At 46.8% G+C, this 288,358-nt stretch overlaps 1 protein-coding gene and 1 long non-coding RNA gene across 28 annotated transcripts; both read left to right on the top strand.

Moving 5' to 3' along the window:
• The first annotated feature begins 70,382 nt into the window (after nucleotides 1–70,382).
• Nucleotides 70,383–274,274, top strand: LOC310712980. The gene is made up of 3 exons (XR_014529059.1): nucleotides 70,383–70,494; nucleotides 198,351–198,437; nucleotides 274,238–274,274. It is a non-coding gene; the product is annotated as an uncharacterized lncRNA (long non-coding RNA).
• On the top strand, nucleotides 190,099–194,696 carry LOC310699283 (uncharacterized protein). 27 transcript variants are annotated; one of them, XM_083486908.1, is made up of 3 exons: nucleotides 190,101–192,419; nucleotides 192,486–193,866; nucleotides 193,922–194,696. In XM_083486908.1, exons 1-3 carry the CDS (start codon nucleotides 190,529–190,531, stop codon nucleotides 194,511–194,513), a joined length of 3,864 nt encoding a protein of 1,287 aa, XP_083343034.1. In that variant the 5' UTR covers nucleotides 190,101–190,528; the 3' UTR covers nucleotides 194,514–194,696. The 27 variants fall into 27 exon arrangements, with proteins under 27 accessions (XP_083343041.1, XP_083343034.1, XP_083343047.1 ...); XM_083486921.1 differs by having other exon boundaries at nucleotides 190,106–192,374; nucleotides 192,852–192,892; nucleotides 192,947–194,696; XM_083486916.1 differs by having other exon boundaries at nucleotides 190,106–192,388; nucleotides 192,542–192,635; nucleotides 192,690–194,696.
• Nucleotides 274,275–288,358: the final 14,084 nt, after the last annotated feature.

Raw genomic sequence — 288,358 nt, 5'->3', positions numbered from 1 at the left:
AATCCACAACCTGATTGGCCTACAGGAAAATCCCGGAATCAGCCAATCACGTGGGCCCATTGTGTAAATAATGTATATAAAGCAGACATTCTGGGGGAACTTCCATTCCTCCTCACCACTATGAGCTGAATAAAGAGCATGAAATCCACTCTCGGCTCCGAGTATATTTCAGAAAGCGTTACTATCAAGGCTGAGTATAGCCATTGTGGCTAGTAGCCACTGACAACCTTTTCCTCCATGAATTTGCCTAATCCTCTTTTCAGGCCATCTAGCTTGGTGGCCATGACTGCATTCTGTGGGAGTAAGTTCCATGGTTGATGCGCTACATGAAGAAGTATTTTCTATCTGTCCTGAATCTTCCAGCATTCAGCTTCACAGATGTCCAGGCATTCTAGCGCTTTGCTTCCAAAACATATGGGGGAGAGAAGGCTGTTCCACCATGCAGGGACTCAGAACCTATGTGCATGTTGTGGGATATCCAGAAAGAGCAGTCCAATCCGACATTTCCTGTTTTGCTAGAATGGGCACTCAGCCGAATGTGGATCCAACAGAGAGGACTCTGTCCAGAGGAGGGCAACCAAAATGGTCAAAGGCCTGGAAACGATGCCTTATGAGGAACGGCTAAGGGAGCTGGGCATGTTTAGCCTGGAGAAGAGGAGGTTAAGGGGTGATATGACAGCCATGTTCAAATATATAAAAGGATGTCACATAGAGGGGGGAGAAAGGTTGTTTTCTGCTGCTCCAGAGAAGCGGACACGGAGCAATGGATCCAAACTACAAGAAAGAAGATTCCACCTAAACATTAGGAAGAACTTCCTGACAGTAAGAGCTGTTTGCCAGTGGAATTTGCTGCCAAGGAGTGTGGTGGAGTCTCCTACTTTGGAGGTCTTTAAGCAGAGGCTTGACAACCATATGTCAGGAGTGCTCTGATGGTGTTTGCTGCTTGGCAGGGGGTTGGACTCGATGGCCCTTGTGGTCTCTTCCAACTCTCTGATTCTATGACTCACTTCCTGTCAAACCTGTGGGAGCCACCCCCCCTAGGTGTGGCCAGGAAGAGATGGGAGTAATTTATATTAAAAGGCTGGTCACATCACCCTCTCTCTGTCTCTCCCTTACGCTCTGACTCTACCTTGCTCACTTGTCTCCATCATTCATCTTCTACCATTGCATCTCTGCAGAGATGTAGTGAGTTTGCAATCTGCTGTACAGTGGTACCTCAGGTTAAGTACTTAATTCATTCTGGAGGTCCGTTCTTAACCTGAAATTGTTCTTAACTTGAAGCACCACTTTAGCTAATGGGGCCTTCTGCTGCTGCTGCGCCGCCGGAGCACGATGTCTGTTCTCATCCTGAAGCAAAGTTCTTAACCCGAGGAACTATTTCTGGGTTAGCAGAGTCTGTAACCTGAAGCATATGTAACCTGAAGGGTATGTAACCCAAGGTACTACTGTACTCACAAATATGAGTAAGGAATAATAATAATAATAATAATAATAATAATAATAATAATAATAATAATAATAATTTATTACTTACACCCTGCCCATCTGGGTGGGTTTCCCCAGCCACTCTGGGTGGCTCTCAACAGAATATTAAAAGCACGATAAAACATCAAACATTAAAAACTTTCCTTCAGGGCAGTCTGCCTTCAGATGTCTTTTAAAAGTCAAATAGTTTCCTTGACATCTGATTGGGAGGGCGCCACTACCGAGAGAACCTCTGCCTGGTTCTCTGTAACTTCGCTTCCTTCAGTGAGGAAACCACCAGAAGGCCCTCAGAGCTGGACCTCAGTGTCAGGGCTGAACGATGGGGGTGGAGAAGCTCCAGGTATACTGAGCTGAGGCCGTTTAGGAAGGATAATATTTAACTGATGTATCCTCTCCTAATTTCTATCACTGGTCCCTTGAAATATGTCCCTCGAAATGGACGTGGGTGGCGCTGTGGTCTAAACCACTGAGCCTCTTGGGCTTGCTGATTAGAAGGTCAGCGGTTTGAATCTGCACAACAGGGTGAGCTCCCGTTGCTCTGCCCCAGCTCCTGCCAACCTGGCAGTTAAAAAGCACGCCAATGCAAGTAGATAAATAGGTACCACTGTGGTGGGAAGGTAAACGGCGTTTCCATGCACTCTGACACAGTGTCCCGTTACACCAGAAGCAGTTTAGTCCTGCTGGCCACATGACCCAGAAAAGCTGTCAATAGACAAACGCCGGCTCCCTCGGCCTGAAAAGCGAGATAAGCACTGCACCCCCCTGACTGGACTTAACTTTCCAGGGGTCCTTTACCTTTTAACCTTTACCCTCAAAACGAACCAAAGAAAGTTTCCAGTCAAGCGTACCCCCATTACATGCTCCAGCTCAGGGTTCTTTCCACCGACTCGGCTCCCTTTCCCCTTTTGAGGTGCCTTGAATATACACCCGTAATTAGTATGCAGAGACACACAGCCGCTTCCCTCTGAGCTCTCTGTCCGTAGTAAATTTTCTTGAATGTCTTTGAATTGTGTCTGAGATTCTATAATAGGTGCAACCAGCTCCAATGTGAGATTAAATACTCTATTAAGCATTCTGAAGAGTCACTTGGTGGGGAGAGTGTCAAGGAAAAGGAAAAAGCTGCTACTGTCAGTTCGGGAGTCCAGCCAAGTCAGGAGCCATGGTTTGCTTGCTACAGAGGAGATAGAGTTTTGGAGCTATGGGGCAAGCTGGTCCTTATTTTCTCTTACTTTCTCTTGCTCCCTCTTAATAGTTTTGTGGAGAATAATCTGCTGCCTTTGGGGCAGGAAAATGAATGCATTTTTAATCCCCTTGAAAAGTGAAGTTTTAGTTTGCTTCTTAATGCATTGTATTGTATTTGCCTCCGCATTGTTTGCTGGTGAGCCACGTTCAGGGGCTTTTCTTTGCAGGAAGGACCATTTCTCAGGTGAATCAGGAGGAAGGGATGGGTCTGAACGCAGGTCTTCTGTAGTTTTCCAGGCATGTGTAGGAGAACAGCTTGGAAGATCTTTGCAATAATAGGACTCGCCGTCAAATGAGCCGCAGCAAATAGCGATGCTCCTGCTGATGGTCTTCGTGATCCTTCTGGGACGGAAGAATTCAGGTGTTCCTTGAGGGACCCTGAAACTGAGTTGCTCAGGGCTTTGTAAATTAATACAAGGACCTTGAACCTGAATCAGTAGCAGATGAGCAGCCAGTGCAGATATTTTAACAAAGGTGTAACTTGTCTCCATCAGCAGCCTAGCCAACAAACTCTGCACCAACATGCAGAGCACCCATTCCTCCCAGGGGTGGGCAAATCCATCAATTTATTTATCAGTTTATGAATTATTATTATTATTATTTGCCTCTGACAATGTCATTGCTGATCATGGAGCAAGCCAGTTAAGGCATCAGCCTTTGGCTCCCATTTCCAGGCTTTTTGAAATCACAGGATCATAGAATTGTAGAGTTTGAAGGGACACTGACAACCTCCACATACAGGTAAAGGTAAGGTAAAAAGTAAAAGGTAAAGGACCCCTGGACGGTTAAGTCCGGTCAAAGGCAACTATGAGGTTGCGGCACTCATCTCGCTTTCAGGCAGAGGGAGCCGGCATTTGTCCACAAACAGCTTTTCTGGGTCATGTGGCCAGCAGGACTAAACTGCTTCTGGCACAATGAGACACCGTGATGGAAACCAGACAGTCACTGTGAGATCAGGATGCTGGATAATAATAATAATAATAATAATAATAATAATAATAATAATAATAATAATTTATACCCCGCCCATCTGGCTGGGCCTCCCCAGCCACTCTGCATGGCTTCCAACAAAATATTAAAATACAGTAGTCCATCAAACATTAAAAGCTTCCTTAAACAGGGCTGCCTTCAGATATCTTCTAAAAGATGGGCCATTGGTCTAATCCAGCAGGCTCTTCTTATGTTATTCTGACTTCACCTCCCATCAACATGGCCATTCTTTCTGCTCGTAGTCCAAGCCATCTGGGGGACACCAGGTCAAGATAGAAGATGCCCTGCTCCCAGGGATGGGGGTGTGTGGGGTTTGGTCTTCTGGTGTGATGGCCTGGGACTCAGGCTCGGACTCGGAACCAGAGGAGTCTCAGTCTGCACCAGATCCTCTGCCTCAGGTGGCATCTGAACCAAGTCTGGGGCCTGATCCTGAAGAGTCCCAGTCTGCATAGGTTCCCTGCAACAAGCACCAGCTGGGCCGAGTCCGGGGCCTGAGCCTGCCCTGGCTCCAAATGTGGGGATGACCTCGTTGCCCTCAGCTGGGCCATCACTTACAGCTGCTCCACTACCAGTTGGGTCAGGGGAGGCTGAGGCGGACTCTGGGTCTAGTAACCCACCGACGTCTCCTGAGCTGCAGAGACTGAGGTCTGAGAGAAGGAGAGACCTGAGTACTCGCAGGAGGAGTTCTCGCCTTCAGGCAAGACAGGGAGGTGAGTCACTGGGGGATCAGGCCTGGCCGTTATCCCGACAGAGATAAAAGGCTGTTGGACCCCGCCCCAGGTTGCGGGAGCAACATTGCTGCTTGCTAGAACCTCCCTGTGACCCTGTGCCTGACCTAGCCTGGTTTCCTGCCTTGACCCTGTCGGACTGACTCTTCACGCACCCATGGATTCAGGACCGGACCTGGACCGCGTTGCTCGGGTTTACCCCCAGGCCCAGCACACCTGGCTCTCTTCATGCGAAGGAAAATCCAGCTTGCAGCCATTTCCCCAGGCCACATCCTTTATTTGCTTTTGGCATGCCTGGCTCAGCGATGGCACCCAGCAATGCATCATCAGGGCAATGACCTTTTGATGAGCGTTTACACAAATACATCATCAAAGCCCCGCTGATCAGCAGGCTGCTCTCCGAGTGATGCCTTTGTGGCATACATCATCCGAGCGTCACGGAAGGATGATGGATTTGCAGCCTCCATCATCAGAGCGCCATTGCTCACCTGGGGACGGGCAGGAACAAAGCCTGGGCTTTTAAAAATGCTCTTTTGAAAACCTATTAATGTTTTATTTTATTTTTAGGAAGAGAACTGTGAGATGGGCAAGAGGGGATGGGGAAGGCAGGGAGAGAAAGGAACAGGCATAAGAACATAAGAAGGGTTTGATAGATGAGGCCAGTGGTCTATCAACTCCAGGATCCTCTTCCCATAAGAACATAAGAAGAATGGGCTGGATGAGGCCACTGGCCCATCTCCTTCCAACATCCTGTCCCCACAGTGGCCAACCAGGTTTGTTGTTGTTGTTTAGTCGTTTAGTCGTGCCTGACTCTTCGTGACCCCCTGGACCAGAGCACGCCAGGCACTCTTGTCTTCCACTGCCTCCCGCAGTTTGGTCAAACTCATGCTGGTAGCTTCGAGAACACTGTCCCACCATCTCGTCCTCTGTCGTCCCCTTCTCCTTGCGCCCTCCATCTTTCCCAACATCAGGGTCTTTTCCAGGGAGTCTTCTCTTCTCATGAGGTGGCCAAAGTCTTGGAGCCTCAGCTTCAGGATCTGTCCTTCCAGTGAGCACTCAGGGCTGATTTCCTTCAGAGTGGATAGGTTTGATCTTCTTGCAGTCCATGGGACTCTCAAGAGTCTCCTCCAGCACCAGAATTCAAAAGCATCCATTCTTCGGCGATCAGCCTTCTTTATGGTCCAGCTCTCACTTCCATACATCACTACTGGAAAAACCATGGCTTTAACTATATGGAGCTTTGTTGGCAAGGTGATGTCTCCGCTTTTTAGCATGCTGTCTAGGTTTGTCATTGCTTTTCTCCCAAGAAGCAGGCGTCTTTTAATTTCATGGCTGCTGTCCCCATCTGCAGTGATCATGGAGCCCAAGAAAGTAAAATCTCTCACTGCCTTCATTTCTTCCCCTTCTATTTGCCAGGAGGTGATGGGACCAGTGGCCATGTAACCCCCTGCAATGTAGGAATATGCACCTGTCCCTTGATCCTGCAACCTTGGCTTTATCAGCACCACGCTCTAATGGTCCAACCAACTGAGCTATCCAGCTGATGGATACAGAAGGACCAAGGTAACATTTTCCCAGACCCAGTTCTTGGCATCTCCAGTGAAATGATTTCAGAGAGCCAGCTAGATTTCTCTCATGTGCTCTGGGTGGGGCAATTTTCAAAAACAGCCCAGAAACTGATGTCCCTCAGGTGTGTTGGTGGAGAAGAGGGATGTAGAATTTCTATTGGGCTCATCATCAGTGAGGTCAATGTCAAGTACAGTGGTACCTCGGGTTACCTACTTAATTCGTTCCGGAGGTCTGTTCTTAACCTGAAACTGTTCTTAACCTGAAGCACCACTTTAGCTAATGGGGCCTCCTGCCGCCGCCGCCGCGCCACCAGAGCACGACTTCTGTTCTCATCCCGAAGCAAAGTTCTTAACCTGAAGCACTATTTCTGGGTTAGCGGAGTCTGTAACTTGAAGCCTATGTAACCTGAAGCATATGTAACCTGAGGTACCACTGTATTGGGAGGGAACATTTTAGGGAAACACCTGCTGACGCGTGTATTTGCTCTGGAAATGTGCTTAGATGGAAATATGTCCTGTTCAGGGTGGTTTCACTACTGTTTCCAATTGTTGACTTCTGCTAATAAAAGGAGCCTTGGCAGAGCTAGTCGGCAGCTTGCTTGGAGCATACTTGCCAGCGTGCTTCTGCACAGCTCACCTGCCTCCAACCTCCCCACGTCTCTGTTACTCCTAGACTCCATTCCCGGAGGTGCCGTTAACATTTGAGCAGAAGGCAAAAACAAACTCAGCTTCACCTGTGCAGAGCAAGGATGTACCTTGTGAGCTCTTCCATCACTCCAGGGCCTCGTGCGCAGCTTCAAAAGGAGGCTGCCCTACCTCACAGCCCCAAGGGGACGACTGAGCATCATCGACTGCTGCCTTTGCAGAAACTTTGTCAAGAAGAATTTGGATTTGATATCCCGCTTTATCACTACCCGAAGGAGTCTCAAAGCGGCTCACATTCTCCTTTCCCTTCCTCCCCCACAACAAACACTCTGTGAGGTGAGTGGGGCTGAGAGACTTCAGAGAAGTGTGACTGGCCCAAGGTCACCCAGCAGCTGCAGGTGGAGGAGCGGGGAAGCGAACCCGGTTCACCAGATTATGAGTCCACCGCTCTTACCCACCACACCACACTGGCTCTCAAGAAGAAAAAGGCTGGATCTGAGAGAAGGGAGAGGGGTACTGAGTCTCCTCCATGGGGGTGAGGGCTACTGCTGTTCACTGAAAGGATAAACCAGGCATCCCCAACCTTCGGCCCTCCAGATGTTTTGGGACTACAATGCTGGAGTTCATAGTCTACGTGCAGCTTGGCAAGTGAGCAATTGGTGTTTTGACTACAAGCTAGGGAGACAGAGCATGGGAGAAATTTGTCTGGAGATAAGAGGACCTGGTAACAGCTCAGTGATTGACTGAGGTCTCTCATATAGGCAGCATGACCTATGACATTGTTTGGCTAGTTTGGAGTATTCTGGAGTGCCTAGAGAGTGATGAAGTTTGTGTCTGTATATAGTAACTTGTATATAGCTTGTGAGTTTACTGCCGTACAGTCATACCTCGAGTTGAATGCGCTTCGGGTTGAGCGCGTTCAAGTTGCGCTCTGCGGCAACCCGGAAGTAACGGAGCGCGTTACTTCCGGGTTTCGCCGCTCGCACATGCACAGATGCTCAAAATGACGTCACGCGCATGCGCAGAAGCGGCAAATGTGACCCGCGCACACGTAGACGCACCGTCGCGTCTTGCGTTCCGTTTGGGATGCGAACAGGGCTCCAGAACGGATCCCGTTCACATCCCGAGGTACCACTGTATATAATAAACTACAAAATCAAGTTACTAGTTGTCAGCTTTGTTCCTGATCGTCGCCCTGACTGAGCAGTCTTGATTGTTGCCTAGGGAAAGCTGCACTACTCTGCTAAGTTGTGCATCATTGAAGAAGTTCGGAAGTGAAGAGACTGGTCCTAGTAGCATGCAAAAGGAAAGTGCTCACAGGCTTTGGAGTTTTAACATACAGTTCCCATCATTCCTGACAACTGGTCCTGTTAGCTAGGAATCATGGGAGTTGTAAGCCAAAACATCTGGAGGGCCAAAGGTTGGGGATGCCTGGGATAAACTCTGGTGGAGGTGAACTGACTCTGCAATTCCTCTGTTTGCATTCTTTTTTTTTTGCATCGGGCAGAAATGCATATATTGCATGAAGCCAAGGAGTGTGGTGGAGTCTCCTTCTTTGGAGGTCTTTAAGCAGAGGCTTGACAACCATATGTCAGGAGTGCTCTGATGGTGTTTCCTGCTTGGCAGGGGGTTGGACTCGATGGCCCTTGGGGTCTATTCCAACTCTAGGATTCTATGTGGGTTTTTGTTTTTTTAAATTACAGACTGATGCAGAAACGGAGAGAAGCAATTGTAGAGGTCCTTCCACTCCAGGTATTCCTATACTAAGACTTGCTACCACCTGTAGCAACAGTAGCGCTAAGAGCAGTGGCTAATAGTAGCCGTAACATTGCTGTGTTTGGGAGAAGGAAGGTACACGCTCTCAATGTAGCCCCTATACAGCTCAGCCCGCAGCGAAACAGTGTGATGATGATAATTGCACAACTGTGGAATTATGAGCCTAATGATAACAACCTAATGATAATTACCATTTTTGTGTGGTTTTGATTAATCATAGGACTTTCCCTGCGTGCGACGACAGGCTCCAGCACATTGAGCAGTCAAGATCCATAGTGGGCCCAACGGTCAAGAAGGCAGTTTCCTCATGTGCTGGAGAGGGAAGTGAGGGGCAGATGGGGCTTGTCCCCCTGGGAAGGGAGCCCATGTTGTTGATTCAAGCCTTATCAGGAGAAACTGGCCATTCTCCAGGCACCCGGCTTGATCTCCTTGTTGACCTCCCTGCCTGCGTTTCCCGGCAGGATACAGGCTAGGTCACGATCGGCGATCCTCCTCAGCGTGAGAAGGACACACCACTCTTCCCTGCTCCCTGCTCCCCCCAGGGAGGGGAAAGAGATAGACAGAAATGTATTTACATGCCTTTATTTCTGTCTTTGCAGCATTACAGAGAAACGTGTCTGCTCTCTTCAAACTCCAACAGCAGAGAGAGAAACTCCTCCTCCTGTACTTCCTGTACAGGTCAAATTACACTCTGAGCTAAATCAGGTGCTCAGCACTGTGAATAGACTGTCCCTTTGTTCCCACGGTACAGTTCCAACATTCCCATCATGTTTTGCTTTCCAGCCAGCTGCAGCTCGCTGCTGCATTGCTCCTTTTCTGTAACAGCCCATCTAGTCCATGGGCCATTGGCCTGATCCAGCAGGCTCTTCTTATGTTCTACCACTGAGTTTTGGCCCTTCCCCAACAGGTCCCAGAACTGACTCCTCACTGTAACAGCCTTGCTAGCACTCTGAAAAAATGGGCCCTTCTTCAGCAAGGAAGACTCTTCACAATTGTCAGGCATTCCTGAGCTGAGGAACGAAGTTCATTTTCCGAAGCAGAGAGGTTCAACTTGTGCAGAGGAGGGCAAACGTGATGACCAAGGGTCTGGAAACCAAGCCTCATGAGGAGCGGTTGAAGGAGCTGGGTATGTTTAGTCTGGAAAAGAGGAGACTGAGAGGAGATACGAGAGCCATCTTCCAATATCTAAAGAGCTACCACATGGAAGAGGGAGAAAGATTGTTTTCTCCTGCTCTGGAGGGGAGGGTTGAATTAATGGATTGAAGCTGCAAGAAAGGAGATTCCGACTAAAGATACGGAAAAGCTTTCTGCCAGTAAGAGCTGTTTGACAGTGGAATGGTTTCCCTCTGGAGGTTGTACACTCTCCTTCCTTGGAGAGTTCTAATCTGAGGTTGTCTTGGATGCTTGAGCTGAGATTCCGGAATTGCAGGGGGCTGGAGTAGATGAACCTTGGGGTCCCTTCCAATTCTACGATTCTATGCTACTATGGTTTTGCTGAAGGGCATTTCCCACCCCTTGACCTGATTCTGGGGAGGAGCCATTCTCATGTCTATGACATTCCTCAGGGTGCCCACCAAGCCCTGCCACATCCCATTAGAAGAAGAAGAGTTTGGATTTGATATCCCCCTTTATCACTCCCCTTCAGGAGCCTCAAAGCGGCTAACATTCTCCTTTCCCTTCCTCCCCCACAACAAACACTCTGTGAGGTGAGTGGGGCTGAGAGACTTCACAGAAGTGTGACTGGCCCAAGGTCACCCAGCAGCTGCATGTGGAGGAGCGGAGACGCGAACCCGGTTCACCAGATTACGAGTCCACCACTCTTAACCACTACACTACACTGGCTCTCACTGGGCCGGCTTCTCTGCTTCTCCCTCCTCCCTGTCCTCAGATCATCAGACATCTGTGAAAAAGTAAAAATTTGCACTCTGTGCACCTGTGAGCAAGAGGTAATCTTATCTCTTAGGAAAGAGAGCCATGGGCTAAAGTTATTCCATTATAATTGACCGATTTTTAATTTTAACTTTTCAAATATGGTTTTTATCATATGATTTTTATGTGCAATTGTTGTAAACAGAGACAGTGTGGCATAATGGTTAGAGTGTCAGACTAGGGTCTGGAAGACCAGGGTTCAAATCCCCACATGGCCTGTAAGCTCACTGGGTAATCTTGGGTCAAACATTTTTATCAGCCTAACCTAACACAATAGGGTTGTTTTGGGGATAAAACAGGGAGAAAAAGAACTATGTTAATTACACTGAGAACTGGTATCCAATGTAGTATTGTGTTCACCAGACATGAGTTTTCCTTTATTTCTTTATTTCTGTCTACTTTTCATGAGGTCAGGGACAATATGTTCTTAAGCTGAATGCTTTGCTCAGTTCCACACACCACACTTTTCTCACACTGCCGTAGAACTGCAAACCTTGTTGTTGTTGTTTAGTCATTTAGTCGTGGCCGACTCTTCGTGATCCCATGGACCAGAGCACACCAGGCCCTCCGGTCTTTCACTGCCTCCCGCAGTTTGCTCAAACTCATGTTTGTAGCTTCGAGAACACTGTCCCACTATCTCATCCTCTGTCGTCCCCTTCTCCTTGCGCCCTCCATCTTTCCCAACATCAGGGTCTTTTCCAGGGAGTCTTCTCTTCTCATGAGGTGGCCAAAGTCTTGGAGCCTCAGCTTCAGGATCTGTCCTTCCAGTGAGCACTCAGGGCTGATTTCCTTAAGAATGGATAGGTTGGATCTTCTTGCAGTCCATGGGACTCTCTAGAGTCTCCTCCAGCACCATAATTCAAAAGCATCAATTCTTTGGCGATCAGCCTTCTTTATGGTCCAGCTCTCACTTCCATACATCACTATTGGGAAAACCATAGCTTGAACTATAAGGACCTTTGTTGGCAAGGTGATGTCTCTGCTTTTTAAGATGCTGTCTAGGTTTGTCATTGCTTTCCTCCCAAGAAGCAGGTGTCTTTTAATTTCGTGGCTGCTGTCACCATCTGCAGTGAGCAAGCCTTAGCCTTACGAAGCCCCATTTATAGGTCAAAGCTATGCATGACTTTATAGGACATAACCGCCAGTCTCCCTGCACAGGAAAACTTTCTGCCAACTTCCTCCAGCCTCCCGCCGGAAACATTTAACTCTCGAAAGTTGTCGGAGTGATAGAGAGCTGGGAATGCTTTTATGACACCTTCGCTCACATTGTATTAAGCGCTGGCTTTTTAGAAGTTTCTCTGGCGACAGTTATGCAAATCCTGCAAGACAGGAATGGATGTGGAAATGATTTCCTGCGTCGGAAGATAAGCCGGGAAAACGATGCGTTCCTCTGAAATATTGTAGTTCCTCTGTGTCTGAAACTTCAGACCCTGGGAGGGGAAAGTGGAGCCTGAAGTGAAAAGCAGATTAAAGCTATTAATTTTCCCTTCATTATTCTGGAATTTGGATCCTTCCAGGTCATCGCAAGTGCTTAGCTGTTCTGCGCAGGAGTTCTGCGATGGTATCCCAGCTCTCAGAAAGGTCTGAAAAATAAGATGCATGTAAACAGCTAGCCTGGGCAATACGTGGGCCAGCAGAGACTGTCTGTCAGGGACTGGCTGGATTTGGGGGAGAGGATTTGGTTCTGGGGTCCTGGTGGTGGGAAACCAGCTACACCCCAGAGGAGGGGAAGATCTGGGAAGTGCTGCAGGCAGGGATCTTGGAGGAGGATGAAGAGGAGGACTCAGGGAATTTCACCGGTACAGGGCAGAGGTGTAAAGGTAAAGGAGCCCTGGACAGTTAAGTCCCGTCAAAAGCGACTATGGGGTTGTGGCGCTCATCTTGCTTTCAGGCCAGGGGAGCTGGCGTTTATCCACAGACAGTTTTCCGGGTCATGTGGTCATGTGGCCAGCAGGACTAAAATGCTTCTGGTGCAATGGGACACCGTGACGGAAATGCCGTTTACCTTCCCACCGCCGCGTTACCTATTTATCTACTTGCGCTGGCGTGCTTTTGAACTGCTAGGTTGGCAGGAGCTGGGGCAGAGCAATGTGAGCTCAGTCCGTTGCGGGGATTCGAACCGCCGACCTTCTGATCGGCAAGCCCATCTGCGTCCCTACAGGGCAGAAACAAGGATCAGACTTGGCAGCTCCACCACAGAGCCCTCCTGATTGCTTCTCTGCTGACAGCCTGCAAGCCCGCCCCCCCCCGGCCCCACTCCCAGAACAAGGCATCTATTGCCTATTACTGAGCAGAGAGCCAGGCAGAAACAGAGAGGGTCCCTTGGGGTTTGCCGTGGGCAGAGGAAGGGGCCTGACACAGAGGGATAGAGAGTGGAGGGGGAGTGGCAAGCCAGTCCGGGCAACAGCTTCATCTAGAGAGGAGCAACCCTTAGAAGTCTCTGTGTGTTCTCTGATCTACTTCATCAATAAAGAAACTGACTGCAGGTAATAATAATAATAAATTATTTATACCCCGCCCATCTGGCTGGGTTTATCTCTTTGACATCAGGTGGGAGGGTGTTCCACAGGGGGGGCGCCACCACTGAGAAGGCCCTCTGCCTGGTTCCCTGTAACCTCACTTCTCATAGTGAGGGAACCAGCAGAAGGCCCTCAGAGCTGGACTGCAGTGTCCGGGCAGAATGATAGGGATGGAGATGCTCCTTCAGGTCTACTGGGCCGACGCTGTTTAGGGCTTTAAAGGTCAGCACCAACACTTTGAATTGTGCTTGGAAACGTCCTGGAAGCCAATGTGGCCGGTGTGTTACTGTCATTTCCTGATCTGTGAATGACCTGCTCTCCTTGTCGGCTCCTTGACCCTCTCCCGCTGCATGGAGAAATCCTTTCTTACCTGTTGTGGCATCTGGATGTTTCTCAGATCCTGCGATCCCACACTGTGACTCTCCTTGTCTGGAGATGCTGTAGGAGATTGGATCGAGGACCTTCTGGAGAGGGTGCATGAACAAACACATGTGGAATTGACATGAATGAAGATAAACCAATCCCTCCATCCCTATTGGATGTGCTTTCAAGCACAGCAATTTTTCAAACGACTCCTCCCACCCCCATTTTTATAGACAGCTCAGAACCAGTAAATAGTTCTTACTGGTAAATCTCTGGCAAATCTCTGGTTTGGGCTGGGTGTTCATCAGTATGCAGATGATACCCAGCTCTACCTCTCTTTTAAATCAGAACCAGTGAAGGCAGTGAAGGTCCTGTGTGAGTGTCTGGAGGTGGTTGGAGGATGGATGGCGGCTAACAGATTGAGGTTGAATCCTGACAAGACAGAAGTACTGTTTTTGGGGGACAGGGGGCGGGCGGGTGTGGGGGACTCCCTGGTCCTGAATGGGGTCGCTGTGCCCCTGAAGGACCAGGTGCGCAGCCTGGGAGTCATTTTGGACTCACAGCTGTCCATAGAGGCGCAGGTCAATTCTGTGTCCAGGGCAGCTTTCTACCAGCTTCATCTGATACGCAGGCTGAGACCCTACCTGCCTGCGGACTGTCTTGCCAGAGTGGTGCATGCTCTGCTTATCTCCCGCTCCCAGATGGGCGGGGTATAAATAAATTATTATTATTATTATTATCAAGACGTTGTGGGCTCCATCTCCGCTTCAGGGCAAATGCATCACAAGTTGAGTTTATCGTGCCAAGATTTATTGGTTGGTTGCCACTAGATACGCCTCTGGATTCAGCAGCCCCTGTGCAAGGAGAGAATCAAAGGTCAACCCCAGGGTACAGATTACACACCCGCCTGCTCTTTGTTGCTGGTGGCTCCAGGGGGATTTCTTTCAACACGTTGCAGTGTTTAATTAAGAGTCTGATAAAGGAGCCCCTTTCAAACGCATGACTCAGATGTTTGCAGGCAGAACCCCTATTCTCCGAAACAGGGAGGGCTTGCTCCCTCTTCCATAATAGGCTCTCATTCAAATCCATGGATCTGAGCAAACTTTGGGTTTTTTTTGGGAAAGCTGCCTTTTCAAATGCAAGCGCCAGAGCGTTTTGCCTGTTCCCTCTGGGGTCATCATTATGATTTACTTTGCGAAGTGCTTTTCACATGGGTGTTGAAAGGTGATTTATGGAAATATCCTGTAGATCTTGGGGTTCAGCTCCCTGACCCACCTTTAAAAGGGTAAAGGGACCCCTGACCATTAGGTCCAGTCGTGGCCGACTCTGGGGTTGCGGTCCTCATCTCGCTTTATTGGCCGAGGGAGCCGGCGTACAGCTTCTGGGTCATGTGGCCAGCATGACTAAGACGCTTCTGGCGAACCAGAGCAGTAACACTGTTTACCTTCCCACCAGAGTGGTACCTAATTATCTACTTGCACTTTGAAGTGCTTTTGAACTGCTAGGTGGGCAGGAGCAGGGACTGAGCAACGGGAGCTCACCCCGTTGCAGGGATTCAAACTGCCGACCTTCCGATCGGCAAGTCCTGGGCTCGGTGGTTTAGACCACAGCGGCATCCGTGTCCCTTTAGCCCTTACCTAAAACAGGGAATTGACTCCCTCTGAATATGATGGTGGACTCCCCTTCCTTGGAGGTTTTTATCTAGAGTACCCACATTGAATTGTTTTGTCATGCCAAGCCTTATGCAATATATGAAGGGCTGTCCCATGGAAGAGGGAGCAAGCTTGATTTCTCCTGCTCTGGAAGGTAGGGCTCGAACCAGTGGATTCAAGTTACAAGAGAGGAGAGATTGTGAATAAACCTTAGGAAGAACTGTCTGATAGTGGGGCAACTGGTTGGCCACAGAAGGAACAGGATGCAGGTATAATAAACAAAATCTGCCCTTCTTCCCTTATGGGGTATCCAAGAGCCCGTATAGAGTCTTTAAGTGGGTTCCCTATCGGTAGGAGAAAAGAACAGAGGCCAACCAGAGAATATTGAGAAGCAAAGCAGCTAATAAGCCGGATCTTCATTAAAGCTGTTGCAACAGGGCGATCCCCTCACACACAGGAGGGGACCCCAAACAAAGGTGTGCTTGCCCTTATATAGACATTTCAAATTGCCCGCCCTGGAGTTCAAGACCTCCCCCCAGATACATCATACCTACATCACAGAAAAGGCGGTCTACAACAGAAAACTGAGTGCATTGTTTATCTTCTGTCGTTTATCTCCTGTCTGGCAGTTTACTCGATTGCATTACCTGGGGAGCCTGGCCAGTCTTTTGTAATGATAAATACTTAGTTCCTGAGCCAGGTGACAGGCTCACCCTATTCATACACAGACAGACATACTGTACCCTTAAGACAGGATTTGCGAAGGAAAAGAGAATGGGGAGGCTTTTCCATTTTCCTTTGACCTTGCAGAGAAATATTTGAGGTCAATTTGGGAGGGACAAAATGGTTTCAGGACTTTTTCTGTGGGGTTTCAGACATGTGGTTTATATATACAGTTATATCTATCTATCTATCTATCTATCTATCTATCTATCTATCTAATCTATATCTATGACCTTAAAATTCTTATAAGAATAGTAAGAGCTGTTTAACAGTGGCACAGACTCCCAGGAGAGGTGGTGGACTCTCCTTCCTTGGAGGTTCTGAAGCAGAGGTCAGATGACCATCTGTCATGAATGCTTTAGCTGAGATTTCTGCATTGCAGGGGGTCAGACTAGATGACCCTCGGGGTTCCTTCTCAACTCTAAAATTTCAAGATTCTATTTGAATGACTGCCTGGGAGCCGTTTCCCCAAATTCTCTAATCTGAATGTGAAAAAGGCTGAGGAGTGGGGAGGTTTGGCCTAATGCGATAATGATATTTAACATCTCACATAGCTATTTATCAGATTTTCCATGAGTCTGAGAGGCATAATGAGAGTTTTATAGATTGGTGTGGCAAATTAACAACTGCTGGGCCTCTTTGATATTTCTCACCCAGCTGGAGAAAACTTGGGCTTTAAAAAAAGGAAAGAAAAGTGTTGGTTTGTTTTTCGAACTACTTCCTCTCCCCCAATGTCCTGCTGGGTATTGTAGGATGAAGCAGAAATAGATGATTAGCTGAGTCTAAGAGCTCACACATTTTTTCCCATTGGATTTGTTTTGAATACCCATATGTGCAAATTAAAGGAGGAGCGGACTGTTCATTTTCATCGAGTAAATGGCAGGCGACACACGGCAAAAGGCACTGCTGAGTGGAGGGACAGCTTTGGGGGGAAATCATTGCTGGATCCCAGTGTTTGCTAGTCTTGATTTTGTAGTGGTCTTGGCTGAGGGAAGCTCTTGCAGGAAAACAAGTAAATTATTATTATTATTAATAATAATAATAATAATAATAATAATAATAATAATAATAATAATAATAATAATAATAATTTATTTATACCCCGCCCATCTGGCTGGACTTCCCCAGCCACTCTGGGCGGCTTCCAAAAGAATATTAAAATACTATAATACATCAAACATTAAAATCTTCCCGAAACAGGGCTGCCTTCAGATGTCTTCTAAAAGCCTGGTAGTTGTTGTTCTCTTTGACATCTGGTGGGAGGGCGTTCCACAGGGAGGGTGCCACCACCAAGAAGGCCCTCAGCGCTGGACCTCAGCGTCTGGGCAGAACGATGGGGGTGGAGACGCTCCTTCAGGTATACTGGGCCAAGGCCGTTTAGGGCTTTAAAGGTCAGCACCAACACTTTGAATTGTGCTCAGAAACGTAAAAGTAAAGCCATGCTGGATGAAGTCAGTGGCCCATCAAGTCCAGTATCCTGTTCTCACCATTGCCAAGCAGATGTCTGTGGGAAACAAAAGCAACTCTTCCCTTCAGAAATCTCCAGCAACTGGTGTTCAGAAGCAGTGCTGCCGCCAGTTGCGGAGGTAGACCAGGGGTCAGCAACCTTTTTCAGCCATGGGCCGGTCCACCATCCCTCAGACCATGTGGTGGGCCGAACTATCCTGTATTTTTGTGGGGGGAAATGAGCAAATCCCTATGCCTCACAGATAACCCAGAGATGCACTTCAAATAAAGTGGTACCTTGGGGTTACAGATGATTCAGGTTACATACGCTTCAGGTTACAGACTCCGCTAACCCAGAAATAGTACCTCGAGTTAAGAACTTTGCTTCAGGATGAGAACAGAAATCACGCGGTGGCAGCAGGAGGCCCCATTAGCTAAAGTGGTACCTCAGGTTAAGAACAGTTTCAGGTTAAGAACGGACCTCCAGAACAAATTAAGTTCTTAACCCGAGGTACCACTGTAAAAGGGCACATTCTACTCATGGAAACACACACTGATTCATGGACCGTCTGCAGGCCGGATTGAGAAGGCGATTGGGCCACATCTGGCCCACGGGCCTTAGGTTGCCTACCCCTGAGGTAGAGCCTAGCCATCCTGGCTAGTAGCCATCAATAGTCCTCTCCTCCATGAATTTGTCCGGTCCTCTTTTAAACCCAGCTAGGTTGGTGGCCAACCCTGCCTCTTGCGGGAACAAGCGATATCTATATGAGAAAGCGATTCAATGTGGGTCACCTTGTTTCAAGTTAGGGTGGCATCTTCTACACCACCTTCCCCCTGTCCAGTATAATTGGTTTAATTCACACTGAAATGTGTGAATTCACTCTAAATGTGTATCGCTGAAAAGGGCTTAACATGGGGAAATTCCGCTGAGCTTTATCTGAGTTGATAATTGATGATTGCTGTTTTCTGCTAGCCAGCACGTGAGTGTTTAACCTTAGATCACATGAGAGGTATTGAATTACAAATTTGCCATCTTGGAAGGGTGGTGACTAGAGTTTTTTTTGTTTGTTTCCCAGGCTCTGTGAGAGTGATGATGTACATGAAGCCCTCCAGGTAAACAGCCTAAGGCAGGATGCAGATTGTAGGGAGAGACAGACCTCTGCTTCTAGGACTGTTGGAATTAGTTCATGTTTTCTAAGATGCTGAGCCTATGCCTTAGATGGGCATACGTCCTGTGGAACTGTTTGGATGCATCATTTGATGTTTCTGTTTTGAAGAAAGTTCTGCAAGTAAAGTTTTGAGTAATATCTAAGGAGTCTGGGAAACGCTTCGTTTCCAAAATAGCAAGGATAAAACTGATTATGAAAAATATATCTACCAGTTATCAAAACATTCAAACATCCGTAACTAAAATGTATAATAATAATAATAATAATAATAATAATAATAATAATAATTTATTATTTGTACCCCGCCCACTCTGGGCGGCTTCCACAGAGACAAAAAATACACTAAAATGTCACACATTAAAAATTTCCCTGAACAGGGCTGCCTTAAGATGTCTTCTGAATGTCAGGTAGTTGTTTATGGCTTTGACATCTGATGGGAGGGCGTTCCACAGGGCGGGAGCCACCACCGAGAAGGCCCTCTGCCTGGTTCCCTGTAGCTTTGCTTCTTGCAATGAGGGAACCGCTAGAAGGCCCTAAAACAGAGCAACAATTAAAACAGGAGGTTCAGGTCAGGAGATTGGGGTTTGCATCTACAGTGGTACCTCGGGTTATGTATTTAATTTGTTCCGGAGGTCCGTTCTTAACCTGAAACTGTTCTTAACCTGAAGCACCACTTTAGCTAATGGGGCCTCCCGCTGCCACTGCGCCGCCAGAGCACGATTTCTGTTCTCATCCTGATGCAAAGTTCTTAACCCAAGGTACTATTTCTGGGTTAGCGGAGTCTGTAACCTGAAGCGTATGTAACCCAAGGTACCACTGTATTCAAACCATACCAATGATTACATTTAAAACAGCACAGCACCTGTCTTTCTCAAAGCCTGTTAGAACAAGAAAGTCTTTGTCTGCCGGAGGATTGACCGAAAGGAACCAGTCTGGCTTCTCTAAGGAGCGAGTTCCAAAGTCTGGGAGGAGCCACTGAGAAGGCTTCTCCCCTTCTCTGCTTTAGCCTTACAACGACCCTGTGAGGTAGCTGTTTTACTACAAAGGAATTTCAGAAATAGACTGGAAAGAGAAGCTGCTGAATTGCAACTCATTACCAAACTTAAAACCATGGAGAGACCTGGTTTGAACAAAGACATTGGATTCTTATCCCATTATACATGACTAAGCCATTTCTCACCTTCTCACCCCTTGCCTTTTCCTGTAAGACCTATTACAGTCGTTAAGAGTCGTCAACAGGCTCATCTCAGCTATCTGCCAATCTCCCATTCCCACCACCCTTCTGAGTAATACCCCTCCCCACCTTCTCACTATATAGAAGGATTTGGCAACTTCTGTTTCAGTGTATCTGAAGAAGTGTGCATGCACACGAAAGCTCATACCAAGAACTAACTTAGTTGGTCTTTAAGGTGCTACTGGAAGGAATTTTTTTATTTTGACTATGGCAGACCAACACGGCTACCTATCTGTACCTGTGAGGTAGGTTAGGCTGACAGATTGTAACTGGCTCAATATCACTCAACGAGCTTCATAGCTGAGTTGGGATCTGAATTCTTTCCAACAATCTAGCCACCAGGTGGTGAGCAGTGTCAGCTCAAATTACCTGTAATAAAATGTAACAAAAAGACCCATATCTGTTAATAACAAAAAAGAGGCAGATTGAAAGCTGAAAAGTAAACTGAAACTGAGCCTCAAGAGGCCAAATGCCTTTAAAGAAGAGAAATCTTAGCCCAAAGGGTCTCTCTCTCTCTCTGTGAGAAGGCTCTAGCTGATTTTAAGTGGTCTCCAAAGACATTTTCATTTTCATTAGGCTGTTTAAAGGACAAAATGAATTTATTTGCTCTTAAATCTCTTTACTAGCTTCTATTTTTCCATTTTATTTCTGGCTGTTTTGAGACGGCATCGTTGCGTCAGGGTACATTTCCCCCTGAAATGCAGTGGGAGAAATTCCTGCAGTTTGATGCATAAGGCAAGATTCTCTTTGCTGGCGGTTCAAGAGTCCAGATGTGGCTACAAAAAAGGACTCTGTCCCATGTGCTGAGCAAACACAACTCAGTGGTTGGCGGGATGCAGAGAAGGACCTCCAGAGCAGACCTTAATTGGTGAGCAGATTTGTGTGGGAGAAGGAAGCATCCTTGAAGAAAGTATCCTAGACCACAGAACCACAGAACTGTAGTTGCAAGGGACCCAAGGGGTCCTCTAGTCCAACCCCTGCAATGGAGGAATCACATCTAATTTGTCCATTGCATGGACAATTCCCTCGTTTCCTGACACTAGAACTTGTGGACCTCCAATGAAGCTGGAAGATTCAGATAAACATGCAGCACTACTTCTTCTTCTTCTTCTTCCTCCTCCTCCTCCTCTTCCTCCTCCTCCTCCTTTTCTTCTTCTCCTTCACTCTTCCACTTCTCCTTCTCCTTCACTACTACTCTTCTTCTTCTTCTTCTTCTTCTTCTTCTCCTCCTCCTCCTCCTCCTCCTCCTCCTCCTCCTCCTCCTCCGCTCTTCCACTTCTCCTTCTCCTTCGCTCTTCTCCTCCTCCTCCTCCTCCTTCACTCTTCCTCTTCTTCTCCTTCTTCTCCTTCGCTCTTCCTCTTCTTCTCCTTCGCTCTTCTTCTTCTCCTCCTTTCCTTCTCCTTCTCCTTCTCCTTCTCCTTCTCCTTCTCCTTCTCCTCCTCCTCCTCCTCCTCCTCCTCCTCCTTTTTCCTCTTCTTCTCCTTCTTCCTCTTCTTCTTCTCTTTTTTTTTAAATTTTTTATTGGTTTTACAGATTTTTTAAACATAAACAAACACATAAAAACAAACAAACACGTATAATTTCATAACATTTTTTCATAAACTTCTTTTCCGGGACTCCCCCATACCCCCCCTTTCTGCATCCCAATGTCCAAAGTATTTTTTAGCAACTTCTAAGTATACCTTTCCAACCTCTGTCATCTTAGTTATCTCTATAATCTGACCTTATATCACTGTATCCTTTTGTTCCTGAAAACCACAACACTCTAACATTCATTAAGTTTATAATAGTCCTTAAGATAACTTTTAAATTTTCTCCATTCTTCTTCCACCGTCTCTTTTCCTTGGTCACGGATTCTGCCTGTCATCTCAGCCAGTGTCATATAGTCCATCACTTTCATCTGCCATTCTTCCAGAGTGGGTAGATCTTGTGTCTTCCAATACTTTGCGATGAGTATTCTTGCTGCTGTTGTGGCGTACATAAAGAAAGTTCTATCCTTCTTTGACACCAATTGGCCGACAATGCCCAAGAGAAAGGCCTCTGGTTTTTTGAGGAAAGTACTTTTGAGTACCTTTTTCATTTCATTATAGATCATTTCCCAGAAAGCCTTAATCTTTGGGCATGTCCACCAAAGGTGATAGAAGGTACCTTCAGTCTCCTTACATTTCCAACATTTATTATCGGGCAAGTGATAAATTTTTGCCAGCTTGACTGGGGTCATGTACCACCTATAAACCATTTTCATAATGTTTTCCTTTAAGGCATTACATGCCGTAAATTTAATACCGGTGTTCCATAACCATTCCCAGTCAGCTGACATAATGTTATGACCCACATCCTGTGCCCATTTGATCATAGCCGATTTGACTGTTTCGTCCTGTGTATTCCATTTCAGCAACAGATTATACATTCTTGATAAATTCTTAGTATTGGGTTCTAACAATTCAGTCTCTAGTTTTGATTTTTCCACCTGGAAACCAATTTTCCTGTCCTGTTTGAAAAATTCCATTATTTGATGATATTGAAACCAATTTTGTACTTTATGTTTCAATTTCTCATAACTTTGTAATTTCAACTTATCTCCATCCTGTTCCAAAATTTCCCAATACTTCGGCCATCCGACCTCCATATTGAGTTTCTTCACTGCTTTAGCCTCCACTGGTGACACCCATCTAGGGGTTTTGTTTTCCAACAGATCTTTATATCTTATCCAAACATTAAACAGTGCTTTTCTAACAATGTGATTTTTAAAGACACTATTGACTTTGTCATACCATAGGTATGCATGCCAACCGAAAGCATTGTTAAAACCTTCCAGGTCTAAAATGTCTGTATTCTCGAGGAGCATCCATTCTTTCAGCCAGCAAAAAGCTGCTGCCTCATAGTACAATTTTAAGTCCGGCAGGGCAAAACCCCCTCTTTCTTTAGCGTCTGTCAATATTTTAAGTTTAATTCTGGGCTTTTTGCCCTGCCAGACAAATTTCGAAATATCTTTCTGCCACCTCTTGAAACATTCCATCTTGTCGAGAATCTGCAAGGTCTGAAACAAAAATAACATTCTAGGCAATACATTCATTTTAATCACAGCAATTCGGCCTAACATTGACAATTTCAAATTTGACCATATTTCTAGATCTTTTTTAATTTCTGACCAACATTTTTCATAATTGTCCTTATACAAATTCACATTTTTAGATGTCAAGTAAACCCCTAGATATTTCACCTTCTTAACCACCGTCAACCCTGTCTCCTCTTGGAATTTCTCCTTTTCCATATCTGTTAAATTTTTTCCTAAAACTTTGGTTTTTTGTTTATTCAACTTAAATCCAGCTACCTGGCCAAACTGTTGTATTATTTCTAAAACCGTTTTAGTACTAGTGTTTGGCTCTTGCAAAGTCAATACTAGGTCATCTGCAAACGCTCTTAACTTGTAATGTTTAGCTCCGACCTGAACTCCTTTAACCTGCTGGTCATTCCTAATCATATTCAGCAACACCTCCAGAACTGAGATAAAAAGTAATGGGGAAATTGGGCACCCCTGTCGTGTTCCTTTTTCTATCTTAAGTTCCTCAGTTATTACATTATTTACAATCAATTTAGCTTTTTGCTCAGAATATATTGCAGCCATACCATTCTCAAAACCTTGGCCTACCCCCATCCCATGAAGATTCTTTATCATAAAACTCCAAGAAATATTGTCAAAGGCTTTCTCCGCGTCCAATCTTCCTCTTCTTCTTCTCCTTCCTCCCCCTCCCCCTCCTCCTCCTCCTCCTCTTCTCCTCCTCCTCCTCCTCCTCCTCCTCCTCCTCCTCCTCCCTCTTCTTCTTCTCCTTCTTCCTCCTCCTCCTCCTTCTTCCTCTTCTTCTTCTCCTTCTTCCTCTTCTTCTTCTTCTCCTTCTTCCTCCTCCTCCTCTCCTCCTCCTCCTCCTCCTTCTTCCTCTTCTTCTCCTTCTCCTTCTTCCTCTTCTTCTCCTTCTTCCTCTTCTTCTTCTCCCGCCTCCTCCTCCTCCTCCTCCTCCTCCTCCTCCTCCTCCTCTTCTTCTTCTTCTTCTTCTCCTCCTCCTCCTCCTCCCTCTTCTTCTTCTCCTTCTTCCTCTCCTCCTCCTCCTCCTCTCCTCCTCCTCCTCCTCCTCCTCTCCTCCTCCTCCTCCTTCCTCTTCTTCTTCTCCTTCCTCCTCCTCCTCCTCCTCCTCCTCCTCCTCCTTCCTCTTCTTCTTCTCCTTCTTCCTCTCCTCCTCCTCCTCCTCCTCCTCTTCTTCTTCTCCTTCTCCTCCTCCTCCTCCTCCCTCTTCTTCTTCTCCTTCTTCCTCTCCTCCTCCTCCTCCTCCTCCTCTCCTCCTCCTCCTCCTCCTCCTCCTTCCTCTTCTTCTTCTCCTTCCTCCTCCTCCTCCTCCTCCTCCTCCTCCTCCTCCTCCTTCCTCTTCTTCTTCTCCTTCTTCCTCTCCTCCTCCTCCTCCTCCTCCTCCTTCTCCTTCCTCCTCCTCCTCCTCTTCTTCTTCTCCTTCTTCTTCTTCTTCTTCTTCTCCTTCTTCCTCTTCTTCTTCTCCTTCTTCCTCCTCCTCCTCTTCTTCTCCTTCTCCTTCTCCTCCTCCTCCTCCTCCTCCTCCCTCTTCTTCTTCTCCTTCTTCCTCTTCTTTTTCTTCTCCTTCTTCCTCCTCCTCCTCCTCTCCTCCTCCTCCTCCTCCTTCTTCTTCGCTGAGGATCGCAGGGTGGCTTACAGTATAAAAACACAAAAATGCAAATCATGCTAACAAAGAAAAACAGTACCCCCCGCCGCCACAGTTTAAAAGGCCATAGATTGTTTAATCAGCCCAAGGCCTGGGAGAAGAGGAATGTTTTTGCCTGGCGCCTAAAGATATCTTAAGGATTGAGCTGTGATCCCTGCATTGCAGGGGGTTGGACTAGATGACCCTGAAGGTCCCTTCCAACTCTACAATTCTATGATACTATGGAACTTGCTTCCACTCTGTTCTGGCTCCTGGATGCTCTCCACTCAGACACAGAGATGTAATCACCGGAGCAAGAATTCCCATTTTTCAAACTGAACCCAAAGACAGGTGCAGGCCCTATGATGAGATCCGGCTTTTGGCATCTCCGATTGCAAGCGGGAGTCATTTGCTTGACATTCATCTTTCAATAAAGGCAATCAGCTCCCTGCATTTACACTCAGGTAGCCTTTTGACACCTGGTTGGCATCCAAGCCCCCCTCACCGCCCCACCCGCTCCAGCACTGCAATGCCCTCCCCATCTCCCTGCAAATTTCCTTCTTGTCTCCTTTCTCCTCTGCAGGTACAAAATTGCAGCAGAGGGCACAGGAGACAGGGACCTGCGTGGCATAATTCCTAAGTTTGGTTTTGCAGAGATTTCCTCTTGGTGAAGTGTTTGAGGATCACGTTCACCAGTGCATCTCTCTGCCTTGTCTGTGGTTTGGGGTTCATTGAGGACCTAGATTTGCTTGCCATGAATTAACCTCCACCAGTTGTTATTTTCAATTCATAGAATTGTAGGGTTGGAAGGGACCCCAAAAGTCATCTAAACCAACTCTCTTCATAACAGGAATCTTAACTGAAGAATCCCTGGCAGGTGGCCATCCTACCCCTTCTGAAAATCTTCCACTGATGCAGAGTCCACCGACTTCTGAGGTCATCCATTCCACTGTGAAACATCATCAGAAAGTTCTTCCTAATGTTTAGTCGGAACATCCTTCCTCGTCATTTGAATCTACCCCCTGGAGCAAGAGAAAACAAGCTTGCTCCCTCCTCCATGTGACAGTCCTCTAGATGAGTGGTGTCCCAACGTTTTTGAAAGAGGGCCAGATTTGATGAAGTGAAGGGCCGTAACGGCCAACCAAAGTTATTGAGCTTTTTTTAGGGTTGAAGTTGTTGAGATTTTTTTTAGGAAATAAACTTCCATAGAGGCCGGATTAAACTGACCGGCAGGCTGGATTAAGCCCCCAAAATGAATTTTGGACATGCCTGCTTTAGATATTTGAAGATGGCTATCTTATCTCCCCTCTTCATGGATCACTGCCTTGCCATGGCGAAGGGGCTTGAATAACTCAAAGAAGCTATGAACTATGCCGAGCAGGGCACCCAAGATGAACAGGTCATAGTGGAGAGTTTTGACCAAACGTGATTCACCTGGAGGAGGAACCGGCAAGCCACTCCAGTATCCCTGCCAAGAAAACTCCATGGACAAGGACAACAGGCATATAAAAGTTATGACGCTGGAAGATGAGCCCCTCAGGTTGGAAGGCGTCCAACATGCTACTGAGGAAGAGCAGAGGACAAGTACAAGTAGATCCAGAGCTGATGAAGCGGCTGGGCCAAAGCCGAAAGGACGCTCAGTTGCGGATATGCCTGGAAGCGAAAGGAAAGTCCAATACTGTAAAGAAAAATATTGCATAGGAACCTGGACGAGATGGTTGGATAATGTTCTCAAAGCTACCAGCATGAATTTGACCAAACTGCGGGAGGCAGTGGAAGACAGAAGTGCCTGGCGTGCTCTGGTCCAGGGGGTCACGAAGAGTCGGACACGACTAAATGACTAAACAACAACAACAAATCTTATCTCCTCTTAGTCTCCTCTTTTCCAGGTTAAACATACCCAATTCCCTCAACCGTTCCTCATAAGGCTTGGCTTCTAGACCCTTGATTATCTCGGTTGCCCTCCTCTGCCCACGTTTCAGCTTGTCAACATCCATCCTAAATTGTGGTGATGTGAACTGGACACAGTATTCCAGGTGTGGTCTGACCAAGGCAGAAGAGAGTGGGACTATGACTTCCCTTGATCTGGAAACTAGACTTCTGTTGATGCAACCTAGAATAGTGTTAGCTGTTCTTGCTGCCGCACCACCCTGTGGGCTCACGTTAAGCTTGAAAGGCCATGATTCATGCTGACTGCCCTTTCCTTCCTTATGAACGCAAAGTGCCAAGAAGAAGCCCTAGACAGGAGCAAGGAGAAAAAACTGTGACTCTGACATACCACAGTTGTTTGCTTTCCTCTGCTCTGGCCCCTCCCCATGCAATGCTGTTCTTGATTATTCCGACTGTTTTTGCCCAGAAAGCCGGAACGTTCCCTCCAGGGGCAGCATTAAGCCTGAAGCCTCCTTCACAGAAGAGAGCTGGGAGCAAATAAATTGGAAGACCGAGTTATGCAAATAGTATCAAAAGCCCAGTTTGGGATCTGCATGTTATTCAGTTCCAGCCCCCTCCCCGCTCCCCCAGTCTTTCAAGGCATCTCTCAAACATTTATTCCTGTCCTCGGGGCAAACTCAGAAGATAATGGACAGAAATGTCAGAGAGAATGAGGAGGAATGATGAGGTTCCCCGGCAGAGTAAATAGCATTTTTGCAGACAGAGGGAATGCATTTCCAGAGGTTACCAAAGGAGCAGAAGGGAAGAAAGGGGTCAGTTTACTCCCAGGACAGACACTCTGGGTAGGGTAGGCATGGCAGAGACTCTCAAGTAGGCTCCCCCGAAACTCTACCCCAGAGTTGTTGTTGCTGTTTAGTCGTTTAGTCATGTCCGCCTCTTCATGACCCCCTGGACCAGAGCACGCCAGGCACTCCTCACAACTGCCTCCCCCAGTTGGGTCAAACTCATGCTGGTAGCTTCCAGAACACTGTCCCACCATCTCGTCCTCTGTCGTCCCCTTCTCCTTGCGCCCTCAATCCTTCCCAACATCAGCGTCTTTTCCAGGGAGTCTTCTCTTCTCATGAGGGGGCCAAAGTCTTGGAGCCTCAGCTTCAGGATCTGTCCTTCCAGTGAGCACTCAGGGATGATTTCCTTCAGAATGGAGAGGTTGGATCTTCTTGCAGTCCATGGGACTCTCCAGAGTCTCCTCCAGCACCATAATTCAAAAGCATCAATTCTTCGGTGATCAGCCTTCTTGATGGTCCAGCTCTCACTTCCATACAAACTACTGGGAAAACCATAGCTTTAACTATACAGACCTTTGTTGGCAAGGTGATTTCTCTGCTTTTTAAGATGCTGTCTAGGTTTGTTATTGACCCCAGAATAGAGGGATGTAATGATTCATAGTGATATCACAATTATGCAAATCTATGCTGCCTTGCAATCATATTTGGAATAGTCTGCCGTGTACGGTTCTCGTCTCCTCCCCTCAAAAAGGATATTCTAGAGTTGGAGAAGGTTCTGATAGATCAAGGAGATGGACAGACTGCTCTGCAAGGAAAGGTTATAGTGCTTGGGACTTTTTAGATTAGAGGGAAGGCAAGTAAGTGGTGATATGATACAAGTTTATAAAGTTATACCTGGCATGAAGATAGTAGACTGACAAAGGTTTTTCTCACTCTCTCCCAGTGCTCCCCCCCCCTTAAAAAATGTTTAGGGGTACTCTCATTTTGACTCAAGTAAACCACCATTTTGTAGTTCAAATCGGGGGAAATAAATACAGCAAATGGACAAAAGTACAAAGATTCACAAAATGTTTAGGGGTATGCGTACCCCTGCGTACCCCACAGAAAAAAAGCACTGCTCTCTCCTAACACTGGAACTCATGGACATTGAAGGACTCTGCATGTTGGAAGACTCAGGACAGATAAATAACGCATAGTTAGAATTATATAATTGTCATCTTTTTTGGCGATCCATTGTAGCCGAGTAAGATTGTCTTCCATGAGCATGGTCTTAACAGGTGAACGTAGAGTTGGAAGGGACCCATAGCAGTGCAGGAATCACAGCTAAAGAATTCTAAGCTCTGTTGAAAAAAGAAAAATCATCAGTTAAGTGTGCAAGGTACAGCATTCCACTGTTGAACAGTTCCAACGGCCAGAAGGTTTTTCCTAAGGTCGATTCGGAATCTCCTTTCTTGTAATTTGAACCCATTGGTTCAGGTCCTACCGCTTGGAGCAACCAAAAACAAGCTTGCTCCATCTTCCATGAGACGGCCCTTAGATGTTCAAAGTGTGCTGGACCAGACCAATGGCTCGTCTAGTCCAACATCGTGTTCTCTCTGTGGCTGTCCAGATTCATCTGGACAGCCCATAAACAGAAGCTGAGTGCAAGAGGACTCTACCAACCTTGCTCTCTCAATGTTTGGATTATTAATATAAGATTTAGAACGTAGGGTGGTTTGGTAGTGTTTTGTGTGCCGCTTATGTGCTGCTTACTTCATACTGGTCTAGAATCATAGAATCATAGAGTTGGAAGAGACCACAAGGGCCATCGAGTCCAATCCCCTGGTCTACTATGAGAATTGGCAGCATCGGTTCATTTCTTCAGAAGCTGTGATTCCCAGCAACTGGGAAATGCAAACTCCTTCTGTATTCATGTTTTCCAAGGTCAAGGGGCTCCATTCAGAAGCCAAAGAGTAACACTTTGAGAACAGAAATCTATTTGAAGGTCCTTTTTTCATGGCTCGCAGATGCTCTCATCACAATCAAAGTTTCTGCAGCAAAGAGCAACCACTGAGAAGATAAACTGAGTTGAAGAGAAGTTTTGTTTTTAAGGGAGGAAAAAGTCTATTTGCCACCTCCATAATGATGAGGCATTTGCATAAGATCAAACAAGGATCTCTCCTATTAGCTGATAAATAACTCCATTGCTGGAGACCTTGGGGGGATGCGTGTTTGCATTTTATGCTAATGAGCCTCCCATATCTTGGGGCCCTTGCTAAAGGGCGTTGGAGGGTGTGTGTGTCACAACAATGAAATATTTTCATAATTAAATCCTGGGAAGAGTCACAAATTTATCACATTGGATCCTTTTGATTTGTCTCCCAGACTGTCCCATTTGGCGATCCCCGGCGCAACCTAATTTACGAAAACGTTGCCAATTACAATTACTTTCATCCAAAACAAGAGAATCAAATCACTGTGAATAAAATAGCCGGGGGTTGTGCGGAGGTGAAGTTCACGGACGTGACTTGGGTTATTAACGGCAGCTCTGAAGATCAGGTGAGGGGGAATTGCCAAAGAGAAAGCAGCTTTTTGGACAGCAAGGCACACATTTTCCTAATTTGCAGAGGCCTCTCCGTCTCTTAAGGATGTCCACGTCCCCTCTGAGAAAATCTGCTGCACTTACCAGAGCCCTTCACAATTCCTCAGATGTGATCTCCTGGGAGAAAGGCTACAAATCAGTTTCTTCTAAGGAAACATAAGAACATAAGCAAAAGCCTGCTGGGTCAGGCCAAAGTCCTATCTAGTCCAGCATTCTGTTCCCACAGTGGCCAAACAGATGTCCAATGGGAAACCAGCAAGCAGGATTCAAACACAAGAGCAGCCCTCTTCCCTCCTGTGTTTTCCAGCAACTGGTGTTCAGAAGCATTGCTTTCTCACACCTTGGTGGTAGAGCATAGCCATCCTGGCCATCAGTTCTTACGTCCTCCATGAATTGGTCTAATCCTCTTTTAAAACCATCAAAGATGGTGGCCATTACTGCCTCCTGTGGCAGGGAGTTCCATATGGGGCAGGGGGTGGGGAGAGTCCTTTCTACTCTTGAACAGCTCCTTTCGTGTAATTGGAATCCATTGGTTTGAGTCCTGCCTTTCGGAGCAGCAGAAAGCAGCCCTTTAGGTGTCTGAAGATTGCTCTCCTATCTCCTTTCAGTCTCCTCTTTTCCAGGCTAAACATACCCAGCTCCTTCAACCGTTCCTCATATGGCTTAGTTTCCAGACCGTGGATCATCTTGGTTGCCCTCTTCTGCCCACCTTCCAGCTTGTCAATATCCTCCTTAAATTGTGGTTCCCAGAACTGGACACGGGACTCCAGGGGTGGTTTGATCAAGGCAGAATAGAGTGTCCCATTGAACTTCTTGGAGAAAAAGGTGAGATATAAATGCAATCAATCAATCAATCAATCAATCAATCAATATCAGGGAGAGATTTCAGGTGTTGCTGCACAAAGACTGGGTCAGATTTTTTTATGCAAGCTGCATGCAAAGTCTCCTCTTCCTCCTCCTCCTCCTCCTCCTCCTCCACCACCACCACCACCACCACCTCCTCTTCTTCTTCTTTGGACTCACATCTACCTGGACATTTAAGACACCCACCTGCCACCTGGAGGGTTGCAGGCAAAACTGGAGACCTGGAAGGCTAGCCAGCCTAAGACCCATTGACATTCAGCTAGTTGTGGACCTAATTTAGTCGTGGCTGCTATATTTAGTGGGTTTACTGTGAGTAGGGTTGGTATTGGCTACACTCTATTCTGCTGCCCAATGAACGTACCCTGTACTCCAGAATGAATCTGCCAAACTGGGTCTATTTCTTTTTTCTCTCTCTCTCCCTCCCAATAGCATGTTAAGCCAACTTTCCCCAATGGCCTATTATGTCTCTCTCTCTCTCTCTCTCTCTCTCTCTCTCTCTCTGCTTAATACAGTATAAAATTGCTCTTCTCTGCTTTTAAAGACCTTGAGCTGCAGGAAGAAAAGGGGGGAAATTAAATGCCTTTAGTGAGCAGATGTAATCCTATTTGAGAAGAAGCCTTTTGTATAATTGGCCTTGCAAACTTTCACTTAGCGGAAAGGCTGCTCTGTCAATGATTCCGCCTCCTCCCCTTTCCAGTGGGATCGGGGTCGGACTCTGTCAAAGGCAGCCGCTTCCTCTCGGTGTTCTGCAAGCAGGAGATGTTTGCCACCACACAGAGGTTGGATGGCAATTTGCCATGGATGCTTTAGCTGAGATTCCTGCACCGATGACCCTCAGGGTCCCTCCCAAATCCACAGTTCTATGATTCTACTGTTCACTGCCCTTACGTTGCACAGCTGAGATCATGTGTGTCAGCATCAGCATCAAAGAAGCAAATACATCAGCATTTCCTCTCCAATTGGGTGTCCTGGGAGGAATCAATCTCCATCCCAGCCAGGCAGGTGGAGCCAAGGTAATGTTTAGATGCAAGGTTATTGAAAATGGCCTTTAACCAGCCCCCCCCATCTCATTGGCTGTTTATCTATCACATAAGGGAGAGAGGGAGTGTCAGGAGTGCGTGCAGGAGCGGGCCCTGGACTGGGGCCTTCCTAAGTTTGTTCTGGACTCACAGGTGAGGCCGCTTCGTAACTCACTGCACATGGTGGCTAGAGCTGGAAGGGATATAAGGTCAGCATTTCCTTTCAGCTCTTTGCCACAGTAACACGTTTCCTGCCTCGCTGTGTTTGGCTTCTTGCTTCTCGACCCTCGGACCCTTGACTTTGTGACGCCTTGCTTCTCGACCCTCGGACCCTTGACTTTGTGACTCCTTGCTTCTCGACCCTCTAACCCTTGACTTCGTGACTCCTTGCTTCTCGACCCTCTAACCCTTGACTTTGTGACGCCTTGCTTCTCGACCCTCGGACCCTTGACTTTGTGACGCCTTGCTTCTCGACCCTCGGACCCTTGACTTTGTGACGCCTTGCTTCTCGACCCTCGGACCCTTGACTCTGTGACTCCTTGCTTCTCGACCCTCTAACCCTTGACTTTGTGACGCCTTGCTTCTCGACCCTCGGACCCATGACTCTGTGACTCCTTGCTTCTCGACCCTCGGACCCTTGACTTTGTGACTCCCTGCTTCCTGACCCTCAGACCCCTGGCTTCTGGACTCTCGTTCCTGCTCCCATCCCACCATCTTGCCCCTGGTCCAAATGTCCTCAGCCGGGACTTTGATCGCCCGTAGACCGGACTGTGACAGGGAGGTATGTTCAGCCTGGACAAGAGAAGTCAGGATAAGATAGGATAGCCAGCTTCAGATATCTGAAGGGCTGTCACATGGAAGATGCATGGAGGTTGGATGGCGGCTAACAGATTGAGGTTGAATCCTGACAAGACAGAAGTACTGTTTTTGGGGGACAGGAGGCGGGCAGGTGTGGAGGATTCCCTGGTCCTGAATGGGTTAACTGTGCCCCTGAAGGACCAGGTGCGCAGCCTGGGAGTCATTTTGGACTCACAGCTGTCCATGGAGGCACAGGTCAAATCTGTATCCAGGGCAGCTGTTTACCAGCTCCATCTGGTACGCAGGCTGAGACCCTCCCTGCCTGTGGACTGCCTCGCCAGAGTGGTGCATGCTCTGGTTATCTCCCGCTTGGATTACTGCAATGCGCTCTACGTGGGGCTACCTTTGAAGGTGACCCGGAAATTACAACTAATCCAGAATGCGGCAGCTAGACTGGTGACTGGGAGTGGCCGCCGAGACCATATAACACCGGTCTTGAAAGACCTACATTGGCTCCCAGTACGTTTCCGAGCACAATTCAAAGTGTTGGTGCTGACCTTTAAAGCCCTAAACGGCCTCGGTCCAGTACATCTGAAGGAGCGTCTCCACCCCCATCGTTCTACCCGGACACTGAGGTCCAGTGCCAAGGACCTTCTGGCAGTTCTGCGAGAAGCCAAGTTACAGGGAACCAGGCAGAGGGCCTTCTTGGTAGTGGCGCCTTCCCTGTGGAACACCCTCCCACCAGATGTCAAAGAGAACAACAACTACCAGGCTTTTAGAAGACATCTGAAGGCAGCCCTGTTTCGGGAAGCTTTTAATGTTTGGTGTATTATAGTATTTTAATATTCTTTTGGAAGCCGCCCAGAGTGGCTGGGGAAGCCCAGCCAGATGGGCGGGGTATAAATAATAAATTATTATTATTATTATTATTATTATTAGATGGAGCAAACTTGCTTTCTGCCTTCCAGAGGGTAGGACCCGAACCGATGGATTCAACATGCAAGAAAGGAGATTCTGACTAAACATCAGGAAGAACTTTCTGATGGTAAGAGATGTTCAACAGTGGAGCAGACTCCCTCAGAAGGTTGTGGACTCTCCTTCTTTTTAAACAGAGGGACACAGAATGCGGCAGCTAGACAGGTAACTGGGAGAGGCCGCCGAGACCATATTACACCAGTCCTGAAATAAATACATTGGCTTCCAGGACATTTCTGGGCACAATTCAAAGTGTTGGCGCTGACCTTGAAAGCCCTAAATGGCCCTGGCCCAATAGACCTGAAGGAGCATCTCCACTCCCATCGTTCAGCCCAGACACTGAGGTCCAGCTCCGAGGGCCTTCTGGCGGTTCCCTCACTGCAAGAAGTGAGGTTACAGGGAACCAGGCAGAGGGCCTTCTCGGTAGTGGTGCCCGCCCTCCCATCAGATGTCAAGGAAATAAACAGCTATCTGACTTTTAGAAGACATCTGAAGGCAGCCCTATTTAGGGACGTTTTTAATATTTGTTGTTTTATTGTGCTTTTAATATTCTGTTGGGAGCTGCCCAGAGTGGCTGGGGAAACCCAGCCAAATGGGCAGGGTAAACGTAAAGGGACCCCTGACCATTAGGTCCAGTCGTGACCGACTCTGGGGTTGCAGCACTCACCTCGCTTTATTGGCCGAGGGAGCTGGCGTACAGCTTCCGGGTCATGTGGCCAGCATGACTAAGCCGCTTCTGGCGAACCAGAGCAGCACACGGAAACGCCGTTTACCTTCCCGCCGGAGCGGTACCTATTTATCTACTTGCACTTTGAGGTGCTATCGAACTGCTAGGTTGGCAGGAGCTGGGATTTCAACCTCCGACCTTCTGATTGGCAAGTCCTAGGCTCTGTGGTTTAACCCACAGCGCCACCCATGTCCCTTAAATGGGCAGGGTAGAAATAATTTATCAATCATTTATTTATTTATTTGCTGCCTCGGTCCATCTAGCTCAGTCCTGGCTACACTGGCAGCAACTCTCTAGGCAGGAGTCTCTTGAGGTGCTGGAGATTGAATCTGGGAGCTTGTTCCAGCCATCAGGGGTGATTTCGCTGTGATTCCTGCATTGCAGGGGGTTGGACTAGATGACCCCCGGACCCCTTTCAACTCTATACATCTGTGATTCTATAACCCCAAGTGGAAAATGGAAACAGAATATACGTACTTTTATGAGAGAGCGTGAGAGAAGACACGGATTCTGTGCAACTATGATCTCCATGCAGCTTAGGCAGCTTACAACATTCCATCTGTCACACTTCAGTGTGACCAAGATGCCAAACAGTTAATAGACCCACAAGAGCTGCTCATGGGGAGCATTGATGCAGCAGGATGGGGACGGGGATCCACTAAATCTGCCATTGAGGAGCCCAACCCTCACTGACAGCATTCAACCACCCTGGAGAAGAAGAAGAAGACTGGAATAAGTCTCAGGGTGGTGGCAAGGTATTCATCACAAGAATGACGCCACTGAGTTTCAGCAATCTAACATGCATGGTCTTCCCCCATTCATCCTGCGCAATTAAAAACCCAGCGAGCAATTTACATTTATTGTGCAGGGATCATTAGAGTAATCAAAGCCTGTTCACAGATGTAAATAATGCTGTTTTAATGGGATTTGGCTGTCAAGCGAACACCTTTTTTCACGTCCCTGTCAGGAGAGAAATAGAAACTTTTGCGGAAGTTTCATGTGGAATCTGACTGGTGCAGCTGGAACAGCTGCACGGCCAAGATCCAGAGCAACTTTTGCCAACCTCTGGACCCCATCAGCCCCAGCTGTAGTTCAGAACATCTGGAGGGCGGCAGGTTGACAAAAGCTGACTTTGATAGAATCATAGAGTTGGAAGGGATCCACAAGGGGCATCTAGTCTAACCCCTGCAACGCAGGAATCAAAGCTGAAGAATTCCAGACAGATGGACACCCAACCTCTATTGGAAAACCTCCAAGGAAGGAGAGCCCACCACCTTTCATCTCAGTGTCAAACAACTCTTAGTGTCAGAAAGGTCTTCCTAATGTTGGGTCAGAACTTCCTTTCTCGCAATTTGAACCCATTGCTCACTCCTTCTTTCTTCTTCTCCTTTGGCGATCCCTCACAGCCGAGTAAGATTGTCTTGCATGAACACGCTCCTCCTCCTCCTCCTCCTCCTTTCCTCTGGCAATCACTAGTAGTTGAGTAAGCTTGTCTTCCATAAACACGGTTTCCTCCTCCTCCTCCTGTCTTGCCAGAGTGGTGCATGCTCTGGTTGTTACGATATGGATGCAATGCGGCAGCGAGCTGCAGCCAGCTGGAAAGCAAAACATGATGGGAATGTTGGGACTGTACCGTGGGAATAATAATAATAATAATAATTTGAGACTTCCGGTGGAGCGCGGAACCCGCTGCAGGCGAGGGTTTTTTCCGGTGGGAGAGCCCTAGCTTTTTGAGCCGAAAAAAGAGGTTTTTAGGGCGCAAAAACCTCTGGTTTTACCTCTGGAGGGTGTCTAGAGGTCCTGGTTCCCGGCGGTGCCTAGGAGCTGCCAGTTTCGGCCGTCAGGTAGCCTCCGTAAAAAGAGGAGAAGAGGTGAAGAGTGTGGCGTTAAAAGAGGTGAAGAGTACGGCGGAACGAACAGTAGGCGATCGGGCGACCATTGCAACGGCTAATAAGCGAAGCCCCGAGCCTGGGGGGGATAGCGCTCCGCTCTCGAAACAAAGAAATTCGGACACAAACATCTAAAACTGCTGAGCAGCAAGAACAAGGAAGTCTCCGAATTAACAAGAGAGGAGTCCGAGCTCAGCGGACGTCTGCTTTCGCCAAAAGACACAGGCTGTATGCAGAGCCTAAAAACGAAAGTAAGTCGCTGCTAGCGGCTACTCTTTTCGTTTCCCCTGTAACAATTTATCTTTGTGGACTAAGACAAGGAGAAGTAGCTCTCTCCAAAGAAGAAAGGGGAACAGAAACTTTCGTGAATGGAACGGATTCCCAGTGTGGGCGAAGCATTGGAAAGATAAAGAGAGCTGTATAAATACATCCCTGTGAGCTCTGTGAGTGACTAACTACAGCCAATAATTGGGAAACTGTGAGTGAAATTCAAGCTAAAGAAACCTCTGACGCCATATTAGGTTCAAGAGGTTCCTAGATGTTATACTAAATAACTTCCTAAGACATTTGCTTGGCTTTTTTTTTTTTTTCTTTTGGTTTTGATAAAGAAGGCTGGGTTTTGGGAATTAGCCAATTAGCATTTATCTACTTTCCTTGTTTGGGACATTAAATTGGTGAAAATTGGACTTTAAAAAAAAAAAAAAATTTTGCCGGAGCAAAGGAACCATTTTAAGATCTTCCTCTCTCCAGAACTTTCCTTAAGACTAGGTAGAGTCAGACTCCCTCTAGGGGTCTGAACCAAGTATTACTATTGAAAGCAGAAAACCTGTGTGGTAGCAATCCAAGACTGCGGAATAGAAGAGGCTTATCTTTAAAGTTCCCTCAACACCTAACGGGAAACCTCCTGGGATTATATACTATAGGAACCTATTCCCAAGGGGTAAATTTATTTCTAAGGGACAAATAAAAGATACTCTGGAATTGGGTCGTGAAATTTGAACTTGAATTTGAAATTGGAATATATTAGAACATATTTTGAAATTTAAACTTATTTGAAAGTACAGTCAGACGTTATATCTACTATCTACTATCTTTGTTCCTTGAAATTTGGATCTTGCCCCCATTATTTGTGCCTTCTGGAATATCTGGAATATCTCAGGACTACCAAACTGAAGGGAAACTGTTAGTTTCCTCTTTGGAGCGTTTTTGGACCCTCAAAATATAAATCTCTGATTGGATTAGCCCGAACGGGGGCAAGAAGAACACGAAGAAACAACTAAAGCTTTCAAAATTCTAGTGGAAGACGGGACAATATTTTACATAAGATTTTGAGGAGGAACTGTTTAAGTTATTTGTAAATCATAATTCAATACTCTGTTTGGTATTGCTAATCTGCAACAGACATTCCAAATAGCATTTAAGGATAACACCAATTGTAACTGCAATTATTTAGGAACTGTTTAGAGATTGTATAACCTAATTTAGTATTTGATAATTGATATCTGATAGTTGGGGGAATGTCGCATACACAAAAAAAGGGGGCGGAGGGGGGGACCCCAACAGATAGAAGAGCTTCAAAACAGGAAGCAGAGTTTAAAACAGAAATATTGAGGATGTTTGCTGAAATCAAACAGAGTGAAAAGAACTTGGAGATAAAATTAGAACAGGTTGATAACAAAATTGGGAAAATGGACAAAAAGATTGAGGAGACAGTTAGTGAACTAAAGGGACAAATTAAAGAGGTCTCAAAGAGAGTGGATGAGGGTCTCAAAAAAACAAAACAAGAAATGAAAGAGATGAAACGGGAGGAAGAGAAGATAAAAAATGAGATTGCAGATCTAAACAGAATACAGGAAGAAATAAAAGATTCTATCGCAATGAATGAATTAAAACAGAGAGAAGTGAATCTGAGATTGAGGCAAATACCCGAAGTGCAAAATGAAAACATAAAAGAAAGATTGACAAGAGAGATTGCGCAGTGGATGGGGTTATCGGAGGAGGAAGTTGGGAGAACAATACAAAATGCTTTTAGAATGAAAATTAGATCAAGTAAAGCAAAAAAATTCCCAGGTGACTGTCTAATAACATTTAAAGATAGAGAGATGAGAAATCAGATTTTACAAAGAAATAGAGAGAAAAGACTTTATATTGATGGGAATTATATAATCATATTCAAAGATATCCCAATAAGACTGTTGAAACGAAGAGAATCTTATAAACCATTGGTGCAACTGCTCAAGAAAAATAAGATTGACTTTAGATGGGAATTTCCGGAAGGGGTTTCGTTTTTCTACAAAGGGGTAAAAAGAAGACTGATTAGCCCGGAGGAAATAGGGAAATTTACAAGGAGATATAAAGAGCTTCAAGTAGAAGAGGAAGAAGTCAAAGGGGCAGAAGGAGGATTAAACTTAAGGGAGGAATTCGAATCAAGAGAAGAAGAAGAACAGGTTGAGAGGGAATCAGAAGAAGAGGAAGAGGACGAGGTAGGAGAGGAGGTAGAAAGATTATAAGGTAAACTTAAATTTAAGCAGGTATAAGAAGAATGGCGTTAAAACTATGGAACTGGAATGTGAATGGAATGAATGATAAGAGAAAACGGAATAGGATTGAACATATGCTAAAAAAGAAAAATTTAGATATCATATGCTTACAAGAAACTCACGTGAATAAAAAACACAGGAAGATTCTAATAAACAAAAGGTTGGGAAATGAATTTGTATCCTCGGATAAAGAGAAAAAAAGAGGTGTTGTACTATACATTAAAAATAAAATTGAATCTCATCAATTATTTAAGGATGAAGAAGGCAGAATTATAATGGTTCAAATTAAGTGGCAAGGTGAAAAGCTGATAATTGTTGGGATCTACTCACCAAATGGGAGTAAGAAGGAGTTCTTTAGATTACTGGAGGAGAAATTACTTGAGTACATGGACCAAAAAATTATAATAATGGGAGATATGAACGGGGTGGTTTCATTAGAAATGGACAGACTGAGAAAAACGGAAAACAAGGAAGGAAAACTACCTAAAACGTTCTTTGCAATGACGAAGAATTGTAATTTAGTAGATATTTGGAGGCTCAGACATCCCCTGGAGAAGCAATTCACATACCACTCAGAATCAAATCAAACAATGTCAAGAATAGACCAAATCTGGGTATCAAATGAGTTAACTCCGAGAATTCAAAAAATAGAAATACAGGCTAAGGTGATTTCAGACCACAACCCAATAGAACTGGAGTTAAAAGGCTTTGAAGAGCGAACGTTTAGGTGGAGGTTGAATGATAACATATGGGATGATCAAAAATTCGTAGAAAAAGCACAAAAAAATCTATCAAATTACTTCAGAGACAATATGGACAAAGGGACAAAAATGAGTGTGGTGTGGGATGCGAGTAAGGCGGTGATGAGGGGCCTCTGTATTCAGCAGAATGCATGGAAAAGAAACAATAAGGAAAAAAAGACAAAGGAGATCCTAGAACAGATTATGTGTAGGGAACAAAAATTGATTAAAAAACCTAATAACGAGAAGATAATACAGGAAATAAAGATTCTTCAAACTCAGTTTGCGATGCTAATAAATAAAGAGGTTGAGTGGAATATTAAAAGGTTAAGGCAAAAAAATTTTGAGTTTGCAAATAAATCTGGAAAATGGCTTGCTTGGCAAGTTAAGAGGAGAAAAGAACAAAACACAATTAATAAAATTGAAGTGAATGGAGAAGAAATAACAGATCCGAAAGAAATTAGGAAGGGATTTGTCGATTTCTATAAACAATTATATAGGAATAAAGAAAGGAATAATAAGAAGAAAATAGAAAGATATCTGAAAGAGAAGATGGTGAGGAAGATCCCATTAGACCAAAAAGAACAGTTGAACACACCAATTTGCAAAGAAGAAGTAGAAGAAGTCATAAAAGAACTAAAAAGAGGGAAAGCACCGGGCCCGGATGGGTTCACCTCAAGTTATTACAAAGAACTGAGAGACACGCTGATGACCCCGCTGATCAAAGTAATGAATAACATCTTAAAAGAAAAGGACATCCCAGGAACATGGAAAGAGGCATTTATTACAATAATACCAAAACAGGATTCGGACTTGACCCAAATTAAGAACTATAGACCCATATCGCTATTAAACACAGACTACAAAATTTTCACAGGAATTCTAGCAAAGAGATTAAAAAAAATATTAGTAAAAATCATACATAGAGATCAAGAAGGCTTCCTACCGGGCAGGCAACTAAGGAATAATATAAGAAATATAGTTAATGTTATAGAATACCTGTCCGATAGGTGTGACAAACCAGCAAGTTTAATATTCGTTGATGCGGAGAAAGCCTTCGATAATGTGATCTGGGAATTTATGTTGAGAAATTTGGAGGCTATGGAGGTGGGTCAAGAATTTTATAATGGCATTGAGGCAATATATACGGAACAGAAGGCAAGGTTGATTATAAATAACATCATCACGGAAGATATAAAAATATTTAAAGGAACAAGGCAGGGGTGCCCGCTTTCGCCATTACTATTCATAGTGGTCTTGGAAGTTTTATTAAATGCAATAAGACAAAATAAGCAAATTAAAGGGGTGACATTAGGTGTTAATGAATATAAGGTAAAGGCCTTTGCGGATGATGTGGTTATAACTGTGGAAGAACCGATAGAAAGTACAAAAGAAATATTGGAAGAGATGGAACAATTTGGGAAACTATCAGGATTTAGATTGAATAAGAGGAAGACTAAAATGATAGTGAAAAAATTGGACCAAGACAAAATTGAAGTTTTAAAACAACAAACGGAAATCGAGGTAGTCAAGAAGATTAAATACTTGGGAATTTGGCTTTCGGATAAGAATATAGATTTATACCAATACAATTACATCCCTATGTGGAAAGATATAAAGAAGGATTTGGAGGTCTGGAATAGACTGAAACTATCACTATGGGGAAGAATATCAATGGTAAAAATGATGGTGCTCCCTAAGTTGTTATTTTTATTCCAAGCTTTACCTATACTAAAAGGCACAAAAATCTTTGGGGAATGGCAAAAGATAATATCAAGATATGTCTGGGAAGGAAAGAAACCCAGAATTAGATTCAAGTTATTGACAGAAGCAAAGGAGAGAGGAGGCTTTGGCCTCCCAGACATGAGATTGTACTATGAGGCAGCGTGCCTGTGTTGGGTGAAAGACTGGGTGAAATTGGAAGATAAAGAATTATTGGATTTGGAAGGGTTTAATAATAAATTTGGGTGGCACGCATACTTATGGTGTGATAAAAAGAGGTTACACAAGGGATTTGGAAATCATATTTTTAAGGGAGCATTAATAGAGGTTTGGGACAGATATAAGAACATATTAGAACCTAAAATCCCACATTGGATATCGCCGTTAGAAATAATGTCTGTTAAGAAAATTAATATGAGAGGAAAGTGGGGAACATATGGAGAAATGGTCACCAACGAAGGAGGGAAGTGGAAAATGAAATCATATGACCAAGTTAAAGCATTAACATATGACTGGTTACACTACTTCCAAGTAAACGAAATGTTTAAAAAAGAGTTGAAGGAAAGGGGATATGTAGAAAAGGAATCAAATTTTCAGAAAGAGATAATAAATAGTGAATCTAAAAACCTATCAAAAATGTATAAAATAATGTTAGAGTGGTATACGAAGGATGAGGAGGTGAAGTCAGTGATGGTGCAATGGGCAAAGGATTTGGGATACAATATTCAATTGGAGGATTGGGAAAGGTTGTGGAAAGAGAATATAAAATTTACAGCTTGTATGACATTGAAGGAAAACATGATGAAAATGTTTTACAGATGGTACCTGTCACCTGTGAGACTGGCAAAGATGTACAAAATAGATAACAAATGCTGGAAATGTAAACTTAAAGAAGGTACATTCTTCCACCAGTGGTGGGAGTGTAAGAAAGTTAAAAGCTTCTGGGAAGAGATTTATAACGAGATGAAAAAGATATTGAGGTATACTTTTGTGAAAAGGCCAGAGGCTTTTTTATTAGGTATTATAAGAAAGGACATCAGAAGGGAAGACCGTAAACTTTTCCAGTATGCCGTAACAGCTGCCAGAATAGTACTGGCTCAGAGGTGGAAGCAGGAGGATATTCCAAGGGTAGAAGAATGGAGAGCAAAGTTAATAGAATATGCGGAATTGGACAAATTAACAGGGAAGATCAGATATACAAAAGATCAAAAATTTATAAAAGACTGGGAGAAATTTGTGTGTTATCTGGAAAATAATTATGGTGTAAATACAACGCTGGTGGGGTTTAAAGAGGCTTTGTAAAGAACTAATGAATATTGTTTAATAGAAATATAGGAGGAAAGGAGGTGTAAATGGCAATATGGAAGAATGGAATGTGTACTAAAATAATAGCTATGAAAGAATGTCAGCGACGTTGAAGGAAGTCGAAAATGCATATGATTTGTTGTAAAATGGTTAATGTATAATGAGTTGGATTTAATAAAAGCATATAATAATAATAAAATAATAATAATAATAATAATAATAATAATAATAATAATAATAATAATAATAATAATTTATTATTTATATCCCGCCCATCTGGCTGGGTTTCCCCAGCCACTCTGGGCGGCTTCCAAAAGAATATTAAAATACTATGATACATCAAATATTAAAAGCTTCCCTAAACAGGGCTGCCTTCAGATGTCTTCTAAAAGTCTGGTAGTTGTTGTTCTCTTTGACATCTGCTGGGAGGGCGTTCCACAGGGAGGGCGCCACTACCGAGAAGGCCCTCTGCCTGGTTCCCTGTAACTTGGCTTCTCGCAGTGAGGGAACCGCCAGAAGGCCCTCGGTGCTGGACCTCAGTGTCCGGGTAGAACGATGGAGGTGGAGACGCTCCTTCAGGTATACTGGACCGAGGCCATTTAGGGCTTTAAAGGTCAGCACCAACACTTTGAATTGTGCTTGGAAACGTACTGGGAGCCAATGTAGGTCTTTCAAGACCGGTGTTATATGGTCTCGGCGGCCGTTCCCAGTCACCAGTCTGGCTGCTGCATTCTGGATTAGTTGTAGTTTCTGGGTCACCTTCAAAGGTAGCCCCACGTAGAGCGCATTGCAGTAGTCCAAGCGGGAGATAACCAGAGCATGCACCACTCTGGCGAGGCAGTCCGCAGGCAGATAGGGTCTCAACCTACGTACCAGATGGAGCTGGTACACAGCTGCCCTGGACACGGATTTAACCTGTGCCTCTATGGACAGCTGTGAGTCCAGAGGGATAGTCTATTCACTGTGCGGAGCACAGGAATTAGCTCAGAGTGTAATTTGACCTGTACAGGAAGTACAGGAGGTGGAGTTTCTCTCTCTGCTGTTGGAGTTTGAAGAGAGCAGACGTGTTTCTCTGTAATGCTGCAAAGACAGAAATAAAGGCATGTAAATACATTTCTGTCTATCTCTTTCCCCTGCCTGGGGGAGGGGGGAAGGAAAGAGTGGTGTGTTCTTCGCACGCTTGAGGAGGATCGCCGATCGTGACCTAGCCTGGATCCTGCTCGGGAATGCAGACAGGGAGGTCAACAGGAGATCAAGCCGGGTGCCTGGAGAGTGGCCAGTTTCTCCTGAGAGGCAAGATTTCCTGACACTGGTTATCTCCCACTTGGACTACTGCAATGTGCTCTAATTGGGGCTAGCTTTGAAGATGACCCGGAAATTGCAATTAATCCAGAATGCGGCAACTAGACTGGTGACTGGGAGCGGCCGCCGAGACCACATAACACTGGTCCTGAAAGATCTTCATTGGCTCCCAGTATGTTTCCGAGCACAATTCAAAGTGTTGGTGCTGACCTTTAAAGCCCTAAATGGCCTCTGCCCAGTATACCTGAAGGAACGTCTCCACCCCCATCATCCAGCCCGGACACTGAGGTCCAGCTCTGAGGGCCTTCTGGCAGTTCCCTCGCTGTGAGAAGTGAGGTTACAGGGAACCAGGCAGTTTTAAATGTCTGACACTGTATTGCTTATAATATTCAGTAGAAGCTGCCCAGAGTGGCTGGGGAAACCCAGCCGGATGGGCGGGGTATAAATAATAAAGTCTTCTTCTTCTTCTTCTTCTTCTTCTTCTTCTTCTTCTTCTTCTTCTTCCTCTTCCTCTTCCTCTTCCTCTTCCTCTTCCTCTTCCTCTTCCTCTTCCTCTTCCTCTTCCTCCTCTTCCTTGGCAATTCCTTGGCGATCATTCATAGCCAAGTAAGATTGTCTCCCATAAACACGGTTTTAACAATGAGCCCGTTGGGATGGGTTTTTGGAAGACACCTGTGCGTGAATTTGTTTTATGTGTGTAGATCAGTGCATGCTGACCAACGCACACTCTTCACAGTATGGCTCTGTTCCGATGGCATGGGTAGATTCTTTTCTGCTGCAGCCTTCATTCGCCTTCACAGCCATTGTAACACACTGCTTGTTATCATCTGCCTGTTCTGCCATTGAGGACTTCTTGGATCATTCTTTGTCTAGCTCCTTCCCTTTGACCTTGGGTGACCCTGCTGGGAGTACAAGACTGCTGATGGCTTCACTCACAAGGGTCATAGGAACGTGCAAGCCCACTCAGCAGGACAAGGTGATGATCCAGCGAGTGAAAAAAATAACAGTGAGTCTGTAAGTGACTGTGGAGGGCAATTTTGGATCCACTCATTCTTCTGCAGTGGGGACAGAGGTTTCTGGGTGGGAGTTGATCACGGTGAGGGTTTGCCATCATCCATGTGACAGCACTTTGGATATTTGAAGGTGGCTCTCGTATCATCTCTCAGTCTTCTCTTTTCCAGGCAAAATTTGCCCAATCCTCTCAATCTGCAGAGGTTGAATGGACACTGGCTGTGATTCCTTCATTGCAGTGGGGCTGGACTAGATTATTCTCGGGATCCCATCCAACTCTACAACTCCTCTACTGCCCCACCCCCTTTTGAATTAGGCTGAATCATCTTAGCTTCTGCTGACACAAATTAAACAGGGACCCTGCCGTCTATTGATTCTGCCAGCACTCGGACAATTTGCTCCCCACCCGCCCCTGCTCTTTCCCGAAGTCATCTTTAAAGACTTTACTTTTTATTAAACTAATGCTGCCAGTTAACTAAAGTCTTTGTTTTTATAGACTCGGGAGAACAAGATCCAACATAAATTAATCATGACTTAATTGAGTGAACTAATTCTGGTTCTCTCCAGTCCGCTGCACCGCAATCTCCCTGTCTTCCCAGTGCTGTAACTGAGGGCTAAACGGCGCACGACTCTCACAGCCTCCACTCTTATCTCTGGAACACAAAGGAATTCAAGTTTTAATTTCCCCCAGAATTAAATCTGGGGGGACAGGACAACAACACGCCCACATTTTCTTGGTTAGGAAGGCAAAACCCTTTGGAAAGTCTTGGAAATCAAGATTGTAAATGCCATCCACCCTGGTTTGGTCTCTTGGGTTTCTCCAGGACGGATGACAAATCTTTCAAGATCAGTTTCTCATTTTACTGACGCCCGGTCTGTTTAGACCAGGGTTTCCTGAACTTGGTTCTCCGGCTGTTTTTGGACTACAACTCCCATCACCCCTAGCTACCAAGGCCAGTGGTCAGGGATGATGGGAATTGTAGTCCCAAAACAGCTGAAGGCCCAAGGTTGAGAAACTCTGGTGTAGACAGTGCTGAGCTGGAGGGACCAATGGCCAGACACATTTCTACGATCTCCATTTGTTTGTCTCTTTTTCCCCTACAAAAAAGTGCATGTTTCCCCTAATAAACACGTTTTTGCAAGAGTTTTCCCCAGTGCAATGCATTTTTGTGTGTTACTTTCACTAATATTTGTATTTATTTTGCATTTCTATGCACACTTCCCCTAACATTTTTTTAAATTTTTTTTATACAAACATCAACTGCAAAAGGCACATACAACAAAAACCATAATAACAATAATAACACAATTTGACAATTCAGATTTGAATACACTGATATACCTATGACTATCCATTCTGAAGGAAATCAACCCTGAGTGCTCCCTGGAAGGACAGATCCTGAAGCTGAGACTCCAATACTCTGGCCACCTCATGAGAAGAGAAGACTCCCTGGAAAAGACCCTGATGTTGGGAAAGAGGTAGGGCACAAGGAGAAGGGGACAACAGAGGACGAGATGGTTGGACAGTGTTCTCGAAGCTACCAGCATCAGTTTGACCAAACTGCGGGAGGCAGTGGAAGACTGGAGGGCCTGGCGTGCTCTGGTCCAGGGGGTCACAAAGAGTCGGACACCACTAAATGACTAAACAACAACCTACGGCTACACCTTTTTTAGCATTATTTTCCCATCTCTCTCTCCTCCCCCTACTTCCCACCACTATCCTGTCAGGAAAAAGCAGCAATGCAAAAGCCAGCAGCAGGTGGCTGGAATGCAAAACAGGATGTCGATGTCTGCAACTGTACTAGTGGAGAAAGGGGGCATCCTCTGCTACCAGATGTCAGTATTCCAGCCGCGGTCAGAGGTACACCGGCCTCACTCCAGGCATTCGGCTGGGATCCTTGTTGACCTTGCCTGCTGGGAGACGCAGACGGAAGGTCAACAAGGATCCCAGCTAAATGCCTGGAGTGAGGCCGGTGTACCTCTGACCGCGGCTGGAATCCTGACATATCCACCTTATCGCTTCATTCCAGATTTCTTTATATTTATCCATTCTTAATTTGCGTCAACATGCAATTCGTTTGTATGTGGCTAATCTGTCCATATTATCAATCCATGTGCTCAATGGAATCTTTTTGCGACTCTTCCAATTAATCAAAACCAGTTATTTTGTTTCTAATATAGCACGGTACATCCATATTTTTTTTTGACCCCTTGAAATCTCCCATGTTTCCGGAATATAATTTAGAATATAAATATTCTAAATATAATAAATATTCTAAATATAATATAAATATAAATAGAATTAAATAGAATTAAATATAATTTAGAATTAAATTCAGTTCCCCTAAATAACAATTTCTTTTTATTACACTTTCCCCTAATATGCACCTCTTTGCTGGGAAAATAGCATTGCAAAATTCGTAGAAGTGTGGATTTTACAGGATTTCGTGCAGTGCTTTGGAAGGTGCACGTTGGGCAGTTTCGCTACCTGAAAATCCCCCCCCAATGTTTATTCCCCAGTCCCTATACAGTGGTGCCTCGCAAGACGAAAAGAATCCGTTCTGTGATTCTCTTCGTCTAGCGGTTTTTTCGTCTTGCAAAGCAAGCCCGTTGAAGGATTAGCGGATTAGCGCTATTAGCGGCTTTTAGCGGCTTTTAGCGCCTTATCTGCTGATCGGATCAGCTGATAAGCGGCTTAGCGGCTTAGAAAAAGGGGGGGAAAGAAAAAAAACCAGCAGGAACTCGCAAGACATTGTCGTCTTGCGAAGCAAGCCCATAGGAGATTCGTTTTGCGAAGCACCTCCAAAACGGAAAACTCTTTCGTCTAGCGAGTTTTCCGTCTTGCGAGGCATTCGTCTTGCGGAGCACCACTGTATATTGATGCAGACTGTCAACTTTTCAATTTAGCAGAAATCCTCTGAACTCCACCAAATACCAGTACTTCCAGTGCTGCGTCAAATGTCCACCCATTTCCACCTTCAGGCTGAAAGCAGTGTTTTCTCGGGGTCCAAAACATTCCACCAAAAACCCAACCAGTGAAGATGGTAGTCAGGTAACACAATTGTAGAGCTAGAAGAGACCTAAATGGTCACAGAATCAGAGTTGGAAGGGTCATCTAGTCTAACCCACTTCTCCTGGTATGTCCTGCAGAGGACCCTAAGGTCCATGAATAATAATAGCTTAAGGGTCCCGGGCCCTAAGGAAGCCAGACTATCCTCCACCAGGGCCAGGGCCTTTTTAGTGGTGGCTCCGACCTGGTGGAATGCTCTGTCCGACGAGGCTAGGGCCCTGCAGAACTTGATCTCCTTCCGCAGGGCCTGTAAGACAGAGCTATTCCGCCTGGCCTTTAATTTGAATTCAGCCTGATCCTCTGTTCCCTTTTCCCTTTCCTCTTCTATGAAGAAACCCTTTCTGGGACCCCACATTTAAATTCTTCCCTGGTCTCCTTGCTGGCCCTGGTAGGACCAACTTGGCCAGTTAGCCCTGGTGGTCACTTGATGTCTACTGACTGGGTCCCCCCCCCCAATGACCCCTGAATTTTTGAATTTTATTGATATTGATGCTGCATTTTATGTTGTATTTTGTGCTTTTTTTAATTCGCATTTTAATCAGTGTTTGATATTTGCTGTTAGCCGCCCGGAGCTCAGTTTTTAAACCGGGAAGGGCAGGATATAAATATAATCTATTATTATTATTATTAATGCAGGAATTTCGGGTAAAGCATGGATGTCCGACCTCTGCTTAGAAACCTCCAAGGCAGGAGAGCCCACTATCTTCCCAGGGAGTCTGTTCTACTCTCAAAGAGCTCTTACTGTCAGAAAGTTCTTCCTAATCCCATTGCTCCACCGGAGGAGCAATAGAGGACTTCTGAAACAATAATGGGATATTACCGTATTTTCCCGTTTATAACACACTCCCCTGTATAAGACACCCCCTATTTTTGGAGACTAAAATTTAAGAAAATGGGGGGAGATGACTATATTACCAGAGTTTTTAAGCTTTTTGGGGGGAGGATGGCCCAGGGTTGTTGAGTTTGCAACTGCCTGTTTGCAATTGGAAGCCAGAAACCAAACACCCAATTGCCACAGCGGCAGCCAATCCCAGGCAGCCCTGGACGCAGCAACCAATCGCCCGCCCTATTAACGCAGGAGCAGCCAATGCCAGGCAGCCCTGGACGCAGCAACCAATCGCCCGCCCTATTAACGCAGGAGCAGCCAATCCCAGGCAGCCCTGGACGCAGCAACCAATCGCCTGCCCTGTTAACGCAGGAGCAGCCAACCATCACCCACCAAATCTCCGCTTACAAGGTGCAGCTCGTGAATGCAACCACTCACCAGGTCCCCCAATTCAATACCCGTCTATAAGATGAGCCCCGTTTCTTAACATTATTTTTTAGTAAAAAAACAACCCTTGTCTTATACACGGAAAAGTACGGTAGCTCTGCCCAATAATAATAAGACATGATGGGGAGAAGCAACGGCTGGGGCAAGACAGACAGAACTTTTTACAAGGACAAGGGAGGGAAACCAGGGACAGAATAATTGTCACACACAGGAGGAATAAGTTACAGATAGGTAGCCTTGTTGGTCTGCCATAGTCAAAATAAAAAAATTCCTTCCAGTAGCACCTTAAAGACCAACTAAGTTAGTTCTTGGTATGAGCTTTCGTGTGCAAGCACACTTCTTCAGATACACCTGAGGAGGAATAAGTGTATAGTTTGAATGCTTCACCTATAGCTTTATAAATCATTTGATGTGTCAAATGACACAAAGTCATTAATATTGCAGTTGTTGTCTAAGCGATTGTTATTTTGAATGGAACGTAATTGAGATGAATAAGATTTTGGGATGCAGTAATAAAGAAAATCATCAAGCCATCAATTCCAGCACGCGGGAGGCCGCCTAAATTATATAATTTGGCATCTGAATGATTGGGATTAGTAACTGTGTTATAATTTGGCATTGTTATAATGAGGCTACCGTTGGATTATTGTAACTGAAAAATAATAAAAAATATTGTCAAAAAATTAGAGAAAGTTCTTCCTAATGTTTAGTCTGAAACTTCTTATTTGTCATTTGCCTAGTTCCTTCAACCGTTCCTCATCAGGCTCGGTTTCCAAACCCTTGATCATCTTCGTCACCCTCCTTTGCACACGTACCACTTGTCAACATCCTTCTTAAATTGTGCTGCCCAGAACCGAATGCGACAGTATCATAACAATGTTGCATAAGCTAGTTGGATTTGGCTGTATGTTGGCACGAGTGAGGGCAAAGCTCGCTCCTTCAGAGCAAGGGCAGGTTTCTCTGTTTGCTTTGAGTGTTTATCCTCTGCTCTGCAGTCCCCAAGGATTCCTAGAGTGCCTCACAAGAGAAGTTAATATCCCTCAGGATAAGAGACTTAAGATAAAGAAAAGACATCAAAAAAAGCAAATTGAAAACACAGCAAGCTTGAAGTGCGAGAAGGAAGAGGTCAATACATCTAAAAGGCCTGAGATGATAAAAGGGCTTTCATCTGCTACGTGTTTTTCCAGACTCAGTGCCAAGTCAAGCTCTCTTGGGGGGAGAACGACAGAGATGGACTGGGGACATGACTGGAAAGGAAACGGAAAAGCAAAAGGAATTTGTTAAGTTGTGGGTGAACATATCAGACGACACAGCGATTCTTCAAACAGCTCTTGTTTATTCACAGGCCCAGAACAAAACTGAGCTGAAGGGTTCAGCCAACATATAGAGCTCCACTACAACGCAACAGTAACAACTTTCTGTAAGTATCCAATCACTGAACGTCACTTTCAATTCCTTATTTGCATATGTGGACCTGAGTGAAAACTACAGTATCCCCCTGCTGGCCCAGGGTGAGAACTTCAGTACATAACAGAATTAGACCAGGCATAGCCCAAATGGTGCTCCCAGATGTTCCATCACTCAAGACTGCATGACTGCAATGCACTCTGTACTTAATGCAGAAACTGCAGTTAGAGCCTGTACTGAAGCACAATTGCTGCCTTTTCTGCAAGTAATGAGTGCGCTCAGAAATCTGCGCTGGTTTCAGATTTGCTACTGGACCAGTGGTGTTAAATAAATGCTATGGAATAAATACAGTGGTGCCCCGCAAGACGAATGCCTCGCAAGACGGAAAACTCGCTAGACGAAAGAGTTTTCCGTTTTGGAGGTGCTTCGCAAAACGAATCTCCTATGGGCTTGCTTCGCAAGACGAAAATGTCTTGCGAGTTCCTGCGGGTTTTTTCCCCTCCCCCCTTTTTCTAAGCCGCTAAGCCACTTATCAGCTGATCCGATAAGCAGATAAGCTGCTAAAAGCCGCTAAAAGCCGCTAATAGCGCTAATAGCGCTAATAGCGCTAATCCGCTAATCCGTCAATGGGCTTGCTTCGCAAGACGAAAAAACCGCTAGACGAAGAGAATCACAGAACGGATTCTTTTCGTCTTGCGAGGCACCACTGTAGTTTAAAGAAAGTCCTGAACTGGGAGCTGGAGTCCTGCAGTGTCTTGTAGGCACCAAGTTGACTACTTCTGAACTGGATGATGAAATTACATTTCCAGATTTCTTCTTTCCCCTCTGAGAGGTAAACAATGCCTTCGGTGGCGTACCATGTTCACTCGGGTATCTCCAAGCAGATGTGAATAACCGGGAGCCTGCTTGCAGGCGGATTCCTGTAATGAAAACCTAGAATTGAATTTTAACTTAATAAAGTAGATTGTTTTTAAATTGAAATGTATTTCTTCCCCTTCCCCTCTCCCTCAAGTGGGACTGTTCCAAATAGTTAATTATGTTTCATCTAAAGGGAGAAGACCTACCAATTAATTTATTTTCTGACTGTCAAATGAAAACAGGGACTACTTCTCACCAGCTTCTGAGAACAACGTTTCAGAACATGGCCTTAACGCAGGGGAGAAAAACTTATTGAAATAAATGCACATATGCTACATCTTCTCTCGCGGGGGAATGTGCTCTTGTGCGCAAAGAGAGTGGGAATGCTGAAACAACCCCTCTGCTAGGCAGCTACTAAAGATGTCCTCTTTTTCGCCTAGCTACTTTACCCAGGATTCAAAAGCCAGTGTTTCCCAAACTTGGGTCACCAGCTGTTTTTGGACTACAACTCCCAACCTCCCTACTAGGACCAGTAGTCAGGGATGATGGGAATTGTAGTCCAAAAACAGCTGGAGACCCAAGCATAGCTGTCAACCTTCCCTTTTTTGTGGGAAATTCCCTTATTCCAGCGCCGTTTCCCGCTGCTTCTTGCTGCTATCCCGGATTGTTAGATATCCCGTAGACTGTCCCCGGGACAGGTGAGGCTGCTGATCCCTTATTTTCAAATCTGAAAGTTGACAGCTATGGACCCAAGAGTAGGAAACACTGGAAGGCACATTTGGCAAACCCTCACCATGATCAATTCCAACCCAGAAACCTCTGTCCCCACTGTGGAAGGATGTGTGGATCCAGAATTGGCCTCCACAGTCACTTATGGACTCACTGTTAAGACTGTTTTCATAGAAGACCATCTTACTCTGCTACGAGTGATCGCCAAATAAAGAAGAGAGCATAGCCCTCTCTTCCCCGCCCAGGACTGAATAAAGCAAGATGTGTGGCTCCTCCATACAACTTGCCTTTATGAGGAAATCAAAGTAGGGTGAGCCTCCTGGATCAGGCCAGTGGCCAATCTAGTCCAGCCTCCTGTTCTCACAGTGGCCAACCAGGGGCCTGTGGGAAACCTACAAGCATGGATTCAATCATCACCATCATCAAATAATTTTATTTATATCCCGCCCTCCCCAGCCGAAGCCAGGCTCAGAGCAGCTAACAACAATAAAAGTAACACAGTTTACGTAAAATCACAACCAATTAATTCAAATGCATTCTAAAATCAATTCATTCTAAAATCAATTCAAAATCAAATTAATGGCAACCATTGGCAGTACCTCCGGTTGTGGACGGGATCCGTTCTGGAGCTCCAGTCAGATCCCGAGGTTTCCGCAACCGGAAGGACCACTTCTGTGCATGCGCGCATGGCGGTAGACTGCTTCTACACATGCGCAGAAGTGGTTGACCTCTTCTGCGCATGCACTTCCCAGAAGGAGGACAAGAAGCCTGATCCTGCAGTTTTGCCTGTGGGTGCCGTGGGCACGCATTGGCTAGTGCCTGTGACGTTGCTGCAGCCAAGGATCACACTTCCCAACCTCTGTTTTTAAAGGTTCACACAAATAGCACATCCTGAGACCATAGCTGTCAACGTTTCCCTTTTTTAAAGGGAATTTCCCTTATTCCGAATAGGATTCCTCGCAAGAAAAGGGAAAAGTTGACAGCTATGCCTGAGACCAGGAAAAGCAGTTCTTCCGCCTTCCCCATTTACTTTGTGCCTCCCAGTGCCTTCCCACAGCAGGCACAACGCGGGAAGCCCCTGACCAGAATCCTGGTCAAATCTGATCAGCTGTTTTCCATCCCCTTAGAAACACGGCGTCCGTTGCATCACTGCAGGCATGGTAAGATTAATTTTTCTTTTTGGAAGCAGGACCCAGAGGCGCTGGGATGCTTCTGTGCACATCCATTCCCTTCTCTGGTGCCCAAGCAGTCTGCAGATTGAGCCTCAGTTGAAGGGAGGAAAAAATAAGCTTCACAATCTCAACGCCCAGTGGCGATTCCCTTTCAAAATAAAACAAAATAAACACATTCATCCACAATGGCTGTTTGCCTTGTTTATGTGTCATGGAAGCTGTTCAGGGAATGGGCACCTGGAGGACCAGTGTTCAGTTTGGAAGGAAGATAAACGGTTGTAAAAAGAGACTCGCGGCCCTTCTTCCCTTCCCTTTCTCTCTCTGCCACAAGAGTTGCCTGACAGGGGTGTATCCCACCGCCTTGTCTTCATCTGTGTGAATAATCAATCTGAATGTCTCTGACAGGAACTAAAATAACAGAGCAAGCCAAATAGCTGTGGTAAGAAAGCAGCCGGCGACGGAGAATTCTTTTGAAAACTTCTCGTTTCCCTGCTTTGAAAGAAAAGCGCCTCGCGACTCGAACAAATTCCGTTGTGCCTTCCTTCAAAACATTTTGCTTTAAAAGGCTCCTTATGTTGACTGACAGGCCAGTAAAGGCTCCCACCAGGCCCCAAACGGTCCGTGAAAATGGAACCCGGATTAGCCAATGCCAGGGAGGCACATCAAGGACTCTTGGCCATGAGAACTCAGAGGAGACTTCTAGGTTAGAGACAGTGGCGTAGCGTGGGGGGTGCAGGGGGGGCCGGTCGCACCGGGCGCAACATCTGGGGGTTAGGGTTGGGGGCGCAAATCCACGGGTTAGGGGGTGCAAATCCACGGGCTAGGGGGCACAAATTACTTGCCTTGCCCCGGGTGCTGACAACCCACGCTACGCCACTGGTTAGAGACAGGAGGCAGGAAGCTGCCTTGGACTGTCTTTGTGGAACATCAATCAGCTCTTGGGTTTTGGAAAATAAACTGGTTTATAGCAGAGTTAAAAGTGTGTGTGTGTGTGTGTGTGTGTGTGTGTGTGTGTGTGTGTGTGTTGGGGGAGCTTGGAAGCTGGAGCTGCCCTGTCCCACCTGCAATCGTTCTGCCTCATTCATGCACTATGAACGTTGCTTAAAAGAGTGGAACAAAACACACAGAGGTCCCATTGGTTAAAGGGCAAAAAAGGTTTCTTTACTTACATACCCTTCAACATTTCTTCGATGACGAGAGCGACGTCTTATTTTGTAATAATAATGATTTTATTATTTATACCCCGCTCCTCTGGCTGGGTTGCCCCAGACACTCTGGGCGGCTCCCAACATACATAAAAAATGCAACAAAACATTAAACATTAAAAAACAAGTGTTTTCTAAAGGTTGTATAGTTACTTACCTCCTTGGCTCTTGGGTTGCATAACTCCATGCCCCCCAACATTTCTCCAAAGAAAATAGAAACATCCTAAGGAAAAGCGGGACATTCCGGGATCAAATCAGAAAGTGGGATGGCTTCTGCAAATCTGGGACTGTTCCTGGAAAATAGGGGCACTTGAAAGGCTGCACTTGCAGTTTTTTCCTGTTTGTTATTGGAATCTAATCCTTCATGGTGGGAGCTAGTTTCTCATGGCTGCTTCATGCAGGACCAGGGGAGAGAGATGGAGGCAGACATTGATGCCGAAATCCAGAAATTCAGTGAGTGCAGTTTTCTCCTGATTGAAGTGAAGAGTGTTTGAGGAACGGGATATTCACAGGGAAACCAAACTGCTTGTTTATAAATAAAAAAATTCCTTCCAGTAGCACCTTAAAGACCAACTAAGTTAGTTCTTGGTATGAGCTTTTGTGTGCATGCACACTTCTTCAGATACACTGAAACAGAAGTTGCCAGATCCTTCTATATAGAGAGAAGGTGGGGAGGGGTATTACTCAGAAGGGTGGTGGGAATGGGAGATTGGCAGATAGCTGAGATGAGCCTGTTGACGACTCTTAACGACTGTAACAGGTCTTACAGGAAAAGGTAAGGGGTGAGAAGACCTATTGCAGTCGTTAAGAGTCGTCAACAGGCTCATCTCAGCTATCTGCCAATCACCCATTCCCACCACCCTTCTGAGTAATACCCCTCCCCACCTTCTCACTATATAGAAGGATCTGGCAACTTCTGTTTCAGTGTATCTGAAGAAGTGTGCATGCACACGAAAGCTCATACCAAGAACTAACTTAGTTGGTCTTTAAGGTGCTACTGGAAGGATTTTTTTTATTTTGACTATGGCAGACCAACACGGCTACCTATCTGTAACTCCTTGTTTATAAAGATATTGTACTACTAACCTTACTGTAAGCTTGTGAAACATGGACCACTTATAAAATCCATCTCCAACTCCTTGAAAGATTCCATCAACGGTGTCTCCAAAAAAATGTTCACATCACTTGGGAAGACAGGCGAACTAATGCCAGTGTACTGGAAGAAGCAAAGATCACCCGTGTCAAAGCAATGATTCTTCAACATCAACTTCATTGGACTGGTCGTGTTGTGCGGATGCCTGATGATCGTCTTCCAAAGCAACTACTCTCTTCCAAACTTAAAAGTTGAAAGCGTAATGCTGTTGGTCAACAAAAGAGGTTCAAAGACTCTCTTAAGGCAAATCTTTAAAAATGTAGTATAAACACCAACATTTGGGAAACACTGGCCTGTGACAGCTCCAATTGGAGAACAGCCTCTACCAAAGGTGTCATGGGCTTTGAAGACACTCGAACTCAGGACAAAAGACAGAAACTTGCTAAGAGGAAGGCATGCTTACTGTGATTAACTCCTGCCCAGAAACCTATGTCCCCCTGTGGAAAGATGTGTGGATCCAGAATTGGCCTCCACAGTCACTTACGAGCTCATTGCTAAAACCGTGTTTATGGAAGACAATCTTACTCAGCTACGGGGGATTTGAAAGCTCTATGGGATGAGATTAAATTTCATTTATGTATTACACTCCAGGTGCCCATGTGGCTTTGAATAATTTTACACACGGGGAAAGGGGAGGCTGAGAGTGCCCAAGGTCTCTGAGTGAGTTTGTGGGAGAGAGATCTGCTTAGAAGACTGGCAGAATCTGGGACCAGGGGAAAGAGACAGCGGAAGAAGATTGGAAGAAATTTAAAATCTATCTTAAGAAATACTGCAAAATTAATGATTGCTAAAATGTTGTGGTTACAGAGAATAGGGGATTATAGAAGTAAAATATCATGTAAAAGAAAAGAATGAGGGAAAAGTAGATAAAATTAAGGGGGAAGAATTTGCTGAAACAATTTGTGAATTGGGATGCAGAAAGGGGAGGTATGGGGAAGTCGGTGAAGTAAGCTTTAAGAAAAAAGGTTTTGAAATTATGCATGTTTGTTTTTGTGTGTGTATTTGTGTATTGTGTATTGTGTGTGTGTTTGTTAAAATTTGTGAAAACCAATAAATATTTTATATAAAAAAAGTGATCTGCTTAGAAGAAGTGGAAAGTACGTACTTGGGTTGCCTTCTGAGTGTGAGCACTGTGACACCAGTCAGCGCATGTCTGAGCGCAGGCTACCAAGCCAGGAACAGAGGGAGGCAAAAAGTCAGTTCCTTGCCTTGCTCCTCTCTCACGCTGGGACTCCACTCGCTGAGCTCTGAAGAATGAAGTATCATAATCAGTTCCACAAAGCCGAAGGTAAACAGACGAGGAAAACAGGGATTATCCTGGGTTTATAGAACATCATCAAGTTCAAATTTGCCCAGATGATGAGTAATATAATTGGGGATTTAGTCAAATCTATCGCTAATGGCTTCTTTTATAGATAACCTTTCTCTTTAGAAATGAGATTAAGGGGAGAGGGAGGATTTGGCTCTGTTAATTAAAGTCAAAAAAGTGATTTGAGGGGCAATTGGATTGCCAAATATTACAGCGCTTAATGGGTGCATTGATCGGCCCGTAGGGTCTTGCAGTTTCTGCAAGCTTGGAAGTTCAAGAGGACGGGCGCTGGGTCCTGTGAAACCACATGGAGGGGGCTGTGATTTACATGGCAGTTGGAAATTAAGAATAGAATCATAGAACCGTAGAGCTGGAAGGGTCCTGAGGGTCATCTAGCCCAACCCCCTGCAGTTCAGGAATCAGAGCTAAAGAATCCCTGGCAGATGGCCACCCAACCTCCAAGGAAAGAAGAAGAAGAAGAAGAAGAGTTTGGATTTGATATCCCGCCTTTCACTCCCTTTAAGGAGTCTCAAAGTGGCTAACATTCTCCTTTCCCTTCCTCCCCCACAACAAACACTCTGTGAGGTGAGTGGGGCTGAGAGACTTCAGAGAAGTGTGACTGGCCCAAGGTCACCCAGCAGCTGCATGTGGAGGAGAGGGGAAGTGAACCTGGTTCACCAGATTACGAGTCCACCGCTCTTAACCACTACACCACACTGGCTCCACCACCTTCCAAAGTTGTTCGAACAGAGTCAAACAGCTCTTACTGTCAGAAAGTTCTTCCTAATGTTTAGTTGCAATCCCCTTTCTTGTAACTTGAATCCATTGGTTCGGTTCCTCTCCTATGGAGCAGCAGAAAAAAAGCTTGTTCCCTCCCACACCAGGCACTCCTGTCTTCCACTGCCTCCCGCAGTTTGGTCATGAAGAGCCATGCTGGAGAACAAAAAGTTGCCCACAGGAAGCCCACCAGCAACATTTTAGAAATCAGCCCTGAGTGCTCACTGGAAGGACAGATCCTGAAGCTGAGGCTCCAAGACTTTGGCCACCTCATGAGAAGAGAAGACTCCCTGGAAAAGACCCTGATGTTGGGAAAGATGGAGGGCACAAGGAGAAGGGGATGACGATACGATACGATATCTTTATTGTCATTGTCCCTTGCGGAACAATGAAATTGACAGAGGACAAGATGGTTGGACAGTGTTCTCGAAGCTACCAGCATGAGTTTGACCAAACTGCAGAAGGCAGTGGAAGACAGGAGTGCCTGGCGTGCTCTGGTCCAGGGGGTCACGAAGAGTCGAACACAACTAAACGACTAAACAACAACAACAACAAAAGGAAGTCACAGAGTCTTAGAATTTTAGAGTTGGAAGGGATCACAAAGGTCATTTAGTCCAACCTTCTGCAATGCGGGAATCTTTTCTCCAATGTGGGCCCAGCCAGTGCCAGATTTATGCAGAAGCTAAACAAGCTATAGCTTAGGGCCCCACTCTCTTGGGGGCCCCCAAAAAATTAAAGGAAAAAACCCCTGGATGCACAGATTCTGCGCACAGCTCTGTAGGCGCAGACCACCCCCCGATTCAATCTAGTTTGTTAAGAAAATTCCCAAACCCAGATCCACAGGTGACTTTGGGTCATTTCTCTAAGGTAGTCTATTTTAAAGTTTCATGTGTTTATATGCCTTTTGCACTTTTAAACTTAAAATCCACTGATGCATATTGTTTTAAATGTTTGCTTTGCTTTTAGGATTGTGGTTCCATTTGTGTTTCTCAAGCTGGTCTCTGACAGTAATAAATTTCATGTTCCACCTGGATGTATGTTTCCAAAATGTAAGATAAAAAACAAATGAAATAAAGCCTACATCCAGCAACAGTGTTTTGTGTTGTGTGGGCTCCTCTGGTGTAAGTCATGGGCCCCGCCTGCTTGCCTGATCCCTAAAATATCACTGGTTTGCTCATTTCTATATATAGGGTGCCTACATTCTGCATGGACTGGTTGCAGGCCAACATGTGCAAATGGCTTGAGATACCTATGAGGTCCATAAATTACGATATATCATATACAGCGACAATTTGTTGTTGACAAAGGACAGCTGGAGATATAAAGGGCCCCATTACCTTCAGTAGCTGAGGACCTCATCAAACCTTAATCCAGCCCTGGGCTCAACCTGGAGATTAAGAATCTCATGTTCCACCGACTGAAGTATATCCAGTCCTTTGTGCAGTCTACAGTTAAACTGTGGAACTCATTGCCACAGGAGGCAGTGCTGGTCACCAACTTGGATGGCTGTAAAAGAGGATTAGACAAACTCGTGGAGGAGGAGAGAGCTATTGGTGGCTGCTAAATCTCATGCTATGTACTGCCTCTACAGTCAGAGGCAGCTGTGCTTCTGAATCCTAGTTGCTGGAAGCCACAGGAGGGGAGAGTTGCTCTCGCGCTTGGATCCTGTTCTGTGGCTTCCCACAGGCAACTGTTGGGCCGCTCTGAGAACAGGATATTGATCTAGATGGGCCATTGGCCTGATCCAGCAGCTACTCATTTGTTTGTTTATATTTGCAAGCCAGATACCAGGGCAAAAAAGGCCTGAAATGTAAGACCGTAATAAAATAAAATGCCATAATTTCAGGCAGTAATTAAAGAGATCTCAAAGTCCAGCCAATCCATAAAATTAATGAAACCACTTTCAAAAACAGTTTTAAACCTGCAGTAAAATAGGCACTCATAATCCCAAACCAGCCTGTGTTCTTAATTAAAAGGCATCTGAACTAAAAGCACTTTGAAGCCAATGGGTCTTCAAAACCCATTTTAAAGCCAGAACCAGTGAGGGCAACCACATTTCCCATGTCTGTGGGTCTGTATGTGGGGACTTACTGCAGAGAAGGCTCTATTTCTAATTCTGTCCATCTAACTGATTTTATAGATGAGCCAGTAAGCAGAGCGTTAGATGCAAACCAGATTTTTTTAAAAAACCACTGAGCTATGACCTGCCCATAGGAATATTTGCATGGAATATGCAGAGTTGTCTAGTATTATTAATCACATTTGTCTCCCATTCTTCCAGTGTAGGAATGCACTGCACACAGGCACTGAAAAGATGTGATATTAGCATGATAGCAGATCCATTGGTCCTTAGCCACCCTGATCTCTAGCCTGAAGCAGGGGCGGGCGGGATATAGGAGCCTTTGACAATAATCTGCCCCATTTGGTCTTCACAACAACCCTGTGAGGTAGGGCCAGGCTGAAAATGTGACTGGTGGAAAGAAGTAATACCCCTTCTGAGTAATACCCCTCCCCACCTTCTCACTATATAGAAGGATCTGGCAACTTCTGTTTCAGTGTATCTGAAGAAGTGTGCATGCACACGAAAGCTCATACCAAGAACTAACTTAGTTGGTCTTTAAGGTGCTACTGGAAGGAATTTTTTTATTTTGGTGACCCAAGGAATTTTTTTATTTTGGTCACCCAAGGAACTTCAAGGCTGGGGGCTGATCCTTTCCCACAACATTTCTTCCCCTTTTATAGCTCTCCCTATTTCAGGGTTGGTAATCAGGGACCATGGGATCCACAAAACCCGAAACGCCGGTCTGCTCCAATCCTGCCCCTGAGCAAATAGAGATCCACCTGCCAGCCGATCCCCGGTGACCTCTGGGCAATGCACTCGCTTTGTGCATGAGTGACAAAGGACATGGAACTGGGTACCCAGCAGAAAAAGGTATATGATCTGCAGAGCCAAAGAGACCCAGCCTAGAGAAAGAAAATTGCTCTCTCCCATTTCAATGTGTCATTCAGCTTCAAAGCATTGCAACTGAGAGCCCTAATTTCAAGAGCAGCCCACAGAAGCTTTTCAAAGGGAGAAAATATTTCCTTTGCGCTGATGCTCCAGTGCTTTTTGTTGTTTGGGGGGGGGGGTTGTGTTCCCGCAGAGCTTTCTCTGTGCTCCGAGGAACGGGCCCCGTATGGCAGTCTTGTTACACAAAAGCACCCGGAGACATTGTGGCTGCCAGGGATGAGGAGGCTGAGATATACGGCTTTAATTGTGGCTTTTGTTTTCGCTCCCCACAATGGAATTAAAAGGCTGGGCTGCTTCGGTTTTACTGCAAGTCGTTTGGAAGCAAAACAGGAGCCTGGTTTTTCCTCTCCTCTCTGTTTGAAGGCCATTATATGTTGGAGGTTGGCCAACGATTTCCGACTCAGAGTTGCCGGAGAGATGGATTGGGCTACAGAAAAGGTGGCGCAGCGACGTCGAAATATTTGTTTCTGAAATATTTCCCCTTTCGCAAAAGGCCTTTTGTTTTCCCATGAATGGGGAAGGGGAGTTGGGGCAGCTATAATTCTGCAGATTGCGTTGCCATTGAAGACAGCCGTTTGGGTGATGTATGAATGGCTCTAATTCCGCTTTCTGCTCCTGCCCAACCCTCCGTCCAAGTAACTATTTGTGTGTGTACGGAGGGGGGCACACAGGAGGCACAGATTAACTCATCTCTGGGCACATCATGGAGCTGTATGTCAGGAGACAAATGCACTCTCTCTCTCCGATTCCTCTCGGCAAGGTTGCTTTGTAAAAACAGGCCCGTGAGCAGGAATCTGCAGTCCTTACAAGGACTGATTTTATTTGGAAGCTATCCTATCCCCGACGTTCATGATGAGCAGCGATAAACTGTTCAGGTAGCTAATAATAGAAACATCCGCCGATTGTACGGTTGATAGCTGCAATCCGTCAGGCAGTGGAGAGAGCGCGGCGGTGGAGGAAATGTCTTGCATGCAGATGGTGCCAGGTTTTCATCCCCGGCATTGCCAGTTCGGAGAGGAGGCTGTGGGGGAAATTCCCCTGGAAGGTTCAAATACCGAGACTCACACCAAATTACCAAAGGGTCAAACTTTATTTTAAAAAAATAAAAAAAATGCCCAGGAGCACCTTAGAGACCGACTAAGTTTGTTCTGGGTGTAAGCTTTCATGTGCATGCACACTGAAACAGAAGTCACCAGACCCTTATATATAGTGGGAGGGTGGTGTGGGGTTTTTCCTCAGGAGGGGAGTAGGAGATGGGTGATTGACTCAATGGGTATGGTCAACCTGTTGACTACTGTTAATGGCTGCAATTAGTCCTGCAATTAGACAGCTGCTTTTTACAAAAGAATTTCAGAAATGGGCTTGGAAGAGAAGTTGCTGAATTACAACTCATTACTAAACTGAAATGGGACACAGGTGGCGCTGTGGGTTAAACCACAGAGCCTAGGACTTGCCGATCAGAAGGTCGGTGGTTCGAATCCCCGTGACGGGGTGAGCTCCCGTTGCTCAGTCCCTGCTCCTGCCAACCTAGCAGTTCAAAAGCATGTCAAAGTGCAAGTAGATAAATAGGTACTGCTCCGGTGGGAAGGTAAACGGCGTTTCCGTGCGCTGTTCTGGTTCGCCAGAAGCGGCTTAGTCATGCTGGCCACATGACTCAGAAGCTGTACGCCGGCTCCCTCGGCCAATAAAGCGAGAAGAGCGTCCCAACCCCAGAGTCGGAGCAGGATGTTTGTGTCACAGCCTGCGTATTTCCTGTTCACAGGATGTTTCTGTTGTGTCTTTGCTTTCGTTTCTCTCTCTGTCGGAGACACTGACGCAGGCAGTCATGTCTTTCTTTGTTCTGATCAACGCTGAATAAAGCTTGTAAATAATGCTCTCCTGAGTGCGACTTCTGCTGTCAATTATCTGCTGATAAGAGTGTGCATGAGCTCTGGAATGTGGCAAGATATTTTCTAGAAACTCATGTCGCTAATCAATGATACTGCGTGCCTACGGGAGGTCGATGGATCGTCCGGCAGACGGCTTGGGGCCATGATGGACTTTATCTCCCTGGCAGTATCCCAACAGTTTCTTCCATTTCCCTAACTGCTCATTTCCGCATTAAATTTCTGCTTTTACATGGCATAAATGCCACTTCTGGGGGAAAACGAATGAAAATGGTCAGGTTTAGCTCTCATTTCTGTGTTATTTGATTCCAGGAAAGATCTGTTGGCAGTCCCCTTAACCCAGAAAATAACAGGAGCAAAGTGATGAAATCTGGGGTGGCAGGCATGTGAGGAAAGGGTGCAGGAGGAGCAACATTGTTCAATGAGAATAGAATCATGGAATTGTAGGGTTCGCAGGGACTATATGGTCATGGGCGTAGCCAGGGGGGGCAGGGGGAGCTGCCCCTCTAAATCAAGTAAAACAATAGTAATACTTAACTAACTGACCAATATTGTCATTTTTGCCCTCCAACAAAAGTCCTGCCCCCTCAACAAAAATCCTGGCTATGCTCATGCACGGGGGTCATCTAGTCCCACCCACTGCAGTGCAGGAATCTTTTTCTGACATGGGGCTGTAACTCGTGATAAGAATTTTAAGGTCTTAGATAAATGTACCAACCAAGCACGTACATAGATCAGCACAGGAAGACCGACCGAAACCATTTTTGATTCCCGCACCTGTGGTTTTCGAAGGGGCCCCCGCTTCGCCGTAGCGGCAAGACCCGATTTCCGAGGAGCTACTCCCTCAAGACTAGAGGGAATCCGCCATTGCCGATGGCGCCGCCTCCGGAAATCCGCCAAATGTTTTCTCTGCAACATCAAAGGAAAATGGAAAAGCCTCCCCATTGTCTTTTAATTCACAAATCCTGTCTTAAGGGTATGTCTGTCTGTGTTTGAATAGGGTGAGCTTGTGACCTGGCTCAGGAACTAAGTATTTATCATTACAAAAGACTGGCCAGGCTCCCCAGGTAATCCAATCGAGTGACCATTAACAAGTAACCTGCCAGACAGGAGATAAACAAGGCACTCAGATTTCTGCTGCTGTTGTTGTTTAGTCATGTCCGACTCTTCGTGACCCCATGGACCAGAGCATGCCAGGCACTTCTGTCTTCCACTGCCTCCCACAGATTTCTGCTGTAGACCGCCTTTTCTGTGATGTAGGTATGATGTATCTGGGGGGGGGGTAGGTTTATACCCCTTCTGTGAGGTATGTATGATGTATGGAGGGGTGGTCTTGAGCTCCAGGGCAGGGAATTTCAAAAGTCTTTATAAGCCCTTGCACAGCATTTTTCTGGGTCCTCCTCTTTTCCTGCAGGTGAGAGAAGCACCCTGTTGCAACAGATCAATAAAGATCAGGCTTACTAGCTGCTTTGCTTCTCAATATTCTCTGCTTGGCCTCTGTTATTTTCTCCTCCCAATAGGGAACCTACGTAAGGACTCTACATGGGCTCTTGGATACCCCATAAGGGGAAAAAGGGCAGATTTTTGTTTACAACAAACCCATGGTCCTTAGATTAAGAATCTCATGCCCTACCGACAGAGCTATTGTGCCACACCACACCTGCTGGCATGAATAAAACTTGGCATGACATGCCAGCGTATCAGTGAGAAAGCCATTGTTCCATAGCACAACAGGTTTCTGCAGCGTGAAAGAAACATCGTAATCTGGGACAAAATCACTAACATTACAATCAGGACAACTAATGCAATATCTCCCGTGTCTAAATGCATCCTTTGTTGGCAAAGACTCCTCCAAATGGATCAGTGGAAGACTCAGAGGTTGATGGGGTTGGGCAGCCCAGGGAGAGAGGGACGTCTCTGTCCAGAACTCCCTTTCTCCCTCCCATCCAATAATAATGTGCTCCCTATATTTCTCCCAAAGTTGAAGCACCATGACCAGAGCCTTGCTGTGGGGTGTATCTTCCAGGTGTTCATCAATCTGGGGTGCCCAACTTGTATTGACCATCTGAATGTCCCCCTCCCATTTATTTCCCAGAATGCTCATTTGATTGATATTTCCCCCACTGTTCAGGAGCATGGAATGTTCCTCTGATATATTAAATTCCCACAGAGCAATGTTTGCAAATCCCACATAATAGACTTTTATCGCACATACTAGAAAGTCTCTTTTCTAACCGGCACACATTTTTAATAGTCTCCAGACAGTTTCAGAAGATTAACAGGAGGTGCTATAAAAACACTCTTTATTTTTATTTTTTTTAAAAACAGCATTCATTTTGCCAGCTTTCTGCAAGTTCCCCCACCCCAAAGTAAGACTAAGCAGATGATGTTTTATACGGCTTGCAAATAAGAATACACATTTCTCTCTCTCTCTTAGCATTTCTCCAGTCTTATAATGTGGCATTGTGCTTATCTGCATTTCAATAGGGGTTTAACAAAAGCCATGACATTTAACAGGCTTGGCTGACAGTAGACTACCCCATAAAAACAGCTAGCGGGCGTATTAATAAAGATCGCATCAGGCAGGTTAACTTAATGCAGCTGTTACAAAAGAGCATCTACAAACTCTTAACCGGAGAGCTGCATTTTATAATGATAGCAGCTCGGAACCAGTTGACGCGAAGAACTGCCTTGCCCCCAATGTGCCCGTTTGACCGCTTCAATCTGCGAAACATGTGATTTTTTCCTTCCTCCAAGTGTCACATACTGTTTGTTCCCTAATGGTGAGGAGGAATCAATTATTTAGTTTGGCTCCGCCTGAACTTTGGAACCCCCTAATCGACCTCAGCCCTGTATACCTGAAGGAGCGTCTCCATCCCCATCGTTCTACCCAGAAACTGAGGTCCAGCGCCGAGGGCCTTCTGGCGGTTCCCTCATTGCGAGAAGTGAGGTTACAGGGAACCAGGCAGAGGGCCTTCTCGGTGGTGGCACCCGCCCTGTGGAACACCCTCCCACTAGATGTCAAAGAGATAAACAACTACCTGACGTTTAGAAGACACCTGAAGGCAGCCCTGTTTAGGGAAGTTTTAAATGACTGATGTTTTCATGTATTTTTAATCTTTTGTTGGAAACTGCCCAGAGTGGCTGGGGAAACCCAGCCAGATGGGCGGGGTATAAGTAATAAATTATTATTATGATTACTACTTAGTGTTAGGCAGGCACACTCGCCATGCCATCTTGCTAAACACGTGCTGACCCAGTATGTTTCCGAGCACAATTCAAAGTGTTGATGCTGACCTTTAAAGCCCTAAACGGCCTCAAAGGCCCAGTATACCTGAAGGAGCGTCTCCACCCCCATCGTTCTACCTGGACACTGAGGTCCAGCGCCAAGGGCCTTCTGCTGGTTCCCTCATTGCGAGAAGCAAAGCTACAGGGAAGCAGGCAGAGGGCCTTCTCAGTAGTGGTGCCCGCCCTATGGAAGGCCCTCCCACCAGATGTCAAAGTGATAAACAACTACCTGACATTCAGAAGACATCTTAAGGCAGCCCTGTTCAGGGAAGTTTTTAATGTGTGACATTTTAGTGTATTTTTGGTCTCTGTGGAAGCCGCCCAGAGTGGCTGGGGAAACCCAGCCAGATGGGTGGGGTACAAATAATAAATTATTATTATTATTATTATTATTATTATTATTATTATTATTATTATTATTATTGTTAATGTCTCTCGAGGGCCTGGCCAGGTGAAGGAAGATGGCGGAGAGCGGCAAGATGAAATGTGGCCCGGCGGCTCCTCCCAGCGGCGTCGGCACTGCTTCTTCAGCTGGGGGTGCTGGCAGGGCCATGACGGCGAAGCAGGTGGTAGCTGGATTTAACCGTATTTTTCGCCCTATAGGACGCACTTTTCCCCCTCCAAAAATGAAGGGGAAATCTGGGTGCGTCCTATGGGGCGAATGCAGGCTTTTGCTGAAGCTTGGAGAGCGAGAGGGGTCGGTGCGCACCGACCCCGCTCGCTCTCCAGGCTTCAGGAACACATCTGCAGCCTAGGCAGCCCTGCGGGAGGTCCCGCAGGGATGTCTAGGCTGCGGGTAGCAGCCTGCCACCCAGCGCGAGGGGCGCCCTAAAGCAGAGCGCCCCCCGCGCCAGGCAGACATCCGCGGCGTGGGGAGCCATGCAGGAGTTCCCCGCAAGGCTCCCCACACTGCGGATAGCAGCCTGCCGCCCAGCGCGAGGGGCACCCTGAAGCAGAGCTCCCCTCGCGCCGGGCAGACATCGGCCAGCCCCACAAGCTCCGGGGACAGCAGGGAGGCGCAGCGCTGCCATCCCGCTGTTCCTCGACCTGGTTCTGTTTCCCCGACCTGCTTTTTTTGGGGGGGGGAAATAAAGGGAATTTCCCCCCCCTTTATTTCCCCCCCCCAAAAAACTAGGTGCATCCTATGGGACGGAGCGTCCTATGGGACAAAAAATACGGTAACCGTTGGTGTCAGGAGCAGTGAGGTCTAGCCTCAAAGGCAGCTGAGCTGGAGCTGGAGCTGAATGAGCACAAGCTGGTAATTAAAACACTCTGAGAAGTGGACCCTACTAGGAAATGTTACTGGGTGGTGGGAAGTGTGTTGGTAGAACACACTGTGAAAGAAGTTCTCCCAGCCTTGGAAAATAACAAAAGAGCAGATCAACAAGATCATAAAGGCCTTGACCCAGCAGCTGCAGACAAAAGGGCGGGAGCTGAACGAGTTCCGGGAAAAACACAACATCCGTCTGATGGGCGAGGACGACCAGAAGGCTCCCTCCCAGGACAGCGCTGAGGGTTCAGGTGGCAAGGCCAGCTCCACAGGGGTCCTCATTTCCTAGTGGGTGCAGCAGCCATCTCCCAAAGGACTTTTTTTTACCGCCTCTCGCTCGACAGTTGTGGCTCTTGACCTCAAAAGGCTTAACTTTATTATTATTTTGGTGTCATCTCTGACGATTTTTTTTTGTTAAATAAAACTTTTTGGTGTGTCACATTAAAAAACACACATGCTGACACTTGCTAAAAGCCTTTTCATTTCATCAATTAGAAAATGGACTTGAATATCCCTTTGTAAGCAGTTTGAAAGAAGAAGAGTCTTTCAAAGGGATGGTTGCTCAGGACCCAACAGCTGATGGGCGCTGAAAGCTCAATTGGCTGCACTGGGGAGGTCCTGATGGAGAAGTCCTTCATGCAGCCTGTCCCTGTCAGAAGAAATCAGGTGATTGGCACTGTCAGTTGCCCTTCAAAGGGGCTTAAAGGTAAAGGTAAAGGTACCCCTGCCCGTACGGGCCAGTCGTGTCCGACTCTGGGGTTGTGCGCCCATCTCGCTTAAGAGGCCGGGGGCCAGCGCTGTCCGCAGACACTTCTGGGTCACGTGGCCAGTGTGACGAAGCTGCATCTGGCGAGCCAGCACCAGCGCAGCACACGGAAACGCCGTTTACCTTCCTGCTAGAAAGCTTTACCTATTTATCTACTTGCACTTAGGGGTGCTTTCGAACTGCTAGGTGGGCAGGAGCTGGGACCGAAAGATGGGAGCTCACCCCACCGCGGGGATTCGAACCGCCGACCATGCAATCGGCAAGCCCTAGGCACTGAGGTTTTACCCACAGCGCCACCCGCGTCCCTCTCAAAGGGGCTTAGTGGGCCCGTATCAAGTTATCACTGAAGGCCCTCAGGACCCTGGAGAGCTCTCAGCCGAAGGCCATCAGGACCCTGGAGAGCTCTCAGCTGCCAGAACTGGCTGTGACTCACACACAGAGAACTGTTGCCTTCAAAGCACAAGGTGATTGACAAGTGTGTGGTCACCTGTCAAAGACTCACCTGTCTTTGTTGGCCATCAGGTAGGAGGAGTGAAGAGGAGGAAGAATTCAGTCTACTAAGAACATAAAATAGGGTTGCCATATTCTGAAGAGCAAAAAAAGAGAGGCCACATTTGTGTGCCATGTCATGTGATTGATTATATGGGGCGGGGCTTAGCTGACACCCACCCACCCATATTTTATTCAAGTTGACACCCCTGTCAGATATACTTTAGTTGAGATTCCTGCATTTCCATGATCTATCTTTCCATATAGAATATTTTAGTGGTCCTCTAAGATCCACAGCACCACTGGATGTACTGACTGACACATAAAAAAAATATTTTGCGGGGGGGTGGGGTGGGGGTGGGAGCAGCAGAAACTTTGACAGTTATTTCTGGCGTTTCTAAGATAAGGGCTGTTTTGCAAAGGGCATCGTTCCAGCTTAGCTGGCGAAAAATGTGGGCCATTTGTGAAATTAATCCACGACGCATAATTGGCTTCATATATTTCCCCTTGAAATGGTAATAAATGGTAATAAAACCGGGAGCTTCTTTTTGACAAGTCGCTCACCCACGTGGGCGCGGCAAAAAAGGAAAAAATGGGGGGGGGAGCCGTTTCAGGATTAAAGGTGTGCAGAAGTTACTTAGAACGGGAAAATAAAACCCGGGTAAGTATATCTGAACATTGCATGCCTTTTGTAAGTCATGAAGGAGATAATCATATTGCAGCGAGCTTTTCAAAGGCAATCTTCCCACTCTAAATCACTGTCCATCTAGGATGGATTTGCCAACTGATTCTGCTTAGGGAACCTGCCTGGAATGCCTGTGATGGATGTTCATTGGGGGAGGGAAAGAAATCATACCCACAAACATTTGGGGAGGGCAACTCAGACCCCCCCGACCCCATCGCTAGCCCCCTCCCTGCCACTGCCTCTTCCCTTGCCCCTCCCTCCCCCACCTCCTACCTTTCTCCAACCTCCAGGGCATGGGTAGGCAAACTAAGGCCCGGGGGCCGGATCTGGCCCAATCGCCTTCTCAATCTGGTCCGGGAATCAGTGTGTTTTTAAATGAGTAGAATGTGTGCTTTGATTTAAAATGCATCTCTGGGTTATTTGTGGGGCATAGGAATTCGTTCACCCCCCCCAATATAGTCCAGCCCCCCACAAGGTCTGAGGGACAGTGGACTGGCCCCCCTGTTGAAAAAGTTTGCTGACTCCTGGTCCAGGGAGTGTTGGGAGAAGTGGCGCGGTCGGGTGTGGCCTAGCAGAAGGCCACTCTGGCCTGCACCCAGTCTCCCGACGCCCGTCTTTTGGCCCCTTGCTCTGGCTCAACCAGCACAGGGCAGCAGAATTGGGGCATTTGGGATTGCGAACAGGAGACAGGGTGGCTTCCATCAATTCGTGATGCCCCAATTACAGTGGTGCCCCGCAAGACGAATGCCTCGCAAGACAGAAAACTCGCTAGACGAAAGAGTTTTCCGTTTTGGAGGTGCTTCGCAAAACGAATTTCCTATGGGCTTGCTTCGCAAGACGACAATGTCTTGAGAGTTCCTGCTGGTTTTTTTCCTCCCCCCCCTTTCTAAGCCGCTAAGCTGCTTATCAGCTGATCCGATCAGCAGATAAGCCACTAAAAGCCGCTAAAAGCCGCTAATAGCGCTAATCCGCTAATCCGTCAATGGGCTTGCTTCGCAAGACGAAAAAACCGCTAGACGAAGAGAATCACAGAACGGATTCTTTTTGTCTTGCGAGGCACCACTGTAAATCAGGACACTCGAGGTGTCTGAGAAGTGTGTGTGTGTTAAAGGATTATAATTTTAACTGGAACATAAGTGAAATTAATAAGATTTTGGAATGCAGGGGGTGAAAAACCCTTAGGGAGCCATCAAATCTAGCCACTTTAACTAAAATGTGTAATTTGGTATTTGATTAATCTGTATTAATAATTGTATGAATGGGATATGAATTGGCATTGTTATGATGCGGCTATTATTGGAATAATATTGGAAAAGTAATAAAAAATTAATTTCTTAAGAAAGAGAAAAGTGTGTGTTGGGGGGGGGGGATTTCAACAGCAGCCTCTGGCCTAGACTGCCTCATAAACTCCTATGAGAACATATGAGCCCGTTGGACCAGGCCAGGGCCCCATTGAGTGGCCAGTCAGGTGCCACTCATGCAGAGCCTAACAGCAGCAGCAGTAATAATAATAATAATAATAATAATAATAATAATTTATTATTTATACCCCACTCATCTGGCTGGGTTTCCCCAGCCACTCTGGGCAGCTTCCAACAGAACAATAAAATACAATAACCTATTAAACACTCAAAGTTTCCCTAAACAGGGCTGCCTTCAGATGTCTTCTAAAAGTCTGGTAGCTGTTTTTCTCTTTGACATCTGGTGGGAGGGCATTCCACAGGGCGGGTGCCACTACTGAGAAGGCCCTCTGCCTGGTTCCCTGTAGCTTTGCTTCTCACAGCAAGGGAACCGCCAGAAGGCCCTCAGCGCTGGACCTCAGTGTCCGGGCAGAACGATGGGGGTGGAGACTCTCGTTCAGTTATACTGGGCCGAGGCCATTTAGGGCTTTAAAGGTCAGCACCAACACATTGTGCTCGGAAACGTCCTGGGAGCCAATGTAGGTCTTTCAGGACTGGTGTTATGTGGTCTCAGCGGCCGCCCCCAGTCACCAGTCTAGCTGCCGCATTCTGGATTAGTTGTAGTTTCTGGGTCACCTTCAAAGGTAGCCCCACGTAGAGCGCATGGCAATAGTCCAAGTGGGAGATATCCAGAGCATGCACCACTCTGGCAAGACAGTCCGCGGTCAGGGAGGGTCTCATCCTACGTAGCAGATGGAGCTGGTAGACATCTGACCTGGACACAGAATGGACCTGTGCCTCCATGGACAGCTGTGAGTCCAGACTTGAGGACTTGGGAGTGACATCACTTCCCTCCTTATTTGTGATTCCCAGCAACCAGTATTTTTTTTCTACAAAATGGAGACTTGCTTATTATAATCTTACTGCTTTGTGAGGTCCGCCTGAAAAGCGGAATATAACTGTAAACAAATAATACTAAAGAGCCCCTGGAGAACATCAGGTTCAAAACTCCTGAGAGATGCAGGCGGCCTCCTTTCTCCTCCCCTCCTCCTCCTCCTCTGTGAACTCTCAAAAAAGTCGGAGCTATTTTGGCACTAACTAGTTTAAAGAACTTGTATCAGCTTTTTCCATTTGAGGCTCTGGCAGTTATTGTTCCCAAAGTGGCCATTCAGTTAAAGAAAAAGCAATTTCCAGTTCTCTGCTGACGAGGGAGAGAGAGAGAGAGAGAGAGAGAGAGAGTCCATATCTCCCCAAGAACTGCTTGCTGCATGAGATCAGAAGAACTTCTTGGTGTGTTTTCATACTTAAACTGATTTTTATTTGGTAACGCGAACATAAAATGCATAATGATCATTATAATTCTCATTGGGATTCCACCTCCTCCCCGGCGCCTTCTGTTCCATATTAGCTCATAACTAGGAGTCCGCATGGGCTCGTAAAGAATGTAATAGAGGTCTGAGCCCCTCTCTCGATTCCAAGAACCATCTTCACTGAATGCAGGGAGCAGAACTGCAGCAATTGACCCGACCTCCCTGGGCTGCTGGTACAAGACATTTTGCTGCCCGAGGCGAAAGGCATTCCACATACGGAGGCATTCCACCTGCAGAAACCAGCCAGGCTGGCAGAGCTGGATCTGACTTCAACAGTGGGGACAGGTTAGCACCCCCCACTGCATGGGAGGCAGCAGGATAGGGTTGGGGGGGGTCAGGACAGGGCATGTGGAGTGCAGAAAGTTGCGCCCAATGTTGCATGTTGGGGAATCTGACTTATGCAGAGAGATTTCCCTTCCTCCCTGCGCAATTTCAAAACCTTCTGTCTGAATTCAGTCCAGTCCTAGGCTAAGCACCCCAAACCTGAACCAAGTTGGCCAGGCCAGCAGAGACGCCTGAAGACTGCATCTTTCATGATTCACAGGACTGTCGTCTGTGATTGTGTGGATCCACTGGAAATCTTAGTTTTGCCTTTTTCACCTGCTTTCCTCTGAGCCTGAGAAGCAAAAGCAATGTTGTAATTTTATTCTTTTCTCTGCCTATCAGCCACGGTTTGCCGACGCATCGCTGAAACTCTCTCCTGATTAATATCTGTGAATCTTTCATAACTACTTATCAGAGGACAATATTTGAAAACTGGAGCAAGGCTGTAGGAGAAACACCCAGTGTTTTGTCTTTTATTTTCCGCCAAATGTTTCTGCTTTGTGTATTTCTCTGCTGTTTTGTTCTCAAGTGCCTTCCTGACTGAATCCAGCCTCCCCAAAACAGTGGAGGAATTAGCATAGTTTGAATATGAATGCGAGAACTGCAATAAGGCTTCACCTCTCTCTGAATTTTAATTCCACCACACTTCCTTGAAATGCTATTCATATGCGTAATCAGGCGTTTGATCACTGCCACGCTCCTTGGATTCACCATAAGGGAGCACATACATATGCGGAGGAGAATGGAGTGAAAAAGAGTTCTATGGCAGCCACAGTGCAGCCTGGTCATAAGCAGGCTAACTTGGAAGTCCAGCTACAAGGGTGCTAACTTGAATAAAATATCGGGGGGGGGGGCAGGTAAGCCCTGCTCTGCATAATCGATCACATGATGCCATGCACACACATCATTTGAATGGCAATGCCCATCAACTTTTGGGGGGACATCTCTCTCAAATACTTTATTGGGGGGCCAAAGCCCCCACTGCCCCTGGGATTTGGCTCCCAAGTCCAGCTGAGTCCAATAGGGACAAATGTAAGGTTCTGCACTTGGTAGAAAGAACCAGCTGCACAAAAATAAGATGAGAGACACTTAGCTCACTAGCAGTACGTGTGAAAAGGATCTGGCGGACTTAGTGGACCACTAGCTTAGCATGAGTCAACAGTGTGATGCGGAAGTGAAAAAACCCGAATGCTATTCTAGGCTGCATCAACAGAAGTAATGTTGTTGTTGTGTAGTCGTTTGGTCGTGTCCGACTCTTCGTGACCCCACGGACCAGAGCATGCCAGGCACTCCTGTCTTCCACTGCCTCCCGCAGTTTAGTCAAACTCATGCTGGTAGCTTTGAGAACACTGTCCAACCATCTCGTCCTCTGTCGTCCCCTTCTCCTTGTGCCTTCCATCTTTCCCAACATCAGGGTCTTTTCTAGGGAGTCTTCTCTTCTCATGAGGTGGCCAAAGTCTTGGAGCCTCAGCTTCAGGATCTGTCCTTCCAGTGAGCACTCAGGGCTGATTTCCTTCAGAATGGAGAGGTTGGATCTTCTTGCAGTCCATGGGACTCTCAAGAGTCTCCTCCAGCACCAGAATTCAAAAGCATGAATTCTTCGGCGATCAGCCTTCTTGATGGTCCAGCTCTCACTTCCATACATCACTCTATTGGTCAGACCACACCTGGAGTCCTGTGTCCAGTTCCAGGCACCACAATTTAAGAAGGATATTGACAAGCTGGAAGGTGTGCAAAGGAGGGCAGCCAAGATAATCAAGGGTCTGGAAACTAAACCTTATGAGGAACGGTTGAAGGAGGTCCATGTTTCACAAGCATACAGTAAGGTTGGTAGTACAACGCAAACTCATATCAGTGTACTGGAAGAAACAAAGATCACCAGTGTCGAAGCAATGATTCTTCAACATCAACTTCGTTGGATTAGTCATGTTTGCGGATGCCTAATGATCGTCTTCCAAAGCAACTACTCTATTCCCAGTTTAGGAATGGAAAGCAAAATACTGGTGGACAACAAAAGAGGTTTAAAGGATGCTCTGAAAGCAAATGTAAAAAAATGTGGTATAAGCACTGATAACTAGGAAACACTGGCCTGTGAGAGCTCTAATTGGAGAACAGCCTTTACCAAAGGTGTCATAGACTTTGAAGACGCTTGAACTGAGGACGAAAGGGAGAAACATGCTAAGAGCGTGGGTAGGCAAACTAAGGCCCAGTGACGGGTCCGGCCAAATGGCCTTCTGAATCTGGCCTGCGGACGGTCCAGGAATCAGTGTGTTTTTTACATGAGTAGAATGTGTCCTTTAAAATGCATCTCAGGGTTATTTGTGGGGCATAGGAATTCATTCATTTCACCCCCCCAATATAGTCCAGCCCCCCACAAGGTCTGAGGGACAGTGGACCGGCTTCCTGCTGAAAACGTTTGCTGACCCCTGTGCTAAGAGGAAGGCACGCTTGGCAAACCCTCATCATAATTACTCCCACCCAGAAACCAGTCTCCCCCACTGTGGAAGGACATGTGGATCCAGAATTGGCCTCCGCAGTCACTTATGGACTCACTGTTAAGACTGTGTTCATGGAAGACAATCTTACTTGGCTGTGAGGGATCACCAAAGAGACAATGGAAACAAACTGTAAATTGTAATATACAATCACCAAGCACATTGCAACCACGGAAGATGCCCACTTCTGTTTCATTGTCCCACAAGAAGTCCTTAGGATAGACAGTGTCCCCAGCTGCATTTCCAGAAATGGCTTCAGTGACTGGTTATGCATTAGGGTAAAGGTAAAGGTAAAGGTAAAGGGACCCCTGACCATTAGGTCCAGTTCATCTCGTTTTATTGGCTGAGGGAGCCGGTGTACAGCTTCCGGGTCATGTTGCCAGCATGACTAAGCCGCTTCTGGCGAACCAGAGCAGCGCACGGAAACGCCGTTTACCTTCCTGCCAGAGCAGTACCTATTTATCTGCTTGCACTTTGAGGTGCTTTTGAACTGCTAGGTGGGCAGGAGCAGGGACCAAGCAACGGGAGCTCACCCCGTCACGGGGATTCAAGCCGCCAACCTTCTGATTGGCAAGCCCTAGGCTCTGTGGGTTACACCACAGCACCACCCACACCCTGGATGCATTAGGAGGAACATCCTAATCGAGAGAGGAAGAGTGGAATGCACTCGCTTGGGAGGAGGTTGGCTGCCCCAGGCTAGATAGGGGTGCTGTGGCTGGGCAGATCCATGCATTGAGAAAGAGTTTGTGGCTAGAGGACTTCCCAGCTGCCTTCTATCCCACAACTCTGTGGGTTAAGAACCCATTCCTAGCTGTGTAACAGTCCACCACCAGTGAAGAAAGTCTAGAACCCAACATACATTTAAAGCACGCCCCTCATCCAAGAATCCTGAGGACTCTAGTTGTGAAGGGTGCTGGGAACTGTAGCACTGTGGTGGGCAAACTATGCTTCACAGGTTTCGTTTTGGGGATGAAGGGTGCTTTAAATGTATGGTGTGCTTGCAGCCGGAATTTGAGCGTTGTCAGAAGTGGCTGCCTAGACACTGATCATTCTCCCATGCCTTTGCCTTCTCTTTCTTCCCTGAGAGATTAATCTCTCTTCTCCTTCAGTGTGACAAATGCATTTCGCTTCCCAGAAGCCCTAATATTTCAAAATCACTCTCCTGAAATCAAGCTTCTTGGATCTGCGTGAAACCTTGATTTGTGATCACACTGATGACACAAACCACTGTGGCCACAGGCTTCATTTCTCTTCATGACTGATGTCACTTCTTGCAGAAGGCAATGATGACAGTCACTCTTTTGATCCTCTGTCATCTCAGACTGTCAGTCCCAAGCACGCATACCCTCACTTCTCCCATTATCCAGGACTGGTAGCCATTCACTCCAGCTCACTCATGCAACCAAAGAAGATCCTGCTGGATCAGGCCAGAGTGTGATGGCCTGGGACTCAGGCTTGGACTCAGAACCAGAGGAGTCTCAGTCCGCACTGGATCCTTTGCCCCAGGCATCACCTGAACCAAGTCTGGGGCCTGATCCTGAAGAGTCCCAGTCTGCACAGGTTCCCCTGCAACAAACACCAGCTGGGCCGAGTCAAGGGCCTGAGCCTGCCCTGGCTCCAGATGTGGGGATGACCTCGTTGCCTCCAGCTGGGCCATCACTTACAGCTGCTCCACTACCGGTTGGGTCAGGGGAGGCTGAGGCGGCCCCTGGGTCTAGTAACCCACCGACGTCTCCTGAGCTGCAGAGACTGATTCCTGAGAGGAGAGACCTGAGTACTCGCAGCAGGAGTGCTCGCCTTTGGGCGAAACAGGGAGGTGAGTCACCGGGGGATCAGGACCGGCCGTTACCCCGACAAAGATAAAAGGCTGTCGGACCCCGCCCCAGGTTGCGGGAGCAACATTGCTGTATGGCAGATCCTGCCTGAGATACTGTACCTGTCCTTGCCTGGTTTCCTGCCTCGCTTTCTGCCTTGGCCCTGTCGGACTGACTCCCAACGGAACCTTCGGATTCTGGACTGGTCCTGGACCACGTTTCACGGGTTACCCCCGGGGCCCAGCACAGAGCGCATCCAATTTCTCAGTCAAGGTTGAGCACTATTTGGCTATGTCCCAGCGATCACCCAACCTTCAATGGAGGGGGCATCCTCAAAGGCCTCTCTAGCCACCCCCGCCCCCACTTCTCCCCTCTCGTCATTATGGTGCTTCCAAATTCTGTGCGATAATTTCTTCTAAGCTTTCATCTCTGGGCTGTATCTCTTACAAAGCAGCTTTTGAGAGAATGTCAGAGGTTCAGGACTGACATAAGACATCAGTTAAGGCTCAAGTCTTAAGTCTTTGAAATGTCTCTGCGTGGGAATCAGCTGAAGCCATTTCTTCTCCTGGATAGGGATTGACACCCCCTCTGTTCCCCACATGACGCTCTCTGATCAAGCAGAAGATAACAAGGGCTTCTTTTCATTGTGGAAATGAGAGTGCATGCCATCATTTGATCCTCAGAGTCATTTTGTCCTTCCTAATAATGAGAGGATGATAAAACAAAGGATCTCTGCCCACCAAACTTTTGTTACATATTTCCAAGGAAGGAAGAGTGAGAATTAGGATCAAAGTTTTTGCTTTTTTAAAAGCAAGCTTTTAAAAAGCGTTTACTCACCCTAGAAATAACCAAGCCTTATGAGGAATCGTCAAGGGAGTTGGGTATGTTTAGCTTGGTAAAGAGGAGACTGGGAGCACATATGGTAGCTATCTTCAAATATCTCAAGGGCTGTCATACGGAAGCTTGTTTTCTCCTGCTCCGGAGGCTAGGACTTGAACCAATGGCTTCAAGTTACAAGAAAGGAGATTCCAACTAAACATCATGGAAAACTTCCTGACCGTAAGAGCTGTTTGACAATGGAATGGACTCCCTTGGGAGGTGGTGGACTCTCCTGAGAGCCAGTGTGGTGTAGTGGTTAAGAGCGGTAGACTTGTAATCTGGTGAACCGGGTTCGCGTCTCCGCTCCTCCACATGCAGCTGCTGGGTGACCTTGGGCTAGTCACACTTCTCTGAAGTCTCTCAGCCCCACTCACCTCACAGAGTGTTTGTTGTGGGGGAGGAAGGGAAAGAAGAACACAAAATGAGAGCCAGTGTGGTGTAGTGGTTAAGAGCGGTGGACTCGTAATCTGGTGAACCGGGTTTGCTTCCCCGCTCCTCCACCTGCAGCTGCTGGGTGACCTTGGGCCAATCACACTTCTCTGAAGTCTCTCAGCCCCACTCACCTCACAGAGTGTTTGTTGTGTGGAAGGAAGGGAAAGGAGAATGTTAGCCGCTTTGAGACTCCTTAGGGTAGTGATAAAGCGGGATATCAAACCCAAACTCTTCTTCCTTCCTTGGAAGTTTTAAGCAGAGGTTGGATGGTCATCTGCCAGGGATGCTTTAGCTGAGATTCCTGCATTGCAAGCATTTGGGGGAAATGACCCTCATGGATCCTTCCAACTCTACAATTCTATAATTCTGTGAAAATTCTCAAGAATAAAAAGTGATCTGGTTATATTTAGTGAGATTTAATGATGGGTGTCTACATCTCAGCTTTCTCTAAGTGGATCAGGAAAGTCCATGTTGTTCTCTCCTACCCATAACTCATTTCATCTTCACAACACCCATGTGAAGTAAGTTAGCTTAAGCACGGTACTCCTACTTGTAAAAGTGGTCAACTGGGGTGCCCTACCAGTTCCTCCCCATGGAAATAGGGTTCAGAATCAAGCAATGAGTTTATTTCACCAGTTGTTTGGCTGAAGAAGAGTTTAAGTTACAACTACAGTGGTACCTTGGTTTATGAACTTAATCCGTTCCAGAAGTCCATTCTTAAACTAAAGCATTCTTAAACCAAGGTGTGCTTTCCCATAGCAGCGGGGGACTCAATTTACAAATGGAACACACTCAACAGGAAGCGAAACATGTTCTTATTCCAAGGCAAAGTTCACAAACCAAAACACCTGCTTCCTGGTTTGCAGCGCTCTTAATCCAAGTTGTTCATAAACTAAGCTGTTCTTAAACCAAAGCACCACTGTATTTAAAAATACAATGTTAAAACCAGTTGGAAACAGATTATGGTCAAGTTAATAGTGTGGGTAGAGATCAGATTGCAATATGTTATTGGTGATTTTATTTGCATTCAAGAACATAAGAAGAGCCTGCAGGATCAGGTCAATGGCCCATTAAGTCCAGCATCCTGTTCTCACAGTGGCCAACCAGATGCCCATTATTGGAAACCCACAGGCAGGATTCAAGCACAAGAGCAATTCTCCCCTCCTGTGGTTTCCAGCAACGGGGATTCAAAAGCATTGCTGCCTCTCAATGCGGAGGCAGGGCATAGAAATCATGGTTGTTGTTGTTGTTGTTGTTGTTGTTGTTATTATTATTATTACTATCACTATTACTATTATTATTATTCCCTGCAAGGTCAGGGAAGAAACAATGCTGTCCAGGGTTGTAAAGACTGTGGAGAGAATAATTGGGTGCCCTCTTCCCACCTTGGATCAAATCTATGCTTCCAGGTGCCATGAGAAAGCTGCAGAGATAGCGCAGGATAGTGCGCACCCCGGAAATGATCTCTTTCAGCTTCTGCCTTCTGGAAGAAGGTCCAGGGTTATAAAGACTAGGATTAGCCGCCTGAGAAATGGTTGCTATCCAAATGAAATTTTGGTTTTAAACACAGTGTAAGGTAGTCTCTGTGGGAGTATATTGTACAGTGGTACCTCGCAAGACGAATGCCTCGCAAGACAAAAAACACGCAAGACGAAAGAGTTTTCCGTTTTTTGAGTCATTCCACAAGACGAATTTCCCTATGGGCTTGCTTCGCAAGACAAAACGTCTTGCGAGTTCTTGCAAGTTTGTTTCCTTTTTCTTAAAGCCACTAAGCCGTTAATAGCTGCTAAGCCGCTAAGCCACTAATAGCCGCTAAGCCGCTAATAGCCGTGCTTCGCAAGACGAAAAAACCGCAAGACGAAGAGACTCGCGGAACGGATTAATTTCGTCTTGCGAGGCACCACTGTATATAATTATGGGGTACCAGAGTTTTTAGGGGGTTAACCAGGCTGGGATAGCTGGGATAACAATCTTACTCGGCTACGAAGGATCGCCAAAGAAGAAGATAGTAAAAAAAACACCAACACAACTTAAAAAGAAAGGAAGCAAGAAAGAAATGTGTTCATCTTGTAAGAGGCAGAGATGGTTCTTCCTTTAATAATACCTTTATCTCTGTGGCTTCTACCTCTGCCTTGTCCAGGCTGTGCCTGAGTACATTTGCTCCATAGCTGTGACGTCCTCCTGACTGCACGTTGCATCTTTATTACAGAGCCTGATCATCCATGGCGAGGTCAGCTTGTGTGGCAAAACATCTGCTGTCTGGAGGATGGAGTAGACTGCGGAAAGCGTGGCATTGGCTGGCATATGATGATCGGAGGGGGAAATCCAGCGTTTCATAGCGAGAGAAAACAGGTTTGCTACATTCAGCAAAGGCTTTTGTCTTTCTTGATTGAAAAAGAAGAGAGGAAATTTCATTTTGAACCTCCCCTCGGAAAAAAGGGTGGGTGGGGAGGGGAGAGAAATCCAAACCTGTTTGGAATTTTTGTGGGTTTCCAAAGGGAGCTTTGTTCTGCTTCTCGCTGAATTACCCATCAAGCAAATGGCCCAGCTCCAGTTTTATGAGAATGGAAAGCTAAGCCGGGTTTTGGAAGCAAGTTGAAGGCTTTGGCCTTGCACAGATTGCTTCGTTGTAATGAAAGAAATCTCCAGATGTCAGGCCCCCCCCCCGCTCCTCCCCACTCCTTTCCTTCCATGGATTTACATAATCTTTTAGTTTTGATTCCCCCCCCCCTTCAACGAAGGCTCCCAAATTGTGGTTTTTCTCTCTTTCCTTTTCCACAGGTAAATGGCAGAGCGTCCACACTGTTTGGGACCTTTCCGTTTAGAGAAAAGGCAAGCAATGTGAAAGAAGTTTATAAATGATGCCTGGCATAGAGAAAGTAGATAGAGAAAAGTTGTTATTGCTCTCTCATAACCTTAGAACTCTTGGACATTCAGTGTGTGGGATAAAGGTAAAGGGACCCCTGACCATTAGGTCCAGTTGTGACCAACTCTGGGGTTGCGGCACTCATCTCGCTTTACTGGCCGAGGGAGCTGGCGTACAGCTTCCTTCTGGGTCATGTGGCCAGCATGACTAAGCCGCTTCTGGCGAACCAGAGCAGCACACGGAAACGCCGTTTACCTTCCCGCCAGAGTGGTACCTATTTATCTACTTGCACTTTGACGTGCTTTCAAACTGCTAGGTGGGCAGGAGCAGGGACTGAGCACCCGTCATGAGGATTCGAACCGCCAACCTTCCAATCGGCAAGCCCTAGGCTTTGTGGTTTTACCCACAGCGCCACCCACGTCCCTATGTGGGATAACCAGCCTCATATAACCCACATGCTTCTGTCTAAGCATGAAGGGGTTAATACCACAGAGTAAGCTGTCCTGCCAGGCTTAGCAAGGCAACTTGCCCTTACACTGAGAGGGAATAGGCAATCAAGCCTCTAGTCTACCTGAGAAGTTCATTGGGCAAAGGGGCTGGTTGCTCTAGCTCAGACCACATGGCTCTCACAAACCACTCTTGAGTTCTTAAAGCAATAACTTAGGAACTTTCACCACTTTGTAACTAAGCCAAGTTTCACTGCCTGGGAAACTTTTTCTGAATACTGTATGAAAAAGCTCATGAATAGAACCTTTGGAGAGTTTGTAAGTAAACCATTTTTAAGTTACCTAATGTGTGGGGTTTTTTTCCCCTATGCTAGGGGAAGAGTTCAGACAGCTCACTGGAAACCAAGGACCAGACATTGTTGTCCTGGGCAAGAGAAAGCAACTAACAAACTTAATAAATAACAACAATAGTATTTTAGTTGCTAGTTCTAAATGTATTTTAAGGTATTTTAAGTATTGTTTTTATCAAGCACAACCCCCCTGGATCTTCATGCCAGACCACCCCACCCCCTACCCCGCAACTGATTAAATTATTTTAAGCCCTCAACCAGAAGAAAATCCAAGGCCCCTAAAATCTATCAGGTTTAATAATGACTTCTGAATGGAATGGGGAGGTGGGGTCAACACTCAGCAATCTCTCGCATCAGAGAAAGCATACCTCTTTATATCCATTTGATCAATAGTCCTGATGGAATTATTAATATTATTAATATATAGTGTATGTGTGTGTGTGTGTGCGCGCGCTTTCTCTCACAGACTCTTTTGGACTCTGTCTAGGAAGGCATTACTGAATGAAGTCTAGCAACCCAGCTTGGCCCTCCGATTGAGGGGGCAGGGCAGCGCAATGTGAGCACGCCATGCTCACAGGCCATGGGCCGTGCTGACGTTACATTCCTCTTTCTGCAAAGACAACCTCAAGAAGGGCAACCAAAATCATGCACTGAGATATGAGCCAAATGAAACGCAAACTGCTGATACTCCCTGGGTTATGTTTATTTTCTTTTCTTCTGCCTTTCCTAACCCCATTCAGGATGTGCTTCTTTGATCTGCCTAACCAACATCTGTCAGGGCACATTATTCCATTTTGTGTGTCTACAATCCCTCGAGTGGACTCCCATTTTTGGGTCTTGCTGGTACTCAGGCTTCACCCACCAGACAGATAATCTGTTCAGTTAAGGAATTCCTTTCCAGTGTACTCCTTCTGATGGGGATGGGGGTGGTGGGGTTTGACTTAGCTTTCCAACGCTTTTGCCTCCAGGTCAGGCTTGTGGAAGAAAAGCTCCTCTGTCTGCAGGCACCGCGATTCCAACTCTTTACCCGTTTGGTTGTTGATGAAGCTTCCTTCCTTCTCAGAATCCTCTTGGCCATAGATCAACAGGAGGTCCTCCTCATCTACGGGCACAAATACAAACGATGACTCTATTTTGAACAGGATCTCGTCACTAGGATGCTTGCTAGTTACAAATGTCTCGTATGACTCCATGGAGTTTTGATACGTCCTTCGATCATCCATGTCACTGTGGACCCATTGACTGATGGTTTGCTGCCCCCTAGAAGCACTTCCTCCCCCTTCACTTTCTTCCACTGTGGTCTCTGGTTCATTTACTACCAGAGTTTGATACCCTTTTCTTCTGTAGTTATCCAGTGTTATTTGAACAGTGGTGGAAGGGAGGGCCTCCACTGTCTGTTGACCACGGTTTACGAGGATTTTGCGGGTTTTCCTGTTTAACAGGATTCCCCTTTCCAGGGAAATTATGCTGTATGTTTGTTCAATTTCCTCTCCTTCCGTATACGACAGCGTCATCTCCCTGTTCACTTTACTTCCAACGTCAGATCGAGCCCTGTCAAACATTCTTGCTCTTCCATTGACCTTTCCTCTCTTTTGCTGAGATTCTTGACCTGCGGACTGTAGAATTTCCGAAAGAGGTTTCATTTCCCATGTACTGCTTGTCTGCTGACCTTTGCATTTCATTTCAGCACCAGTTCTTTGGCTGACCCAAGTGTGGTCCCTCTTGACACCAGCTACGTCTGTCTGTGATGACCGGGAACGTTTGGGGACTTCTGGTGAGCCTTGGCCATTGCGTTGCTTAGTGGAATCCCATACCTTCTGTTCCTCTGGCGCTTGACACGATTGCTCTCGACCCCCAAGTTGGGATGGCGATGCTTCTGGCTGCAGATCACTGTAAAGCACCGTGATCTTCTCTGACCTGCTCTCTTCTGAAAAAACCACCTTCCCCATTGGCCCTCCTTTTTTTGATTCTCGGCTTTCCTGGGGTTGCTGAATTGCAGGGTGAAGAATTTCTGAAAGGGGCTTCCTCTCCCAAACCAAGCTTGTCTGTTGATTTCTGCTGACCATTTCTGAGCCAGTTTTCTTGCTGATCCAAGTGATGGCCCTATTTGTACCAGCTCCATCTGTGGGCCTCACCTGAGAAGGCTGTGTTGTCTCCTGAGATGCTGGACCATCTTCACTGCGATTTTGAGGTTTCTGATTTTCTGGCTCTTGACTAATCTCTTGGGCTTTCCCTAGATGTTGGCTCTGAAGCTGGGATGGGCCCACGCCACTATGTAAATCTTGCTCCTGGTTGCTGCTGTGCGATTCCTGCCCCGTACGTCCCTCTCTCTTTGTCTTACCTGAAGAAAAGGTGCTTTCTCCTGACCTGCCCTCTTCACTTTCCTTTGAGTCTTGGCTTACCTGGGGTTCTTCGGTTGAAGGGTGTAGAATTGCACAGAGGGGCTTCAGCTGCCAAATCCTACTTGTCTGTTGGCTTTTGCATTTCATCGTTTTGCCTGTTCTTGGGTTGATCCAGCTCACGCCGTCTTCGAGGGCCTCTGCCTCGCTTGCATGCTCCACACGGGAAGCCATTGGGGGCTGCAGGCTGATAAATGGCTGGTTGGCCCGGTGTGGTTCCTGCCCGGCGAGGCCTCGCTGGATGCTCCGGTGAGATGCTTTGCGGAGGGACGTGCTGTTTCGGACACTCCCTGCCACAGCTGCCTGCTGACTTGGGTCCATCACTCCTGCTTGCCCAGAACAGCCCACTCCCTGATCGGTGGGAATGGATTGATCTGGCATGTCCTTACCCGGGATTCTTCTCTTTGACTCTGCCCCTTGTTCCAGTGTCGGACCAGTATCCCCACTTTCCTGGTGACAGTTCATCTCGCTGTTTCTCTCCACCTTGATTTCAGGGCAGTGCTTTTCTTCTTTCGTGTCCGTATAAATGGTTTTCCAACTCCCCAGGATGACCAGATCTGGTGTACGCTCAGGTCCATCCATTCTTCCTTCCATGTGTACCCAACTAAGCAGCCTTCAGCCTTCAGAGCAGCTGCAGCAGATGTTCATTGTCTGCTAGCTGCCTGGAACCAAATGCTGATCCCCCTCCTTCTGCCTTTCTCTGATGACTCGGACAAGAAGACAACTTGAAAGCTACCTGAGATCTACCTTGCCCACTCGCTTCAAGGAGGTCTCCTTGCTCTTCTCCTTGAGGCTAAATCTTCTTTACAGGCTGTGACATGGCCTAGATGGTTTCAGGTTTTCATTGTCTCACTTCTCCTCTCAGCTGAGAGCCAGTTGGAATCATGGCCTTTCCAGGAAAGCCGAAGCTTCTGGATGTTCTGCAGCTCTGCTTTCTCTCTTTGGTAGCCTTCCCATTCTCACTTCCATGATGTTCTAGAGGATTCTAAAGAATGATAACCAAACGACTATGACATCATGATACATTCTGCTCCATCTCTCTGTGTGTGTTTTGCGGGATGTAATCCATTGGTGCAGTCAAATGCAACATTCCTTATTTCCCTAGAGTGGGCACAGGCAGGGGGACATCCAGTCAGTGTAACTTCCTGTTCCACTGGTTTGGAGCTACTTCCCCCTGCATGTGACCTGGGAGATGGGTGTGTCAGGAGTGTTCCTTCTCAGAGTGAAAGCGAGGAATCAGAGGGTTGGGGGGCGGGAGGGAGGCAGACAGAGACAGGGGGCTTGCTTTCTTCACAGGCAGAGGGTGACGCGAGCCCCTCCTTCCCTGGAATGCAGGTCGTAAATTCCCAGGGAGACATGAGACAGAGCAGCCACAACTTTCAGACACGCTATCAGGGGAGGAGGGACAAGCCGGGCAGTCTGTTCCAGAATCCCCTCGCTCTCAGAGATGGGGCAGAATTCAGGCTTGGCGTCAAACCCACAAGAAGGGGAGGAGCCGATGGCATGTTTCCTGTTGGAGAAGAGCCCGCCTTCCAGTAGACTCAACTGGGGCATCGAGTGACGATTGAGCTATGTGCTCGGACTGAGCTATTGTGTGAAGCTACCAATGAATCTGAAAAAAACATAAAACCACCAGCCTGCCGTCTCTTGGTGTGAGAGGGAGATCATAAATTCTGACAGGGCATGGCTCTGTCTGACTCCATAAAAGAGCTGAGTCACACAGCCATTTTATCAGTCTCTAGTTTTAGTGTCTCTTGTCTTTCTTCTATCTTTTGCTGCCATGCTGCTTTTCTGCAGCCATTTTGTTGTATTAATGTATTTTTTGCTGTCTGTTGGCTCACGGCCAGCAGCACACGAGTTCAGTCTTCCTATGAGACAAACTCACACTTGATTGTGTAACTACTAAGGAAAGCCTGCCTTTCAGGGATCATAGCGTGAACTGAAATGTGAGCAAACTTTTGTTACTTTACTCAGAAAGACTCTTGTGTCTTTATTCTTTTAGGAGGGATAAAAGGGGGCACCAGGAAATAACCTTAACTAAGAGATTCAAATGAATCTGCAGACTAGCTTCTAGCTATATTAAGGGGAATTTGCTCTGCTACATCACTCACTAGTATGAGTGAAGGAAGGATAATAATTATTCAATATATCATTTCCCACTATCCTTGACATCCCCACATGTTCTAACAGCATTACCAGAGGGGGAAAAAGGCTCTGGAATGTTGTCTGAAATTAGGCAGCCACTTGTGACCAAGTGAAGATGCCTGGGAGACAGGATGGCACCTGATGTCTCCACCATCTGGAGGTGCATGCTGTCAGGAGTTCAGCCTACACTTGAGTAGGACCCTAGCAGAGACACATGCCCCACTGGCACGTTCCCTCCCTCCTGGTCAACCGTTCGGGAGCTTCCAAAGCTTTCTTCAGCCTGAACATCACAGCGACTGATGCCAACCGCCACCGGCACACTTAGGGATCCGCAGAGTTTGCGCAGATGCGTAACAGACCTCAGCAACTTAGCATTTTGGCTAATCTACTTTATTTACATATCAACACACACGGAGCACTGCAACATGGCTCCCTCTCTCTCTAGCATCAGACAGCAAACAAAGGAGAAATAGTCCCATTTCATGGAACACAGGAACACAAACATCCTGTCTCTATCACTTCCCACTCTGTGGAATCAAAACATACACCGTCATGTGATAGACAAAAATCCCATGACTGCAATCACGGAGCAGGAATTCTAACACATGCCTGGGGATCCTTAGATCTGGACTGTTTTCACACACTAATTCCACATCCTGTAGAATTCTAGCACTCATATTTTATCTGCACAGTCAGAATGAATTTCTGGAACCAAAATGCTTTTTCTTCACAGCCTGAGCAGGAGCAGTCACCATTATAGAATAATAGAATCATAGATTTGGAAGAGACCACAAGGGCCATCGAGTCCAACCCCCTGCCAAGCAGGAAACCCCATCAGAGCACTCCTGACATATGGTTGTCAAGCCTCTGCTTAAAGACCTCCAAAGAAGGAGACTCCACCACACTCCTTCGCAGCAAATTCCACTGTCGAACAGCTCTTACTGTCAGGAAGTTCCATTATGAAGAAGAGGTCTCTCCATATAGTGCAAATATTCCCTTATAGATAAGTTGAATTGTGCCTGGTTTTGGATTCATTGCAGGTTTGTTTGTTTGTCCCCCCTGGATTTATTCCTTTCTTATCTCACGCTCAGCTGAGCTACCAAGACTTGATCATGTGACTGGTCACGTGTGTTGGTTAGCCACTTGGGAAGGAACATGCAGAAAGAAAAATGGGATTTGCGATGTAGTTAAATGTCAAGGCCAATCTAACTGAAAAAGCTTACGGGAGAGATACAACTAAAAAAGAAAAAGAAAACTAAGGATGTAAAGTTAAATGCTACACTAAAACCTCTAATTGAAAACCAATACGGAAAGAACCATCTAACCTTTAGAAAATTCTAACATTCCCCAAGTCCTACTTAACTTGCCTATTAAAATTCAACCTTTCGCCATATAGTCAGTGGGTGCCCAGAGCATTCTGCATTCTGGATGGTGCATCTATCAAAACTTTGTACCTTCACACCAGTCATTTATTCCCTTCCAGTGCTTCATGGACCTTATAGTCTACCTGAGACTGCCCAGAAGGTTCCCAGGAGAGTTCAGAAGAGCTCTGTTTTCATAGATTCATAGAGTTGGAAGGCACCTAGTCCAACCCCTTTGCAATGCGAAAACCTAAACTAAACAACAACAACAACAACAACAACAACAACAACAACAACAAAATCTTTATTGTCATTGCCCCCTTCGGGGACAATGAAATTACTTGGCTGCTCCATAAAAACACTAATTAAACAATACAGTATAATACAGCAAGGGAGATTAGATGACTTTCAAAGTCCGGGCTTCCCATTCAGGGCCGAGATCGCTCTGGAGAAGAAGCTGTTCCTAAGACGGCTCGTTCTTGTCTTCATCGTCCTGTATCTCCGTCCCGATGGCAAGAGCTCGAAGAGACAGTGACCAGGATGCGATGGATCTTTTACTATGTCCAGTGCCTTCCTATGGCACCTTGTGGCATAAATCTGCTCTAAGGTGGAGAGTGGGCAGCCAACAATGCTCTCTGCTGCCTTAACAACCCTACACAACCCCATCCTGTCCCGGGTAGTACAGCTTCCGTACCACACATCTGTGGTACGGAAAGCATCTGTTCCACTGTTTTATTCTTTTTGTAGAACTGGGGCAGGCAGAAGGTAGATCTGGAACTCCTGGTGGATCTCTAGAGAGTTTTGCAGCAGACTGGCAAAGATTCCCAATTAGTTAACAAGAGGAACCATAGACCCCACCCCCCGTTGAAATGTCAAAAATGTGGGGTAGCCAGTAATGGATTGCTTCTGTAGAAAGAATGTAAGCTCTGATCCGCTGTGGCACTCAAAACAAATTCCTGGTCTCCCAATTCTTTAATACTATATTGTGCATTAGGTTGTTGAATTTTGGGGTTCTAGTGAAAAACAAAGTTGATCCCGCAAGTCTGAAGTCCTCCCATCCCTGCCCAAGAAGACCAGCCCCACAAATCTTCACAACTCCCGATGAAATCCCAGGAGAACTTATTATTAGATGTTTCAACTACCAGCCGCCTCCCTCCTCCACCCCTTTGTATTGGCCCAGAGAATGGGATAAATTACTCTTGGACTACAGTATGAAACCCAAGAAAACTTGTCTGTGGGTGATTAATGGCTCCATCTTTTAGAGCTGGCTTGAATTCCACAGCTATTAATTTGGGCTGCTGTGGCTGGCTCCAAAATCCAGGTTCGGCCTTCTCCCTGCCTCTCAGATCTTGCAGCTTGAAGAATGATGGGTTTGCTGTTCCTTACACTGTCAATCTCTGAGGGGGAAGCATTACTCCTTTTTCTTTCTTCTGATGGGAGAGGGAGGCATGAGCCGGATTCAGCCGGGCTCCAATTAGACTCTCAGTATTTCTCAAACTCAGCGCTTGGGGCTGTGAGTGCATGTGGCCTCCAGCCACACAGAGAGCTCTTGAGGGGCTTCACACACACACACACACACACACACACACACACACACACACGAAAAACCTACAACTCGCCAGAAAAGGTATTCTGCTGAATTACCGAGTGATGGATGCTCAGCAGAAGTCCAGCGATTATCTCCCAGCTGAGAGGCATGATCCAACTCAACTTTGCCATTTTTAGACATTAGAAAATGATCTGGTCTGAATTAAATCCAGACAATAGTAAACAGCGGGGGGGACGGGGGAGAGTTCTGAGGTCCTCGTGTTCATCTGAGGGGAAGCATGCCATAAGAATGCTTAGAACTCTCACATTCCTGCATTGCTAGGGGTCAGATTGGATGACCCTTAGGGTCCCTTCCACCTGTGCAATTCTATGGTTCTATGAGCCAACTCTGGTTTATTTTAATTTGTGCAAGCTGCCTTGAGTCCTGGTCTGGGGAAAAGGTGGGATATAGATAAATATAATATCAATTGCAATGACAAATACAGTCTTACCTCTTCTTGTGAACGCTTCATGTTGTGTTTTTTCGGGTTAGGAACACGGGTTAGGAAGTCTTTACCTCCGGGTTTCACTGGGTGCGCATGTGCAGAAGCGTTCTGCACGGTTTTGCATGCACAGATGCGCTCTATCGTGCTTCACACATGCACAGAAGTGCTGCTCTGGTTGCAGACTTTTTGGGGTACGAACGGCACCCCAGAACAGATCATGTCCGCAACCAGAGGTACCACTGTAGTAATAAAAACCACAGTTTAATGAGCCTGAGGGCAGGGTGTCAGCTGTTAATTACAACACCAGTTTGTTTTTTGTTTTTTGCCCAATGCAGAGGTAAGTTCTGCACATCTAGGGTGTGAGTCATTTCGCTGAATAGCCGAGCCATGTCTGTAGGACTCTGAGGAAGTGTGTTAGCATTGTGTTCTCATGAAATCTGCTCCTTCTGTGTTAACAACTGGGCAGAAATAACTATTGTATCTTGTGGCAGCTCCGATTTGCTCCGCAGCTTTGGCAGAGATATGTGATGCGAGATGATCATTTCAGCTTCAAGATTACTAGAAATCAATGGACCTGTCATATCTGCTCGCTGACGGGTTGTGCCAAACAGACTTCCGAGTCGCTCCGGGAAATGGAAAAAGACCCTATTAAATTGCTAACAAGCTGACAGGTCCGGACCAAGTGAGAGCATCCCTCGATGCGAGTGAAAACTTAACGGCCCCTCTCAAGACTTTTTGGAGGGAAGCAGGAAGCATAACAGAAGAAATGCCCGTCTTGCTTGTGAAATCAATTACACACAACGTGACCCGGCCATAGCCTGCAATGTCCTTTATAGCATCGTTTGGAGACCGCGGGTTTCTCGGTCGAGGGGTTCGGCTGCACCAGGAGGAGGATTCGGGCGGAAATCGCCAGGGTCTGCTTCCAAACGAGGAAAAGCTTAATAGCACGGCAGGTGTAATGGCATGTATTATGGCTGGAGGTAAATGCCTTTGCTTTTTAAGAATGAAATGTAGCTCAGCAGAATCCCCTTTTGATGCCTCCTGTGTGCACATAGCAACTGCAAACAAGGTAGCAACAAGGGCAGTTTTTCTACCACATTAATTTTTGGAGTCTGAGGACAGCACACCTCCCAAGATGGCAGCAAACTTGGTAATTTAGGCTGTTGGGGTGGGCTGAAGGGGAACAGGCAGCAGCAAAAGAGAGCCAGTGTGGTGTAGTGGTTAAGAGTGGTGGACTCGTAATCTGGTGAACTGGGTTCGCTTCCCCACTCCTCCATATGCAGCTGCTGGATGACCTTGGGCCAGTCACACTTCTCTGAAGTCTCTCAGCCCCACTCACCTCACAGAGTGTTTGTTGTGGGGGAGGAAGGGAAAGGAGAATGTTAGCCGCTTTGAGACTCCTGAAGGGGAGTGAAAGGCGGGATATCAAGTCCAAACTCCTCCTCCTCCTCTTCTTCTTCTTCTTCTTCTTCGAAACAGACTCCCTCAGAAGGTGGTGGGCTCTCCTTGGAGGTTTTTAAGCAGAGGTTGGATTCTGGGATTCCAAAGACCAAGAAAGATGATTCTGACTAAACATTAGGAAGAACTTTCTGATGGTAAGAGCTGTTGGACCGTGGAATGGACTCCCTTGGAAAGTGGTGGACTCTCCTTCCTTGGAGGTTCTTAAACAGTGAGTGGGTGGCCATCTGGTCAATTATTCTTTAGTTGAGATTCCTGCATTGCAGCCAGTTGGACTAGATTTCCCTTGGAGTCCCCTCCACCTCTACTCTTCAATGATTCTATGATTCAGAGCGAGGCTTGCTGTCAGGGCCAGTCAGCTGATTGGCCCCGAGAGCAAGCCAGTTGGGCTAGGCAGTGCTACAGAGTTGCTCCCATGCAGCCAATCCCAGCTTGAAATTGGCACCTGTCAGTTGATGGATGCTGACTTAACTCTGCATGGAATTGGCTGCACTACAGTGAATTGCCCTGATCTGGGGGCTACAGATTGGTGTTCCAAGGCCAGATCAGTGGGGGTCCATGCACAGCCCTAACCTGTAGCCCTCCACTTATGGTTAGACTACAGTTTGCATCATTATTAGTCATGCTGGCTAGGGCTGATGGGAACTGGTGTCCAACCCCTTGAGGAACCCCAATCTCAGCTTCATGGGTAGAACCCAATAGGTCTGATGTATAGTAGAAAGCAACAGAAATATTGGAGGAAGACAGTGACTGTACTGGGGACCCCCCACAGAACTGGACATAGTACCCCAGGTGAGATCTGACCAAGGCAGGCTAGAACAAGTACCGTACTATGACTTCCCTTGTCAGTGGACATTTAGGGAGCGCCCTGGCAGCAGCTTATTCATCTGCCCCTCACCTGACCTCACCTGCAATGTCAGGTGAGGGGCAAGTGGGGCGTGTTTTGGGGAAAACAGCATCCTGGTGCCCAACTGGAACTTGCACTGGGCCAAATTAATAGGCAGTGGTTTCTCAAACGAACTTTCCACCTAGATAAAAACAACAACAACAACACACAACACTCAGCCAACCGACACTTTTGAAATTCAAATGACTCGCTGTACCAGCTTTATTAAAATACTGCTTTCGTGTGTGTGTTTTGAGAAAAGGAAACCTAACTGTGTTACCAAATGCCTCGAAGAATAAGGCAGCATTCTTGAGGCTTCCCTGTTAAAACTTGATAATGGTATCAGTCTTCATTTAACAAGAAATGTCTGCAAAAAAAGAGAAACAATAAAAACATTAATTTCCCATTACGCTCGGCAATGACTTGATCGAATCCCCTTTGGTCCTGAAAACGGATATTAGGGAAGACAATATATTATGATTATTGCAACACCTGCATTTTTGAAACTCAATCTGCAGCCACCAGCCCTCCAATAACGCGGCAGGCGGGACGAGCCAGTCAGGTCCATTTTTCTTTTGTCTTGGAAGCTGTTCCAAATGGGCCAATTCTTATCTGCAGCTCCCCTCATTAAGGTGTCATTTAAAACCTCCGTGGTGCTCTTGACAGGTTTATGCCTCCCGGCAGATTAAATGATGAAAGATAAATGTATTCTTGAGCTTTCGGAGATGATTTTAGTATCAAAAGAAAGCGCAGTTGAAGGGTAGAAAAACACTGGGTTGCTCCATCACTGGAGAAAGCCCATGAGATAGCAGGTCAGAGGAGGGGGACCAATAGCCAGCTACCTGGAGATGCCATTGAGGAGCGTACCTGGGACATTCTGGTTGCAGAGAAGATGCTCAGTCCTTGAGCTACAAAGCCACTTCCACCCTGCAGAGGAGGTGGGATTGCGGGCATCACGGCACCACCACGCGTGTGGTGGCTGGAGTCCAGCCCCCGCGCGATTAGGGGAATCCCCGGCCACGTCACCCCCTGGCCAGCCAATCGGCTGGTTTGGGGGGCAGGAGGCTGCCCGATTTAAACGCAGGTGCAGCCGGGGATCTCCCTCTTTTCCCGCATACCAGCAGTTCCTGTTTCCCACTCTCTCGCCCTTTAAGGTTTTCGTTCCTTGACCTTGCTATGGACCTTGGTTGGTCGCCATTGAGGGGCCTGGTAGGAATTTTTCCACTTGGCAAATTGGCACCAACCACTTGGTTTTTGCCTAAAGGTAAAGGGACCCCTGATCATTAGGTCCAGTCGTGGCCGACTCTGGGTTTGCAGTGCTCATCTCGCTTTATTGGCCGAGGGAGCCGCTGTACAGCTTCTGGGTCATGTGGCCAGCATGACTAAGCCGCTTCTGGCGAACCAGAGCAGCGCACGGAAACGCCGTTTACCTTCCCCCCGGAGCGGTACCTATTTATCTACTTGCACTTTGACGTGCTTTCGAACTGCTTGGTTGGCAGGAGCTGGGACCAAGCAACAGGACCTCACCCCGTTGTGGGGATTCGAACCTCCGACCTTCTGATCGGCAAGTCGTCACAACTTTCTTAGTATAGATGGAAGAGGGGAGGAAGCGCCATCACCTTCCCTGCATATTGAAGGGTAGTCTGATAAAGGATTCTGCGGGGCATGGCCTTGTCTGAAGCCTATGAAGGTGAGGGCCTAAGGCACACCCCCTAGCGGTGACCCCGGGGGAGTTCCTAGTTGATGTGCATCAGCAGGACTCCCCCAACTGGTAGTTAACCCTTCCCGGACTTCAAGCGGACTGGCTGAAGCCGGATAGTAGCTTAGGAGCAGTGCCTAAGCCAATACAGCTCATCACCTGTAACCAATAAAGTTGTGGCCTTATTTAGCCCATTAACCTTAATGATTGTGTCATGTGTCTTTATTTCCCCGGGGGTGGGGGACGGGACTCGGCTCGCAATGCTTCTGCTCACACCTGTACTAGCAGTCGGTACTTCCAGGAGGTTGGGGAAGAGAGTGAACCATCACTGTCCCCTCTGGCATTTGTCTTTTGCTGCCCACAGCTTAGAATCATAGAATCATAGAGTTGGACGAGACCACAAGGGCCATCGAGTCCAACCCCCTGCCAAGCAGGAAACACCATCAGCTTCCTCTGGAATAAGGATATGGCAGCCATCTCTGTGTCACACACTTCTCCCCCTGAACTGTATTTAAGCCAGGCTCCTCGCAGAGCAGCAAGGCTGGTGCCAGAAATGTTATTGTCAGCTAGTTGTTGCTTTGCTAGCAATGTTTTACAGGTTGCAGTTGTTTCACCGATGAAAAAGACACAACGAGGTCCTCTCTCACCATTATATCTTAACTTTCATCCCCTAGAGAGGAAGGTATGCCCTCCCAGCTCTCACCTGAGCTCACCCTTCCCTTGTCACAGCCTCTGATCCTGGGAGATCTCCTCTTATCCGCCTCTCTTGAGGGGGCCCTCAAAATATCCTTCCCCTTCATCTGTGCACAGTTCTTGCCAAAGTGCAAAGAGAGAGAATATAAGAAGAAGAATATGGTAAAAGAATATACACAATGAATATAGAAAAGAATATACACAATGGACAGATGGATAGCTGGAGGTCTTTTTATTGATGATTTGTTAATTATTCTATATGATTTATGCTATACTGTAGTTGTGATGCTTTATTATGTTATTTCACGTTGTTGCTATTCATTGTTTGCAAGCCGAAGATCCAGGACAAAGCATCGCTATTCAGAAATTCCACCTTTGAAATCCCAGTAATGCCTGGGAAAATCCAGTCGTTTGGCAGCCCTTTGCCCCGCCATGTCAGCTCTTCATATCCTCCAACATTTCTCCAAGGAAAATAGGGATGTCCTATTCCAACATACTGAAAAAATATAATAAACATTAAACATTTAAAAACATTTTAAAAACTTCCTTCGGGGGCACATAACTCCCTACCCTTCAACATTTTTCCAATGAAAATAAGGACATGCTAAGTAAAACCAAGGGATGCGGGTGGCGCTGTGGTATAAACCACAGAGCCTAGGAATTGCCGATCGGAAGATCAGTGGTTCAAATCCCCACGGTGGGGTTCCAGCTCCTGCCAACTTAGCAGTTTGAAAGCACATCAAAGTGCAAGTAGATAAATAGGTACCGCTCTGACGGGAAAGTAAATGGCGTTTCCATGCGCTGCTCTGGTTCACCAGAAGCGGCTTAGTCCTGCTGGCCACATGACCCGGAAGCTGTCTCCCTTGGCCAATAAAGTGAGATGAGCGCCGCAACCCCAGAGTCGGCCATGACTGGACCTATTGGTCAGCGGTCCCTTTATCTTTACCTAAGTAAAACCAGGACATGATGGGATCAAATCAGAAACCAGGACGGCTTCTGTACCTCCTGGAAAACAGGGACACTTGGCGGGTTTGAGCTCTTGACAGCTGCCCCCTGAGAAGACCTTCTTATCCCCATGGCCCGTCATGTGACGTTATGCGTGGGAACCTTTTGCCTTCCTCACCCTTACGCAGAAGCCCAGAAGCCGCTGGCTAGATCCATCACGCTGTAAGTGAGCCTCATGAGCTAAAAGGCCAGGCCAGCAATCACTCCCGGTCCCCGAGGCTTCCACTTAGCTGAATATCTCCAGCATCTAATCCAGCCATTGCCCCCCTAACTAGAAACTGCAATTTGTTCGTTTTCTGGTTTAAAATGCTTCCCACTGTGTTTGTCGTAACAGTGCAGAATTAAAGGATTGCTAGGAACGAAAGAGGAAAATAAGAGTCCTTTGCATTTGTGGGGTCAGAAGGAATCTTCTCTCTCTCTCTCTCTCTCTCTCTCTCTCTCTCTCTCTCCCCTATGTTTGCATATATCCCAGTTTCCCCCCCTGCTTGAAGCTGCTGGCTCCATACGGAGAGATGGAGAAATGGCCATGCTTTTGAGCAAGCAAAGCCTTCCTTTCATCTACCTCCAGCTGAGGCTGTTGTTGCTTAGAAAAGCTCAGCATCCTTCCAAACGCTGCTGTGAAAATCAGGATGATTCCCTCTCCCCCAGGCTCTTGCAGGAAAGCAGAAGCATGGGTCCAAGGGCCCGGTGTCCCCAGTGGAGTAATAAATGCAAATTACTGCAACATTCAGCATGTACCTGCGAGGTAAGCTGGCGAGGGGAGGGGAGCAGAGGCAGCAACTAGGTTTGGGAAGGGAAGCAGAATCTAGGAGAGTTTTCAGTGCAGCATTTATATTTTATAAGCTGCTTATTTACTGCAGATTAGCTCACTATTACTATTTTGTAGACTCATCCCATTGCTCTTCCTCCGAGGAGGGAGAAGCTGTTCTTCTAGGCTTGCCACCAAACGTGGAAGCGAGGATTCATTGCAAAGGGCCTGCTGTGTGTATGAACAGGGCTTCAATTTCATTATTTACGTAAGTAGATTCAGGAAAGTAGCTCTTCACATAGCGCAGAGTTAAACTACGGAACTCCCTCCCACAGGAGGAATGGTGGTCGCCAACCTGTTGTTGTTTAGTCGGTTATTCGTGTCCGACTCTTCGTGACCCCCTGGACCAGAGCACGCCAGGCACTCCTGTCTTCCACTGCCTCCCGCAGTTTGGTCAAACTCATGCTGGTAGCTTCGAGAACACTGTCCAACCATCTCGTCCTCTGTTGTCCCCTTCTCCTTGTGCCCTCCATCTTTCCCAACATCAGGGTCCTTGCCGTGGGATCACATTCATCCAGTGCTTTACCAACTGCACTGGCTCCCAGTGGAGTACAGGGTCAGGTCTAAGGTGCTGGTTTTGACCTTTAAAGCCCTATGCGGCCTAGGACCCTCGTACCTACGGGACTGCCTCTCCTTGTATGCCCCGCGGAGGACCTTAAGGTCCACAAATGACAACACTTTGGAGGTCGCAAGGTGGTTAGAGTGGTCTCAACCAGGGCCAGGGCCTTTTCAGCACTGGCCCCGACTTGGTGAACACTCTGTCACAAGAGACTAGGGCCCCGCAGGACTTGACATCTTTCCGCAGGGCCTGCAAGATGGAGCTGTTCCACCTGGCCTTTGGTTTGGACTCAGTCTGACCCTTATGTTTCCCTTCCCTTATGGTCTTGATCTATGGGCTACTATTAAAATGAGGCTGCATTTTAAATTGGAATTTAACCCGTATTTTAAATTGGTCCCCCCCATTATGTTTTTATTGTAATTTTACTGGTGTTATACACCCTGAGCCTGGCTCTGGCCAGGGAGGGTGGGGTATGTATGTATGTATGTATGTATGTATGTATGAATGTATGAATGTATGAATGTATGTATGAATGAATGAATGAATAAATAAATAAATAAATAAATAAATAAATAAATAAAATTTTATTATTATTATTATGTGGCCCAAGTATTGGAGCCTCAGCTTCAGGAGCTGTCCTTCCAGTGAGCACTCAGGGCTGATTTCCTTCAGAATGGAGAGGTTGGATCTTCATGCAGTCCAACCTAGATGGCTTTAGAAGAGGATTAGACAAATTCATGGGGGAGAGGGCCATTGATGGCTACTAGTCATGAAGGCTGTGCTTTGTCTCTATACTTCCGAATAGCCGCTTCTGGAACCCACAGGAAGAGAAAGTGTTGCTCTTGCTTCCCACAGGCATCCAGTAAGAGCTGTTCGACAGTGGAATTTGCTGCCAAGGAGTGTGGTGGAGTCTCCTTCTTTGGAGGTCTTTAAGCAGAGGCTTGACAACCATATGTCAGGAGTGCTCTGATGGTGTTTCCTGCTTGGCAGGGGGTTGGACTCGAGGGCCCTTGTGGTCTCTTCCAACTCTATGATTCTATGATTCTATCCAGTTGGCCAATGAGGAAAGGATGCTAGGCTAGATGGTGTCGATGTTGGTTATTTGCAGTTTAGTAGCGCTGCAGAGAGCTTGCTGGGGAGACCATGCATTAAAAAGGGACTCAAAAATAACTTAACCAAGGTTTTATTAACAATAACAAAAAATCCTTATACACTAAATACATCAACAACAAACCAGACCCAACCACCAACCCATCCCCCAGGGTAATGGGAGAGCTAGGTGCTGCTCCTTATATACTAGACCCAATTGCTGACACAACTCGATTAACACAACTCAGCAGCACCTGCTATGTTTCACAGCTGCAAGACTGGGTCTCGTTATTTGCCTTGGCCCTGGCCCTTAAAGACATACACAACTTGTGAAGCAATAATGAACCTTCACATTTTAAAGTGACCATTCAACAGTCAGGAGCTCTTCCTACACTTGAGTAGGACCCTGGTAGAGACACGTGACTGACTGACATGTTCTCTCCCTCCTGGTCTTTCATTCAGGAGCTTCAAAAGCTTTCTTCTGCCCGAACATCACAGCGACCGATGCCAACAGATATCAGCACACTTAGGGATCCGCAGAGTCTTTGCAACTTGTGTGACAGACCTCAGCAACTCAGCATTTTGGCTAATCTACTTTATTTACATATCAACACACACGGAGCACTGCAACATGGCTCACTCTCTCTCTAGCGTCAGACAGCAAAGAGAAAAAGAACAAAGGACAATAGTCCCACTTCACAGAACACAGTAACACAAACAGCCTGTCTCCGTCACTTCCCACTCTGTGGAGTCAAAACATACACCGTTATGTGAAACACAACAATCCCATGACTGCAATCACGGAGCAGGAATTCTAACAGATGGGCCACTGGTCTGATCCTGTAGGCTCAGCTTATAGTGTTACATTTGCAGATATAGGACATCCTCTTAGTGGAGCTGGCTTCAGGCGGCAGCCCTGCCAGCAGCAGGGGCGGAGGAGGTGGGGCTGTCCACCCTGGGTGTCATCACTGAGGGGGGTGACATTCAGCGTGCTGCCCGCCTGCGACTCCCAAGCCTACCCCGAGCCTTTGGGGGAAGGGGGGGAGCTGCACTGCCTTGCCAGTCTGGTCAGACCTCACCTGGAGTACTGTGTCCAGTTCTGGGCACCACAATTCAAGAAGGACACTGACAAACTGGAACGTGTCCAGAGGAGGGCAACCAAAATGGTCAAAGGCCTGGAAACGATGCCTTATGAGGAACGGCTAAGGGAGCTGGGCATGTTTAGCCTGGAGAAGAGGAGGTTAAGGGGTGATATGATAGCCATGTTCAAATATATAAAAGGATGTCACCTAGAGGAGGGAGAAAGGTTGTTTTCTGCTGCTCCAGAGAAGCGGACACGGAGCAATGGATTCAAACTACAAGAAAGAAGATTCCACCTAAACATGAGGAAGACCTTCCTGACAGTAAGAGCTGTTGGACAGTGGAATTTGCTGCCAAGGAGTGTGGTGGAGTCTCCTCCTTTGGAGGTCTTTAAGCAGAGGCTTGACAACCATATGTCAGGAGTGCTCTGATGGTGTTTCCTGCTTGGCAGGGGGTTGGACTCGATGGCCCTTGTGGTCTATTCCAACTCTATGATTCTATGATTCCCCCCTCCCCCCTTGTTTTGACACCTCGGAGGAGGCTTGGGAGTTGCGGGTGGGCTGCGCGCCGTTGCCCCCGCTCCTGGGCTGCTTCCTGGGGGGGGGGAGCCTCCCCAAAGCTGTCAAAAGGAAGAGGGAAGGGAGGAAGGCTGCTGGCAGAGCAGCACGGCTCCCTCTCTCCCACCCCCCATCCAGGAAGCAGCCCTCCATGGGTGGCTTGCTCCACCCCCCTGGGTGTCTCTCCCCCTGGGACACTTGCCTCGGCACCCCCCTGGGAGGCTCTCCCTGCCCCATGGCCCTGCCCCTGGATCCACAGTACATGCGGCGCACCAGGTGCCCGAGCATCTAGCTCCACCTCTGGCTAGCAGGGCAACTCTGTGTTGCAAAGGTGTCTGTAAACGTAACATGACAGCTGGCAACATCAACCTGGCCATGTGGGAATCCCTTGCAGACGACAGGAGGCGGTCAGGTTGTGCATCTGCAGCAGTGACCAGAAGAGGAATGACCGCTGGGAGGAGCGCAGAGAGAAGAAAAGCCCTGGTGCATCTGCAACAGCGCAACCGGGCACCTTCCTCTGGCCCAGCTGCAACAAAACATGTCTCTCCAGTATCAGTCTCTACAGCCACAGCAGGCACTGCAACTCTCTGATGGTTTGACCTAACCTCCAAAAATGGACTCCTGCATTGTCTTCTGAGATAGACGGATACCAACAGAACAATGTCTGAAAGCAAGATGAGCGCCGCAACCCCATAGTCGCCTTTAACTGGACTTAACCGCCCAGGGGTCCTTTACCTTTTTACCTTTATGGAAGTGAGTCGTGGGCAACTTACAAGCGTCAGGTGCGAGGCCTCACCCCCTTCCACATGCGCTGCGTCAGGAAGATTTTGGGCATCACATGGCAGGACAGAATCCCAAACCAAGCTGTGCTCTCCCATGCCCACATTCCTGGCATGTTCAGACTCCTGTCTCAGTGACGTCTACACTGGCTTGGTCATGCCCATGGAAGATGGCAGGACCCTCAAGGATGTTCTCCATGGGGAAATGGCTTCTGGCGCCAGTCCCATTGGCAGACCAACTCTGCACTGCAAATGGGACATGAAGGCTGGCCACACACCCCTTGTCATGTGGGAATCCCTTGCAGGTGACAGGAGGCAGTCAGGTTGTGAATCCATAGCAGGGACCCAGAGGAGGAGGAATGACCGCTGGGAGGAGCACAGAGAGAAGGAACGCCCTGGTGCATTCGCAGCAGCGCAACTGGGCACCTTCCTCTGCCCCAGCTGCAACAAAACATGTCTCTCCCGTATCTGTCTCTGCAGCCACAGCAGGCGCTGTAACTCTCTGACACTTTGACCTAACCTCCAAAGGTGGACTCCTCCATTGTCTCCCGAGACAGACGGATACCAACAGGCCAATGTCGAGAGAAGCATGAGCTCAGAGGACAATTAGCAAGTCATGTAACTCTTTCACAGTAGCTTATAGAGCAGAGGATTCCCATGGATTTTTCGTTTGGAGCCTTTCAGCTTGATGATACGGTGGAATGTCAAGGGATCAGCTCCTCACTTACGACGGATACAACGCGCGACAGCTTTCTGCTTTCCTTATGTGCCAAGAGAGAGACTCGCCGGCTTTGCCTGTTTGCAGTGATAGTTCAGTCTTGATGGGACTCGGCTGGTATCTGAGTGGCGTTTGGGGAAGCAATGAAAATAATCTCTGCTGTCCTGGTGTCTGAGAAGCCGTGTGTGTTCCGGTGGGGAATCTGGTAGTTTCCACAGCTCTGAACATCACTGCCTGGCTTTTCAGTCCACGTTGGGTCTCAACAGCAGCTTCGCAAGCCACCCATGGCTCAGGAGGGAAATGAGGGCAGCCGAAAGCTCAGAGGGGGGAGTTGCGGGAAGAGGCAGGAAAGCAAGCCGGAAGCCGAGCTTGCCTCATTGCTGCAAGAAAGCGAGAGCTAATCCTTGGAGTTGCCAAGATTTAAAGCTGTGGTTTTAGCTGCGATTCCTGCATTGCAGGAACATGGACTAGGTGACGCTTCCAATTCTACAATTCTATGAGTCTTTGGTTCATTGGAGGCATTTAAGCAGAATTCAGATGGCCGTCTGTCAGGGGTTCTTTTGCTATAATTCCTGCCTTGTGGGGGTTGAGCTAGATGACCCCTTGGGGTCCCTTGCAATTCTACAATGATATGGTTTTAAAGCATGATGGGGGTGGAGACGCTTCTTCAGTTGGGTTGGGCTAGATGACCTTCCAACTCTACCATAACTCTCTTCTCTGGCTCCCCCTACAGCTGTTCTCCAGTCATTAATCATCCATTTGGAAATGCGATTCTTGCTCGCATGATGAGCCTGTCATGGATACCCATCGTTTGGCTTCCTTGGCGCATCCTGCTCCGGACATCCCTTACTTAATGTGACAGGTACAATAACCCGTCAAGATAAGAGGGTCATTCTCCTGAGATGATTTAGCCATGTTGTACTTAGTAGTAAATGACCTTCTCTCTCTCTCTCTCTCTCTCTCTCTCTCTCTCTCTCTCTCTCTCCTTTTCCTTCTCCCTCTGATCTGTGGCTGAAGGTTAGCGCATGTCAAATATGTTTCCTGACAGCGTCTGCAGTTACTAAATTAACTCAAGAATTAGCGAGGGAGCGAGGGGCACTCCTACTGACATTCAATACGCTCCAAATCCGAATGTCCTTCTTCGGGAACAATGTTTTCATTTTGTTTCTTGGTTTATCTCCCACAGTGCATTCATACTGGGACATCTTGACAGATGCAACTCTGGGTTAACAGTTGACGTCTCACTGCAATCTTATAAAGCAAGGAGAAAAAACACTGTTTCCCCACAAAATCTTTTCTGTCTCTCGTTGTAAATGAAATATACTCGGAGTCGCGTAGTGATTTCATGCTCTTTATTGCAGCTCGTAAAACAGTGGATGACGCTCCCCCACCCCCAAATCTCATGCTTTATATACATTATTTACACAATGGGTCCCATTTGATTTGCTGGTTCTTCTTCCCTCCTGGAGCCTGATTGGTCTTTTCCTACCTGCCCATTCTAGGATCCTACCTGCCTTTTGTTCTAGGATCCAAGCGCAGTACAGTGTGGTGTAGTGGTTAAGAGCGGTAGTCTCGTAATCTGGGGAACTGAGTTCGCTTCCCTGCTCCTCCACCTGCAGCTGCTGGGTGACCTTGGGCCAGTCACACTTCTCTGAAGTCTCTCAGCCCCACTCACCTCACAGAGTGTTTGTTGTGGGGGAGGAAGGGAAAGGAGAATGTGAGCCGCTTTGAGACTCCTTAAAGGGAGTGAAAGGCGGGATATCAAATCCAAACTACTACTACTACTACTACTACTACTACTACTACTACTACTACTCTCCTCCTCCTCCTCCTCCTCCTCCTCCTCCTCCTCCTTCTTCTTCATAACACCCCTCCCCTCTAAGTTCCCATTGCACCCGGAAGGTTTGCATTCGTAGTCATTGAGGTATGCCGGTCGCCTACGTATGCGTTGTGGTCTGGGGTGTCCCTCAGTAGGGGTTCCTGGTTCTGATTCTTGTTCCAGGGTTGCCGGAGCTGTTTGGTCAAGCGCCGCTGGTCTGCTCGGTTGTGGCTCTGGTACCCGTGGCCGCTCGGGCTCGGGGCCACCTCTGGGCTTACTAGTTCTGCCTCCCTTGCCCGCTCCTCATGCTTTACTGGCCTCACCTCCCTGCTGTCCCATTGGGTCCCCACCATCGTTCTGCCCGGACACTGAGGCCCAGCACCGAGGGCCTTCTGCCATGGTTGAGATTCCTGCAGTCTGGGGGGGGGGGGGTTGGATTAGATGCCCCTCGGGTACCTTCCAACTCTTTTAAAAAAAATTATTAAATTTTATTAAATGTTACAAAAAATGAATAGAAAAAAAGAAATAGAAACAATACATAACCATACATAAAAACATTTTGTCTACACAATTTTCCAGAATGCAGACTAGAAAAGAAGAAAGACGAAAGATAAAAGAAAGAAAGAAAGGGGGGAAAAAGGATGAAGAGAAAAAATACTTTTCATAATAATTCCAAATTCATACTTCAAACATTACAATATATAAATCCTAGTTAAAATATTATAAAAGACTTCCACCGCATTCACCACACGTCTCTTGGTTATCTAATTCACCTTTACATCTGTTCCCCAGTCACTTCCTTTCCTTAAATTCTTTCATAGTTCATCTAATCTTTGTATTCTCTGTATTCTTCACAAGGTTAGTCTAAGCACAACCAAACTTTCATGTTTGATCCCTGTTTGTGTAAATATTCATTTAAGCATTCCCATTGTTCCTGTACCATAGTTTTAGATTTATGCCTTATTATGTCCGTCAATTTTGCTAACTCCAGATACTCACATAGTTTAGTTAATTTTATCTTTGGGAATATCCTTACTCAAAATTCCTAAGAAGTATGCTTCTGCCCTTTAGTTATATGAAAGCTTTATTAATTTTTTAATTTCTTCATGGATCATTTCCCAGAATTTTTTTGATCTCTTTCGTCCGAGTCCAGTGCTCTCCTTCCTTCTTGCGTGTCTGAGGGGCAAAATGTGCTGTGTTTTGAGATCTGAAACACATGCTGTCGAAATCGTGCCACATCCCAGCATGGCGCAATTAGAGCAAAAGCAGAGGTGAGCCATGGAAATGGCTTCTGTTATGCCACACTGCACTCTGGGGGAGCCCAGCAGTGGGAGCCAAGGGCTGCTCTTCCCCTTCATGCCAGAGGGGGTGGGAGAAAGGGAGTATCCCCCCTCCCTCGCTCTGGCGGTTCCTGGAGAAGTTAGTATTGGGATGAAAACTGCAGAACCAACCATGAAAGAACAGCAGAACTCAAAGAGAGCGAGGCAAACGTTGCAAATTCCTTTCTCAGCTTATGAGACTGTTGTAAACAATCATCTGCCCTTTTTTCCATTATGGGGTATCCAAGAGCCCATATAGAGTCCTTATGTAGGTTCCCTATTGGTAGGAGAAAATAACAGAGGCCAACCAGAGAATATTGAGAAGCAAAGCAGCTAGTAAGCCTGATCTTTATTGATCTGTTGCAACAGGGTGCTCCCCTCACCTGCAGGAAAGGAGGATGAACCCAGAACCAAGGTGTGTCCACCCTTATATAGACATTTCTTTTTATAAGATATTTATTAAGATTTTCAAAATATTACAAAAGAAAAATAGAAAAAAGAAAAATAGAAAATAAAAATAATTAAAAACAACTCTGTCTTTCCATTACTTATTTTTCATTAGCTTGTTTCCCGGACCTCCTCACGCCTCCCTTTTTTGTATTCCAGTTCAGTTTATTGGTTCAGCAAATCCTTCTCCTCTTTGTTTATCCTAACCTTTAATCTTAAAATATTGTAACATTAAATCTTTACCTATTAGTAATCCATTTTTTATATTCCCTTATAGTATTGCAGCTAAAAACCACTTAGTTTCTATCCAACATCATTCTAACATTCATTAATTTTACAATATTTCTGTAAATAGTCTTTAAATTTCTTCCAGTCTTCTTTCACCGACTCTTCTCCCTGGTCTCGGATTCTGCCAGTCATTTCTGCCAATTCCATATAGTCCATCACTTTCATCTGCCATTCTTCCAGAGTGGGTAAATCTTGTGTCTTCCAATACTTTGCAATGAGTATTCTTGCTGCTGTTGTAACATACATAAAAAAAGTTCTATCCTTGAAGAAAAATTTGGAAGGGATGGGAGTGGGAAAGGGGTTTGAGAATGGAATAGAGGCAATCTATTCAGAACAAAAAGCTAAGTTGATAGTGAACAATGTGGTGACAGAAGAACTTCATATTGAAAAAGGGACACGTCAGGGGTGCCCCCTTTCCCCTTTGTTGTTTATTTCGGTCCTGGAGGTACTGCTGAACATGATAAGGAGGGATCAGCAGGTACAAGGAATTCGGGTCGGAGTGAAACAATATAAACTGAAAGCATTTGCAGATGACTTGGTTCTAACATTACAGGAGCCAGAATCTAGTACAAAAAGAGTTTTGGAATTGATTCAGAAATTTGGTCGGGTGGCGGGCTTCAAGTTGAATAAACAAAAAACCAAGGTGTTAGGGAAAAACTTGACAGTTGACGAAACAGAAGGGTTTCAGAAGGAAACAGAACTAAACGTTGTTAAAAAAGTGAAATACCTGGGGGTCAATCTTTCTTCCAAGAACTTGAATTTATTTAAAGATAATTATGAGAAATGTTGGACAGAAGTGAAAAAAGACTTAGAAATTTGGTCACGATTGAAATTATCCTTGTTAGGTCGAATTGCAGCTATAAAAATGAACGTATTGCCAAAGATGTTGTTTTTGTTTCAGGCCTTGCAGGTTGTGGACAGAGTGGATTGTTTTGGAAAGTGGCAGAAGGATATTTCTAAGTTTGTCTGGCAGGGCAAAAAGCCCCGAATAAAGTTTAAAATACTAACCGATGCAAAGGAGAGAGGGGGGTTTGCCCTGCCGGACTTAAGGTTATATTACGAAGCTGCGGCTTTCTGTTGGATGAAAGACTGGTTTTTGTTAGAAAACACCGATGTCTTAGATCTGGAAGGCTTTAACAATTCGTTAGGGTGGCATGCGTACCTGTGGTATGACAAGGCAAAAACATTTGGAATGTTCAAAAACCATATTGTCAGAAAAGCAATATTTATGGTCTGGGAAAAATACAAAGACTTATTGGAGAGTAAAACTCCGAGGTGGCTATCACCAATAGAGGCCAAAGCTCGGAAAAAACCCAATATGGAGGCCTACTGGCCGAAATATTGGGAAATAATAGAAAATGTTGGAGGTAAATGGAGGCTGCAGAGCCTTGAAAAATTACAAAGTATGGTGCAAGGTTGGTTACATTATGCCCAAATCAATGAGGTTTTTAAGTTAGATAAAAAAATAGGATTCCAGGTGGAAAAATCGAAACTTGAGACAGAGTTGCTAGAACCAAAGACCAAATTACTATCGAGAATGTATAACTTGCTGCTTAAATGGAACACTCAGGATGAGACAGTTAAATCAGCTATGATAAAATGGGCTCAGGACATTGGTTACAATATCATGTCTGAAGACTGGGAGAGGTTATGGACCACCGGTATGAAGTTCACTGCATGTAATGCTTTGAAAGAAAACATTATGAAAATGGTATACAGGTGGTACATGACCCCGGTCAAGCTGGCTAAGATATACCATTTGTCCGATAACAAATGTTGGAAGTGTAAGGAAGCTGAGGGGACATTCTTTCACCTCTGGTGGACCTGCCCAAGATTGAAGGCCTACTGGGAAATGATCTATAACGAGTTAAAAAAGGTGTTTAGATACACCTTTCCTAAGAAACCAGAGGCATTCCTTCTGGGCATTGTCGGCCAGAAGGTGTCAAAGAAGGATAGAACTTTTTTTATGTATGCTACAACAGCAGCAAGAATTCTTATCGCTAAGCATTGGAAGACTCAAGATTTGCCCACACTGGAGGAGTGGCAGACGCAATTGATGAACTACATGGAACTAGCCGAGATGACTGCAAGGATCCGAGATCTGGGAGAAGAAGCGATGGAGGAGGACTGGAAAAAGTTTAAGGACTATTTGCAAAAGTATTATAAATTATATGAATCTTAAGATGTCGCATGATTTGAAATGTCAGCCCCAGCAATATAAGTGGATCATTTATGAAAGTTGAATTACCTATGAAAGAATCAAAGTTTAAATGGGTAAAAAGAAATATTGTAAGATTTTTAAACTAATTGGAATATAAGAGATTTAAACTTAAACTTAAATAGCAATTGAAAGTACAAATAACACGTGAAACAAGGTTATAACTTGCTGATAATTTTATTGCCAAGAATGCATTACGGGGAGATGTGGGGAAGTCCGATAGAAATCTGAAATAAGTTGATGAAATGGTCTGGTTTTGTTGTGCTTGTTTCTTTTTATTTCTTTTTTTTCTCTATTTTCTTTTTTGTGCTTTCTTATTTTTTGTCACTGTTATATTTGTAATCTGGAAAAAGACGCAATAAAAATTATTATAAAAAAAAAAAAAAAAAGTTCTATCCTTCTTTGGCACCAATTGGCCGACTATGCCCAGGAGAAAGGCCTCTGGTTTCTTCAAGAAAGTACAGTGGTACCCCGCAAGACGAATGCCTCGCAAGACGGAAAACCCGCAAGACGAAAGGGTTTTCTGTTTTGGAGGCGCTTCGCAAGACGAATTTCCCTATGGGCTTGCATCGCAAGACGAAAGCCCATAGGGAAATGCTGGCGGTCGGGAGCAAAGACTTTCGCCCACAGCCGGCCTTCAGAAGAGGACCTCTTCTGAAGGCCGGCGGGGGGCAAAAGTCTTTGCTCCCCCCCCCGCCTGCCTTCCCCCCCCCGCCTGCCCCGGGCGATCTTAAAATGCTGGCGGGCGGGAGCGAAGCGTTCGCTGCCGACCCCCAGCATTTTAAAATCTCCCCGGGACAGCAGAGAAGTCTCTGCTGTCCCAGGGAGATTTTAAAATGCTGGGGGTTGGGAGCAAACGCCTGCCCCAGCCGCCCCGCTTCGTAACGCTGTTCCGAAGCGGGGCGGGGGGCGGGAACACCTGCCCCAGCCGCCCCGCTTTGTAACGCTGTTCCGAAGCGGGGCGGGGGGGGGAACACCTGCCCCAGCCGCCCCGCTTCGGAACGCTGCTCCGAAGCGGGGCGGGGGCGGGAACACCTGCCCCAGCCGCCCCGCTTCGGAACGCTGCTCCAAAGCGGGGCGGGGGGCGGGAACACCTTCTGAAGGCGGGCGGGGGGCGAAAGTCTTTGTCCCCCCTGCCTGCCTTCCCAGGGGCTTTTAAATCGCCCCGGACAGCGGAGAAGTCCTCCGCTGTCCCGGGGCGATTTTAAAATGCCGCCCGCCAGCATTTTAAGATCGCCCGGACAGCGGAGAAGTCCTCCGCTGTCCCGGGGTTTTTTAAAATGCTGGGGGTGGGAAGAAAAGCCCTTGTCCCCCCCCCAGCCTTCAGAAGAGGTCCGGGGACAGACTGTCCCCGGACCTGGTCTGAAAGCGGTTTCCCTAGGAACGCATTAATTGATTTTCAATGCATTCCTATGGGAAACCGTGCATCGCAAGACGAAAAACTCGCAAGACGAAGAGACTTGTGGAATGAATTAATTTCGTCTTGCGAGGCACCACTGTATATTTAAATACTTTTTTCAGTTCATTATATATTATCTCCCAGAAAGCCTTAATCCTTGGGCACGTCCACCAAAGATGAAAGAATGTACCTTCAGTTTCTTTACATTTCCAACATTTGTTATTGGGCAAATGATAGATTTTTGCAAGCTTGACTGGGGTCATGTACCACCTGTATATCATTTTCATAATATTCTCTCTTAAGGCATTACATGCCGTAAACTTCATACCTGTGGTCCATAACTGTTCCCAGTCAGCCATCATTATATTATGTCCAACATCTTGTGCCCATTTAATCATAGCAGATTTCACAGTTTCATCCTGAGTGTTCCATTTCAACAGCAAGTTATACATCCTTGACAAAATCTTAGTTTTGGGTTCTAACAGTTCTGTTTCTAATTTTGATTTTTCCACTTGGAAACCAATTTTCTTGTCCGAATTATATGCCTCCATTATCTGATAATAATGAAGCCAATCTCGCACTTTATTTTTTAGTTTCTCAAAACTCTGCACCTTATATAGACATTTTAAATTCCCTGCCCTGGAGCTCAAGACCACCCCTCCATACATCATACATACATCACAGAAGGGGTGTAACCTAAGACCACCCCTCCATACATCATGCCTACATCACAGAAAAGGCAGTCTACAGCAGAAATCTGAGTGTCTTGTTTATCTCGTCTGACAGGTTACCTATTAATGCTCACTTAATTGGATACCCTGGGGAGCCTGGCCAGTCTTTTGTAATGATAAGTACTTAGTTCCCAAGCCAGGTCACAGGTTCACCCTATTCAAACACAGACATACCCTTAAGACAGGATTTGTGAAGGAAAAGACAATGGGGAGGCTTTTCCATTTTCCTTTGACCTTGCAGAGAAACCATTTGGTCAGTTTGGGAATAAAAAATGGTTCCAGGTCGGTCTTCCTGTGCTGATCTATGTACGGGCTTGGTTGGTACACTTATGAACATTTATCTAAGACCTTAAAATTCTTATCACTTTTCGGGATCTCCTTGTCTGACCATGGAAAAGCCGTCCCAAACCATGGGCTAAGCCATTGTCGTGTGTCCCCTAAGGCAGTGTTTCCCAACCACTGTTCCGTGGCACACTAGTGTGCCGCGAGATGTTGCCTGGTGTGCCGTGGGAAAAATTGAAAAATTCGAAATTTTTTTTTTTTAAAAAAAGTCAAATTTTCGCCCACTAGGCGGGCGCCGGACTGTGTCCACCCTATTTTCCATCCATCCTGGGTGGGGATCATATCGGATGGGATCGGATGAGAGCGGACAGGCGGTCCGCTCTCATCCAATTCCCCATAGAGAGCAGCGGGGCTCTGACATCTCCCTCTCCGCACACAGTGGTGGTGTGCCTCGTGATTTTTTTCATGAAACAAGTGTGCCTTTGCCCAAAAAAGGTTGAAAAACACTGCCCTAAGGAACTGCCCATGCGTGGCACGCAATAAAGCAGCTGGAAAATAGACTTCCCTTGCAAGTCCGAGGCTTCTGTGCCTGGGGGAGTCTTCTTGCTGCACCTCTGCATGAGTCAGGGTTCTGGAGTTGCTCTCCACTTTGCCAGTGGCTGCATTTCTGGAGGGTGGCTGGTGCTTAGTTACTTGAGCAAACCCTAATCCCGGAGCAAGCCAAATCTTTATATCCCAGCTCAATCACGGAGTTCATCTGCAAGCCGCTGACCTGAAACTGAGCATTAAGTGTCATCGGCCCAGTCCTGTGGAACTGTCTGCCAGTAGGTGCCGAAGAATTGATGCTTTTGAATTATGGTGCCAGAGGAGACTCTTGAGAGTCCCATGGACAGCAAGAAGATCCAACCTCTCCATTCTTATGGAAATCAGCCCTGAGTGCTCACTGGAAGGACAGATCATGAAGCTGAGGCTCCAGTACTTTGGCCACCTCATGAGAAGAGAAGACTCCCTGGAAAAGACCCTGATGTTGGGAAAGATGGAGGGCCCAAAGAGAAGGGGACGACAGAGGATGAGATGGTTGGACAGTGTTCTCAAAGCTACGAAGATGAGTTTGACCAAACTGCGGGAGGCAGTGGAAGACAGAAGTGCCTGGCATGCCCTGGTCCAGGGGGTCACGAAGAGGCGGACATGACTAAACGACTAAACAACAACAACTGGTGACTTCTCTTCTAAACTTTAAATGCCTTCTGCAAACTTTACACTGCCAGGTTTATGCCGACAGTTACTTCTTTCTGTAACTGCCACTGCCCAGGCGTTGACTCCTAAAAGGCGTCACCAAACTAATCTTTTCTAAATTGGTTGCTTCTCACTGAATGAGAACGGGGCCAAGTGATGTTGGGCGGATGAAGTATGGAAATTTAGCACCCAGGCCATTTAAATTCCAAGTTGCAAACAGTTGAAGTTGCAGCCTGTCTCCATTAAGCTGGCCCAACGTATTTTTGCACAATCACTCTTTGTTTTGCATGCATGTTTTCTTTTAATGTACACTCATTAATTTCCTTTTTTTAACAGTTTTTTATTTATACTTTTCAAATTTATACATTTCATGAATTTTACAATCCCTTTAACATTTCAAAATTTGACTTCCTTCTCCCTCCTTCTGTGGTTCCTTAAATTTATTTTTTCAAATCTTCTGCACATCCAAATTCATTTAACTTGCTCATTTAATTATCTACTGTAAATTATCTACTGTAATTATCTACAGAAGCTGAAGAGCTTAGGGAGGAGTTACCCAATTATGAGATAATGACAAGGGAGCCAGAAAGGGAGGGTATGGCTAGTTGAGATGTCCCTTGAGAGTGTGGGGGACCACCCCCCTCACCATGGACTCGGAGGTCCAAACGTATCAGAGAGCAAAGGAGTCAGAGGGATGGAGGAACTTCTCGTTGACGCCTAAAATGCTGCGGAAGCCAGAAGGAGAATTTAGAGTAGTCAACTGCCGTCCTTGCGGAGAGCTGTGTATCTGTTCTCACAATATGACGCTGTAATAAAAGGACTATGAATATATCAACTGCTCATTAATTTTCATCTGTGAAGTTATGGAAGAGGAGAACTCTCCACGTCTGACAGTACAGTCATACCTTGAGTTGAATGTGCTTCAGGTTCAGCGTTTTCAGGTTGCGCTCTGCGGTGACCCAGAAGTAATGTAATAGGTTGCTTCTGGGTTTTGCCACTTGCGCATGCGCAGACGCTCAAAATGACGTCACGTACATGCGCAGAAGCGACGAATCGCGACCCGTGCACGAGCAGACTCGTGTTGCGTTCTGTTCAGGATGCGAATGGGGCTCCGGAACGGATCCCGTTCGCATCCAGAGGTACCACTGTACCTGTGTTCAGTCTAATGTGTGAATGTGTCTATACCTAGCAAGAAGCCCCCCCCCTTTATAGCATTGTTGAGAAGCACGGTAGTGAAGTAAAGGTAAAGGTAAAGGTAGCTCTGACCATTAGGTCCAGTCGTGACCGACTCTGGGGTTGTGGCGCTCATCTCACTCTATAGGCCGAGGGAGCCGGCGTTTGTCCACAGACAGCTTCCGGGTCATGTGGCCAGCATGACTAAGCCGCTTCTGGTGAACTAGAGCAGTGTTTCCCAACCTTTTTTGGGCAAAGGCACACTTGTTTGATGAAAAAAATCTCGCGGCACACCACCATTACAGCCCCATGACGTCAGCGCGCAGCGTCACGCCGGGAGGGACGCACGAAAGTGAAAGTTTTCAATTTTTTCCCCTCCCCCTTGCCGGGGAACCTCCAAGCTTTGGGGGTGGGGGGGGGAGGAGGCAGCAAAGCGAGGGACTGAGGGACCCTAACCCTAACCCTAACCCTCACCGATCACCCGGGAAAGCATGCGAAGGAGGAGCCCCCGTGTCCTGCTCCCGGCAGCGGACGGCACAAAGCGAGGAGGCCTGGACAAGGCAGCACGCTCCCCGCTCTCGCTGCATCGGGGCTTTTCTCCTCCAGGCCGCTTTCGAAGTCCCCTTCTCCGCTCCCAAGAGCCGGAGCCGCTGCTTCCAGGCCCTGTCCGAGCCCCGACTTGTGGCCTCACTTCGAGGAGCGCCTGTTGCTGGGGACGGGGCTGCATCCCCCTCAGCCGCCGCCTCGCTTCCTTCCAGGAGACCCGACGGCTCCCCCTCTCCCGCTCGCCCTCCTGCGCCCGCAGCAGACCGAGACCTCCCCACCCCCACCCGGCTCGGCCCTACCTGGGCGCCTCCAAGCCCGGCCGGCTCCGCGTCGCACTCCACGCCGGGCAGCTGCAGCGGGGGCGCGCGGCGGCCCGGCTGAGCGCGCCCCGGAGCCGCCGCGCCGTCGCTCGCGAGTCCCTCCGAGAGCCCTCGGGACTGACTCCGGAGTCGCGAGGCGGCGCGTCGCCCAGGGAAGGGGCGGCTTCCCACAAGTCCTCCGGGAAGCAAACGCCCTCGCCCGCCTCCCTCCAGGCAACATCTCGCGGCACACCAGGCAACATCTCACGGCACACTAGTGTGCCGCGGAACACCGGTTGGGAAACACTGAACTAGAGCAATGCACGGAAACACCAATTACCTTCCCGCCAGAGCGGTACCTATTTATGTACTTGTTCTTTGACGTGCTTTCGAACTGCTAGGTGGGCAGGAGCAGGGACCGAGCAACGGGAGCTCACCCCATCGTGGGGATTCGAACCGCCGACCTTCTGATCAGCAAGTCCTAGGCTCTGTGGTTTAACCCACAGCACCACCCCAGCAAATGCCAACACTGCAAGCTTGGGTTTATTTTTTTTTTAAGTCTCCTTTTCCCTTTGCATCCCATTTGCTACTTCCCTTTGTTTTCTCTTACGTTACTCTTTCTCTTACGTTTTTCACCGGGGTGCTCCCCAGGTGTGCAAGCAACAAACCAGGGTGTCACGCAATTGTTTTGGTGACTCACTGAAGCTTGCTGCTCCCCCCCCCCGATTTGCGGCTGCCTCGCTAGCATTCCTAGGTGGCACAGGTGGGGGGGGGGGCGCGTAATGCCACAAAACATTATGAGTCACTGCAGAAGAGCTGTCTGGAAAAAGTGACAGGATTCCAGTTGTTCACAGAGCAAGCTTGTAATTATTGACCCAAAGATGATTCAGTTAGTGTCTCTGTGTGGAACATCACGCCAGGAAAGCTTCAGCTGTTCAGCTTTCAGGAGCTCCGTCCACTTGGCATCTGGTTCCGCCATCAGTAATAGAATTATATAACCATAGAATCGTAGCGTTGGAAGGGACCCTGAGGGTCATCTAGTCCAACCCCCTGAAATGCAGGAATCTCAACCAGAGCATCCCTCTCAAAGCAGTTTAACAATTAAAAAAAGCCTCAGCAGCAGAAATCTATATGCAACCATAGAAAAACAGTGAAAATAGAAAGTTCTTCCTGAGGTTTAGTCAGAACCGCCTTTCTTGTAACTTGAAGCCATGAGTTCGAGTCCTACCCTCCAGAGCAGGAGAAAACAAATACACCACCTTCAAATGTCTGAAGAGACGTCACATGGAAGAGGGAGAAAGCTCATCTTAGACAGGACTAACATTGGTTAAAAAAGTGAAATATTTAGGGTTAACATGACTGCTAAAAATGTGAATTTATTCAAGGATAATTATGAAAAATGTTGGATTGAAGTGAAAAAGGATTTAGAAGTATGGACAAATTTGAAGTTATCATTGCTAGGCCGAATTGCTGTGATAAAAATGAGCGTGCTGCCAAGGATGTTATTTTTGTTCCAAACATTGCAAATTTTGGATAAGATGGATTGTTTCAAGAAGTGGCAGAAGGATATTTCTAGTTTTGTTTGGCAGGGCAAGAAGCCTCGAATAAAATTTAAGATATTAACGAATGCCAAAGAAAGAGGTGGATTTGCCCTGCCAGATCTTAAACTTTATTATGAATCAGCGGCTTTTTGCTGGCTAAGAGAATGGCTGCTTCTTGAAAATACTGAAGTGTTGGATTTAGAAGGTTTTAACAATGTATTTGGTTGGCATGCATATTTGTGGTACGATAAGGTAAAAGTACATAAAGCATTTAAAAATCAACAGAAATACTGTAGCATTAATGAATGTTGAAATGAAGTTATTGTTCCACCTTAAAAGGGAGCAGGATGTTTGTGTCACAGCCTGCGTATTTCCTGTTCACAGGATGTTTATGTTTTGCTATTGCTTTCGTTTCTCAGTCGGTCGGAGGCACTGACCCAGAACGGTCATGTTTTTCTTTGTTCTGATCACCGCTAAATAAAGTCTGTAAAAATGCTCCCCTGCTGTGCATCTTCTGCTGTGTGCATTATCTGCTGATAGAGTGTGCACGAGGCCTGGAATGTGGCAAGGAGTTTCCAGGAAACTCCTGTCGCTAGAAGCTGCGTGACTACAGGGATCGATGGATCGTCCAGCAGCCGGCTTGGGGCCATGATGGACTATATCTCCCTGGCAGTATCCCAACAGTTATATGGCTTTAGTAGAAATGTTATAAGGAATTAAGTATAAATAGATTAATAGAGTATTAAAGGGAAAAATAAGGTTAGAATGTGTTAAGATAATTATAGGATAGAAAACAGAGGAAGATGGAAAGGAATTGCTGAAACAATTAATAGAAGTGGAATACAAAAAGGGAGGTGTGAGGAGGTCGTGGAAATAAGTGAAAGAAAGATAAGATATTGAAATTGGACAGTGTTTTAAATGGTTTTTGTTTTGTTTTCTTAGTTGTATGTTAGTGTTTTGTAGTGTTTTTTTGTATTGTATTGTATTGTTGTGTGTTTTTTTTCTTTTTTGATTTTTTGTAGTGTTGTGTTCAATTTGTTGGAAAACTAATAAATATTATTTTTTTAAAAAAGAGAGAAAGCTCATCTTATTCTGCTTTGGTGGGCAGGACTTGATCCAATGGCTTCAAGTTACAATAAAGGAGATTAGTAAGTAAGAGCTATTCAACAGTGGAGCTGACTTTCAACACAGGTGGTGGACTCTCCTTCCTGGAGGTTTGTAAGCAGAGGTTGCATGGATATCTGCCTTGGATGCTTGAGCTGAGATTCCTGCATTTCAGGGGGTTGGACTAGATGACCCTCAGGGTCCCTTCCAACTCTATGATTCTCTTCTTCTTCTTTGGTGATCCCTCGTGGGCGAGTAAGATTGTCTTCCATAAACACGTTTTTAACAGTGAGTCCGTAAGTGTCTGTGGAGGCCAATTCTGGATCCACACGTCCTTCCACACTGGGGACATTGGTTTCCACGTGGGAGTTGATAACGGTGAGGTTTTGCCGAGCCTGCCTTCCTCTTAGCACATTTCTCCTTTTTGTCCTGAGTTCAAACGTCTTCAAAGCCCATGACACCTTTGGTCAAGGCTGTTCTAAAACTGGAGCACTCACAGGCCAGTGTTTCCCAATTGTTGGTGTTTATACTACATTTTTTTTAGATTTGCCTTGAAAGCGTCTTTGAACCTCTTTTGTTGACCACCAGCATTACACTTCCTATTTTAAAGTTCGGAATAGAGTAGTTGATTTGGAAGACGAACATCAGGCATCTGCACAACATGCCCAGTCCAGCGAAGTTGATGTTGAAGAATCATTGCTTTGACACGGGTGATCTTTGCTTCTTCCAGTACACTGGCATTAGTTCGCCTGTCTTTCCAAGTGATGTGTAAATTTTTTCGGAGACACCGTTGATGGAATCTTTCAGAGCTGGAGATGGCGTTTATAAGCGGTCCATGTTTCCCAAGCATACAGTAAGGTTGGTAGTACAACAGCTTTGTAAACAAGCGTTTTGGTTTCCCTGCGAATGTCCCAGTCCTCAAACACTCCTATGATTCAGAAAGCCTTGGCTGAGTGGGCTTGGTAGAAGCCTGTGCTGCTGTTCCCATGGGGAGGAGGGACCTTTTCCTGGCAGTGGGAGGGGCCAGTCTTGGTGGCCCTTTGACTACGGTCTTAATTCAACATACAGTAGTGCCCCGCAAGACGAATGCCTCGCAAGACGGAAAACTCGCTAGACGAAAGAGTTTTCCGTTTTGGAGGTGCTTCGCAAAACGAATTTCCTATGGGCTTGCTTCGCAAGACAACAATGCCTTGCGAGTTCCTGCAGGTTTTTTTTCCTCCCCCCCTTTTTTCTAAGCCGCTAAGCCGCTTATCAGCTGATCCGATCAGCAGATAAGCCACTAAAAGCCGCTAATAGCGCTAATAGCGCTAATCCGCTAATCTGTCAATGGGCTTGCTTCGCAAGATGAAAAAACCGCTAGACGAAGAGAATCACAGAACGGATTCTTTTCGTCTTGCGAGGCACCACTGTACAGTCCCTGGCTGCCAATTTACAATCTGCAGCTTGGGCTGATTTTCACCTGAAGGCAACCTGGATCTTACACTCGAATCCATGTTGGCCACCCTGGGAACAAAATGTGACTCTCGATTTCGGGGGTTCTGGGTTCGAGTCCCACCCTGTGCAAAAGATTCCTGCATTGCAGGAGGTTGCAATTGTGCCGCCTAAAGGCTTTCAGCCTGGCATATCACTGCCATGCCGATACTATGATTCTATGACTAGGTGGGCCCTTGGTCCAATCCAGCAGAATCCTCTTGTGTTCTTATATTTAGGGTTATGTACAGAGCAGAAGAGGAATGGAGATGAATGCACACAGACACACATTGAGAGAGGGAGCAATGAATTATCTGCTGTACTCTCCTGATACCAGAAAAGAAAATAGCTTTTCATTAACGTCTGTTTCCCTGGAAAAGTGAGTAAAAGATCGCAGCTAAGCAATAAAAAACAACAACACCGGGTTTGTTTGTTTTTTGTTTTTATTTTTTAAAAAGCTTTATTGCCTTTCTGTTGCCCTCCAGCCAAATGATTAAAATGTACTGTATATAAAACAGCAGCGCGAGATGGCAAGCTTGATGGTGCCTCGTGGGCTGGCACCTTGCCCAGGACTCAGAATGAAATAAAAACAGGAGGCGAAATGCCCTCTCCTCGCGCCCCCGGGAGAAGCACAGGAACTCTGCCAAGTGGGCTGCTGGCGGGTCCTTACAACCAGGAGGCAGGAAAGGTCACCAGGCTCAGGAGATGGAAGGAAGCAGCACGGATTCCCTCTCCCTCTCGGACTTATGCCTTAAGGCAGTGTTTCCCAACCTTGGGCCTCCAGCTGTTTTTGGACTACAACTCCCATCATCCCTAGCTAGCAAGACCAGTGGTTAGGGAAGATGGGAATTGTAGTTCAAAAACAGCTGGAGGCCCAAGGTTGGGAAACACTGCCTTAAGGAACAGGGGAAAACATCAATGATGCGCAAGAGCAGGATTCAGCAAACTTCTTCAGCAGGGGGCCGGTCCACTGTCCCTCAGACCATGTGAGGGGCCAGAGACCTACATTGGCTCCCAGTACATTTCCGAGCACAATTCAAAGTGTTGGTGCTGACCTTTAAAGCCCTAAACGGCCTCGGTCCAGTATACCGTTCAGCCTGGACACTGAGGTCAGCGCTGAGGGCCTTCTGGCGGTTCCCTCATTGTGAGAAGCCAAGTTACAGGGACCCAGGCAGAGGGCCTTCTCGGTGGTGGCGCCTGTCCTGTGGAACACCCTCCCATCAGATGTCAAAGAGAATCTTTGAGACAGAGTGTTCCACCGGGCCGGGGCCAGTGTTGAAAAGGCCCTACCTCTGGTTGAGGCTAATCTAACTTCCTTAGGGCCTGGGACCTCTAGAGTGTTGCTATTTGTGGACCTTAAGGTCCTCCGCGGGGCAGACCAGGAGAGGCAGTCCCGTAGGTAGCCGCCATGTGAGGGAGAGGGAAAGAACATGTGCGCTCGCGAATGACGCACTGGCGATTCCCGGACCGTCTGCGGGCCGGATCTAGAAGGCAATTGGACCTGATCCGGCCCGTGGGCCTTAGTTTGCCAACCCATGCACAAGAGCCATAGAATCATAGAGTTGGAAGGGATCCCCATGGTCATCTAGTCCAACCCCTGTAATGCTGGAAACTCAAGTGAAGCATCCATGACAGAAGGGAGAGTTCTCACTCCCATCACTTCCCCAAATCCTGCTTTCCTCCTCATGGGAGCCACAGCCAAGGCAGAGAGGGAGCGCTGTGGCGCATGACAGAGGAATCTCAAACAGTGGGACCCCTGCAATTTGAGTGTCACCAAGCTGAATGCCGCCCATGCACGGCCTGTTGAAGATCTGGGATTGGCAGGAAATGATATATCATGAGTTGAAAAAAATGTTCAAAATAACTTTTTCTTAAAACCCCCAAAGCCTTTCTTTTAGGAATTCTAGGTGCCAAAATCCCAAAGGAGCAGAAAAGAGTATTTATGTATGCGACCACGGCTGCGCGGATGTTATTGGCCCAGAGATGGAAATGGCAGATCAAGTTGATGGATTATGCCAAAATGAATAAAATGACTGGCAGAATCAGAAATCAGGAAGACCAAAATTTTAATAAAGAATGGGTTAAATTTATAATTTATCTTAAAAGCCATTGTAAACAGTTAAAATCGTTAGTAGGATTGGACTAACACTTGTGGTTTAATAGTGAATTTTGGACACAATGGAGAGGTAAAAGATTTGGATTAGCATAACAGATGCAGGAGGAAATGATTAATAATAGGACCCACAAATGAGAGGAGGGGAGTCCAGGAGATTTTTTGGAATCTTGTTTTTATGTTGTATGTTGGATAGGTGATTGTAAAATTGTAATCTGAAAAACCAAACAAATAAATTAAGAAGATGATCCTGGGTTTTCTCGTCGTATCTTTTTCTAAACTGCTTGGATGCTGTTGATCTTTTTCTTTTCTTTTTACAACCAAGTGGTGTATAAGTTTTATTAAATATATAAATAAAGTTACATGAAAATGGGGGAATTGGGGAGAGGTAACCGAGTGTTGGAATATTCAGGGTGGCAGGAGAGGATATATTGTTTATTAATATTCTTCCTAACTTGCATTAGCAAGTTCCTTTACTTAGCAGAGTTCACATTCCCCTTTACACAGCAGAAAAGCAGTTGCAAACTCATGTGAGTTTCTTAAGACAATACGCAGTTCCAGCTGGCTTGTCCAGATTGAGATGTGTTCTAATATTTTCCTGGTAAGACCCCTTGAATCCCTCCTAAAAGAATAAAGACAGCCCAGTCTTGTTCATAAGCAATAAAAAGAATGTTTACTCATGATCAGGCAGAGCAGAGTGTGATCCCTAAAGGCAGGCTTAAGGCTTAAAGTTACAAGTGTATAAAAACAGGTTTACCCCATATGTGGGTTGACCAAATGACTGCAGTTAGCAGTCTGGGAAGTTCGCAGGATGAAAAGAGGGAGAGTGGCAGCAGGCCTTGGCCTTTTACCAGGTTTGGAAAGATCACGCCCACCCACTAGTCACATGCAAGGAAGGATGCGCCAGGCCAGGTGTTATGTACTAAGCTTGGATCCTAGAACAATAGGCAAGTAGGATCCTAGAATGCAACAACTGATTGGCCTCCAGGAAAAGACCAATCAGGCTCCAGAAGGGAAGCAGAATCAGCCAATCAGATGGAACTCATTGTGTAAATAATTCCAGTTACAGGTAGGTAGCCGTGTTGGTCTGCCATAGTCAAAATAAAAAAGTTCCTTCCAGTAGCACCTTAAAGACCAACTAAGTTAGTTCTTGGTATGAGCTTTCGTGTGCATGCACACTTCTTTAGATACACTGAAACAGAAGTTGCCAGATCCTTCTATATAGTGAGAAGGTGGGGAGGGGTATTACTCAGAAGGGTGGTGGGAATGGGTGATTGGCAGATAGCTGAGATGAGCCTGTTGACGACTCTTAACGACTGCAATAGGTCTTACAGGAAAAGGCAAGGGGTGAGGAGGTGAGAAATGGCTTAGTCATGTATAATGAGATAAGAATCCAATGTCTTTGTTCAAACCAGGTCTCTCCATGGTTTTAAGTTTGGTAATGAGTTGTAATTCAGCAGCTTCTCTTTCCAGTCTATTTCTGAAATTCCTTTGTAGTAAAACAGCTACTTTGAGATCTTGTATAGAATGTCCTGGGAGATTGAAGTGTTCTCCTACTGGTTTCTCTGTTTTGTGATTCTTGATGTCTGATTTATGTCCGTTTATTCTTTGGCGTAAGGTTTGGCCTGTTTGTCCAGTATAGAGAGCTGAAGGACACTGTTGGCATTTGATGGCATACATAATGTTAGACAATGAGCAATTAAATAGTCCCGAGATGGTATGTGTGATGTTGCTGGGGCCAGTAATGGTGTTGTCCGGGTGTATGTGGCAGCAAAGTTGGCATCTGGGTTTATAACAGGCTCTGGTGCCAGTGTCGGTGTTAAGTCTGGTTGTAGTATTATTGTGGGTTAGGAGTTGTTTAAGATTGGGTGGCTGTCGGTAGGCAATGAAAGGTCTTCCTCCCAGAGCTTGAGAAAGAGAACTGTCATTGTCCAGGAGAGGTTGTAGATCTCTGATGATGCGTTGTACTGTTTTAACTTGGGAGCTGTATGTGATGACTAGAGGTGTTCTGTTATTTTCTTTTTTGGGTCTGTCTTGCAGCAAGTTCTCTCTGGGTATCAGTCTGGCTCTGTTGAGGTATTTTAGTTCTAAAAAGGTTTGTTGTAGATCTCTTAGGTGAGAGACTCTCACCTAAGAGATCTACAACAAACCTTTTTAGAACTAAAATACCCAGCAGATGAAGTTAGACCACAGATCAACAGAGCCAGACTGATACCCAGAGAGAACTTGCTGCAAGACAGACCCAAAAAAGAAAGAGAAAGAGAAGCTGCTGAATTACAACTCATTACCAAACTTAAAACCATGGAGAGACCTGGTTTGAACAAAGACATTGGATTCTTATCTCATTATACATGACTAAGCCATTTCTCACCTTCTCACCCCTTGCCTTTTCCTGTAAGACCTATTGCAGTCATTAAGAGTCGTCAACAGGCTCATCTCAGCTATCTGCCAATCTCCCATTCCCACCACCCTTCTGAGTAATACCCCTCCCCACCTTCTCACTATATAGAAGGATCTGGCAACTTCTGTTTCAGTGTATCTGAAGAAGTGTGCATGCACACGAAAGCTCATACCAAGAACTAACTTAGTTGGTCTTTAAGGTGCTACTGGAAGGAACTTTTTTATTTTGTGTAAATAATGTATATAAAAGTCTGAGGTTTGGGGGCAATTCAATCACTGTTTTACCAGTTGCAATGAAGAGTGGAATATACTCGGAGTCAAGTGTGGATTTCATGCTCCTTATTCAGCTCATAGTAGCAAGGAATGGAAGTTCCCCCAGAATGTCTGCTTTATATACATTATTTACACAATGGGCCCCACGGGATTGGCTAATTCAAGGATTCACCTGTAGGCCAATCAGGTTGCAGATTCACTTCCACCTGGAGCTGGATTGGGTGGTTCCTGCGGACCAATCAGACTGCTGCATTCTGGATCCTATTGTTCTAGGACCAATCAGACTGCTGCATTTTGAATCCTATTCAACTCAGTACATAACAAAGAGCATGAAATCACTACAGGACTCCGAGTATATGTCACCAGGAGGAAAAGGAAGTTTCGACTGGCTGGACCAAACATTCCCTTGCATGTCCACTCTAGCAAACAAGGAATGTTGTACTTGACTGCTCCCAGTGGATTACATCCCATGCTGAGGAGGCGAGGAGGGCCGATGAACTGACGGAAAAGCTCGCTCTTTTCCTCCTAACAGCTCAATCTTTTTGCAAACATATGTTCCTTATCTCAGCCATCAATAAAATTGCTCCAGGAGACTTTGAGCGTGGCTGCTGATTCCTTCATTTTATCCTACTCCTCTTTTTCTTTTCCTTTTTTTGCATTAGTAATGGGTGAGGGGGGAAAGTCAAACACATACGAAGCCTTGAGAGAGGACAGGCTGTCACAGCCCAGCCTGTCAGTCATGAGATGCCATCGCTTTGAAACTTCAGAGAGTTTGTCTGCAGGATGCAAAGCGGCGCTTGATGCCATCGCAAGGGGGGAGCAGCAAGTCCAGCTGTCAGGTGGTCCCTCCCTTCCAGCCGCTGTGCATCTCAGCGTCAGGGCCCCACTCCATCTCAAATCACAAAGAAATGCCCCCCCCCAGCCTCTGGGCTCCCCTCAGCAAAAGAACCTTCTTCCTCCTTTCCAGCAGAGACAGCTAACCTGCCTGCCTGACTTGCCAAATTCTCCAAGGCTTCCCAGTCAGACAGAAAATGGTGAAGTGTCTTCTCTGCAATGCTCCAGACAGCTCAAAACGTTGGTCGGGATCCCCCGAGAAAGTCACTCTGAGAACAGCCTCCTTTCTCTCCCGGAAACTGGTGGCGCAGATGTTCTTGACAGCATCTCGTTACGTCCGGAGATTTCTTCCCTGTCTCAGGAGGTGCTGGAGGGAAGCTCCGAAACAGAGCCTTCTCCTCCCCTTATATCCCCACCAGTGCCGGATCTACGTATGAGCTAAGCAAGCTATAGCTTAGGGTCCCACTCTCTTGGGGACCCCCCAAAAATATAAAGAAAAAACAACAACCTGGATGCACATTTCCAAAATAAAAGGTAAAAAACAAATAAAATAAAACCTACATATAGCAGTGTTGTGGCGTTTGCCTGTTCTTTTTAAAATGTCTGTACAGGGGGAGAGAAAGAGTTAATAGGTTGCTGTTGTTTAGTCATTTAGTCGTGTCTGACTCTTCGTGACCCCCTGGACCAGAGCACGCCAGGCACTTCTGTCTTCCACTGCCTCCCGCAGTTTGGTCAAACTCATGCTGGTAGCTTCGAGAACACTGTCCCACCATCTCATCCTCTGTCGTCCCCTTCTCCTTGTGCCCTCCGTCTTTCCCAACATCAGGGTCTTTTCCAGGGAGTCTTCTCTTCTCATCAGGTGGCCACAGTATTGGAGCCTCAGCTTCAGGATCTGTCCTTCCAGTGAGCACTCAGGGCTGATTTCCTTCAGACTGGATAGGTTGGATCTTCTTGCAGTCCATGGGACTCTCAAGAGTCTCCTCCAGCACCAGAATTCAAAAGCATCCATTCTTCGGCGATCAGCCTTCTTTATGGTCCAGCTCTCACTTCCATACATCACTCCTGGGAAAACCATAGCTTTTACTATACGGACCTTTGTCGGCAACGTGATGTCTCTGCTTTTTAAGATGCTGTCTAGGTTTGTCATTGCTTTTCTCCCAAGAAGCAGGCATCTTTTAATTTCGTGACTGCTGTCACCATCTGCAGTGATCATGGATCCCAAGAAAGTAAAATCTCTCACTGCCCCTTCTATTTGCCAGGAGGTGATAGGACCAGTGGCCACGATCTTAGTTTTTTTTTTTATGTTGAGCTTCAGACCATATTCTGCCATCAAGGTTGTGTAATCTGCATATCTGAGGTTGTTGATATTTCTTCTGGCAATCTTAATTCCAGCTTGGGATTCATCCAGCCCAGCCTTTCGCTTGATGAATTCTACATATAAGTTAAATAAGCAGGGAGACAATATACAGCCTTGTCGTACTCCTTTCCCAATTTTGAACCAATCAGTTGTTCCATATCCAGTTCTAACTGTAGCTTCTTGTCCCACATAGAGATTTCTCAGGAGACAGATGAGGTGATCAGGCACTCCCATTTCTTTAAGAACTTGCCATAGTTTGCTGTGGTCGACACAGTCAAAGGCTTTTGCATAGTCAATGAAGCAGAAGTAGAGGTCTCCAGCCCCCCCCCAAATATTTGGGGTCCCTCCACAGTTGACAGGCATTGTCTGTGCACCATGGCACAAGATCGATTATGCAGGGCAGGGCTTACTTGCCCCCCCCATATTTTATTCCATTTGGCCCCCCTGAAGGAACCCCAAGGTTTATCTGGTCTAAAGCCTCCCTGACAGATGGCCATCCATCCAACCGTTGCTTAAAAGTCTCCAAGGAAGGAGAGTCCAGAACTTTAAAAGAAGACGAGACAATTTAATGGAGAAGAAGGCTTTCGGGGGCCATGATCCACAGTCGCTTCTGATGTTGGAGGTGGGACTCACAGGGTGGGCAGAGCGCTGCTGTGCTCACGTTCTGCTTATTTTAAATGCCTTGGCCCATGACATCTTGTCCTAACTCTGTTAGGCGAGGCGGGTGTTATCAGCCTCGTAGGACAGATAGGAGACTGCAGCTCCCAGCATGCAGTATGATGGCAGCGAGATTCGAATCAGGGACTTCAGCCCTGTGAATGTTTTGGAACCGTGTCGAGTCGTGGATCCAAATTTGCATCAGCCGAGAAATGGGGCAGCCAGGTAATTAAGCCAAGAGTGGTGTTCGTTTTCCCGGCTTGCTTTGATATTTACGGCCATCCGGCAGGTCTAATTGGATGCCGGTTGCCATGACGATGGGCTGAAGTTGAAAGCTTCTTTGTGGGAGCTCTTCCAGTACAGATTCCACCTGCCATCACTTGAAATGCTCAGTGTGGGGTACACTCCCCACTTTAAAAACCCCAAACACCTGGCTCTGCTTTCCACACCTCACAGATCTCCCTGGGACATGGATTTGCCTCCAGCGACCTATTTGAACTCCTGTGTGGACAGATCGCTTCATCTTCCCTGTTTTGAGTCAGATCATATTATGCATTCAGTTAGTGCAAGTTATGGGCCTGTTGCCCCAAAATAGCTGTCAGGGTGGCTGGCTTTTTTTAAAAAAATGGGTTTTTGGGGAGGGAAGAATAATTATGTGTCACAAGACCAAAGTGAGAGATCTCTGTGGGCCAGATGTTTTAGAATGGAAGATTGGCTGTTCCCATCGAAGGGTTGGAAAAACTCTCCTGTGAAGAAACCTCACAACATTTGTTTTTGGGTTTTTAGTTTAGAGAAAATGCATGTTAGAGAGGATACAATAAAAGTGTATGCGTGGAGAAACTGGATAGAGAGAAGTTTTTCTCTCCCTCTCATAACCCTATAATGCAGTGGGATGTTGGAAGATTCAGGTCAGATGAAAAAAATCGGACTTTTTCAAAGAACACATAGTTAACCTATGGAACTCCCTCCCACAATGGCTTTAAAAGAGGATTAGAAGCAGAATGCCTCTGGATATGAAGGAATGGGTTTCTGTGTAGCAAGTTTAAAACTGACTCAACCCCCCCCTTGTTCTTTCAAAAGAGAGCATTTTAAATGTGTAAAACTTGAGCTGTTGAGCAAAAACATAAACAAGCTCTCTCCTTTATCAGCCACGGCAAGGGATGGCCTTGACTCTCTATGGGGAACAAAGAAAACATGTCAGAACTTTATCTTATGTGCTGACTACAAAATACGCGCAAGACCGATGTCTGGGGGAAACGCCAAAAGCGTGTTCCTGGAGATGGTGACCTCATCCCAGATAAGAGTAGGAAGAGGAATACCCTTTTATGGTCAGAAGTACAGGAAGGAAGATCCTTTTATGGTTGAGAGTACCAGAGCAGGAACATATGTGATGTCAACCTGCGTACATAGGCTGACGTGGTTTTGCTCCTAGGGGAGGAGTGAGAGGGTGCCTGGAGGATATATAAACTGCATGAAACTTGTCATTTCTTTGGACTTGTTGTGGACTCACCACGCAAGTGCCTTCTGCTATCCGGAGAGCAGAATAAACTCTTTCTTTGAACCAACTCGGGGTCATTTTGACGTCCTTCCTCCTGTCCCGGAGCAATGCAGACCCAATCGGTGATCTCCAATAAGGCTACAGATACTAGTTTATTCAGCAATCATTTATTTATTAGAAATTATTTGCACCTGCCAAGTGGTTTGCAGCAATAAAAACACAGGACCCTACGATAACAACCATGAAAAGTTAAAAAACAAGTGTTGATTAACCAGTGTGGAAGGATCTGTTCTCAATTGCCTGTGTAGGCCCAGTGGAAGGCGCCTGCTGAATCTCCAGTGGCAGAGAGTTCCACAGGACTGGGTCGATGACACGATAAGCAGGTTATCTCAGTTTCTGGGAATCACAAGTGGGAAGAGGCACTGTGGCAACCCAGATCCTCATTGGTTGCCTACCATGTTTGCGTAGACCTGTTGCGTAGACTATAAGTTGTGTAGACCTGTGTGGACTTTAAGGCCAAGAAAGTCCAGCCTCATCTGGAAAGGTGCCCTAAAAATATTTCCAAACAAACAAACAAACAAACAAAAATGGATTTTCATAACACGGGAGGAATGCGCTTTGCTTTGCTCCGGTTTCGAGGTTTGTGGGTCCTTCTGCTATTTCTGAGATTCATTCAAGTTATAATTAGTTTTGTTTTCCCCGAAGCTTTCAGGCCATCTGAACAAAAAGATTGAATTGGCATCGCCATGCATGAAATTATTTCTTTTCCATCGCAGAATACTTCCAGTTGACATCAAGAGGAGACATTATTTGTGCATTTCCAGAAAACGCTGTGAAATTAGTCACAGAATTGTAGGGTTGGAAAGGAGCAGAGGGTCAGAGAAACGTAGAAATGTAGAATTGGGGGGAGGGTCATCTAGTCCAACCCTCTGCAGCACAAGAATCAAAACAAAAAAATCCCTGACAGATGGCTATCTGACCTCTGTTTAAAAATCTCCTAGGAAGGAGATTCCACCACCTTCTGAGGTCGTCCAATCCACCGTCGAACAGCTCTTGCCACCAGAAAGTCCTTCCTTTTTAATTAATCCATCCATTTGGGCTGTGCTCTCTGGAACACCAGAAAACGAGCTTGCTCCATTCCCTATGTGATAGCTGTCCAGATATTTAAAGGTTGCACCCATCCACCATTCCCCTTAAGGCTCCGTTTCCAGATCCTTGTTAAATTGCGATGAACAGAACTGGACACAAGACTCCAAGTGTAGAAAGTTCAACGGATTTTTAAAGCCTGTGGTCACAAACCACTGCCCTGAGCAGTGAAGACTGATACACCGGAGCTCATGGGGCCCACCAAGATCCTTTCCACATGTATGGCTAGTAAGACAGGTGTCCCCCATCCTATATTTGGGCTCCCAGTACGTTTCCGAGCACAATTCAAAGTGTTGGTGCTGACCTTTAAAGCCCTAAATGGCCTCGGTCCAGTATATCTGAAGGAGCGTCTCCACCCCCATCGTTCTACCCAGACACTGAGGTCCAGCACCGAGGGTCTTCTGGCGATTCCCTCCCTGCGAGAAGCCAAGTTACAGGGAACCAGGCAGAGGGCCTTCTCGGTGGTGGCGCCTGCCCTGTGGAACGCCCTCTTTCAGATGCCAAAGAGAAGAACAACTACCAGACTTTTAGAAGACATCTGAAGGCAGCCCTGTTTAGGGAAGCTTTCAATGTTTAATAGGTTATTGTATTTTAATATTCTGTTGGTAGCTGTCCAGAGTGTCTAACCTGACATTTGTCCCCATTGAAATTCATTTTGTTAGCTTGCGCCCTGTTCTCCAGTCTGCAAACGTACCGTAATCTTGAATCCCGATTTTGTCCTCTACGCAGTTAGCTACGCCTCCCAGTTTGGTGTCATCTGCAAATCTGATGAGCATCCCCTCAATTCCTTTCCCCAAGTCATTTAGAAAAATGTCAAACAACAACCAGCCCAGGACAGGGAACCCTGCAGCACACCGCTTGTCAATTTTTCCCAAGATGAGGAGGAACTATTAGTGAGCACTTTTGGGTTTTGATCAGTCACTTTGAAGGTGACTCGGAAACTACAACTAATCCAGAATGTGGCAGCTAGACTGGTGACTGGGGGTGGCTGCTGAGACCATATAACACCGGTCTTGAAAGACCTACATTGGCTCCCAGTACGTTTCCGAGCACAATTCAAAGTGTTGGTGCTGACCTTGAAAGCCCTAAACGGCCTCAAAGGCCCAGTATATCTGAAGGAGCGTCTCCACCCCCATCGTTCTGCCCGGACACTGAGATCCAGCGCCGAGGGCTTTCTGGCGGTTCCCTCCCTGTGAGAAGCAAAGCTGTAGGGAACCAGGCAGAGGGCCTTCTCGGTGGTGGCGCCTGCCCTGTGGAACACCCTCTTCCAGATGTCAAAGAGAAGAACAACTACCAGACTTTTAGAAGACATCTGAAGGCAGCCCTGTTTAGGGAAGTTTTTAATGTGTGACATTTTAATGTATTCTTAATCTTTGTTGGAAGCTGCTCAGAGTGGCTGGGTAAACCCAGCCAGATGGGCAGGGTCCAAATAAATAATAATAATAATACTAATAATACTAATAATAATAATAATAATAATAATTATTGGCCAGCTACAAATCCACCATGGTTGGCCACTGTGAGAACAGGATGCTAGACTAGATCACCCATTGGCCTGATCCAGCAGCCTCTTCTTATGTTCAGGATATTCTGGGTATTTGGGGTGGAAGACAGCGGAGCCTTGACTCTGGGGAGCAGCCTGATCCTAATTCAGCCGGTAATTTGCAGCCACTCCCCATATCTCTAGCCTGCATCCTGGCTCCTCTCTATCTGAATTTATGTCGATAAATTCCTCCTTTTGTTAAGCCCAGGCCTGCTTCTTTGAAGAGCAGGGAATTAGAATCTTTATCAACCCTTTGCGCAAATCAATTTGCTTTGCTCTCCTCGGTGACCGCGAGACTCGAGCGAGAGAGAAATGGCCCTGATCAAAATTCTGTCAGAAGACAACTTTCCGTGGAAGTTTCTTGAGCAAACATGTTAACTCTGACAGCTCTATTAAGGAGTGAATGGAAGCTTGAAGCCGAAGTTAGGATATTGATTGGCTATGGAATGCCATTGCAAGAACATCTCGCAAAGCAGTTCCAAAAGTCAGTTCCGGTTTGTTCGATCGGCAGGATGCCTGTCAAACTTGCCGGAGTTCCCTGTGTCTGGCCATGATGGAAGACCGGGCCTTTCGGTAAGCTGGCTTGAAGAAAGAAAGCCCCTCTTCAGACAGCACACCGTTAAACTGTGGAACTCCTTGCCACAGGAGTCAGGGAGCCCCCCCCCCCAACTTGGATGGCTTTAAAAGAGGTTTAGACAAATTAGGACCACAATTTGAAAAAGAACTTTTACAAAATAAGGACAAATTTCTGTGTAAAACGTATAATTTTTGATCAGAATGGGAAACGAAAAACGAGCTTGTGAAAGCTTCAATGAAGCAATGGGCAATATATATATAGGACACAATATAGATCTTGGACGCGGGTGGCGCTGTGGGTTAAACCACAGAGCCTAGGACTTGCCAATCAGAAAGTCGGTGGTTCGAATCCCTGCAATGGGGTGAGCTCCCGTTGCTCGGTCTCAGCTTCTGTCAACCTAGCAGTTCAAAAGCCCATCAAAGTGCAAATAGATCAATATGTACCGCTCCGGTGGGAAGCTAAACGGCGTTTCCGTGCGCTGCTCTGGTTCGCCAGAAGCGGCTTAGTCATGCTGGCCACATGACCCGGAAGCTGTACGCCGGCTCCCTCGGCCAGTAAAGCGAGATGAGCGCTGCAACCCCAGAGTCGGCCATGACTGGACCTAATGGTCAGGGGCCCATTTACCTTTTTATAGATCTTAACCTCTGGGAGAAACTTTGGAAAAGTGACCTGAAATTTACTGCATGTTATTCACTGAAAGAGAATTATTTAAAATGATCCACAGATGGTTATTTATGTATTCAACAACTGCAGCCCATGTTTTGGTAGCCCCCAAATGGAAAATGAGCAAGGTCCCAACTAGTGGATTGCCAAGTTAAGATGACAGAATATGCAGAACTTGCAGATTTAACACATAGAATAAGAGAGCAAGAAGAACATATATTTAAGGAAGAGTGGAAAACATTTATTAAATATATGGGGGGGGGGACTGTACACAACTGAAGAATTCTGGCAGCATTAAGATAAATTCAACAATGTAAATAATATTTGATTGGTGTAAAAGTGGAAATCAGATTTGAATGGCTATAGTAAAATATGCAGGGACGTATGATATGTAAAATGAACCCTGGAAAGAGAAGAAGGGAAGTCTTTGGATATTCTAAAGTTTGTAAAATGTTTATGTGGAAATGTAAAATTGGAAACTTCATAAAAACTACTACAAAAAGAGAGAAAGGATTAGACAAATTCACGGAGGAAAGGGCTATCGATAGCTACTAGCCGGGATGGCTTTGTTCTGTGTCCGCAGTTGGAATCAGTGTCAGGTGTGCATGCAGGAGCCAGGCCCTGTGACCATAGGGCTTCACAGGATTGGGGCCTTCCTAAGTTTGTTCTGGAGAGGCAAGGCGCGGCCACACAGGCGAGGCTGCTTGGTAACTTGCTGCACCTGGTGGCAAGAGCCGGGAAGGGATATAAAGTCAGCATTTCACTTCGGCTCTTTTCCACAGCAACACGCTTCCTGTCTCGCTGCTTTTGGCTTCTTGCTTCCTGATCCTTGGACCCTTGACTTGGTGACTCCTTGCTTCTCGACCCTCGGACCCTTGACTTTGTGACTCCTTGCTTCTCGACCCTTGGACCCTTGACTTTGTGACGCCTTGCTTCTCGACCCTCGGACCCTTGACTTGGTGACTCCTTGCTTCTCGACCCTCGGACCCTTGACTTTGTGACTCCTTGCTTCTCGACCCTCGGACCCTTGACTTTGTGACTCCTTGCTTCTCGACCCTCGGACCCTTGACTTTGTGACTCCTTGCTTCTCGACCCTCGGACCCCTGACTTTGTGACTCTTTGCTTCTCAACCTTCGGACCCTTGACTTTGTGACTCCTTGCTTCTCAACCCTCGGACCCTTGACTTCATGACTCCCTGCTTCCCGACTCTCGGACCCCTGGTTTCTGGACTATCGTTCCTGCTCTCTCCCTGCCATCTTGCTCTGGTCCTGACATATTCATCTGGGGCTTCGATTGCCTGTAGACCGGACCGTGACAGGCAGCAATGCTTATGAATGCATTCTGAATGGCAGTTCCTGGAAATCACATGAGGGGAGGGGGCACTTGTGTTCAAGTCCTGTTTACAGGTTGTGGGATATAATCCACTGAGAGCAGTCAAGTCCAACATTCCTTGTAATGCTAGACAAGGCATGCAAAGGAATGTTTGGTCCAGCCAGTCAAAACTTCCTGTTCCTCCTGGCTGGAGCATCCTTCCTTTTGCATGTGATAGAAGGTGGGCGTGACCTAACCTGTCCAGGTAACAAAAGGACGAGTCAGCACACCTCTCTCTTTTTGACTTCGTTGTTTGACCAACTGGGATTATTCCCCCCTATGGGGTAGATCCACATGTTGTAACTAAGTCTGCCTTCAGGAATCCAACTGTGAACTGATGTAAGTAAACATCTTTTATTGACTTTGAATGAGATTGTGGCATCTTTATTCTTTTAAGAGGGATTCAAGGGAATTTACCAGGAAGATACAATTTAATCTGAAAACAGATTGAATTGTATAATAGTGAGAGGCTCACATGAGCCTGCAACCAGCTATCTGCTGTGCGTGGGAAGGGGGATGTAAACTCTGCTAAGTAAAGGGACTTGCTAGCGCAAGTGAGGAAGGATATTAATAAGCAATATATCCTCTCCTGCCACCCTGAACATTCCCACACAGGTTTCCCGTGTTAGAACAGGATACTGCCCTAGATGGGCCAGTGGCCTGATCCAGCAGCCCCGTCTTATTTTCTTCTGCCATATGGTAACAGAAAAAGGTGCCTGTTTCAAGAAACACCAAATTGCATCTGAAAAGGAAGTTCACGTACTTGTGGCTTGAGTTGCACCTTTAATTCATTTTTTAAAATAAAATATTTATTAAAGTTTCACAAATTATATAGACAAACACGGTAATACAAACAAACATAAACAAAAAAGAAACAAGTATAATTTCAAACCCTTATTTTCTTATAACTTACTTCTCCGACCTCCTCATACCTCCCCTTTCTGTATTCCAATTTCAGATTTTAATTCAGCAAATCCTCACCCTTAATTTTATCTAATTGTTAACCTTTCTTTTCTTTTAACTTAATCCTTACAGCTGTAATCCACTTAATTTCTAAAACCGCATCAATCTAACATTCATTAATTTTACAATGTTTCTTAAGATAGTTCTTAAATTTCTTCCAATCTTCTTCCGCCGTCTCTTTCCCCTGGTCCCGGATTCTGCCAGTCATTTCTGCCAGTCCCATATTGTCTATCACCTTCATCTGCCATTCTTCCAAGGTGGGTAGATCTTGTGTCTTCCAATACTTTGCGATGAGTATTCTTGCTGCTGTTGTAGCATACATAAAGAATGTTCTGTATTTCTTTGGCACCAATTGGCCGACCATGCCCAGGAGAAAGGCCTCTGGTTTCTTCAGGAAGGTATATTTAAATACCTTTTTCATTTCATTATATATCATTTCCCAGAAAGCCTTAATCTTTGGGCATGTCCACCAAAGGTGAAAAAAAGTACCTTCAGTTTCTTTACATTTCCAACATTTATTATCAGGCAAGTGGTAAATCTTTGCAAGCTTGACTGGGGTCATGTACCACCTAGAGTTGCACCTTTAATTCAAGCTGATCTGCAAAGGGGGGGGGAGGGAGGGAAACCGAACTCTCTTGAACAAGCTCAACTGCAGATGAAGAAAGGTGCTTCCTTTGAAGTTGAGTCACCTGCCACCAGGTGACATCAAAGTGGTCCTCAGGGGGTGCAGGAGTTTTGGATCCAGCCCGCCACCTGGATCCAGTTTCCATCCCTACATTAGAGAAATTAGAGCTCTGATCCTCCAAGGTCCTGTGATTTCAAGGCTTCATTTCCCGGACAACGGGTTTCCTTAACTCCTCTTGTCCTCGCTGCAGAGGGTGAGCGACTCCTTTGACATTCTCACTCAGTGGTGGCCCACGCTAAGTGCACCTGTTTGCTTAGGTGCGCTGAGTTTCCATGCATATTTATTAAAAAATTAAGTCCTGAATTCCATCACATTAACCCAAGGATGGGCTTAAAGAGCATAAAAAGGCAAGTTTTCAATTGGTTTATGGGTGGTGGTTTTTATAATCTACTTCCTTCAAGGAAGAATGAGCAAGATTTCTTCCCAGTGAGCAACTCAATACAAACGATTTTTTTTTTACTTTAAACTTTTCTTTTTCCTTTTTGAAATAACATTCCTGCAAATTATTTCAAAAATACCCTTTATAAGGACATAATAAGAACAATGAGCAAAGGAAATGGAAAGGAAGAGAAAGGAGTAATGAATTAAAGTCTGGCTTGGCTTGTAAAGTCTCCATGGACATAAACACCAAAGGTGGAACACCCCCCCCCCATACAGGCTACAGACAGCCAATTTTGCTGGTCGATGGGTCACTCCAGTTGAGTTCACAGCTATCAAGCTGTGCTTAACAGTGACTCTGTGCTTCACGACACCCTTCAAATATTGGTTCTGCTGGAGTGTGTTCTTGTTGCCTCCAAGTCCTGCTTTTAAGCTTCCCAGAGGCATCCGGTTGGCTGCTGTGAGCAGTGGTGTAGCAAGGTCAGGGGGTACCCGGCGCGGAAAATTTCTTGTCGTCGTCCCCCCCACATTTACACACACACACTATTATTATTAAAAAGCAGAGACATCACCTTGCCAACAAATGTCCGTATAGTTAAAGCTATGGTTTTCCCAGTAGTGATGTATGGAAGTGAAAGCTGGACCATCAAGAAGGCTGATCGCCGAAGAATGGATCCTTTTGAATTCTGGTGCTGGAGGAGACTTTTGAGAGTCCCATGGACTGCAAGAAGAACAGACCTCTCCATTCTGAAGGAAATCAGCCCTGAGTGCTCACTGGAAGGACAGATCCTGAAGCTGAGGCTCCAGTACTTTGGCCACCTCATGAGAAGAGAAGACTCCCTGGAAGAGACCCTGATGGGAAAGATGGAGGGCACAAGGAGAAGGGGACGACAGAGGACGAGATGGTTGGACAGTGTTCTCAAAGCTACCAAGATGAGTTTGACCAAACTGTGGGAGGCAGTGGAAGACAGGAGTGCCTGGCGTGCTCTGGTCCAGGGGGTCACAAAGAGGCGGACACGACTCAACAACTAAACAACAACATATTTTTCACCTGCAAAAATATGGGGGGAGCCAGAGTTGTTGAGCTTTTTTTTTTTTGGACATCGTGTGCCTTCTGACGAGGAGTCTGCCTGCCGCCCTACAGCTGAGGGGGAGCTGTTTCGGCAGCAGGAAGCCTGCGTGCGCCAAAGCCACAGCGTCTCTCACAGACGTTGAGTGCCGTACAGCATTTTGTCACCCCCCTTGGAGGTGACATCTGGGCCAGACCACACCCACCACACCTATCTTGCTCTGCCCCTGACTGTGAAAACAGGATGCTGGACTAGATAGCCGTCCGTCCGTCCCACCTGATCTAGGAGGGCTAGGATTAAGTGTCTGGAAACCAAGCCTTATGAGGAAGGAGTTGGAATTTTCAGCCTGGAGAAGAGAAGACTGAGAGGTGATTGGATAGCCACCTTTAAATATCTGAAGGACTGTCCCATGGAAGATGGAGCAAGCTCGTTTTCTCCTGCTCTGGAGGGTAGGAGAAGAAGAAGAAGAAGAAGAAGAAGATATTTGTACCCCACCCATCTCTCTGGGTTTCCCCAGCCACTCTGGGCAGCTTCCAACAAAATATTAAAAATACGATAAAATATCAAACATTAAAAACTTCCCTCAACAGGGCTGCCTTCAGATGTCTTCTAAACGTCAGGTAGTTGTTTATTTCCTTGACATCTGAAGGGAGGGCGTTCCACAGGGCAGGTGCCACTACCAAGAAGGCCCTCTGCCTGGTTCCCTGTAACTTCACTTCTCTCAGTGAGGAACCACCAGAAGGCCCTTGGCGCTGGACCACAGAGTCCGGGCTGAACGATGGGGATGGAGACGCTCCTTCAGGTATACTGGACCGAAGCCATTTAGTGTCAGCCCCAACACTTTGAATTGTGCCCGGAAATGTACTGGGAGCCAATGTGGGTCTTTCAAGACAGGTGTTACATGGTCTCAGCGGCCGCTCCCAGTCACCAGTTGAGCTGCCGCATTCTGGATTAGTTATAGTTTCCAGGTCACCTTCAAAGGTAGCCCCATGTAGAGTGCATTGCAGTAGTCAAGTTGCAAGAAAGAAATTTCTGAATAAACATCAGGAAGACCTTTCTGACAGTAAGGGCTGATTGACAGTAAGGGCTGTAAAATGATCTCCCTTGGGAGAAGGTGGACTCTGTTGGGATATTGCCAGGGAGATATAGTCCATCATGGCCCCAAGCCGGCTGCCGGACGATCCATCGATCCCTGTAGTCACGCAGCTTCTAGCGACAGGAGTTTCCTGGAAATACCTAGCCACATTCCAGGACTCGTGCACACTCTTTATCAGCAGATTATGCACACAGCAGAAGATGCACAGCAGGAGAGCATATTTACAGACTTTATTTAGCGTTGATCAGAACAAAGAAAAACATGACCGTTCTGAGTCAGTGTCTCCGACCGACTGAGAGATCGAAAGCAACAGCAAACATAAACATCCTGTGAATAGGACATGCGCAGACTCTGTGACTCACAAAGCCTGCTCCCTTTTAAGGTGGAACGAAAATATCCTAACAGACTCCCCTTCCTTGGAGGATTTTAAGCAGAGGTTGGATGGTCTCCTGCCATGGATTCTTGGGCTGTGATTCCTGCATTGCAGATGCCCCAACTCTACAGTTCAATGATGCCCTTAACTCAGTCCTGGACCTTGTGTGTCCGGCTGTTGTAGAATAATAGAATCATAGTATTGCAGAGTTGAAATTGTAGGGTTTGGGGAGGCCTCTTGGCCCCCACCACAAGTCCACGCAGTCCTGTGATTCTGTGATCTCATAGAAGCTGAGTTTCTGAGCATGGTATGATTGTGGGAGTCTGAAGATTGGGACCATCTTAGAACAGATTATTGCAGGTTGCTCAGGGAGCCGTTTGAACCGAAGGACAGTGTAGAAATGCTCTAAATAAATAAATGCATAGTATCACCTTTCAAGTACAGTGGTGTCCCGCAAGACGAATGCCTCGCAAGACGGAAAACTTGCTAGACGAAAGAGTTTTCCCTTTTGGAGGTGCTTCGCAAAACGAATCTCCTATGGGCTTGCTTCGCAAGACGACAATGTCTTGCGAGTTCCTGCGGGGTTTTTTTCCCTTTTCGCCCCCTTTTTCTAAGCCGCTAAGCCGCCTATCAGCTGATCCGATAAGCCGATAAGCCGCTAAAAACCGCTAATAGCGCTAATAGCGCTAATCCGCTAATCCCTCAATGGGCTTGCTTCGCAAGACGAAAAAACCGTTAGACGAAGAGAATCACAGAACGGATTCTTTTCGTCTTGCGAGGCACCACTGTATATATATATAACCCACTGGGCTGATGTATTTGTGGTTTTTTTTAGCCCATGTAAAGGTAAAGGTAAAGGGACCCCTGACCATTAGGTCCAGTCGTGGCTGACTCTGGGGGTGCGGTGCTCATCTAGCTTTATTGGCCGAGGGAGCCAGCGTACAGCTTCCGGGTCATGTGGCCAGCATGACTAAGCCGCTTCTGGCGAATCAGAGCAGCACACGGAAATGCCGTTTACTTTCCTGCCAGAGCGGTACCTATTTATCTACTTGCACTTTGAGGTGCTTTTGAATTGCTAGGTGGGCAGGAGCAGGGACCGAGCAACAGGAGCTCACCCCATCGCGGGGATTCAAACTGCCAACCTTCTGATCAGCAAGTCCTAGGCTCTGTGGTTTAACCCACAGCACCACCCACGTCTCTTTTTAGCCCATGGGATGCATGTATTTCTTCCAGCCTTTCCTCAAAAGCTTGCTTTTTTCTCCCAGCTCTCTTGAATCTGTTTAGCAACCATTTAACCCTTTCAATGGTAATAGCTTCCCCTCCTCGCTTTGCCATTGATGCTTTGACACATTTGCAACTTGCAACTCTGCCGAGTCTGGTGGCTGCAACCTACCAGCGTTGCTGAAAGTTTTCATTAGTTCTGGTAGATTAGACTGTATTAATTAACTCAGATTAAGCATTCTTTTAAACCGCCGTAAACTGCCATCTCGCTGCTGGCAGCTTATTAAGGAACATTTTCTGGTTGTTTGTTAAACCAATCTGAAGTGACAATGTAATTATAATTGTTCAATCAAACAGAAAGGTCAGTTGACAAGGCCGATGTTGCCAAGTTAATTACAAGTGGGTGATTCCATTGATTAAGAAAACATGGCACAAAGCTAAGAGGGAGAGACGCACACCAGGAGGACTTCCATTATTTCCGGAAGGACTTGACAGCAATTGTCTGCATTCGTTCTTGCAGAGGATCTGACAGGTTGGCCCCTTAATAGCCCCCCCCCCACATTCGTGGTGGGAAACTGGCATCCCTGATTGGCCGCCTAAATAAGGGAAATTCATTGTGCTGTTTCGGATGCTCAAGGTCCCAAGAGCAGGGCCTCTTGCATTATTATCTACATTTGAAAGGTGGAGAAAGAGTGCCTCGGTTTGCAAAAAAAATCTGCTTAAAAATAAGATCCCAGCATCCAGGAGGTTAGAAATATCTGTGCAAGTAAATGGACGTCTTTTGCTGACCCCCTTGCCAACAAAGGTCCTTATAGTTAAAGCTCTGGTTTTCCCAGTAGTGATGTATGGAAGTGAGCGCTGGACCATCAAGAAGGCTGATCACCGAAGAATGGTGCTGAGGAGACTCTTGAGAGTCCCATGGACTGCAAGAAGATCCAACCTATCCATTCTGAAGGAAATCAGCCCTGAGTGCTCACTGGAAGGACAGATCCTGAAGCTGAGGCTCCAAGACTTTGGCCACCTCATGAGAAGAGAAGACTCCCTGGAAAAGACCCTGATGTTGGGAAAGATGGAGGGCACAAGGAGAAGGGGACGGCAGAGGACGAGATGGTGGGACAGTGTTCTCGAAGCTACGAACATGAGTTTGACCAAACTGCGGGAGGCAGTGGAAGACAGGAGGGCCTGGCGTGCTCTGGTCCAGGGGGTCACGAAGAGTCGGACACGACTAAATGACTAAACAACAACAACAAGGTCAAAACCACAACTTTGAGTTGGGCTGGGAAACTACAGTGGACGCTTGATTTGCGAACATGATCCATGCAGGATGCACATTCGCAACCCGCAGCTGCACACGCGCGGGTTGCGATTTAGCGCTTCTGCGCATGCGTGACCACCAAAACCCAGAAGTAACCCATTCCGGTACTTCCAGGTTTCGGCGGTCTGTAACCCCAAAAAACACAACCTGAAGCGTCTGTAACCCAAGGTGTGGCTGTAACTGGTAGCCAAGATTGGCAATATATGCTGAAACCATTTTCTCCCAGTGACCAACCTGGCTGCTGAATTCTGCACTAGCTGAAGCTTCCAAACTGTCTTCAGAGGCAGCCCTATGTATAATGCACTGCAGTAATCTAACCCTGAGGTTCCCAGAGCATAGACAACAGTAGTTAGGCTATCCCTGTCCAGATTGGGACATAGCTGGGCCACCAGCCAAAACTGATGGAAGGCCCTCCATGCCACCAGGGCCACCTGAGGAAATGATCAAGAAGTATCTGCTCCTTCAGAGGGAATGTAATCCCATCCAGAGCAGGCAACCTCCTAGTCAACAGTGGGAACCCCCCACTAACAGTGTCTCCGTCTTCTCTGGACTGAGCTTCAGTTTATTGGCTCAGCAGGGATGGAGGAAAGAGGGTGCAGTGGGTGTGGTTCACCCCAGGTGTCACCACTGAGGGGGGTGACAAAATGGTAGGCGGCACTCACCGCAGGGCGGCACTCACCGCAGGGCCTGCGGCGCACCTGAGCGACGCATCTCTCCTGGGAGAGATGCAGTGGCTTGGGCACACACAGGCTCCATGCTGTTAGAATTCCTGCTCCCTGATTGCAGTCATGGGATTTGGTCTTTCACATGTCGGTGTATGTTTTGACTCTACAGAGTGTGAAGTGACAGAGACAGGATGTTTGTGTTCCTGTGTTCTGTGAAGTGGGTCTATTGTCCTTTTTGTCTTTGCTGTCTGATGCTAGAGAGAGAGGGAGCCATGTTGCAGTGCTCTGTGTGTGTTGATATGAAAATAAAGTAGATTAGCCAAAATGCTGAGTTGCTGAGGTCTGTCACACAAGTTGTGAAGACTCTGCGGATCCCTAAGTGTGTCGATGTCTGTTGGCATCGGTCGCTGTGATGTTCCGGCTGAAGAAAGATTTTGAAGCTCCTGAATGAAAGACCAGGAGGGAGAGAACATGTCAGTCAGTCATGTGTCTCTACCAGGGTCCTACTCAAGTGTAGGAAGAGCTCCTGACACACGCTGCCCAAACAGTCTGCCCACTGCCTCCCCCCCAGCTGTAGGGCGGCTGAGTGGGAGAAGGCAGGCAGACCCCTTGAAGGCACTGCGGTGCATCCCACCCCTATGAGCTGCTTGCCCCACCCTCACCCTGCCCCTATGGGCGGCTCACACCGCCCCAGGGCGCACCGTCCCAGGCGCCTGAGTGGCTTCCTCCGCCGCTGTAGCCCAGGCAGGTATCCCACAGGCATCTGGTTGGTCACTGTAGGAACAGGTTGCTGGGCTAGATGGCCTGTTGGCCTGATCCACCAGATGCTCTTCTTATGTTCTGACCTTTGTTCTCTCTCTCTCTCTCTCTCTCTATATATATATATATATATAATCTTTATTGTCATTGTCCCATGCAGAACAATGAAACTGAAAAACTACATAAAACATTCAAAAACCCCTAAAAACTCTGAAACCCCATTTTAAAATACACTATACTATAGAGACCCCTTATGCTGCATTTAGAACCAGAATTGCATTTGCGCAGAAACTGTTTCTCAGACAGCTAGTCCTAGTCTTTATAACCCTGGACCTTCTTCCAGAAGGCAGAAGCTGAAAGGGATCATTTCCGGGGTGCGCACTATCCTGCGCTATCTCTGCCGCATTCTTATGGCACCTGGCAGCATAGATTTGATCCAAGGTGGGAAGAGTGCACCCAATTATTCTCTCCGCAGTCTTTACAACCCTGGACAGCATTGTTTTTTCCCTGGCCGTGCAGCTCCCAAACCACACACACAGACCATAAGTTAATACGCTCTCCACAGTGCAATGGTAAAATGCCACCAACAGGTATTTTTCCGGAGGATTCTTGTTCCATGCATGGATCACATATGTCTTAGGAACATAGGAAGGTGCATTGTACTGAGTCAGGTACTTGTCCACCTAGCTCATTGTTTTCCAAGGTTGACCCTGGGACCTTCTGTCGTGCACGCAAAGCAGATCCTCCACCACTGAGCCACATCCTTTTCCTCAGTCAACTCCTCAGAGCTTCCAGAAGGAATAAAGGTAAAGGACGCGGGTGGCGCTGTGGTCTCAACCACTGAGCCTCTTGGGCTTGCCTATCGGAAGGTCAGCAGTTCGAATCTGCACAACGGGGTGAGCTCCCGTTGCTCTATCCTTGCTCCTCCCAACCTGGCAGTTCAAAAGCACACCAGTGCAAGTAGATAGATAGGTACTGTTGCGGCGGGAAGGTAAACGGCATTACTGTGCACTCTGACACAGTGTCCTGTTGCACCAGAAGCGGTTTAATCCTGCTGGCCACATGACCCGGAAAGCTGTCTGCGGACAAACGCCTGCTCCCTCAGCCTGAAAGCGACATGAGCACCGCAACCCCATAGTCACCTTTGACTGGACTTAACCATCCAGGGGTCCTTTACCTTTTTTACCTTTTACCAGAAGGAATAAGCAAAGATGATGAAGAATAAACACCTGAATACCAGCACCCCATGACAGTTGCTTTAGCACCTCTCTGCTCAGGGAGAAGAAATGTAAAAGCATTCAAGCAGTGTCTTAACTGCTTTCTGCCCTGCATGGCAGACACATTTCAGAAGCAGTGAAGCCTCCTGTTCTCCCTCCATTTGGATGTCAGTCTTGCTTCGTGTACGACTCATGAAATGGCCCCGTCACACTTGGGTGTTCCATTTTGAACAGGATCCAGCAGGTGCCGTTCTTTTATTCTGTCAAGCCGGTGCAACACTCAGGAACCAGGAGATGTCAGGAGCTGTCGCTGAAGACGCTGCTGCTGTGAGCTCAAAGAAACCCATGAAGCTTTCAAGGGAAGCCTTTGGGTTGTGCTAATGTACTCAATCGGAGAACAATCCCGAGGTGAGTAAAAGGTTGGCGCAGAGTAATTGGGTTTGCGAACCTTTCATGTGAAGGTGTCAGGAGTCCAGGTTCCCAGCTTGATAACACAGTAAGCGTAGGTAATTAAAAAGGAGGATTTATTGCAAAAACAAACGAATAGCTCCAGACTGCTCTGACAAAGCCTCAATTACATCATTACTCAAGATGACCCTTCTGAAGACTCCTTCCGGTGTCTACAGATTATATTGAACCTACGCTCCTTGTGTCTCTTGTTTTGCTTCCTGTCTAGCAGCCCTCCCATTTGTTGACTCCTCAGACTTATTGGAACAAGTCCAGCCTCTTCCTTTTCCAATAGACTATCTCTGAGTCTATTCGCTCCTATTTGTGCTTCCTACGAGCTTTGTCTGTGTTCTAGCCTCTCATCTACTGCCTTATCAGCCTGCCCGTCAGGGTCAGGAAGAGCCGAAGTCTGCAGCTGACGACTCTCCTGCCTAACATCTAATCCTCTCTCTTCCTGGCTGCTTCCTGCAGTTGGCTGCAAACCTTCACTTGGAGCTGGCTCATTCCTGACAGAAGGTATAGAGTCAGAAGGCTGTTTGTTCTTGGGAGATTGGGAATGGGACCATAAGAACATAATAGTCTGCCGGATCAGGTCAATGGCCTATCTAGTCCAGCATTCTGTACTCACAGTGGCCAACCAGATGCCTCTAGAATGTCCTAATGTCTTAGCAAGAGCTAAGAGCAACAGCACCCTTCCAACCCTTGGTTCCTTGTAGCGTCTGGTATCTGGAGGCATAAGAACATAAGGAGAGCCTGTTGGATCAGGCCAGTGGACCATCTAGTCCAGCATCCTGCTCTCACAGTGGCCAACCAATGTAAAGCCCACAAGTAGGACTTGAGCACAACAGAAATTCTCCCTTCCTGTGGTCTCCAGCAACTGGTATTCAGAAAAACTCCTGCCTCTGACGGTCAATGATCATTGATAGCCTTCTCCTCCATGAGATGTGCTTGTGCTTCTGAAACAGTGCAATGGATTTCACCAGTCAGGGGTGCTGTTGTTGCAGATTTTACTGCACTGGCAGGGGCTAGAGGACCTCTGAGTACCTTCCAAGTCTGTGCTCCTCTTTCCCTAACCAATCCCTAGCCTCTGCTGTGCACAGATACCACAGACAGTGGTCCAGTGCTAAGAGCAGGCATAGGCAAACTTGGCCCTCCAGGTGTTTTGAGACTACAGTTCCCATCATCCATGACCACTGGTCCTGTTAGCTAGGGATGATGGGAGTTGTAGTCCGAAAACATCTGGAAGGCCGAGTTTGCCTATGCCTGGCTAAGAGCCATCTCAGATTTTTGTTGTTGGAGTCTCAGCTTCGGGATCTGTCCTTCCAGTGAGCACTCAGGGCTGATTTCCTTCAGAATGGATAGGTTTGATCTTCTTGCAGTCCATGGGACTCTCAAGAGTCTCCTCCAGCACCATAATTCAAAAGCACCAATTCTTCAGCGATCAGCCTTCTTTATGGTCCAGGCTTACAGCCTTATGGTCCAGCCTACCAAGCCTTAAAGGGCTCAAGACCGTAATTCTGCAAGGACCCCCTCTCTCAATATGAACCAACCTGGACCCTGCGAGCATCATCTGAGGCCGTTCTTCATGTACCTCTTCTGCGAGAGAACAGAGGGTGGCAATGTGAGGAAGGGCCTTTCCTGCAGCTGTTGCCCATTTATAGGATGCTCTCCCCAGAGAGGCACACCTGGCACCTTCATTAGAAGTCTTTAGGTGCCAGGTGGAAATGTTTCTCTATAACCAGGCCTTTGGCTGGTTGTGATTTCCATGGCCTATTAAATGTGTTTGTGGGAGGGGGGTTTATTTGTTTGTTCTTGTTTTTATTATGCGCCTTGTGTTCTCTTTTTGCATTTTAATGTTGTGGACCTCCCTGCCATCTTCGCACGAAGGGCAGTGTTCTGATTTAATAAATATATAAATAAAATCACCAGGGTGAAAACTCTGGGGTAATATGTACCTCTTAGCTAATGAGGCCCTTTAGTTTCTCTGCTGCCTGAGCAACAGGAGAGATTTAAGAGTTGTTTGTGGGTTCAGGCAGACCTGTAAACACAATTTGCTGGCAATGTGCAACCAGAGAGTGCTTGACACAAAACACATAATTACATTAACAGATGTAGGCAAATTGTAAGGCTTGGCACATTAATAATAAAACTCGCAGCCATTAGCTACCCACAGGACTCCGCCGAGGTCTTCTGCAGGGATTTCAGCCTGGGCCAATGGCTCCCTATTAGTGCTTGTTTATCTTTAAGCAAAGCAAAACCGCAACAAAGGGGACATGAAAAGAGCCGCGCTAGATTGAAATGAAGGTCCAATTCACCATCTGATTTCCAAATAGGAAGTCCACAAACCGAGCACTCCCAGGCCAGCAGGGTAGCTGACCAAGGAAGTAAAAATTGGACGTCCCCATCTACGAGTTGTGTTCTCCCAGGTATGCCACAAACCCTAGTTTTTGCAGTCCTAAGTAGGAAGCACTGCCAGGTTTGTGGGTTACATTTGGCGTAATAGATCACCACTTTGGCAGGCATGCCCATTATTATTATTATTATTATTATTATTATTATTATTATTAGCATCATCATCATCATCACCTCCATTCCGACTTTTCTCCCTAGACTGGGACTCAAGGCAGCTTAAAGGTAAAGGGTAAAGGGACCCCTGACCATTAGGTCCAGTCTGGTGGACCAGAGCAGCGCACGGAAATGCCGTTTACCTTCCCTCCGGAGTGGTACCTATTGATCTACTTGCACTTTGATGTGCTTTCAAACTGCTAGGTTGGCAGGAGCAGGGACCAAGCAACAGGCGCTCACCCCGTCAAGGGGATTCGAACCGGCGACCTTCTGATCGGCATGTCCTAGGCTTTGTGGTTTAACCCACAGTGCCACCCCCGCCCCCAAGGCAGCTTACACAAATTTAAATAATGCATCCACATATGAAAGGCAATAGCTACAAAGTAATTAAATTCTAATAGAATTGAAACAATATAAAAACAAATCTGTATCAAAATACAGATAATAAAAACACCATAGGAAGCTCTTTCCTGAGATGGACAGAAGATAAAGTCCTGACCAGAGACGAATGGCTGACAAAGATGATGGATTACGCCGAAATGGCAAAAAATGACCGGGAAAATCAGAAACCAGGAAGAGAGGAACTTTGACACGGAATGGGAAAAATTTACAATGTACTTACGAGAACACTGTAAACAACTAAAAACTTTGGCAGGATTAGAGTAACGCTTGTAATGTATTAAAAACTAACATTAGGATTAGTAAAAATGGATTATTTAAGAAAAATTGAGGAAATATGTGAGGCAGTTGAAAAAGATTGAAAACGGAAACCATGGAAGGGAGGAGGGGAGTCCAAGGATTCAGGGAATTCTAAATGCTGATGGTGATGTCTAATGATTGAATTTAAATGTGCAGTGTAAAACTGAATAAAAAAGATTGTACAAAATAAAAATAGAAAGCCCTTCCCATAAAAAGCAGTCAGCTCCCAAAAGCCTGATGGAACAACTGCTTCTCTAGGCAGGGAGTTCCAAAGTTGTCTTGGAGGAGCCACCACCGAGAAGGCCCTCTCCCATGCCCCCACCAAGCGCACCTGGAAATGCTGCGTTGGGATTTTCTGCATACAGTGCAGATGCTTTACCTCTGAGCAACAGGCTCTGACAGGCTCAATGATGATGATGATGATGATGATGATAATAATAATAATATTTTATTTACATCCCGCCCTCCCCAGCCGAAGCCGGGCTCAGAGCAGCTAACAACAATAAAAGTAACACAGTTTACATAAAATCACAATCAATTTATTGAAATGCATTCTAAAATCAATTCATTCTAAAATCAATTCAGAATCAAATTAATGGCAACCATTGGGCTAGGGTTCTGTGAGGATTACCAAAGGAGGGGGTCAGGCTGTGCACTCGGACATTGTGTGGGACCCAGAGCAAGTGGGAAAGAGAGATATAAAACTGTTTATGTATGCCACAACAGCAGCAAGAACTCTTTTAGCCCCAAAATGGGAGCAATGGGAAATTCCATCGCTAGAAGAATGGCGGACGAAGATGATGGACTATGCAGAATTGGCAAGGCTGACCGGGAAAATCCAAAACCAGTGTGATCAAAGTTTCCAAAAAGACTGGAGTAATTTGTAAAATATCTGAAGGACAATTGTAAACAATTAACAACACTAGCAGGGTTGTCGTAAGAAAACTTGCAATGCTAAGGATTTGTACCTTTTAATATTTATTTTCCCAAGGGATGTGGGCAGTGCTGTGGGTTAAACCACAGAGCCTAGGACTTGCCGATCAGAAGGTCGGCGGTTCGAATCCCTGCGACGGGTTGAGCTCCCGTTGCTTGGTCCCTGCTCCTGCCCACCTAGCAGTTCGAAAGCACGTCAAAGTGCAAGTAGATAAATAGGTAACGCTCCAGTGGGAAGGTAAACGGCATTTCCGTGCGCTGCTCTGGTTCACCAGAAGCAGCTTAGACATGCTGGCAACATGACCCGGAAGCTGTATGCCGGCTCCCTCGGCCAATAAAGCGAGATGAGCGCCATAACCCCAGAGTCGGCCACGAATGGTCAGGGGTCCCCTTTATTTTTAAAAATGGTGATTAATGGAAGGAGTGAAACGTAAATGGGAAAATATATAAATGCTATGAAGTAAGAATGAAATATGGAAGCCCTGAGATGGGAGGGAGGGAAGTCGAAGCAAATATGTAATGAGTATAATAAGGATTTGTGTCAGGGAACTGACATCGGAGACCAGCAGAGAGAGAAGTCGCCCCGATAGTGCAGGAGAGGGAACCAGCAAGGAGAGAGAGAGAGTTTCCGAGGGGGAAGGGAATCAAGGTGACACCAAGAAGGAAGGAGGGAATGAGAGCACTTTGGAGGGAAGGCTCAGGGACTCTTCCAGTGAGATCAGCGGGGAGAGTGCCGGACCACCACTGGGCACGCCTACTCTGCGCAGAAGGCTTCCGCGCAGAGAGGCTAGGCGGAGACTGGCTGTCAAGGAATTCTTATTCTGGAAAAAATTTAGGAAACACCCACTAACGGATTCTGCCAGCGACTGAAGCAGACGCACAGGGGTGCGCTTCAGTTAGGGAAAGGTTTAAACAACAAGCAGTTTAGGGAAGTCGGTGACTGACACACAAGCAACTACAATTCCCATTACAATTTGTTTAAATGTGATAAAATGGAAACTTAATAAATATTTTTTAAAAAGAGCAAGTGGCCGAAGTGTACTGGGAGTGCGCCCTCATTGCGCTCTAGAACTCCCTTTGCATGCAGGAGCTGCTCCGTGGATTCTGTTTCTGCTTTTTCACAGGCGGAGAAGTTGCTTGGCCTTCAGGTTTGTGTGAATCGGCTCCCGTGCCACACCTGAGCTATTCTTGGCTGCAAACATTCCAACAGCGAGGGACATTTCTGTATGTAATATATGTGCTTTGGCTTTTAAAGTTCTTGACTTGAATGCCTGCCTTTTATTTCCCAAGAACACGGAGCCAGAAATCTCTCGTCACCTGCAGTCTTTGTGCCTATCTGTACTCCATTAACGCACGATGCGCTCCCTTTTGTCAACACCACGGCAAACTTCGCTTTGAGGTGGAGATCAATGGGATGCGCAGGTACGTTGAAAGACATTTCCATCCTCCCAGCATCCCGGCACAACTTCAGAGATGACGGCTGTCCTTCTGATGAATTGTAAGCGGAGCATTTGCTGCCTGATGAATCTAGGAGGGGCTTGGCGGTCAAATCTGCTTCCTGGCAGCTTGCAGAGAGGGATGCCACCTGGATGCTGTTTTACCTGCCAACCTGTTTTGTCAGTGCCTGGACCGCTTGCCAGGGCAGGCGATGGAGAATCCAGTCAGTCTAAGCACAACACTTTCCTCCCTGCTTAGCAAACTGCCTTTGTGACAGCTAGGGCTGGGTGATATCTGGTTTTGAACTTCATGATATATCACCAGCTGTATATTACAATATACTGTATTTTTCGCTCTATAAGACGCACCAGACCACAAGACGCACCTAGTTTTTGGAGGAGGAAAACAAGAAAAATATATATTCTGAATCTCAGAAACCAGAACAGGAAGAGGGATCGCTGTGCAGTGAAAGCAGCAATCCCTCTTGCTGTTCTGGCTTCTGGGATAGCTGCGCAGCCTGCATTCGCTCCATAAGACGCACACACATTTCCCCTTACTTTTTAGGAAGGAAAAAGTGAGTCTTATACAGCAAAAAATACGGTACTAATATATCACAATGTCTGAAATAAGGATGGGGCTACGTTGGCTGTCTTCATGGTTTTCCCCACATTGTGATTTTTGCATTGCACACACACACACACACACAAACACACACACACCATGATTTGCAATATATTGCCCGGTCAAAAACTATGAAACCAATATAATGACATTCACTTGAAACAGGTTTTGGATGATATATCAATATTTTGCCCAGCTGTCCAACCCTAACACACATCATGATTCATGATATATTGCCAGGTTTACTGCTGTATTGTAACAGATCTCAAACCTGGTAGATGTTTGATCCGATTCATCAGTAAGCAGCAGGTTTTCCCAGGGAAAGTGGCAGGAGAAGGAATAAAAACCCCTCTCTAGCCCATGCTTAGATGTCACAGACAAAAAGCTCAAATTCACAGAGGAGAGGGCTATTGATGGCTACTAGACATAACGGATATGCTCTGCACCCACAGCTGGAAGCAAAATACTGAATACTGGTTGCTGGTGTTAAGGAAAATTCTGGGGTGAGAGACTACTCAACAGCCCAGCTCATTGGGGCAGAGCCCGCGGGTCTATATGGTCAGAAAGGAAGGTGGGTGGCACTGTGGTCTAAACCACAGAGCCTAGTGCTTGCTGATCAGAAGGTTGGCGGTTCGAATCCCCGCGACGGGATGAGCTCCCATTGCTCGGTCCCAGCTCCCGCCAACCTAGCAGTTCAAAAGCATGCCAGTGCAAATAGATAAATAGGTACTGCTCCGGCGGAAAGGTAAACAGCGTTTCTGTGCGCTGCTCTGGTTTGCCAGAAGCGGCTTAGTCATCCTGGCCACATGACCCGGAAGCTGTATGCTGGCTTCCTCGGCCAGTAAAGTGAGATGAGCGCCGCAACCCCAGAGTCGGTCACGACTGGACCTAATGGTCAGGGGTCCCTTTACCTTTTTTAAGAACTTTAAAGATGTGCCCCCTGACATTTCTGTAATACTCGAAAACACAGGAGTGGAAAATGTTCTACTTAATCCCTGTGAGAACAGGATGACATTGGCCTCATCCTGCAGGATCTTCTGACCTTCCCTTGTCCCTAAAGCACGTTTAGCTGTTGAGCTGAACTGGCAGAGTTGGGTATGCGGGTGAAGAAAAAGCAGAAAATGGTAGTATTGCACACCAGCAGTGAGCTGCGTGCTGTGTGCACTCGGAGCAGTGAGAACTTTCAGTTTTAGCAGCGGTGCCCTTAAAAGATCTACAGCCACTCAGTACTCACCCCAGTGTCAATTCTGGGGGTGGAACAGCAGAAATGGGAGCCTACCCTGGGGACATTTTGGAGCGGGGAGGGGATGGTGGTAAGAAAACAAAACACCACATGGCACTGCAAGCAGTGTTCAAGCTTTCTCGAAAGGTCTGGACCTCCCCCAAGAAAGCTAGAAACTATCAAGGGAAGAGATATCCCAGTAACTGTCAAGGCAGCCAGTGAAACAGACGAGGCTTCAGGCCATTCTGTGGACACGTCAATGTGACAGATTAGGGGTGTTAAGTGACAGCGGAGCTGTGGTGTCTCTCTCTCGGAGCTGACAAGTTTTTCAGAAAGTGGAGACAGGCTGCAGGGTGTCTTTGCTGGAGGGGTGGTTAAATCAGGTCACCCGTTTCCACTTTGCTAACACTTTAGCCCGATGATGGGGAAAAACAACGCACCAAACCACCCAGCCATCGGCTCCAAATCCTTTCCGGTTGCTCCTGAGTTCATTTGCGTTACCTGCAGGCAAAGAGACCCAGAACTCTTGGAGGCTTGCGCTTATTTACAGAGACAGCCGAGTCTGTGTGCATGGGAGAAAGAGGTGCATGTCGCAGGACTTTTCAAAATCCCATTCCAGAAGTGTTTCTGAAATCGGTCAGAAGCATCGCTTCCTCCAGCTGTGGAAGCAGAGCGCAGCCAACCTGGCTAGGAGCTGTCAATTGCCTCCTCCTCCTGCTCCACCACGAAAATCTCACATCCTCTTTTTGCTAAGCGATCAGGGAAGGACTAGAGAACATCTCTCTCAGTAGGGGGAGGCAGTTCAGCCACATCACGATTTCCTATAGCCATGAACTGTTTCTCCCTGCGCCTTTCTCCCTCATGTTTAAAAAAGAAGCCAAAACAGAGACAGCCCCACACCAGAATGCTGCATTATTCGCTTGCTGTAGTGACATAGTCACGAGGGAAAGCAGAGAGAAAAATACGTTCAGTTCTCCCAAGGATGTGCCCCACTGCAGACAATGAATACTTACTCCAGATGCCTCCGGTTCCACATTAGCCTTTAACTTCACTTAGCTGTTCCTGCAAAGTGTCACGTAGGAAAGAATGCACACTCGCCCACACCAAGACGGGTTGGGCATTTATTCCCTCTCCTTTTTAATTCCAGTGTAGTATATTCTACAAGTCTTTTGCATTCTGCTTTCCTGTCCTTGAGGAAATGCCCTAAAGGGACAACTGTCTTCTAGCACCAAGAAGCTGATATTCAGCAGGATAATGTATTCAAACAATTCCACACAGCTGGGGGTTGTAGCTCCAACCGGTACACAGGCTGAGACGCTCCATGCCTGATGTCTGTCACACCAGAGTGGTGCATGCTCTGGTTATCTCCTGCTTGGACTACTGCAATGCGCTCTATGTGGGGCTGCCTTTGAAGGTGACCCGGAAACTGCAACTAATCCAGAATGCGGCAGCCAGACAGGTGACTGGGAGTGGCTGCCGAAACCATATAACATCAGTCTTGAAAGACGTTCATTGGCTCCCAGTACGTTTCCGAGCACAATTCAAAGTGTTGGTGCTGATATTGAAGGCCCTAACCAGCCTCGGTCCAGTATACCTGAAGGAGCGTCTCCACCCCCATTGTTCTGCCTGGACACTGAGATCCAGCGCCGAGGGCCTTCTGGCGGTTCCCTCGCTGCGAGAAGTGAAGTTACAGGGAACCAGGCAGAGGGCCTTCTCGGTAGTGACACCCACCCTGTGGAACACCCTCCCATCAGATGTCAAGGAAATAAACAACTATCTGACATTTAGAAGACATCTGAAAGCAGCCTTGTAGAAGGAAGTTTTTAATGATTGATGTTTTAATGTATTTTTAATATTTTGTTGGAAGCCACCCAGAGTGGCTGGGGAAACCCAGCCAGATGGGCGGGGTATAAATAATAAATTATTATTATTATGATTGTTGTTGTTGTTGTTATTATTATTATTATTATGGCTCCAAACATCTGAAAGGTGCCAGGCATCAATGGCTACAAGGCAGCAATGCTTCTGAACCAGTTGCTGTAAACCACAGGAAGGGAGAGGTCTCTGGTGCTCAAATTCTGCTTGCGGGTTTCCCAGAAGAGGCATCTGGTTGGAGAATAGGATGTTGGGCAAGATGGACCATTGGCCTGATCCAGCAACACTGTTTTTCGAGTCCAACTCCCTGCCAAGCAGGAAACACCATCAGAGCACTCCTGACATATGGTTGTCAAGCCTCTGCTTAAAGACCTCCAAAGTAGGAGACTCCACCACACTCCTTGGCAGCAAATTCCACTGTCAAACAGCTCTTACTGTCAGGAAGTTCTTCCTAATGTTTAGGTGGAATCTTCTTTCTTGTAGTTTGGATCCATTGCTCCGTGTCCGCTTCTCTGGAGCAGCAGAAAACAACCTTTCTCCCTCCTCTATGTGACATCCTTTTATATATTTGGGCAAAAAAAATGAGAGGCACAAATACAAGATGGGGGACACCTGGCTTGAGAGCAGTACATGTAAAAAGGATCTAGGAGTCTTGGTTGACCACAAACTTGACATGAGCCAACAGTGTGACGCGGCAGCTAAAAAAGCCAATGCAATTCTGGGCTGCATCAATAGGAGTATAGCATCTAGATCAAGGGAAGTAATAGTGCCACTGTATTCTGCTCTGGTCAGACCTCACCTGGAGTACTGTGTCCAGTTCTGGGCACCACAGTTCAAGAAGGACACTAACAAACTGGAACGTGTCCAGAGGAGGGCAACCAAAATGGTCAAAGGCCTGGAAACGATGCCTTATGAAGAACGGCTAAGGGAGCTGGGCATGTTTAGCCTGGAAAAAGAGGAGACCAAGAGGAGATATAATAGCCATCTTCAAATATCTTAAGGGCTGAAACATGGAAGATGGAGGAAGCTTTTTTGCTTCTGCTCCAGAAACTGAACCAATGGCTTCAAGTTGCAAGAAAGGAGATTCCCACTAAACATCAGAAAGAACTTTCTGACAGTAAGAGCTGTTTGGCAGTAGAACAGTCTCCCTTAGGAGGCTGTGGACTCCCCCTCACCAGAAGTTTTTAAGCAGAGAGTGAGTGGCCATCTGTAATAATAATAATAATAATAATAATAATAATAATAATAATAATAATAATTTATTTATATCCCACCCTCCCCAGTTGAAGCCGGGTTCAGAGCAGCTAACAACAATAAAAGTAACACAGAGTTCTAAAATCAATTCATTTTAAAATCAATTCAAAATCAAATTAATGTCAACCATTGGGCTCGAGTTCTGTGAGAATTACCAAAGGAGGGGGTCAGACTGTGCCTTGGCCAAAGGCCTGGTGGAACAGCTCCCTCTTGCAGGCCCTGTGGAAAGATGTCAAGTCCCGCAGGGCCCTGGTCTCTTGTGACAGAGCGTTCCACCAGATCGGGGCCACGGCCAAAAAGGCCCTGGCTCTGGTTGAGGCCAGCCTAACCTCCCTGTGGCCCGGGATCTCCAAGATGTATTTGTTTGAAGAGTGTAAGGTCCTCCGTGGGACATACCAGGAGAGGCGGTCCTGTAGGTACGAGGGTCCTAGGCCGTATATATTTTTAGAATGGCTGATTCTGGAAAATAATAATAAACTAGCTTATTTTGAACATTTGACTAGATCCTATCAACTAACCGGCTTCAGCCTGCTTGCTTGAAGACCGGTAAGGGCTAACCACCAATAGGGGGAGTCCTGCTGATGCACATCAACTAGGAGCTCCCCCGGGGTCACCGCTAGGGGGCGTGCCGTGGGCCCACACCTCCACAGGCTTAGGACAAGGCCAGGCCCCCTGGAATCCTTTACCGGACTACCCTTTGTTTTGGGGGAAGGTGATGGTGCTTCCTCCCCCCCCTTCATCTACATAACAATACCCTTACCAATGCCTAACCGCCAATACCGGAGGAGTTGTGACGATTTGCTACGAGGTAGGCGGAAACCAAATGGCCGGTGCTAATCTGCCAATTGGAAAAATTCCTACCAGGCCCCTCGACTGTGACCAACCGAAGCCCACAGCAAAGTCGGGAAGCCTAGCTAAAGGGTGGGAGGGGAGGGAAAATCTGATCAGCTGAGGCGAGGGAAAGAGGGAGATCCCTGGCCGTGCCAGCCCTAAATAGAGCTGGCCATGCCTCCTGAGCCAGCCGATTGGCTGGCCCAGGGGATGACACGTCGGAGGATTCCCCTGCTATTGTGGGGACTGAAAGCCAGCCCCAGCGTGTGTGGGGAGGGGCGTGAAGCCCGCAACCCCACCTCCTCCCTAGCTCAGAAGTGGCTTTCTCTCATGTCCATACAACTTCCCCAGGTCCCACTAGGGTCCAAGGTAAAGTGGGAAACAGCAGAAACCCTCATCCACGGCCACCTTTGGCCAGACCTGAGTCCAGCGCATCTCACAAAGAGCATGAAGAGCGGGTTGTTTGGATTTGGAATTGATATCCCGCCTTTCACTCCCTTTAAGGAGTCTCCAAGCAGCTAACATTCTCCTTTCCTTTCCTCCCCCACAACAAACACTCTGTGAGGTGACAGATAGGTAGCCGTGTTGGTCTGCCATAGTCAAAATAAAAAAATTCCTTCCAGTAGCACCTTAAAGACCAACTAAGTTAGTTCTTGGAAACACTGAAACAGAAGTTGCCAGATCCTTCTATATAGTGAGAAGGTGGGGAGGGGTATTACTCAGAAGGGTGGTGGGAATGGGAGATTGGCAGATAGCTGAGATGAGCCTGTTGACGACTCTTAACGACTGTAATAGGTCTTACAGGAAAAGGCAAGGGGTGAGAAGGTGAGAAATGGCTTAGTCATACCCCTCCCCACCTTCTCACTATATAGAAGGATCTGGCAACTTCTGTTTCAGTGTATCTGAAGAAGTGTGCATGAACACGAAAGCTCATACCAAGAACTAACTTAGTTGGTCTATAAGGTGCTACTGGAAGGAATTTTTTTATTTTGTCTGTGAGGTGAGTGGGGCTAAGAGACTTCAGAGAAGTGTGACTGGCCCAAGGTCACCTAGCAGCTGCATGTGGAGGAGCGGAGACGCGAACCCAGTTCCCCAGATTACGAGACTACCGCTCTTAACCACTACACCACACTGGCTCTGGTTGTTACCCAGAATGCACTGCTAACTCTTAGCCATTCTGCAAGGGAAGCTCTAGGGAAAAGATCCAAAGCGCAGCAGCACCTGGTTCTCTCCTAACTTGCCTAAGCAGAACATTACTAATGATAGCTTCAATTTATCTCATTTACTCCAGTTCCTGAACAATATGACTAGAGCCTCTGAAGCATTAAGTTGGAAGTTAATGTTCATTGAACCTGTGAAGTGCACTCGATGCTTTAATATTTTTTTTCTTCAAAGAAAAATCTGCATCAGTGGCTTTGGAACAAAAGGGCACAGGCAGGATGGCAGCTACAGCCAGCCTGAAATTTGCAGAAAATACATATTGTTTGTTGCCAACCTCTAAGTGGAGAGAGACTCTACGGGTTCCAGGCGCTGACCCAGGTTCAGTTTGCTTGGAATGAAGGTCAGCAGAGACTGTGGTGTCTTTGGGATAAATGGCCCTATTTACACATATATATTCACGCTGAGAATGAGACAGAGGAGTTCACAGCGTCAAAGCCCCAACAGATCTTGCTTTTCCATCATTCATAGATTTGGAACCAGAACCAAACAAGCAGGACCCTGGGTCTCCAGCTTCTAGCTTGCTTCCAGCTTAGCTCTCACACACTTCACTGGTGATCACACTCAGCAGTGAGACTACGACATTAGTGAGCAGGAGGAACCAGTGACAGGGAATGGTTCAGACTCCGGGGCTGAAGCAGAGGAGGTGGTCAAGAGGCCGGTGGAGAATCCAGGGAGTCTCCCTCTCCTGCTGCAAGAAGCTCCCCTTCCCTTGGTCTCCAAGAACTCACAGATTAATGGGAAGAGCAGAACAGAGGCCAGAGGTGCGCAGATGCAGCTTGAGACTGCTTGGGAAACATCTGGGAGAGGGGGAGCCTTAGAAAGGTGGACTGTTGGGTTGAAATAAGCGACAGACGAATGGCAAGGTGTCATACGGGAGGCATCTCCCGAGCAAGTCTCGGAGAGTCCCTTTTATTGAATATTACAGTATTTGCCACATATGTGCTTATTGCTGATTGGTTAACACAAGTACAAAGCAAGGGTTACATTAATCACCAATAGATTAAAGGTTGGGAAAGGGAGCACAGAACTAGACAGGCATGAAACCTCCTAATTAAATTATAACTAGTGATTGATATCAAGACTTAAACTATTACTAATGATTGATCATGACATGAAAGAACATAACAATTGCGTTCCGTAGATGTGGTCAACTAGAGCCAGTGTGGTGTAGTGGTTAAGAGCGGTAGTCACGTAATCTGGGTAACCGGGTTCGTGTCTCCGCTCCTCCACATGCAGCTGCTGGGTGACCTTGGGCCAGTCACACTTCTTTGAAGTCTCTCAGCCCCACTCACCTCACAGAGTGTTTGTTGTGGGGGAGGAAGGGAAAGGAGAACGTTAGCCGCTTTGAGACTCCTGAAGGGGAGTGAAAGGCGGGATATCAAATCCAAACTCTTCTTCTTCTTCTTATGCATTAAGAACAGGTCAGAGTATAATGTTTGCATGAACTCAATATGAACTGAACATTCTAGGGTGATGAGGGAATGTCTTAGTATTGGAACGGTTTGTGCAGCATGGGCAGAAGAAAAGCTTAGAAGCAAAGCTTCCCATCATGCCACATTCATGTGCAAAAGCAAAGCTTACCTTCAGTGGACGGCAGGGACCTTCAGTCCTGGCAACTTCTGCCCAGGGGCAAGACCTACTGGGATGGTGTATGGGCAATCTTTTCCAGAAGATAATTGTAATTTCAAGGGGTTAGTTGATCTAGCGTGGTCGTCTCTTCCTGCCTCTGTTTACTTCCCTGCCCTATCTCTTGTTGAAGTTCTTTGATGGCTGAGAGCACCCTTTAATGTACAATCTGGTGGAAGGAAGAAGTGCTAATGTTGGGTACCTTCTGACTTTCGTTGATGTGGGAGCATCGGGAAGAGGGTGACTAATGAATGACCTGTGTGCTTGCTAATGTATATAATGCTTGCTGTTTAGAATAAAATCTTCTCATTCACTTGTGTTTGCATTGCTTCTGAATCTCGTTAAAAGAACCACCTTCCATTTGGAGAGACAAAAGCGTTGCTGAGCTGTATGCCATTGCCTTGAATGAAGAGTTAACTTCACTAACAACAGAGCCTGGCATCTTTTGTATGGACTTGCAGCTGGTTCTGGCCCTGAAATCTGGTCTACCATGACTGCCAGCAGCTGTCCAGGGTTTTCAGGAAGAAGTTTCTCCAAGCTCCACTTGGCAATGCCAGAGACTGAAGCGAGGACCTCTTCCATGCAAAGGGTGTGTTCTGCTGCGGAGCTGCAACTCTTCCCGGCAACAGAGGTGAGTGCGACCCTCTCATTTCCGAAAGATCTCTGATTCGCAGGCTGGATCCGGGGCCTAGCAGCTCAGTCAATTAGAGGCAATGAAACTAATCAAGGTAGCTAAGCACCATTCGCCCTCTCCTTATAAATATGCTCAGGGAGGCAGATGTCTTGGCGTCTGGTTATTACATGGCTGAACGGTGGCTGGCATTTGATTACAAAGCTGCCGTCATGACTGTATCATCCAAATCACTTTTTAATAAATCTTGCACCCAGGAGCCTGAGGCAATCAAATTAACTCCAAAGTAACTATTTTTCTTGGTTTCTTCTTAAATAATTGGGAACATTGTTTTGCCATGTGGGGAGCGGGTGGGGAGAGCTTGGAGGGAACAAAGTGTGCCCACCATCCTTCTCAAGATGATGCTTCAGAGAAAGGGATAGAAAAGGGCGGGTGGTCCTTTCTCCTGACTCAGGGAAGGTGAGATATTGGACCGCCCCAGACCGTCCATCTGGCAAAATCATAGACTATAGAGTTGCAGAGCTGGAAAGGTCCCCAAGGGTTTTAACTTGAAGCCATCATCATTCAGTGGCTTGGTCCTTTGATGATAGCCATACATTTGAAAACGCATTCCTGTCCCAAAGCACATCTCAGCAGCTGCAGATTTAGTTTTCCATCCTTTCCGTCAAGATAAAGGGACATGGAAATGGACCTGACTTATGTGTAAGCCTTTTAGCAAACAGAATTGTCAAACGTTTCAGTAATGAGTAGAAATCCTGGACATCACTGCTCTCAGCACACACAGCTTGCCAATTAGCTGGGTTGCATTAATTAAGTTGTGGAGTGAAGCATTGAACTGTCAAGCTCACGTCACCTCGCATTAATGTTCAGTGGAAGAAAATGGAGAGAAAAATGCAAATGTGTAGCTAAAGCAACACACCAAACTCATAAACCAATATTGTAATCCTCTTAATTGGGTTCCACTAGATTATTAGGACGGCTTCAGATTCTAGGCCTAGGTAAGGAGGAAGAGAAGCGATGAGGAGCAGGGCCAAGGTAAGTTTTCCTTCTGTATTTTTTGCCCCTCGCTCTGGTGTGAGCCAGCGGACTTGTGCCACGGCACATAACCAAAAAACACTGTTGCTCTGGCACAGACAGCACATGGAAGCAAAGTTGAGGCATTTGGAATTGGGGTCCAAAGTTGGCTTCTGTTGATTTGGGGTGTCCCGGTTAAATTGGGACACTTGAGGGTTATGGGATGCTGGAGATGATGCACTCACTTCCTGGAGTGGCAACGCCTTCCTTGAGTGCATGCCAGGCGATTGGTCCTCAGAGGGGAAGGAAGGCTGTCTGGGAAGCTGGAGGCACCTCCTCCCTGGATGAAGATCCTTAACCTTTCAGCCCCAGGGATAAAACAAAATGACGGCCGTGTGACATCTCATCATGGAGGTGGCATTACTTGGTGGTCCAGCTCTCTCCTATCTCGTGGATTTATGGGGTCACTGCTAAGTGCAGGTATTGAGTGGTCAGGAAATAGATTTTAATGCACAAATCATTTGCCCTTTTCCCAAGGGCTATCTTAAACGTCTCTGAGCAGTCTCTGAGCAGGATGGCAGTTTTTGGCAAAAGAACAAGTCATGCTCTTCTTTAGCTGCTCACGTAATTCTCCACTTGCTCCTAAGAAAAGCCATACTTCAGTGCTTTATGGCCGGACTTTCACAGGTGCCACATAATGTTCATTTCGCACTCGCAAAGAATAGATTTTTCTAAAAGGCTGCCGCTTAAGGTTGGAACTCCCTGCCCATTGGTGCTAAAAACTTTTTTTGTTCAAGCAAGCCTTATCTAGGCCTGCACATTCGACATGTGCTCTAATATGCATTTTTATTTTATAATGTTAATAATAATAATAATAATAATAATAATAATAATAATAATAATAATAATTTATTTATATCCTGCCCTCCCCAGCCGAAGCCAGGCTCAGAGTGGCTAACATCAAATGTATAACACATTAACATAAAATCAGACAATCAATTAAAATACATCCTCAAATCAGATCAGGATCAGAATAAAATCCAGTCAGATGGCAACCTGCAGATTAGGGTTGGGGACCTTAAATGCTCACCAGGCCCAACTGTTTGTGCTGAACTTATATGGGCCTGTGAGAAAAATTGGGAGGCCACTTTCATGCAAGTTCTTATGAAAGGGGAGAGAGAGTCAGACTGAACCCCGACCAAAGGCCTGGTGGAACAGCTCTGTCTTGCAGGCCCTGCGGAAAGATGTCAAGTCCTGCAGGGCCCTGGTCTCTTGTGACAGAGTGTTCCACCAGATCGGGGCCACAGCCGAAAAAGCCCTGGCTCTGGTTGAGGCCAGCCTAACCTCTCTGTGGCCTGGGACCTTCAGGATGTTTTTATTTGAAGTCCGTAAGTTCTTCTGTGGGACATACCAGGAGAGGCGGTCCCGTAGGTACGAGGGTCCTAGGCCGTATATATTTTTAGAATGTCTGATTCTGGAAAATAACAATAAACTAGCTTATTTTGAACATTTGACTGGATCAATAATTTTATTGTATATTTTATATTGTACGTAAACTGCTAAAAGGTTTGTATGATTAAGCAGCATTTGGTCTGATAAAGAAATACATTTGTTAAAAACTGGTTAGATGTCATCAGAACCTTCTTCAGCTAGGCTAGTCATGAAGGGTTTGTTATGTGCTATTAATCTTGAGCAAAGCCTGGAGTGGTTTTCAGAGGTTATTAACTTGTAAACTACTTAGTTATGCACATTTATGGATTGCTTCCTATGAAGCATCTCACAAAACCATATAATTGTAGAGTTGGAGGGTCCTTTAGTCCAGCCCCCTGCAATGCAGGAATCTCAACAAAAGCATCAATCTCAAACCAGTTTAACAACAAAAGGCACCAATAGCAGGCAGCCATATGTAACCATACTTGTATAAAAACAATGAAAACAATTTTGTACATAATGGACTAGAACAGGCATCCCCAACCTTCGGCCCTCCAGATGTTTTGGACTACAATTCCCATCATCCCTGACCACTGGTCCTGTTAGCTAGGGATCATGGGAGTTGTAGACCTAAACATCTGGAGGGCCGCAGGTTGGGGATGCCTGGACTAGGAGGACCATTGGCCTGATCCTGCAGGCTCTTCTGAGGTCCTCATGGTGCTACCATTTCAGTGGCTAATCTGTTACAAACAAACTTGAAAGCCTCCTCATCCCCTCATTCACTTACCAGAGGGAGGAGAGTCCATCAGCTCCTTTGATGCTGTGGCAGATGACGTCATTGTGGGATGTGATATGTAAGCAGCAGTCAAGTACAACATTCCTTGTTTTCCTAGAGTGGACATGCGAGGGAATGTTTGGTCCAGCCGGTCAAAAACTTCCTGTTTCCTCCTGGCTCTGACATACTTCCTTTGCATGTGACTAGAGGTGGCCGTGACCTTACCTGCCCAGGTAACAAAAGGACAAGGCAAGCAGCACACCCTCTCTCTTTGACTTCCTCCATCGCTAGAGCAGCAGCTTTTAGCTAGAGATGCTTCCAGCCAACAGAGGACACTGGGATCCCCATATGTGGAGCGTATACATGTGGAGCTATCCCCATATGGGATAGCTCCACATGTATATACTTTGTAACGAAGTCTGCCTTCAGGGATCCAACTGTGAACTGAATGTGAGTAAACCAGTTTTATATACTTTACACAAGATTGTAGTGTGTTTATTCTTTTTAAAGGGATATAAGGGAACTTACCATATAGTTAAAGCTCTGGTTTTCCCAGTAGTGATGTATGGAAGTGAGAGCTGGATCATAAAGAAGGCTGATCGCCGAAGAATTGATGCTTTTGAATTCTGGTGCTGGAGGAGACTCTTGAGAGTCCCATGGACTGCAAGAAGATCAAACTGATCCATTCTTAAAGAAATCAGCCCTGAGTGCTCACTGGAAGGACAGATCCTGAAGCTGAGGCTCCAAGACTTTGGCCACCTCATGAGAAGAGAAGACTCCCTGGAAGATACCCTGATGTTGGGAAAGATGGAGGGCGAGAAGGGGATGACAGAGGACGAGATGGTGGGACAGTGTTCTCGACGCGACCAGCATGAGTTTAACCAAACTGTGGGAGGCAGTGGAAGACAGGAGTTCCTGGCGTGCTCTGGTCCAGCAGGTCATGAAGAGTCGGACACGACTAAACAACTAAACAACAACAACAACAAGGGAACTTACCAGGAACCTAATAGTGAGAGGCTTACACAAGCCTGCAACCAGCTATCCACTGTGCTTTTAAAAGGGGAATGTGAAACTCTGCTAAGTAAAGGAACTTGCCAGCGCAAGTTAGGAAGGATATTAATAAACAATATATCCTCTCCGGCCTCCCTGAACATTTCCACAGTCATCACTGCCGCTGGAGCCATGCTCCCTTCTCCAGTCCCCCCTCTGGCATAACACTGCTCAGAACAGAGGGACAGCATCGTAAGATTCCACTCACTTATGGCAAGATGGCACCTTCGTTTAGTCAATGCCCCCAAACCACAATTAATATTTCACTGCTAGGAGTCATTATGCATACAAGAAGAGATAGCGAAACTTCCATGTCTCTATAGCCTGAAGTCAAAATGCTCCTGTAAGGCAAGAGGCAGAATAATCAGGAATAAACTGTGCCCTGTTCTGATGCCTCCTGCATGAGAACTGATATCTCATCTGTGCCTTCAGAGCTTTTCCCTCAAAGGATGCTGGGAGCTATAGAATAGCAAATGAGCATCAAGGAAGTTGGGAAGCAGTTCATCGGATCATAGAATTGTAGAGTTGGAAGGGACCACAAGAGCCAGCTAGCCCATCCCCCACAAACATAGCTATCTTTCTTTCCACGTCCGTATGGAATTATTTTGATGCATCTTTGATGTTTTTGAAGGAATTTCTGGGAGTAAAACTTATGGGCATTGACAATGTTTTCTTTCCAAAAGGAGCTTCCAGATGCACATTATTAGTTTCTTCAATACAGCCAGTGCAACTGCCGTAAGGTAACACCGTGATGGGCAAGGGTTATACCCACTTTCAGGGCCGTCTTACCCATAGGTGCCAGGGGTGCGGGGCACCTGGGTGCAGGGCTCTCAGGGGCACCAGGCCAAGAGTCCAGGGCCTGAGAGTTGGAGTCCAGAGAAGAGTCCGCCCATTGCGAGTTTGGGGGCGAGCAAGCCAGCAAGATGCTGAGTTGTCCGGCCAGCTCCGCCCTCCTGCGCGCCTGGGATTGGCGTAGGGCCATGGAGAGGCCAGCCCAGCGCATGCTGCGTATACCATGATTTGCCCGGCTTCGCTCAGTCGCCGACGCCGAAGCCTCGGGCTGCTTTGTTGTGCTGGGCTCCTTGTGTTTCCTGTTTTCTGTTCCTGAGCAGAGATGAGCGTGGTGTCAGCTCCCTAAAAAAAGATCTACGACTCTGGGCAACCTGGGGGTGGGGTGGGGCACCTGGCGGATCTTTGCACCCTGGTGCCGAATATGCTTAAGACGGCCCTGCCCACTTTGCATCCAGAAAACCTCAAGTTCCATCCCTAGTGTCTCCACAAGGACTGCTGTCCAGAAATGTCACAGCTGTTTGAGCTGAACCAGACCTGCTACACCATATGGCCTGATTCAGGCACCTTCTGAGTGATAGGCAAATCTCCCCTAATCTTCCTGACATTTCAGAGTAGTTCTCTCAGAATTTATACAGATCCTTTGCCTGATTAGGACCTTCAGTATTTACTCAAGGCTGTCACTTTAGGGAAAATTAGGTGGCAACACAAGTCACATCCATTTTTCTTCTCCTTTTCACCTGACATACTCACTCGTTTGCATGAGATTTCTGATTGCCTCCGTGGCTCGCTTCTCTTTTTTCCTCATCTATTTTTTTTTTAAAAATATAAAAAACGGTATACCACCTATTTCTCCAAAGAGACTCAGGGTAGCTGACAAACAGTAATTAAAACAGAAAAAAATAATCACAATCTCTACGCCCACCATACAAAATGCACCAATATTAATAAGTTAAGAGTGCCCAAGTTATGAAATCTGTCCTCCAACAAATTTTAACCAACTGATTCCCCTGCTCTGCCTGGCCTCCCTCACAGGACTGTTGTGAATAATCACTGGAGGTGGGACTTTAACTCCTTGAAAACAGTAATAATAAATAGCTAGCCAGCTAAGTCAATACCCACACCTCTCCATATTCATTCCTTCTCCACTTTTGATTATTTATGCTGTATGCGGTGTATGGGGATGGGTCATATCTGTGGTGGGGGACACATCATGCTCCATCTGGGGTAGTTTGTCCACTTTTGGTCTCCACCCTGCACTCAGCTCTCACCTGTGGCTCCTAGAAGCTGTCAGCAGGCAACAGCAGCCACACCTGGGGAATGGCTTCCACTGGCTGGCTAAACCGGGTGAGGGTAGCTGACGGGTCTCAAACCCTCGATGCGTTAGGGATTTCCCCTGCATGCAAAGACAGGCTCTGGCAGATTGAGCAGACAAGACCAAGAGTGGGTCCATTGGACAAGGAAGTGGTTTCTGCCCATGCAGTAAAGGGAAGTGAGGGGCAGATGGGGCTCGTCTACCTGGGAAGCTTGCCCATCTAGAAGAAGGAAGATTCTGACCCTAACTTCCACTGCCTTGCAGGATATCTTCAGGAGAAGAAAAGTCTCAGGAGTAAGCCTTACACAAATCTGGAGCGGAGTCCCTAAGGCAGTTGGATGGTGTTATGTACTGAGTTGAATAGGATCCAAAATGCAGCAGTCTGATTGGTCCTAGAACAATAGTATTCAGAATGCAGCAGTCTGATTGGTCCTAGAACAATGCAGCAGTATGATTGGTCTGCAGGAGCCACCCAATCCAGCTCCAGAAGGAAGTGAATCCACAACCTGATTGGCCTACAGGAGAATTCCGGAATTAGCCAATCATGTGCAACCCATTGTGTCAATAAAAAGCTGAATAAAGAGCATGAAATCCACTCTCAACTCTGAGTATATTTCAGATGGCGCCTTGTATATCTTCTTCCGGCAACGTCTTGCTCTGCTTTCCTTTGGACCACATCAGTCAGGCTGAGAGGTGGGTCTTGTCCTCTGGGCAGCCCAGAACCTCCAGACACACTGGCCAGGCTTGTGCCCCGGGGAGGTCACTTTGGTGCTGCTAACACAGAAGTTTGACTTCACCCTTGGAGGCACACTCCATTCATTGTCTCTTGAGAGAGATGCCAACAATTGTGATGAAGATCCCAGCCTGCAGGTCTCAGGTGGATTTCCTTCCAGCACTGTTTAGGATCTCACAGCAACCAGTTGAAGCCCATCAAATGCAGAAATTCCTGGTTCAATCCTGGCATCTCCAGGTTAGACTAGGGGAGAAACCCAAGTCTGGGGGGCGGAGGTCCTGACAGCTCCCTACATTCCTACCTTAGCTTTCGCCATGGGACTTTATCAGATATCTTCAGATCCGGCTGAAATTCTCTTTTTCATCAATGGCTCTGCTGGCTGCCTTATTCATTTATTCACTTGAGTCACTTGCTGTTGAACTCTGGGCTGGCATTTCCCATACAGGAATTTCATTCACTTCTAAATTCATTGATTCCAAGCTCTGTAGGTGGAAGGGCTCTCAGAGCGGTCTCTGAATATCAACGGTAAGGCACTCTCTGCCCATAGGCTTGCAACCCACCAGTTCTTAAAGCGGCAGTTCTTCTAATGGCAGCTGGGGCGAAAACAATGCAGAAATCCTGATGGACTGACTGCTGTCAGTGGCAGCTGGGATACTGAGTTGCAAAATGATGTGAGTGCAGCTTCTGTCTTTTTTTGGAAGACAATAATCAGGCACCCACATAACATGACCAGTCCAACAAAGTTGATGTTGAAGAATCATTGCTTCGACACTGGTGATCTTTGCTTCTTCCAGTACACTGGTATTAGTTTGCCTGTCTTCCCAAGTGATGTTTAAATTTTTTTTGAGACATGCTAAATCAGAATTATGCCCTGCTAAGTAAATATAAAGGGATATGGGTGGCGCTGTGGTCTAAACCACTGAGCCTCTTGGGCTTGCTGATTAGAAGGTCAGCGGTTTGAATCCTCACAACAGGGTGAGCTCCCGTTGCTCTGTCCCAGCTCCTGCCAACCTAGCAGTTCGAAAGCACACCAGTGCAAGTAGATAAATAGGTACCACTCCGGTGGGAAGGTAAATAGCATTTCCATGCGCTCTGGCTTCCATCATGGTGTTCTGCTGCGCCAGAAGCGGTTTAGTCCTGCTGGTCACATGACCCGGAAAGATGTCTGTGGACAAACGCCGGCTCCCTCAGCCTGAAAGGGAGATGAGTGCTGTAACCCCATAGTCGCCTTTGATTGGACTTAACCATTCAGGGGTCCTTTACCTACCTGTTGCATGAGCGATACGACATTGACATCAAGATCAAGTAGCCATCGGTCTGCCTGCAAAAAGAGGGGCAGATTCCTGTTCCAAACCATTTCCATCTGGGTAACTCCAAAGATGGACAGTTGGTTCTCTAGGAATAACCAGACTTCCCCAGGCAGCCAAACCATTTAGAAAGTCAACTACTAAACTGTATAGAAATATATTCATGTATGCTACTACAGCAGCAAGAATGCTACTCAGCCCAAAATGTAAAGAAGCAGAAGTCCCAGTAAAGGAAGACTGGATACAAAAGCTTATGGAATATGCAGAAATGGCAAAACTTAACAGAAGAATAAGAAATCAAGATAACAAACTTTTTATAAAAGAATGGAAATGGTTTATTGGATATTTGCAGATAAATTGCAAACAGATGAAAGCACTGGCAGGATTATTGTAATAACCTGCAGTTTCATAAGAGTGTATATTTAAAGTAGATAAATAAATGAGCAACTTAAATGAATTTGGATATGCAGAAGATATTAAAAAAGAAATTTAAGGAACCGCAGAAAGAGAGGGAAGGAAGCTAAGCTTTGAAATGTTAAGGTGATTGTAAAATTAATGAAATGTATAAACCTGAAGAGTATGCATAATTTTTTAGAAAAAAGAAAGAAAGTCAAGTTCCGGAATAGTACCTTGTGCAACTTCCCTACGATTCCAAGCAGATGTGCCCATTGCCTGTGATAAAAACAGAGCATGGGTTCTCTGTGGTTTTGCAGGATGGTTCCTCCCCAGTGCTTTGTCTCGGTGGGAAGTGGTACTTGCATTTCGCTGCATCACTCATTCAGCTGCTTGGCAAGATGCCAATTCCAAACAAGATCCACTTCGAAGGGGCGAAGGAGAACTCGTTCCCGGCCACATTCCAGACTGCAAAGTGCTGGTTCATTTAAGGGGCTTTGCTTCTCTCCCCCACTGCTGCCCCACAAACCAGATACACCTTGCAGTAAGCCCTCCCAGGCCCCCACCCTTAATAGACAGCAGTTGTTCTACATTAATCTGTTTTAATGAAGTGCACGGCCTCCGTTCTCAGAGGGCCGAGGGCTAATTTAGCAAATAAATCTTCCCGGTGTCTTAATTCTATTTCGCAAATAATCCCAGCAGCTCATGTATGAGCACTTCGTATACTTCAGCGCGGGGACAACAGACAGAAAGGAGATAAGGCACAAGAAGGACTCTCCTTCTTGGAAGCTTTAGCTGTGATTCTTGTCTCTCAGGGCGTTGGACTACATGAGCCTTGAGGTACTTTCCAAGCCTACAAATCTGTGATTCTATCAAGCTGTGATGGCCTGGGACTCGGACTCAGACTCGGAACCAGAGGAGTCTCAGTCCGCACCAGATCCTTTGCCTCAGGCATCATCTGAACCAAGTCTGGGGCCTGATCCTGAAGAGTCCCAGTCTGCACAGGTTCCCCTGCAACAAGCACCAGCTGGGCCGAGTCAGGGGCCTGAGCCTGCCCTGGCTCCAGATGTGGGGATGACCTCGTTGCCTCCAGCTGGGCCATCCCTTACAGCTGCTCCACTACCGGTTGTGTCAGGGGAGGCTGAGGCGGCCTCTGGGTCTAGTAACCCACCGACGTCTCCCGAGCTGCAGAGACTGAGGTCTGAGAGAAGGAGAGACCTGAGGACTCGCAGGAGGAGTGCTCGCCTTCGGGTGAGACAGAGAGGTGAGTCGCCAATGGATTAGGACCAGCCGCTACCCCGACAAAGATAAAAGGCTGTTGGACCCTGCCCCAGGTTGCGGGAGCAACGTTGCTGTATGCCAGATCCTGCCTGAGATCCTGTACCTGTCCTTGCCTGGTTTCCTGCCTCGTGTCCTGCCTTGGCCCTGTCGGAGTGACTCCTAGCGGAACCTTCAGATTCTGGACCAGTCCTGGATTGCGTTTCACGTGTTACCACCGGGCCCAGCACACAAGCTCCTGCAATGCAGGAATCACAGCTAAAGAATGTGGGAATGTCCAGGGTGGCAGGAGAGAATATATTGCTTATTAATATCCTTCCTAACTTGTGCTAGCAAGTTCCTTTATGTAGCAGAGTGACATTCCCCTCTTCATGCACAGCAGATAGCTGGTTGCAGGCTCGTGTGCGTCTCTCACTATTATACAATTAAATCTGTCTCAGATTGAATTATACGTTCCTGGTAAGTTCCCTTGAATCCCTCTTAGAAGAATAAAGACCCCACCATCTTATTCAAAGTGAATAAAAGAAGTTCACTCACATCAGTTCACAGTTGGATTCCTGAAGGCAGACTTAGTTACAAATATGTACATGTGGATCTACCCCATATGGGGGGATTAATCCCAATGCTTCTGCTAGCTGAGAGCTAGCAGAGCAGTCCTAGCTAAAAGCTGGTCAAACAAAGAAGTCAGTCAAAAAGAGAGAGGTGTGCTGCGTGACTTGTCCTTTTGTTACCTGGACAGGTTAGGTCACGCCCACCTTCTATCACATGCAAAAGGAAGGATGTTCCCGCCAGGAGGAACAGGAAGTTTTGACTGGCTGGACCAAAAATTCCCTCGCATGTCTTCTCTAGAGTTACAAGGAATGTTGTACTTGAGTGCGTGTCGAGGTCCCCAAGCCACCCCTAAAAATAACTCACAATTCACACATAATTTTTGTTTAAGGTTTTTGGCATAATTTTGGCCACAGCTTTATTACAATACATAATCTGTGAGTGGTTGTTTAGGCATTGGTTAAGACTATCTGTCCCCCCCGCCTGGGACAGAACTGACTTCCGAACTCCCTTGGAAGCCAGTGAAGAGAAAACAATATTGGGGAGCAATGGAACTGAGTCACAGGCCCTCAGCGCTCACCCCCATTCTCCCCAGGGCTTGCCAGCCCTGGTCCCATTTCAGGGATTGGACAAAATCGTGGCAAGCCCCTGGATTCCTTTAATGGAAATTCCCTTCCACACCACCATTGGAGGGGCAGGCCCAGTCTATCCTTGCCCCTCCTCCAACCAATATTTATAACCAATGCCTAACCACAACCTTACAAGTTGTGATGAATTGCTATATAGTAGGCAAAAACCAAATGGCACCAGCCAATCAGCCAAATGGACAAAATTCCTACCAGGCCTCTGCCCAATGGCAGACGACCCCATGACAGGCATAGCAAGGTCAACCAGAACTCAGGGCAGGCGGGCGGGTGATCCCATGCACTCAGTGAAAGAGAAAGCAAAAGCCGAGCGCCCCAATATTTAAAGCCTTTGGTTCCACCCACCACATTGCAACATGCAATTTGCCCCAGCAACCCGGCCATCCAATCTTTGCCCCAGGCCAGCTTACATTTGCCCTGCCTGGCAACAGAGGGTTGGCTTGGCAGACCCCACCGCAACACGTGCTCTCATTTCAGGGAGAACACGTTGTGTCCAACCTGCTTTGTAAAAGGGCCATGGATGGTCGATTGATTAATCTCCAAAGAAATGGATTCAGAACTCTTTCCCAAATTTCACCTCTGTACAACATTTGGGGGTCACTTTGCTACCAACAAATTGTTAGTATTTCACTCCTCCAATGGTGCAGATGAGATTGTTGTAAATCACATGCCTGTCTGGGACAAGTCTGGGAAAGGAAGACTGCCTTATCTCTTCTGCTGTGGGTACTATTACAATGTACTTTCACTTTTATTTCTGTTTGTTTGTTCTCTCGGAGCTGGAGAGAACCGACGCCATTATGCCTTTGTCTGTACATAGTGTGTAAATAAATCGTAGACTAGTTTCTACAATGTCTCAAGCTTCTTTCTGTGTTTTGCCAGAAGATTAGTGTGCATAAATCTTCTGATGGGGAAATGCCTTTTCCAGAGCTGCGCATACTGGAGGATGCTCGGAGTTCCAGGGGCTTGCATGCTCACCCCCCAGGGCATTTTTCCAACACAAATTTGCTCAATCCTAGAAAGGCTGGGCTGGATGAATCCCAAGCTGGAATTAAGATTGCCGGAAGAAATATCAACAACCTCAGATATGCAGATGACACAACACTGATGGCAGATAGTGAGGAGGAATTAAAGAACCTTTTAATGAGGGTGAAAGAGGAGAGCGCAAAATATGGTCTGAAGCTCAACATCAAAAAAACGAAGATCATGGCCACTGGGCCCATCACCTCCTGGCAAATAGAAGGGGAAGAAATGGAGGCAGTGAGAGATTTTACAGCAACCACGAAATTAAAAGACGCCTGCTTCTTGGGAGGAAAGCAATGACAAACCTAGACAGCATCTTAAAAAGCAGAGACATCACCTTGCCAACAAAGGTCTGTATAGTTAAAGCTATGGTTTTCCCAGTAGTGATATATGGAAGTGAGTGCTGGACCATAAAGAAGGCTGATCGCCAAAGAATTGATGCTTTTGAATTATGGTGCTGGAGGAGACCCTTGAGAGTCCCATGGACTGCAAGAAGATCAAACCTCTCCATTCTGAAGGAAGTCAGTCCTGAGTGCTCACTGGAAGGACAGATCGTGAAGCTGAGGCTCCAATACTTTGGCCACCTCAGGAGAAGAGAAGACTCCCTGGAAAAGACACTGATGTTGGGAAAGATGGAGGGTGCAAGGAGAAGGGGACGACAGAGGATGAGATGGTGGGACAGTGTTCTTGAGTTTGACCAAACTGCGGGAGGCAGTGGAAGACAGGAGTGCTCTGGTCCGGGGGTCACAAAGAGTCGGACACGACTGAACAACTAAACAACAACAACAAGAGCAAACAACTGACTGCCCTCCTTGAAATTAACTTCTGTGCCTTGGATTTCATCGCCCCAATATGCCACTTCCAGGTCAGGGATTCACTCAAGAGAACGCCAAGATATCTAAAAGTTTGCCCTCATTCAGGATGGCCCAGCAGCCCCCTCAGGTGGGGCTGGGAGCCAGTCCCATTGGAAACCCCAGAGAGCCACTGTAGACAATTGCTTACCTACGCTTTTCAGAGTGCAAAACTCACCGCGGCTAGAAATCGCTTGCGTGGGCGGAGCAGGGAGCTTGCAGCATTTATTGAAACAAATTCCATCTTTTGTAAAGCAGAGTTCATAATGCAGGAACTATTTTAACTCGGTAAATACACAGAGGGCTCAATATCCCAGCCGCCGTGTTCCCTTATTTTAACGGTTTGTTTGCTCTTTGCAAAGCACCTCTCTGTATCCCTTTTATGGTCTCTGTAAAAGCTTTTCGGCTGCTAACTGGCTTCCTTAAGGCATAATTATATGTTTTATGAGAAACTGATGGGCATGCCCGAGAATAATTATTTGGATAAGTCTTGGGAAATAAATACAGTAATGAAACAGAAAGTTCCTTTCTGCCGAGCTTATATAAAAATCACGTAGAGAAGATGGTTCTAGTCCCCTGAAATGGTACAGGGTCAGAGCTTGTCCTTTGAAAAAAATAAAAACGATGGGGAAATCTCTGCAGGAAAAACGATACAGGAAATTAATGGAAATGTGTATGTCAAAATGAACCACGAGAGTCAGTTTAGATGCACCTTGTTTTAAGACCAGTTCCCAGTGGCATTTTACTCTGGTTCCACGAAAAGATATAAGCCTGACATTTGCTGGAGACGGGCAGAAAAAGGGCATTATGAACATGGAGGGTGTTGCAGCTACTGAGGAAACAATGGTTATGTGATCCATGGAGATGAGCAGATTTTGGACCCAGGTGATCTTTTGTTAATAGAAGGGATAATAGAATGGGTCCGATATCTAGATGAAATATACTCGGAGTCGAGAGTGGATTTCATGCTCTTTATTCAGCTCATAGTGGTGAGGAGGAGGAATGGAAGTTCCCCCAGAATGTCTGCTTTATATACATTATTTACACAATGGGCTGCACGTGATTGGCTAATTCCGGGATTCTCCTGTAGGCCAATCAGATTGCGGATTCACTTCCACCTGGAGCTGGATTGGGTGGCTCCTGCGGACCAATCAGTCTGCTGCATTTTGGATCCTATTCAACTCAGTACATAACACTAGGGACATGTAAAAACTTCATTGGTTTTGCTTGATCTGTCTTTAAGAATGACTGCTCCCCACATCAAATGGGGGGTGCCTTTTGTGTGGTCGTGCGCAGCCCCCTGGATCCCAGTGTGACTCCTGGTAGTTTGGGCTTGCTTAATTCCCCCCCCCCCCCGGCTGGATACCTGGAGGTCTCCGCCTACCTCAGCCAATCACCCAATCCCACCTGGGGAGGCATTGCCAGGGGATTGGCCAGGTATGGGGAGGAACCGACCTGCCCACACAATGGAAGGTGAATCTTACCTGCGAAGTGGCAGTCAGCTCCAGAGCTTCTCCCACCCCCCCTCCCTCAGTGAAGTCTTCTTTTGCAGATTAACCTCTTCTCCACAGGTACGCAGGCGCTGCTACGTCAGGGTCACTGTTGAAGGGCTGGAAAGGAATTTTCCTGCATTGGCAGGTTTTGCCTTTCCCGTAGCAAAACGTCGCAACTTTGGCGGTTTCAGGCCTTGGCCGGAATCCTTTAGTCTATCTTCCTAAATGTGGAGGGCAGGGAGGGCATGAAGTGGTGACCCACACCCCCCTTGCAGCTGTGACCCCAGGGTTCCCCGTTAAAGGGGTCTTGAGGGGAGGCATTGGCCATACGCCAAGAGGTTGTTATTGCTCTCCCCTCCAACGGCAGCGAACAAATGTTCTCCAGAGTCAGCCCAATCCCTACACATTCTGGATAACCCTGGTGTCTCCCAGATCCCCGGCTGGGGACTGGGAAGGATAAACGCCCAATGCCTGAGCCAAGGTCAGTGTAAAGAAGTTTTGTTGGGTCTAATAATGGAATACTGAATGTTTTAGTTTATATAAAATATGTTGAGATCTATGCTATGCAAAATGAACCATGGAAAGAGAGGAAGGGAAGTCATTGTTATTTTAAAGTTGTTTAAACGAATATTCCAAATTGTGAAACAGAAAATTTAATTCTCTCTCTCTCTCTCTCTCTCTCTCTCTCTCTCTCTCTCTGTGTGTGTGTGTGTGTGTGTGTGTGTGTGTTTGTGTGTAGGGTCCAGCAGGCTCTCTTTATGGTCTTAGATTGGAGTACCAAAAGTAACAGGAGAACCAAGAACTCCGGAAAGAGAAGGCTTTGTGTCCCTCCATCTGATCTTTTTCCCTTTTAACTCCCTGCATCACGCCATTCCGATTGATCTCAGATATGAGAAGATGAATGCTGAGAGATCATTTGGCTGTGTCATCAGAAGGTTCCTTATCTTGAGCCGGAGAGAAGCCTCTCTCTCTCTTTTTGTACTCAGAGATGAAAACACTAAGATCACTCTGGGTAATGCGACCAAAGCACTATAGGCAGGAGAAGGGGTGGGGGGGGGAAGACAGAGAGCTCATTTTGCAAACCTTCATCTTGCTGTGGAGAGATTGCAGGCAAATTGCAGAATAAACTGATAATTTACTGTATTTTCCTCCTACCTCAGGGGCATTCTGTTGATGCAATTTCATCGCAAATTGTGTGCATGCCCTTAAAAATAAATGGAGTCTTGAGGCTTTGGCAGAGCTCAGAGTGCCAGAGTGGATTTCAAATGCCGTTTATCAGCATATGCCACTGAAATATCCAAAGATTTTTCTCTCTTCTGTATTAGGGGAGGTAAAAGGGTTTCCTAATTGGGCCTGATTGGTTAGAGAACCCTCTGAGTTGTTCTGTGTTCTTGGGCAGATTTGGACTCCTTTAGAATTTCTCCTTCAGAGCCCCATTCAAAAGAAGGGGGTTTCTGAGGGAGAGTGGCCCAATGTGCTGTGCGCCAGTGAGTCAGATTTGTTCCTTGTTTTGCTTCTCATATTTTGCACCTGGCACTTAGCAACCTGGCCACACAATAAGAAGAAACCATCGGCAAATGATTTTAATGAAGCCACTCCAGCTATTACAAGGTATTAAATCATGGCAAGCCATCAGGAGAACATCAAAGGGTATGGACTGTTTTCTGCTTGCTTTGAGAGATTATTGGGTGGGTGGCTGAAGGGTGCAAGGAACAGTTGCCACCCCAGGCTGAGCGTCCTCTGGGTGACGACCCCAGATTTATATGGATGGATTACAGTAGTACGTTGGTTGTCAAACTTAATCCATTCCGGGAGTCCATTCGACTCTCGGAACAGTTCAAAAACAAAGCTGCGGTTTCTGATTGGCTGCATGAGCATCTTGCGCCACAGAAGCAGCATCGGACGTTCGGCTTCCAAAAAAAGTTCACAAACTGGAACACACAGTCAGTTTCCTATCATCATCATCATCATTAATTAATTAAATAAATAATTAAATAGGCTGTCCCTATGTTCATAAGAGAAATGTTGAAGAGTATGCAGGTGAAGATTCCCCCCCCCCCCCGGACAGGCCTTTGGGAACTGATTAGGTTTTTTCAGATGTCAAGGAAATAAACAACTACCTGACATCTTCAGAAGACATCTGAAGGCAGCCCTGTTTAGAGAAGTTTTTAATGACTGATGTTTTAATGTATTTTTAATATTATGTTGGAAGCTGCTCAGGGTGGCTGGGGAAACCTAGCCAGATGGGCGGGATATAATTAATTAATCAATCAATTAATTAAATTAATAAATCTGCTGGATTGGGCCAAAGACCTTCCTTCCTTCCTTCCTTCCTTCCTTCCTTCCTTCCTTCCTTCCTTCCTTCCTTCCTTCCTTCCTTCTTCCAGCTTTCCACCCAGGAGCTCAAGGCTGGCCTACATAATTTTCCTCCTCCCTGTGTTATCCTCACAACAACTCTGAGGTAGGCTAGGCTGAGAGTGAGTGGCTGGCTCCCAAGGGCACCCAACGAGCTTCAGGGCCAAGTGGGGATTTGAACCCTAATTTCTCCCAGGTCCTAGTCCTGCACTCTAACCACTAGGCCACACTGCCTCTCTAGTCCCATGTCTTGTTCTCACAGTGGCAAGTCCAATGCCTGCAAGCAGGACCTCAGCAGTTCCCAGCGACTGGTGTCCAGAGGCTCCCTCTAGCCTTTGTGGCTAGTAGCCACCAGAAGCCACCTCCTTCTCTCCTTCAGCTTCTGGTTGTCTGCTGTGGGAATCAGGAAGCTGGACCAGATGGGCCTTTGATCGGATCCATCAGGGCCCTTTGTGCTTTTCCACATCTCCGCCTCTCTGCTCTCCCAGATCCTTTTAGCTGCAGGTGGCAGTCAGGAACGGAACGAGGACCACCTTTGTGCAGGACCTGAGAGGTGGCCTCTTCCAAACATCTCTGCCTGTTTCCCAGCTCTTGCGTTTTTATGCTGCAAACCGCTCTGTGATCTCCGGATGAAGGGTGGTTTAAAAATGTAATAAATAATAGCAGCAACAAAGTGTGCTTCTGGTTCTGCTTCCCTCCCATCAAAAGGGACATTGCGTGGCAAGTCACCCTCCCCCATGTGAAATGAAGACACCGGACACAGTATTTAAGGTTAATGGGCATAAAAGGCCACAACTTTATTGATTACAGAATTGGAAGGTATTGGCCTTAGGCATTGGCTCCTATCAACTACCCAGCATGGGGACCGGGAAGGGTTGTCCACAAGCCGTGGGAGTCCTGTTGGAGTACGCCAACTAGGATCCCACGGGTGTCACCGCTGTGGGGCGTGCCGGAGGCCCTTACCTCCCTAGGTTTCGGACAAGGCAACGCCCCCTGGAGTCCTCTACCGGACTACCCTTTTCTTTTGGGGAAGGTGATGGCGTTTCCTTCCCCCCATTATTTGCATACCAATTGACCCCTGCCAATGCCTAACCGCCAATACCGAATAAGTTGTGACGTTTGCTACGAGGTAGGCGAAAAAACCAAAAGGCTCAAAGTGTGCCAACTTGGAAAAATTCCTACCAGGCCCCTTGCGGCGACCAACCGAAGTCCATAGCAAGGTCAACGCTACCTAAAACCTAAGGGGTGGGTGGGATGGGGAAAAACCGCTCAGCTGGCAAGGGGCAAAGAGGGCGGTCCCCGGGCGTGCCTAGTCTTAAATAGGCTAGGCCACGCCTCCCCGGTCCGCCGATTGGCGGGCCGGGTCGCAGACACGCCCGGGGATTCCCTAATCACGCGGGGGCAATGGCCAGCCCCGCGTGCGGGATGTGGGAGGGATTTCTGCCCGCAACCCCCTCTCCTCCCAGGTCGGAAATGGCTTTGTAGAGTTGGAGCGCAAAATATGGTTTGAAGCTCAACATCAAAAAAACGAAGATCATGGCCACTGGGCCCATCACCTCCTGGCAAATAGAAGGGCTGCCGGGCTTATACACTCTAAATTAAAAGCAGTTTTGCGGTTCAAATTGAGAAGAGAGCGGAATTTGAGATTAATTGTAGTTTTACAAGGAGAATTATGAATATCTCTTAGGATCAGATTGGAGAAACCACCTCTAATTCGAGCATCCGATGGTAGTAGGTGAGAGCTGTAGGAAATGGCTCGACTCCATGCTCGTTTTACAATTGAGGGCTGGGCGAACTCAAGACGTAAGGCTGCACCTGAGACACATCTTGGGACGCCGGAAAGAGATCTCAGAAACATGTGAAGTGGGCGATCCAAGTTACCTGATATTGCTGTAGTCCATACTTCGCAGCCATATAATAGTTTAGGGACAACTTTGGCATTAAACATTTGAATTGCTGCTGGAAGGTGTTTGCCGCCCTTCTGGTGATAAAATCGGACAATGGCATTAGAGGTTGTAGTTGCAGCAAGAGAGGCAGATTGTAGATGGGTGGTCCAGGAGAGATTATAAGTAAATATTAAGCCTAGATATTTAAAGGCTTTTACCTTTTCTAAGTAGCCACCTGTGATCTTAAGCGGTTCCAGCTTGAGTTTGCGGGAACGAGTGAAGTGGAGAACTTTCGATTTTTTATAATTAATATTAAGAGCTTCCGCCTTACAATAGGCGATAAATGCATTAACTGCATTTGCTAGGTCCGCAGCTGTTCTGGATAAGATGACGGCATCATCCGCATAGAAAAGGGAAGCAACGGGATGGCCTGCTAAGTGAGGAGGGTACTTAGTTGCTAGCTTCAAAGGGGAAAGGGCGTCATGAAGATAAAGATTAAACAGTAAAGGGGCCAAGAGACAACCTTGTCGGACGCCCCTGGCCGTTGGGAATGGGGTGGTAAGGTAGCCGTTGGGACCAATTCGAACGCGAGCTGTGGTGTTTGAATAAAGGGAAATAATTAGGGAAAGGAGGTGTGGATCAATTCCCAAATGGGCAAGTTTGGACCATAATCTCTGTCTAGGAATGGAATCAAAGGCGGCCTCCAGGTCCATGAAAGCGGCAAACAGGTGGCCTTGCCTTGGAGCAGTGTATTTACTGGCAAGGTGATAAAGAGTTAGACAGTGGTCCATGGTTGATGCTGACTTCCGGAAGCCAATCTGTTCTGGCGGTAGAATGTTTCTCTCATGGACCCATGAAAGAAGTTCTTCCAGTAAGACAGCGGCAAATATTTTCCCCGGAATAGATAGTAAGCTGATGGGGCGATAGTTCCTAGGGATGTTTGGCTGGCCGCCTTTGAAAATCGGGACTATTGTAGCTTCTCTCCAGGAGTCGGGGATGTCTAAGGCGGAGGAGATAGCGGTGAATACAGAAGTCAGCTGTTCACTCCACCAAAGAGGATCAGTCAGGAAAAGGTCCAACGGGACCATGTCTGGGCCGGGGGCCTTATTCCTACGCATGGACATTATGATGTTGAAGATGCGGGTTGAGGTAAAATTTACTGAGGAGGTGGAGCTAGGAGAACGGGAACAGAGGGCCGACGGGGATTGAAGGTGATCTGTAAGATTATTTGGAGAAGCGAAACTGGCCGAATAATAAGCGATCCATTCGTCAGCGGAAATCAGGATAGCTGAATTGGGTGGTGCCGAAGGCCTAACTAAGCGCCAAAAGGAGCGGGAGTCATGCCTCTCTACAGCTGAACGAAGAGTGGACCAAGCCTCAAGGATGTGTTGCTGTTTCTTGCAATGAATCATGTTTCTGTATGTCCTTTTAGTAACTAGAAGCTCTGCACGGGTTTGGGGGTCGTTGGAAAATTTGATGATTCTGACCATTTTCCTAATTCGCCTTCTTAGGACTTTACATTCCTTGTCAAACCAGGGTGATTCGGAGAAGAAGCGTTGGTGGGTAGGCGAGGTAATGGTTATGTAAGTTGTTGAAAAAGCATCAATTAATTTCCGGTATTGGTCAGCGGGCGGAATTGAGTCAGAAAGAACTGTAGGCATATCAAGTGATTTTTGTATGTCCAGGGCAAGAGAGGAGCTGAGGCTTGTCCATTTCTTTGTTTTATATACAGAGTAGCTTTGTATGGTGGAACTATAGTTCGAGGGGACTGAGAATGGCTCTATTAGGCTTAACATTAAAGTCAATGGAAGGTGGTCACCACCAAAATATTCAGCCACTTCCATTTTTGTAGAAATTGAGAATAGCTCCGGCGTCAATAGAATGTAGTCGACAACACTGGTCCCCCGGGAAGAGATGCACATTAACTGCTGCGAGGACAAGGGAGTAACGTTGCCATTTGCGATGCAAAGATCGTTTTCGATGGCCAATTGGGCCATCAGCCTCCCCGACGCATTTGTTATGGGATCAAGAGAGCATCTATTTCCCCAGGGGTGCTGCAGGGGATTGTCCAGAAGTGCTGCGGAAGATAATATAGCATCGCCGTTGGGACCTATTCTTGCATTAAAGTCACCTAAGAGGATTTGAGGAAGTCCTGGGTTAGTTGTTTGAAGGTCATGAAGCCAAGACGAAAGTTCAGACCACCTTTCATTACGGTCGGAATCATTAATTGCTGGAGGCAGATATACTGTAGTTATCAACCATGGGCTTTTGGTCTTTGGAAGGTGGATCTTTATAGTGAGAAAGTAAGGGGAAGATTTAAGTTCCTCGCAGATAGTGAGGGATAAGCTGGTTGAGATAAGACAGGCGAGGCCAGCTTGAGGGCGACCCCTGTTAGCTAGTTTGCGAGCACAGGAGCTAAAGGAACAATAATATGGGAGAGTGATACTTTGTTGGGACCAGGTCTCTTGGAGGCACACAATGTCAAAAGAAGAGATAAAGTTTATTGCCTCAGGATCCATTTGCTTTGTCGCCCAGCCGTTAACATTCCAGGAGACAATTTTAAGGCTCTGGGGTGGGTTGGATGCGCCTTTCAGGGAAAGAACTACTTTTGCTTGGTTTGTAGGTAAGGATTGAGCCTGTTTGTTTCTAATGGTGTCGAATTTCCGCGGAGATAGGGAGCCGGCTGGTGTTTGCCTCTGGTCTGATCTTTGTCAATTATTTCCCAAGGAACTTTTAGGGATTACTCTTTTATGAGCCGGCCCATTGTTTTCCGGGCATGGCAAACTGGCCAAATGTTCTATAGCTTCGGCTGGTAAGTGATGAATACTGACATTAGTGGTCACCGGGCCTTTGAAGTATGTTATCTCTTTCTGTAGGTGTTTTTCCGGGACTTGATTGAGGTACCTAGATGAGGCAGAGTTAGGCCACAGTCTGTCCCAAGAGCCTGGTGAGTTCACCTTGGGGATGGTTCTCCCTATTGGAGGTGATGTAGTGTACTTTTCGGTGTACTGGGCCTCCTTGATTAGGAGTAGATTAATCTCAGCCATTGTCTGAAGGTAACGTGGCCGACAGGCCGCCGGGTTTTGTTCTTGTATAGAGTTCAAATTAAAGAGAGTCTGGTCCTTTTTGTGGGCGGCCACATTGATTTCCTTATTTATATCTCTCCCAGCCAGCTTAATTCTTAGCAAGTCTAATCTTTCTAATATTTCAGTTTGTATTGAAGATGGAAATTGGCAAAATTGCCTGATTAAGGTATTTTCTTCCACAGAGAAGGGGTCCTCATCTTCGTTCGCTTGGAATTGCGGGTCTTGCAGGTGAACGTCTTTCCTTTTTAGGTTTAGAGGCACTTGTTTCTGGGGACCAGGCAGGGTTTTGGGAGGTTGTTTCTCCTTACTAAGGTTTGCGTGCTTAGCTTCCAGAAGGGGATTCAGTGGTGCCTTATTTTCAAAAAATCTGAGAATTTGTATCTGGGCCTTTAAGAATATATATCTTGATCTGTAAATAAACTTGGCCAGGTTCAGGTCTCTAAATGTGATCATTGCTCTCACAGAACAGCCATCATGATGCAAATAATCTACAGAAGTAATATCATTTGGCCTTACTGCGCCTGGCAGTATATCATTCAGAATGTTCAGGGAGCTCATTCTTCGATCTTTCCCTGTAAGAAAGCCCTTTGGTTTTGGGAAGTTTGTAAATACCAATTTTTGGGGATTTAAGATCAGGTTCCAGCATCTTGTCTGAGTAAAGGCTTGCTCATCTTGTATAGTGTTGTCATCGCGATTGAGCGTTGCATTGTCCCCATTTCTCAGTTTGCTAGGTGGTTTACTGCCTTCATTGTTAGGTACCGCTTCACCCCCAATGTCAAGTTCACTGAGTTGTAGCACCCTGCTTGTGGTTAACGCTTAGCTGGAATGAAATATTCAACGCAGCAATAGAGAAATTAAAATAATTATTTATTTGTCAGACAAATAAATGAGAGGCACAGTGGTATATGGTTACCAAGCTCTGGCCTGGCCTCCTGCCATTATGGCCAGCCCTTATATTCCCTTAATCCAGCCCCCTTTGCTCCTCCTGTGGCTGCCTCTGTCCAATCAGCCTGGTTGGATTTCCTATTGGCTGATTGCTAGAACCAATCACAAAAGATACACCCATATCCTCCTGTCCTTATATGGAGGACAAAGAGCTATATATTGTTACATCTATAAATGACAAATAAGTAGTAATATATCTTACATGTGTCTCAACAAGGAATCTTAATTACCAGCTCACCTCTTGCCCTCCTTGCCCTATTGCCTTCTAAAACAAATGGTTAATCTTAAATTTTTATCTTAAACATATGTCAAGGATCTTGAGTTTCACATCAACATTGAAAGATCTCCTTCATTTGAAGGTTTCCAAACAAATGTCTGACAGCCATATATCAGGACCGCTTGGATGGCGTCTTCCTGTCTAGCAGGGGGGCTTAGACTGGTAGCTGACTTAATTTCAAAATACAACTCTTACAACTATATGAAATCTAGCATTTCTTAAATCCTTTGCATAATTACATTTAAGACAATATATTTAATACACAACACAGGTAGCCTCTTAAAAGGAATAAGGCCTTTGTAAAGTAGAAGTAGAAAAGGGAACTCAGTTTAAAACAGTTTCAGAAGAAACCTCTTTAGTTTACATCCCCCCCCCTTCAGCCAGCTGCTTTCCCCTTAGCTCTTCCCAACATTTATTGCCCTCAGCTTTAAAAAGACTTCCCAGCTAGATGCTTCTCCATTTGGTCTTGGCCTTTTTAACCTTAGAAGATCTGGCTCATTTTACTGGGAGGCACATTGGCATTATTTTACTATTTACTCATTCCTAATCATGTTTATCTCTGCCTTTTTTATCTTCTATAACATGTAGGGTCAGTGTCCTTACTCAGTCTGTAATTTCAGCTTTTACGACTTTGAGAATTGTTTTCTGCTATCAATCAAGGGGCCCCTTTGTCTAGGAAAAACATTGCCAGTGTTTTCTTAAGCAGCTAGCCTTCTTGCCTGGCATGAAACTTTTGAAAGTCTAAGCCCTCTTTAATATACAAGTCCTGATCAAACATTAATAAAATGCAGGCTTATGCCTGATGCCTCATTGTGACCTATTATCAGGGCTCTGGGGCGTTGCTTCCATCCTCCCATTTAGTTCTAAACTCCGGTTCGGAGATACCTCCTTAGCCATTAGCTGTGGCGATGACTTCTTTTTCCCCTTCTTGCCTTTCTCTTTTTTATCTCGTACAGCAGATTTGTTTGGGTCCGATGGAAGTAGTTTAAATAATTTCTGCCATTGTTTATGTCGACTTGTCTTTATTTTCCTTGTTGTTTTGATGTTCTTAGTTTTCTTTTCCCTGGCTTTTGGTCTATTTTTTTGTAATTTCTTGGTTGTTACTGCTTGTCTCATCTTCGCAGGTCCTACTGGCTTATGCATTTGGGGTGCATCACTTGCTATTGTCTCTTTTGGTTGAGGGATAAGGTTTTCCACAAGGGTCAACAATAACCCATTTGTTATTGTCAAATAATTTTTTATGTTGGAAAGGTCTGTATTTATGTCTTGGAGGTGGGCCTGAAAGAGGCCATCACTCAGTTCAGTTTGAGTATACTTAAAAGTGGGCGTCTGGTCTTGATGGAATGTTGTTAATTCTGCTGGAGGCCGCTGATTATTGATGACAGAAACATTTTCCTCAGGTTTCTCCGCTAGGGCTAGTTCTAGCGCCAAGCTTCTTGGAAAGCTTGTGTTTCCAGAGTTTTGTTGAAACTCTTTGGAGTAGTGTGACCAGTCAGGATGAGTAAGGGGGGGAGGAGTGACTTCATCAATAATTAGATCAGTTTGTTCACTCATGCGCTCCTCCCTCTTAGGGAAATAATTTATAATTTTACTTTGTCTCTTTCCAGGTCCCGGGGGGTTGAGTGACGATTCTGGCAAAACACCCAACTCCTTACATATCTTTCTGGTGAGGACCATGTTGGGTAGTTGTCTTCCAATTAGAGAGCCAGTTGTCCCCAAGTGTTTCTTCCTAATTTGCAGGGCCGGTGGTAGAGTAGGTGTGTATCTGCAGCTTTCTCCTGCTTAGCTCGTCAGCGAGCACTGAGTCTCAATATGTTTCTCTGCATAAATATAGGTACCAGAAGGTAAAAAGGTGCCAGGAGGTAAAAAGGTAAAAAGTAATAAAAATGTTGAAGCGCTAATGCAGTAAAAGAGCGGAATTAAAAAACTGCCTTGCTGAACAAAGAGGAAAAAGAGGAGAAAGAAATGGCTCTTCTGTTGTAGGGTATAGGTTTTAATAAGGTGCTTGGGTCTCAGGATCTGTTCCAGAGTCTAACAGCCACCTTCATGCAGGTCACTTGTGCGTGCTGCTCCGGAGCTTCGAGGGAGAGAAACTATCAGTCCCAAGAGGGAATACTATCCGTGAGTTATTAAGGCAGCTTTGGTGGGGCTGGAAAGGGAAGGAAGGGAGGAAAGCTTGAGAGTTCTTCCGTCGGCACCCAGTTTCCTTTTACTGATAGAAGCTGATAGAAGCTGGGGGGTTTTCCAAGCTGCGCCTCTTATCAGCCTAATTTGCTGAAGACGCTCTTACTCATTCCGGCAGGACTCTGAAGGGGACTTGTTTCAACTCCATTTTACGGTGTTTCCGATCACCCACCTTGAGTTTTTCCTTTCCCGGTGACGGGGGTCCCTTCACTACGGGGGAGTCAGGCCAGGCCTCTTTTCCTTCCCCTCTCACTCGTTTCAGGAGATTACTCAGCTCCACAGCACCAAAGTACCATTCGACTCTCGGAACGGTTCAAAAACAAAGCTGCGGTTTCTGATTGGCTGCATGAGCATCTTGCGCCACAGAAGCAGCATCGGACGTTCGGCTTCCAAAAAAAGTTCACAAACTGGAACACACAGTCAGTTTCCTATCATCATCATCATTATTAATTAATTAATTAAATAATTAAATAGGCTGTCCCTATGTCCATAAGAGAAATGTTGAAGGGTATGCAGGTGAAGATCCCCCCCCCCCCGGACAGGCCTTTGGGAACTGATTAGGTTTTTTTCAGATGTCAAGGAAATAAACAACTACCTGACATCTTCAGGAGACATCTGAAGGCAGCCCTGTTTAGAGAAGTTTTTAATGACTGATGTTTTAATGTATTTTTAATATTTTGTTGGAAGCTGCTCAGGGTGGCTGGGGAAACCTAGCCAGATGGGCGGGATATAATTAATTAATCAATCAATCAATTAATTAAATTAATAAATCTGCTGGATTGGGCCAAAGACCTTCCTTCCTTCCTTCCTTCTTCCAGCTTTCCACCCAGGAGCTCAAGGCTGGCCTACATAATTTTCCTCCTCCCTGTGTTATCCTCACAACAACTCTGAGGTAGGCTAGGCTGAGAGTGAGTGGCTGGCTCCCAAGGGCACCCAATGAGCTTCAGGGCCAAGTGGGGATTTGAACCCTAATTTCTCCCAGGTCCTAGTCCTGCACTCTAACCACTATGCCACACTGCCTCTCTAGTCCCATGTCTTGTTCTCACAGTGGCAAGTCCAATGCCTGCAAGCAGGACCTCAGCAGTTCCCAGCGACTGGTGTCCAGAGGCTCCCTCTAGCCTTTGTGGCTAGTAGCCACCAGTAGCCACCTCCTTCTCTCCTTCAGCTGCTGGTTGTCTGCTGTGGGAATCAGGAAGCTGGACCAGATGGGCCTTTGATCGGATCCATCAGGGCCCTTTGTGCTTTTCCACATCTCCGCCTCTCTGCTCTCCCAGATCCTTTTAGCTCCAGGTGGCAGTCAGGAACGGAACGAGGACCACCTTTGAGCAGGACCTGTTGTGGCCTCTTCCAAACATCTCTGCCTGTTTCCCAGCTCTTGCGTTTTTATGCTGCAAACCGCTCTGTGATCTCCGGATGAAGGGTGGTTTAAAAATTTAATAAATAATAGCAGCAACAAAGTCTGCTTCTGGTTCTGCTTCCCTCCCATCAAAAGGGACATTGTAGAGTTGGAGCGCAAAATATGGTTTGAAGCACAACATCAAAAAAACGAAGATCATGGCCACTGGGCCCATCAACTCCTGGCAAATAGAAGGGGAAGAAATGGAGACAGTGAGAGATTTTACTTTCTTGGGCTCCATGATCACTGCAGATGGTGACAGCAGTCACAAAATTAAAAGACTCCTGCTTCCTGGGAGAAAAGCAATGACAAACCTAGACAGCATCCTAAAAAGCAGAGACATCACCTTGCCAACAAAGGTCCGTATAGTTAAAGCTCTGGTTTTCCCAGTAGTGATGTATGGAAGTGAGAGCTGGACCACAAAGAAGGCTGATCGCCGAAGAATGGATGCTTTTGAATTCTGGTGCTGGAGGAGACACTGGAGAGTCCCATGGACTGCAAGAAGATCCAACCTCTCCATTCTGAAGGAAATCAGCCCTGGGTCCTCACTGGAAGGACAAATCCTTCCAGAGTTAGAACAGGTTTGGAAAAGTGCAAGCGAAATGACCCAAGGGGTTGGAGCAATGGCCCTATGGAGAACAGTTGCAACTTTGGGGACTCCTTGGCTTAGCGAAGAAGAGGTAACATACTGTATTGCCCCAAATATAAGTCGCACTCGCAAATAAGTTGCACCTTTAAAATTCAAGGGGGGGGGGGAGGAGAAAAAAAGACAATACCCAAATATAAGCTGCTCCCTTAAAATTGGAGTCATATTTTTCCTGCAGCAATCTCCAGGAAAAGAGCAGTGACGAAGTGACAAAGTCAGGGAGAAATAAAAGAATGATTGAACGTCAGGCAACAGCAGGAGATGCGGCCAAGATCCGGCGAGGAGGCGAAAGGAGGCCACCCCCCCTGGCCATGCCGCAATTTAAACAGTCCTGCAGCCATGACTCTGGCGGCCCGATTTGACGGCCGGGAGCATGACGCGGACATAATCCCCATGACGTGGGTGGCATCCCTCCGTCCCAAATCTGGGAGATGGGGGGGTGGCGGATGCCCCTCTGCAACACCGCCCCTCAGGGAAGGGGAGCGGACATATCATAAAAGCTAACTTTTGTAAGGTCACAAATTTAAGGCACATTTTAACTTTTCATGGTTGGAATTTGGGGGATAAAAGTGCGGCTTATATTCAGGCCAATACGGTAATAGACATTTATGAAATTATGCACAGCATGGAGAAATTGGAGAAAGGGCAGTTTCTCTCTCTTGTAATACTTATAGACATCCAATGAAGCTGGATGCTGGGAGATTCCAGAGAGATAAAAGCAAGTCCTTCTTCATAGTTAAACTATGGAACTCACTGCCACAGGAGGCAGTGACGGCCACCAGTTTGGGTGGTTTTTAAAAGAGAAGGCTATCAATGGCTACTAGGCATGATGGCTGCGTTCCACCTTCATGGCTGGAGGCAGTAATGCTGCTGGAAACACCCAAGAGGATGCAGAAGACTTTGCACCAGGCCTGAGCCCTCTGTGCTGGCAGATTGGAGCAGATCAGGGGTGTGTGTGGCTCCCTTGATTAGCAAAGCCTGGAGAAACAAGCACTTTGCTAAATGAAAGGCTAATGGCTTTGGGATTCTTAATGTTGCCACAGGGCACTTAAAGGTCAATGCACTTGCTAGTTAAGGAGCTATTTCCACCAACTCCCCTACAATTAGCAGGCTTCAATTTTAATGGAGGGACGCAGGTAGTGTTGTGGGTTGAACCACAGAGCCTAGGACTTGCCGATCAGAAGGTCGGCGGTTCGAATCCCCGCGACGGGGTGAGCTCCCGTTGCTCGGTCCCTGCTCCTGCCAACCTAGCAGTTCGAAAGCACGTCAAAGTGCAAGTAGATAAATAGGTACCGCTCCGGCGGGAAGGTAAACGGCGTTTCCGTGCGCTGCTCTGGTTCGCCAGAAGCGGCTTAGTCATGCTGGCCACATGACTCAGAAGCTGTATGCCGGCTCCCTCGGCCAATAAAGCGAGATGAGCGCCGCAACCCCAGAGACGTCTGTGACTGGACCTACAATTGGGAAACACCAGTTGGAGAACAGCCTTGACCAAAGGTGTCCTGGGCTTTGAAGACACTCAAACTCAGGACCCAAGGGAGAAACACACTAAGAGGAAGGCACGCTTGGCAAATCCACACTGTGATCAACTTCCACCCGGAAACCAATGTCCCCACTGTGGAAGGACGTGCGGATCCAGAATTGGCCTCCACAAATACTCAGGATGAAACGGTGAAATCTGTTATGATTAAATGGGCACAGGATGTTGGACATAATATTATGTTTGCTGAACGGGAACAGTTATGGACCACAGGTATGAAGTTTACGGCATGTAATGCCTTAAGAGAGAATATTATGAAAATGATATACAGGTGGTACATGACCCCAGTCAAGCTTGCAAAAATTTATCATTTGCCCGATAATAAATGTTGGAAATGTAAAGAAACTGAAGGTACATTTTTTCACCTTTGGTGGACGTGCCCAAAGATTAAGGCCTTCTGGGAAATGATATATAATGAATTGAAAAAGGTATTTAAGTATACCTTCCTGAAGAAACCAGAGGCCTTTCTCCTGGGCATTGTCGGCCAATTGGTGCCAAAGAAGGACAGAACTTTTTTTATGTATGCCACAACAGCAGCAAGAATACTTATTGCAAAGTATTGGAAGACACAAGATCTACCCACCTTGGAAGAATGGCAGATGAAGGTGATGGACTATATGGAACTGGCGGAAATGACTGGCAGAATCCGAGACCAGGAAGAAGAGTCGGTGAAAGAAGACTGGAAGAAATTGAAAGACTATTTACAGAAACATTGTAAAATTAATGAATGTTAGAAGGATGTTGGATAGAAACTAAGTGGTTTCCAGCTGTAATGCTTTAAGAGATAGGGGAAAAAAAAGGTTTCACAAATGGGTAAAAGTTTAATGGTAAGGATTTGCTGAACTAACAAATGGAACTGGAATACAAAGAGGGGAGGTATGAGGAGGTCCGAGGAAATAAGTGTATGGAAGTTATGTTATTGAAAATTAATGTGTGTTTTTAACTGTTTTTTATTTTGGATGTTTATTTTTCTTTTTTTGTTATATCTTAAAAACTTTCAATAAATATCTTTTTTTTAAAAAAAAAACAAAACCGAATTGGCCTCCACAGTCACTTATGGACTCATTGCTAAGACCGTGTTTATGGAAAACAATCTTACTCAGCTACGAGGGATCGCCAAAGAAGAAGAAAGAAGATTTTATCTGCTTTCCACACTTAGGTGATGCGCCAGTTAGACACTTAGATCCAAAAATCTATGTCTGCATACAAACAGATGCTTCTTGCACATAGAACTCTGTACAGAAAAGCTGTTGAAATGCACAGAGGTTTTCTGTATCTGTAAGGCAAGGAGAACTGACTGCCACAACACTGCTCCCTTTTTCTCCCCACCTGCAGCAGACCCAGCTGGTTATGAGACCCAGCCCTGAGTGTGTGTGGTTGTGCGCATGGGATTTGGGGTTTCTGAAATACCAGTTTGGTGTGACTTTGGGACATATTTGCAAATCAGAATTGGGAGGGCATCTTCTGATCTGCAGTTGTCACAGGATCCCCTGTCTGTTAAAAAGCAACAATACCATGTAGATCTCAAACAAGAAAGATTTGCATTAATTGGAGCAAGATTTCCTTAAAAATAAAAATAAAGAATTTGTGACACTGGGTGACATTCAACTGCACTCAGACTCAGAACAGACACACCCTTTCTCACCCTTTAAAACTCAGTGTCCCCCCCCCCCCCGCTTCCCGCTGGAAAACTGGCTCTTTAGTGCTGAATCAGAAATTTGGGTTTTCCACAGATGCTAGAAGCAGGTTAACACGAGGAAAGTACAGGCGCCAAAAAGTGCTCAGAAATGGAGCTTTAAAATGTTGACTTGAGTCTACAAACACAGTTCAAAAGGAAGTCTGGGTGAGTGTTATGTACTGAGTTGAATAGGATCCAAAATGCAGCAGTCTGATTGGTCCTAGAACAATAGGATTCAGAATGCAGCAGTCTGATTGGTCCTAGAACAATAGGATTCAGAATGCAGCAGTCTGATTGGTCTGCAGGAGCCACCCAATCCAGCTCCAGATGAAAGTGAATCCACAACCTGATTGGCCTACAGGAGAATTCTGGAATGAGCCAATCACGTGCAGCCCATTGTGTAAATAATGTATATAAAGCAGATACTTTGGGGAAACTTACATTCCTCCTCACCACTATGAGCTGAATAAAGAGCATGGAATCCACTCTCGACTCCGAGTATATTTCAGTGAGCTTTTAGTTGGAAACGGTTAATTAAAATGTCACTTAAAACAGAAATTGATGTTTATGGTATTTAGAAATGTCAAAGCTTATATTAGGTAAGTTGGACATTTGTTAAGGGTTTGCAAAAATTATTCCCCATCTATTTCTTATTTGGGATACTTATTTGGGTGTGTATGTGTGTGTGTGAAGGAAATCGGGGGCATTCCTGACATCTATATTTACCTAAAATGCCGCTTTGGGACTTACCTTTCCAAGCATCTGCAAAGATGCCCGGCAGGCATTTCAGCACTCGAGAAATAGCTACAAAGGCCCAAGATGGGAGAAAGTGAGCTGGAGGCTGGCTGTGTGCTGGTGATGGCAAAGCAGAAGAAGCTGCTGAACCGAGAAAGGGAGGAGGGAATTCAGCAGGGAGGCTTTCAAGCGAGTGGGAGAGGACAAGCTCCGTTCTTTGTCCCTAACGTGTTGAAAAGGAGACTAATGGGGTGGAACCGGAGGCACCGTTCCAGAGATTGGCACTCTTTGCAACAGAGACAAAGAAACTCCATTAGTTGGGAAATGTACGCAGGCGCAGTCCCTGCCAGATGAGATAGGCAGTTCCTGGAACACATCAGACAAGACCCCATGTGCTGGTCCCGAGGGTTAACCGTGCGGCGAGGTCCGAGTCCAGTCCGAGGTCAAGGGTGAGGTATGGAGGCTGTCCGTCAAAGCTGAAGCTGGGTCCAAGGCAGGGAGTTGGGTGAGGTCAGGAGTTCCAGCAGGACATGGTGCAGGCAGGAACAGGCTACCAACAATGTTGCTCCCGCAACTTGGGACTGGGGCTGGCTGGCTTTTATCTGCCCCGAGGCATAGGGCGGCCCCAATCCTCTGGTGACTTGCCTTTCCTGGCCTGGAGGCGAGCACTCCTCTTGCGGGAACTTAGTTCCCTCTGCCTCTCTGCCCTGAGCCTCTGCAGCTCAGGAGAGGCTGGAGGGCTACCGGACCCAGAGGCAACCTCAGCCTCCCCTGACGGGGCTGAGAGTGGAGCACCTGCAGGAAATGGGTCCTCCATCACCTCAGGGGCCAGAGCAGACTCAGCTGGTGCCTGCACCTGAGGATCCAGCACAGGTGAGGACCCTTCAGGCTCTTGCCCCAGCCCCGGCTCAGCTGGTTCTGGAGGCGGGGAATCCTGTGCAGGCTGGGATTCCGAATCCCAGGCCATCACACCCCATCTCCACAGACAGGGATATCTTCCAGTGCCCCTGCAGAATTTGGAAGCATAATAATATTGTTACAGGCCACCCAACTGCTACCTGCTGTTTGTGCTAAGTGCCTGAGGTCTTCCAGAGCTCCACAAAGTCTTGGGTGGGTTTGAGAACTTGCTTCGTGATACTGTTTGGAGTGTGAGTTTTGTGGTTGCTCCTTTTGTGGGTTCCAGGCTGCCTTGAAATGAAGGTCAGCAGAAACTGCAATGTTTTCAGGATATATTCTTTTATTTACACATATACCGTATTTACTCAAGTGTAATACACACCTTTTGGGGCCAAATTATGTTGTGAAAATTAGAGTGCGTATTAGATTTAATGGCGCCAGCAGATACTTATTTGGTTTCAAGGTTTTGAAAATTGAGGTGGGCATTAGATTCGAAGGCGCATTAGATTCATGTAAATACGGTATGTAACAACAACAGTTTTATTATTTGTACTCCACCCATCTGACTGGGTTGCCCCAACACATATAAAAACATAATAAAACATTGCATGCTAAAAAGCGTTCCTATACTGATCATAAGACGAAGCTCACAGCATCAACACCCCAACAGACCTTGATCTCTATTGTTGTTGTTGTCTAGTCGTTTAGTCGTGTCCGACTCTTTGTGAAACCATGGACCAGAGCATGTCAGGCACTCCTGTCTTCCACTGACTCTCGCAGTTTGGTCAAACTCATGTTCGTAGCTTTGAGAGCACTGTCCCACCATCTCGTCCTCTGTCGTCCCCTTCTCCTTGTGCCCTCCATCTTTCCCAACATCAGGGTCTTTTCCAGGGAGTCTTCTCTTCTCATGAGGTGGCCAAAGTCTTGGAGCCTCAGCTTCAGGATCTGTCCTTCCAGTGAGGACTCAGGGCTGATTTCCTTCAGAATGTATAGGTTTGATCTTCTTGCAGTCCATGGGACTCTCAAGAGTCTCCTGATCTCTATTAGTCACAGCTTTGGATCCAGAACAGATCAAGCAGGTCTCTGTGTCTCCAGCTTCCAGCCTGCTCCCAGTCCAGCTCATACACACACCTCTCTGGCTGCTATTCTTCTTCTTCTTCTTCTTCTTCTTCTTCTTCTTCTTCTTCTTCTTCTTCTTCTTCTTCTCCTTCTTCTTCTATCACTCACAGCTAGATGAGGGGATGTTGGAGGAGAAAAGGTCCACCCATTCCCCTGGAGGCCACTATCATCTAAGCAGCCTAGCTCAATCTTCTAGGATGCAGATGAGGAAACCTAAGGAGCCAGCTAAGGTCATTGTCTTAAAAAGAAACTTGTCTGAGTTGCTCAGCAACTTCCTCTCTGGACAAAGTCGTTGAGCTCTGCCCAAAATTCTTGAGCCATTTTTAACGAAAGTTGCCAAAATCTAGACTTCCGACTTGGGTTGCCACATGTCTGGATTTCCAGTGATTTCTGACTGCCGCATTCTGCTTCCGACAGCTGCATTCTGGCTCTGTGCAGGAAATTCCAGATGTATGGCAGTCCTATTCTAACCCTCACTGGGTACAGAACCCCAATAACTGGAGGGCACTCAGGGCATCATCCACACTGCCCCCCACAACTCACAACACCATTGCTCGTTTTCAAAAGAAAAGTCACTTGCCTATGCGGGGATTGGGTGAGGAGGGGGAAACCAGATAGACCCCTAAAAATTCCTACTCAGCTCCCAAGCAGGCAACTAGCAAAGCCAAGGCTGTGTACAGAGGGAGGGAATTGCAGAGGGAAGAATGGAGTGCTTGGGGTGGAGCCAGTTTATACAACTCCCTCCTCCTCCTGATTGGCCTGGCAGCCCACGTGACTCTTCTCCAACTCCTCGCCCCTTGTTTGAAACCCTGGAGAGTTGCTGTCAGTCAGTGTAGACAACAGATGAGACCAATGATCTGACTTGGTCTAAGGCATCTTTCTGGGTCCCTAAAACCATTGCGAACCTTCTTCCCAGGAGAGCTGGGGCATTGCAAATTCAACCCCCCCCCGCCGTGTTTCAGAATACACAGTGATGTCACAGACGCACAGTCTTTGGAAGCTTCTAGAATGCATGGCAGTTGAAGGAAGAGCAAGGAGACCACCACAGGGGAAGGGCAAGTCCAGAGTGCCGAGGGCTACTGTGACGACTCAAGGGCCATGATTCCAGCTGGCTGCCAGTAGAAACGAAAAAACAGCAACCACCACCCAACATCTTCGCCTCTGGACAATGACACAACCTACGTGCCACCTGCAGCCCCGATGAGAAAAAGGAAAAGAAGGAGGAGGAGAGACCTTGAAGTGAAATCCTATGCGAGGGGAAAAGGGACTTTCCATCTGTTTCAAGAGCGGTGAGTTTAGCCCCCACGAAAAGCACCGAGCGAGAGGGCTGAGAGACATTTGCCAGTGGTCCAGGCCTACCCAACGGACACAGGAACTGTGCCTTAAGCTGTCCCACCGAGGTGTCATAGCAGAGAAGCAGGATGGATGACGACCCAGAGCCCAGTTTCGACGAAGCGGTCCTGGGCAGCTGCGAAGTGAGCGAGCAATCGTTCAGCGTCACCGAGTTGCAGAAATGCACCCTTGAGGACGAGGTGAACATCCACCAGGAAGGTGGGGACAATGGACCCTTCATGGATCAAGAACCCACCAAGAAACCCCTTTTGGGCAAAGATGTGCCAGACCAAGCCCTGCAGACAGAGAACAAAGGGGGCATTTTCAGAAGGAAAGACCAAAGTCAGGCACCAGATGTGTCCGGGAGCATCAAGAGCAGCGCGTCGAGTCTACGGAAACCATCCCGCCGCAGCATCCCACGACTTCCTGGTCAGGAATCCCGCCGGAGCAGCCAGCAATCTGTTGGTGTGCAGTCCCCGCTGAGCCTGAACCCTTCCCGAACACAGTCCATCAGTGAGTCGGATGCGAAAGACATCACGTGGGTGAGCAAAAGGACGGGGAAGCTGATGAAGTGTCGAACCCAGCAAACGAGCCTCATATGGGAGCAGAAGAGCTTTTCTGATATCCTCAGTAATTCCAGCGACGAATCCGACAGAAGCAGAGAGGGATCAATGGAAACCCTGACTACAGTAGACGAGTCCGAGATGATGTATTCGGAGGAAGCATCACTGCAAGAGTCTTTGGGGAGCAAAGGGTGCCACAGCAGCCAGCAGCTGGAAGGGAAGGGGTCAAAGCGCAACAGCCTAAAGAGGGACTCTCGCAGGAACAGCCAGCGGTCCATGGAGATACCTCTACTGCTCCCAAAGGGGATTTGCCTCGACGAGGACATATCCTGGATCAGCCCAAAGACTGGCAAGGAAATGAAATGCAAAGCTCAACAGACAAGCATTGTTTGGGAACTGAAAACTCTCTCGGAAATCCTGCATACTTCCAGCCAGGAATCTTTCCCCAATGCCTTAGAAACGGATACAACCGAGTTGTCTTCTGAGACCGAGGCTGAACAGCGAGCCAGACGAGGGTCACAGCGCACTGTCCAACGACCAGAGAGCAGGCCGCCTATGGGTCAAGAATCTCGCCGAGGCAGCCTAGTTCCAGAAGCCGTAAATTCCTGGCAGGATACCCGGAAACTGGAGGAGCAAAAGCCAACGCCGTACAGGAACGCTAAAATGGACACCTTTATGTCTGAGCAGGCCCAACAGACAGACAGCTGTGAGAGTCTAAAGGAAGAATTGTTGCCCCACAGTCAACAGAGGGATGCCTTGGTTGGAGCCCAAGTTGTTTCTCACTGTAGCAGCTTGCGAGAAGATGCCCAAATACCCCCGCCTGCCAATCAAGAGCTTGTGTGGGAAGAGTCACAGCCGAGCATGCCAACAGCAGTGGATTTCCAGAGGGGTCACCCAGTGCCACCCCAGGTCCTTGGGAAGGACGTTGGTGTTGGGAAGAAGTCTAATATGCCAGCTGGTCTTCAAAGCAGGGCGCCTGAAGCCACCCAAGACCCTCCTCTTGAGCAAGGCACCTGGATCAGCAAAAGGACGGGCAAAGTTGTGAAGAACAGGAGCCAGCAGACGGACAAGAGTTGGCTCCAGTACTGTGCAGCCAAAAGGCAAAAGGTCAAGAAGTGCACCAGCCAGCAGACCGACGAGAGTTTCCTCCAGAGCTATGCAGAGAGGAAAATGAAGAAAGCGAGCAGGGAATCCATGCCTGCTGCCAGGGATCAGCAGGAACAGTCCAGGACTGGGGACGCCAGCACTATGCGCAGAAATGAAGATCCTAGAGGCTTCCTGCTCCATGGTTCATATTCATTGTCACCGCAGAATGAGCCATGTGGTGCAGAAATGGTGAAGGAAGGTAACCGTGCAGAGGCGGTGAGGGAAGGTAGCCGTGCAGAGGTAATGAAGGAAGTTGGCCGTGCAGAGGAAGGTAGCCATGCAGAGATGGTGAAGGAAGGTAGCCGTGCAGAGGTGGTGAAGGATGGTGGCTGTGAAGATGTGGTGAAGGAAGCTGGCCCTGCAGAGGTGGTGAAGGAAGGTGGCCGTGCAGAGGGGATGAAGGAAGGTAGCCGTGCAGATGTGGTGAAGGAAGCTGGCCCTGCAGAGGTGGTGAAGGATGGTGGCCGTGCAGAGGGGGTGAAGGAAGGTAGCCATGCAAAGATGGTGAAGGAAGGTAGCCGTGCAAATGTGGTGAAGGAAGCTGGCCCTGCAGAGGTGGTGAAGGAAGGCGGCCGTGCAGAGGGGATGAAGGAAGGTAGCCGTGCAGATGTGGTGAAGGAAGCTGGCCCTGCAGAGGTGGTGAAGGATGGTGGCCATGCAGAGGGGGTGAAGGAAGGTAGCCGTGCAAAGATGGTGAAGGAAGGTAGCCGTGCAGATGTGGTGAAGGAAGCTGGCCCTGCAGAGGTGGTGAAGGAAGGTGGCCGTGCAGAGGGGGTGAAGGAAGGTAGCCGTGCAAAGATGGTGAAGGAAGGTAGCCGTGCAGATGTGGTGAAGGAAGCTGGCCCTGCAGAGGTGGTGAAGGATGGTGGCCATGCAGATGTGGTGAAGGAAGCTGGCCCTGCAGAGGTGGTGAAGGAAGGTAGCCGGCGAAGCTCTCATGAAGATGGTAAGGGACCACTGCTACTCCACACTGTAAAGGACCCCCCAAACAGCAAGCTTGTCAGAAGCTCTCTCCAGTGGCCAGATGATTCTGAACCCAAGTCGTATATGGAGAATGGCATGCCATACTCATACTATATGGAAGGGGAAGATGACCAGATCTACAGCATCATTTCTCTGGAAGATGGAATCTGGATGAACAGGAGAACTGGGAAATTAGTGGTGAGTCACTTTCAGCAAACAGGTAAGACAGCTGTCCCAACCATCAGCAGGACATCTCTCCTGGGAAAGGGAGGCAAGTCAGGAAGAGCTTTTGGGGCTCCTGGAAGTGGGTCGGATGGAGCCAGGAGTGAGCAGGAGGAATCTGAAAGAGAAGAAGCCCCGTCAGGTCAGGAAAGCCACCGTGGCAGTCAGCAAGATTCTGACCGAGATGCCAGCCTTATCATAGTGAAGCCTACAGGGGGTGAATCTCAGTGTGCAGACGATGTTGAGAAGCTCCTGAGCCGTCGCCTGAGTGAGGCTATGCTGTTGAGCGTAGAGTCTCCAGACGTGGGGGACGAAACTGCATTGTACACCGCTGTCTCTGTGGAGAAAGGGAGCTGGGTGAACCTGAAAACAGGCCAGCTGCTAGAATCTCAGAGTCAGCAGACAGAGGAGGAGCACATTGATCAAGTCCTTCTGGAGGATGTGGAACTGTCATCGGAAGGTGTTGGCCAGCAACAAGCACCTGGAGAAGGCCCAGTGGGATTTCCAGTGCAGAGCCATGATAACATGCAAGGGTTTGGAAGAGATGGCCCTATGGGATTTCCAGATCCAAGCCACAATAAAACGCAGGGATTGGGAAGAGAAGGCCCTGTGGGATTTCCAGAGCGAAGTCACAATAAAACGCAAGGATTGGGAAGAGATGGCCCTGTGGGATTTCCAGAGCCAAGCCACCATAACATGCAAGGATTTGGAAGAGAAGGCCCTGTGGGATTTCCAGAGCCAAGCCACAATAAAACGCAAGGATTGGGAAGAGATGGCCCTGTGGGATTTCCAGAGCCAAGCCACCATAACATGCAAGGGTTTGGAAGAGAAGGCCCTGTGGGATTTCCAGAGCCAAGCCACAATAAAACGCAAGGATTGGGAAGAGATGGCCCTGTGGGATTTCCAGAGCCAAGCCACCATAACATGCAAGGGTTTGGAAGAGAAGGCCCTGTGGGATTTCCAGAGCCAAGCCACAATAAAACGCAAGGATTGGGAAGAGAAGGCCCTGTGGGATTTCCAGAGCCAAGCCACCATAACATGCAAGGATTTGGAAGAGAAGGCCCTGTGGGATTTCCAGAGCCAAGCCACGATAACACACAAGAATATGGAGCAGAAGGCATGGATGATGATCCCATCAGCAGAGACGAACAACCAAGTCCCGCGGGTCGCGGGTAGTTGATAGATCCACCAACCCTTGATGGGCAAGGGCTGCTGGCACCTCGAGGAGATGGAGAGAACCAGAGGTGCACAGACTCTAGGGATGGAGAACATGGAGGTCGAGAATGAAGTCTTGAAGATCAAAAGAGTAATCCTCCCAGGGACAAGGAAGGAAACACAAAATAAAAAAAGATGACGAAACCAATACACCGTCTTGTTTGTCTGACTGCGATGGCTGGGATTCCTGCATTGGTCCTGGGGTTGGACCAGATTTGGGTTCCTTCCAATTCTACAATTTCATGATTCAATGACTGAATCATCCCATCATTTGCTCTTCCACATCCCACCTCTTCCCCAAGGAGAGAAAGAGTATAGGGATGACGGAGGAGGTCTTTCCTTTGCATTTGTACCAAGCTGAGATTTTTCCACACCCCCAAAAATGATGGCTCCATTATGAACATTTGCCAAATGAGAGGTGAGCCCAGAGAACTTTTCATTTGAAAGTGAGGGGCTCTTGCTGGGGAGGTGGGGGTCTTGCAAGGCCTCATCCCACCTTGCAGGGCCTTTTTACCATCATGACTTCTCCGTAGCCCAGTGTGCTGGGCCTGGGGGCTAACCTGAGCAACGCAGTCCTGGTCCCGTCCCAAATCCAAGGGTTCCTCGAGGAGTCAGTCCAACAGAGCCAAGGCAGGTCACAAGGCTGGAAACCAGGCTAGGTCAGGCACAGGGAGGTCCTAGCAAACAGCAATGTTGCTCCCGCAACCTGGGGTGGTGGTGGTCCAACAGCCTTTTCTCTCTGGTGGGGTAACAGCCGGTCCTGATCCCCCGGTGACTCACCTCCCTGTCTCGCCTGAAGGCGAGCACTCCTCCTGCAAGTACTCAGGTCTCTCCTTCTCTCAGACCTGAGTCTCTGCAGCTCGGGAGACGTCGATGGGTTACTAGACCCAGGGGCCGCCTCAGCCTCCCCTGACCCAACTGGTAGTGGAGCAGCTGTAAGTGATGGCCCAGCTGGAGGTAACAAGGTCATCCCCGCATCTGGAGCCATGGCAGGCTCAGGCCCCTGACTCGGCCTAGATGGTGTTTGTTGCAGGGGAACCTGTGCAGAATGGGACTCTTCAGGATCAGGCCCCAGACTTGGTTCAGGTGCCGCCTGAGGCAGATGATCCAGTCCGGACTGAGACTCCTCTGGTTCCGAGTCCGAGTCCCAGGCCATCACACCCAGGCAGCTGTGACGCACCGGCTCATGATAGCTGCCAAGTGTTATCCCCACCACCAAACACCAGGCTTAAGAGTGATGGCATGAAGCCTCACCCTCCCTCTGAGTTGGCTTCACCCCATACGGTCATCATCACAAAGCAATCAGGAAGTAGGCAATTCTCCCTGTCCTCAAGCTGGAGCAAGAGAGAGGGAGGAGAAGGGCATCTTTTGTTTATTTTATCCCTTTAAACAAGGCATGCATAGGCACCTGGTTCCACATAACTCGCTTCCACGGGTAACAAGTTGACAGTGCCAGCAATTCAAAGATGGCGTCATAATTTGGCAAAGTGAAAGAGTCATGCAGTCAGGGTGCAGCCAATGGGGGCATGGGGTGGGTGCGTGGGTGCCAATCTGTCAGGGATCTTTATTTATTTATTTATTTAATTAAATTTTTATTGAAGTTTTAACAAATCACCACAATACAATAACAACACCATAACAATAACATACTAACAAATACACACACACGTACACAAAAAACAAACAAACATGTATACCTCCAAAGTTTACTTTCTTTTAACTTACTTTCACGACTTCCTCGTACCTTCCCTTTCTGTATTCCAATTTCAAATTCAATTGTCAGCAAATCCTTACCCTGCTTTTAACTTAGTTTTTTTTTAAAAAAAGAAAATTGTTTTCTTCTAATTATCCCTTGCCACTTTTAACCCCTTAATAACCAATCCAGCATTTTCCTAACCTTCATTAATTTTACAATATTTCTTTAAATACTCTTTAAATTTCTTCCAGTCTTCCTGCGCCGTATCTCTTCCCTGGTCACGGATTCTGCTCGTCATTTCCGCCAGTCCCATATAGTCTATCACCTTCAGTTGCCATTCTTCCACGGTGGGTAATTCTTGCGTCTTCCAGTACTTTGCAATGAGTATTCTTGCTGCTGTTGTAGCATACATGAAAAATGTTCTGTCCTTCTTTAACACCATTTGGCTGACAATGCCCAGGAGGAAGGCCTCTGGTTTCTTAAGAAAAGTGTACCTAAGTACCTTTTTCAATTCATTATAGATCGTTTCCCAGAAAGCCTTGATCTTTGGGCACGTCCACCAAAGGTGAAAGAATGTTCCTTCAATTTCTTTACATTTCCAACATTTATTGTCGGGCAGGTGATAAATTTTTGCGAGCTTGACTGGGGTCATGTACCACCTGTATATCATTTTCATAATATTCTCTCTTAAGGCATTACACGCCGTAAATTTCATACCTGTGGTCCACAACCTTTCCCAGTCAGCAAACAAAATATTATGACCAATATCCTGTGCCCACTTAATCATTGCAGACTTAACCACTTCATCTTGTGTATTCCATTCCAACAGCAAGCTGTACATTCTTGACAAATTCTTAGTGCTGGATTCTAACAACTCAGTCTCTAATTTTGATTTTTCCACCTGGAAGCCAATTTTTCTATCTGTTTTGAACACTTCCTTTATTTGACAATAATGAAACCAGTCTCTCACTTTCCCTTTTAGTTTTTCAAAACTTTGCAGTTTCCATCTATCTCCTTCTTGTTCCAAAATTTCTCCATATCTTGGCCATTTGGTCTCCATATTAAGTTTTTTAAAGGCCTTTGCCTCCACCGGTGACAACCACCTTGGAGTTTTACTTTCCAACAAATCTTTATATCTAGTCCAAACATTATATAGTGCTTTCCTGACAATGTGGTTTTTAAACCCTTTATGAGCTTTAACCTTGTCGTACCAAAGATATGCATGCCACCCAAACATATTGTTGTACCCTTCCAAATCCAAAATATCCGTGTTTTCAAGAAGGAGCCATTCTTTCAACCAGCAAAAAGCTGCTGATTCATAGTAAAGTTTTAAGTCTGGCAGGGCAAATCCGCCCCTTTCTTTTATATCAGTTAGTATCTTAAATTTTATTCTTGGCTTTTTGCCCAGCCAGACAAATTTAACAATATCTTTCTGCCACCTCTTGAAACAATCCATCTTGTCCAATATTTGCAAAGTTTGAAACAAAAACAACATTCTAGGTAACACATTCATCTTTATAACTGCTATTCGACCCAACAAGGAAAGTTTCATATTTGACCAAATTTCTAAATCTTTCTTGATTTCATTCCAACATTTCTCATAATTATCTTTAAACAAATTCAAATTTCTTGAAGTCATGTTAACACCCAAATATTTCACTTTCTTAACCACAGTTAACCCTGTCTCCTGTCAGGGATCTTTAGTGGGGATTCCTGTATTGCAATGGGTTGGACATAATAATAATAATAATAATAATAATAATAATAATAATAATAATAATAAATTATTTATACCCCGCCCATCTGGCTGGGTTTCCCCAGCCACTCTGGGCAGCGTCCAACAGAACACTAAAATACAATAACCTATTAAACATTAAAAGCTTCCCTAAACAGGGCTGCCTTCAGATGTCTTCTAGAAGTCTGGTAGTTGTTTTTCTCTTTGACATCTGGTGGGAGGGCATTCCACAGGGTGGGTGCCACCACCAAGAAGGCCTTCTGCCTGGTTCCCTGTAATCTCACTTCTCACAATGAGGGAATTGCCAGAAGGCCCTCGGCACTAGACCTCAGAGTCTGGGCAGAATGATGGGGGTGGAGATGCTCCTTTAGGTATACTGGACCGAGGCCATTTAGGGCTTTAAAGGTCAGCACCAACACTTCGAATTGTGCTCGGAAATGTACTGGGAGCGAATGCAAGTGTTTCAAGACCGGTGCTATGTGGTCTCGCCGGCCGCTCCCAGTCACTAGTCTAGCTGCCGCATTCTGGATTAGTTGTAGTTTCTGGGTCACCTTCAAAGGTAGCCCCACGTAGAGCGCATTGCAGTAGTCCAAGCGGGAGATAACCAGAGCATGCGCCACTCTGGGGAGACAGTCCACGGGCAGGGAGGGTCTCAGCCTGTGTAGAAGATGGAGCTGGTAGACAGCTGCCCTGGACACAGAATTGACCTGTGCCTCCATGGACAGCTGGGAGTCCAGAATGACTCCCAGGCTGCGCACTTGGTCCTTCAGGGGCACAGTAACCCCATCCAGGACCAGGGAGTCCTCCACACCTGCCCACCCGTCTCCTGTCCCCCCAAAACCGTACTTCTGTCTTGTCCCTAGAGTTGGGGTCCCTTTCAACTCTACAGTTATATGATTCCATGGGTTAGAATGCACCTATCTGTTGGGGGAATGGGTTTGGAATTCCACATCCGATGGGTGACCCTCAGGATCCTTTCTCCACCTTTCTAGGAGTCTATGATTCCCTCTATATCAACACAGCTCAGTCCCTTCCTGATGCCGTCACTGAAAGTACACCTGGAAAACGGCAACAAAAAAGCCCTGCAAATTCCTTTTCCTCAACAACACGCAGTCCTTCACTCCTAAAGCCTTTTCCTTTTCCTCTTGGCCTTTGAACACTTCAGTCCTTAGGAGATACCTGGTGACGTTCCGCCTGGATGAGAAGATTGATTCTGACCCGAACTATTATTAAAATCCAATAAGGGCTGCAATGCAAAGTGAGTGAATGATGATCTGCTTAAGTGAATAATGATCTTGTGTTTTCCTGCTTGCTTGAAATAGCTATAGCTTCCACTGAATTTCACTCAGCACCTTGAACTGACATATAATCCTACCTGATTACTGGCAATCATTATGCTCAAAGGAAGGCAATTGGATTCTGGAATATCTCACTGTCCACACGAGAAGCATTCCTCTTGTCCTATCACACACTGCCCAGGGGCAGAGCGGTGGTTTTGTAGATGCGGTTGGAGTCAGAACAGAGCATGCCAGGAATCTGAGATCAACTGTTTGCAGGATCTCACCATCCTTCTCAAGTGTGTTCAATGTATGAAGCACTTTACTAAAGGGGCGGTTGTAGCTCAATCGTCCAGCAGCAACACTGCATGCACGAGGTCCTTGGCTCAGTCCCCAACTTCAGATGGGCTCCTGTGCAGGAGAGTAAGATTCCCCCAGCAGAATCACAGCATTCCATGCAGAAGGTTCACTGTTCCGTCTCCAGGGCAGGGGTCAGCAACCTTTTTCAGCCATGGGCCAGTCCACTATCCCTCAGACTTTTTGGGGGGCCGGACTATATTGGGGGGGGGGGTGAACGAATTCCTATGCCCCACAAATAACCCATAGATGCATTTTAAATAAAAGCACACATTCTACTCTACCCCACGGAGAGCCTCAAGGTCCATAAATAGCAACACCCTAGAGGTCCCGGGCCCTAAGGAAGTTAGATTAGCCTCCACCAGAGCCAGGGCCTTTTCAACACTGGCCCCGGCCTGGTGGAACGCTCTGTCTCATGAGACCAGGGCTCTGCAGGATCTGATTTCTTTCTGCAGGGCCTGTAAGACAGAGTTGTTCCGCCTGGCCTTTGGCTTGGAATCAGTTTGATTCCCCCCCCCCCTGTTTCTTTTTCCTTTTTCCTTTCTCTTCCTGCGATGAGGCTACATTTTAATATTTTAATGTTTCAATATTTTAATGTTGTATTTTAATTTTGTTTTTAAGTTGTATTCAACTTGTTTTTATTATTGCTAGTTAGCCGCCCTGAGCCCGGCCTTGGCTGGGGAGGGTGGGGTATAAATAATAATAATAATAATAATAATAATAATAATAATAATAATAACTCCTGTAAAAACACCAGGCAGGTCCCACAAATAACCCAAAGATGCTGATTCCCTGGATTTAGAAGGTGATTGGGCTGGATCCAGCCCCCGGGCCTTAGGTTGCCTACCCATGCTCCAGGGTCTCCAGGTAGGGCTGGGAGAGTTCCCTGCCTGACGGTCAGTGCAAAAGGCTGCATGGAGCAAGATGCGCCAATTCCCTCTCTCATAACCAGGGGCGCCCTACCATCCTCAGAATTGTGGGTGCCCGCTGCTGCCCTGCGGATGTGTGACATCACATGCGTGCCTGTGCTGTCACGTGCACAATGTGCAGGCGTGTGCGTGTGATGTTGCATGTCTGCGTTGTGGCGGCCAGAAGCAGCCCCTCTTCCTCCTCCTCTCTGCAGCCAGCAATGAACCCTTTTCCACCGGGAGGCAGAAAGGCTCTGCATCCAGAACTGAGCCCCCCCCCCCCCAGAATGCCTTGCTGGCTGGCTGTGACTCTTTCAGGGGCTGCTGCTGCCTGCCGGCTTTTTTCATTGACTTTGTGGGTGCCCGGCCCCCTCATTTATATTATTCCTGGGGCCCGAGCACCCACGGCACCCTAGAGTTGGCTCCTATACTCCACAGCGGCTTAGAAAAAGGGGGGTAAGCGGGGGGAAATCGGAACACTCGCAAGACGTTTTCGTCTTGCAAAGCAAGCCCATAGGGAAAATCGTCTTGCGAAGCAGCTCAAAAACGGAAAACCCTTTCGTCTAGCGGGTTTTCCGTCTTGCGAGGCATTCGTCTTGCGGGGCACCACAGTATTATTGAAAAGGACGTTCCTATTTTCATTGGAGAAATGTTGGAGGGTATGGAACAGGGGGCTTCTTTAGATGGGCCCCTGGCCTGATCCTGGCAGAGCTTCCTATGGGCTTCCCATGGGCATTGGGTTGGCCACTGTGAGAACAGGATAATAGATCAGATGAGCCACTGACCTGATTCAGCAGACTCTTCTGATGCTCGGTTAATTGCCTGATTTAGTATAAGGCAGCTTCCTCTGTCTCCTATCTTCAGAGTGGGATGAGGGTAAAGGAAAAGGAGAAGAACCTGGCAGTTTTGGACCCCACCACAGATGAGCAGCTCCTGGGGAAAGATCATGCTCCTAATTTATATCGGTCATTGCTGGACTTGCCTTTCCACAGCTCTGAGCCCGACTCTTGTTCCTGCAGGACTTTGATCTCTCTCGCTACAAGCCACACGTGCAGCCCTGACATCTAGTCCTAATTGAACACCTTTGTCCGATGAAGCTGGCATCTTGCGCCACTCAGCACATCAGGACTCACAAACCATTTGCTCTCTGATGTGTAGCCAGGAGGAGGGAGGAATGCAAAGCAGGAAGAGAGCAGCCCCATTGTTTTGAACCCTGCCTGAAGAAAACCAGCCATTGCATTTTGTTTTCCTTTCCTCGGCCCATCAAAGGTTTTCCTGTGGCAAAGATGGATCTAAACAGATGTGCTGTGAGAGGAATGTCTCCCTCTGAATTTCTCAACCCCCCCTCCCCAGTTCCTTTCATGCCCTCAAATGTTTAATGCAAGAGCACCTTGCAAGCTTGCAAGAGAGGGAGGTGAAGGGGAATGTCTGCCAATTAGTAAAACAATATTTTCCTTGCAAGATGAGGCTATGACTTGGGGGGGGGGGGAGGAACTTACCCATTTGTAATTGGGCTTATGTGGAACACCAGAGGAACTAATGGAATATGAACCTGGAAGATTAAAATCCTGGATAACCTTGATAATGTGCAGCCCTGGGAGGTGAGTAAGAACACAGGAAGGAAGAAAAACAGAATACATAAATGCAACATTTGAAAACCAGGTTTCTTCCTAGTCATTTGGGATTGCCATTACTGAAAACTAGAGGAATAGCTTTCCCCCGCTGTGTTGTGAAGAGGTCTAGGCAAGGCAGCTGTTCCACAGGGGCAACTTTCCTTGGCATGGAGCCTCAGCTGTTCAATTTCTGCCTGCAAGGCAGTGGTTAAAGGCATTGAACTCCGTCCAGAAAACTGGTGGCTTGAAAACCCAGTGCTTTAGCATTTCCAACATACGTCCGTCAAGTCTCTGCTAAAAATGGAAAGCCCAAACTCCCTGCCTCTCTGATCATCCACTTGCTCTCACCTTTAAGACTTTTCTCTTAATGTTCAGCCCCAAACTACCCTCCTGCCACATCAATCTACTAGATCCCGTTGTGCACTCGAGGGCAGCAGAGAACAAGGTCACATCTACATCACAGGATTAAAGTTAATTGTCATAGCTTCCCTTCCAAAGAATTCTGGTGACTGGAACTGGTTAAGGGCGCTGACGTCATAGAACTACAATTCCCAGCACTATTAAATTACAGTTCCCAGGATTCTCCATGACTGGAACTGGAATGGAATAAGAGTGCTTTAAATGCCGGTGTTGTGGTCTTTACTGTTTTCTGGGTGACGCAGCCCCTTTAGGTGACCTGCCTCATGAAATCATGGAACAGAATCATATAACTGTAAAGTTGGGAGGAACCTCAAGGGTCATCTAGTCCAGCCCCCCTGCGATGCAGGAATCACAGCTAAAGAACCCTGACAGATGGCCCCCCAACATTGGTTTAAAATCCTCCAGTGAAGGAGAGTTCACCACTTTCCAAGGTCATCTGTTCCACTGCCAAACAGTTCTTACTCTCAGAAAGTGCTCCCTAACATCTACCGTATGTTTCGCTCTATAAGACGCACCAGACCATAAGACACACCTAGTGTTTGGAAGAGGAAAGCAAGAAAAAAAAATTCTGAATCCCAGAAGCCAGGACAGCCAGCGGGATCCCAGTGCAGCAATACCGCTTGCTGTCCTGGCTTATGAGATGGCCGCGCACAGCCTCTCCCGGGCAAGGGGAGCCTTCACCCCCTGCCCGGGAGAGGCTGCACCCGGCTAAGGCTCCCCCAAGAGCTGTGCTCCCTTTAAAGAGTGCGTGGAGTGTGTGCGCGGCTCTTTAAAGGGAGCGCTGAGCAGAGCCTCCCACCTGCATTCACTCCATAAGACCCACACACATTTCCCCTTACTTTTTAGGAAGGGAAAAGTGCGTCTTATAGAGCGAAAAATACGTAGTTCAATCTCTTTTCTTGTAACATGAATCCATTGGTTTGGGTCCTACCCTCTGTAGGAGGAGAAAATAGACTTGCCTCATCTTCCATGGGCAGCCCTTTAGATATTTGAAGATAACCATCACACCTCCTTCTCAACCTCCTCTTTTTCAGACTCAACATACCCAACTCCCTGAACCTTCCTTCATAAGGCTTGATTTTCAGATCTTCTTGGTCACCCTCCTCTGCACACACCTTCCAGCTTGTCAACATCCTTCTGAAATTGTGGTGCCCAGAATTGGACACAGTATTCCAGGTGTGGCCTGACCAAGGCAGAAGAGAATGGTACTTTTACTTCCCTTGATCTGGACACCAGGCTTCCCTTGATGCAGCCTAGAATAGCGTTAGCTTCTTTTGCTGCTGCATCACACGGTGGCCTCATGTTAAGCCTAAGACCCCTAGATCCTTTCCACATGTACTGCTGCTTAGTCTTTGCTTAGTTTCCCATTCTGTTGCTTTTTGGAGGTGGTTTTGCAGCAACAGAGATCACGCATCAGCAAATGGAAACCTGGCACCAAATAAATCAAACAAACTTCTGAAACTGTATCCCTGCAGCTCCATTAAGCATTAAAACGTGTTTGTGTATATCTGTCTGCCTTTTGGATTTCCATTGTTTAAAGGAGGAGGCAAATTCTTAGCATCAGCACTCTCCTTCATTATATCGCCATCACAGCAATAAATAACATTTTCCTGACCAGAGATTTCCAGTTTTCTTTGAAGTTTCTAAAAAGCTTAGCCAGTGTAAATATCCCCCCACCCCCATGCTTTAATTTATCTTACTTGCAGAATAAGGGAGGGTTGACAAAGTGGGGTGGAAGTTTGAAGATGAGCACCATTTTTAAAAATTAGCATTAGCAGTGTCCCCCCCCCCCCAGACTAAAAAAATAAGGTGCTGGTATTCATAGACTGATAAATGTGCCATGGGTGCCAGCACAAAATCGCAAAAAAGCTCAACAAGTTCAATCCTAAAAAAAGCTCATCAACTTTGGTTGGCCATTACGCTTGTTCACTTCATCAAATCTGGCCCTCTTTGAAAAAAGTTTGGGCACCCCTGGGCTAGAGAAATTGTTTTCTCTCTTTCTCATAAGATTCAGGCCACATAAAGTCCTTATTCACACAGCACAGAGTTAAACCGTTATGTGCTGAGTTGAATAGGATCCAAAATGCAGCAGTCTGATTGGTCCTAGAACAATAGGATCCAGAGTGCAGCAGTCTGATTGGTCCACAGGAGCCATCCAATCCAGCTCCAGGTGGAAGTGAATCCACAACCTGATTGGCCTACAGGAAAATCCCGGAATTAGCCAATCACGTGGGGCCCATTGTGTAAATAATGTATATAAAGCAGACATTCTGGGGGAACTTCCATTCTTCCTCACCACTATGAGCTGAAGAAAGAGCATGAAATCCACTCTCGACTACATTTCATAAACTATGGAACTCTCTCCCACCGGAGGCAGGGATGGCCACCAATCTAGGTGGCTTTAAAAGAGGCTGAAGCAAAGACACTCCTAACCCTACTCGACTCCTACCATTCCAAATGGAAAGCTACCCTACATGAAAAGCTAAGAGGCTTGGGGTTTTCCCCACAGGCCCTGATAGTTGTAGGTTATGAGAAAACTAGAGCAATAATCCACCAACGAATTTGGGATGTGGAACTGCAATGCCACGTGAGCGAGTTGAATAAACACCCAGTAATAAAAGATAATGGGAGAGGATTTACCCCAGCAAATTATTGGTCAAAATTACAAATACCCAAATACAGACGGTCATTTACCCTCGCTAGATTCAACGTTCTGCCATCTGCCTTAATGCAGGGCAGATTCGAGGGTAAACCATACGCGGAACGTGTCTGCCCCTGCGGCTTGGTGGAGGTAGAAACTGTCTCTCATGCCTTGTTACGCTGCCATTTTTATGGGGATATACGCTCGGTATTTATTACCCCTGCTATGCAAAAATCTCCAAATGAATCCAAATTTCAATGTCTAAAATCCCTGGTAGAGGACAAGGATCCTGAGATCACATTAAGGGTAGCCAAATCCTGTGCGTTTGCCATAAAACTTAGGGAACAAGCTGTGCTATCATAATGATTAAGGCCTTAAATGATAATTTTAGGTTATATGTTCGTTTTAATTTATATATTTTTAACTGTTGCTATATCTGTAGTGTCCCTGTTATACCTAATTGCAAATTCAAATGTATCCCTATCGTGTTTCATGACTTCCTTGCTATTGTATGTGGGGTGGAACTGGTCTGTGGCCGAAATAATAAATTCAATTGCTTTCAGGATTAAACAAATTCCGGGAGGAGAGGTCTCTGCAGTTGGAGGTGAGAACAGGATGCTGGACTATATGGGCCTGATCCAGCAAACTCTTCTTAGGTTCTTAAGTGGGGCCACACATGATGGAGCCATTTGTGTGCCCACGGGAATCCTGAACCTTCAAATCACCATGAAGTCCACGGCTTGGATCCCATTGCTTCCAGTCGCATCACCAGGGATGTTCCACTTCACTTCTCCATGATGCTCTCGCTTCTTTGATTTCTGCTGCTGTCATTGTTTTGACAAATGCAGTCTGGAGAAGTGCCTGCATGGACTCCAGCCAAAGCAATCCAGAGTGTCTGCAGGCTGGGCATAATTACTACACATCCCTGGGCCCTTATTGGGGTTAACAGGCGAGCAAGAGGAGCCAGGAGAGCTTGTCCAATGCTTTAGCCTTGAATGAACTCCATCCTCTACTCCATCCCTCCGTTGCTCCGGTCCAAACTTCACCTGTCCAGAGACAGAGAAATGAGAGTCTCAAAACACAGCAATGCCAGGAAGTGAAAGACCTATTTCATCATTTTTTAGAAGCATTTTTAAAAAGGCAATTTATACTTAATATCCACCTGATGTCTATGCACAAACACACAGATCAGAGTGATCCAGAGGCCTTTGTGGGCAGCCCTAGGCAGCATTTGACCTCCCACCCCCTACATACTGCCTTCCCAAAGCCAGTTGAGGTGCTGGGCTTTGGGAAAGAGGCTTGAGGGCTCTGACAGGGTCATAGAGCCCTCCCAGTTCCTTCCCAAAGCTTAGTTAGCAATTTCCCAGCTTTGGGAAGGTACAGTGGTACCTCGGGTTAAGTACTTAATTCGTTCCGGAGGTCCGTTCTTAACCTGAAACTGTTCTTAACCTGAAGCACCACTTTAGCTAATGGGGCCTCCTGCTGCTGCCGCTCCGCCGGAGCACGATTTCTGTTCTTATCCTGAAGCAAAGTTCTTCACCTGAAGCACTATTTCTGGGTTAGCGGAGTCTGTAACCTGAAGCGTATGTAACCCGAGGTACCACTGTATTGCGAAGGCGCTAGGATTCTGCCAAAGCCTTGCACTTCCTTCCCAAAGTCCCGCACCTTGCTTGCTGGGCTCTGGGAAGGCAGTGTGAGGGCTGGGTGGGGTGGGGGTGTCAAATTTTGGACTTGCTCACTTCTGTGCAACAAAGTTAGTTCTGGGTCAAAATACTATTGCAGCCCACTTGGTATGAAAAATTGGACCTCCCTGTTCTAGATGCATCTCTGGGAAACACACAAGGAGGATCTGAGCACAAGAGCAACTCTCCCCTCCTGTGTTTTCCAGCAGAAGCAGTGCTGCCTCCAACTGCAGAGGAAGAACATGGTGTTAGGATATTTCCGTTCCACCTTAAAAGGGAGCAGGCTTTGTGAGTCAGAGTTTGCGTATTTCCTGTTCACAGGATGTTTATGTTTTCTGTTGCTTTCGTTTTCTCTCTGTGTCTGGAGACACTGATGCAGGCAGTCATGTTTTTCTTTGTTCTGATCAACGCTGAATAAAACTTGTAAATAACGCTCTCCTGCGTGCAACTTCTGCTGTGAATTATCTGCTGATAGAGTGTGCATGAGCTCTGGAATGTGGCAAGATATTTTCTAGAAACTCATGTCGCTAATTGCTGATACTGCGTGCCTATGGGAGATCGATGGATTGTCCGGCAGACGGCTTGGGGCCATGATGGACTTTATCTCCCTGGCAGTATTCCAACACATGGCTAGTAGCCATCCAGTAATTTGTTTAATCTTCTTTTATAATAATAATAATAATAATAATAATAATAATAATAATAATAATAATAATAATTTATTATTTATACCCCACCCATCTGGCTGGGTTTCCCCAGCCACTCTGGGCAGCTTCCAACAGAATATTAAAATACAATAACCTATTAAAAATTAAAAGCTTCCCTAAACAGGGCTGCCTTCAGGTGTCTTCTAAAAGTCTGGTAGTTGTTGTTCTCTTTGACATCTGGTGGGAGGGCGTTCCACAGGGCGGGCTCCACCACCGAGAAGGCCCTCTGCCTGGTTCCCTGTAACCTCGCTTCTCTCAGTGAGGGAACCGCCAGAAGGCCCTCGGTGCTGGACCTCAGTGTCTGGGCAGAACGATGGGGGTGGAGACGCTCCTTCAGATATACTGGACCAAGGCCATTTAGGGCTTTAAAGGTCAGCACCAACCCTTTGAATTGTGCCCCAAAATGTCCTGGGAGTCAATGTAGGTCTTTCAAGACCGGTGTTATGTGGTCTTGGCAGCCGCTCCCAGTCACCAGTCTAGCTGCCGCATTCTGGATTAGTTTCGATGCTTTCTAAGCAGGATACCATCACTCTCTCCTGTGGGAAGTAGTTCTATAGCTTAACCACGTGCTGCATGCAGAAATACTTCTTTTTAAATTTCTTATTTTTCTGCTCTGTTCTGAATCTTCCAACACCTTCGTTGGACATCCATGAGTTCTAGTGTTATGAGAGAGGGAGGAAACTTTCCACTTTATGCCAGGCATAATTTTATAAACTTCTATCATGCTGCCTTTTACTTGCTTTTCCTCTAAAGTCCCAAACAGTACAACTTTTCTTCAGAGTGTGGGATGTAGAAGTCAAGTACAACATTCCTTGTTTTCCTAGAGTGGACATGCAAGGGGGTGTTTGGACCAGCCAGTCGAAAACGTCCTGTTTCCTCCTGGGCTGGGACATACTTCCTCTTGCATGTGACTAGAGGTGGGCTTGACCTTACCTGTGCAGGTAACAAAAGCACGAGGCATGCAGCCATCTCTCTCTTTGACTTCCTCTCTTCGTTGGAGCAGCTTTTTAGCTAGAGATGCTCTGTTAGCTTTTAGCCAACAGAGGACAAAGGGGCTATCTCCATATGAGATAGACTCACATGTATATACTTCGTAACTAAGTCTGCCTTCAGGGATCCAACTGTGAACTGATGATGTGAGTAAACTACTTTTATATATCTTAAATAAGATTGTGGAGTGTTTATTCTTTTAAGAGGGAAATAAAAAATTAAGAGGGAAATAAAGGGATCTTACCAGGAATCTATATTGAGAGGCTTAAGCAAGCCTGCAACCAGCTACCCGCTGTGCTTTTAAAAGGGGAATGTTAAAACTCTGCTAAGTTCTAGAACCTGCTAGCACAAGTTAAAGGTAAAGGGTAAAGGGACCCTTGACCATTAGGTCCCGTCGTGGCCGACTCTGGGGTTGTGGCGCTCATCTCGCTTTATTGGCCGAGGGAGCCGGCGTACAGCTTCCGGGTCATGTGGCCAGCATGACTAAGCCGCTTCTGGCAAACCAGAGCAGCGCACGGAAATGCCGTTTACCTTCCCACTGGAGCGTTACCTATTTATCTACTTGCACTTTGACGTGCTTTCGAACTGCTAGGTTGGCAGGAGCAGGGACCGAGCAACGGGAGCTCACCCCGTTGTGGGGATTCGAACTGCCGACCTTCTGATCAGCAAGTCCTGGGCTCTGTGGTTTAACCCACAGCACCACCCACGAAAGGATATTAATAAACAATATATCCTCTGCTGCCTCCCTGAACATTCCCCCCCAAAGGGCTTGCTCCATCCTCTTCATCATTTTGGTTGCTCTTTCCCAAACCTTTTCCATCTCTACAGTAGCCTTCTTTAGGCGAGGCAACCAGAACCATACACCATATGGTGTGCTTGCACCATAGATTTGTATAACGGCACTATTCTCCTGGCTCTTTCTTTCCTGTGTTTCTCTGCTCTGCTTCCCAGAAGGCATATTCACAGGCCCTGCCTGGAAATTTCGGCTGCTTTGACACATTGGCTTCCTGACACGAGGCCGGAGTGTTTGCAGCATCTATAAAAGGCCCCGCTCAGTAGCAGGGCTGGCAGCTCCCTGTTGCAGCACAAGATTGCTTGTTAGATTTCCATCCTGGCGGTGACAAGTCATGCACAAAAAGACTCTCCCAGAGGTGCTGAGTTGAACTGCAGACTTGTTGCAGTGGGGAATGAAGGAATCAGTGGACAGGAGAGGCTGGGAGAATGACTGATGGATTGCACAGGGCATTCATTTACAGCTGGAAAGAGACAGCTTTTCACTGAGCAAACGGATCATTGGTTTTCTGTGTGCACAGCGAGCCCTCTGAGCAAAGGATAACAATCATTTTAAACATTTCTGCAAATTTATTTTCAGCGATAGACCACTTGTTGGGAAGACCTCCTGCTGAAAGCAAGGACATTTTATTTTTATTTTATTTTTTTGGCAAGGAGCCTCACTAACACTGAATACAGATGTTACATTTTTAAAAGGGTTGAGCTCAACCTCTTTCTTGGAGGTTGGAGCTGATTTCTTGGAGCTGATTGAGATCAACCTCTTCCTTGGAGTAAGATCTGAATGGGGGGAAACACACACACACACACACACACACACACACACACACACACACACACACAATGTTCTGCAGGTTTTTACTTATGGTTCAATTTGAACAGCTGAGCTGTACCTATTGGCTAGCAACTGTGAAGTCACTAACATCCACCCCAACAGACTCTCAAGAGTGCGTTGCAGGGGGTTGGACTAGGTAACCCTTGGGTACCTTCCAACTCTCCAATTCCAAGATTTTATGAGTGGTTTTGCAACCATGCTAAAATGTTGCATATTCTTTTTTGAATCAAGGTGACATATGAACCCCTATATAGATCAAGGTATGAGCCTCCCTGCACGAAAGGAAGAGAAATACTGAGGGCTTTCGACACTGTAAATCGTAATGCCCTGTGGAACATCCTTCTGAAAATTGGCTGCCCAGATAAAGCAATGATTCTTCAACATCAACTTCGTTGGACTGGTCATGTTTTTCGGATGCCTGATGATTTTCTTCCAAAGCAACTGCTCTATTCCGAACTTAAAAATGGAAAGCGTAATGCTCATGGTCAACAAAAGGTTTATAGACTGTCTCAAGGCAAATAAAAAGAAATGTAGTATAAGCACCGACAACTGGGAAGCACTGCCCTGCGAGTGCTCCAGTTGGAGAACAGCCTTGACCAAAGGTGTCCTGGGCTTTGAAGACACTTGAACTCAGGATGTAAGGGAGAAACGTGCTAGGAGGAAGGCACGCTTGGCAAATCTACACTGTGATCAACTCCCACCCGGAAACCAATGTCCCCACTGTGGAAGGACGTGTGGATCCAGAATTGGCCTCCACAGTCACCTACAGACTCATTGCTAAAACTGTGTTTATGGAAGGCAATCTTACTCGGCTATGAGGGATTGCCAAAGGAGAAGGAGAAGAAGAAGATACTTGGAATGAGAAGGATCTGGTCCAATAAATTGCTTCCCGGTTTTGGAAGCTCACGTGCAGGGCATCAAGGTGAGTGCCATCCCTGGTATCTAGTATTCAGTGATACACTGCCACTGAAGAGGGAGGTTCTATTTACTTTCCACCATTTGACACGTGCTTGTGTCCATTCGTAATATGAATTGTGAAGCTGGGTTCATTCATGAGTCTTCTTCAAATGTACCATCTGTCTTTATCTGAACATCACAGTGCAACAGTCCAATAGAGTGAAAAAGAGTTTCTGACTTGGGTCTAACAACTGCAAGTCTCCCTTTGTCCCCGAGTGTGACGGTGTTCTCCTCGCTTGTGACTACCAACAACTGTTATCCGGTAACAAACTTTTTATAAAAGAATGGAAATATCTTATTGAATATTTACAGATAAATTGTAAACAGATAAGAACATTGGCAGGAATATTGTAATAACCTGCAGTTTGGTAAGAGTATATATTTAAAGTAGATGAATAAATGAGCAAATTGAGTTAATCTAGATATGCAGAAGATATTAAAAAAATAAATTTAAGGAACCACAGAAAGAGGGGGAAGGAAGTCAAGTTTTGAAATGTCAAAATGATTGTAAAATTAGTGAAATCTATGAACCTGGAAAGCATAAATAAAATTTAAAAACAACAACTGTTATCCAGAGGCATGCTTCCACTGCCTCCCTCAGCTTGATCAAACTCATGTTCATAGCTTCAAGAACACTGTCCAGCCATCTCGTCCTCTGTCGTCCCCTTCTCCTTGTGCCCTCCATCTTTCCCAACATCAGAGTCTTTTCCAGGGAGTCTTCTCTTCTCATGAGGTGGCCAAAGTCTTGGATCCTCAGCTTCAGGATCTGTCCTTCCAGTGAGCACTCAGGGCTGATTTCCGTCAGAATGGATAGCATGGATAAGAATGGGGGCATGTTACAAGCTCTCAAAATGCTGTTCTTCTTCCACCTCTGAATTATGTCCGGGTGGGAATCACAAGGTGGCCGAATCCTGTTGCACTCATGTCTTTCTGCAGGGATCTTGGTTGGCCATGGGGAGAGCAGGATGCTGAACTAGATGGCCCTTGGCCTCATCCAGCCAGCTCTTTTTATGTTCACCTCCATGAAAAGAACCCTCTCGCTTCATCGGAATCATTGCACCAGCTGGCAGTCTGCGCTTGGGCTTCCTAGCGATCTCTCCTTGGTGTTTCTGCCTTTCTGAAGCCACAGAGTCTTCTGATTTGTGTGGGTGTTTCTCTTCCAATTATCGAGGGCTACTCTCTATTTATTTGCAATACTCTCGTGGTGCAACAAGCCTCCTGGAGCCCGTCCACTGATATTGTGAAGTTAATGAATTTCTGAGCAGATCTTCTTTAAAAGGCCTCCTTCAGAAAACGCTGTAGAGCTCGAAATTAATTGGTAACATTCACAAAAGGGTCCATGCTCAGCCTCTACGGAAGTCAGCAATGCAGGGGGAGCAGAACACAGAGAGGTTTATGAGGAGAGCGTTGCGTGGCTTTCATTTCTCAGTACGTCTCTAACTCTCAGCCGCGTATGAATCTGCTTTATATTGGGAATTTAAGCAGGCACTCGGAACCAATTTAGGAAAAGGGAAGAGAGACTGCAGGGTTGGGAGCAGCTAGACATGGCTCAATTTAAGGGGAAGCCGCTGCATCAGCCAAGCAACATCAAATAGCTGGAGCTTGTTAAGATGGAATATTTATTCAGCTGGTTGTTGTTTTTTAAAGATTTCTTTAATTCTGAAGGTTGGACTGTTGGTTTTAGCATGTGCTCTGGTGAAATCAACTTAGAAAGAGAGAGCAAATGCAACCAGAGTCTAGAAGCCTACAGTTTCTCCAAGAAGGTCAAGGAAAGGCCAGTATGGGCTGCTGCTGCTGCTGCTGCTGCTGCTGCTGCTGCTGCTGCTTCTTCTTCTTCTTCTTCTTCTTCTTCTTCTTCTTCTTCTTCTTCTTCTTCTTCTTCTTCTTCTTCTTCTTCTTCTTCGTTTTATTATTTATACCCCGCCCATCTGGCTGAGTTTCCCGAGCTGCTCTGGGCGGCTCCCAACAGAACACTAAAAACAGAATCAAACTTCAAACGTTAAAAACATCCCTAAACAGGGCTGCCTTCAGATGTCCTCTAAAAGTCAGATAGTTGTTTATTTCCTTGACATCTGACAGGAGAGCGTTCCACAGGGCGGGCACCACTACTGAGAAGGCCATCTGCCTGCTTCCCTTCTCACTTCTCACAGGGAGGTAATAGCCAGAAGGCCTTCGGAGCTGGACCTCAGTGTCTGGGCTGAACGATGGGGGTGGAGACGCTCCTTCAGGTCTAGTGTGGTGTAGTGATTAAGGGCGGTAGACTCATAATCTGGTGAACCAGGTTCGGGTCTCCGCTCTTCCACATGCAGCTGCTGGGTGACCTTGGGCCAGTCACACTTCCTTGAAGTCTCTCAGCCCCACTCACCTCACAGAGTGTTTGTTGTGGAGGAGGAAGGGAAAGGAGAATGTTAGCCGCTTTGAGACTCCTTTGGGTAGTGATAAAGCAGGATATCAAATCTGCACAAAGAGGTAGCAGAGACACTGTTCCATCACCAGGAAAAACTGTTACCCCAGCTGGACAGAGAATCACTTCTTTGTAAAACAGATTTCACTGAGATGTACCTCTAGCTGTTCTCTCCCCCACCACCCTCCCCAGTCCCCATCCACTGAAAGCTCTGGGAATCCTTTTTGGGACACCCCAGAGTAGGCCTTGTCTCATTTTCTGAAGGTTGGCTATTCACAATGCACCGGTCCAAGATAGCCCCACTCACAAACTCCTCCTCCTCCTCCTCCTCCTCCTCCTCCTCTTCTTCTTCTTCTGGGCTGAGACCGTGTAGGGCAGGGCTCGGCAAACTAAGGCCTGGGGGGTGGATGCAGCCCACCGGGCTTATTAATCTGGCCCACAAACCTTGCAGACCCTACCGCTGGCTCAGTCAGTCCCTGTGCTAAACCGGTGTGGCGTGGAAGCTCCTGCAGCCAATCTGAAGCCGCGGACACCTCTGGGCGACACACCTTCTTTCCCGCTGAGGCGGCCGGGTATGGGCAAGAGCTGAGCGGGAGGAAGCAGCAGCGGCAGGGAGGCTGCCTACTCCACCCAGGCCAGCGGCATGGGCTCTGCGTCCTGTGGACCCCTGGCCGAGGCAGAGGATAATGACGACACTGCCAAAGACAAGGCAGCAGTGGTGGCGGCGTGAGTGGCAGTGGCAGGGGAGCTTTTGGGAGAGATTGGGTCCAGCCCCCCACAAGGTCTGAGGAACAGTGGACCTGTCCCCTCCTGAAAAAGTTTGCTGACCCCCGATTTAGGGCTTTCAAGGTCAGCACCAACACTTTGAACTGTGCTTGGAAATGTCCTGGGAGCCAATGCAGATCTCTCAGGACCGGTGTTATATGGTTTCGGCGGCCGCTCCCAGTCACCAGTCTGGCTGCCGCATTCTGGATTAGTTGTAGTTTCTGGGTTACCTTCAAAGGTTGTTGTTGTTTAGTCATTTAGTCATGTCTGACTCTTCATGACCCCCTGGACCAGAGCACGCCACGCACTCCTGTCTTCCACTGCCTCCCGCAGTTTGGTCAAGCTCATGCTAGTAGCTTCAAGAACACTATCCAACCATCTCATCCTCTGTCGTCCCCTTCTCCTTGTGCCCTCCATCTTTCCCAACATCAGGGTCTTTTCCAGGGAGTCTTCTCTTCTCCTGAGGTGGCCAAAGGATTAGAGCCTCAGCTTCAGGATCTGTCCTTCCAGTGAGCACTCAGGGCTGATTTCCTTACGAAGAGGTTTGATCTTCATGCAGTCCATGGGACTCTCAAGAGTCTCCTCCAGCAGCATAATTCAAAAGCATCCATTCTTCAGCGATCAGCTTTCTTTATGGTCCAGCTCTCACTTCCATACATCACTACTGGAATGTATACATCACTACTGGCATTTCTGCTTCTCCCATACCTAGAAAGCATGGGTCTGAGTGGGCTTCCTCTTCTCCCACACTTTCTAGGCAGGGGTCTGAGTTGCTTGCCTTTGCCATGCTACTCCTCCCTGGAAAACCCACTCTTACTGCTAAATTGGAACCAATGGCAATCTGCAGAAAACCCAGTTGCCATTTGTTCCGAGTAAGAAAAGTGTGGGTTTCCGGGGGGTGGGGAGAAGTGGTAGGGTGAACCAAGGTGTGGATAAGTCCTAAGATTCAGGGATGGGAGCTCAGCACACCTCTACACAGGTGCAACAGCTCCAGGGGGCCAAGGTGCCTTTGGCCCCCTTCATATTTGTTTGATGGGGGCCAGGCCCCTTAAATGCTGATGGAGCCTGGTGTGCATTGCACATGTGATGTCATGTGCGTTGTGCGTTGTGCAGCGCAGCTTCAGGGCCTGGCTCCTCCAGAGTGCTCGGCGCTATATGTTGCAGCTGTCTGGTGATGGGGGAATAAGCCCTGTATTCCCACCAAATCTCACTTAAAGTGAGGCAGAGATGAGAACCGTAGGAAAGGGAAAAGCAATTTCAAAAAGATTAGCTATGTTTTTCAGAAGGGTTCTCTGCCCACAATGGCAGGAAGGAGAACAAAGAAATAAATAAAAGCACCCCCCCCAAGATATAACTTTGTTTGTAGATGCGCGATGCAGCAGAACAGTGTTCACTAACCTGGTGCTCTCCAGATGTTTTGCACTGCAACTCCCATCAGCCCCAGGGAGTTGGTTGAGGCTGCAGTAGGAAGACCATTGGGCTGGGCTAGGAGAGACCTATAAGTAAATCCTCACCTGCATAACCCCAGCTGCTCTTACCTGCCCCTGCTTTTGCCACGGGCCAAGATAGCATTGGGAAAGGAAATAATTTAACTTGATTTTCACAGTGGCATGACCTAATCTGATACTTGTAATCTTGCTCGTAGAGCAGAAAGCAACTCCTGGTTGGATGATGCACTTCGGCAGATCTGACAATGCATTTTCCATGCACAAAAATACATACTTTATGTAAATGATACTCACAAAATGTGCATCCATCTACAGGTGGATGTATTGAACCGCATTGTCCAATTGTGATGGAACAGGACCCAAAATGGATGCAAATGACCTATCACTGAGTGCTAGTGAGTCAGAAATGGGGCAGAATTAGCTGTCTAGCCCAACATTTAGAGTCCTTGGACCCAGACTCCCTGGGTAGTAGTTGCTCCAAGGTAGGGTTACCAGACGTCCCCAGTTCCTGGGGACAGCCCCCGGATTTGCACATCTGTCCCCGGACAAATTCCATTCCCAGAATGTCCCCAGATTTGCAAATCTGTCCCTGGGAAACGTGGCAGCGGCAGCCTCAGCAGCCCGGAGCCAGCCTGGTAGCGCAGTTGGCTCTGGCTGGCTTCAGGAGTCGCTCACTGCCGTAGTGCCCACCACTTTTCCTCTCCAGAAGTCCCCATGTGATGTGTTGCTGGGGATTTCTGGAGAGGAACAATGGCAGGCGCCACATCAGCAAGCAGCTCCTGAAGCCAGCCAAAGCCAACTGCGCTACCAGGCTGGCTCCGGGCCGCTGAGACTGCCGCTGCAGCTGCCACTGCTGAACCAGGGATGCCCGACGGTACAGATCTCCTGCCCCCTTCCCCCTTTGTTTTGATTGATCAGGGGAGGCTCGGGAGTTGTGGGCCATTGCCCAGTTAATAATAATAATTTATTTATACCCCACCCTCCCTGGCCAGGGCCGGGCTCAGGGCAGCTAACACCAAATATGAATTACAATAAAATGTAATAGAAAAAAACCAACCAACCAACCAACCAACCAACCAACCAACCAACCAACAGTTAATTAAAATATGGCTTAAGAAGGGCTTTGCACCTTACCTGGCAGATAAACAGCGCCCCTTGCACCCCCTCCTGGGCAACGGCCACCCGCCCGCCTCCCCTATCCATCAAAACAACGGGGGCAGGGGGAGGAGATCAGAGAAGGCTCAGGAGTCATGGGTGGGCGGCGTGCCTTTGCCCAGTTTTTTTAAAAAAACTCTGCACATTTATCCTTCACAGGGTGCGAAAGAAGGGCTTTGCACCTTTATACAATATGCATGTGTGCTTGGGCCCAGGGTATTTGCCTCACCATCCCCACTACTGACTCCTTGTTGCTACTCAGCTTCCAAAAAAAAAGTGTCCCCGGATTCATTGAAAAAAATCTGGTAACCATACAGAGTCTAAGGCGGAGATGGATTAACTCCCTGTCCATTTCACATATATTCACTAGCACCAGATTCTGCATTTAACTTATCCTACCCCACAATCCAGAGGGTACACCTTTGACTAGGAACTTTGCAGTTCTGCTAATTCCTGAACCCACCACCAAGAAGGACTCAATGGCAGCACTCGCCCTAATCTCAGGGTAGTGGGTTAGAGCCTCACGCTGAGCGAAAGATTCCTGCATTTCAGGGGGTTGGACTAGATGATCCTCGTGGTCCCTTCCAACTCTGATTCGTTGATTCTATGCCACTGGCCCTTTAACAAGCAGGCTGCAGCATCAGGAGACAGGGCTTCAATCTGGATTTCCAAGGCCGTTGCGACAAGCAGGGAAGCAGCCTTTCCATTTTAAGCGCCAGAACTGCTGTCCATGGTGCTGAAACTCTTGCTTCTGAATTCTGAGCCAGCAACCTGGGCTCTGTCCAGGGTCCTAACCTCACTCAGCGCAGGAAGTCCTGAGGCTGCTTCCATCATTTCATTTGAACGGCCGCCTTCTCATGGCAGGGGCAGAGATAGCTGTGGATCAGGAGAGCTTTGCTATTAGATTTATTTTCTCCCGCCTCATTATTATCTAAGTCACATTCATCTCATAAAGACTGTAAGACTGGGGTCACCTCACAGCTGCGTGCTGCATAGCACCTAATAGACCATTCAAAGTCATACAATCCAAGTGTGGTCATGCTATAGATCTGTGTTAAAAGCATGGTGCTAGTGCTAAGATTATTTCAAATCCTTTTCTTAATCCTGGCTAACACTGGACTCACCCTTTTCTCAACAGGCCTCTTGCCCAATCCAGTGATGTCGTACTGCGTCACAGGGGCTGATACTGCAGACACAAACATACCTGCTTCCTCCTACGGTTGAAGAGGGCAGTGGGCAAATTAAATCTTTGATACATCATGGGTTTAGTTTTTAGCATCAGGCCCTACGAATGAGTGTGTGTGTGAAGAAACAGGACTTTCTGGCATCTAGTGTTTGAGTTTGGGTTGGAAAACCTGAGTTGTTAAATGTCTAGTTTTTCGCTGTAAAGGTTCTTCTGCACAGGAGGTCAAAAATTCACTGGGGGAAGTTCTACGCAGGAGGGTCAAAAGTTCAGCCTTAGGAGCTGGCAATTAAGGAGAAATTGAAACACAACCAGGATTTCTTTCTTCTTCTAATAGGCTTAGATGTTAGAAGAGAATGTAAACGTATTGGGGCAGATTCAACTAACCTGGGCCAGTAGTGGAAGCCAGTGAAAGGAGTCCTGCTAGCACAGTGGAACTTCCTCTTGTTTCCCTGCTGCACGTTCCCACACATCCGCCAAATGTGGAGTATAAGGAGAACCCCTTGAAAAGTGTACTGGGGGCAGGGGGAGGAAAGCGGAGTTGCTTGCATCAACAGAACAATTGTATCAGCATGACATTGAATTCCACCCACTGCATAAATGCAATTATATAGAAGCCAATCTGGAAAACAGGGGTGCTAGCTGAAGATGCGTTGAAGAGGCACATGAAGAACTGAAGAGAAATAACTGAATCACTGTAAGAGACAGAGAGGCATCACCATAGATGGAAAAGATCAGTGGAAGGTTGCAAGGGAACCCAGGAGTTGAATGATGCAAACTGAAGCATTCGCTTCATTCGGAAAACAATCTACAATAGGTATAGAGCTGGGGTGGTGAACCTTCTGCTTGCAGCAGGTCTATTCAGCTCTCCCTGTTCTCCCTGTTTGGCCTCCAAGGCTGTTGCATAGAACTGTGGAGTTGGAAAAGATCCAAAGGATTGTCCATCAAACCGTATGAAGAATGGTTGAAGGAGCTGGGTACGCTTAGCCTTGAAAAAGAGGACACTGAGATAGGATAGCCATCTTCAAATATCTCAAGGGAAGTCACATAGAAGAGGAAACAAGCTTGTTTTCTCCTGTTCTGGAGCATAGGACTCGAGCCAATGATTTAAAATTACAAGAGATTCCACCTAAACATCAGGAAGAACTTTCTGACACTAAGAGCTGTTTGACAGTGGAACAGTCTCCCTCGGGAGGTGGTGGGCTCTACTTCCTTGGAGGTTTATAAGCAGAGGTCGAATGACCATCTGTCATGGATGCTTTAGCTGAGATTTCTGCATTGCAGGGGGTTGGACTAGATGACCCTCAAGGTCCCTTCCAACTCTACAATTCTATGTGTCTATGATCACATAGGATACTGGGCATGGCATAGGATACTGGGCATGGGATAGGCAAAACCACAGCTCTGAACAGTGCCAACAAAACATTCCTTTGCAGCTGTGGCTTGAATCTGGAGCCTCATCCTGCTGTGTTGCATTAAGCAAGGACCAAGGAGCTCCTGAATGCTGTGGCTGAAAAGGAACAGCCAGACGTTTTCCACTCACCTACGAAGCATAGAATCATAGAATCATAGAGTTGGAAGAGACCACAAGGGCCATCGAGTCCAACCCCCTGCCAAGCAGGAAACACCATCAGAGCACTCCTGACATATGGTTGTCAAGCCTCTACTTAAAGACCTCCAAAGAAGGAGACTCCACCACACTCCTGGGCAGCAAATTCCACTGTCGAACAGCTCTTACTGTCAGGAAGTTCTTCCCAATGTTTAGGTGGAATCTTCTTTCTTGTAGTTTCTTGTAGTTTGGATCCATTGCTCCGTGTCCGCTTCTCCGGAGCAGCAGAAAACAACCTTTCTCCCTCCTCTATGTGACATCCTTTTATATATTTGAACATGGCTACCATATCACCCCTTGACCTCCTCTTCTCCAGGCTAAACATGCCCAGCTCCCTTAGCCGTTCCTCATAAGGCATCGTTTCCAGGCCTTGGACCATTTTGGTTGCCCTCCTCTGGACACGTTCCAGTTTGTCAGTGTCCTTCTTGAACTGTGGTGCCCAGAACTGGACACAGTACTCCAGGTGAGGTCTGACCAGAGCAGAATACAGTGGCACTATTACTTCCCTTGATCTAGATGCTATACTCCTATTGATGCAGCCCAGAATTGCATTGGCTTTTTTAGCTGCCGCGTCACACTGTTGGCTGTACATAGTTAAACTATGGAACCCGTTCCAAAAGAGGCAGTGATGACCACCAGCTTAGCTGGCTTTAAAGGAGGATTAGACAGATTCAGGGAGAACAAGGCTGTCCATGGCTGGCTCCTAGCAATGAGGGCTCTGCCCAGCATCCGCAGTCAGAGGCAGCAATGCTTCTGAATGTGGGATGTGAAACACAAGAGCAGTCAAGTACAACATTCCTAGAGTGAACATCTTTCACATCAGTGTGGCAGCTGCTGGGTGACCTTGGGCCAGTCACACTTCTCTGAAGTCTCTCAGCCCCACTCACCTCACAGAGTGTTTGTTGTGGGGGAGGAAGGGAAAGGAGAATGTTAGCCGCTTTGAGACTCCTGAAGGGAGTATCAAATCCAAACTCTTCTTTACACATGGGGAGGGATGTTTGTCCAGCCAGCAGGTCAACTTCCTGTTTCCTTCTGGGCTGGGGCAGACTTCCTCTACATGTGACTAGAGGTGGGCGTGGCCTCACCTGTGCAGGTAATGAGAAAAGCACAAGGCAGGGCAGCCATCTCTCTCTCTCTCTCTTTGACTACATGCATCGAAGAAGCAACATCTGCTTAGCCAAAGATGCTCTCTTGGCCTCCAGCCAATAGAGGACAAAAGGACTGTCTCCTGATGAGATAGTTTCCAGGTGTATGTTACTTTGCTAAGCTAAGTCTGCCTTCTGGGATCCAATTGTGAACAGAATGATGTGTGAGTAAACCTTGTTATACTTTTATAGAAGACTGTGTTGTGTCTTATCTTTTATGAGGGAATAAGGGGGAAATACCAGAACAGTTGTTATAGAGGTTTTAGCGAGCCTGAGCAAACGCATCCGCTGCGAGTTTAAAAAGGGGAATGTTACTCTGCTAAATTGTGAACTTGTTAACACAAGTTGGAAAGGCTATAATCACACAATATATCCTCTCCTGCATCCCTGAACATTCCCACACTGAATACCTGCCTCTAGCAGGTGCAGGAGGGGAGAGGGCTCTTGGGCTTGGATCCTGCTTGCAGGTTCCCCATTGAGGCACCTGGTTGGCCACAGGGAGAACAGGATGCTGGACTAGATGGGTCATTGGCCTGATCCAGCAACCTCTTCTTAGGTTCCTATGGCGCAGTCTACAGCCTGTCTCATCACAGAGAGGAAGAAAATACGAAATCTGTACATTGAATTAAATGTATGGTTTATATGCATGAAATGCATCGCTTACATGTAAATAAATAAATGATAACCTTGCATATCTCCTTTGAAACATCTCCAGGGATGGGTTTCTTTAGCTGGCATTTTCCTGCACTGGGACCACGTTTTCAGAATGGTCAACATTTGGGCAACTCTCCAATTACTTAAAAGGATGCTAGCTGCTGCCAATTATTGAATGAATGATTCCTCCCCCCCCATTAGGTCTCCTCTCCCCCCTCTTTCTCCCCCTCTCCTCTTCTTTTGGAATGTAGCAGCTCATGTGACATTCCCAGTAATAGCTCTGGCTTCTTTTCCATTGTGTCTGTGAATTCTCTCTCCCCCCCCCCCCCAGAAATTAAAACGCCAATTGCTTGGTTCATGGATGAGGGCCAAGCGAGTGGATAGGGTGAACGGGAGGTCAGCTCCAAAGTGAGCAGATGCTCAAAAACATCCTTTCCACTCTTCGCTTTGCAATAAGCTTTAAAAGGTTTACATCAGGACTTGTCAGTCTGCAATTGTGTCAGCATGTAAGGCCCCGGCGAGAGATCTCAAGCAGGGGACATGGAGGATGAGTCAGACCCAGTTGCCTTAATCCCTTGGCAGCTGGCCAGAAGAGGGCACTGCTAACCTGCTCTCTGGTGGGCTGCCGCAGCAGATGGGCAGAGAATGGGGCCACCTGCCCTGCTCCTTGGCTAAGATGTTGGGCTCAGTTTGGTCTGAACCGACAAGTCTTTTCCTACATTGTATTTTGGTTTGTTTGTTTTTATCAGACCTCCTGATAGTCAGCCTTGTATGTCCACTGCACTTTTTTTAACAGGGAGAAAACATGCATTCTTCACACAATACAAAATTAAGCAATGGAATTTACCAGCACAAGATGCCATGATGGCCACCAGCTCAGAGGGCTCCAAAGGGGTGTTAGACAAACGGACATGAGATGAGAACTGCTGGATCAGGCCAATGGCCCATCTAGTCCAGCATCCTGTTCTCACAGTGGCGAACCAGATGCCCCGATGGGGAACCAGCAAGCAGGATCCGACCACAAGAGCATTCTCCCCTCCTGTGGTCTCCACCAACTGGTATATGGAAGCATGGGAGGGTATAAATGACTTCTAGCCATGATGGCTATGGATTACTTCCAAGTTTAAGAGGAAGGATGGAGGAAGGTTATCATTTGGTCTTTTTGCAGCATCCAGTGTTCCCAGACTTGCTTGTGGATAAGAATGCAGCTACTGATTGGGTTATGTGCTTCTCCAGATTTTGCAAGGCAGATTCAAGTCTCCAGAAAGTGCACACATAAAAAAATGCTTATTGGGGGGGGGGGGAATGAATTGAAAAGCATTGGAGGGGAAATTGTATTTTTTTTTGTAAAGGGTGTGCTCAAAGTGTGGTATTCAGCTGAATAGTTGCACTAGTGACTAGACAAAATATTATTGCTAATGCAACAGGATGTCCCTTTCTTGTCCCCACCCTGTGAACCCTGCACTACCCTCAAATCTATTTTGGATAGTTGGGCGAATCCCCAGAACAGATTTAGGGTGTGCATGGGCGCAGGAGGAGGTTGGAGGAGCACCCCGTTATGTGAGAAGAAACGCATGTGCTGATGGAACATTGTGCTTAGTGCTACGTTGAATGCAACCCAAAAATGTGTACAATGAACATGCCGGCTTTCCATGCATTCTTTCAAATGGTACAACACAGAATGGACTTAGATTGGTCTACCCATTCATGTTTAGCAGGAATCATACTTGTCTGTGCCAGTTCTTCTGCAAATATTGACATGATTAGTCAGAGAAAGCACAGCGCAAACATTAAGAGCAGCCCCAACACAGCACATTCTAATGTACCCCACACCTTCTGTTTTTACAACCTGCGGAGCACGGTTGCAACACCAGAAGGAGGCCGAGAGAGGGTAAATGTTTCGCAAGAACAGCAGTCCAGAAGGTTCATAAAGAAAAAGGATGTTATCCGCAAATAAAGGGCCGGGGCGATATTCCCACCTGGAGGAGGAGGCAAACTCCGCTCATACCAATCCTTTATTTGTTGTCCCCAGAACAAGGCTGCAAGAGAGAACATAATTCTGGACTTGGCACTTGGAAATTAGGCCAGGTGCTAAATGGCTCATCAGGTAATTCCCTTTTCGAAACAGAACAACTTGGCGCTTTTGAGCATTCTTGGCAAGCAAAGCCTGGACTGCAAAGGTGCTTACACAACAGAATGGTCAATTGGGTGGTTTTTTTTTTTTAATGGGGTGGGGGTGATATTTCCAAATGCGTACCTAAATACCATTCTCATCTGAAGGCCTAGAAAACTTTGTTGTTCTTGTCGTTACCAACGCCATCTACTCGTTCACGGGGAGCCAGAGCTACTTTCAAGCTTGTTTTTCATGAGTATTGAAAACCACTTCCCATTGTCAGTGATTTCCTGCACCTGTTGCAGAGATAACCCACACTGTTTCATAATCATTCTCAGCGCTAGTGAGGTGGGAATGCTGTAAAATGCATTATCAGTGCCACATATATGTGGAACCTAATGTCTGGCTGTTAAGATTGAAAAACAAATGCATATGGGGCACTTATAAGCTCTGGATGGGGTTGCACTTCCTCTGAAGGAGAGGGCACATAGCTTTGGGGTGCTTCTGGAACCTTTGCTGTCACCAGGGGTGAACATTTCTCGGATCTTTGCATGAAGGATGGAATACAATAATAGTAATAATAATGAGGAGGAGGTCTTTGCACATACAGCAAACATATTTGTGTTGAGTAAGTGTTTTCAGGGGATGCGGTCTCAACCACTGAGCCTCTTGGGCTTGCCTATTGGAAGGTGTGCAGTTCAAATCTGCATAATGGGATGAGCTCCCATTGCTCTGTCCCAGCTCCTGCCAACCTAGCCGTTCGAAAGCACGCCAGTGCAAGTAGATAAATAGGTACCGCTGTGGTGGGAAAGTAAATAGTGTTTCCATGCACTTTGGTTTTCGTCACAGTGTTCCATTGTACCAGAAGTGGTTTAGTCTTGCTGGCCACATGACCTGGAAAGCTTTCTGCAGACAAACGCTGGCTCTCTTGGTCTGCAGTGAGATGAGCGCTGCAACCCAATAGTCACCTTTGACTGGACTTAACCATCCAGGGGTCATTTACCTTTTACCTTTCAGGGACTATGTTTGGGTGAAAAGAGGATAAGGTGCTGGGGTGGCAAAGGTGATAGAAAATGCTCAGGTGGAGGATGGGACAGCTGTGTTGTTGTTTAGTTGTTTAGTCGTGTCCGACTCTTCGTGACCCCCTGGACCAGAGCACGCCAGGCACTCCTGTCTTCCACTGCCTCCTACAGTTTGGTCAAACTCATGCTGGTAGCTTCGAGAACACTGTCCCACCATCTCGTCCTCTGTCGTCCCCTTCTCCTTGTGCCCTCCATCTTTCCCAGCATCAGGGTCTTTCCCAGGGAGTCTTCTCTTCTCATGAGGTGGCCAAAGTATTGGAGCTTCAGCTTCAGGATCTGTCCTTCCAGGGAGCACTCAGGGCTGATTTCCTTCAGAATGGAGAGGTTGGATCTTCTTGCAGTCCATGGGACTCTCAAGAGTCTCCTCCAGCACCAGAATTCAAAAGCATCCATTCTTCGGCGATCAGCCTTCTTTATGGTCCAGCTCTCACTTCCATACATCACTACTGGGAAAACCATAGCTTTTACTATACCGACCTTTGTTGGCAAGGTGATGTCTCTGCTTTTTAAGATGCTGTCTAGGTTTGTCATTGCTTTTCTCCCAAGAAGCAGGCGTCTTTTAATTTCGTGGCTGCTGTCCCCATCTGCAGTGATCATGGAGCCCAAGAAAGTAAAATCTCTCACTGCCTCCATTTCTTCCCCTTCTTAGCTGGAACAGCTAAGATGACATTTATTTCCCATACAGAGGATGTGTTAATGGACATGTTCTCACACACCTTTTGGGCTCCAGCGATGCATTTCTGAATAAAATATAATTGGAAATTTGGTGTGAGCCTCCTTATTGAACCCCCAAATTGTATTGTCTCCCAGAAGCTGAAGGGGATGAACATGATTCTCCCCTCCCCTTTTTACTCAAACAACAACCCTTTGAGGTAGGTTAGGCTGAGAGGCAATGACTAGCCCAAGCCCACCCACTGACTTCCTGGCTGAGTGGGGATTCAAACCCTGGTCTCACAGGTCCTAGTCCAACACTCTAATCTCTAGACCACACTGGCTTGGGTCTTAAATATAGCAGCCTAAATTTGCGCAGCTGTTAGGCTAGCACTAGTGACACCCCAGAGCATCATCACAGGTGTGTGTGTGTGTGTGTGTGTGTACAGAAAATGCTGGATAGCTTTGAGAAGGTAGGCTTGAGTCAGCTTCTCTTGGCTCCTGCCCATCATTCCTTTCACTGCTTGCAGGTAAAGTTCTGGGATGCCAAATATAGCAAGCGCCTTCTGGCGCAGCAGCGAAAAGCACCGTTGAGCATGAATCTTTTATGGCAGCAGGCCGGGCCCCGAAGTTCTCGGCTCATGCAATATGCAGAAGTCCCGAGTCTCCAGCATGTCACTCTATTGACAGGCTAAATTCCAGGCAGCTTCTCTGACAGCCTGCCTTCTCTGCAAATGGCTCATTGTGCACCACAAGGCCTCTTTAAAATTAACATGTGAATGCCTTGCCTTTTCCACCCCTCCTCTCTCTTTGCCTTTTGGCCCGTTTTGCACACCATGCTGCAGCTGTTTTTGCATCTCTGTAGTTACACTGTGAGCAGAATAATTATTATGATTACTTATTGAATTTATATGCCGCCCTATGCCCAGAGAGATGATGGATCCAGGGGAAGGAACTGAGGCAAGTCCCACTTTGGGTCTCTGTGTCACTCGCCATTCTGGCATTCTGGCAGTAGAATATAGGCACCAGACTTTGGGGCCCTCACATGTCAGGTCAGCGAAGAACTTAAGAAGAGTGTTTTGGAAGAAGAAGAAGAAGAAGAAGAAGAAGAAGAAGAAGAAGAAGAAGAAGAGGAGGAGGAGGAGGAGTAGTTTGGATTTGATATCCCACTTTATTGCTACTCGAAGGAGTCTCAAAGCGGCTAAAATTCTCCTTTCCCTTTCTCCCCCACAACAAACACTCTGTGAGATGAGTGGGGTTGAGAGACTTCAAAGAAGTGTGACTAGCCCAAGGTCACTCAGCAGCTGCATGTGGAGGAGTGGGGAAGCGAACCCGGTTCACCAGAGTTCACCGCTCTTAACCACTACACCACATTGGATGAGGCCAGCAAGGCCATCTATTCCGGCACCCTGCTCTCACAGTGGCCAACAAAATGTCTGTGGGAAACCTGAAAGCAGGATTCAAGCACCAGAGCCCTCTCTCTTCCTGTGGTTTCCAGCAACTGGTATTCAGAAGCATTGCTGCCTTCCACTGTGGGAGGCAAAGCATGGTCCGCATCCTGGCTAGCAGCCATTCACAACCCTCTCCTCTTCCATGGGTTTGTCTGACCCTCCAAGTTGGTGGCCATCGCTGCCTCCTGTGGCAGAAAGTTCCACACATTGTGCTCCAAGAAGAAGAACCTCCGTCTATCTTGACTATCCCATTATTCAGTTTCATTAGATGCACATGAGTTCTAGTGTTTCTCTAGCCGCTTTCTCATCGCCAAGCAAAATTATTTAAACTGAGAATCATAAACCTGTCTTCTTCTTCTTTGGCGATCCCTTGTAGCCAAGTAAGATTGTCTTCCATAACCATGGTTTTAACAATGAGTCCGTAAGTGACTGTGGAGGCCAATTCTGGATCCACACATCCTTCCACAGTGGGGACATTGGTTACCAGGTGGGAGTTGATCATGGTGAGGGTTTGCTAAGCGTTCCTTCCTCTTAGCACATTTCTCCCTTGCGTCCTGAGTTTGAGTGTCTTCAAAGCCCATGACACCTTTGGTAAAGGCTATTCTCCAACTGGAGCGCTCGCAGGCCAGTATTTCCCAGTTGTTGGTGTTGATACTACATTTTTAAAGATTTGCCTTGAGAATGTCTTTAAACCTCTTTTGTTGACCACCAGCATTACGCTTTCCATTTTTAAGTTCAGAATATACCTGTAGAGTTCGGAAGATTCCTCTAGCCCAACCCCCCGCAATTAGGGAATCACTTCTATCATGGAACCTCTTCCTCACCCTTTCCCTAACTCACCCTCTATTTCTCCCTGCCCCAGTCTAACTCCCTTTGAAGAAGCAGTTTCTTAATTTTGGGGTGCTTCTTGACCCAGTTTTGTTGCCGGGGGCCCAGGCAGCCTCGGTGGCTAGAAGTTCCTTCTATAAACTCCTGCTGGCACAGTAACTGTGGCCATTACTGGACTGGGAAAGCTTGACCACAGGAGTTCAGGCACTGATGATTTGAGGATTGGATTACTGCATTGTGCTTTTTGTAGGGTTTCACGTGGTTCATAAAGTGCAGCCAAGGCAGAAAGCTACAGGACAGCTGCTGGCAGGGGTGAGATCCTGTCTGCATCCTCTGCTCAGAGTTCTGCACTGGTTACTGACATGTTTCTGGGCTGAGTTCGAGGGCTTACTGTTGGCACATAAAGTCTTTAATGGCTTGGGACCAATTTACTTGTGAGATTCCCTTACCCATTATGTACTCACTCAACTACAGTGGACGCTCAGGTTGCGAATGTGATCTGTGCGGGAGGCACGTTCGCAGCCTGCAGGGTTCACAACCCGCAGCGCTGCATCTGCGCACTTGCGGGTTGCGATTCGGCGCTTCTGCACATGTGCAAAGCGCGATTTAGAACTTCTGCGCATGCATGAGTGCCGAAACCTTGAAGTAACCCGTTCCGATACTTCCTGGTTCAGCGCAGTGCGCAATCCGAAAATGCGCAACCTGAAGCATCTGTAACCCGAGGTATGACTGTATGTTGACTTGCAGATAGGTCCTAGCTGTAGCTGACTTAGCAGGAAAAAGGGCAGCCCCCCACCCCCCTCTACATTCCACAGCCCAGGTGTTGCAGGGTAAATTCCCCTTGTGGGGTTCAATTTTTCCCAGTTTCCCTTTTGGTCAGACTTTCTTCAGTAATCTTTTACCGGGCAAAGAATTTGAGAGAGCATTTCCCTTAGGGCACACCCTATATAGGCAAAAGATACATCATCTTAGCTGCTCCGCCTCCACCCAATCACCTCCTGCCACATCACCACCTCTCATCCAACCAGAGTCCCTGAAATGAAACTCACTCAACCCATTTTTCACTGCGCATGTTGGAACCTTCCTTGTACCTTAACTTGAGTTGTTTTCCTCATTAATGGCCAACGTTAGGCTCCTCCTTGACTGGTCCTTACCAGTCTTACGGTCAGGTTGTGTTCTTGCTGGCCTCTCCAATAATAGAAAGTCCACCTCAGAGTGAACCCTGTTCGCTCCACGTTTTATGCCAGCTTTAAACTCTTGTGATGGCCCTGTTCTTTAAAACCCCAGAAGGCCTTATTAACGAAGGAACAAGATGGTAATAACAAAGGCAAAGACTTATGGGCCGCAATATCCTTATTGCAATATCTCCCCCTTCCCTGGGGCTTCTCCCTGGCTCCTCAGTACTCAAAGCTGAGCATTCCTCCTCCCTCCCCACCCCCCAACAGGCCAAAGGAAAGTCATTAAGGGCAATATCAGCCTCTTAATAAGGCTTATAACTCAAGCCTAAGAGTGGACATTCATTTCTTTTCTAGACATCTGAGAGAGAAGCTCAGCCTTTTAGCAAATGTGAGGAACATTATGCTCGCATTAAACCACTTTCTCCCACAAAAGCGGCATTAACCTCTGGGGGAAAGGGCTCCTTTCACAGTGCATTGTAAACTTTTCTATTTAGCCTTGGGCTGATCTTCAAGGCTTTTGTTGCTCTTTCAGAAATGTGGCACTTGAGAGCAGTTCTGCTGGGTCCTTGCCCCAATAAATCCGTTAGTCTTATCTAAGCACTCAGGGTGGTGTAAAGAACTTTACAAACATGTAGTAAACTCCAGTCAAATCAAGTAGCACCTGGCTTTCTGAAAAGTATCCATTTTCCCTTTCTAATCAATTTCCCCTTTCTAACCTCCTTCAATTAAGATTTCTGGAAGAAATATCAACAACCTCAGATATGCAGATGACACAACCTTGATGGCAGAAAGTGAGGAGGAATTAAAGAACCTTTTATTGAGGGTGAAAGAGGAGAGTGCAAAATATGGTGTGAAGCTCAACATCAAAAAAACGAAGATCATGGCCACTGGTCCCATCACCTCCTGGCAAATAGAAGGCGAAGAAATGGAGGCAATGAGAGATTTTACTTTCTTGGGCTTCATGATCACTGCAGATGGTGACAGCAGCCACGAAATTAAAAGACGCCTGCTTCTTGGGAGAAAAGCAATGACAAACCTAGACAGCATCTTAAAAAGCAGAGACATCAAAGGTCTGTATAGTTAAAGCTATGGTTTTCCCAGGAGTGATGTATGGAAGTGAGAGCTGGACCATAAAGAAGGCTGATCACCGAAGAATGGATGCTTTTGAATTCTGGTGCTGGAGGAGACTCTTGAGAGTCCCATGGACTGCAAGAAGATCCAACCTCTCCATTCTGATGGAAATCAGCCCTGAGTGCTCACTGGAAGGACAGATCGTGAAGCTGAGGCTCCAATACTTTGGTCACCTCATGAGAAGAGAAGACTCCCTGGAAAAGACCCTGATGTTGGGGAAGATGGAGGACCCAAGGAGAAGGGGACGACAGAGGACGAGATGGTGGGACAGTGTTCTTGAAGCTACCAGCATGAGTTTGACCAAACTGTGGGAGGCAGTGGAAGACAGAAGTGCCTGGCGTGCTCTGGTCCATGGGGTCACGAAGAGTCGGACATGACTAAACAACAACAAAATCTCCTTCTCCCCCTATCCTAATTCTTGAGGATCTTTTACCCCCCCCCCACTACAATCTGATCTATGGTTTAATTCACTCAAGGGGAAAGGAAATTAATTACTGAGAGTCAACTAAACATTCCTCCTTAAGTCATCTTCTGGATCTTGCCTCTACTGCCATTTCAATTATTTTATTACTGAAAAAAGCAGGCAGGTGGACTTCAGAACCTAACTCTCCACTGTCTCAGGCATGGGCATCAAAAGCAATTAAATATTTTATAGCTCCCTTAAAGCTCTATCTGGATTTTCCCCCAACCACCATAAATCGTCTCTTTTGCTCTACTCTCCTGCCCCCACAGATATGCACATGGTTTCTCTGAAATTGGAAAAAACATAGAGTCGATTCTTTTCTTTATGCACACCGAGTACCTCTCTTCAACAAGCTATGCCATGGATTTTAATGTCGAATCCCCAATCAAGCAGTGTATAATTTTTTTGGAAATAGAAATGAAATAAAAAATCCATATGCTGAAAATGCAATGGTCTCTAGAACAGGAAAATAGCAAAACCCAGACCATAGTGACGTATTCTGCCATTGCTGTTCTAGTGCTGCTCTTAGCAGGGGGAAAGGGCCTTGCACTGTCTTCAAGGGCACATTAAATGTCTTTTAGGATCAGGGTGGGTGGATGTGCTTGTTTCCGTTTCTCTCAGTGTCCCATTTTTCCACTCTGATATTGTCTGCCACATTTCCACATTGGCTTTGCATTTTAAAAACAAACAGAACAAAAGCCAAGAAGATTAATCACAGGGCACATAACACACACCTAGCAGAAAGTAGTGCGCCGACTTCCCCCACAGGAGAAGGATCATCTGCCAGGTTAGCGTGTGAAGCACCTAACCCAATGAGCCACACAGCTCTAATCCTGTTTAAGCCTCACTCTGAGGACTTAGAGTCTGATGGGCTTTTGACAAGGCACTTAACTTGCTTCACCTGGGAAGCTGCCTTCTGCAAGTCCTGGTCGCTGCATGATGGCAAGGGACTTTCAGTAACAATGCATTGTGAGACCTTTGTCAAATGTGCTGGGTTGTGGTCCCCCCTCCCCTCCCAAAGATGTTGTCATACATTGATTCTGTTTTGTCATGTAATGGGTAGAATGGCTCTGTGAGTGCAGCTTTCTCCCGATTGAAGTGCAGAATGTTTGAGGACCAGGACATGAGCAGGGAAACCAAAATGCTTGTTTACAAAGCTATTGTACTACCAACCTTACTGTATGCTTGTGAAACATGGGCCACTCATAAATGCCATCTCCAACCCCTCAAAAGATTCCATCAACGGTGTCTCTGAAAAATGTTACACATCACCTGGGAAGACAGGCGAACTAATGCCAGTTTACTGGAAGAAGCAAAGATCACCAGTGTCAAAGCAATGATTCTTCAACATCAACTTCGTTGGACTGGTCATGTTGTGCGGATGCCTGATTATCCTCTTCCAAAGAAACTACTCTGTTCCGAACTTAAAAACGGAAAGCGTAATGCTGGTGGTTTAAAGACTCTTTTGTAAAGGCAAATTTTAAAATAAACACCGACAATTGGGAAACACTGGCCTGTGAGCACTCAAATTGGTGAACAGCCTTTACCATAGGTGTCCTGGGCTTTGAAGACACTCGAACTCAGGACGCAAGGGAGAAACGCACTAAGAGGAAGGCACGCTTGGCAAACCCTCACCGTGATCAACCCCCACCTGGAAACCAATGTCCCCACTGTGGAAGGATGTGTGGATCCAGAATTGGCCTCCACAGTCACTTACAGACTCACTGTTAAAACCATGTTTATGGAAGACAATCTTACTCAGCTATGAGTGATCGCCAAAGAGGAAGAAAGGAGAAGAATGTTGGACTAGGACCTGGGAGACTTGGGTTCAAATTCCCACTTGGCCATTGTCAGGGAACTGACATCGGAGGGAGAGGCGAAGGGGAGGCTCCCAGATGATGCTGGTGAAAGACCCAGCACCAGGGGGAGAAACAGCTCAGTAGAGGGGGAAGCCAATCAGCGCAACACCAGGGATAAAGGGGGGCAGACGGGGGAATTGGAGAGAGGGCTCCAGGACTCTTCACTGGACATCAGTGAGGAGAGCCCAGGTCCTCCGCTACCCACGCCTTCCCTGCGCAGAAGACTCCCGCGCAGTGAGAGGAGGAGGAGACTGGGTGTCAAACAACTTTTATGTTGGAAGAGGTTCAAGAAACGCCCACTGACAGATTCTGCCAGTGACTGAGGCAGCCACGATGAGAAGGGGCTGTGCAGTCAGAAAGGTTTAACAAGGCAAATTAACCGAGAAATGCACCAGTTTACGCACGAGTAACTCATACCTATTACAGCCATGAAACATCCTGGGGTGGTCTTGTTCCGGTGTCTGTCTCTCAGCTTAGCCTACCTTACAGGGCAGTGATGAGGATACACTGGGGAGGGGGGACCTATGTATCCCACCCAGAGCTCCTCTGAGGGAAGGTGGAATGCAAATATAATAACAAGCAAGCAAATTATTAAGCAAATAAGATGGCTGTAGAGTCCAAGCAACAATCAAGGTAGGTCACTAGATCCCTAGATCTTAGCTAGGCATCATGTGATTCCTCGTTCAGGTCCCAGAATCCCCAATGTTTTATTCCCATCATCAGATCCACTTTAACGCCACGGGATGAACCCCACAAGTTAATTACGCCTTGTGTGAAAAAAGAAACAGGTGTGCAACAGGAACCGACTGTTTCCAATCTGTCCTCCGTCAGGTACCAAATCATCTTTTAATGCCAGATTTATTTGCTAGAGAGCACACCTGAGCCACCGGGTCTCATCCTGTTCCTCTTCGGCTTTACATCTGCTTTGTAATTATTAAACAATAACAACAATTAGGGGAAAGACATTTTTTGCATTTCCCAGATGTAATTACCATCTCAGGCAACAACACGAGACTGAAATGATTTCAGATTTGTGAGCTGCGGCGGTGCAGGTGGCCCTGGCTTTCAGCGAGTGGGGTCTTGTCGCTGCAGCTGGAGATCAGTGCAGGATTGTCAAAGGCCAGTTGCATTCATCCTCGCAAAGCTTACTCCCATTATGCTGAAAAGCTCCTTCCCTCAGAGCCAGTGTGGTGTAGTGGTTAAGAGCGGTAGACTGGTAATCTGGTGAACCGGGTTCGCTTCCCTGCTCCTCCACATGCAGCTGCTGGGTGACCTTGGGCCAGTCACACTTCTCTGAAGTCTCTCAGCCCCACTTACCTCACAGAGTGTTTGTTGTGGGGGAGGAAGGGAAACCCTGGTCTTCCAGACCCTAGTCTGACACTCTAACCATTATGCCACACTGTCTCTGTTTACAACAATTGCACATAAAAATCATATGATAAAAACCATATTTGAAAAGGTAAAATTAAAAATCGGCCAATTATAATGGAATAACTTTAGCCCATGGCTCTCTTTCCTAAGAGAGAAGATTACCTCTTGCTCACAGGTGCACAGAGTGCAGATTTTTACTTTTTCGCAAATGTCTGATGATCTGAGGACAGGGAGGAGGGAGAAGCAGAGAAGCTGGCCCAGTGAGAGCCAGTGTAGTGTAGTGGTTAAGAGTGGTGGACTCGTAATCTGGTGAACCGGGTTCGCGTCTCCGCTCCTCCACATGCAGCTGCTGGGTGACCTTGGGCCAGTCCCACTTCTCTGAAGTCTCTCAGCCCCACTCACCTCACAGAGTGTTTGTTGTGGGGGAGGAAGGGAAAGGAGAATGTTAGCAGCTTTGAGACTCCTTTGGGTAGTGATAAAGCGGGGTATCAAATCCAAACTCTTCTTCCCTTGGAAAGCAGGCACCAGGGGGAAGGCATGTGAGCTGCTGTGTGGATGGAAGGAGGCGGCGATTGAGTGTATTTCATGATGAGAACATCAAATGAATCCAGAAGCAGAAGATTTATAAGAACATAAGAATGGCTTGCTGGATCAGGCCAGCATCCTGTTCTTACAGTGGCCAACCAGATGCCTTAATAGGAAACCCACCGACCAGAGAAGAATGGCAAATCCAGTTGATGGAGTATGCCGAAATGGCAAAACTAACTGGGAAGCTGGGGAATCAAGAAGACAAGAAATTTTAAAAAGAATGGGAAATGTTTATAATGTATGTACAGAATCATTGTAAACAGGCCAAAAGATTAGCAGGATTTTAAACATATTTGTAATGTAACAGAAGGTAGAGATCAGGGGTGTGCAATTCCCAAGAGACTGTGATCTACTCCCACTATAAAAACACTGGCAGTGATCTACCCATTAGATGGACCAAAGTTCTTGAGCTTCTTCTGGGGAGGCTATCAGGATCTTGTAAAGATCTATCAGGATCACACGATCAACCAGGATCAACTAGGAACGCCCCACGATTTACCTGTAGATCGCGATTGACCTGTTCGACATCCCTGGTATAGATAATTCAGGAAGATGAAAAAATTGACAAGCATTGATATGCAGTTGAAAATAGAATCAATAGGATGGGGGATGTCAGGCGATAATTAGATTGGGAATTGTTTTTGCTGTATGTTTAAATTTTGGAAAATCAAATAAAAAAATATTTTTTTAAAAAAGGAAACCCAGAAGAAGGATTCAGACACAAAAGCAACACTCTCCCCTCCTGTGTTTTCCTGAAACTGATATTAAGAAGCAACTGTGGAGGCAGAACAGAGGCATCATGGCAAGTAGCCTCCAATAGTCCTCTTTAATATGTCTTTAGCTTTTTGTATTTTACCGGCGTGGTTTTTAATTTGTGTAGGCTGCCTTGAATCCCAGCCTGGGGAAAAGGTTGGCTATAAATATAATAACAATATCAATATCATAGACGGTCTGTGTTTCAGTCTCCATCATCTCCAACTGGGACTGGCAGAGAGCCCCGTCTGAATTCCTGGAGAGCAGCTGCCATTCGGTGTATACAATATCTAACTAGATAGACTAAAAATCTGACTCATTATAAGGCAACGTTCTGCATTGCAGATGGCAAAATGTCTTGGGCCGGTCCTCTTGCTGTGACCCAGTGAGACCAATTGATGGGGTGGAATTCTGAACACAAGTAGCACAGGAACTGGGTGTGTCCGGTGTGTGTGTGTGTGTGTGTGTGTGTGTGTGTGTGTGTGTGTGGACCTTGTCCATAAATGACCTTTAAAGGATGAGCAGTGATGCAGCCAAGTTTGCTGACGATACCAAATTGATCAGGGTGGTTAAAACAATAGGATTACCATAAATGAGGTCAACGTAATGCTATTGCAAGCCATCCTCTTTCCTGCCAATTGATTCCAGCTGCAGATAATGATGGGCATTTGAAATTATGGAATGTGGCCAAAGAGAGGAAAAACTTCTGGGGCCAGAGAGTGGTTTTTTTTTGGGGGGGGGTGGTGGAAAGCACCCCCTCAATCAAGTCTAATTTGATCTCCAGATGTTTTTCTTTTTCTGGAACGAGGGAGAAGCACAACGAGTTGTGCACATTGGGGTAGGAATAGATGGATTTTATTGGATTTGTGGAATGCTTCCATTACCTAGATGAAATCTGAATTGAATGAATGGGATACAGGATTGTGACTGGTCTCACAAACATTTTCATAGTGTGGCAGTGTACAGTTTGCTGTTCTATTCTTTTCTATTTTAATGAAAAAGGTCCCCATATAACAGGTCTGATATGATGCACCACCCTGCTCCTCTGAGTCCCCAGGAACCATGTTCACAGCCCCTGATCTAGGCAGATGCTGCAGCCTGCAGTTCAATGACTTGCCACATGGAGCAGCCACACTCAGAGCAAAGAAAGAGGCAGGATGGTACCCAAAATCTGGCAGTCATCTGCCCTGCAAGTTCCCTAAGCTCCAGGCTCACACATAGTGCGGGCACCCAACTGCAGGCTGCTATGGATTTGAGTCTTCCACACATTTAATTGCTTGCCAGGGCAAAGGGTATCCTAGGTGTTCCCTCATTGGCAAGTGCCTCCAGAAGACACATCTTCAGGCCCATAAGTGGAAAACATGCATCTCAGTGGTATTGTTGTTGTTTAGTCGTTTAGTTGTGTTTGACTCTTCGTGACCCCCCTGGACCAGAACATGCCAGGCACTCCTGTCTTCCACTGCCTCCCACAGTTTGGTCAAACTCATGCTGGTAGCTTCGAGAACACTGTCCAACCATGTCGTCCTCCATCGTCCCCTTCTCCTTGTGCCCTCCATCTTTCCCAGCATCAGGGTCTTTCCCAGGGAGTCTTCTCTTCTCAGGAGGTGGCCAAAGTCTTGGAGCCTCAGCTTCAGGATCTGTCCTTCCAGTGAGCACTCAGGGCTGATTTCCTTCAGAATGGAGAGGTTTGACCTTCTCACAGTCCATGGGACTCTCAAGAGTCTCCTCCAGCACCAGAATTCAAAAGCATCAGTTCTTCATGGATCACTGGCTTGCCGTGGCGAAGGGGCGTGAATAACTCAGAGAAGCTATGAGCTATGCTGTGCAGGGCCACCCAAGATGGACAGGTCATAGTGGAGAGTTTTGACCAAACATGATCCACCTGGAGCAGGAACCGGCAAGCCACTCCAGTATCCCTGCCAAGAAAACTCCATGGACAAAGAAAAAGACAACAGTGTTATAGTGTCTGCTTTTCATGAAGAAGGCCCTGAGTTCAATTCTCTGAGTCTCCAGGTAGGACTGGGGAAAACTCCCTGGACAGCTGCTGCCAGCCAGTGTGGGTGACACTGAGGTAGATGAACACAACATTACGCAGCTTCCTTGTGTCCATAGAAGTTTCTTTGCGTGTGGCCCCCAAGTGAATTGGTCATGTTGTTCGGATGTCCGATTATTGTCTTCCAAAGCAACTATAGTCGTACCTCAAAAGTCAAACAGAATCCGTCTGGAAGTCTGGAAATGTTTGAAAACCAAAGTGCAGCTTCTGATTGGCTGCAGGAAGCTCCTGCAGCCAATCGGAAGCCACAGAAGCCCCGTCAGATGTTGGGCTCCCAAAAGAACGTTCGAAAACTGGAACACTCACTTCCGGGTATTGATTGTTTGGGAGCTGGAACGTTTGACTCCCAAGGCATTCGGGAGCTAAGATACAACTGTACTCTGCTCTGAACTTAAAAATGGAAAGCGTAATGCTGGTGGTCAACAAAAGAGGTACAAAGACTCTCTCAAGGCAAATCTAAAAAAATGTAGTATAAACACTGACAGCTGGGAATCACTGGTCTGCGAGCGCTCCAGTTGGAGAACAGCCTTTACCAAAGGTGTCATGGACTTTGAAGATGTTTGAACTCAGGATGCAAGGGAGAAATGTGCTAAAAGGAAGGCATGCTTGGCAAATCCACACCATGATCGTATCCCGCCCGGAAACCAATGTCCCCACCATGGAAGGATGTGTGGATCCAGAACTGGCCTCCACAGTCACCTACAGACTCACTGTTAAAACTGTTTATGGAAGACAATCTTACTCGGCTACGAGGGATAGAAGAAGAAGAAGAAGAAGAAGAAGAAGAAGAAGAAGAAGAAGAAGAAGAAGAAGAAGAGCAGATATGAAATCAAACACACAAAACGCTATACTGGTTTTTCTTCTCTGGCTACGTTGGACTCAATAAAACCCAGGCAGGATTTTAGATTTGGTCTCTCCACTGTTTTTCCCCGTTTTAAATGCATTGTCTCACTTGTGGCATTGTTGATTAAAAATCATGTGCTTTATTGCCTCTGGTTTGCTGTAACTCTCTGTTCCTGTCCTCATTAGGTGCTTGTTTTAAGACAGTTGGCTACAGAAAGGCAATATATTTGGATCCCCCGGCCAAAAAAGAAAGAAAAAAGTCAATAAATAACCATCTGTAGTGTTAATAACTCACCTGGTGAATTTCCTAACACAAAGTTCGATCTGTCGCTTCTATCTCTGGGAGGTTTTCCTGTAATATGAGAGCTCTCTAAGACATGATAAAATGCAAAGTGGCTCAGGAGAAGTCAAAGTATTTTCCCTTTTGCAAGGAAACAAACCATTTGTTTCAGGAGAAATGGAATTATGAATTTGATTCCCGCGGAACGGGGGGGGGGGGTTGAGTAATCTGAGTGATTCCTTCTCTTCTGACTGCCCCATCAACTAGGTTATTAATAGCAAAGAGCTTAGCTTTGCTAATCTTTACATGCTGGATGGTCACCCTCACAAATACAGGAAGTTTCATGTAAAAAGAGAGGATCCTGTTTTCCTTAGAACAATAGCCAGTCACAGGCTAGAGCAACTCCTCTTTATGCCTAGACTCAATGCCCAGACACCCATCACAGACTGCTGGTGATCTTCCAGATCTGGGGTTGGCAAACTAAGGCCTGGGGGCCGGATCAGGGCCAATTGCCTTCAGGATCTGGACCATGGACTGTTCGTGGATCAGTGTGGGGATTCTGATTGTTTGGGCTGCTCCATTTCTCTCCCTCACACACATCGCGCTGCTGCCTCCTCCCTCCCTCCTCCTGGCTTCTCCCCGCCCTGCCTAGAGGTGGAAGGGGGCTGGGCTGAGCTGGCTGAGCACCATTTTGAGCTGTCCCTCTCCAGATCCAGCCCTTTCACGCTGCTCATCTTCCCTACTCCTCCTCTACCACCGCCCTGGTGCTCCTGTGGGCCAGAGAGCGGAGCGGACCAGCTCCCTCGGTCTACTCACAAGAAGCAGCAGCAGGGGTGGTGGTGGTTGTGGTGGCAGAGGCAGTACCTGGGAAGGTAAGCGCAGTGGCTGGGGCTGGGGGGGGACTACTTGCCCCCCTCGCCTCTTCTTCCAGCTCTCCCCCCCGGTGCTTCTTCTCTGGCCCACCACAAGGCCCAAGGGATAGTGGACTGGTCAGCAGCTATAAATTGTTGCTGACTCCTGTTCCAGATCCTGTAGTTAAGAACAGGAAAAGAACCTGATGGATCAGGCCAATTGCCCCTTGAGTCCAGCATCCTCTTCTCACAGTGGCCAAGCAGATGCCCATCATGGGAAACCAGAAGCAGGATCTGATCACCAGAGCCCTCTCCCCTCCTGTGGTTTTTGTGGGATGTGAATCACAAGAGCAGTCAAGTACAACCTTCCTAGAGTGAACATGTTTACACATGGGGAGGAATGTTTATCCAGCCAGCAGGTCAACTTCCTGTTTCCTTCTGGGCTGGGACATGTGACTAGAGGTGGGCTTGGCCTCACCTGTGCAGGTAACGACAAAAGCACAGGGCAGGGCAGCCATCTCTCTCTCTCTCTGACTACATGCATCAAAGAAGCAACATCTGCTTAGCCAAAGATGCTCTCTGGGCCTCCATCCAATAGAGGACAGAGGGACTGTCTCCTGATGAGATAGTTTCCAGGTGTATGTTACTTTTCTAAGCTAAGTCTGCCTTCTGGGATCTGACTGTGAACAGAATGTGAGTAAGTAAACTCTTTTTATACTTTTATAGAAGACTGTGTCGTGTCTTATCTTTTATGAGGGAATAAGGGGGAAATACCAGAACAGTTATTATAGAGGCTTTAGGGAGCCTGAGCAAACGCATCCGCTGTGAGTTTAAAAAGGAGAATGTTACTCTGCTAAATTGTGAACTAGTTAACACAAGTTGGAAAAGCTATAACCAAACAATATATCCTCTCCTGCATCCCTGAACATTCCCACAGTTTTCAGCAACTGGTGTCCAGAAGAATTGCTGGCTCCAACTGTGGAGGCAGAGCATAGCCATACTGGCTAGTAGCCATCAATAGCCCTCTTCTCCATGAATTAGAATTGCTTTTCTCATAAATAGACGGGGAATCACAATCTTCCCATCCCCATGCGCGCGCGCGCACACACACACACACACACACAATGTATTTTTTTTGGCACATCATTATCTGGAAAAAAACAAAACTTCCAATTCATCCATTCCTAGCTGCATCAGTGATATTTGCTTCCATTCTTTCCCAGTTTCCCCCCCTACATCCATCTGTCTCAGGAGGCAATGGAGCACACCTCTGGGAATGAAGTTAACCTGCTGCGATAGCTGCACTGAGGTGACCCCCCCGGGGCGCAAGCCTGAGCAGTGCGTTGGAGGTCCTGGGCTGGCCAGATGACAAGAGCCCCATCTCATCCTCACTGATGGGGTCCAAAGGAAAGCAGAGCAAGACATTTGGCACCAGCTTGGTTGCAGGAGTTGCCAGGAGGAGGCACACAAGGCGCCACCCAACTGTCTTATGAGCCAGGTTGCAAGAGCCACAATTAGGGATGGGGGCCTCCCATGGTGGGCCTTTCCTCCACCCCAATCAATAGCTAGTGAAAGTGTGCATGAGCTGGACTGGAAGCTGGAGACACAGAGGGCTGCTTGCTCTGGGCTGGATCCAAAGCTGTGACAAATGGAGAAACAAGGGTGGAATCTACACACATAAAAAAAACCAAAAACGCTGTGAAAATGCCTTTAAAAAAAACTTCTGAAAATATATTGAATTTGCCATAGCTCACCATCGCCATCTACTGTCACATTTGTACAATGCACTTTACAACACACTTAAAACTTTTTATTTGCAGCTGTATAGAAGACAGGAGTGCCTGGTGTGCTCTGGTCCATGGGGTCACGAAGAGTTGGAGATAGTGACAGCAGCCACGAAATTAAAAGATCCTGCTTCTTGGGAGAAAAGCAATGACAAACCTAGACAGCATCTTAAAAAGAAGAGACATCACCTTGCCAACGTAAAAGCTATGGTTTTCCCAGTAGTGATGTATGGAAGTGAGAGCTGGACCATAAAGAAGGCTGATTGCCGAAGAATTGATGCTTTTGAATTCTGGTGCTGGAGGAGACTCTTGAGAGTCCCATGGACTGCAAGAAGATCAAACCTCTTCGTAAGGAAATCAGCCCTGAGTGCTCCCTGGAAGGACAGATCCTGAAGCTGAGGCTCCAAGACTTTGGCCACCTCATGAGAAGAGAAGACTCCCTGGAAAACACCTGATGTTGGGGAAGATGGAGGGCACAAGGAGAAGGGGACGACAGAGGACGAGATGGTGGGACAGTGTTCTCAAAGCTACAAACATGAGTTTGACCAAACTGCGGGAGGCAGTGGAAGACAGGAGTGCCTGGCGTGCTCTGGTCCAGGGGGTCACGAAGAGGCGGACACGACTAAATGACTAAATAACAAATGATGATATACTTGCTTGAAGTGTGTTTAGTACAGACAGAGAGTGATACCTGTGGGATATTTAAAATGCAATCAAACCAACAGTTCGTGTTTTGCTAGAAAGGCATATTAAGGGAGCTCACAAAGTTTCCCTGTAAGTTTGCTAGAGAGGACTCTGTGAGAGACCCACTGTCACAGTCCAGTTCACGGGCGATCAAAGTCCCAGCAGGGGACATCAGGACTGGGGAAAAGATGGCAGGGTGGGAGCAGGAACAGGGGTCTAGAAGCCGGGAGTCTGAGGGTCAGGAAGTAAGGAGTCACAAAGTCAGGGGTCTGAGGATCAAGAAGCAAGGAGTCACGAAGTCAGGGGTCCAAGGATCAAGAAGCAAGACAGGGAACGTGTTGCTGTGGCAAAGAGCCGAAGGGAAAATACTGACCTTAAATATCCCTTCCTGGCGCTTGCCACCAGGTGCTGTGAGTTACCAATTGGCCTCACCTGTGTGGCCACGCCTTGCCTCTCCAGAACAAACTTATGAAGGCCCCAGTCCTGCAAAGTCCTATTGGCCACAGGGCCTGGCTCCTGCACGCACACCTGACACCTGCCCACTGTGCCCTGACAGCGGGAGGGCATAGCTATAAGTATTTTCTTACATCTGCCAAGTCTGAGCTCCAGGGCTCAGACTCCATCTTTAGCTAGACTCCAGATGTAAGAAAGGAAAATCCATTCTGCCTTAAAGCATCCTGGTTTACTTACAATAAAAGGCTAAAACTAACCTATCCGAGCTTCCCTTTTAAGCTGATGAACTCACAAATGTGAGGATGGAAAGATAATATCTAGCAAATATATCCTCTCCTAGCATTTATTCACACCCCCAACAGTACTTTTGAAAAATCAATGGCTCATCCCTCTCGACTGGAAGCAGCTCCCCCCCCCCCAGCTTTATTCTGCTGAGTGTCTTTCGGGTAAAATCTTGTTCAGCATCTCTTCTCCCTCTCTGGTCACAAGAGGGACCTTCTTTCCCTGATTTTGCATCTTCCACCGATTTCCCCTACACAGGAATTCAGCCGCGAGGTGCTGGCCTCTGTTCTATGCGTCTTGTCAGAATCGGGTTCCCCAGGGCCGTCCCTTTTGACGAATTAGGGTTGCGTTAGGGGCGGGCGAGAGGCATGCTGAATGTTAATGCTCTTGCACAAAACATCCCCATGAAATCTAATGATCTCGCTGTATCTTTTATGGGTCAGAATGCACTTAATGAACTGAACCAGGCAGGTTACCTCTTCTGCTCTTTCGTCTTTCAATGGTTCAGGGGAACAGGTCACGGGAGAGGAGAAGGTTTTTAAATTATAAATTTTATCGTTTAAAATATATGTTACCAGAGTGGATAAAGCACGTATACTTAAAACACAGCTTATTCAAACATACACATCTTTTGCAAGGAGGGTGGGTCAGTGGTAGAAAATCTGGACACCAAATGAAGCTGAATGCTGAAAGCAAGCTCTTCTTATGCGGATAGCACTGTGGTCTAAACCACTGAGCCTCTTGGGCTTGCCGATCGGAAGGTCGGCAGTTCGAATCCCCATGACGGGGTGAGCTCCCGTTGCTCTGTCCCAGCTCCTGCCAACCTAGCAGTTGGAAAGCACCCCAGGGCAAGTAGATAAATAGGTATGGTAAGGTAAGGAAGGTAAATGGCATTTCCTTGCACTCTGGTTTCCATCACGGTGTCCTGTTGCACCAGAAGTGGTTTAGTCCTGCTGGCCACATGACCCGGAAAGCTGTCTGCGGACAAACGCTGGCTCCTAGGCCTGAAAGCGAGATGAGCGCCACAACCCCATAGTCCCCTTTGACTGGACTTAAGACTCCAAGACTTTGGCCACCTCATGAGAAGAGAAGACTCCCTGGAAAAGACCCTGATGTTGGGAAAGATGGAGGGCACAAGGAGAAGGGGACGACAGAGGACGAGATGGTGGGACAGTGTTCTCGAAGCTACCAGCATGAGTTTGGCCAAACTGGGGGAGGCAGTGGAAGACAGGAGGGCCTGGTGTGGTCTGGTCCAGGGGGTCACAAAGAGGCGGACACGACTAAACAACTAAACAACAACAACAACCACCACCAGCCAGGGGTCCTTTACCCTTTACCTTAAAGCACATACAGTGGTACCTCGGGTTACATACGCTTCAGGTTATATACGCTTCAGGTTACAGACTCCGCTAACCCAGAAATAGTGCCTTGGGTTAAGAACTTTGCTTCAGGATGAGAACAGAAATCGTGTGGCGGTGGTGCGGCAGCAGTGGGAGGCCCCATTAGCTAAAGTAGTGCTTCAGCTTAAGAACAGTTTCAGGTTAAGAACGGACCTCCAGAACGAATTAAGTACGTAACCAGAGGTACCACTGTACACTTAAAACACAGCCTATTCAAACAAGCACATCTTTTGCAAGGAGGGTGGGTCAGTGGTAGAAAATCTGGGCTGCCAATGAAGCTGAATGCTGAAAAGGCTCTCCTGATGCACGTGTGCTCCTGTGTGGACACACTTTTGGGGTGTCCTGGTTCTTACATTTTGAAATATGGCAACCCATATTTCTGGGCACCAGTTCTGGGCACCACAGTTCAAGAAGGACACTGACAAACTGGAACGTGTCCAAAGGAGGGCAACCAAAATGGCCAAAGGCCTGGAAACGATGCCTTATGAGGAACGGCTAAGGGAGCTGGGCATGTTTAGCCTGGAGAAGAGGAGGTTAAGGGGTGATATGATAGCCATGTTCCAATATATAAAAGGATGTCACATAGAGGAGGGAGAAAGGTTGTTTTCTGCTGCTCCAGAGAAGCGGACACGGAGCAATGGATCCAAACTACAAGAAAGAAGATTCCACCTAAACATTAGGAAGAACTTCCTGACAGTAAGAGCTGTTTGACAGTGGAATTTGCTGCCAAGGAGTGTGGTGGAGTCTCCTACTTTGGAGGTCTTTAAGCAGAGGCTTGGCAACCATATGTCAGGAGTGCTCTGATGGTGTTTCCTGCTTGGCAGGGGGTTGGACTCGATGGCCCTTGTGGTCTCTTCCAACTCTATGATTCTATGATTCTAACCCTAGCTTAGTCCATGCGTAGCTGATATGGCTCTTGGTTAGCATTCAGGAATGCGAGAGGCAGCCGCTAACTTAGCCTGAACTATTCCGCTTGCTAAGCACCCGCAGGCTTTGCTCTCCAAAGAGCACTGGAGAGAGATAAAATCATGGTGGAGACTGCAGGAGGAGCATTTAGAGATTAGCGGCACTTGTGGAATCCCCCCCCCCCTCACTCCCTAATGACATCCTCGAGATAAAAATGCTCTCAGCTCCGTGCTCTGTTTCCCTATTTAGATCCACGAATGTGAGTCGAGATAACCTTTATCCTGTTATCAGCTCCCTTCCTCTACAACAGCCGATCTGCAGCCCTTGCAATTAACATCTATCGGAATCGGGGACTAGGAGAAGGCAAGGCTCCCACCTGGCCCTTGGGGAGGAAGGGAGGGCAAGAGAGGAACCCTCGCTGAGGACCAGGAGACCAGTGGGTAAAAGTCAGAGCAAGCAAAGGGCCTTGGAGCAGAGCTTCCAGGCTGAACTCCCGGGCCTGTTTAAATTATGCAAAACAAACGGATTGCTGGCTCATTGCGTTATTTACTCTGCTTTTGCAATCACATTGAGATGCTCTGTGAGACATCGAAATCATGTTTCTCAAAGGATGGATGTTAGCTGGCACAGTTCTCATCTAAATTCCAACATGAGAACATTGGATCCAGGGTTGTAAAGACTGCGGAGAGAAGAATTGGGTGCACTCTTCCCACCTTCGATCAAATCTATGCTTCCAGGTGCCATAAGAAAGCTGCAGAGACAGCGCAGGATAGTGCGCACCCTGGAAATGATGTCTTTCAGCTTCTGCCTTCTGGAAGAAGGTACACGGTTATAAAAACTAGGACTAGCCGCCTGAGAAACAGTTTCTATCCAAATGCGATTTTGGTTTTAAACGCAGTGTAAGGAGTCTCTATGGGAGTATATTGTATTCAATTATGGGGTATCAGAGTTTTTAGGGGGTTAACCAGGCTGGGATAGCTGGGATAGTGTCGGGATTCAAGCCTGCCTTCAGTAGAAACTGGCCACTCTCCAGGCACCCGGCTTGATCTCCTGTTGACCTCCCTGTCTGCATTCCCGGCAAGATCCAGGCAAGGTCACGATCGGCGATCCTCCTCATGCGTGAGAAGAACACACCACTCTTTCCTGCCCCCCCAGGGGCAGGGGAAAGAGATAGACAGAAATGTATTTACATGCCTTTATTTCTGTCTTTGCAGCATTACAGAGAAACACGTCTGCTCTCTTCAAACTCCAACAGCAGAGAGACAAACTCCTCCCATACTTCCTGAAAAGCTCATATTACACTGTGAGCTAATTCCGGTGCTTTGCACTGTGAAAAGACTGTCCCTTTGTTTCCCACGGAACAGTACCCAACATTCCCATTATGTTTTGTTTCCAAGCTAGCAGCAGCTCGCGGTCGCATAGCTCCTTTTCTGTAACAGATAGCAGGCTTGTGGGTTTTTGAATGTCTGATGTAGATTTTTTCAATTCCGTTGTTCTGTATGGGACAATGACAATAAAGATTATCATATCATATTGACATGGGACAATCTAGTCCAGCATCACAGTAGCAGGATCCAAGCATAAGGGCCCTCTCCCCTCCTGCCATTTCCAGCAGCTGGTATTCAGAAGCACGACTGTCTCCAGTCCTGGAGGCAGAGCACAGCCATCGTGGTTAGCAGCCATCGATAGCCCTCTAGGTGGCTGGCCATCATTGGATGAGGCCATTGGTTCATCTAATCCAGCCTCCTGTTCTCACAGTGGCCAATCAGGTGCCCCAGTGGGAAGCTTGCAAGCAGGATCCAAACACAAGGGCACTCTTCCCTCGTGCCATAGGCGCCATCTTTGGGAGTATGGGAGTCGGAACTTAACAGGTTAAGTTGTTCCCATGATGCCTCAGCATTCTGACGTCAGCTTTGGAAGCTGGGAGGAGTTTTTCTGTCTGTTCCTCTCGGTTTTTGAGAGAGAAGGACGCAGTTTGTCATGGCTGCGAGAAGTCCTGCAGTTTTCTGAGAAATGATGCAATAAAGAGCTGTAAATGGACATTATGGTGCTCTGTGTATTTGTCTGAAGCTACGTGGAGCCACGTGACAGCTCAGCCGCTGTGTTTTACTCTGCGAGGCGTGACTGGATGAAGCAGATTGCGCAGGTGACTGGAAGCGCGCCGGACCGCTGTAAATCAATTAGCAAGTCACGTCCTTATCAATAAATCTACAGGGAGGAGGGGCTGGGTACATTGGCACCCACAAAATTTCCACTGTGGATGCTGCACGCACTGCTCAGAGTGTCTGTGGCCATAGCAGGCGTTGGTGGAGCGCCATCTCTACAGGGCTGTGGGTATCTGTGCTCCTTTGTGTGGGATGTGATCCATGAGAGGCAGTCAAGTCCAACATTCCTTGTAATGCTAGAGAAGACATGCACTGGAATGTTTGGTCCAGCCAGTCGAAACTTCCTGTTCCTCCTGGCTGGAACATCCTTCCTTTTGCATGTGATAGAAGGTGGGTGTGACCTTACCTGTCCAGGTAAGAAAAGGACGAGTCACACAGCACACCTCTCTCTTTTTGACTTTCTTCTTCATTTGTCCAGCTTTTAGCTAGGACTGCTCTGCTAGCTCTCAGCTAGCAGAAGCACTGGGATTATTCCCCCATATGGAGTAGATCCACATGTACACATTTGTGACTAAGTCTGCCTTCAGGAATCCAACTGTGAACTGATGTGAGTAAACTTCTTTTATTGACTTTGAATAAAATTGTCACATCTTTATTCTTTTAAGAGGGATTCAAGGGCATTTACCAGGAACTATACAATTCAATCTGAGACAGATTGAATTGTATAATAGTGAGAGGCTCACACGAGCCTGCAACCAGCTATCTGCTGTGCATGTAAAAAAGGGTGAATGTAGCTAAGTAAAGGAACTTGCTAGCGCAAGTTAGGAAGGGTATTAATAAACAACATATCCTCTCCTGCCACCCTGAACATTCCCACATGCTGGCTGCAGCTCTTTGAGCCAACTGTAGTTGCTGAGCCCTTAATTCTGAGTTGAATTGCTAAGATGCATAAGACTGAATCAGATAAATGTTGGAGATGCAATGAGACTGAGGGTACCTTCTGTCATATGTGGTGGACCTGTAAAAGAGTAAAAGAGTATTGAGAAATAATCCATAATGAATTGGGGGGAAAAAAATTAAAAGAAATTTTCCAAAAACAACAACCCAGAGTCCTTCTAGTTGGGGATAATTCAGACAGAAATTCCCAGGCATCAAAAAAGGTTATTTATGTATGCCACTACCGTGGCTCATGTTTTGTTAGCCCAAAAATAGAAATGGAATGAAGTCCCAACTAAGGAAAAATGGCAACTTAAAGTGATGGAATATGTGCAGCTTGTGGACCTAACATACAGAATAAGAGAACAAGAAGAACATATGTTTAAAGAAGATTGGAAAATGTTTATTGAATATATGGGGGGGAATTGTGTACACTTGAAAATGTTGGCAGCATTAAGATAAATTCAACAGTGTAAATACCGTTTTTATGGATGTAATAATGGAATACTGAATGGTTTAGTTTATATAAAACATGCAAGGATTTATGTTATGCAAAATGAACCATGGAAAGAGAAGAAGGCAAGTCATCGATATTTTAAGGTTGTTTGAATGAATATTCTAAAATGTAAAACAGAAAATTTAATAAAAAATATAGAAAAATAAAATAAGAGCTATTTATACCATTGGAAAAAAGAAGAAGTTGTGGCTTAGCCCATTTGAAAAGTAGTCCCACATATAGCACATTACAGCAATCCAGACGGGGTGAAACTAAGGTGTGTGTCACTGTGGCCAAAACAGACAACTCGAAAAGTAGGTGGCGAGTTTGCAATAAATTAGAACCAAATGGATTTCTCTCCCAACCTGAGGAATGGCTGAGGCTGGGAAATGGGGGGGGGGGGCTTCTCCATGACATTCCCAGCTCCCCGCTTTCAACAAGGACTGACTGATAGCCAGATGATAGTAACATCCAAGCAGTAACAACTCCATGGTGATGACATTTCAGGCAAACGGTAGGTTTTATTCCCCCCTCTCTGCTTCCTTGGTGCTGACTTTTCAGTGGAAGAAATCATTTAACTCTCTCTGGTTCACCTCCAGAGGAGTGCAGTTGAGATTTTTCCTAGAAAGGGATCTGTTACATGCAGAATATCTCACGCTACAATTGTCCAGTTGATTCTCTTTCTCTTTCTCCTGTCCCAAGGTGCAGAACCCTACTGAAATAACTCTTAACACAGGCCTTCTGAAACTCCTTGATAATGCCTATTGTTAATGATGTTGTTGTTTAGTCATTTAGTCGTGTCAGCCTCTTCGTGACCCCCTGGACCAGAGCACGCCAGGCACTCCTGTCTTCCACTGCCTCCCGCAGTTTGGCCAAACTTACATTGGTAGCTTCGAGAACACTGTCCCACCATCTCGTCCTCCGTCGTCCCCTTCTCCTTGTGCCCTCCATCTTTCTCAACATCAGGGTCTTTTCCAGGGAGTCTTATCTTCTCAGGAGGTGGCCAAAGTCTTGGAGCCTCAGCTTCAGGATCTGTCCTTCCAGTGAGCACTCAGGGCTGATTTCCTTCAGAATGGAGAGGTTTGATCTTCTTGCAGTCCATGGGACTCTCAAGAGTCTCCTCCAGCACCAGAATTCAAAAGCATCAATTCTTTGGCGATCAGCCTTCCTTATGGTCCAGCTCTCACTTCCATACATCACTGCTGGGAAAACCATAGCTTTAACTATACGGACCTTTGTTGGCAAGGTGATGTCTCTGCTTTTTAAGATGCTGTCTAGGTTTGTCATTGTTCTCCTCCCAAGAAGCAGGCGTCTTTTAATTTCGTGGCTGCTGTTACCATCTGCAGTGATCATGGAGCCCAAGAAAGTAAAATCTCTCACTGCCTCCATTTCTTCCCCTTCTATTTGCCAGGAGGTGATGGGACCAGTGGCCATGATCTTTATTTTTTGGATGTTGAGCTAATACAGACACTTTTAAAATGGGTTTGCAAGTCTTGAATATAGATGCATGGAAACCCCCACACCCCACCACCAAGTCTGGCTTAGAAACAAATTCTGGGGATTTCAGAATGCTTCCTTAAAGAAGAGACTGTTTTAAAAAGACACTCTGTCCCCACTTCCCGACATGCTTCTCCATTCCCCAAACCAACTTCCCTTTATTTACCTGAAAGAGGAGACAGTAGAATTCCCCCCCCCCTTCTCCTGTTAAACATCACTGTCTCTATGAAATTGCTCATCTGGGCTCCCTGCCTCCCCCCCACCCCCCACTGCTCACTCGCTTCCCTGCCTGCTGTTTCATCACGATGCTGGAGTTGTCAGCCACGCAAACTGCAACATGATGGCAGCCTTCCATTTCTATGGAGAGAGAGAAATACAAAAAATAGACACTTGTTGCAGAGACCCATTCGTCCAGCTGGGAAAGCCTGTTATAAGAAAAACGTCTTCCATTGTTTTCAGAATTTGAACCCAGACTCACTACAAATCCTTCTGCAGTGCTTGACCACAAACACTAGCTAAATCAGAATCATGCCCTGCTAAGTAAATATAAAGGGACGCGGGTGGCGGTGTGGTCTAAACCACAGATCCTAGGGCTTGCCGATCAGAAGGTCGGCTGTTCAAATCCCCACGATGGGGTGAGCTCCCGTTGCTCGGTCCCTGCTCCTGCCAACCTAGCAGTCTGGAAGCACGTCAAAGTGCAAGTAGATAAATAGGTACCGCTCTGGCGGGAAGGTAAACGGCGTTTCCGTGCGCTGCTCTGGTTCGCCAGAAGCGGCTTAGTTATGCTGGCCACATGACCTGGAAGCTGTACGCTGGTTCCCTTGGCCAGTAAAGCGAGATGAGCGCCGCAACCCCAGAGTCGGCCACGACTGGACCTAATGGTCAGGGGTCCCTTTACCTTTACCTAAGTAAATATAAGCAAATCAATCCAATTCACGATGCAGTTGTAGGTGAGTTTTTGGCGCACGGAATTTGCAAAGGTTTTTCTTCTCTTCTTGGAAGCACTGAATCCCTGGCTTCCAGAACATGTCATGTGTCCTACTTAACACTGGAGCCAAATAGTTACATGATTTCCAGGTGGCCTTCAGCCAGCAGGGAAATAATTCTGGCTCTCTGTTTGGGCAGCCTCGGAGTGGTCCGTGAGTGTCGCTCGCTGGCTTTGTAAATGCATTGCCATTTGAAAAGCATCCAAGTCGAGGGACTGGGAATACGGGACGCTTCATAAATAATTTCTGCACCACTTAGATTCAAATTCCGCGGCTCTCGCTGATAAAAATGCAAGGCCAAACCTTCAGAATGCATACACCCCCAATCCCACACACCAAATCCTTCACCTTTTGTGCTAATGGAATTGTCGGAGAGTTCTAAGCTTGCATCGGTCCTGCAGCGATGGAGTGACTGAACTTTGCAGGCTCCCTGAGCTGCAAACCAAGCTCGTATATTCAGCTCTAGGAGAGAGGCAAAAATAAAAGATATCCAGATTATCTGAGTGCACAGAGTAAGGCTTAGACATCTCTTGTGGTCCAGAGACTCAGTGCGTTACCGTGTCAAATTTCTGCCTAAGTCTAAAGAGTCTCCAGGGCCAATTTGTTCTGACTGCAGAATTCTTGGTGCAGAATTGGGGTTAGCCTAGGACAGGGTAAGGATTAGTTTTTCACAGAAGACACACTGCCCAAACACTGCTCTTGAATGAGCTTCATTGAAAGATGTTACTGACCTCAGCTTAGGGAACGATTTGGAGGTGCTGGCCCCAATCCCTGACCCTGGAGGTGGCAGGAGTGCCAGCTTGGCTCTGTGACAATGGGTGCCCGAGGCCATGGGTGCCATGCAATGTGCATGGCCCTGGCAGTGAAATTTATGGGTGCCCAGCTCCTTCATGGGGAATTTTTGGGTGCTCAGGAACACAGGGTCCCAGGGAGCCGGTGTCAGGAACATGGCCTGAAATCGAACTAAGTGAATATTCTGTTGGGAGCCGCCCAGAGTGGCTGGGAAACTCAGCCAGATGGGCAGGGTATAAATATTGTTGTTGTTGTTGTTGTTGTTGTTGTTGTTGCTATTAGATGACCCTTTGGTCCCTTCCAACCCTACAATTCTTTGATTGTGTTATTCAGTTGTTGCCTAATCAAAACAAGCAAATACTTCAATTTCCCTCTATGTTTTTGCTCCTTGCTTATGATCAGGTCCTCTCCTTTTAGGAAGCTTGGCCATGGATATAACAGAAAGATTTTGTTGTCCCGTTTCCCTTTTTGTCTGGATGTCCCTCAAAGTGGCCAAGGTGTCAGCAGCCAATGTCCATCTGTTGGTCCCAGAAGAGTCTTTTGTTGTAGTGAGCAACACTATGGCAACACTAATGGGTCAACTCAAAATCAATGGCGTTTCCTTGGGCACCTTACAAAGGGAATGATGCTCTCGAATGAAGCGCCCAGGGTGGGCAGGGACATTTCTGATCCTCAAATGGCAGCTGTGCTCGAAATGTCAAGGAGGTTGCAAGAGCTGACATTCTTTCTGGGCTGGGAGACCTTTAAGATACAATGAAGTCCTTTCCTGACAGCCGTTGGCATGAAAAAGTCAACACATCTGCAGTAGAATGGGAGACTTTCACAAGCCCAAATGGAACATGGAACACAATAAGAAGGGGGCCTCTTTCTTTGGAGACCCAGAAGTACTTTCCTCACAAAGGATAAGATTTCCAGGACTAAGAGTACACCTGGTGCTCTCCAGAAGAGAGAGGGGGGAAAGTATTTGATCCCCTGCTATTCCAGCATGACAATGACCCAAAACACATGGCCAAGGCAACAAAGGGGTAGCTCAAGAAGAAGCACATTAAAGTCCTGGAGTGGCCTAGCCAGTCACCAGACCTTAATCCCATCGAAAATCTGTGGAGGGAGCTGAAGGTTCGAGTAGCTACACATCAGCCTTGAAATCTTACTGACTTGGAGAAGATCTGCAAAGAGGAGTGGGACAAAATACCTCCTGAGATGCGTGCAAACCTGGTGGCCACCTACAAGAAACGCCCGACCTCTGTAATTGCCAACAAGGGTTTTGCCACCAAGGGATCAAGTATTTACTTCATTCATTATAACGCACATCAATCTCTGACTTTTGTCTTATGGGTTCCTGGGGGTTTTCCTGTTGTTATTCTGTCTCTCACAGCTACGATAAACCTACCATTAAAATTATGGACTGGTCATTTCTTCGTCAGAGAGCAAACAGGCGAATTTAGCAGGGGATCAAATACTTCCCCCCTTCACTGTACACAACTTACCCCATTGTTGCACGCCACCCCAAATCTCTGAGCACTTAACTAGTCCGTGTTTCTTTTTGGGAAGGAGGCACAGCAGAAACTGGGCAGAGATATGTGTTATTTACACATGTATACAACCAGAGCCTACAGTGGAAGGGGATTCTAGGGGTTGTTCTTGTTTAAATTATGTATTGTATGTTTAAATCTTGTGATTTTATCCTGTGAACTGCCCTGAGAGTTATAGGAGCCAATTCCTAGGGGCTGAGGGGGCTTCACCCACCCAATAAAATATTTGAGGGGGTTGAGCCAAAGTTGATGTGCATTGCCATTCAAACAATGTTTGTACACAGCGTCATGTGATCAATAATAATAATAATAATAATAATAATAATAATAGCATTTTTATTATTATTTCTACCCCTCCAATCTGTCTGGGGTGGTGGGGCTTACCTGGGCCCCCACAATATTTTATTCAAGTTGGCACAGCTGCTGTGGGTATAGGGCAGTATACAAAGTTTAACAACAACAACAATACCCTAAGAGTGCCTTGTTTTTCACATAGCCAGCATCTTGGATGCAAACACACACCAAACATTGCTCTCTAGCGCTGCTCTCCCTCTCTCCAGTTTGCTACTTTCTGTCTCGGTGACATCACTCCTGTCCAGCACCAGAATTCAAAAGCATCCATTCTTCGGTGATCAGCCTTCTTGATGGTCCAGCTCTCACTTCCATACATCACTACTGGGAAAACCACAGCTTGAACTATACGGACCTTTGTTGGCAAGGTGATGTCTCAATATGTGGGGCAGGTGATGACGCTTCCTCCCCTTTGCCATCTACAGAGCAATTCCAATGCCCAACCGCCAATACCAAGAAAGTTGTGATGATTTTCTACGAGGTAGGCAAAAAACCAAGTGGCTGGTGCCCATTTGCCAAGTGGAAAAAATTCCTATCAGGCCCCTCAATGGCGACCAACCAAGGTCCATAGCAAGGTCAAATAACAGAAACCTTATAGGGCGGGAGGGTGAGAAAAACAGGAACAGCTGGCGGGCGGCAAAAAGGGAGATCCCCGGCCGCGTCCTGGTTTAAATAGGGCAGGCCACGCCCCCTGAGCCAGCCGATTGGCTGGCCAGGAGGTGATGTGGCCAGGAATCTCCCCAATCGTGCGGGGGCTGGGGGCGGTGAAGCCCACAACTCCACCTCCTCCGAAGGGCGGAAGTGGCTATATGTGCTAAGGTCACCAAAAGTGAAGGCAGCCACTTCAGAGTGAGGGCAGCACTCCTTGAATATCTGAACAGTTTTGTCCTGTTTCACAGCACTATGAGGAGCGAGGGGAGTCATTTGAAGTAGAGAAAAACCTTTTTTTTAAAAAAAAACCCCTCCCTTTCCAACTGTGCCCTATTATTAATAGGGCAGCACTTTAATGTGTTTTTTTTATTTAAAAAAATCTCCCCGTTCTCACCGATTTGTATGCACATATCAAAATACATTATTAACTTCTGCATACCATAACTAATTATGCTTATTTTGGGCCCAGCGCTACACTTTAATTAGGAACTGTTTGCGTTTTCGCAGCCTCTCAGTGCCAAAAGTTTGCTTTCGTAATTAAAAGTAAAAATGCAAACGAAGGGCTTTCTTTCCGCTGGCGTGCGAATTATGTCCTAATGAAGGGGGAAGGAGGGGGCAGGATGGAAACTTCTTGACCTTTGGTTTCCTGGTGGCCTTACCTGAATCTCATTAGGCTACCGTCTGTTCAATGTCAAGGAGGAAGGCAAAATAGACTAATGAGGCCTTTTTCTTCCACAGAGTACGCCGAGATTCAGCTTGGCCAAGGGAAGAGAGGAAAAGAAGCAGTTATGAGCCAAACAGTCTTCTAAAAATGCTGTCAGTGCTTGTGAATGGTCAGGAACAACTGATGCAGCAGCTACGTTGAAATCAGCCAAGAAGACCCTCCTGGATCACGTCAAAGGGGGCCCGCTTATTCCACCACCGGTTCCCACAGTGAAGAACCAGATGCCAGTGGCGTAGCAAGGTCTGGTGGTACCCGGTGCGGGAAATTTCTTCTCACCCCCCCCATTGAAATCTAGTTGGACTCCCAAGAGACCGCGATCTACTCACAGTATAAAAAGACTGGCTGTGATCTGTGTTGTTGTTTAGTCGTGTCAGACTCTTCGTGACCCCCTGGAGCAGAGCACGCCAGGCACTCCTGTCTTCCACTGCCTCCCGCAGTTTGGTCAAACTCATGCTGGTAGCTTCAAGAACACTATCCAACCATCTCATCCTCTGTTGTCTCCTTCTCCTTGTGCCCTCCATCTTTCCCAACATCAGGGTCACCTTGCTGACATCACCTTGCCAACAAAGGTCTGTATAGTTAAAGCTATGGTTTTCCCAGTAGTGATGTATGGAAGTGAGAGCTGGACCATAAAGAAGGCTGATCGCCGAAGAATGGATGCTTTTGAATTCTGGTGCTGGAGGAGACTCTGGAGAGTCCCATGGACTGCAAGAAGATCCAACCTCTCCATTCTGAAGGAAATCAGCCCTGAGTGCTCACTGGAAGGACAGATCGTGAAGCTGAGGCTCCAGTACTTAGGCCACCTCATGAGAAGAGAAGACTCCCTGGAAAAGACTCTGGTGTTGGGAAAGATGGAGGGCAGAAGGAGAAGGGGAGGACAGAGGATGAGATGGTTGGATAGTGTTCTCGAAGCTACCAGCATGAGTTTGACCAAACTGCGGGAGGCGAAATTGACACACAAACTGTGTGACAAGGACAACTGTGACTTTAAAGAAGAACGGGAACCTTTTACAAAGTACTTAAAAGAACAACAAAATGAACTGGACTCCTTGGCAGGTTTTGAATAAACATTCACAAACTTTTTATTGGTAATATACAGATAGATAAATTAAGGATCCTTACAGTGTTATAATATGCAGAGAATAATATGTCTTGAGAAATCAGAGAGAGGAGCTGAGGGAAGTCTGGGAGGTGGGGTTTTCCTTTTTGGGGAGGGGGGAGGGGGAAAATGGGGGGGAAAGGAGGAGGATTTATCTTTGATAAATTGTTATGTTGAAATTCCTAATAAAAATATTCAAAAAAAGAAAGGAGAGTCCACCACCTTCAAAGGGAGACCACTCTACTGTTGAACAACTCTCACTGTAAGAAAGTTCTTTGTTTGAATCCCCTGGTTCAGTTCCTACCTAGAGCAGCAGAAAGCAAGCCTGCCCCATCTCCCATGTGAGAGCCCTATATAGATGGCTATCATATTACCTCTTCTTTTCTCTAGACTAAAAAAATACCCAGCTCCTTCAACCATTCCACATAAGGCTTGGTCTCCAGACCCTTGATCATCAAAATGGTCAAAGGCCTGGAAACGATGCCTTATGAGGAACGGCTAAGGGAGCTGGGCAGGTTTAGCCTGGAGAAGAGGAGGTTAAGGGGTGATATGATAGCCATGTTCAAATATATAAAAGGATGTCACATAGAGGAGGGAGAAAGGTTGTTTTTGCTGCTCCAGAGAAGCGGACACGGAGCAATGGATCCAAACTACAAGAAAGAAGATTCCACCTAAACATTAGGAAGAACTTCCTGACAGTAAGAGCTGTTTGACAGTGGAATTTGCTGCCAAGGAGTGTGGTGGAGTCTCCTGCTTTGGAGGTCTTTAAGCAGAAGCTTGACAACCATATGTCAGGAGTGCTCTGATGGTGTTTCCTGCTTGGCAGGGGGTTGGACTCGATGGCCCTTGTGGTCTCTTCCAACTCTATGATTCTATGATTCTATGATCTTGGTTGCCCTCCTCTGCACATGTTCCTGTTTGTCCACATCCTTCTTAAACTGTGGTGCCCAGAATGGCACACAGGACTCCATCTTTCAGTAAAAGTGGTATCCTCCATTAGTAGACCAAAGCCTTTGTGCCCATCAAGACCACCTCAAAGAATGAGAAATGCTAAGAAAGGGATTTTGATAATCTTTTACTTCCATAATTTCATAGCCTCCAACGTTGTTTGTTGTAAAGACCTTCCACAGATAAACAGAAGGAAATAAAATTTTAGCTATAAGCTGCCTTGAGTCTCTATCAGGGGAAAAGGTGGCAAGATGTAATAATAATAATAATAATAATAATAATAATAATAATAATAATAATAATAATGAAGTACACTCCATTGAATACATTGGGACTTACTTCTCAGTAGACAGTGCAAGGCTCAATTTACAATAAAGGAATAAATATTCCACGTTTCCTAAAAAATTGCTTACTGCTGAAACATTGCAGTTAAAGAATTTAAAGCGGATTGCTCACCATTTTTTTTCAAAAGTATAGGAAGGGCTTTGTATGCCAGCTTCACAATTTCCTTCATCGGGTGCAGGTATTTTATTTTCAGAATAAAGATGACTCTGTCTTTACACCTACACCAGTGGCGTAGCGTGGGGGGTGCAGGGGGGGTCGGCCGCACCGGGCGCAACATCTGGGGGTTAGGGTTAGGGGGCGCAAATCCACGGGTTAGGGGGCGCAAATTACTTGCCTTGCCCCGGGTGCTGACAACCCACGCTACGCCACTGACCTACACACACCCCACCACTTTTAATCGTTCTCCGAGAAGTGGAGGGGAAGAAAAAGCGAATCCAGGACATTCCTGGATCAGATCAGAAACCTGGACGGTTTCCGTAATTCCAGGACAGTCCCTGGAAAATCGGGACACATGGAGGCCATGTAATTTCCAGATGAAACCCTGCTGAATGCCCCGGATGGCTATTTCCCCCTTCGATACTCTTGCTCCCTGGACCATTATGGGAAATCTTGGCTTTGTGATGGCAGCTGCCAAGTCAGATGCCATCAAAAGGCAAACGTCGCTTTCCTAAGCACGCAACTCTGTGTACCCGCCGATGGAAAGGTTTGTGTATAAAGGTCACACACAAAGCAACTCCACTCGCAGCATGTCAGGTTGGCTGCAGAGGTTTACCCTTGTGGGGGATCATTTTGCACTCCCCCATGAAATCAAGTTGGCAGTTTCATGAAAGATGCAACCCCTCCCCCCCAAGCACATATTCTCTTTGAGCAAGGAGAGTGGCCGTCCTTCCAAGAGGCTCTTTGCTGTGTTTTCCGGGACAGCTTTATAAAAACAACAATTCACTGACTGCCGAGGCTTCCTTTTCAGTCAAGGCAGTGACCTGGATAATGGCATGTTTGACGTAGAGCAAATTGTGCTCTGTCTCTGGGTAAATGGCACTGTCCCGGTTGAAGGACTGCTTGACCCAGCTGGGCCAAAGGGCTCCCAGGGAGTAGGCAGCCAACATGGGCAGAGCGATGCTAAAGGTGGATCTTGGCAATGCAGTCAAACCAACCAGTCATGTTTTGCTAGATAGGCATATGATAGAGGATGGGGCTGTGGTCTAAACCACTGAGCCTCTTGGGCTTGCTGATCAGAAGGTCGGTGGTTGGAAACCCCACGATGGGGTGAGCTCCCGTTGCTCTGTCCCAGCTCCTGCCAACCTAGCAGTTTGAAAGTAGATCAATAGGTACCATTCTGGTTGGAAGGTAAATGACATTTCCATGCGCTCTGGTTTCCATCACGGTGTCCCATTGCACCAGAAGCGGTTTAGTCCTGCTGGCCACATGACCCAGAAAGCTGTCTATGGATAGATGCCAGCTCCCTCGGCCTGAAAGCGAGATGAGCACCGCAACCCCATAGTTGCCTTTGACTGGACTTAACTGTCCAGGGGTCCTTTACCTTTACCTTTTACCTTTTAACTTTAGGAGCTGACGCTCACAGAGTTTCCTTGTAACTTTGCTAGAGCGGACTCCATGAGAGACACTCCCACTGTGCCCTGACAAGGGGAGGCCTAGCCATATATATTGTCCTCATCTGCCTGCGGACAGCCTCTTTTCTTCTTTTATCTCTTCAACTCATCAGCAAGACAGGAATGTGGAAACACCTGCATGTCTGAGCTCCATAGCTGTCAAGTGTCCCTTATTTGAAGGGACAGTCCCTTATTCCAGCGCCATGTCCCGCTGCTGTCCCTTATTGATGGATGTCCCTTAAATGTCCCTTAAATGGTGTCCCTTAAATTTCAAAGGAAGCAGCTCCTCTCCCTCCCTCCCTGCCGGCCAGGGAGGAGGGAGGCTCCAACTGTGTTGCTTGGCTGCGCTGCTCACCCAATAAGGAGTCTAAGAACGACTGGGGCGTGGAGCTTGCATGCCTTGTGTGTGGCTAGTTAATGCAAGCTGAGGGTTTTTTTGAATGCTGGACACCATTTTGTTGCACGTGCTGCTGCAAACTTTGCAGTGCATAGCCAGGCCGGGGAGCCATCTTAAGTTGAGGCTGCATAGGCCTTGTGGTGCATGTGATTCAGATTCTATTCAGTTGAACCTCTGGTTACAAAGTTGGTTGGACAGTGTTCTCGAAGCTACCCAGCATGAGTTTGACCAGACTGCAGGAGGACAGGAAGACTGGAGTGCCTGGAACAGGTGAGGCTGCAGGTCCCTTATTTTGGCTGCTGGTCCCTTATTTTTCAAATCTGTAATTGACAGCTATGCTGAGCTCCAGTATTCAGGCACTATTTTAACTGAGATTTAATACCTACCTTGGCTCCCAGTACGTTTCTGAGCACAATTCAAAGTGTTGGTGCTGACCTTTGAAGCCCTAAACAGCCTCGGCCCAGTAGACCTGAAGGAGCATCTCCACCCCCACTGTTCAGCCTGGACACTGAGGTCCAGTGCCAAGGGCCTTCCAGCGGTTCCCTCACTGCAAGAAATCAAGCTACAGGGAACCAGGCAGAGAGCCTTCTTGGTAGTGGCACCTGCCCTGTGGAACGCCCTCCCACCAGTTGTCAAAGAGAAGAACAACCACCAGACTTTAGAAGACACCTGAAGGCAGCCCTGTTTAGTGAAGCTTTTAATGTTTGATGCATTACAGTGGTACCTATGTTTTATTATCACATTTTTTGTATCGCATTAGATTGTTATAAGGTGCACATTCATTGTTTCTTCAGCTTGTAAACCGCCTTGAGTATTGTAAGATAGAAAGGCGGTATACAAACTAAAAGTGATGACGATGATTTAGCAAGGGTCTTAGAGGCCAGATTTAACAACTACAGTGGTACCTCAGGTTACATATGCTTCAGGTTACAGACTCCGCTAACCCAGAAATAGTGCTTCAGGTTAAGAACTTTGCTTTAGGATAAGAACAGAAACCATGCTCCGGCGGCGCAGCAGGAGGCCCCATTAGCTAAAGTGGTGCTTCAGGTTAAGAACAGTTTCAGGTTAAGTACGGACCTCCAGAACGAATTAAGTACTTAAGCCGAGGTACCACTGTACTGTATTTTAATATTTTGTTGGAAGACACCCAGAGTGGCTGGGGAAGCCTAGCCAGATGGGCGGGGTATGAATTATTATTATTATTATTATTATTATTATTATTATTATTATTATTATTAATAATAATAATAATAATGCCGCTGATTGTCTTAGCCATGAATTTGTCCAGTTCTTTCTTAAAGCCATTCACATTGGCGGCTATCTCTGCGTCCTGTGGATGTGAGGTCCCCCCAGCTCTGTACTGCGTGAAGAAGTTCTTTTATCTGTTCTGAATCTTCTGATATTCACTTCATTGAACATCCACCTCTTCGAAGGCTATTTCACAAAACGTATACACTGCTTGGTTGTAAACAACAACAAAAATCCATCAAAGCAGTTTACCAAAAGGTCAAAGAGTAAAACAAAACAAAATAAATCTACAAGCATACTTAGGCAAAGGTAAAGGGACCCCTGATCATTAGGTCCAGTCATGACCGACTCTGGGGTTGCGGCGCTCATCTCGCTTTATTGGCCGAGGGAGCCGGCGTACAGCTTCCGGGTCATGTGGCCAGCATGACTAAGCCGCTTCTGGCGAACCAGAGCAGCGCACAGAAACGCTGTTTACCTTCCCACCGGAGCGGTACCTATTTATCTACTTGCACTTTGACGTGCTTTTGAACTGCTAGGTTGGCAGGTGTTAAGTTGTGGGTGAACATATCAGACGACACAGCGATTCTTCAAACAGCTCTTCTTTATTCAGATGCCAGAACAGAACTAACTGAGGAGCTCAGTCAGCCTGCTTATATAGAGCTCCAGAACAATTGTAACTGTTGCAACTTTCTAAAACTATCCAATCACAGAACGTCACTTTTCAATCCTTCCTTCGCATACAAACTATCCAATCACAGAACGTCACTTTCGATCCTTCATTTGCATAACTATCTACAGTATCCCCCTGCTGGCCCAGGGTGAGAACATCAGTACATAACAGCAGGAGCAGGGACCGAGCAACGGGAGCTCACTCTGTTGCGGGGATTCGAACCGCCGACCTTCTGATCGGCAAGCCCTAGGCCCTGTGGTTTAGACCACAGCACCACCCGTGTCCCACACACAAAAAGTAAAAATACTAAAATAGATTAAAATTACCTTGCTTGTTTAAACAAGCCTCTTTTTTTCAGCAGGCACTGAAAAGAGAACAGCGAAGGCTTGATATCAATAGGCAGGGCGTTCCATAGTGTAGCTACTGCCACACTAAACAATCAGGTTCTAACAGATGCAGAATGGATATTAGGTACGTAACTCTGTTCCTTGGCTTTTGATACTGATCGCCTTGCTCTGATCCGGCACTTTGAAAAGGTGCTCACTCACACATGACTGCCACATTTCTCCTACCGCACCTGCATTCTTGGTTCACAACTTTCATTCAGTATCATTGCTCAAGTTCCTGGGCAGCTGTTCAGAGACGGTTTGTCACCGAATGCCGCCAGAGGACCTTTGCAAGGTAGGAAACAGGCCTGGCTGCGCTCTGCTCTGCTTGCTCTCCGCCCAGACCTTGTGCCTATTTTCATTTAATTGCTAATATGTTTTTAAATTTGCTGTGTGTTGTTTGCCTTGCTTCCTGGATGCCCTTTGGTGACTTCCTCTGGCCTCATTTCAATATTGACATTTCCTCCTGTCCACAGTCATTAAGTGCTGAACTGTGGTGTCGCCCACCTTTGCAAGCGGCACTGAGAACAAAATAGGTTGGTTAAATGCAAGTCGGAGCAAGCTTGCTCACATTATTGAGGCCGGTCCGGAGGCTCCAGCAGGTGCAAAATGCAGCAGCCCGGCTGCTCGCCGTTCCTGGAAGAATTGAACTGGCTGCCAATTAGCTACTGGGCTAAGTTCAAGGTTTGTCATAGGTTTGTCAATGACAAACCTAGACAGCATCTTAAAAAGCAGAGACATCAGCTTGCCAACAAAGGTCCGTATAGTTAAAGCCATGGTTTTCCCAGTAGTGATGTATGGAAGTGAGAGCTGGACCATAAAGAAGGCTGATCGCCGAAGAATTGCTGCTTTTGAATTCTGGTGCTGGAGGAGACTCTTGAGAGTCCCATGGACTGCAAGAAGATCACACCGATCCATTCTGAAGGAAATCAGCCCTGAGTGCTCACTGGAAGGACAGATCCTGAAGCTGATGCTCCAAGACTTTGGCCACCTCATGAGAAGAGAAGACTCCCTGGAAAAGACCCTGATGTTGGGAAAGATGGAGGGCAAAAGGAGAAGGGGACGACGGAGGACGAGATGGTGGGACAGTGTTCTCGAAGCTACCAGCATGAGTTTGACCAAACTGCGGGAGGCAATGGAAGACAGGAGTGCCTGGCGTGCTCTGGTCCAGGGGGTCACGAAGAGTCAGACACAACTAAACGACTAAACAACAAAGTTCAAGGAGCTGCTTTTGGTGTATAAAGTCTTATACTGCTTGCGACCAGGATAGGTGTGTTAACGCAGAAATCCGAGGACTCCCTTGGACAAAAAAAAAGGACACCAGCCAGGAATACCAGAGCAAAACAGCAGCTTGTAGACTTGGTCTTTATTGAAGACTGTGGCGACAGGACTCCCACCTGCCACAAGGTGGAACAAAATGGAAGCACAGAACAAAAGAATACCCCAACTTTTATTAGTTACTAATCCCCCAAACTACACCCCTAGAACTACATCACAACTACATCATGACTACATCATTGACACATCACAAAAAGGAGGGGTTGAGGGAGGAGTTGTGGAGGTAACTTGAGTATCTTGTCACCTGGCTGGTTCCTCCTCTCCCCCTCCCCATGAGTCATTTCCAGAGGACAAAAGGGAGTTGGCAGTTTCCTGCCCCCAGAGGGAAGATCTGATCATTGTCCTTTGTTCCAGTCCGTGTTGAATCCACTCCCATATACAAGTCCTTTGTGACCTTGATTGTCTTCTGTCTGGGACCATCAGGGTTGGCATAGCAACTGGGTAGGGCTCCTGTGTATGTGCTGGTATGCTCAAGGGATTATGGCTGGCCTGTATCAAATGAATTTATAACAGAAGCATAGCGTATGTCGTGTGTGTGTGTGTGTGTGTGTGTGTGTGTGTGTGTGTGTGTGTGTCGAGTTTATACAAACTGAATGATTGGGGTTTTTCCCCCCTGCAACAGGTGAAAGTTTGCATTGCCCCTTACGGGACATTTTTTTTCAGGCAGAACTCACCGGAACTGCATTCTGGGCCCCCAGAAGTGGGGGGAGAGACCTGACTGAACTGGTGGAAGTTTTAAGATGAGGTGGGGAACGCTTTTGGCTCCACAGGCCAGATCCTTCTCAGGATCAGCCTCAGGGGAGTAGGGTGAATTTGAAAGGTAGGCAGTACTTCCCATCAGACAATCACATGACATTGTTATGAGATCATGTGGTTGACGGTCTCACCCACCTTTCAAATTCCCTTATGCTTGGCTTCAGAGCCCTTTTGCTCTTTGCAAAAAGGCTGCAAGGCAGCTTCCATGCACCTATCTAAGCCTTCAGAAGTCCTTTCTGAAGCAGCCTCCTTGCTCATCCTTTCAGACGGTATGGGGTGGTAAGAGAAGGGTCATTCTTCCCTCCCCTGGAGTCACGGTGTGATGGGTCTGGAAACCTTTTGCAAGGAATACCTCTGCTCACTCAGAGATATATTTACAGTCTTTATTTACATACATATTCACAAGGTACAGAACATAGCTTCATGCATCTGAATCCTCGGTAGCAGATCGAGGAAGTGGGAGCTTTCTGCTTCTCCTCCAACTGAGGAGCTTGGGAAGCCCCAAGAGCGCCCTTTGTTCCCTACATTTTAACCCCTTCCTGTCCTGTGCTGAAGGAATGGGCACTGAATCGCCCTCTGTCCCTGAACTAGTCGAGTGGTGTTGCTGCTCTCCAGCATCCGGGAGCATCCTCGCCGCTTGAGTTCCTTCCACTTGCTTGTCCTCCTCTCCCTCTCCCGTCTTTTCTAAAAGCTCCTGTTCTCCCCCCTCCCCTCCCTCAGCTCCAGGGCACCCCCTGGCAGCCCCATGACACACGGCCTGCCTGATTAAAGGAGAAGCTGCTTCAAAGAGCACTTTTGCACAGAGCTGTGACCCCTGCTCATCAGCTGGGATTAAATCCAGCTTCCTTGGCTGCGATTGCCTGTTCCCTTCTGGGGAAAGGGTGTGCATCTAATGCAGAATTAAATCCTGTCCTCCCACGCATCTGCTGACATGACATCAGCTGATGGACAGGTGCCTGTGGCTTGTGGAAAATGGCCTCATAGGCCAAACTGGACCCCCTGGTAATCCAGGATTGGTCCACTGGTGGAAGATTCTGAATACGAGTTGCTGGAGACCACAGTAGGGGGTTAGAGCTCTTGTGCCCTGGTCCTACTTGCAGGTTTTCCGTATGTGCCTGGTTGGCTATTGCGAGAAGCAGATTTTGGACTAGATGGAACATTAGCCTCTTCCAGGATCCTCTTCTTATGTTCTTATGTTTATAAGATTCCCGTCTCCTGTTTTGCAAGGATGCAATTTAGTATTATCCATGCTTTCTTGGTGACTTGCTAATTCTTCTCATTTGCCAATTTAACATTGTTCTTTCCCATTTATAAATTGCTCCTATATTTCATCCCTCCTTTCTTTTTACTCTTCTGTGTCAGATATTGCTGAGTTTGTACATTTCATTTATTGGCGAGTTTGCATATTTTCGCCATTCCTTTGCTTTGATCTTAACAAATATTTCCAATCTATTTCATTTATTTCATTTTATTCTGGGAGCTCTGACCCTTTCCTGATTGCAACTGTTACCAGAAAAATCCGAGGGCTCCCTTGGACAAAAACAAAGACACCAACCAGGATAACTTGGAGCAAAACAGCAGCCTGTAGGATTGGCCTTTATTGAACTGTTGCAACAGGGTATTCCCCTCACTCGCAGGAGAGAGGAAAGACCCAGAAAGATGGTGTGCAAGACCTTATAAAAACTTTTGAAATTCCCATCCTCTAGGTCAAGCCCACCCCCAGAAACATCATGCATACATTACAGAAGGGGTTGACATCATGCATACATTACAGAAAGGAGGGGTTGACATCATGCATACATTACAGAAGGGGTTGACATCATGCATACATTACAGAAAGGAGGGGTTGAGGGAGGAGTTGTGGTGGTAACCTGAGTGTCCTGTCACCTGGCTGGTTCCTCCTTTCCCCCTGCCCATGAGTCACTTCCAGGAGACAAAGGGGAGTTGGCAGTTTCCTGCCCCCAGAGGGAAGATCTGATCATTGTCCTTTGTTTCAGTCCATGCTGAATCCACTCCCATATGCAAGTTCTTTGTGATCTTGATTGTCTTCTGTCTGGGATCATCAGGGTTGACATAGCAACTGGGCAGGGCTCCTGTGGATGTGCTGGGATGGTGAAGGGATTATGGCTGACCAGAACCAAGCCACCCCCTATATATGGTTGATTTTTCTATGAATTTATAACAGAAATGTGGCGTATGTAGTGTGTGAGTGTGTGTGAAGTTTGTACAAACAGAATGATTGGGGTGGTGGTGGGGGGGTTCCTGCTACACTACCTCTGGCTCACTGGAGCAAGCCTGAGAGAGTCAAAATTCAAGAACGTGTTTTCAGAGGGCTAAGTGGATTGCTTGTTTGCAATTCACAAGGGCAGCGAGCAGGAAAGGCCAACAATTTCTCCAGGTGAAATAAGCTGCAGCCTTTTCATTTCAGCTTGAGCACAATGGGCGATGTTTCCCAACTTACAGAACTTGATTGCGCCTGGGAAGCTCCTCCTGTTTTGTCCATGCAGCTTCTCAGCATGTACGACAAAGATGGACACAAAGGCCTGGCAGTCAGGACCTGTGGAGACTCAAAAGGGCAGCCCTGAACTCTGATCCTTAGAAACCCCCTCCTGTTATGAGACTATTGCTTGTTCCTAAAAGGCCACTGGAAGAGTGCAAAAGGCAGCATGCCTTGCTCCAGCTCTGCAGTTGCATTTTCTTCCTGCATTTTCTTGTTTTGACATTGTTGTAAATAAAAATTGCCCTTTTCCTTTATGGGGTATCCAAGAGCCCATAAAGAGTTCTTACGTAGGTTCCCTATTGGTAGGAGAGAATAACAGAGGCCAAGCAGAGAATATTGAGAAGCAAAGCAGCTAGTAAGCCTGATCTTTATTGATCTGTGGCAACAGGGTCCTCACTCACCACACGCAGGAAAGGAGGAGGACCCAGAAAAATGGCGTGCAAGGCCTTATAAAGACTTTTGAAATTGCCACCCTATAGATCAAGACCACCCCCAGAAACATCATACCTACATCACAGAAGGGGTGTAACCTAAGACCACCCCTCAGATACATCACACCCACATCACAGAAAAGGCAGTCTAAACAGAAATTTGAATGTTGTCTTTCTCCTGTCCTTGTTTATCTGCTGTCTGGCAGGTTACTTGATTGGATACCCTGGGGAGCCTGGCCAGTCTTTTGTAATGATAAATACTTAGTTCCTGGGCCAGGTCACAGGCTCACACCCCATTCAAACACAGACATACCCTTAAGACAGGATTTGTGAAGGGAAAGACAATGGGGAGGCTTTTCCACTTTGACCTTGCAGAGAAAACATTTGCTCAGTTTAGGAATCAAAATGGCTTCAAGTCAGTCTTCCTGTGCTGATCTATGTATGTGTGGTTATGAACATTACCATATATCTAAGACCTCAAAATTCCTATCACAACATGCATAGAAATAACAACAGAAACTGAGATGTACAAGTTACAGATAGGTAGCCGTGTTGGTCTGCCATAGTCAAAATAAAAAAATTCCTTCCAGTAGCACCTTAAAGACCAACTAAGTTAGTTCTTGGTATGAGCTTTCGTGTGCATGCACGTATCTGAAGAAGTGTGCATGCACACGAAAGCTCATACCAAGAACTAACTTAGTTGGTCTTTAAGGTGCTACTGGAAGGAATTTTTTTATTTTGAGATGTACACGGAAGACAACAAGGAAGGGTTTAGTTATACAACTTCTAGATTTCAAAAGGAAGTCATAGAAGAAGAAGTGAAGCTGTTGAAGAAAGCATATAGTATTCTGCTAGAATGGGAAACAAAAGATGAGGTCAAATCGGTAACAATCAAATGGGCACAGGATATAGGACATAATATACAATTTGAGGACTGGGGGAAATTGTGGAAAGTAAATTTGAAATTTACAGATTGTTCTGTATGAAAATGATGTATAGATGGTATATTACACCAGTACAGATAGCAAAAATGTACAAAACTGGGTCAAATATTTGTCGGAAATGTAAAGAAAAAGAAGGGACTTTTTATCATATGTGGTGGGAATGTAGAGAAGTTAAAATATTTTGGGAAATGATATGTAATAAATTGCAAAAAAAATATTAAAATGACATTTGTAAAAAACAACACAGAAGCATTTTTGTTAGGGATTGTAGAACAAGACCTGCCAAGAGAAACAAAGAATTTATTTGTGTACGCTGCAACAGCAGCAAGAGTCTTGATAGCACAAGGATGGAAGAACGAGGAAATCCCAATGAAAGAACAGTGCAAGAAAAATTGATGAGCTATGCAGAGTTGGCTAAATTGATATATAAATTGTGGGACAAGGACAACTGTGACTTTAAGGAACAATGGGAGCTTTTTTACAATTGATCTAAAAAGACAACAAAATGAATTGGACTCCTTGGCAGGTTTTGAATAAACATACACAAATTTATTGGTTGATAAGGTGGTAGATAGATAAGGTAAGGATAAGTATAATTTGATAACATGCGGAGAATAATATGTGCTGAGAAATCAGAGAGAGGAGCTGAGGGAAGTCTCGGGGCGGGGGGAGGGTTCGAAGGGGGCTTGGAACAAAGGGGGAAATTAATGAATATGATATGTTTTGATAATTTGTTATGTTGAAATTGTTAATAAAAACATTTTTAAAAAAAGAAAAAAGAAATAACAAGAGAAACATAGAATTATAGAGTTGGAAGGGACCTTCAGGGGTCATCTAACGCACCCCTACTCAATCCAGGAATCACAGCTAAAGAAACCCTTGACAGGTGGCCAGCCAACCTCTCTTTAAAAGCCCCCCCCCCAGGAGAGTCCATTGCCTTCTCAAAGAGCCTGTTCCACTGCTCACCATCTCTCACTGCCAGAAATCCTTCCTAATGTTCTGTCAAAGGGCTGATCCACATTTAGCATTTCCCCTGCTCTTTCTAGGGACGCAGGTGGCGCTGTGGGTTAAACCACAGAACCTAGGACTTGCCGATCAGAAGGTCTTCACTAAGGTAAACTCCCAGGAATTTAAAGGAAGAGACTCTTTCCACACAACCCCCCTGAAATACAACGGGGCTAGTTCCCCTCTCTTCCTCCGAGAGTCCAACACCATCTTCTTTGTCTTGCTAATATTTAAAGGTAAAAGGGGACCCCTGACCATTAGGCCCAGACGTGGCTGACTCTGGGGTTTCGGCGCTCATCTTGCTTTATTGGCCGAGGGAGCCGGCGTACAGCTTCCGGGTCACGTGGCCAGCATGACTAAGCCACTTCTGGCTAACCAGAGCAGCGCACGGAAACACCGTTTACCTTCTCACTGGAGTGGTACCTATTTATCTACTTGCACTTTGACGTGCTTTCGAACTGCTAGGTTGGCAGGAGCAGGGACTGAGCAACGGGAGCTCACCCCGTCACAGGGATTCGAACCACCGACCTTCTGATCAGCAAACCCAAGAGGCTCAGTGGTTTAACCCACAGCGCCACTCGCGTCCCGCCTGCTCATATTTAGGTTCAAGTTATTCTCTAAGAACGATGTTGATACTTTTTGAATCTTCCCCCTTGGTCATCCAGTTTGCCCATCTCCTTTGTAAACTGGGGTGCCCAGAACTGGACACAGGACTCCAGGTGGGGTCTGACCAAGGCAGAAGAGAGCGGTGCTATTATTTCCCTTGAGCTGGACACTAGACTTCTGCTGGTGCTCCAGTGTGGTGAAACAGAGATGTTCTGCATGCAAACCATGCGCCTGACTACTTTGATCGTGCTTGCACTTTGAGAAGATAGATCCCCCTGCTTATTATCCCAGGTCTCCCTTTGGAGGGCAGCGCCTGCCCTTAGGAACCTTCGCCATCATTATCACACCGGTGAAAAAGCAGCGCAGCTTCTCCTCGGAATTCAATTAAGCCTATACCCAGAGCAATAAAAGATTCTTTTGCGCGTAGCCAAAGGCAAATGATGCCTTTGTGAATCCCTGCAGATGTATTCCCTAATTGTTGCTTCCTAGACCCTAACGGCATTATTTCCGATTTGCAAGTGTAAATAAATATGCTTCTCGTGATGATCACATTTCACACCAATTTATTTGAATGACACTAATGAGCTCCTGCCACCTTCACACAAAGAAGAGAGACTGCATTTTGCTCCCCACAATTTAGGCTGAGCTGGCGTCAGTGGAGAAAGTCTGACAGAGGGAGATTCTAAAAAGGACCACACATTTTGGGTATCTGTGGATGCTATATCTTCCCAGAACAAAATTCCCTTCAGGAATCTAAATCCAAGCAAAACAAGATAAAAAGTCACCGGTTTGGGAATTGTTCTCCAGAAGCGCCAACGGCACTTAAAAAATAAATCAAGGCAGTTGTGCTGCATCTCATCTGAAATACCGGTACTTTGTTACAAGTCAAGATGATATTTTTAAATATATTGCCCTAAATGGCTGAGATCTTGGATTAGGAATGGGCAAATCTGTTATTGTTGTTGATGATGATTTGAATTCTTCTTCCTCTTCTTCTTCTTCCTCTTCTTCTTCTTCTTCTTCTTCTTCTTCTTCTTCTTCTTCTTCTTCTTCTTCTTCTTCTCCTCCTCCTCCTCCTCCTCCTCCTCCTCCTCCTCCTCCTCCTCCTCCTCCTTTCCCTCGTAGCCAAGTAAGATTGTCTTCCATAAACATGGTTTTAGCAATGAGTCCGTAAGTGACTGCGGAGGCCAATTCTGGATCCACACATCCTTCCACAGTGGGGACATTGGTTTCCGGGTGGGGTTGATCACAGTGTGGATTTGCCAAGTGTGCCTTCCTCGTAGCACATTTCTCCCTTGCGTCCTGAGTTTGAGTGTCTTCAAAGCCCATGACACCTTTGGTCAAGGCTGTTCTCCAATTGGAGCACTCGCAGGCCAGTGTTTCCCAGTTGTCAGTGTTTATACTACATTTTTAAAGATTTGCCTTGAGACAGTCTTTAAAGCTCTTTTGTTGACCACCAGCATTACGCTTTCCATTTTTAAGTTCGAAATAGAGTAAGTTCAGAATAGAATTGAATTTATATACTGCCCTGGTTTCACATTTTCCCAATCTTACATTTAGTTTGCCACATCTCCACATGAATTTGCATTTTTCAGAAAACAAAACGAAACAAAAACTCTTCTCAAAAATGTGCTGTGTTACTCCTCCACACACCATCCTTCCCCAACCTCAAACCTTCAGGGTGTCTGGACTACAAATCCCATCAGCCCTTAATGGAGATGATGGGAGTTGCACTCCAAAGCATCTATGGCACACCTGGTTGGAGAAGGCAACTGTATGTCACAGTCCGGTTCATGGGTGATTGATGTCCCGGCTGGGGACGTCAGGACCGGGGGCAAGATGGCAGGGTGGGAGTGGGAACAGGAGTCCAGAAGCCAGGAGTCAGAAAGCCAAGAGTCCGAGGGTCAGAGAGCCGGGAGTCAAGAAGCTAAAGGTCCGAGGGTCAGGAAGCAAGGAGTCACAAAGTCAGGGGTCTGAGGATCAAGAAGCAAGGAGTCAAATGCAGCAAGGCAGGGAACGTGTTGCTGTGGCAAAGAGCTGAAGGGAAAATGCTGACCTTATATCCCTTCCCGGCTCTTGCCACCAGGTATAATGAGTTACCAAGCAGCCTCACCTGTGCGGCCACGCCTTGCCTCTCCAGAACAAACTTAGGAAGGCCTCAGTCCTGCAGAGCCCTACTGGTCACAGGGCCCGGCTCCTGCATGCACACCTGACACTGTACAGCCTCTACCATGTTGCTGAAGCCAGGCGCAAGCAAGTAGCAAAAGTAGGGATTGTCTTCCCTAATCTAGTGCGTGTTGTATGCACTGTAAGAACATAAGATGAGCTTGCTGGATGAGGCCAATGGCTCATCTAGTCCAACGACCATTTCTCACAGTGGCCAACCAGATGCCTGGGGGAAGCTGGCAAGCGGGATTCAGAAGGTGGTGGACTCTCTTTCACTGGAGGTCTTTAAGGAGAGGTTGGGTGGCCAACTGTTGGGGACACTTCAGCTGTCATTCTGATATTGCAGGGGGTTGGATGAAATGACATGTTGGGTCCCTTCCAACTCTGCAGTTCTATGATTCTATGGACCCAAGCACATGACCCCACTCCCCTCCTGTGGTTTCAAGGAACTGGTATTCAGAAGCATCGCTGCCTCCAACTGTGGGGGCAGATCTTAGTCTTCATCATGGCCAGTTGCCAGTGAGAACCCTCTCTTCCATGAATTTGTCCAATCCTTAAAAAAAAATCAATGCAAAATTACAACAAAAATTACAAACATTGAATCCAAAATAAAACAGTACAAACAAGAAAAAAAAACACAAGAGAAAAAAGAACAAAAAACAAAACAAAAACACACATCTACAAATAAAACCATGTCATCATTCTAATCTAGTCATTACATTCCTTTGTTCTAAGACCTCAAAATTTTTACTCTTTCTAAGTTGTTGTGTCTAATGTAGATTGTTGTTGTTGTTTAGTCGTTTAGTCGTGTCCGACTCTTCGTGACCCCCTGGACCAGAGCATGCCAGGCACTCCTGTCTTCCACTGCCTCCCACAGTTTGGTCAAACTCATGCTGGTAGCTTCGAGTATGTATGTAGAGGTAATCTAATATAGATTACCTCTATCTTTATACTTTTTACATCATTTTTCTCTTTCTTTAACCCTGCAAAGCATCATTCATTACATACCGATATGCTTACTCCAGAGCAATGTTTTTTCATATACTCTTTAGCACATCTCCATTCGTTTAATAATTTTTGTGTCCAACCCCTTTTTATAGCCACCCAGGTTGGTGGCCATTACTGCCTCCTGTGGGGTTGAGTTGTACACATGACTGAACATATCCCACAGCGGAGGAAGCTTTCTCCTTTTCCCTAGGGTTCAATGTACACAGCCCCAGCGTGCAAAGACAACTGCCTCCCACTGGTTAACGCAACATCCGTTGGATCCGTCCATTTTGAGACTTGGCGAGCGAGCCTGAAACCGCGGCGTATAACGGCAAGGTTGGCAAGGCTTCTGAAAGTGCCACCTCATCAGGAATGGCATCTGCCAAGCCGCATCATGTACGTAATGCCTGGTTAGCATCGACAATTCCTGTGTGATTTACTCTCTTTGTAATGTATGGGTGGCAGGACGCCACCCAAAGGAAGGGGAATCGCTCATCTGCCTGGAATATCAAGTGGAAGAAATAACACGCTTGGCTGAGCTGGCTAGCTCTGCATGAATTCTGATGCAAACGCCTCTTGGAACGTCTCCCGTGAAACAATGGAATGAAACCAGGAAGAAAGGATGATTCCCGGAGAAGGAGAAGCTGCCAGTACCCCAAGGCTTCTGGGAAAGACAGCGGTACTAGGAAGCAGAATCCGTACCCTTCAGCGAGGAAATCTACTAGGCATGGTCTGATGTGGCGTTAAAAAGGCAACGTTCACTTGGAGTATTCCCTTTGGCCAGAAAATAAAAAGAGCTGTGCTAACTCTTCCTCAATCCGTGCCGTCTGGTCTTGTAATTTCCAAAAGTAGCAGTGGTCGCCAAGACCATATAACACCGGTCCTGAGAGACCTGCATTGGCTCCCAGTACGTTTCCAAGCACAATTCAAAGTGTTGGTGCTGACCTTTGAAGCCCTAAATGGCCTCGGTCCAGTATACCTGAAGGAGCATCTCCACCCCCATTGCTCAGCTACTGAGGTCCAGCGCCAAGGGCCTTCTGGTGGTTCCCTCACTGCAAGAAGCCAAGCTACAGGGAACCAGGCAAAGGGCCTTCTCGGTAGTGGCACCTGCGATGTGCAACACCCTCCCATCAGATGTCAAGGAAATACAGTGGTACCTTGGTTTATGAACTTCATCCATTCTGGAAGTCTGTTCTCAAACCAAGGCATGCTTTCCCATAGCAGCGGGGGAATCAATTTACAAATGAAACATGCTCAACAGGAAGCGAAACATGTTCTTATTCCAAGGCAAAGTTCTCAAATGGAAACACCTACTTCTGGGTTTGCAGCGCTCTTAATCCAAGTTGTTCATAAACTAAGCTGTTCTTAAACCAAGGCACCACTGTAAACAACCACCTGACTTTTAGAAGACATCTGAAGACAGCCCTGTTTAGGGAAGTTTTTAATGTTTGATCTTTTATCGTGTTTTTAATATTCAACCAGTGCGACCAAGGCAGTTTCAGTCCCATGATGAGGCCTGAACCCTGATTGGAAGGGATCCAAATGGTCCGCTTCTTCCAGGCGTGCCTGGAGTTGTTCAGCAACCACTCGCTCAATCACCTTGCCCAAGAATGGAAGATTTGAGACTGGGCGATAGTTGGCCATTGTGGCCGCATCTAAAGATTGTTTTTTAAGAAGCAGTTTAATAACCGCCTCTTTCAGCGGGTCTGGGAAGGCTCCCTCACGGAGGGAAGCATTCACCACCCCACGAAGCCCATCGCCCAGCCCTTCCCGGCTTCCTTTTATCAGCCAGGATGGGTAAGGATCAAGGAGACAGGTGGTTGGTTTCACTCGTCCAAGCAGCCTGTCCACATCCTTGGGGGTAACAGATTGGAATTGATCCCACACAACTTGACTAGACAGGACTCTAGCACTCTCCCTGCTCCCACAGTGCATCTTGAGTCTTCCCACCGGTGTGATAATAATAATAATAATAATAATAATAATAATAATAATAATAATAATAATTTATACCCCGCCCATCTGGCTGGGTTTCCCCAGCCACTCTGGGCGGCTTCCAAAAGAATATTAAAATACTGTGATACATCAAACATTAAAAGCTTCCCTAAACAGGGCTGCCTTCAGATGTCTTCTAAAAGTCTGGTAGTTGTTGTTCTCTTTGACATCTGGTGGGAGGGCGTTCCACAGGGAGGGTGCCACTACCGAGAAGGCTTGTAGGTCTTTCAAGACTGGTGTTATATGGTCTCGGCAGCCGCTCCCAGTCACCAGTCTGGCTGCTGCGTTCTGGATTAGTTGTAGTTTCCGGGTCACCTTCAAAGGTAGCCCTGCGTAGAGCGCATTGCAGTAGTCCAAGCGGGAGATAACCAGAGCATGCACCACTCTGGCGAGACAGTCTGCGGGCAGATAGGGTCTCAGCCTGCGTACCAGGTGGAGCTGGTACACAGCTGCCCTGGACACGGATTTAACCTGTGCCTCCATGGACAGCTGTGAGTCCAAAATGACTCCCAGGATGCACACCTGGTCCTTCAGGGGCACAGTTACCCCATTCAGGACCAGGGAATCCTCCACACCTGCCCGCCTCCTGTCCCCCAGAAACAGTACTTCTGTCTTGTCAGGATTCAGTCTCAATCTGTTAGCCACCATCCAACCTCCAACCGCCTCCAGACACTCACACAGGACCGTCACCACCTTCACTGGTTCTGATTTGAAAGAGAGGTAGAGCTGGGTATCATCCGCATACTGATGAACACCCAGCCCAAACCCCCTGATGATCTCTCCCAGCGGCTGCATGTAGATGTTGAAAAGCATGGGGGAGAGGACAGAACCCTGAGGCACCCCACAAGTGAGAGCCCAGGGGTCTGAACACTCATCCCCCACCACCAATTTCTGAACACAGCCCAGGAGGAAGGAGCGGAACTACTGTATGACAGTGCCCCCAGCTCCCAGCCCCTCAAGACGGTCCAGAAGGATGTTATGGTCAATGGGGTGATGGCAAGAAACCCTGAAGTCATGTTGTTGTTGTTTAGTCATTTAGTCGTGTCTGGCTCTTCGTGACCCCCTGGACCAGAGCACGCCAGGCACTCCTGTCTTCCACTGCCTCCCGCAGTTTGGTCAAACTCATGCTGGTAGCTTCGACAACACTGTCCAATCATCTCATCCTCTGTCGTCCCCTTCTCCTTGTGCCCTCCATCTTTCCCAGCATCAGGGTCTTTTCCAGGGAGTCTTCTCTTCTCAGGAGGTGGCCAAAGTATTGGAGCCTCAGCTTCAGGATCGGTCCTTCCAGTGAGCACTCAGGGATGATTTCCTTCAGAATGGATAGGTTTGATCTTCTTGCAGTCCATGGGACTCTCAAGAGTCTCCTCCAGCACCAGAATTCCAAAGCATCAATTCTTCGGCGATCAGCCTTCTTGATGCTCCAGCTCTCACTTCCATACATCACTACTGAGAAGTCATGTTAATCGGGGCCATTTTACTGTGACGTTGCATCTTAATTATTTTAAAATAAATAAAGCTGAAATGGTGGAGGGGAACACAGTGGCAGGAACTGCTATTAGCCCAATTGCATGCAGATTGCCAACACTTCACCCCCGAGGAACCACAAATATTTCACGTAACGCTAAGTTTCAAGGACTGGCCAAGCTCCTGGTTAGCCTTGAGCTGAGATGCCCTGCCCCCCTCGGAAATTAAAGCTCTGCTTTCTTCCATTACACTGCAAGGCCGAGGTGTTTCTGTTTAGCAGACTGCTCCCCTCTCCATATCTGCAGAAAGTCAGGTGGGGGAGGGAAAAGCTTTTGTCTCTCCCAACAACTGCTGAATAATATGCAGCATTGTCATTGTTCAAACTTACCTGCCTTGAAGTACCAAGGCAGGTCCCCCCCCCACCCCCGCCTGCGTTGATTCCTCAATGAAGTGTCAAGAAGAGATTTGCAATCCTTTTTTGCACTGACCCCCATAAATCTCATATGCGCCATATGAATTATGCTGCTTTAAAGAGTCACAAAGGACCACTTTGCACTTTGCATTATTCAGGCTCTTGTGGGAGATGACAAACTCACTGAAGAACTTCCTGGACTGGGTCCAAAACAGAACTGGATACCAAGCCTTTTGAGGAATGGCTGAGGGAGTTGGGGATGTTCAGCATGGAGAAGAGGAGACTGAGAGGTGACATGAGAGCCCTCTTCAAATCTCTGAAGGGCTGTCCCATGGAAGATGGAGCAAGATTGTTTTCTGCTGCTCCAGAGGTTAGGACCTAAACCAATGGATTCAAATGACAAGGAAGGAAGGAAGGAAGGAAGGAAGGAAGGAAGGAAGGAAGGGAGAAGAGTTTGGATTTGATATCCCACTTTATCACTACCCTAAGGAGTCTCAAAGCGCCTAACAATCTCCTTTCCCTTCTTCCCCCACAACAAACACTCTGTGAGGTGAGCGGGGCTGAGAGACTTCAGAGAAGTGTGACTGGCCCAAGGTCACCCAGCAGCTGCATGTGGAGGAGCAGAGACACGAACCCGGTTCACCAGATAACGAGTCCACTTCTCTTAACCACTACACCACACTGGCAGTGGAGATTACAACCAAATGTAAGGAAGAACTTGGAAGGTGGTGGACTTTCTTTCACTGAAGGTTTTTAAGCAGAGGTTGGATGGCTACTTGTCAGAGAAGTCTCCATTTCAGGGGGATGGACTAAACCCTTAGGGTAACTTCCAACTCTACAACTGGATAGCAAGTCAGAGAAACCAAGGCACCACTGGTTTATTTGTTTCCTTATTTGCTATAGACTACAGTCAGTACTCTGGAAGTGGTGGAGCTTCTCAAACTTTCCATTGGACACACAGTATCAGATGAACTTGTTCATCTTTGCTTCTACCACTTGGCGAATGAAGAATGCTTCACTGCTTTCATTGATTAATTCCACTGATGTTCCACCTCTGGGTCCAGCTCAGGTCAAGAAGTGCTCTGAGGAAAGTGGTGAAAGGTGAGGTCCCCATCTACTGGGGCTATGAAGACAAAGGGGAAGGATTTACCTGCAAACTGCCAGCCATTAATGCTATACAAATCAGTACTCACAACTGTACAGCCAGCCAATCCCAGGGGTTGATTTTGCCATCTGAATATTAGCAAGAAATTATAAGAAGCTGCTTTAAAAAAAAAAATGAACAGGAATTATCAATAACCCAATGGTGTTACACCATCTCAGAACCCATGATAACAGTATAATTAGATTTGAGAAAATCAAAAGGGGTAGATGAAAAAGTGCAATTAGTCTGATAAAAACTAGGAATGTTGGAGAGTGCAACGGACTGGATTAAAGGGAGAAGGAAAGGTTAATTGGGAGCAAGAATGGAAGGAAAACTATTAGCAAGGAGCTGGAACTGTTCAAAACAGTGCTATGGTCAGAAGCAGCTTTTATGGAGCTTGGGAAATGCTAAGGACACCCAAACGTCAACACCCATTGAGAGAATAAACTGAGGATGTCTAGTAGAGTGAAACATCTATTCTTCCCAACACAGGAAAGGGCCTTTAACAGAACAGAAGAAGAGGAGAGCATGCCCGCAACTGGAACAGACCAAAGGACCATCGAGTTCCAGCATCCTTTCTCACAGCGGCCAACCAAACGTCTCAGCGGGATGCCTGCAAACAGGACCCAGGCGCAAGAGCCACTTTCCCCACTTGTGGTCCCCAGCAACTGGCACATGAAGGCCTACTGCCTGACAGTGGAGGAAGACCACAACCATCATGGCTAGTAGAATCGTAGAATTGAAGAGTCGGAAGGGACTCCAGGGGTCATCTACTCCAACCCCCCGTAATGCGGGAATTTCAGCTAAAGCATCTATGACAGATGGCCTTTCAACCTCTGCTGAAAAACCTCCAAGGAAGGAGAGTCCACCACCTTCTGAGGGAGTCTGTTCCACTGTCCAACTGAAAGTTCTTTCTCCTGCTTGGTCGGAATCTGCTTTCTTGGAACTGGAATCCATTGCTTCGGGTCTGACTCTCTGGAGCAGTGGGAATTGAGTTTGCTCCATCTTCCAGGTGACAGATATTTGTTGGGAAAAACGCCCAGGAAGGTCGTCACCTTCCTAAGTCTCTCCGGTGGTCACCCTCTGGCTGTAAATCTTCCTCAGTCCAGAGAGACTGGTAATATGCAACCCCTCCCTCCTGAGAGGAGCACACTTGTTTTCTGGCATCTCATTGCAGAAGAAAGAGACAATCAGTAGCTTGTTGTTGTTGTTGTTTAGTCGTTTAGTCGTGTCCGACTCTTTGTGACCCCCTGGACCAGAGCACGCCAGGCACTTCTGTCTTCCACTGCCTCCCGCAGTTTGGTCAGACTCATGTTTGTGGCTTCAAGAACACTGTCCCACCATCTCGTCCTCTGTCGTCCCCTTCTCCTTGTGCCCTCCATCTTTCCCAACATCAGGGTCTTTTCCAGGGAGTCTTCTCTTCTCAGGAGGTGGCCAAAGTCTTGGAGCCTCAGCTTCAGGATCTGTCCTTCCAGTGAGCACCCAGGGATGATTTCCTTCAGAATGGATAGGTTTGATCTTCTTGCAGTCCATGGGACTATAGCTATAAACTACTTTATTTTACAGTCTATATACAAAGAACCCATCAGCATGTCTCAGCATCAGTACAGAAAAGCATCACACACAGAAGTGAAACTAAACTCCCAACAGTGCTGAGACTTCCTGTCTCACGCTCTCAGGCACTCACATGCTATAAACAACATAGTGCTACTTGCTGGAGCAGCGCGGGTGGATAAAATTCCTAACAATATTCCAGTCCCTTGCTATGAAAGGAGACACGAGAGGAGAATTTGTGTCCCTGCTGGATCAGGTCAAAAAGGCCAATCTGACCCAACCTCCAGCTCTCACTGAGGTCAACCAGATGCCACAAGCAGGATTCAAGCAGGGCTTCTCCCCTACTGGGGTTTCCAAAAGCTGGACTCTCCTTCATTGGAGGTTTTTAAGCAGAGTTTGGATGGCCACCTAGGAGCCATTGATCGGCTTGTCCCCTTTTGACTAATTGGCCCAACTCTCTTTTAAAATCGTTGAGGTGGCAGCCTGTTCCATAGCTTAGGTATGTGATGTGTGAAGAAGCAGTTTCTTTGGTTTGTTCTGAGCCTTCCAACATTCAGCTACGTTGGATCACTCCAGAATTCTAGCATTATGTCTATTGAGTCACTCATCCGCCTTGATCATTCTTGTTGCTCTTTCCTGAACCTTTCCCACCTCCACAATAGCCTTTTTTGAGTTGATTCGACCACAACTGTGCACAAATGGGGTTGCAACATAGACTTGAACAATGGCCTCATGATATTAGCAGGTTTCTTTTGAAATATCAGGCAAGCATTGTTCGGCAAATCCACCACGGAAGGTCATAAAAGCTGTTGATCTGTTGGGGGGAGAGGACAGAACAGGAGAGCAAAGTCTTTATTAGGGCCAACTAAAATGTCATAAAGTGGGGAGCAAACTTTTCGAGTCCTTTGGAACTTTTCTTCAGGCTGGCTATTGAGTTTCAAAAGCAGGTGAGGAAATAGGGCGTGACGTTAAAAGCCCCCAAGTCTGCTGTTTGTAACAGTTTTAGGATGGAGTGTAGAAAGGGCTGTGCAGATTTAATTAGATTAGCCTCTTGCTAGGTGCTAAAGAGATTTCCGGTTCCACCAAGGGCGAGTGGAATGAAGAAGCAGTAATGGAATTTTTTTGAAAAGGATATGCAATCTAGCAGCTAGTTCTCTAGGAGATCCTGAGCAGAGTTGAGCAGAAAAAGAAGTATTTCAGGGCCCAAAATGGAAGAAAGCAATTGAAGATGTACACCTTGCGAGAAGAGAAGCCTGCAAGCCATTGGAAGGAAGGAAACAAACTGATGGCTTCAAGTTACAAGAAAGGAGATTCTGACTAAACATCTGGAATAACTTTTTGACAGTAAGAGCTGTTCGCGGCGTAAGGGTCTCCCTGGGGAGGTGGTGGACTCTCCTTCCTGGGAAGTTTTTAAGCAGAGGTTGGATGGCCATCTGCCATGGATGCTCAAGTTGAGATTCCTGCATTGCAGGGGGCTGGACTAGATGACCCTCAGGGACCCTTTCCAACTTCGTGATTCTATGATGCTATGAAATGGGGAGGCCTCCCAAGTTCCAAGCGATGTACTAGGTGGAATTCGCTCCCACAAAATGAAGTGATGGCATTAAAAGAGGATAACATAACATAACAACATAACATAACATAACATAACATAACATAACATAACATAACATAACATAACATAACATAACATAAATCTATTATTTATACCCCACCCATTTGGCTGGGCCTCCCCAGCTATTCCGGGTGGCTCCCAACCGAATATTAAAAACACAAAACAGCATTTAACATCAAAAACTTCCCTAAACAGGGCTGTCTTCATATGTCTTTTAAAAGTAGGGTAGTTGCTCATTTCCTTGACATCTGTTGGGAGGGCATTCCACAGCGCAGGTGCCACTACCGAGAAGGGCCTCTGCCCGGTTCCCTGTAACTTTGCTTCTCGCAGCAAGGAAACCGCCAGAAGTACAACAGCAGCAAGAACACTCATTGTAAAGTATTGGAAGACACAAGATTTACCCACTCTGGAAGAATGGCAGATGAAGGTGATCGACTACATGGAATTGGCAGAAATGACTGGCAGAATCCAAGACCAGGGAGAAGAGTTGGTGAAAGAAGACTGGAAGAAATTTAAAGACTATTTACAGAAATATTGTAAAATTGATGAATGTTAGAAGGATGTTGGATAGAAACTAAGGGGTTTCCAGCTGTAATGCTTTAGGAGATACGAAAAAAAGGTTTACAAATGGGTAAAAGCTTAATGGTAAGGATTTGCTGAACTAACAAATTGAAGTGGAATACAAAGAAGGGAGGTATGAGGAGGTCTGGGGAAATAAGCGTAAGGAAGATATGTTATGGAAAATTATTTGTTTTTTAACTGTTTTTATGTTGTATGTTGTATTTTGTTTTTGTTTTTTTCATTTTCATTGTTATATCTTAAAAACTTTAATAAATATCCTTTGGGGAGGGGGGAAAGGAAACCGCCAGAAGGCCCTTGGAGCTGGACCTCAGTCACTGACGACTCTGGGGTTGCGATGCTCACCTCGCTTTATTGGCCGAGGGAGCCGGTGTACAGCTTCCGGGTCATGTGGCCAGCATGACTAAGCTGCTTCTGGCGAACCAGAGCAGCGCACGGAAATGCCGTTTACCTTCCCGCCGGAGTGGTACCTATTTATCTACTTGCACTTTGACGTGCTTTCGAACTGCTAGGTTGGCAGGAGCAGGGACCGAGCAACGGGAGCTCACCCCATCGTGGGGATTCGAACCACCGACCTTCTGATCGGCAAGCGCTAGTATCCAATTGGAAGTCCACAAGCTGCTCATGCAGTGCTTTAGCCAATAATATTGCATAAATGACAGGGGCATGAGGACTGCATGTATTTACCCGATAGAAGAAGAGCCTAAGGGCATGTACTGTTGTCAGACCACGCTTGTGGCAATAGCCTGGTGGCTGACCATTCAGCGCTGCCTTAATGATCAATAAATTTCTGCTGAGCCTCCCTGTTTGTACCTGACTCCACTATCCTTTCGGCAGTCTGCTCCAAGGAAGGGAACCTAGGAATTTTCCTAACAACCTCTAGCTATTTCCAAACAGTGCTTTGATATTCGTAATCTATCACAGTCACTCTGCAAATTACACGCCAGAAGGAACATTACACTTTTTTTTTTTAATAAAAAAGAGAGACTATGCTACGAGTGAATTAAATATGCTTCTCTTGATTGTTATACTCCCTCCGTCAAATCAAGGAACCGCAGTCACTCACCGTATGAATTGTTCCTCATTTTCTTTTCTTATATTTAATGTGCAATGTGCGGCGTATGAATGAATCTCCTCTCTCCGCTCAGCATAAAAGGGAACAGCGGGGGCATGTTTAGATAGCGTGCAGCAGTTTAGGACTTAGCCTCCGTGTTCAACACTGGCAGCCTCGCTTTCCTTCCAATTAGAAAGCTATCTGCAGAGCTCTGCTGCTCACCTCCTGAACCCCCCGCGAAAGTTCTGCAAAGGAGATCTTTGTACAGGCACTTTAATCCACCAAGGCATTAGCTCAGCTCTAATTCTGCAGAGCGGCTCAAATTCGAGCAGAAATTCAGATCTCGTGGCCTGCATCATGTCAATTCGCAAAGCGCCCCTTCGCTTACATTGGGGGATTCATAGCTAAGGGAGATTCTGGGCCAGTGGTTTCCAAAGGGGGCAGTTCTGCCCCCTGGAGGTGGTGGAATTACCTAGGGGGGCACTAAGAGGCAAGGGGGTGGGAGGGGACGCTGGGGGTGTAAAGGACTGTCAGCTTCTGAAAAGCTGGGATCAACTGGAAAAGAAGATTGGTAAAAACTGGACCATCCTCTTCAGTTTTGTTGAATCAATTAAATGAAATTGTTGTTGTTGTTCAATTACATTTGCATACCACTCCTAGAAGCTGTCAGTATGCAACAATGACCACACACCAGAAAGTGGCTTCAACTGGCCGGCTAAGCCAGAGGAGGGTAGCCCAGGGGTCTGCAACCCGCGGCTCCGGAGCCGCATGTGGCTCTTTTACACCTTTGCCGTGGCTCCGGGGCAGATACTAGCGAGGGGAGGAGGCGCATTGTGTGCCCCGACACTCCCCACTGTGGCAGGCGCTGTACTGGCTGTGACATCACATGGGGGCGGTGCGTGCGTTAGTCACGCACCATCCCGACGTCGCCTTCCCGGTTTTGCGGCTCCCCGTTGTTTTTTTCTTCGGAAACGGGTCCAAGTGGCTCTTTTTGTCTTAAAGGTTGCAGACCCCTGGGGTAGCCAATGGGTGTCAAACCCTCAGTGAGTAAGGGACTTCCCTTGCATGTGAAGATAGGTTCCGGTGGATTGAGCAGATGAGGCCAAGATTGGGTCCAACAGTCAAGAAGGAGGGTCAGGTGATGCTCAACCTTTGAGATTGTCCACTCCGCTGTCGAACAGCTCTTACTGTCAGGACGAAAGGGAGAAATGTGCTAAGAGGAAGTTACACTTGGCAAACCCTCACTGTGATCAACTCCCGGCCGGAAACCAATGTCCCCACTGTGGAAGGACGTGAGTCACTTACAGACTCACTGTTAAGACCGTGTTTATGGAAGACCATCTTACTTGCCTATGAGTGATCACCAAATAATAATAATAATAATAATAATAATAATAATAATAATAATATATTATTATTTATACCCCGCCCATCTGTCTGGGTTTCCCCAGCCACTCCGGGTGGCTCCCAACCGAATATTAAAAACAATACAGCATCAAACATTAAAAACTTCCCTAAACAGGACTGCCTTCAGTTGTCTTTTAAAAGTAAAATAGTTGTTTATTGCCTTGACATCTGGTGGGAGGGCGTTCCACAGGGCAGGCGCCACCACCGAAAAGGCCCTCTGCCTGGTTCCCTGTAACCTCACTACTTGCAGTGAGGCAACCGCCAGAAGGCCCTTGGTGTTGGACCTCAGTGTCCGGGCTGGAAGATGGGGGTGGAGACGCTCCTTCAGATATACAGGACCGAGGCCGTTTAGGGCTTTAAAGGTCAGCACCAACACTTTGAATTGTGCTCAGAAACGTACTTGGAGCCAATGAAGATCTTTCAGGACCGGTCTTATATGGTCCCGGCGGCCGCTCCCAGTCACCAGTCTAGCTGCCGCATTCTGGATTAATTGCAGTTTCTGAGTCACCTTCAAAGGTAGCCCCACGAAATCCAAGCGGGAGATAACCAGAACATGCACCACTCTGGCAAGACAGTCTGCAGGAAGGGAGGGTCTCATCCTGCGTACCAGATGGAGCTGGGAGACATCTGCCCTGGACACAGAATTAACCTGCGCCTCCGTGGACAGCTGTGAGTCCAAAATGACTCCCAGGCTGCACACATCTTCCTTCCGGGACACAGTTACCCCATTCAGGACTGTCAGAAAGTTGTTGCTAATGTTGAGTCAGAATCTCCTTTCTTGCCATTTGACTCCATTTGTCTGAGTCCTTCCCTCCAGAGCAGCTGAAAACAAGCTTGTTCCATCTTCCATGTGACAGCCCCTTGGATATTTGAAGATGGCTCCCATATCTCTCTCAGTCTCCTCTTCCCCTGGCTAAACATACCCAGCTCCTTCAAGCATTCTTCTGAAGGCTTGGTTTCCAGACACTTGTCTGGACAGGGGAAGATGATTGATGAGTCCCAAGAACATCTGGAGGGTGACAGCTACCCCATCACTGCTTTAGACAGGGCTAAGGCAGGTGGACGAATAGCCTGACTCAGGCAGCTTCTTCCAAGCTCTAGACTGCTGCTGCAATCCTGCTGCCAGGCAGCTGTCAGATTTCGACATCTGCTTGTCAGATGCCTTCGCACACCGAGAACGACTGTGTGGCAAATCGTGAATTTGCTAACACAGCCGTTTCGGAAAACGACCAAACGCGTGGCTTCAAAAAGGGCATGTCCTGAACCTCCCCCTGTCCCCCCGTTCCCGGAAGGGCACCGACGCCCCCTCCTTTGGCTGCCAGTTTGGTTAGTCATGCTGGCAATCCAGACGGACTCTGTTGCTAACAAGGTTATCTTTGCTAAACACCTCTGCGCTATGCAATAAACACATACTTTCTGCTTTAATGAATGATGTCTGGTTGGGGTACAGGCGACGGTGCCCATCAAGCGGGAGACAGCTCCTTTAATCTGCTCCGAAGCCACACGCTTTCCGCTGGGGTTTGCTCTCCCTCTAATATTTTTTCCAAGATTACAGGAGCGGCTGAACATTTTTTTCTGGCAGGTTTCATTGTTAAAGCTCCGTTCTGAGTTGTTTTGTGTTTCTCTCTCTCCCTCTCCCTCTTTGCCTTTAATTTTTTCTCCTTTGGTTTCCCCTGCCTCTGTTTGTTCTTCTGTTTCCTGTAAGATGTCGGGATAAAGGCATTACAGAAATGTGCTCCAAATGCATTTTCTAGCTTGCATCATTCTCCCACGAGCATCAATCCAGCCGTAACATTACAGCATATTCCATTCTCAGACCCAACAGGAAGGGGGAGGGTCAGAGAAAGTGAGCAATCTTATTATTATTTCTTCCCAATTCATATATACATGTTGTTGTTTAGTTGTTTAGTCGTGCGGCCTCTTCGTGACCCCCTGGACCAGAGCACGCCAGGCCCTCCTGTCTTCCTCTGCCTCCCGCTGTTTGGTCAAACTCATGTTGGTAGCTTCAAGAACACTGTCCCACCATCTCGTCCTCTGTCGTCCCCTTCTCCTTGTTCCCTCCATCTTTCCCAATATCAGGGTCTTTTCCAGGGAGTCTTCTCTTCTCATGAGGTGGCCAAAGTCTTGGAGCCTCGGCTTCACGATCTGTCCTTCCAGTGAGCACTCAGGGCTGATATCCTTCAGAATGGAGAGGTTGGATCTTCTTGCAGTCCAGGGGACTCTCAAGAGTCTCCTCCAGCACCACAATTCAAAAGCATCAATTCTTCCATATATATATGTGTGTATCTATATCCATAGACAGATATTTGCAGGTTGTGTATTCTGGAATAGGAGGGCAGCTTCCGAAGAATGAAGAACAACAGTTTGCAAAAAGGTGGGAAGAAAGGAACAGAAGAATGAGAAAATTGATTACCTTCATGTTCCAAAACTAGTTGCAGAAGCACCAGCTCTCCCATGTCCTGAAGGATACCAGTACAAAAACACCTGGAGTCCTGTGTCCAGTTCTAGGCACCAGTGCTTAAGAAGTGCATTGGCAAGCTGGAACACATGCAGAGGAGGGCGACCAAGATGATCAAGGATCTGGAAACCAAACCTGATGAGGAACGGTTGATGGACAAGAGGAGACTGAAAAGAGATATGAAAGCCGCCTTCAAATACCTCAAGGTCTGCCACGTGGAAAATGGAGCAACTCTGATTTCTCCTGCTCCAGAGGCTAGGACCCAAACCAATGGATTCCATTGACAAGAAAGGAGATTACAACTGACCATCAGGAAGAACTTTCTGGCCATGGAATGGACTTCCTCAGAAGGTGGCGGGCTCTCCTTCATTGGAAGTTTTAAAGCAGAGGTTGGTTGGATGGCGATCTGTCTGTGATGATTGAGCTGTGATTCCTTCATTTCAGGGACTAGATTACCCCTGAGGGTCTCCTTCAGCTATTCTGTGATTCTATGAATACTGAGCAGGCACTGTAAATATAGCCCATGCTGCATTATAAATGTCCGCATGTGATGTGAAAAGACTTTTATGCTTCTTTAATGCTCCAGTCCCTTGTCTGCAGGACTTCAAAACTACTGTTTCGGGAGATTAAAATAATGCAGGAACTCTGGTGCCTGTCAAGCTTTGCAAGAGGCTGCTGAGATCTGTCAACTCTCAGCCTCCAGGCAGGAGAGATTTTATGAGCCTATTAATTGTGTTAATTCTTTCAGATTCCTTCATCTTCCCCAACTGGAGCCTGGCCAGATCTGGAATGCATTGCCTGCCCAAATCCAGAACTGCTGGAAGTTGCAGATTCTTCCCTGCGTGCTTTATTCTACTTATAGCTCACAAATGCCAGAGTAAGCCTCTATTGTCTTTCCGGTTATATATAAAGTTAAAACACATCGGTTTGGAATCGTAAGATAATTTGCAATGCGCATTTTAAAAGCCATACCATGTGCGTGATTTAAACTGCAAAACGACAAACCATGACTGGCTGCAATTTAACTCTGCACAGTAACTATTTGTGGAGAGGTCTCTCTCTCTCTCTCTCTCTCTCTCTCTCTCTCTCTCTCACACACACACACACACACACACCCAGACCCACCCACCCACCCACCCTTTGTGCTTTATCATTAATTAACCACAAACACAGGGACAAGGGTGGCGCTGTGGGTTAAACCACAGAGTCTAGGACTTGCCGATCAGAAGGTCGGCGGTTCGAATCCCCACGATGGGGTGAGCTCCTGTTGCTCGGTCCCTGCTCCTGCCAACCTAGCAGTTTGAAAGCACATCAAAGTGCAGGTAGATAAATAGGTACCACTCCTGCGGGAAGGTAAACAGCGTTTCCGTGCGCTGCTCTGGTTCTCCAGAAGCGGCTTAGTCCTGCTGGCCACATGACCCGGAAGCTGTACGCCGGCTCCCTTGGCCAATAAAGCGAGATGAGCGCCGCAACCCCAGAGTCGGCCATGAATGGACCTAATGGTCAGGGGTCCCTTTACTTTTACCTTACTCCATCATCATCATCATTATTATTACCCCATCCCTCTGACTGGGTTGCCCCAGCCACTGGACGGATTCCAGCATATATAAAAACAAAGTAAAACATTGAACATTGAAAAATTGCCCACATTCTATGGCACCGGAGTAGAGCCCTTCCCCAACTGGCTGCCCTCTGGAAGACATGTGGGATGTGATACATAAGTAGCAGTCAAGAACAACATTCCTTGTTTTCCTAGAGTGGACATGCAAGGGAATTTTGGTCCAGCCAGTCAAAAACTTTCTGTTTCCTCCTGGCTGGGAGTCATACTTCCTTTGCGTGTCACTAGAGATGGACGTGACCTTACCTGTCCAGGTAACAAAAAGGACAAGGCATGCAGCACACTCTCTTTTTGACTTCTTCCATCGTTGGAGCAGCTTTTAGCTAGAGATGCTTCCAGCCAACAGAGGACACTGGGATTATTCCCGTACGGGATAGTCCCACATGTATATACTTTGTAACCAAGCCTGCCTTCAGGGATCCAACTGTGAACTGATGATGTGAGTAAACTTCTTTTGTATACTTTAAACAAGATTGTGGCATGTTTCTTCTTTGAAGAGGGATATAAGGGGACTTACCAGGAACCTAATAGTGAGAGGCTTACACAAGCCTGCAGCCAGCTACCTCCTGTGCGTTTAAAAGGGGAATGTAAAACTCTGCTAAGTAAAGGGACATGCTAGCGCAAGTTAGGAAGGATATTAATAAACAATCTATCCTCTCCTACCTCCCTGAACATTCCCACAAAACAATCCCCTCAAAACATCATGGACAATGGTCAAGGATGTTGGCAACTGCCATAAGAATGTAAGAGAAGTCTGCTGGATCAAGCCAGTGGTCCACCTACTCCACCTTCTGATCGGCAAGCTATAGGCTCTGTGGTTTAACCCACAGCACCACCCGCGTCCCATAGGATGTCCCTATTTTCATCATGGTGCTGGAGGAGACTCTTGAGAGTCCCATGGACTGCAAGAAGATCAAACCTCTCCATTCTGAAGGAAATCATCCCTGGGTGCTCACTGGAAGGACCGATCCTGAAGCTGAGGCTCCAAGACTTTGGCCACCTCATGAGAAGAGAAGACTCCCTGGAAAAG

This window comes from Podarcis liolepis (genome assembly GCF_965112155.1).
Source record: "Podarcis liolepis genome assembly, chromosome: 1".
Classification (NCBI taxonomy): Eukaryota; Metazoa; Chordata; class Lepidosauria; order Squamata; family Lacertidae; genus Podarcis; species Podarcis liolepis.
Note: the sequence above shows the minus strand (reverse complement) of the source record. Positions and strands in the feature narration are given on the sequence as shown.

Coding starts and splice junctions, on each gene's coding strand:
- LOC310699283 (XM_083486904.1), top strand. CDS start 190,529: ATGGATGACGACCCAGAGCCCAGTTTCGACGAAGCGGTCCTGGGCAGC. Junction 192,389..192,433: donor GGGAAGGTAGCCGTGCAGAG/GTAATGAAGGAA, acceptor AGCCATGCAGAG/ATGGTGAAGGAAGGTAGCCG.